Source organism: Euprymna scolopes, chromosome 20 (genome assembly GCF_053919585.1).
Source record: "Euprymna scolopes isolate OS-2025 chromosome 20, ASM5391958v1, whole genome shotgun sequence".
Lineage (NCBI taxonomy): Eukaryota > Metazoa > Mollusca > Cephalopoda > Sepiida > Sepiolidae > Euprymna > Euprymna scolopes.
In genome coordinates, this window is record NC_136501.1 from 65,500,376 (window position 1) to 65,773,725 (window position 273,350).

The following is a 273,350-nucleotide window of genomic DNA, read 5'->3' on the forward strand; positions in this document are numbered from 1 at the left end:
ACCTGGATTTTTCTCTTATCTAAGAAGGATTTAATTATGTTAAGTATTCTACCAGTGATACCGTAAGATCTAATCTTCCTGAGGAGTCCCTCATGCCATACCCTGTCAAAAGCCTTAGATATATCTAGAGCTACCGCTCTGCCTCCCCCCGCTTTGTCCAGTGATTGGTATATACGTTCAGAGATCACGGTGAGGATGTCTGCTGTGGAACGGGCTTGTCTAAATCCATATTGTTTGTCAGTCAGTAGTTTAGCATCTGTAAGATGATGGACTAGAGCATGGTTAATTATGGTCTCAAATATTTTGGCAAAAAGTGGGAGGAGGCTAATGGGGCGATAATTTGATGGGTCTGTCCTTTCGCCAGAATTCTTGAATACTGGTACAACAGAAGCAGTTTTCCAACAGCCCGGAAAGCAAGCTTCATTAAGACATTTGTTGTAGAGTTTGGAGAGAACTGGAGCTACTTCGGCTGAGCACTTTTTTAATAGCACAGCTGGGATAAGATCGGGTCCACATGCTTTTGAGGTGTCAAGGTTTTTTATGATAGCATGCACCTGAGCAGGGGTGGTTTTCAGATCGTCTAGTGTGGCGTCTGTCCGCATAGGAAAGTCAGGTAGGGGGTGGTTGGAAGGGTCCAGTGTGGAGTTTGAGGCAAACCGACTGGCAAGCATGTTAGCCTTGTCGGTTGCTGAGGAGACAACCTCGTGATTGTTGGTTAGTTGGTTAGTGGGGGAATTGTTGATTACTAAAATATGTACATAAACATGTCAGGTGCATTATTTTGCAACATAATAATTGCCTTCACTACATATGATATTGTGGAGGTAAGTTCTAACAAACAATTGAAACTTTATCCAGATGTCCCCTTACATTGAAAAAAAAAAAAAAAACAAAATAAAGAAAAATCTGTCTGATGTACATACTTGTGATAAAACGAAAGTAACATATTCCAAATATCACATAGATTTATCAAGTAGTTTTATTTTTAAAGAAAATCAAATTTTATGAGTAACTGAGGAGCAGCTGTCTTGTTGGGCATTTTGAAAACAATCTTTTAAAAAAAAACAAAAAAGGGGAGAGATAACTTATCAAACTTGCAAGAATTATGTTGTAATGCTTACATATTCCCATTAATCGCTTAAAAATGATTTCCATTATAAAAATAAAATTACTTTATCAATTTACATAATTTTTGGAATATGATATTTTCTTTTGTCATGAGTATACACATCATACAGATTTTTCTTTACTTTTGTTTTATAATATACAGAGAATTCTGGTTAAGCAATCTTTGTATTTATGGAACATAGCAAGACCAATTTTTTTTTAATAATAAAATTTTTTTGGCACTTCTACGCTATCAGAACAAAATTTTGGAAATCGTAAAACTGAATTTCACAGGAAAACAATGGTATCTACGTATTCCTTGGATTTTTGAGATGATTATATCCAAAAATTACGAAAATTGATAGGGTAGAAAATTATTTATTAAAGAAAATAGAAAATGATCGTATTTGCTTATGCAAGACACAAGAGTTCAAATGGAAAGTAATTTTCTGTTTTGATTTGAACAAGATGGCCGCAATTTTTCAGTTTCTTTTAATAATTCAGTAATATTCAGGTAATTTCAGCTACATAATTTGGAAGCTAACATTGTAATTTATTAGAATTAACAAAAAATCAGTTTAGTTCTGATAGTGTAGAAGTACAAAAAAAATATTCTTTTTTTTTTTGTAAACTTTTTTTTCAGATTTCTACCTATATCTGGAAATTCATCCAAAAATCATTAAATAGAATTTTGATACAAAGCAGAAAAAAAAGTTTTGAAAAAAGATTTAAGAAAATTGTCAGATACTCTTGTACAAAATCACCATTTAGAAAAAAAAACAATCAGTATAAAGAAATAAATTTATTGAAAAATCATCGAAGATCAACTTGCACTTGCTGACCAAAAATAAAGGCGCTGATCACCAGCCACAACAAGGATAGGGAGTCTCAAATGCCAGGATAATCCAGACCCCACAGGGTAAGACTGTGACGTCAAAAGCTGAAACAAAAATAAGATAAAGAGTATTGTAGTTTGCAATTGTTGAGAAAATGTGGTCACAATGAATTGAGATACAGATGTAGGAACATATAGATATATTCTACAAAACAGAAAAGCAAAAATGAAAATACAAAAACTAAGATGATGTGTTACCTGCAACGTGTTTATTTCTATAAAATATGCATCAAGTGCGCTTGAAAGCCAAATCACAACGTAATATTAGGAAAATAAACAATTTACTTATTTGAAATTTAGAACATAAAACATGTTTCCTTGTATTTTACTCCCATAGGTTTTCAAAATATCCCTCTCCGCTTTTATTTTAGATAAAAAGTTGGCTGAGAATCTTTTGACAGTAAATATTGCAGTCCACCTAAAAATCGAAATCAGGGAGCTTGTAGAGATGTTGGACATGGAAAGAAATGAAGAAAAAAAATGCTATGATATTCTCTTTACAGAGAATCGAATTACTGCAATTTCAGGTGTGAAAAAAAAAATCAACCTTTTTAATCTTCATTCTTATTTGCAATAATTACAGAACCCTGAAAGTAGGTCAAAACGTCAGTCAACTTTCATTTTGCATTTCTTTCTATTACATTGAATCAGTTGAGAGAGAGAAGTTTGAAAATAAGGACGTTACACACATATTTTTTATAATTTAACTCTTCTATTGTTACCCATCCAGTCCAATACCAGATTTTCCTGCTAGTCGGAAATATAACAATTTCTAAGCTCAAAAATAACATTGAAACGTGCATAAAAAAAAACAAAAAAAACAACCGAATTACCTGCTGTTGTTTAACACTGAAGACTTTCAATTGGCAACCTGGATGTCCAATTGTGGCGAGGAGATTATCTGAACACCTGCACCAACGGATTTGTTGGATTCCTTCCGTGTGGGCTTGTTTCTTCTCTGAAGGGGCACTGGAAAAGACGGAAAAAATGCACAGAAGATATAAAAATGGGGTTATCAAAGGCGATGGAGAAAGCCATGACATAAATCAAAGACGTGTCCAGTTAGAAATGAAAAATCTGTTTTGCATGTCATAATTGTTTATTCCACTTTACTTTTTTATTTATGTGGCCAGTAAGAGTTGAAGATATGCGTTGCATGGTATAAGAATGATTTGTGGTAACTTAGTTGTGCTCTGAGGGTATATGTGTGATACCATTGCGGAAAAGTACCCCCAAATGCTAACATTCGCATCTTAGTTAAGTTCCAGTGTATTAGGTAAGATTCAACTGAGATAATTTGTCTGTTCAGACATCACTGTTGTCTGCTAGACCTAAATCTCAATCTTTGCAGTTTTCCCTCCTCGAAACTGTGTAGCATTACAAGTTGATTTTTTCTTTTAGGATAATTGTTATTTTATCAACTTGCATGAGAAGAGCTATTTAAAAGATGCTTAAAACCGTTTGAATTATGCAAATACCATCAGTAGTTCAAAAGTTACGAGAATTTTAAGTGCCAAAAAATAGGCAGTGGACATTTTTCTTTAGAAAAAGTGGGCTAAATTACGACCTCAATATTTCAAGAAATTCAGTAATTTCGCCACCATTTATTTATTTTTCAAGCTATTCTCATGAAACTTGGCAGTCTTATGTAAAATTGTGTGCTCTTTCTGATTAAGCAGTCAAATCTGATGTATCTCTTTACTATAAGCCATGAATTATAAATTCAGATCTACAAATTTCAATTTTTTTTAAACTGGCGCATGGTATCATACATTTATGAACAAAACTAAGTATTATAGTAGTATTTAAGTATAACTTTATTGAGAATAGGCATTTTCCTGCCTCCTCACCAAAGGAGAACTTAATCTTGGGTGTAGCCATTGAATGCCTAAAGAGCATTCATGGCCAGTATTTACTACTCCCCTCAAAGAAAAAAAAATTGAGTAAATATGAATTAATCTCAGAAATAAATCAAAGAAAATTTTTCATATAGATTTTGGATTTCTGTAAAAGATGGAAATTTCCATAGTCAACCAGAACTTATGCATTTTGGGACCCTCTCTATCTGGCCTAAAATATACCCCTATTTTCTGCGATGCAACCATAAATCGTACTCTACATGAATCCTCGATGTAACTTTCACAGTAACAGGATACTAGGAATCCTGATAAGCAACAACTATATATTCACCAGTTGATGGTAATTTTTATCATTTCTATTCTGTTGTTTTACTGAAAATTCAATTATGTAAACAAAGAAATAAAACAGTAAATTTTTTACCTTGTTTCCACCTTAACATTTAAAATGATTACTTTTATAGGTTTAAGGGTATGCTGAAAACGAATATCGCATTTAAATTTTCTGCAAATAAGTAATTTTCCAGATATTAAGCAATGTCATTTTTTATGTTATCGCTGGTGGCCATCTTGGTGCGCGCAAACGCAACCCTGAGAAACTATGCAAACGCGCATACCAAGATGGCCACCAGCAATAATGTAAGAAATGACATTGCTTAATATCCAGAAAGCTACTTATTTGTGGAAGAATTAAATGCGATATTCATTTTCAGCATACTCGAAAACCTTTAAAGGTAGTCATTTTAAAGAAAAATGTTAAGGTACAAATTTACAAAATGCATCACAATGAAATTCTTTATCGAACCACCTAATTATTATTATTAATAATATTATTATTTAGATATCCTCAGTTAAAAAACACGGGTTTGTTTTACAGATTCGAAAAAATGGTCTTGACAATGAGTTAAAAATAAATTCAAGTTTCACAATATCTTTTTTTATTTAATTGTTAGATGAAAGTACAGAATAGTTAACAAAAAACACTCTTCCTTCCCCATATTAGGAATGGGTTTCTAAATAATAACGTTATTATTTCAGTATGGTAGCAGAAGTGCACAAGTACCTTTTATTTGTTATGTATGTTTTTTTTTGACCACTAAAACACAATTCTACCTTAAGTATAAATAAGAACGCATGTACTTAGTACATTTTGTTGTTTTTTTAATGCTTTTAGTGCATGTGTACTAAATGCATTAAAAACAACAAACTAGCATTGCTTGGAAATCAAACTTGAAAATAATTTTTTTAAATTGATGAACTCAGAATAAAAAAATGACTAGTCTAGTAAGACAGTTTTCTATTTTTAAGAGAATACTTTAGTCAGATCAGCGCATGACGCGCTTAGCGACCGTTTTTTCTGTAAGCGGATTTAATTTCTATTAAAGATAACATTTTAAAGAAAATTCCACGCGATTAATAATTTTCAAATATTTACATATTGTACATAAAAATAATTCTGAAACTATTATCTATATGAAAATGGATGATATATGCCAATTTATCTTATCAATTTTGAAATATTTGTCAACTTTGCTCGGTCATAACTTTGCTTCCTGTGGTCGTAAAAATAAAAATCAAACACCAATAGAGATGGACTTCTTTGTTTATATAGCCTGTAAAATTTCAGCCATATCCAATCAAATTTAACCCCGCGCATGTCTCCGAATGTAACGTATAAAATGAAAACATTGAAAAAATGTTTCCCTTTTTGTTGTCATTTTTTACCGTTTTTTTCATTTTTAACTTGGCGCATAAAAATATTGAACACATAAAAGAAAAATAAATTAACATCATTGGAATGCTTATTTTATTCTCTTTCCATTAATGGAATTCTTTTAAAAATTGACCAACAAATAAAAAAGATATGACTTGTTGAACACATTAGGTATGTAATATTGCTGATGTCCACAAAAATACAGCATACGCTTGTAATGCTAAACTATGCCAATCTGCTCACCTCTGCAAGCCGCAAAACTGATGAACAACTTACTCCTAAATATATTAACTGATGATCGGAAATCCTATGTTTGATCTTTTGTCTTAGTCACTCCTTCCCGAGATCAATAGAAACTACTATCGCACTTGCTGTCTCAGCCACTTCCAGCTGACTACTCATCTTACTTCTGATTGCCTTTGTGCACCTTGGAAAATCATTTCTTCACATTGTCTGTTATTTTGACTATGTAAGGGAAGGGGAGTCCATTGTATCATGTGTGTACAAAGTACGAGGAGTTATGGAAGTTAAACATGGCCAGTATAGATTGCAACGATGTATTACACGGTGAGAAATGATATAAGAAGGATACGAGGAATGTGGAATGGCATCAAACCATTTTGAGATTACAATGCCAAGGTGCATCCAAGGCAATAAGCCGCGAGTGCGTGGTACCCCTCTGGTGTTGTATGTAAGATGGCGCCACAAAAAAAAATAGTGAAGAAATGATGAATGTGAGAAGTGTGAAGAGCCAACGTTGCCTTCATATTTTTGCCAAGTTGCAGAAAAATCTAATGGATGAGGTAAAAGTTTTTTGCAATTTTGGAGTATTTGTGAGCTTTTATTAGCTCCTGAGAATGCCGAATCCTAGTGAAAATGGACAAACGGTGCAGTTTCATGCCTTAATACATGTATATTTGAATTCAGCACCATGGAAAACTACTATATAGACATACATATCAGGTTTTTGAGTAACATGAAAAAAGAGTTCCAAAAAGGCATGTTTTTTTAACCCCAGAGGTATGCGAACCAGAATTTTGCCATGGTCACCCATACTGAATTTATATTAAGAACAATGGCCTCCACATTTTGGCCAAGTTTCAAGAAAATCTAATGGATGGATCAAACATTATGGGGCAAAAAGTGTCATTTTTGGCCATTGTGGGGTATTTTGGGTCTCTTTTGAGCCCCTGGGCACGCCGAATCCCAGTGTAAATGGATACCAGTGTAATTTCAGGCCTTAACACATGTATATTTGAGTTAACCACTACGAAAAAAACACTATATAGTCAGATATATCAAGTTTTTATTGAGAAATATGAAAAAAAGCCACAAAAAGGAGCATTTTTAGCACTGAAAATCCCCGGGGATGTGAACCAGAATTTTGCCAGGGTCACCCATATTGGATTCATATTAAAAACAATGGGCTCCACATTTTGGCCAAGTTTCAGAAAAATCTAATGGATGGATCAAAAGTTATTGGGCAAAATGTGTCATTTTTGGCCATTATGGACATTTTTTGACCCCTTTCGAGCCCCTGGGGACGCAACGGAAATTTTTGCAAAAAAGATTTTTTTGCTGTGAACATCTATTTAATGAAATACAATTAGTGGCAAAATTTCAGAAAAAACTAATGGACAGTTATCTGGCAATAGTCCGAATTAACGGACGCACGCCACTGAAAACATAGGTCCCTCTCTGATAAATCGGGGGATTAAAAAGTACATGATGAGAGAGATATTAATAAATTATATGGGACAAAGAATTGGAACCTATGTTTAGAAGAAGCTCACCTTGAAACAGATGAATCAAAAAGCAGCCAATCTGTCAATGCTCCAGCTGTGATGGCCAGGGAATTCAGGAGGCACCAATCAGCAGACATTAAAGGTGACTGGCCACAATCAAGCGACATGATTGGTTGTTGATTATGGAGACTGAAGAATCGTAAAATGCCATTCTTTTGTGCTACAAGGATCTGGAAAAAAAAAAAGTCATGTTTCTCATATTCTTTCTTCACATTTTGCTGTTATTTCTCTCTCACCATGTTATGGCTTAGGAAAAGAAAGTTAATAAAAATTTTATGGCTTAGGAAAAGAATGTAAATAAAAACATGTTAAAAAAAAATTAAAAGTTAATAATAATTAACTAGCGGGGCCTGTGGAAATTCCACAGCAGATTCATTCATATATAATATATTGATGTTGGCATTCTGTAGATGTTCAGCATAAATGGAGACGCTCTGATATTATTGTAGCTTTTTTATTAAAACTGTAAAAGTACTTATCTAAGCTAGCAGGGATGTCAAGCGTAGCCCAGTCGTAAAGTATGCTTAAATATGATATTTGAATTCTTGCAGATTTTGTATATATTATTATAAAGTTAATGTTCAATTGATTTTTATCAAGTTGCGATTTCAAAAATAAAAAATATATATTCATATGACTTGGGTGCATTAACTTGAATTGAAACCGAAACCAAAACTTACAAAAAAAAAAAATACAACTTGATATATGTATGTATATATCTAACTTGTGTTCCATCAGCTATAACCAAAACCAAAACTTATGAAAAGTTCTTGATAAAATTATTTATAAAAAGAATAGATTACTGGAGTTCCTTCACCTGAAACCAAAACCAAACCTTATGAAAAATTCTTGGTAAAATTATTTATTACAAGAAATGGAAGTTCATAACAATTAAACGACTTGGATGCAAGTATGACACAGAAAATAAATAACACACACAGATTCAATGTTCAAGTTTTATGGACGCGGACGATTATTTTTAGTGTTGATTTTGCCACAGTAATTCGATATTAAATGAGAATTTAAGAATTTTAAAGCCGAAAATTTTTATTCAACAGTTTAAAGGCTTCACCTATTTCGTTTATTTCATGTAAACAAAGCAATTTTAATTGTTTGTTAATAGTTAATGCGTAACTGCTCAAAAGCCTTCAAATTGTCAAATAAAAAGTCATGGCGTTATAATTCTTAGCAAGTTGTTATAATAAAAATAAAGTTTGTTTCATTTTGTTTTCGAGTTGCTTATCCGATGTGCAGACAATTATTTTTAGCAGTGATTTTTTTTTTTTTTTTTTACACGGTGGTCACCACTTATAAAGGCCCGGAAGCCACTCAGGGATAAGGGTTATTGCAAGTACAGTGCGTTAGTGTGGAGATTTAATGAAGTGTTTACTTAAGAGGGCGGTTCATTAGGAATTTGTTAACGTTGGACTTAAAGACATCCAAGTTGTAATCAGGTGGGAAGCAGGCAGACGGAACAGAGTTCCACAGGTGTGCAGTTCTAAGAAAGAAGCTTTGTTCATGAAATCTACGTTTTGATTTAGGCACAGATAAAGAGTGGGGGAAATTTTTCACAGTGGATTCAGCTAGACGAGTGTTTTTTGTGAAAGATTGGCGAGGGGGGACCAGAGATTGGAGTTCTGATGAGCACCTGCCATGGGAATAACGATAAAACAAAGATAGGCTCGCAACGTCTCTTCTGTGCATGAGAGGTTTCAGGGTAGAGAAAAGGGCATCCCCCACAAAGCCACGAAGTCTATTTTGTACTCTGTCAAGGCAGGATAGGCTGTTTTTAGCAGCTCCTGCCCAGATATGGCAACAGTATTCCATCCTTGGACGTACTTGGCTTTTATATAGATAGAGAATTGCATCAGTAGTGAGATATCTTCTGGAGCAGTAGAAGGATCCCACCATCTTTCCAGCGACTTTGGCAACAGACTTGATGTACGTGTTCCATTTCAGATCAGGAGTAAAGGACAAACCCAGAAGCTTGTCAAAACACGAGGCTTCTCCTAGACGAGAACCATCCATTTCAATTGATGCCAGATGGGGATCAGAGCGTTGATGATGTAAAGATAGGAGTTTGGTTTTAGATGCATTAAAGGTAACCAGCCACGTCTTCTCCCACTGAACCATGCGCTCGAGATCAGAGGAGAGAGAATCAGAGAGAACTTTGTCATTTACATTTGGTCAGAGTATTAAGATATATGCATTTAACCGAACATGTGTACGTGTGTAAACCATGTATATGTTTTTATTTGTTTTGATATTTCCTGACGTGCAAGCATATACGGAGAAGACTGCATGTGTATATGAATTATTTTACTTGTGCACGTTAGTTCCATGAAATAAGGCTATCAGTAGTTAACTGTGTGGTTATGAGCGTTTAATAGTTTTTATTTATTTATTTTTTGTTTTTACATGTGTATGTCTGTGGCGTTATATAAGGTTAGCAATGTGTAAATGTCCGTTTCTGAGTGATTAATAATCGGTAAATGTTGTTCGTTTTAACGTTAGTGTTTCCTGTTGAGGGCGACACCATGTTTGTCAACTCTCAGAAGTGTTCATTAATGTAGAAATTCATTTCATTCTGGAATATGAAAATGTCCGGTTTCAGCCAATCGTAAAAGCAGGAACATTGTTGGGGAGAAGATATTAATTTTGATGGGAAAATAGGAAGGAATATGTTATGTCTATGTATGTAATCTTGCAGTTACAAAGGGAGTAATCTCACTGTAGTAGAAAAATGCAGAATGGTACCCGGTGACAACTAGTAGCAGTGGTAAGACTAAATATATAGAGAGAAAAGTAGGGACTCCTTCCTCTTATAATGTTACGATTGTGATGGTTGTTCTCCACGGATGGAATGTAGCATTTTAATACCACGACTGTAACGGCGTTACATAAGATAGTAGGTAATAGTTTAGACATAAATTTGTATGTGGCATCTGTTGTTGCAAACCTACGGTAATTTGGTCCAGAGGGGAATTTCTGCAATCAAAATATTATACACAGGATAGATAAGGTCACCATTAAGAAAAAGCATATATTTCTCGTTAAAATACCCCCTCCCTCAAAATGTGCCACCAGTGTTCACACCTATATTTATATAAAAAAGACTGCAATCAGTAAAGTTACAAAAAAAAAAAAAAATGTCTTGCATTGGAAAGCTAAAAAAAATTTTTTTAAATGTATTAATTAAAATAGAAAATAGAGTGGCAAATTTTTTTTTTTTTCAAAGGGGGATCACCACTTATCAAGACCCGAAAGCCACTTGGGGATAAGGGTTATTGTGTGTACAATAATCAATGGGATAATATCGTAGTAATAGTTGGTATTGGAGATTTGATAAAGTGTCTTAAGGGGGAGATTCATCAGGAATTTGTTTATGTTGGACTTGGTATTTTAAAATCAATAAATATTATTTTATAATTATTAACAGCAATGAAATATTTTACTTTAAACAAAATCAAATAAAAAATAGACAATTAAAAGAATCATTTTGGCATCAGGAAATAGGCATCAATTTTTCCGATTCCGATGATGACACCCCCAAATCTTCCGATTTTGATCAATCGTCCCAACAATAATATATATATATATATATATATATATATATATATGAGAGAGGGAGACAAGTACACAATGGTCTTTATTATACAAGAGAGGAATAATTTGTTTTTTGAAGTTTATATCCATAGAATTTCTCTTTGAAATTTTGTTCTCGGTTTCAAGTTTTATAAAGAAACTTTATTGAACATTAATTCCCCAAGCTGTTTCCGAGAAGGAGATCTCACATTTAATAAAAGGTGTTTTCAATTACCTTTTTGGGTTCTTCAGGATGCCAACAGACACTGACTCCAGGGGACATGAGATAAAAAGCCATGGCCTCTTTCATTTCATTAGTATCATTGTCTTTCTCCCACACGCGACATGTGTTGTCATCTCCGACACTAGCAACTTGGTGACCCACGTTTGGTTCATAAGCAACAGAATTGATGAAACTCTTGTGACCTTTCAGAATCTGAAAAAAAAGCAAATATTAAATGAACTACTGTTCTCATCCCGACAATCGCAATTTTCATGTTTTGGTTGATGTAACCTCTGACCTTCTTCAGATGTATGTTATCAAACTCAGGAACGTTTTTGTCGAACTTAGAAATCTAGACAGAATTTCGAGCAGAACCATTTATTTACTTCACGGGGGTAGCATGCTCTTATTCTGTCAGCCATGAATAACCAATCCTCATCTCGAAAATTCAGAAATGTAACATAATTTATTTTATTCACATTGTTAAACATATCACCATGATTAATTTATAACTTTTTCTTTCAGATTAATAAAACATCATTCATATTTTTCTACAATACTCTCACCCATGTTGACCCGAAAACAATCTTCTTAATGTTGTGCGTCAATAACATAGTTAACACAGTACTGGTTTGAACCAACTTGCTTATGTTCAAGTTAAGTGCAGAGAAATTGAAAAATTAAGACTGACAGCCTTTAAACTCAGTGACTTCCATTGACATGTTGCACCCGTGTGCTAGTAGGGGCCACAAGGCAGGTCAGTGCATTTTGAGTGCAAACCGGTAAACAGGATTTCACCACCCCCACACATACACCCTAAATAGGGACGCACATGTACTTCTCCTTTTTTTTTTTTTTTTCTCAAAGGGGGATCACCACTTATCAAGGCCCGAAAGCCACTCGGGGATAAGGGTTATTGTGTGTACAATAATCAATGGGATAATATCGTAGTAATAGTTGGTATTGGAGATTTGATAAAGTGTCTTACTAAAGGGGGGCGATTAATCAGGAATTTGTTTATGTTGGACTTGAAGGCATCCAAGTTGTAGTCAGGTGGGAAATAGGCAAACGGACGAGAATTCCACAGGTGTGCACTTTTCAGAAAGAAGCTTTGTTCAGCTTTGTTTCTAGTCAGGAAATTGAAGTCCAGAACAGGAGATTCACAAAGTGTCTGTCTGTCTGATTCCGAGAAGATGAAAGACTTCTCGTGGGGGGGGGGGGGGGGCGAAGAGATGGAGGTGGATGACAGCTCAACTGATAGCAAAATTCCCACCTTCCTTCTAAGGATGACGCAGAGAAACAGGATAAAGATCCACCTGTCCAGATAAATGAGACTTGCGTCTGTTGCTATGCATGAGAGATCTTTTGTTCCAGATGTTCTAGGTTATTCGTGTCCCGATGTTGCTATGCATGAGAGATCTTTTGTTCCAGATGTTCTAGGTGATTCGTGTCCCGATGTTGCTATGCATGAGAGATCTTTTGTTCCAGATGTTCTAGGTTATTCGTGTCCCGATGTTGCTATGCATGAGAGATCTTTTGTTCCAGATGTTCTAGGTGATTCGTGTCCCGATGTTGCTATGTATGAGAGATCTTTTGTTCCAGATGTTCTAGGTGATTCGTGTCCCGATGTTGCTATGCATGAGAGATCTTTTGTTCCAGATGTTCTAGGTGATTCGTGTCCCGATGTTGCTATGTATGAGAGATCTTTTGTTCCAGATGTTCTAGGTGATTTGTGTCCCGATGTTGCTATGCATGAGAGATCTTTTGTTCCAGATGTTCTAGGTTATTCGTCTCCCGATGTTGCTATGCATGAGAGATCTTTTGTTCCAGATGTTCTAGGTTATTCGTGTCCCGATGTTGCTATGTATGAGAGATCTTTTGTTCCAGATGTTCTAGGTGATTCGTGTCCCGATGTTGCTATGCATGAGAGATCTTTTGTTCCAGATGTTCAAGGTTATTCGTGTCCCAATGTTGCTATGCATGAGAGATCTTTTGTTCCAGATGTTCTAGGTGATTCGTGTCCCGATGTTGCTATGTATGAGAGATCTTTTGTTCCAGATGTTCTAGGTGATTCGTGTCCCGATGTTGCTATGTATGAGAGATCTTTTGTTCCAGATGTTCTAGGTGATTCGTGTCCCGATGTTGCTATGCATGAGAGATCTTTTGTTCCAGATGTTCTAGGTGATTCGTGTCCCGATGTTGCTATGTATGAGAGATCTTTTGTTCCAGATGTTCTAGGTGATTCGTGTCCCAATGTTGCTATGCATGAGAGATCTTTTGTTCCAGATGTTCTAGGTGATTCGTGTCCCGATGTTGCTATGTATGAGAGATCTTTTGTTCCAGATGTTCTAGGTGATTCGTGTCCCGATGTTGCTATGTATGAGAGATCTTTTGTTCCAGATGTTCTAGGTGATTCGTGTCCCGATGTTGCTATGCATGAGAGATCTTTTGTTCCAGATGTTCTAGGTGATTCGTGTCCCGATGTTGCTATGCATGAGAGATCTTTTGTTCCAGATGTTCTAGGTGATTCGTGTCCCGATGTTGCTATGTATGAGAGATCTTTTGTTCCAGATGTTCTAGGTTATTTGTGTCCCGATGTTGCTATGCATGAGAGATCTTTTGTTCCAGATGTTCTAGGTGATTCGTGTCCCGATGTTGCTATGTATGAGAGATCTTTTGTTCCAGATGTTCTAGGTGATTTGTGTCCCGATGTTGCTATGCATGAAAGATCTTTTGTTCCAGATGTTCTAGGTGATTCGTGTCCCGATGTTGCTATGCATGAGAGATCTTTTGTTCCAGATGTTCTAGGTGATTTGTGTCCCGATGTTGCTATGCATGAGAGATCTTTTGTTCCAGATGTTCTAGGTGATTTGTGTCCCGATATTGCTATGTATGAGAGATCTTTTGTTCCAGATGTTCTAGGTGATTTGTGTCCCGATGTTGCTATGCATGAGAGATCTTTTGTTCCAGATGTTCTAGGTGATTTGTGTCCCGATGTTGCTATGCATGAGAGATCTTTTGTTTCAGATGTTCTAGGTTATTCGTGTCCCGATGTTGCTATGCATGAGAGATCTTTTGTTCCAGATGTTCTAGGTTATTCGTGTCCCGATGTTGCTATGCATGAGAGATCTTTTGTTCCAGATGTTCTAGGTGATTCGTGTCCCGATGTTGCTATGCATGAGAGATCTTTTGTTCCAGATGTTCTAGGTGATTCGTGTCCCGATGTTGCTATGCATGAGATCTTTTGTTCCAGATGTTCTAGGTTATTCGTGTCCCGATGTTGCTATGCATGAGAGATCTTTTGTTCCAGATGTTCTAGGTGATTCGTGTCCCGATGTTGCTATGCATGAGAGATCTTTTGTTCCAGATGTTCTAGGTTATTCGTGTCCCGATGTTGCTATGCATGAGAGATCTTTTGTTCCAGATGTTCTAGGTTATTCGTGTCCCGATGTTGCTATGCATGAGAGATCTTTTGTTCCAGATGTTCTAGGTTATTCGTGTCCCGATGTTGCTATGCATGAGAGATCTTTTGTTCCAGATGTTCTAGGTTATTCGTGTCCCGATGTTGCTATGCATGAGAGATCTTTTGTTCCAGATGTTCTAGGTTATTCGTGTCCCGATGTTGCTATGCATGAGAGATCTTTTGTTCCAGATGTTCTAGGTTATTCGTGTCCCGATGTTGCTATGCATGAGAGATCTTTTGTTCCAGATGTTCTAGGTGATTCGTGTCCCGATGTTGCTATGCATGAGAGATCTTTTGTTCCAGATGTTCTAGGTTATTCGTGTCCCGATGTTGCTATGCATGAGAGATCTTTTGTTCCAGATGTTCTAGGTTATTCGTGTCCCGATGTTGCTATGTATGAGAGATCTTTTGTTCCAGATGTTCTAGGTGATTTGTGTCCCGATGTTGCTATGCATGAGAGATCTTTTGTTCCCGATATTGCTATGCATGAGAGATCTTTTGTTCCAGATGTTCTAGGTTATTCGTGTCCCGATGTTGCTATGCATGAGAGATCTTTTGTTCCAGATGTTCTAGGTGATTCGTGTCCCGATGTTGCTATGCATGAGAGATCTTTTGTTCCAGATGTTCTAGGTGATTCGTGTCCCGATGTTGCTATGTATGAGAGATCTTTTGTTCCAGATGTTCTAAGTGATTCGTGTCCCGATGTTGCTATGTATGAGAGATCTTTTGTTCCAGATGTTCTAGGTGATTCGTGTCCCGATGTTGCTATGCATGAAAGATCTTTTGTTCCAGATGTTCTAGGTGATTCGTGTCCCGATGTTGCTCTGCATGAGAGATCTTTTGTTCCAGATGTTCTAGGTGATTCGTGTCCCGATGTTGCTATGCATGAGAGATCTTTTGTTCCAGATGTTCTAGGTGATTTGTGTCCCGATGTTGCTATGTATGAGAGATCTTTTGTTCCAGATGTTCTAGGTGATTCGTGTCCCGATGTTGCTATGTATGAGAGATCTTTTGTTCCAGATGTTCTAGGTGATTCGTGTCCCGATGTTGCTATGCATGAGAGATCTTTTGTTCCAGATGTTCTAGGTTATTCGTGTCCCGATGTTGCTATGTATGAGAGATCTTTTGTTCCAGATGTTCTAGGTGATTTGTGTCCCGATGTTGCTATGCATGAGAGATCTTTTGTTCCAGATGTTGCTATGCATGAGAGATCTTTTGTTCCAGATGTTCTAGGTTATTCGTGTCCCGATGTTGCTATGCATGAGAGATCTTTTGTTCCAGATGTTCTAGGTTATTCGTGTCCCGATGTTGCTATGCATGAGAGATCTTTTGTTCCAGATGTTCTAGGTGATTCGTGTCCCGATTTTGCTATGTATGAGAGATCTTTTGTTCCAGATGTTCTAGGTGATTCGTGTCCCGATGTTGCTATGTATGAGAGATCTTTTGTTCCAGATGTTCAAGGTGATTTGTGTCCCGATGTTGCTATGCATGAGAGATCTTTTGTTCCAGATGTTCTAGGTGATTTGTGTCCCGATGTTGCTATGTATGAGAGATCTTTTGTTCCAGATGTTCTAGGTGATTCGTGTCCCGATGTTGCTATGCATGAGAGATCTTTTGTTCCAGATGTTCTAGGTTATTCGTGTCCCGATGTTGCTATGCATGAGAGATCTTTTGTTCCAGATGTTCTAGGTTATTCGTGTCCCGATGTTGCTATGCATGAGAGATCTTTTGTTCCAGATGTTCTAGGTGATTCGTGTCCCGATGTTGCTATGTATGAGAGATCTTTTGTTCCAGATGTTCTAGGTGATTCGTGTCCCGATGTTGCTATGTATGAGAGATCTTTTGTTCCAGATATTCAAGGTGATTTGTGTCCCGATGTTGCTATGCATGAGAGATCTTTTGTTCCAGATGTTCTAGGTGATTTGTGTCCCGATGTTGCTATGCATGAGAGATCTTTTGTTCCAGATGTTCTAGGTTATTCGTGTCCCGATGTTGCTATGCATGAGAGATCTTTTGTTCCAGATGTTCTAGGTGATTCGTGTCCCGATGTTGCTATGTATGAGAGATCTTTTGTTCCAGATGTTCTAGGTGATTCGTGTCCCGATGTTGCTATGCATGAGAGATCTTTTGTTCCAGATGTTCTTGGTGATTCGTGTCCCGATGTTGCTATGTATGAGAGATCTTTTGTTCCAGATGTTCTAGGTGATTCGTGTCCCGATGTTGCTATGTATGAGAGATCTTTTGTTCCAGATGTTCAAGGTGATTTGTGTCCCGATGTTGCTATGCATGAGAGATCTTTTGTTCCAGATGTTCTAGGAGATTTGTGTCCCGATGTTGCTATGTATGAGAGATCTTTTGTTCCAGATGTTCTAGATGATTCGTGTCCCGATGTTGCTATGCATGAGAGATCTTTTGTTCCAGATGTTCTAGGTGATTCGTGTCCCGATGTTGCTATGCATGAGAGATCTTTTGTTCCAGATGTTCTAGGTGATTCGTGTCCCGATGTTGCTATGTATGAGAGATCTTTTGTTCCAGATGTTCTAGGTGATTCGTGTCCCGATGTTGCTATGCATGAGAGATCTTTTGTTCCAGATGTTCTAGGTGATTTGTGTCCCGATGTTGCTATGCATGAGAGATCTTTTGTTCCAGATGTTCTAGGTGATTCGTGTCCCGATGTTGCTATGCATGAGAGATCTTTTGTTCCAGATGTTCTAGGTGATTCGTGTCCCGATGTTGCTATGCATGAGAGATCTTTTGTTCCAGATGTTCTAGGTGATTCGTGTCCCGATGTTGCTATGTATGAGAGATCTTTTGTTCCAGATGTTCTAGGTGATTCGTGTCCCGATGTTGCTATGCATGAGAGATCTTTTGTTCCAGATGTTCAAGGTTATTCGTGTCCCAATGTTGCTATGCATGAGAGATCTTTTGTTCCAGATGTTCTAGGTTATTCGTGTCCCGATGTTGCTATGCATGAGAGATCTTTTGTTCCAGATGTTCTAGGTGATTCGTGTCCCGATGTTGCTATGTATGAGAGATCTTTTGTTCCAGATGTTCTAGGTGATTCGTGTCCCGATGTTGCTATGTATGAGAGATCTTTTGTTCCAGATATTCAAGGTGATTTGTGTCCCGATGTTGCTATGCATGAGAGATCTTTTGTTCCAGATGTTCTAGGTGATTTGTGTCCCGATGTTGCTATGCATGAGAGATCTTTTGTTCCAGATGTTCTAGGTTATTCGTGTCCCGATGTTGCTATGCATGAGAGATCTTTTGTTCCAGATGTTCTAGGTGATTCGTGTCCCGATGTTGCTATGTATGAGAGATCTTTTGTTCCAGATGTTCTAGGTTATTCGTGTCCCGATGTTGCTATGCATGAGAGATCTTTTGTTCCAGATGTTCTAGGTGATTCGTGTCCCGATGTTGCTATGTATGAGAGATCTTTTGTTCCAGATGTTCTAGGTGATTCGTGTCCCGATGTTGCTATGTATGAGAGATCTTTTGTTCCAGATGTTCAAGGTGATTTGTGTCCCGATGTTGCTATGCATGAGAGATCTTTTGTTCCAGATGTTCTAGGTGATTTGTGTCCCGATGTTGCTATGTATGAGAGATCTTTTGTTCCAGATGTTCTAGATGATTCGTGTCCCGATGTTGCTATGCATGAGAGATCTTTTGTTCCAGATGTTCTAGGTGATTCGTGTCCCGATGTTGCTATGCATGAGAGATCTTTTGTTCCAGATGTTCTAGGTGATTCGTGTCCCGATGTTGCTATGTATGAGAGATCTTTTGTTCCAGATGTTCTAGGTGATTCGTGTCCCGATGTTGCTATGCATGAGAGATCTTTTGTTCCAGATGTTCTAGGTGATTCGTGTCCCGATGTTGCTATGCATGAGAGATCTTTTGTTCCAGATGTTCTAGGTGATTTGTGTCCCGATGTTGCTATGCATGAGAGATCTTTTGTTCCAGATGTTCTAGGTGATTCGTGTCCCGATGTTGCTATGCATGAGAGATCTTTTGTTCCAGATGTTCTAGGTGATTCGTGTCCCGATGTTGCTATGTATGAGAGATCTTTTGTTCCAGATGTTCTAGGTTATTCGTGTCCCGATGTTGCTATGTATGAGAGATCTTTTGTTCCAGATGTTCTAGGTGATTCGTGTCCCGATGTTGCTATGCATGAGAGATCTTTTGTTCCAGATGTTCTAGGTGATTCGTGTCCCGATGTTGCTATGCATGAGAGATCTTTTGTTCCAGATGTTCTAGGTGATTCGTGTCCCGATGTTGCTATGTATGAGAGATCTTTTGTTCCAGATGTTCTAGGTTATTCGTGTCCCGATGTTGCTATGTATGAGAGATCTTTTGTTCCAGATGTTCTAGGTGATTCGTGTCCCGATGTTGCTATGCATGAGAGATCTTTTGTTCCAGATGTTCAAGGTGATTTGTGTCCCGATGTTGCTATGCATGAGAGATCTTTTGTTCCAGGTGCACCTGGAACAAAAGATCTCTCATGCATAGCAACATCGGGACACGAATCACTCAAGGACAAGGCCAAGAGGTACGAAAGAGGATATAAAAGCGACATTCTGCTTCATTTCTATAAACTCCTCAAATGGGCTGATGCGACGTAAAAGTGAACATCGACAAGCAATATAAGAAGACGCTCCTTACCTATGTTACATTTACTCAATAGAAAGGAAATTTATCTTCCATAATGATAATGCTTGTCTTTACACAGCACTATAAACCAAAATTATTCTAAGGAATTTGGTTGGGAAATCTTGCCCCATCCTGCATATTCTCTTGACCTAACTCCCTTGGATTATCACTTATTCAAAGATTGAGTTTAAATTTCATTCAAACTAACTTGATATTTTTTGACAAATACAAAAAAAAGACAATGTACCAAATACTTTTGCTACCCACTGTATTTCGAAGATTACAAACTCATTTAGATGACCTTAGGTCAATATCACGATAGAACATGAGTTAAATTCATATTTCACATCAAAACCTAAACAATTTTACAAACGAGGCATTTATAAGCTCATTGAGAGATGGAACCAAGTTAAAGGGAGCAAAGTTTGTTATTGCTATGAATAAAGATTTTCAAAAACAGTTTTTCATTTTTGAGATGAAATTTTAAAATTAGCAATAATATTTGCACCAACTTGATATATTTAAATATTAGAATCCAACCGATCTTTCTTTATATATTAGATATATATTTTTATTTTTTAAATGTAAAAAGCTTGAATTATTATTTGTATAATAATACTAGTGTACTTTTGTTTGTATATCAATTATCACTTGACATTTTAACAAATGAAATTATCCCACCACCAAAGATGAAGTTGATTATAAAATCAAAAGTATAAGGTGTTAACTTTGGTTAGAATTGCTTTCTTTCATCAGACTTTTGCAATTATCGATACTTATTAAAAACATTCCGATACAAAACCACTGATTGCCAAAAATTAAGATTCTACCTATTTAAAAATGAATTGTTCCAATAGTAAAGAAAAAAAATGTGTAAGCCATGTAGATGTGTGAAACACACATACAAGACATGAAATAATCACACAATTCTATTATTATAGATATTAGAACAAAAATTTAAATCCTTATGATAGATTTAGTTTATGAAATCTTTTTTGCCAATAAAGTTTTAATGCTAAGATACATAAATATATATCATGATCATTCAATCCTGGGCAATGTCAGGTCTCCTTGCTAGTATATATATATATATCAATGAATGTTGCATATTCCAATATTTTTATTGTCATCGAAATTAGTGAAATCGACCATTTTCCAATCAAATCAATTGATTGCCTACTCTAGTTGGAGGTCCATCATGATGCACCGGGAAGAAACTTCACATGCCTCCTTGCAGTGATTTAATCCACAGTATATTGTAGTCTACATTGCACTGTAGAGAACTTACTGTTAATTTTATGAAATTATTCTTATATACAATGGCTTGAATTAAAGTTAAAAATGCAATCATGGTTCTGTATCAAACGTCAAGTATCATGGTGCTGTATCAAACGTCAAGTATCATGGTGCTGTATCAAACGTCAAGTATCATGGTGCTGTATCAAACGTCAAGCATCATGGTGCTGTAAATAGAAATATTCATTTCTAACGCACCACTGTCATATCAAAGAACCTACTGTTGATCTTATACACCATGCCTTTCTGCTTGTGCGGTAATAAAACTTCTTAAATGCACTTGTGATGCTATGCTGTATAAGGTGTTAACTTTGGTTAGAATTGCTTTCTTTCATCAGACTTTTGCAATTATCGATACTTATTAAAAACATTCCGATACAAAACCTATCTAAGAACACTGCCAGAAGCATAAATTACATTAGTGTGAAATTAAAAAAATAAATTAAAAAATTTAAAAAATCAGCCCAGCTGTTTCAGAGTCCATAGGAAATGAACTCACACACACACTTTTATATAATAGTAGAGATAAAAAAAACATATGAACCTACTTCAACATCTGGATCGCCTTTTAAATTAAGATTTACAATTCGCAGATTATGATCCATTCCAGCAGCTGCAAATCTGAAAGTAGAATGAATAAAAGAATGATAAAATCTTAGACTTTCACAAAAGTAGAATGAAACGTTATGATATTAAAATCTATCGTTAAAAAGACATCGTCTGGATTTGAATAGAGATTAGACTTGATAACACCCTCATTGACTATCATTCACAGATATGAAACTAACCTAAGACCTTGACTTTAATATTTATGTCCATACTCCAGCGGGCTCCAAGAAGAAAAAAAAAAACTAATCTCTATATATATAAAAGGCAAAATGTGTGTGACCATTTCGTGTATGTCTTCAAAAGGCTTTTCTCGCACACACTCCCGGGGTCGTTACTATCGCTTAAAACTGTGTATATCGGTCCTAGATAATAATATTTAGGATTTGGGAAAGTGCGTCGCATCTAGATTTATTTACGTCGACTTTTACAAAATTATTGCTATTTTGGCTTCTCGCATGTTGATGAGGCTTTTTCGTATAAAAAGTGAAACTAATTCAAAGTTAACAACGAACAACGTTCTCGGCATTGCGCCAGGAAATGTTCAGAAGCAATCAGCTTTGATCAATGTTGTACATCAGACAATTGTTATTCAATCTGGACAATTGGGAGCTGGTTCCCCTCCCCCCAACATCTGTTGAGGGGAAAAAAACAAAAACAGTCAAACTTGGGTAAACAACTGCGTGACTTCTATTTGACCTTCTTAATTAGGTCAAATGGAAGCAGCAGAGTTAACTTATTGCGCACGCCTGTTTTTATAGTTTAATAAATAAATTCAAACCTGAGTATGTTGTATGTATGTCGCGGTAGCCTAATGGGTAACGTCGCCCGGTTTTTTTTTCACACATTAATTTCCAACTCAAGGGTACGGGTTCGATTCTCATACTTACCTACCAAAACATTTTTTTTTATTTAACCCCCCCCCCCCCCCCGGAGTTTTGATTTACCTCAAGACACCCGGGCATCGCCGGGTACCCCTCGCTAGTCTATAATATAAATCTCACCTGCCTGTTTAAATGTATGCATGTATGTTTCACAAAAACTTTCGACAGAGGCAACGGATCCTGACAAGATCAGTATCATTTTGAAGCTTGACGTCTCGCACAACAAATAATGAAAAATTGGCTTAAAAAATTAATTCGTTCACCCTAAACTCACTCGTTTTGTACAAGGAGAGGATCGATTTTTTTCGCCGACCTTTCAGCAAGTCATCGATTGGATTGACTTCGGTTAATCTTAATGCTTTTTGACTTCCGGTCGCATCATGGAGACATCAGCTAAGACGTCAGATTTTCTTTCACTTTCTTTTCCGCCTTCGCAGCATGGGTTCGAGCTTGCCTGCCTACTACCACTTTTTTTTTCTTTGCTGAACACACACCTCTAAACACCTGGGCAATGTCAGGCACCCAGATTAGCAACAAATAAAAGATTGGGAAAAATCTTAAGATTTCACAAAAATTGGAACTTCAGATTCATACCAATTTGATATTGGTTCTGAATTTTTGAGATGAGGAATTGATAATTTGGATTATTCGAACTACTATTATCATCTGGAGTTTCGGCCGATGTGACCTCTGACCTTTTTCAAGAGGTGTAACTGATAAAGTACTAGGTAAAATTCAATTTTTGAGTGACACTCTTCTGGAGGTTGAAGGTTTAACCCTACATGCGGCCGATATTAAGAATACAATTGCAAATGTCTTAAAATTTCTACCAGGTCATTACTGATGGAACCAGAGCATGCTAGGATTAAATAAAAAGTTCTATTCTAAATTCTCTGCAGCTTCCAGAGTTCAAATAAAAGATTTCTAAGTTTGACAAGATACACCTGAAGAAAGTCGGAGGTTACAATGGATGAAACGTACTGAGAATAACACACAAGAAGAGAACGGTCGTCCAAATAATCCAAATAATATGCCACAGTAGATTATCATTCAAAAACATCATATGCATACTCTGGAGAGTTTCACTACCTGCTTCAAACCTAACCCTAACCCTAACCCTAACCTGCTTCAAAACAAAATTCAGTTGTTTATTATGGTCTTGGGGCTCAATCTTTTAGCTGCCAGAAGCAGTATGCCAATTTCAATCCTTATCTAGGTCCATTGATTTGGTGAGTGTCCTCAGTGCAACTGTGTCATCCAACCAAATTGTGTAATTTCAAACAAAGACTTTTCAGGGAAAAATATTATTACGTACTTACATGTCATGTCGAATTTAAAAAATTACGAAAAATGGTCCAGTTGGAGATGTACTAGAGGTAATTTTTGAAAAAAGTGTGCAGTCTTATTGAGAAGAAGCAAGATGACCTGAAAGATAGTGTCATCGGTAGAATGTAGTTATCTTCCTCTGATTTCCATCTTCTAAAGGGTTAATTTAGCAATTTCGAAAACTTCTTATAATTATTTTTCTAGTGGAACATTTTTCGTAATTTTTGGAATTTATAATTTTAGCATGACACTCAGTACATAATAATGTTTTTCTTCGAAATGCATTTTTTCGAAGACACATTATCGTAAAGTTGCACAGTGTCCTCTTAATTTTTCTTAATGAAATCTTTTTGATAGGATTTATTTACATAGCTGGAGTCTGATAGCCGAGAAACATGTTCGATCTATGTTATCTCTTCTTTCAAACACTAATCGATCTGTTAATATTAAACCTTTTTTTTTTTTTTTCCTGATATCTGGATTTTTTTTGTCTGTCTCACATAGTTACTCCAAACATAGTTCATTTCATGTTACGGCTTCCTTTCATGCACTGACAGTTTTTAGTTTTTCTTCAAGTTACTATCCTCATCAACGCTGATAATTTAAATTTCTACTACTTTTCATCCGATGTGAACGTTGGTCTTTTTCAAATCATCGTATTCAGTTTAACATGTTTCATATGATGGCATGTGTTGGACAGCTTTTAGAAATTGATTTCCAAACTAATCTATCTCTGGCCAGGTCTTTATCCATCTTTTTCCTCAAATCCATCCCTATCTCTTCTCATGTTTTCCTTGATCTTCCTCTGTAAACTGAACCTGCTAACTCAACTGTTCTACTCTTATCCGTTTCTTCAATGTGACCAAACAAAGTCAGACCCAAATAGGATTTAAACTGAAAAATTAATCTTTGTTTCTGACGAGTCAATACTCATTTGTTAATTTTTAATAGTTGATTTGATGCTTGTTATTGTATGATACCCTGTTCAGTTGAACATGTCTCAACAGTCAACAGCCATACAAAGAAATCATCCTTTTATTCTAAAGCCAATGTAGATCTAGAATAAAAAAAATTCTCATGTACAGTGGAAGTGCCAAATGTCTTGTTAACTCCTAAAAAAAAATCAACAAACATTTTTTAATAATTAAAATTAAATTTAATTTAAAAAGTAATTTAAAAGTATAATTTAATTTACAAAGTATATATCTTACTTTAATGAACTGGAAACGACGGAGATGGCAGTTTCCGGACTCCAACTGAGGGTAGTGATGCTACACCCGGGTTGAAAGATCTGCAACTCTTCATACTCAATGTCTTCCAATTCTGGATCCTCCTCCTTATATGCAAAAACAATTATCAAAAATTAAATTTAAGAAAAATCGAAAAGACAATATCAACTTTGGGAGAAAATGAAAAAATACTGCTCGATATTATTTGAAACAAAATTATCATTAAAAATTTTTGAAGATTGTTCTGTACTTTGTCAAGGCAGGAAAGGGTGCTGTTAGGAGCTCCACCCCAAACGTGGCAACAATGCTCCATCTTAGGACGTATTTGATGTATTTGTAAAGGATTGCATCAGGAGTGAGATACTTTCTGGAGCAGTAGAGTGAATCTGTTCATAAGGTTTCACAATGGAAGTAACTCATACTGCCGAATAAAAAAAAAAGTTTTAACCATTCCTTTTTCCATCTTTTTTTTTTTTTTAATATAGGCATAACCACTTATCAAGGCTCAGAGACCACTCGAGGATAAGGGTTAAGCATTTACAGTAGTCCATTGGACAATATAGTAATCGTTAGTAATGTAAATTTGGTAAATTTGTTAACTTAAGTGGAATGGCTCATCAAGAACTTGTTTACATTGGACTTGAAGACAACCATATTGTAGTCAGTTGTAGTCATTTGGAAAAATAAAGTCATGGGGCATCAACTATTTCCCTTCTGGCACATATTAAACAAACTTATTTCTCTTCCATCTTATTAGATTTATTTATGTTAGTCATATGAAAAAAGTTTGATATGATGTGATCTCTTTTCAACATTTTGTGTACTGCAACAACTTGTGTACGATTTTGAATTTATGGTTAATTTCTAACTTTGGCACTGATTGGTGCAGGCATTTCGCTACCTTCCTGGTTTGCTCAATCAGAGTCCATCTCTCAGGTGAGCTGAGTACATAACGGAAGTTGATAAAAGCGAGTGCCATCTAGACTTTTTTTTTCTTTTTCTGTCCAAGTGACCATCAGTGAATTGACTAATTCCATGCCACTTTTTTTTTTAATCCCTAATCTTCTCTCTGGCCTTGGGTTCAACTTTGACTTAAAGACACAAGTATCCATCATGGCTACCGCTAGAAACACATGGAATTAATATAACATACACACACAACATACATAACTACTTACACACAACCTGACTGGTACATTACAAACATTCTTAAATATGAACTATTTTCCTTTCCTTAAAAACAGGACATTAGTCTTAACATTAATTCGGTTAAAATTAACTTTAAGGCAATCCTAAAAATAATTCCATTCGTCTCTTTTTTTAAACAACTCATAATTTCATAAAATTATTATATCATAATGTGTAAACACAGCGGCATAGGCTGCTACGCCTACATATTTGTTGCGTATGCTGATCAAAACGCTGAAAACTGATGCAAGAAAGAATTGTATGTCTGAATCGGCTGTTCGTTTGACAAAATTTTATATGAAAATTTTAAATTCTCTTATAGTATTATCATTATCATTCAGATAACAATCCATTCATCTCATTAAACCTTACCCTTGAGTGGCTTTTGGATCAGATAAATGGTGACTTATTAGTTAAAAAGAATAGCAAGTTCCTGTTTGTAGGGAAATGAAAAGTCATGAATTGTATGAGGAAAGAGATGCTGCATAGATAACCATCCTCTGGCCTTGCTGGATGTGAAGAAATAAAGGTTACCATAGTTTGGTTGTAAGCGACTTAGAAAGAAAATGGCCGCTGAGTTCTTAGAATATATCCAACAAGTTTTGTAAATGATGTTTATGACAATGATTTCATGCAGGCTGAAGAAATAACAATATTCCAACTTGTCAAGAAGTTGTCTGAAAATTTTGAAATGATTCCACGGATTTGTCAGCATTGATTAATAGACAAGTATCTTTAAAATTTACATGGGGAGTAAAGATTTTTTTTCAGGTTTTACATAAATCTTGAACTCTGCGGACATTTTCTTTCTAGGCCACTGTATCTACCTTATACTATTTTTTTTTTTTTGAGAAAAACGAACAGACAAAAAAACATTAAGTTATGCCAATCTGAGTAGGACACAGAAAACTAAAAAAAAATATCTTGTAACATTAGATTTTTTAAGATGGTTGGTTGGTTGTTTTTGTTTTACGGCATATTAACCCTTTTCGGATTATTTAATGCCGAATCCAAAGATTTTGAAGAAAAATTTTTTTAATAGAATATATTTGTTGTTTTCACGTCGGTTTCTATTTCACCCATAGTTGGGACCCTAACAGGTACTACCACTCCGGGTCAGAGTGGACCTGGGAGCAATGGTAATTAAAGGGTGGCTCCACACTCCCCAAAGCCCACAAGCTGGAGCCTCACCACTGGATATAGTTTAAGGTCATATCCAGGACCCTCATTGAGGGACTTTTACCCTCTGCAGGGGGGCAGTCGGCGTATTCTAATGCCTTTTAAGATGGCTGATGTAAATAAAACTGCAGGACAGAAGGGAAATAAGTCTGTTCGTAATATGTCACAAAGGCAATAACTCCCCCTTCTTACAATTTTTTTTAGAAATAGAAAAAATAAAGTTTTTATTAAGGACTAGCGGTGGTACCCGGCGTTGCCCAAGTGTGTGTGTGTTGGGGGGGGGGGGGGTAAAGCAGAACAAAAAGGAAACTTAACCCTGTTTAAATATAAAAAAAAACGATGTTAAACTTCTTAAAAATTAAACAAAAAAACAGCGACTTTAAAAATGGAAAAAAAAATCTTTTGTAGGTGAAAAAGAAAAAAAAGGGGGCGTTGGTGGCAGGTAGGCTCGAACCCGGAGCCTTGAGGCCAATAGGTTGACGCCAAACACATGCGCTACAGCAACGAAGCAATGTAAGGCGTTGGTGTTAAATACAGCGATTAAAAGTGAATGAATTCAAATTGAGGTCAAACATCACGTTATTCCGCAGTTTTTAAGTGCGTGTTTAACGAGGTCAAATCCTTTAATTGCGGGATAGTTCTTTTGAGTTTGTTTACCCAACTTTGTCTGGTTTTGTTTCCCCAACATGTTGGGGAAAACCAGCTCCCCCATTTATTAGGGGAGTGTCCAAATGAAAGCAATTGTCTGATATGATGGTGAAAACCAACATTGACCAAACGTCCATCGCTTTGCTGATACGACGATTCAGTTTCACGTTTTCATACTGAAAGCGAAACAAACACGCGCCGACCGAAAAAAATCTCAAAAATAGCGCGTAAAAGTCGGGCAAATTAAAGATAGATGCGACCCCCGTTCTTAACTCGTATATATTATGATTTAGACAGTATAAAAAGTTTTAAGGAGTGACCCGACTGAGCGCCCCCTCAAAAAAAAGCCTTTTGCAGGCACACACAAACACACATTTTCGCTTTTATATAATAGATAATGAAGCTTCAAATTGGTGCGTTATAATTATTCCCATGTTCATTCTGAATCGAAATAGTAATAATCATTTGGATACAATATAGGAGTTAAATGGAATCAACCATTTGCACAGAAGTTTAAACGTAATGTGAACAAGCATCTTGCTGCTCAACTCACCACAGTCCCCTATTAAACATGATTCCATACAGTATGTCCAAGTATGTCCAAGTAGCAATACACCTTATTTGGAGTTAAAAAGAGCGTTGTAAAAAAGCAAAAATAAATAAATAAAATAAAAATACTAAAGCTGCTGCAAAGAAGGTGGGCTCCCTCTATTGCACTAGAAGTATACGCAAACGACAGTATGCTTTATCTCTACAAAGCCACTATTCATTCATGCATAGAATATTGTTACCACATATGGGAAATGCATCAACCAGTAGTCTCTGTCTATTGAACAGTTAAACAAAAAAAAAAAAATTTCCAATCTGATACATCCTGAACTGTTAACCGAGCTCCAACCCGTCCCATTGCCACAATGTTGTATTTTTGTGGGTTTTTTTTTTTACAAGTACTTTAATGGAATGTGCTCTAACGAACTTGCGCTTACCTCGACATAAATACCACAGACTAACTTTACAAGCAGGAAAATCTCACCCTTTCACAGTTTAGGTCCCTAGATGCTGGAAAGTTTTCTATTCGGATAGTTTTTTCCTTTGAATTGCTAGACTTTGGAATTCTCTCACTGTTTCCTGCTCCCCTGACTTGACTAACCCGTAGAAATTTAAATGTAATATGAACAGACATCTGTTGAAAAAAATGCTAAGGGTGACATGTCTTGGTGAATGCTAGGTGGCCAAAATGTGGGTGCTCATTTTATGTTAAATTTAAATAGGAAAGTGATCCCCCACTCTGAAATGTTAAATTTTATGGGTTTTTTCAAAATTTCTTCTTCCATATTATTTATAAAGGCCGTTTAAACATATTAGGCAAAAAAAAAAAGTAGTTAATTTTTTTTAGAGGTTAAACAACGCTGGATCATGTCGTAAAAAATTACTGAAAACATTATGTAGATATGTGTTCTGTTGAAAATTGGGCGCTTCTGCATGACAGTGACATGAGGCGAATGTGTGTATTTTAATTTCAATAACGGCTAAGAGAGGGCGTGTGTCAGCCGAACAGTGGTCGATAACTTGTACCTTTCTAGAAGTTTGTGCGAAGACAATCTCTTGGAACTTTTATATTAAAATCATATTTTGCTACATTTTGATATATGTTTATACAATCTTAGTGTGAAAAAAAAATTCTTAAACCTCTATAAATGTTTCATGTTTTTAAAATTCTATTCTGCTACATTGACAAACTATACTATTATATTTGAATACATTAAATCACTCATTGAAAAGAAGTTATATTAATACATTAAAATTATATTTTGATACATTTTTTGGGTTTGTATTACTGTACACATAGATTCGAAAAAGTTGTCAAAAAACAAATATATAACAAATAAATGTTATCAGAGGAAAGATAAGTTACTTTTCTACCAAACTGGATATATTTTTTGTGTTTTTATTCAATGTAACATATTTATTCAGCTCGAAAAACATACAGTGTTTACCGATGTATTCGAAAATTCAAGATGGCGTCTCACACCCTCTTTAACACCGTAAGTTTGGAAAAAGGTGTTATAAATAAAAAACTATACAAAATACTATTAAAAACCCGCCGAATATATGTCAACCTATGTCACGGTAACATATATTGAGAGAGTTTTTAACAGCATTTTATCCGGTTTTTTATTTATAACATCTTTTCCCACACTTACCGTGTTAAAGAGAGAATCAGACGCCATCTTGAATGTTCCAATACATCGGTAAACACTATGTTTTTCGCGCTGAATAAACATGTTACATTGAATAAAAACACGAAAAATATATCCAGTTTGGTAGAAAAGTAACTTATCTTGCCTTTGATAACATTTATTTGTTATATATTTGTTTTTTGACAACTTTTTCGAATCTATGTGTACAGTAATACAAACCCCATTTTTTTTATTCAGTACATGTTTCGATTTTCATATAATTTTGTGTTATTTATTTTATTATATATTTTTGCGTTATCGTAAACATTGGTTTATAATTTGAGGTTCACATAATGGCCGCTAGGGTTCGATAAATCGTCTCTGCTGCTAATATGTCACTGTCATGCAGAAGTGCCAAAAATTGTTTTTGACGACATTTAAATATTTTCGGGTATTCTGCAAAATTAATATCACATGTAAAATTTACTTATCCAAACCAGTTCCGGTTTTGAAAGTCGTATGAAGTAAACGATGTTAGTTAAGTTGAAGGACACACCGGCACAGAGTTCCTTCCCTACTCATTTCGAAACCCCCGCTAATATTGTAACATTCATGAATAAATCAATCAGGTGATTCGATTTGCCTTGTCATCTTATGAGCGAGAAATAAATATTTGGCTTGGAAAATTACGTTTATTTTAAAATTTTAATTAAAAAATAAATAAATAAAAAAAGGTACTTGTACAGTTTAATCAACACATTAAAAAATGAAAATATCGAAAAAAAAGGTTATATTGTACATATCCGTTTTGAATTGAAGATCTCCGAAAAAAATTTCACTTAATTTAATTTGTTTTTTTGTTTTGTTTTTGTTTTTTTACAGTGAAAAAACACGTTTTTATGAGAGCGCGTTGAAGGCAGACATCTTGGATGTTTTTTTTTAAATTTTGTTTGAATTTTATAAACGGCACGGGGAGATAACTCCATGTAAAACGCCAACACTCCCCCCCCTCTTTAATACTAGTTTTTCTTCCTAAAAATCGAACCTTTTGTTCGGTATCATAACAAATTGATTTTTCGCTGTAAAAAAAAAAAACAAAAAAGACTACTTGATGAAATTAAGTGAAATTTTTTTTCGGAGAACTTCATTCCATAACGGATACGTACAATTTTAAGAACGACTTTCGAAATAACGTTATCATTTCAGCAAGGTACCAAAAATACATAAGTGCCTTACAATGTTATATAATAATAAACAAACATTTTAAAAAAGAAAAGAAAAATTCATTTTAGAAAAAATAAATTGTTTTTAATTGAAATCCACAGTTTCCACATGCTATTATTTTCTATCATTTTTGTTTTTTGTTTTTTTTTTACTTACAGGGAACCGGCATGATGCGATTATGATTTGTGTATTTGTGCCGATGGCTAATAATCTGCTGGACAATTCATACGGTGAAAATTCCACTACTCGAGCAACATCTTTACAACGAACACTGTAGGTATAGTTCTTCTGTTTCATGGTGGAATCTACCAAGGAAATGTGTTTTCTAGTTGAATTTAAAAAATAAAAAAAACTGGCTAGATGTTTCGCGCTTTATTATACGCACGAGTTATAGTTCTTATCTACAACAGAATTATGGAGTTACTTCCCTTGTTTTCCTATCTTTATTCCTTTATTAGTGTGCTGGTTGGGGGCGCTCGGTTTTCTCGGTCGTAAAATACGCTTAAATATATTTTAATTCATGCAGATTTCGTATTTGTTATTACAGAGCCAATTCCCTATTGAATATTATATTGTACCTAATATATAGAACTGATTCCAAAAGTTAAAAAAAAAAAAATGACTCAGTTAGAATCGAAACCAAAACAGTTAACGCTCAAGCTGCGTGCTCTAGGTAGATAGATAGATAGATAGATAGATACGAAATGTTCAAAATTAAACCATTTTGGCATTTCAACTTGCCGACTTATTTCTGTACATCCATCCAAACAAAGATTTTACTCGTTATAAACCATCCTTGCTATTTCCTGTTAATTTTTCAGTGTTATGTAACCAGTAGTTTAAGAGTTTAGAGGTTAAATATTTTCACGCAGACATGCATACATACATCGTTTGTTTTATTTACATAAACGATTTCTGACGATTATGTGTGAACACCCTTCAAAACCTGGTGGATAGAAAACAAAGTAAATGGATAATTATTTTAGAATTTCGAGTGAGTGATCAATTTTGCACATAAATGTAACGTAAAACAACCCCCAATATTCTATCATTTTTAGACTAGGTAACCAAATTTTAGGTGGCTCTGAAAGATGTGTGACCACCCCCTGAGGGTTTCAATTCCCACATACATTCTGCACTTTTTTTCTCCTTTTTTTTTTTTTTTTTTTTTTTTGGAGGTATTAATTTTCATTTTAATTAATTTTTAAAAAAATATTTGTACATATTACCTCTAAGATATAAGCAGCGACTATGATTAGGGCTAAATTTATAAAGGTATCCTAAGTTGGAAGTTTGTGCGGTTTTCTTGAACGATGTTTGTTGTTTTTGTAGCAGCTGTAGCAGTATTAATGCCGGTGTCCCTCAGGGGTCCATACTGGGCCCAACTCTTTTCCTGCTCTACATCAATGATCTTCCAAATCACATCCTTACATCATTTGTAGACATTTTTGCTGATGACACTACCATCTATGGTAGCACATCTAAGACAGTAAACGACCAAGTTCTCTCCGATTCTCTCTCCTCTGATCTTGATCACGTTGTACAATGGGGAAAGGAGTGGCTGGTTACTTTTAGTGCATCTAAAACCAAGCTTCTATCTTTACATCATCAACGTTCTGATCCCCATCTGGCATCAATTAAAATGAATGGCTCTCGTCATGGGGAGGCCTCAAGTTTTGACAAGATTCTGGGCTTAACCTTTACTCCTGATCTTAAATGGAACACGTACATCAAATCTGTTGCCAAGCCCGCTCGAAAAATGGTGGGATCCTTCTATCGATCCAGTAGATATCTCACTATCCATATAAGAGCTAGGTACGTCCAAGGATGGAATACTGTTGCCACATCTGGGCAGGAGCTGCTAGAAAGGACTTGTCCTGCCTTGATAGAGTTCAAAATAGACTTCGTAGCCTCGTAGGGGATGTCCTTTTCTCTTCACTGCAACCTCTATCTCACAAAAGAGATGTTGCGAGTTTGTCTCTGCTTTATCGTTATTTTCATGGAAAGTGTTCGCCTGAGCTTCAATCTATGGTCCCCCCTCGCCAAACTTTCACAAGAAACACTCATCTAGCTGAAAACACTATCAATAATTCCCTCCACTCGTTATCTGTGCCTAAACCTAAACGTAGATTCCATGAACAAAGCTTCTTTCTTAGAACTGCACGCCTGTCGAATTGTCTTCCGTTTTCCTGCTTTCCAGCTGATTACAACATGGTTGTCTTCAAGTCCAACGTAAACAAGTTCTTGATTAGCCGTTTCACTTGTTAACAAATTTACCGAATTTGGATTACTAACGATTACTTTATTGTCCAACTGACTACTGTACACTCTTAACCCTTATCCTCGAGTGGTCTCTGGGCCTTGATAAGTGGTTATGCCTATGTAAAAAAAAAAAAAAATGAAGCTGGTAGTGGTGGAAGGCTATCATCACAAATTAATCACTAGATTAACACCCTCTGCCAAGATTTAGGTTAGCGGTAGGGATAGTTTATTTTTTTATTTTTATTTTTTTTTAGGTTTTGCTACTTTTAGGTTTTGGGTTTAATGGTAGGGTTAGGGTAAGATTTTTAAGAGTTTAGAGGCTTTGTCACTCAGACTTAGGGTTAGTTTTTCGTGGGGTAGCTCTTTAAATGTTTTATTTTCTAGCCTCAATAGTGAGATTGATAAACGATCCCTACAAATGCTAAAAAGCAAATGTCTACAGCTACTTACACTCTTTCCTTCTTGTTGAAATTCGCTTTTCTCCTCACTTTCCAAAGAAAGGAAGTTTTTACATGAACGTGTGAACTCAAAATATTTTCCAATAAATGAAAATTGTTTCAAGCTCCAAAAAGTAACATGTGCATTTTTTTTCAAGGTTATCATCACTTATCAAGGCCCAAAAGCTACTCGAGGATAAAGGTTACTAAATGTAAGGTGGTAGTGTAGGAATCGTTAATGGTGTAGATTGGATAGAATTTGGATTATTTAAGAGCCCAACAAGAACTTGTTTACATTAGACTTGAAGGTTACCATATTGTAGTCAGTTGAGAAGTGTTCCACAGGCGGGCAGTTCTAGGAAAGAAGTTTTGTTCATGGAAGCTGCATTTAGATTTAGGCACAAATAGAGAGTGAAGGAAATTGTTGATAGTGGTTGTAACTAGTCGAGCGTTTTTTGTGCAAGTTTGGCAATAGGTTACCATACATGCGAAAGCAGTAAGCTTACTCTCAGTGATCTTAGAAATTCTTATATTGACAGATCAACGAAAGCAGTTTTTTCAAGACTTCACCCACAAGCACTGGCACGGTCCCAAACAATTTTGTCCACGCGACCCGATATGATCCTGAACAACTTTTTCAATTCGAACCCAAACACCTCCAATGATTCAACACAACACGATCCTGAATGACTCAACACAACACGTTACCAGAAGCAAGAAAAAAGTGTGTGTGTGTGTGTGTGCATGTGTGTGTGTGTATGCTGTCTGAACCCTCTCTTCCTGCCTTCTCCTCCTAGCTTATCTTTGTATAGTACCTCTTTGTATGCATCCTGTATGCTAGGACTCACCTAGAGGGAATTCTACATTTTCTGTCTCCATGTTAAATTGATTACAATTTTATTCTTTATCTTTTTTACACTAAGATGTAACTTAGATATTAAGCATTTAGTAAGTTCATTCAACATTTTTAATTGTATATTCCATTTTTAGTTACCATGTTGCATGTGTGTTTGTGTGTGTGTGTACGTACATGGTAGCCTTGCTTCTCTCCCTTGCCCTTCCTTGCATGCATTCTGGATGCTTAGATTTGCCTTAGTGATGTATAACTGTTATTTTTTTTTATTGTTTTTATTAACATTTATTATGGAATTTCATGAACAAAGTTTATTTCCAAGAACTTACCATTTATGGAACACATTACAATGGAACTGCTTCACTGCAGACTACAGCGTGATCGTCTTCACATCCAATGTCAAAAAATACTTGTCATAAACAATTAAGTATTCAAACTGTAAGCATTCCATTCATTATTTTCAATCATCTCATTATATTCTTTATCATTCAGCTGACAAATCATCTATCTTACGGCACAATCATGTTTGCACACTAATTCTCACCAGATCATCAAAGTTAAGCAACACTGAGCCTGACCAGTACCAGATGAGTGACCATTTGGGACAACCAAGGCATTGCATGTAGATGGAAGGTCAGGTCAGTCCTCTTGCTTTCTAATGTGTTTAGTAGTGGCATGCGCACACGTTAATGGCCATATGAAAAGTTTATCGAACTTCATCATCTTAACTGCAGTCACAAAATCATGAATGACTAGGTAAAATTCAGTTGCAAGTGACACTTTTCTGGAGGTTGAAGGTTCCATCCTTAGTGCGGGTGATATGGAGAATACGATTGTGAACTTCTACCCGGTCATGGCTGATGACACTAACCTATTCCTAAAAAGAGAAGATAAAGCTTGGAAAGATGGACCTCTTTGGACAGAACATAACCTTACCTCATGAGCAAGGTCACTGTCAAACGCATTGTCGAGGACATATCCTCTATTGGTATAAACAAAACCTACTCAATCTCATTATTATGAAGTGTGAATTAAGAATTCTTTAATTTACTAAATATCAATTTTCTGCCTTGAGGATTTGAAAACGTGTTCATAGTGTAAAAACAAACAAACAAAATAAATAAATAAATAATAATAACTAGCGGGACCTGTGGAAATTTCACAAGGGACATTCATATGTAATATATTTGTGTTGGAATTCTGTAGATGTTCAGTGTAGATGAAGATGCTCAGATATTATTGTAGCTCTTTTGTTAAAACTGCAAAAGTATTTATCTAAGCTAGCAGGGACGCCTGGCACAGCCCAATCGTAAAATACGTTTAAATATATTTTAATTTTTGCAGATTTCGTATATATTATTAAAAAGTTAACGTTCTATCGATTTTTATATATTATAAAGTTGTGATTTCAAAAATAAAAAAAGTATATCCATATGACTTGGGTGCATTAGCTTGAATCGAAACTGAAATCAAAACTTATGGAAAAAATGTATGTATATATATATAACTTTAGTTCCTTCAGCTATAATCGAAACCGAAGCTAAAACTTATGAAGAATTCTTGATAAAATTATTTATAAAAAAAAAAATAGATTGCTGGTGTGCCATCAGCTATAGTCGAAACCAAAACCAAAACTTATGGAGAATTCTTAGTAAAATTATTTATTACAAGGAATGAAAGCCCATAACAATTAAATGATAGTCACCCAGATGTAAGCGTGATACACAAAATAAATAACACACATGCTATCGTATTAATATATAGATAATAATAATGATGATGATGATGATGATGATAATAATAATAATAATATCGAACTGGCCAGAGAACTTAAAGGAAGAAAGTCAAAATAACACCAATAATTGTACGAGCACTAGGAGCAATCCCAAAAAACTTTTAAAAAAAGAAAGAAAAATTGGAAGAAATTGGAATCAGAAGGAATGCTGAGAAGATACAACAGATAGCAATAAAAACTAGCTGAAATCTTAAAGCAAATCATAGAATGCGGAAACCAAACCACATAAGTCATATAAACATTAACCAGTAACATTGATGCTGCAATACAAGTAAAACAAAAACAGAAAGAACACGATCAAAGGAAACCAAGAAAACTGAAACCGTAAAATTGTAAGCTAACTATGCCCTCAGCCTCGCCTCCAAAAAAAAAAAAAAAAAGAAATGGTAACTTGTGCATCGGTTGATTTCACACGAAAGAGTCATAAAGAGTTTGAGAGAAATGAGGCGGGAAACCTCCATGGGAAAAGTGTGGAGAACACTGGGACCTTGAAAAGGCTTTCTTTCACCCAAACCCCAGGATATACCAATGGCTGTTGACAGCGAGAAATCAATGGTAAGCGGCTGTTGCCATAAAGTGAAGTCATCTGCCTTGGTTGTCAAAAGAGGTGGAAAACACTGGAAATCTGAGGAGACTTATTGTCACTCAGATTCCAGGGAACACTATAGGTTATTGCCAGTGAGTGATCGCTGGTGATGGCCAGTACGAGAATTCCTAGTGAGTGGATAATAATAATGGTCATTGTCTCGTTTTCTTTGATCAGAAGTTTCATATTTTTTGTTCAAACGATAATCACAGTCTTCAAGCTTTGTGGTCTCTTATTGTATATATTAACAATTCACTCTTCATCAAGGTCAAAAGGACCATTCGAGGATCAGTGGTAATGAGTTTGTCAGGATCACAATGAAAGAACACGAAGACTGGTGACAATGGTTGAGATTGGACAGAATTTAATGTGTTTGTGCAGAATCCTCCCCCCCACCAACTTGAAAAACAAAAATAAAAAAAATCAGGATGATGTATACAATAGGACGATTTCACTATTTCTACTGATTCTGATACATTTACCGATTCCATACTAAATTCCTGATTCCAATTCCAATTCTTTATAAATCTCTAAATATTTAACTATAAAATTGCTATTTTTCCCCGATAACCGTAAAAACACGTTTTTCTTTTAATCAAGGACCGAAGGCCACTCGAGGATAAGGCTTAATGAATGTAAGGTAGTAGTGTAGTAATCGTTGTGTAAATTGGGTATCATTTGATTATTTAAAAATATAAAACGAGGTCGCAGCCAAGACTGAACTCACTACACAAATCTTGTCCATAGCTGAATACTTGATGCTTCACTAGAGCTATCAAGGGCATTTTTTTTATTGTGACGCCATCACTTGATGGGTTGCCTACCATGGCTTAAGAGTGGCCCATCTACCTTTGAGAGAAGGATAGACTGCGCCAGTTTCCCAACCTAGTATTTTACCTTGCGGTACATACAGTGCCTCGCCTTTCCAAAGAGTCGCCCATCTGGCATTGGCCAGGCTCGACGTTGCTTAACTTCGGTAATCTGGCAAGAACCGGAGTGTAAAGATTGTGCCGTATGTTTGATTATTTATGGGAATGGTTAAATGTGCAGATATTTTCTCAAGCATATAAACACACTTGTGGGGGGGATCTTTAGATTTTAGCTTCATTGGGAGTTCAAAATCAATATTTATTATTTTACTATTCCTACCCACGGTGGAAAATTTTGTTGAAAACAAAATCAATAAAAAAAAAGATAATTAAAGGAATCGTTTTGGGCGTTGGAAAATAGGCACACTTTTTTCTGAATCCACTGTCGATTCTGATACTCCAAAAAAGTTCTAATTTTTCCGATTCTTGATTTTGATTAATTGTCCCAACACTAGTATACACTCATCACAGAAAGAAATTATTGTACTCCAAATATCACGTAAATTGATGAAGTAGTTTTATTTTTAAATAAGAAAATCAAATTTATTTTAGTTTGTCTTTATCAGTCTTCTTGCTGATTCAGAACATCTGACTCTTAGATTCTTATCTTAAATATAAAGTACAGTTGGATTTTTCCCTATTTTTTTTACCAGAATAGTTTTACAGACCACATGGATTTCAAGCACCCCAAAATAAGCATTATTTTCAGTAATACTAGATTTCTTAACTTCCAGTTAAGTTGTATCGCAAACAGAAGAATATGCACTTTATAGCTTTTAGATCACAAAATATTTTTAAGAAAAAAGTTTTACTGCTAAAAAAAATGAAAATAACAACTAAATAACAAAGTTCTTTTATTAAAATAAAACAAAAATTATAAAAGATTTGTAAATAAAATCATGTATTTTTAAATGTTTTCCATTCGTTTGTATATTTTGTTTGCAGAAAAAATATAAACTGCTTTTATTCTTTAAAGTTTGAAAAATTTTTAAAAAATGGCATATTATCTGTCCCCATCTGTGAAGTTTAAAAAACATAGTTTAATTACAAGCATGTTTTGTCAGACGCATATTTTTAATTAAAATTTTTTTTTGTAAATAAAACTTCTTTTAAATAGTAAAACTTCTTCTTTAATAAAAATCTGTGATCTAAAAGTATATAAAAAAATGTATTGTCTGTTTATAATTCAACTGCACAGAAAATCAAAAAAACTGGTATAACTGAAAAAAGTGGGCCTTTTGATTGTTTATTTTGAGTTGTTTGAAATCCATACGGTCCAGTTTTACTAACAAAAGGAAGATTAAAAAATCTGTTTTGTCAGTGATTTAGTACACTTATTGATTTGTGTTTTAAAAAAAGCAAAATACTAAAACAATTGATTTCATTGTTTTTAATATTTAGACATGTTTGATATTTTTTGATTAAGCAAAATCGGAGGAGTTTTCACTCTCACACTCAGATCTACTACCACTGCTCATCCATGTACATCACGTTCTTGTATCATATTTATTAAGTTAGGTGTGTGTATATATTTGTATGCAGTTAGGTATGTTTATATATTTGTATTCACTCCTAAACTAATTAACCGATCATTATGGAACATGTAAAGTATTAAAATATAGATTATAATTAGTTTCATATTTTTATGCAAAGGACATATGAAGAGAATGGAGGATCTTTGTGTAAATCCAAATACATCCAATTTGTGAGAACTTTTCATAATAGGTATTAGACATCAATAAATTAATAATCTCCAAATTTCAAATCTTCAGAGTATTTTAAAGGATTTTTAAGATGCATAATAATCCCCTTCAATTTGAAAATTAAAATTTTCATCAAATTTGGTCGATAGCTATTAGATACCGATTAAACAAGATTCCCTGAATTTCAATTTCTTCTTATGATCCCTTAAGCTTAGGCTTTAAATTTTACACATCTTCAAGAATCAAAATCATCTGAAGGGTTTTTTCTAAATATTAAATTAAGGATTCTAGACATAATGTTTAATAGCATTATATCTTGATTTTAATCTTCGTAAAGAGATATGAAAATGGTGTAAATGTATTGTTTGAGAAATTAATTATTCTCAAACTTAAGAGTAAAAAGAAAACAACAAAAAATTTGAAAGTATTCATGATTTAAAAAAAAATGTGAAACAAGATTTTAGGGTAACACTGGATCCAGGGCTCTACGGAAAAATTTACAACTAAATATTTTCATTTACTAGTCAAAAAGAAAAGTTACTAGCCAAACCCACATGATTTTTAGAATATGACATTGTAGTTCTGTGACGAGTATGTACATCATAAAGATTTTTAGTGTTTTTTTTTTAAATAAGTGTAATTCTAAATATACAACAAATTTTATGTTGATACTTGAAGGTATAAACATTCTAATTTCTTCAGATATTTTTTTAACAGCCTTCGTTAAAAAAAAAAAGAGTATATTGTCCTATTAAACTTTTATTGTTTAAATAATTTAACTTTGTTCGTTTTATAAAAAACAAGTTGAAAAGATATTTCTCATTCAGCTTTGGACGATTGTCAGTGAAACAAACACAATCGCCAAAAGATAAGCGTTTCATTATTTCTAGTTGCCACTTTGAAAAATCACTCGCAAATGTGACTGTTTCACTCGCAATGTAGAGCCCTGGATACGTATAGCTGACTTGGAATAAATTTACTGCAGCCAACAAGAAGTCAGTATTCATTTTCTATATTATATTTCTCTCAGTTTGTCCGTCCCACTTTTTCTCAGAAACTACTGGGCCGATCTGACTGAAACTTTGTATAGACCTTTGTTATGATAAAGTATGAACTAAGTGTTATAATATGCGTTCAATGCAGAATAAGGGATTAATAGGGATTAATATTTAATGCAAAAAATGAGCACAAATTAAGCCATATCAACCATCAATTCAGCATAAAGTACTCATTCTAAGTCAACAGTCCATAACTTTTGCTTGTTTTTAATGAGTAAAAAACCTAGTTTTTTTTTTTTATTAATTGGAGAACATATTGAATGCTAATGGTGGTGGTTGCACTGCTCACTGTTATGTTATATGGGGAAAGTTCAAGAAACTAATGCAAATCCTGACATCGAAACACATTTCCTTCAAGATTTGATGCAAAGTGTCTTCAGACTATATTTGCACTGCCATCTTGAATGGCAGTGATACATAGGCCTCAAACGCTTCTTATCTGCAACAGTTTCAGAATAACGATCAGGGGGATGTTGCAGCTACATATTTGAAGAGAAGAATCCTATCAATTGTGCTACATCAAAAACATTGTATTGGTGAGACGAAGGGTGCTTCGTATGCCCAGCATCTCAGGTGGTTTAACCATGTGCAGCATGCCACCTCTTGCATCAACTGCATAAGGTATCCGGATATTCAGGACACATGAAGAGGCAGAGAAAAACCTGGCCTGTGTTTATGAGAAGTGATATGACTGCATGTAACCTGACCAATGTCAAATCCAAAGGGATCAGACCATATGGAAAGTATGAGGTGCCTCCAACAAGTTTCCAGAGTTTTTTCATATGAGCACTTTTAGTGATAGCCCCTCTCAAAGTAATTTCCTCCGACTGCAATACACTTGTACCGTTCTAACAACTTCTGGAAGGCTTTGTGAAAGTCCTCTTGTGTAAGCGTGTCAATGACCCTCGTCACGGCCTCTTTCATCTCCTCAATTCTCTCATAACAACAGCCTCTAAGGTTTCCTTTGAGCTTAGGGAATAACCAAAAGTCACAGGGACGAAGGTTTGCAATATTGGGAGGGTGCGGAACTGTCTTGATGCCCATCTTGATCAAACAGTAATCTTCTCTGAGAACCCCTGAGACAAACTTTGTGCAAATCTCTGCATCTTCAGTTCCTCATGAATAATTATGTACAGTTCCCACACTGACATCAAACTCTGCATTTATTGTCTCCATAGACACACATGACGATCCTTATCCATCAAATTCTTTATTTGGCCAATCAACTCTGGTGTTCCGACTTTCTTACTGCTCTCATCATCCCTTACAGACTCCCTGCCTTCTTTGAATTTCTCATGCAACTCAAAAACTGATGCTCCATTCATGTAAGATGGTCCAAAAGCAGTCTGAAGCATTCCATATATTTCTATGGCATTTTTTCCAAGTTTTAAACAAAATCTTATTGCATATCGTTTTTCTAAAGTGTCCTCATTTTTAAAATTCACCAGCTGTGACAATCAATTTAGTAAGGTGTATTCCAATTCCTGCTGTTGCAGTTCATGTGAACCTGAAATTATAAAAATTGGTCAGTCATCTCACAAGATGTATAGCAATAACATACTGAATTTTCAAAAGTCTATGACAATTTTAAATATCTGTACAAAAAAAGTCTGGAAACTTATTGAAGGCACCTTGTATGAGATGTTGACCACCTTTGAGTCCGGTCCGAGAAACGTACAGTGTCTAAATACTAAAACTGAATGATGAAGAAGAATTTTGCAGACATTGATTTATAACATTTTACTTTCAATGTTTCTTTAATTGTTCGCAAAATTTCGACTCCCTCATCCTTCGAATGTTTTATGCTCCCAATTTTAATTACGACTTCATTTTATGTTTTGCAAGTTTTGAGATGAGGATTGATAATTTGGATTCTTCGTACTACTGTTCTCATCTTGAGTGTTATTCTTATGTTTCGGCTGATGTAACCTCCAAATTTCTCCAGGTGTATGTTGTATCTTTTTGTTGAACTTGGGAATCTGGACAGAATTTCAAACGGAACCCTTTATTGAATCCTTCTCATGTATTGGTTCACAAAATGGGAGCATGCTACCCTCGTTGATTAAATAAAAGGTTCCATTTATTTGCCTGAATTTGACAAGATACATATGAAAAAGTTAGAAGTTTGTATCGCCCAAGATGCTGTGAGATTCTGTGTTTGGCAGAAGATGGTAAGAAGTTACATCGACCGACATGTTGTGAAAATAACGCTCAAGATAAAAACAGCAGTCCGAATGATTCAAATAACATGGCTTCATTAGTTATTCCATAAATTTGATAACGAAAAATTTTTTAATATTCGAAAAAAGTGGTTATATTGGAACATTTAACTCCTAAAATGGCTACCATCGACTAATTTTGCTCTACTTAACAAACATTATCAGGGCAAATTAATCAACCATATAAATGTTTTTTTTTACTTTTGCAAATATCAATTTGTTTTCTGATTTTTAAAATTCAATGGCCACTTAAAGAAGTCATCCGATAGTCTTATAATAGATATTTTCTTCAACAAAATTTTATATTGGATGTGCCATTATTATATTTAATTTCTATAATATATATATATATATATATATATATATATATATATATATAATCAATTTTATTTTTGATAAACATTATTTGATTATATTATTTGTTTTTACAAAACAAAACATACCCCTCTCTTAACTCTACAACAAGTCTGTAACAGCAAATTAATATTTGTAAAAACAAATTAATATTTAAGTAAACAAATTATTATTTGTAAAAACAAATTAAAATCTATGAAAACAAATAATTATTTATGAAAACAAATTAATATTTGTAAAAACAAATTAATATGGTGGATTCATTTGCCCTGTCAACACTTGGAAAATTAAACAAAACAATCCACAAAATTTGGCAACCATGTTGGGAGCTAACTACTTCAATATAAAGTCATCTCTGAAAAGCAAAGACAACAAAATTAAATTACATCTGAAGGTTAAATGTAGAGTTTTATTCTTCACAAAAACATACAAGATAAGTAGTGTTTTCGCACAAATAAAATGACAGTGTTTTTTTTTTATTCAGATGTACCCCCCCCCCATCATTCCAACCACTCATTTGATGGTAATGTCCTAATGTTTGCTTATTATTTCCAGTGAAATGAGTCTCGACAGGATTTCATTGCTCCTATAGAATTCATTTTACTTAAAATAAATATCACAAATCAGCCTAATTCTGAGAGCAAAACTGGAAAATATAGCGAAATTCCTTTCAATTTAAAATCTGTAATATCTTGGGAGTTTTAATTTTTTTTTTTAATGTCTCATTTATTTTTTGGTTGTTTTGATAAAATTTAGATATAAACAAAATTTAATCTTTTGTATATTTATTTCTTTTTGTATCGTTAGTATTTTTTCTAGGTTACTTTTTTTCAGTGATGGGCGATTTATTTTTATGCGACAATGTATGTGTTTTTCAAATTTGATTTGTGCAATATTTTGTGTATTTCTATGCATATAAAGATAGTTCCATCTTAAATAAAAAAATGTCACTTGTTATTATGGTGGACTTAATATATGGTTTGGAGTTGCATTTCACCAAAAAATTTCAAGTTAAAAACTTTAGTTAAATACTAAAGAAATGTTCAATGTATTACCAAACTGTGTTTCCATCTATTTTTACACAATCCAAATCTTGAGTTTTTTCCATTGATTTACTTTTAAATAAAAACATTGAGCATGATCTCTACTGTGTTATGAATCATATTATGAGGATTTCATGTGTTAGCTGTTGAAATGAATCTTAAATGGACAGTTAAAGTTAACTGACCCATGTGGCATAATTTGTTAATGGGCCCGAAGACCAGGGTTCAATCCTTTGTCAAGTCATACTAAATGACTTAAAAAATGGTACTTGATGTCTCCTTGCTAAACAAAAGATCAAAGGCAAGCAGAGTAATCCTGGTAATGAAGTGGCACCCTTCCCTACACTTTATTGTAGAAGCTAATGAAAAGGGAGCCTTTAGGTTGCTCTCAACATAGTTAGTCACTGAGCTTTAAGTCATACTTCCATGCCATTTTTGTATGTTTTTTTCCAAAATGTAATAGGATTTTGTCAAATGTTTCTGCTGGTTTGATCTAAGAGCTTTCCTTATGCTTAATTTTCATTTAGCACGAAAAAATTTGTATGGATCTTTCACTTGTTTGAAATCTGCGTTTGGAAATGTGAAAATTGGCTTCTGGACAAGTAACATGCAAGAAGACAACCTTCGTAATTTCCAACAAACTTTGAACAGTTGTAATTCAGCAGCTAATTGAGCGACCAAAGTAAATTTTTTAATTCAGTTGTTTATGATTCGCAAAAATCTATGTGTCCACATAAAAAGATTTTGACATAATGGAAACAAAATTTTGGTTTAGGATAACTTCTTAGAGCCAGATTTTTCATTTTACCATTTAAAGAAACGGAAACATAATATTTTTTGCGATTAAAGGACAGGATAAGGTAATTGCAATAACAATTTGATAGGTAATCAAAAGCAAAGAAAATTATTTCATCATTTACAATTGTAAAAAGCAGGATTAATTTATGCCATACTTCTTTTCTTGGATGTCTTGATTTTTTTTTTTACATCCCACAGCGATGATTAAACTTGCTATGATTTATTGTTTTCAATGTTGAAGGTAATATTTTTTTTTTAAGGCATGGACGTGAACATGTTGTGTTGGACTTCAAATCTCATCAGACTCGACTATGTCCAAAATATCAGTATTTGCTACTGTTACAACATAATACCAATCTTAGACAATATTTGCTGCCATTACGTTACCAATTTCAGACAAAATGAGGGAAATTTGCCTGTGCTTGTCTAAATGTGGACAATATGCAAACGACAACATTGTTGCAATAACTGAATTCAGAGTAGAGATCTCTGAGAAAATGCTGAGAGGACAGTGAAACCAAAAGTGGTTTAATCTGAAGACAGTTGGGCTTTACTCTGACCATGCCTGTGATAGTGTATGATGGATGGAGAACCATGCTGCGTGGGATAAACACAGAAGAAAATGATGCCAATTTGAAGTAAAAATAAATTACTCAGGAGCAATGAAAACCTGATGAAACCCATTTCATCTATGTAATAAAAGTGAACGTCGATATGTTCGGCCCAATTAAGGGTATGAAGAAGAGGAGGTGGAGAAGAGAAATGAATAAGAAGGTGAAAAAAAAAAATGGTAGTAGAGTAGCAGCTACTGCTGCTTCTTTCAAAGCTTGATACCGGTCAACAATTCAGAATCCAGTTTTTAAGCTGTTGGCTGCTGCTGCTGCTTCGAATACTCAATATTACCTAATAAATAATTTATTTTTTCGATGCTTGAAAAGTGTTACATTTCTGTAGTAACATGTTTCGGTGTGTATGTATGCGTGTGGATAAGATTATAAATTTACAATAGTATAAAAAATATTTTGTGTGAGAAACATGTTCATGTCTGTGTTTGAAATATTTGTTCACGGTGACGAAAATGGCATGAGTATTGTAAACATTTGTGTTTGTTTAGTATTCCATTTTGTTATGTCTTCATCTAGTTCTTTGGCCTGTACTTGAAGAGAGAGAGGGAGAGTGGTGGTAGCAGTAAAGAATTTGCAGTGTGGCATAAGTCGTTGTTCTTGACTGCATTGTCACCATTTGTTATTGTCTTCATCTCCGTGAATGACGGCTATATGGATTTGTCAGCCAGAAGAACTCTACTTTTATTTGGCTATTTATATTAAAACCAATCAACTCTCAGAGGTCCCCAGAAAGGCTGTTGAAAACAAGCAAGGAATTCTTTCTCATTGGTTGAAAATTCTCAAGTTCACACCTAAATGTGATCTAATGTTTGTTTTAATTCAGGATTATTTGCTGCGGTTGTATGGACATCAGAGAGAGCAATTGATTTGCATGCATCCCATTTCCACTGTACAGAAAGAGGAAGAAGTTGGAAGAAGAAAGAAGAGGAATGAGTGTTTGTGTATGCGAGTGAAAAAGAAAGAAAGTTTGAAGTAGCAGTAGTTTTGTCTTCTTTTTCTTATCCAGTTATTTCATTTCAATGATTTCAAGTAGTGAATAGGAATTAAATTCCTAAACAATAGGCAGCAGATAAAACCAGATAGTTGTAAATTATAGGCAACCAATCAGGACATTACATCACTCTACTTTTCCATTCCAATGAGAGTTAGCCACTATCTGGTGTGTGTGGGGGGAGGGGTCGTCGACAGTGCTGAACTAACAAAAGATTCGATTAGGAACTCTTTTAATCCATTTTCTCTCTTAACATTAAGACACAAATGATCTATTTCATCTTCTGACCGCAACTGAAAACCCAGGTGAACGAGACTATAAGACTTCGACCTCTAACGAACCAAACAGAAAATTCAAATGTTGCATTCTGTAGATTTGGCTAGAATTACCATTTTGCCTGATTTTACGTCCAATAAACCAAAATAGAAAAAAAAAAATGTGATTTAAATATCTTGAAAAATTAAATCCACGATTAACAACAAAGCATTTCCATTGAAATTAATGATTTAAGTCAGTTTGTCTTTTTGTGGTTCAATTTTAGAATAAGGGCATTGTTGAAAAATATCAGGTGCTTTTCCAGAATTAGCCTATATCAAAAAAATAAAAATAAAGAAAAATCATATGATCTATGTACCCGTGATGGTAAGAAAATACTGCCTTCCAAAAATCGTGTAAATTGATCAAGTAGTTGTATTTATATAAAGAAAATCATTTTTAAGCAATTAATGGGAATTCATAGGCATTACAACAAAAATCCTCTCAAGTTTGATTTATTTCCCTTGTTTTTTGAGACAGTTTTCAAGATGGCGTCGTCTCCATTAGGCATACAATTTGATTTTCTTATTTAATTAAAAACAAAACCACTTGATCAATTTACGTGATTTTTGGAATATAATATTTCCTTTCCATCATGTGTACATGTATCAGATTTTTCTTTAATTTTGATTAAACAAATATAAAAAATAGATGGAATCATGGACAAGCATCAAATTTCACTTTGCACACATTTTAGACAGAATTGACTTTGGTCTTCATTTGTAAATTACTTTTTGAAGTCTTAAAGATAGAAATGTTTTTATTACTGCTGGCGGACATTTTATTTTACACTAAATACAAAAAACACAATTTTTTCTCACAACAGTTTTTTTACAGAATTTAAAAGCAAAGATGAGAACAGGTTGAAAGATGTCTAGTCTACAATTTAATGCATAATATTACAAAAATATGTCCGCCAGTAGTAAAAAAAAAAAATACTTGGAAAATTTATTCAATTTATAGACTTTAAAAAACAAAGTAAATTTTTTTTTTGTCTGAGGATAAAAAAATGTAATTTAAAATCAAAAATCAATTTTAACTAAAATGTTGGCGAAAATTAAGCAAATTTAAGTGAAATTGATTAATTCCTATTTCAATCACTTAAATTATTTAAGTTAAAGATCGTTTGACATTACTTCCAAACAACTTTTTGCTTAAACCATGTTTTAGTAATAAAACTAACAGACTGCCCGGCATTGCCAGATCATAAAATAAGCATAAATACTATATTTTAATTGACGCAAATTTCTTATTATTAGAGCCACTTCTCTATTGATTATTATCCAATATATAGTAACGATTTCAAAAGTTAAAATAAAATAAAAGTATGACTTGAGTACCATCTGCTAGAATCAAAACTAAAACTTAATTGCTATTTCTCTCTCCAGCCCCGTTACCATCTGAGCTACCGACAGATGGATAAGAAAGGTTAAAAATTAAGCGATTTTGATCTATGCATGCACAAAAGTAACAGCAGAAGTAATGTTTTATTCGACTTCACCTGTCAAGGTCAACTGTTTGGTTTTCAATTTTGACCCTCTTAGCAATTGTTACCGACTAAAAAAAACAAATCTAAAGTGTGTTACAGGTTCAATATCCTATCAAATTTCAACTCTGCAGACCAAATATTCAGAGAGAAGTTTTGTAGAAACTTGACATACACACTGACAAGGTCACACATATATATATATATATATATATATATATATATATATATATATATATATATTAAGAGGTATATTTGGTAAAAAAAAACAAGGAAAAAAGGGCTCAATATATTAGTAGAGCCAAATATGTTTTTATTATTTCAACCTCGGGTGCATTAACTTAATTCAGGTTGTTTCAATAGACAGGATAAAATTTATCCGTCTATATCGTCATTTAATTTTTATTTTTATCTATTGAAACAACCTGTAATGAATTAAGTTAATACACCCGAGGTTGAAATAATAATAATAATAAATATATATATATATATATATATATATATATATATATATATATATAGAGAGAGAGAGAGAGAGAGAAATATTTTCACGTGCTAGAACGTTTTCATCTTAAATGCTACACAATTATGCAGAATGTAGAAACTATGCATAAACAGAATTCAGCGTAATTGTGAAATTAAACCAATCATATATGTAATAAGACAATAAACAATAAAATATGAATAAGTAATTAATACTCGTTTTTCAAAGCAATATGCAAATTAGTTAGCGTTCATGTAGTTGCTCACATATTCATGACTGAGTATATTAAAAAGTTCGTTTTAATAATTTTTAAATATAAAAAGTAGGCTTTTCATATCAATGTCGAAGCGCAAAAAAAAAAAACTCAACTTTATAGGTATATAAATAAATAAACATTAAAAAAACACAAAATTATAGCAAGTTTTATTGTACACATGAAAACACTGCAGTGAAAATCTGATCATAAAATATAGTCTTTATTTTTATAAGTCGAGAAAAGGTTAGCTAAGAAAAAATGATAACATAAGTTCGTAATTTTCTAGTTAAAAGACAGGGTTATGAACTTGAGTTATCATTCTTCCTTTGCTAATCTTTTTTCGCCTTGTTCGTATGGGTGGTGACTATACTTTTCCGGTAAAGAACCCCTTTTCGGGTTTGTTTTACTGTACACATAGATTCGAAAAAGTTGACAAAAAACAAATATATAACAAATAAATGTTATCAAAGGCAAGATAAGTTACTTTTCTGCCAAACTGGATATATTTTTTGTGTTTTTATTCAATGTAACATATTTATTCAGCTCGAAAAACATACAGTGTTTACCGATGTATGTGGCGATGTATTCGAAAATTCAAGATGGCGTCTCACACCCTCTTTAACACCGTAAGTTTGGAAAAAGGTGTTATAAATAAAAAAAAGTATACAAAATACTATTAAAAACCCGCCGAATATAATTCAACCTATGTCACGGTAACATATATTGAGCGAGTTTTTAACAGTATTTTATCTGTTTTTTTATTTATAACATCTTTTCCCAAACTTACCGTGTTAAAGAGAGAATCAGACGCCATCTTGAATGTTCCAATACATCGGTAAACACTGTATGGTTTTCGAGCTGAATAAACATGTTACATTGAATAAAAACACGAAAAATATATCCAGTTTGGTAGAAAAGTAACTTATCTTGCCTTTGATAACATTTATTTGTTATATATTTGTTTTTTGACAACTTTTTCGAATTTATGTGTACAGTAATACAAACCCAAGTTTTCATTTCAGCATTTCGAATGTATGATGAAACTTGCTATAGATTAGTGCTTTTAACACACACTAAAACCATAGTTTAAAATTGTTGTTTGGGCAAAATGCCGAAACCCACTTCACTTTAAATAATTTACGTGACTGAAATAGGAAGTAGTCAGGAAATTATTCAACGGTCCCTATTGTACAGAATTGGATGTAATTTTGGTACTTATTTTAAAAGAGATACACGTGAAACATGGAAGTTCAAAATAAAATAACCGGAAAACGTATGAACATACTTATCAATGAAAAATACTATAAACCAAAAAAATTACGGAAAATTATCGAGTAGACCTTGAATAAAAAATTAAATTAATTTACTATTCCGAGTCAACGAACTTTGAGCCACAAGACCGTCAAGCAAAGGTTTCCTTCTTCTAACATGAAAACGCCACACGATCTTGTGAATAAGAGTTCGATGACTCCAAATAAAATTCGACTTACTTATTTTCCATAATTTTAAGTGTACTACTGTACACTAATATTTTTTACTGATAAGCATACCCATAAATTTTCATGTATTTCTTTATAAATAAGAACCGTGTATATTTTTTTATAGAATCACTCCCGGCTCCAAATCGGGGTTAGGAACAACGTTCTCAGGGCACTTCAACCGATAAAACCACTCGATCGAGAACGGGAATGTTTCTATAAAAAGTAATTATTACGATTATCGACATGAACTATTTTAGAGGAAATACTGTTGAAAAAATTCAAACAATTTATTTTGGTTTAGCTCTGCATTTTGTGACCTATTTGCGTTAAAAAAAAAAGTTATAAGTGTAAATACCAATTATGAGTAAAGTAGCCATCTTGTTTAACGTAAACACGTGCCCAAAAGATGACTACGTTGCTCAAAATTGGTATTCATTTACAAACTTAAAAGGCTTATAACTTCTTTTATATATTATTTTCAACACAAATAGGTCACAAATGCATAGGTAGGCCAAAATAAATTGTTTTTGATTACTTTCCCAACTGCATTTCCTTTAAAATAATTTATGTCGGTAATAATAATGATTACCCTATAAAATTACCCAATTAACAAGTCTTGAGTAAGAAAGAAAATTATGAAGTGGCATCATGATTATAGGGCCATTCAAGAAAGATGTTTTATAGATGGGAAGGGGTGGAGCGTGGAGCGTAATGTCTGGTTTTCTGGAAGAAGTCGATGACTGAAGATTTTTCAAGAGTGGTTTTTAATCAGAATTCAGAATCGTACATTTCTTGGTAAAAATGATGGTCGAATGAAGCAGCTGCCTCGTCGAACAAATGTCGGAGGGGGTCGAGGTCAGCGGTGATTGCCCGGGTGATTAGTATACTCCGTTCCAGGGAAGGGTCGTAGCTCATGATCATATCTTTTAGCATTTGGGCCTGTTCAAAAACCGACGTCAAATTTTCCAGTGTCCAATATGAAGGGCGGACTCGTGGCTCTTTTTCTACGTCTTCTACCTCTTCTTCGTCATCATCTTCAAATTCTTCATCTTCATCATTCCCGTCCTTTTCTGGCTTCGGTGATTTTTCCGGTTTTTCCTTGTCGTCCTCGTTAAGAAACTCGCGAAGGTTCTCTTCATTACGGAGTCGTTTGTTGAAATCTTCGTACTCCTGGGCGAAGAATTTGTTTATGGTTTTGGACGGATCTTCTGGAGGTTCGGGTTCGGGTTCGGGTGCGGGCGCAGCCTCAGCTTCGGCGTCTGTGCTAGTTTCAACTGCTGGTGGTTTTCGTGTTGTGATCTGGAGATTTTTGAGGTCGTAACGCCGTATAAAGCTCTGGAGCCAGCCCTCGCTTGCTTTAAACACCTTCTTCTTCTGATCCTTTTCCCTGCTGCACTCGCTGTAAAACTCGTATAGAATCCGAGCCTTTTCGCGTACGCTGTTTCCGTCCACCGACGTATATTCCTTCAACCGGAGACTTTCAAGCCAATCTTTTAGTGCGCTCTCCGTTCTGACAAGCGTCTTGTCACGAACCTGAAACACCATCTTTGCTATCGATGGTGAATCGCAGATATTTCTGAAGATTTCGGATTTTCTTTGCTTTATTGCGCGAATGCTAGATTCATTTTTATTCCATTTCCGTGCAACTTGGGCTACTGACATCGTTTGCAAATGCTCCAAAACTTGCAGTTTTTGTTGGAGAGTTAGTACTTCTCTCGTCTTTTTAGGCTCTCCGTCATTGGCCTTTTTGGGAACTCGCTGCTTTGGGGCCATGTTTTACACAAAAGGTAATAATAATACAAAAAAAAACAATACAGTAGTACAATGGAAGTGGAGTAAGGCTAGGAATTCTTTAAAAAAAAAAATCAGGATAATAATAGATTAGAGTTTTCTCCCTTACATGAGGCGATATAATTTTGTGCCGAAAATAATAAGTTTCTTTCTTTTTTTCTTACATAATAAGAATAAAAAAATTCCGACTGTGTATTTTAAAAACTGGGATATTTAGATATGCGTCCATAAGTGTAGCATAAATTCTCCGTTGATTTTTATAACCTCCCATCAAGAAGAATTCTTCTCGACCAAGGGACGTAACTCCGGAAAAAAGTAAAAAATAAACAAAATTCTACATAATATTATAACCAGCTTGCAATGCATAGCCGCCTCCCTCCGCGTATGTCGTGATGATTTTACGCGAATTACTCCTCACAATCTTTTGGGGGCTGTCCTTCTCGGGATTCAACACGATAGGCCAACGGTTGCTGTGGTGGCTGCACACCCTGTTTTTCCAGTTAGAAGAATAGTCCACCCCAGTTTTATGAAAGCACCCTATCTTCTCGCGTTGAGGAGGAAGTGGTTCCACTGGTTTATGCCAATCGCCTGAGGCGCTCCTACCGGTAATGCCGACGGGTCAATAATCAGTGAGTATAGTTAACAGAGCAGGAGTTAGGAATAAAAGCAAAATATACAACAAATAACTGTTATTAGACGCAATAAAATGTACTTTTCTACCAACCTGCATAGTTTTAAACTACTGTAAATGTTTGAAAGTTTTATTTATTTAATTTATTTGAATTTAAGATTTCGTCGATATCCCTGCGTTCAGAAAAAAATATAAAAAATAGCCGACATATCTGTTGGTGTTTCATCCTTTAAAAAATAATTTTAAAAACATTACCTTATATCTAACCTTAAGTCTGTGGACAGGTAAAAGCATGATAAGATTATCTTTAATATCTTTTAAGTCTGAAACAAACAACCATGATATTTTTCATAGTCACCCAAACAAAGCACATTACCACCGAGACGTAAGGAACTACTCTGAATTAGAACCATGTCTACGTGGACACTCTACATAGGGAGTTGAGCAGCGAGATGTTTGTTTGCATTACATTTACTTTTCTGTAAGTTAGTATAGTAAGGGAAACAAGGAGGAAATTCCAAAGTATAACAGTTCTAGAGAAGAGATTTTTAGAGTAGAAGGTTTTCCATCATCTAAGGACCACTATAGAGAAAGGGTGGAATTTTGCTGCTTGTTGGGTTAATCAGCAGTATTTACATTGAGGGAGTACAAGTGCTATGAGTTCATTGGAACACATTCCATTGACGTACTTGTAGAACAAGCATAGAGATCTTACATTGTGAAGATGGGAAAGGGGCTGGAGCTTGGTTGAGAATACAAAAGCTAACAGGTTGGAGAGACGTTTTTGTACTCTGTTTAAGAGAGAGAGAGACTAGTGGTTGATCTATCAGCCAATATATGGCAACAGTACTCCATGCATGGATGAAAAGTTGCTTTTTAGATATATAAGATACTGGCAGGTGTGAGGTTTCTAGCATGGTAGAGGAAATCCATCTTTTTTTTTTTTTTTTTTTGCAGCATCCTTAGCAATGTATTCCATGTGTTTTTTCCAATTTATGTCGCCTGTAAATGTTAGACCAAGGAATCTGAGTGATAAACTTTCAGTTAGAGTACTATTAGCCATGGCAATTAGTGGTTGAAAGCGATTTTATAATTGTTGAAATGTTTACATCCATTTATATCCACCTTCCCCTACAGACTGGAGGTCATTTCCTTACAAAATCGACCACCATTTTTTGTTTACTCGCGTTTGGCTAAGTAAAAGTGTCAATAACAAATTCAGAGATAACAAATATTGCAATCAGTTTTGACACTTTAAAATCATACAGGTCGGTAGAAAATGAAATTTTCTTGTGCTTGGTAAAAATTATTTGTTTTATATATTGTGTGTTTCTGATTTCTGCTCTGTTAACTTTATTGCATAGATGCTGCTGGAGAACACTTTTGAGAGTACTGATTTCTACCTGCACCTTCTGATCTGGTCTCATATCTTCCTCTATATAAAAGTAAATCATTAGCTTATTTTCATTTTTCAAATCACATGAATAGTTACTATAATCGGGTCCATCACCATTCCTTGGGCAATCAGCAATAAACTAATATCTCCTCCATAAACAAAGCATATTGCCACTGAAGCATAGGAGGGGGGGCTACTGTGATAGGGGCCAGATTTATAGGGGGCAACTTGGTTGGGGAGTTGGGCATCAAGTTGCTTGTTTATATCGCATCTAAATTTCTGCATGTTGGTATGGTCGGGAAGACAGAGAACAGAAAGGGGATTCCAAAGGCAAGTAGTCCAGCTTCAGGATAACACTGTATGAGTGTGGAGCCACCCTTTATCAGCTGTTAAGGTAGAAAGTCTTCCAGCATCTATGGGCATCTAAAGTGAAAGGGTGGAATTTTACTGTTAATAGAGTGGGTTGAGAGTATTTTTGTTGAAAGTGGGGGTGGGGGGGGTGAGAGAACAAGTGCAGTAATTTCATCAGAGTACATTCTGTGAAAATACTTGTAAGACAAGCACAGGGATGCAACACTGTGGTGATGCAGTTATGTGATTTGTACAAGATGCAGTTTGAGAAAATAAATCTCTAAAGACCTGCACCAACTTTTCAACTGGCAAATCTGTTTAAATGTCATAATATAGAGACAGTGTGAACACGTTTTCAACCTTGTATATCCATTTTCATAAGATTTTTATTATTCTCTTTACTATAGGCAATCGTAACTAAGAATTAGCACTTATACTCGGTTATGGCTGCCGGAATGAGAACAATCTACTCGTGGATTTTTAGCAGTCACATATTTTTATGCATAATATGTCCTGTGAAAGGGACATATTTCTTTGAAGCAGTTGACTAGTTTCAGCTACAGTATTCAAATAATAATCTAGTAAGTCATCTTACTGAATGAAGGTTCATGGTCTAGCCTTAGCATGATGCTTTCAGCGTACCACCCGATGTCTCTCTCATGTGGCTCTACCATCAGTATTTACTAGCCTGTGTGCCTGGCATTACCCCGGGTGTTTGGAGGTGTGTATTGAGCAAAAAAAAAAAAAAGTGGTAGTAAGCAAGCAGGCACAAACCCGTGCCGTGAAGGAGGAAAAGAATGTGAAAAAAAAAAAAACACGACATCTTTGCCATTGTGTCTATCACCAAACCGGAAGTAGCAAAGGTTTAAATTAAGGTTAGTCAATCAAAAAGAGGGGATGACCTTCGAAAATAGCAGTGAAAAAAGCGACCCCTCACTGTAGAAAAGTGCCCAGTTGAGGGTGAAGGAACTAATGTTTTTGGCCAATTTTATGATATTTGTCCTCTGAAGGGTCCAGCTTCAAAACGATACCAATCTCGTGAAAATCCGTCGCCTCTGTCGAAAGTTTTAGGCAGACATACATACATACATTTAAACAGACAGGTGAGATTTATATTATAGACTAACGGGGGTGGCCAGCGTTGTCCGGGTGTTTGGAGGAGTGTGTGTTGTGTTGTGGTGATGGTGTGTGGGGGGGGGGGTTAAATTAAAACAGAAAATAAAGAATAAGCGAAGAAATAATCCTGTTTAAATATTATAAAATAAAAAAAGACAATGTTCAAAAATAAAAAAAAACAATGTTCAAAAATAAAAAAAAATACAATGTTCAAAAATAAAAAAAACAATGTTCAAAAATAAAAAAAAACAATGTTCAAAAATAAAAAAATACAATGTTCAAAAATAAAAAAAACAATGTTCAAAAATAAAAAAAAACAATGTTCAAAAATAAAAAAAACAATGTTCAAAAATAAAAAAATACAATGTTCAAAAATAAAAAAAAACAATGTTCAAAAATAAAAAAAAACAATGTTCAAAAATAAAAAAAACAATGTTCAAAAATAAAAAAAAAACAATGTTCAAAAATAAAAAAAACAATGTTCACAAATAAAAAAAAACAATGTTCAAAAATAAAAAAAACAATGTTCAAAAATAAAAAACAATGTTCAAAAATAAAAAAAAACAATGTTCAAAAATAAAAAAAAATAATGTTCAAAAATAAAAAAAAACAGCGAAGATGATGGAAAAAATATGTGTAAGTAAACGATGTTAAAACTTCTTTAAAAAATCGGAAAAACAAAAACCAAAACAACAGCAAACATGATGGAAAAAAAGAAAAACGGAAAAAAATGGCATAAATAACCCTGTTTCAATATTAAAACTTCCAAAATCGAAAAAAAATATTTATCTGATACCTCGGATCGAACCTGCAATCTTAAGATAACAACGCTGCCACTTTAACCATTGGGCCACGACTGTGAGCAAAAACATGTCGGTTTTTATAATATTTACACTAATTTAAGGAACAACATCTTTTGCGCATGCGTATTTGGCTAGATTATCATGAAGGAACTGTTTTTTGTTACCCCTCCCTGTAGAAAAGTGTCCCGTTGAGGGTGAAGGAATCAATGTTTTTAGCCAATTTTTCGATATTTGTCGTCCGAAGGGTCAAGCTTGAAAATGATACCGATCTGGTGAAAATCCATTGCCTATGTTGAAAGTTTTTGTGAGACACACACACACATTTTGCCTTTTATATATATAATATACTAGTGGGGGGTACCCAGCGTTGCCTGGGTGTTTGTAGGTATGTGTATGGGGGTGGAGGGTTAAGTAATAATCCTATTAAAAAAATCGAAAAAACTAAACAAAAAAAATCAGAAAAAAAAAATGCAATCTTAAGATAACAACGTTGTGTGTGTAGGGGTGGGGGGTAAGAAAAAGCCCCGGTGTTTAGAGGTGTAAAAGAAAAAAAAAAGTTTTGGTCGGAAGGTGGACTTGAACCCGAAGCCTCGAGGCTAAGGTAGAAAAAAAAAAGCTAGACGCATTACGCGTACACCAAAGAGACAAACAACTAAGTAGTGACAAACTGAAACGTTTAAAAAACCAGCACGTTAAACTAACATGAACGCTTTCTAGGTCAAACATGACGTCATGGTCGCAGTAGTCGTGGAAAAGGCAAAATGAAGGAGCAATTTTTTGCTACACCCTCCCTATACAAAACTGATGATTTTAGGGTGAAGGAATTAATGTTTTTGGCCAATTTTTCGATATTTGTCGGGCGAAGGTTGGGGCTTTAAAATGATATCTATGTGGCGAAAATCTGTGGCCTGTGTCGAAAGTTTTTGTGAGACATACAAACACACACATGCGCACAAACATTTTCGCTTTTATATATATAGATAGAAGATGGCTTAAGCAGCCAATCATATTCTTTTAACATAGAATGTGGATGTACTCATGTTCATTACATCAATGCACTATTTTCCTTTGTTGTAATGATTGACCTATCAACCAATCAGAGGTCCTGGTGTAGGAGCATGGGAATTGTTCACCTACTTCTTACAGCACCCTTGCAATCTGTCTTTTTTTTGTTGTTGTTGCCTGTGTAGTTGGAGCTAAGACACTTTCTGAGCAAGTCATATTTCGTTGGCTTCTCCAACTTATTAACTATTTGATAAATCTATTAAAGTGTATGACACCCTTTGTAAAGATTGACTCTTAACTGTTTTTAATTCCTTTTCAGCATAGTCAAATAAAAGATATTTTTATGTAAGCTTCGCTATTGTCTGCTGTCGTATGTGAATTCATCTATGGAATCAATATGACTTTCTATTACAGCTTATCATAATTATAATAATGAATGATTTGAGAATTTTATTTTTTAACCCTCTCAACCATCAAGCGGTGTAAGAAAGATTGTGGATTCATCCATTTTGCATGTGGCTTTTGTAGTATGAGTCATCTGCTCTGTCACTATCCTCACCCCCATGACAGTCCTGACAAGAGTGAAAGGTAGAAATGAAGTGAGTAGAGAGGTCATTTTCGTCAGTTCTGGAACTTTCTCCTTTAGAGAAAGACCTTTTTTGAGGCTCCATTGACTGTTGCTAAACTTTCAAGATAATTTTCATTCCCTGTTAATTACAAGGCAAAAAGGCTCTGCCAACAGGGAAATTATTTGTTTCAAAAAGACCACTGCAAGAATGGATAGTGATCATTTTGGTATTATATTGGTAAAAGCTATCAAAGTTAAATGTGTTAACCAGCCTGAAAAGGAGAAAACTAGCAGCATTTCAGCTGCCCCCATGCGATTCCTGTTAACTGAAAGGAAAAGGGATCCTCTTATAAGAATTTCTATAAGTTTTTTTTTTTTCTATAAATAATGACAAGTTCGTATTTTGTTTCATTTCCCATTAATTATAGGGTAAAAAGGAAATTGTTTCAAAGAAGGACTTTTTATTTAAAAAACAAACAAACATTAGAACTAGAATGTCCCAGAAGATTGAGAGAATGTCTCTCAGAGAGAAAGGCTGAAAGGACATTTGAAAGACCTGTTATATGTTTGCATGTTTCTTGCCTTTCAGGTTTTTATTTCAAGTAAGCCAGAACTTTTCCTTTTTTCCCCCTTTTTTGTTGCTGTCGTTTGAGTGATAAATTTGATTTTGTTGCTTGAGCCAATAGCACTAATTTTGGAATAGTCTCTCAATTAGAGACCCTTTTTTACATATGTTTTCATTTTTATTTTCTTAAATTTTATTTACTTAAGGGAAATTTGGAAAATAAAAACAATCTGCATTTTATTTAATTTCAATAAAATTTGAACGAAATTAATTCATTTTATGGGTCCATTTTTTATTTGCTTTCTTTTTTCTTATTTTGCTTCTGCCTTTCATTTTTTTTCACTTTCAATTTGTTTCCTGTTAATGAATGTAATTCACACTTAGATTAAATAAAGGGTTTAGTTCAAAATGTTTTCAGGTTCTCTGGTTTGTAATAAATGACAATGTTTACTCTTCAGTGTCCAAAGTAAAAATGCTTAAAATCATTTCTGCACATACACTCACCTGAATTAATTAAAACAAATAAAAACACTTTGAATCAATCAGATGCTAAAATGTTTTGGTAGGAGAGTGCCTCAATTCTCACTTGTCGAAGTTGGAAAATGCTGAAAGAAAGAGGTACAAAAGGCACACAAAACTGAGATAAGGATAATATATTGTTGTGGTGGCACCCACTCATTTACATATGTGGATAATATTACATATAAATAACAAGACTCGGTTAGTCTGAGTGTGTGTTAACCAGAAGCCACCGAAGGCCGAGCCGAGAGCAGATATGTTCTCCAGCCAAGACTCTCTTACCTGACAACCATTATGTGAATGTACTGTGAATATACGTTTTCTAATACACTTCTTATTGATCTACCTTTGTTTGTTGAGTCTTCATTTGTATTGCCTTATACGTTATTTGGTTCAACCTGCAAACACAACAGTTGGCAACAAAGATGAACGTCAAACATAACATATATGTATTGAATTATTAAATTAACCAATAATAAAAAAGGCCCTTGCAAAACTGATTATGTTTGCGGCTTTAGAAGTCCAACTATGAGGTTCTTTTACATTCAATAAACAGACGGTCCTCAAAATGTTCAAAGTAAGATAGTCGCATTCAAATTAAGGAGGAAAGGTTTCCTTACTTTTTGACTGGATGGATTCACATTCAGAAAGAGGAAAAATAAAGCTTCTTGCATTCAGCCAGACAAATAGGATGTCTTCTGATTGGTTAAGGAGAATAACGCTGACTAATCAGAAACGCCCTGTTTTATTTTTAGAATAGTAAAGGTTGGCAAGAAGATAATTATTTCATGAGAGAAAGAGAATTAAAGAAAAGTAAACCCCATTTTTAAATTATGTATTTCTTTGAATTTATAAAATTTGCCATTTTGATCCACTCCAAATGCATAAAATGCCAGATTTTTCCTTCAAAGAAATGAGCACCATCACAAACAAATGTAAAAACTTATTCATTTAAATAATCTTGACGTTTCTTACTTAAATTTCTACAATAAAAACAATTGAACATTGACTCTTATTAATAACTTTTAATCAAATGTAATTTGTATAATTGAGTGGGCAAGTTTTGATTAGAATTTTTCAGACTCATAGATAATTCACGGCTCATAAATTATTGATTCAGATTTCCTTAATGTCTCATCTAATGAACACCCCTTGTTATGTAAAGACTCTCCAAATATGAATAAAAATTCTGTGTTCATATCTATGAAAACTTCCATTTTAAACATATATAAAATATCAGTTATAGTCAGCTAATATACTTCCTAACTTCCAGAGTAGCACTACCGGAAGCGATGATAAGGTAAATCAGTTCCTTCACTTCTTTGTTTTTCAGTATTTCTTTTGTGAAGCAATATATTGAAATAAAATATAAGAAAAGGACATTATCATGAAGTGATTTATTGAAATAAAATACAAGAAAAGAAAAATATACAATAAAAATTAACAAAATTATACAGATAAAAATAATACAAGTAGTCTTTATTTGAAATTTTAATAGCCAAATTAAAAAATAAGTTTTGATTTTATTTTAGATTTTATAAGAAATATATGCTTATGAAATTATAAAAATAAGTTTGTTTTTTTTAATTTTAAAAATAAAAGTTTTTGAATTTATATGATCAATATATGCTTATGAAAGGTTAAAAATAAAATTATTGAAATCAAAATAACACAATTCCACACATCATATAAAAACGTATCCAATACATAATGTTCCCCAAATACTTGGCTTTGATTCTCTGCAGATGACTATCGAAAAAGACTAATTGTGTTATTTTTATCTGTATAATTTTGTTAAGTTTATTGTATAGTTTTCAATGTCCTTTTTTAAAAATTTTATTTCAATAAATCACTTCATAATAGAAATACCGAAAAACAATAAAAGTGAAGGAACTGATTTGCTCTGTCACCACTTCCGGTAATGCTACACCGGAAGTTAAGAAGCACATTAGCTGACTATAACCAAAATATCTCTTTTGTGAACTTACGCTTTTGAATTCATTATTTTGCTTGCATTGATTTTATAACATTTCTATTGCTCTCTCACATTTGAGTATTACCTAAAAACAGTTATCCTTTAAAATATTTCTCTAAAACTGGTTCTCTAGAAAAATTGCTCCCCCAAACTGGAACCCTAAAATTAGTTTCCCAAGCTTGAAAAGATTCAACTGAAGAAGGTTGGAAGCTACGTCAGTCGAAATGTAAATATGACAACTAAGATGAAAATGGCCTCCGTTCAGTCTTGAGAGACAATGGATATACACTGTAGTGATCAAAAAGTAATGCAAACCTGACCTTGCGTTATAGAGTGGTCGAGCAGAAGCAGTAAATTATCTATCTATCTATCTATCTATCTATCTAGTAATGAGTGGACAATGGAGATTGGAATGGCCATATTTTGACAGGTTGTCAAAATATGTAAAACTGTGACCTGGTCAAGTTTGCACCAGAAAGTATCTGAATAGGTGACCGGAAGTGGAATGTCACATGTCACATGTTCTGGTCTGCACAAGCATCGGTAAGTTGGATTTGAGATGTCCAGAGGGACAGGCAGTTAATATGGGTCTTCCCATAAGGGGAAGAAGCCTCAGAATGGAGATGTAGAACCACCTCAAGTCAGAGATTGTCGATAAGGAATACCTGGGAGTGAATAAAATACGTAAAATCTCATATAGTCTTTGTTTTGAGTGTTCCTTCCAACAGAGTCCAGCTCTCCCATGGATGGTTGACGAACCTCCCAGAAGAAACAATAGCAGAACAGCTATGTCATCATGTGTTATAATGTTCTGACATGCACACATCAACACTAGTAGATGAGACGAGTTACGGGCTGTAAAATAGACATCAAAGATCTAAGGACAACAGTCCGTTACACAACGTACATACATACATATGGTTCGTTTATAATAAGAAACAACAGACATTTAGAAGTGCCACATATACACATTCAAACATATCACAATGCAAACAGTATACACGTGTACAAAACTCTTCACAAACGCAAACGCATATAAACACACCATAATTTTTTTTTTTTTTTTTTTTACATAGGCATCACCACTTATCAAGGCCAAGAGGCCACTCAAGGATAAGGGTTAAAGAGTGTACAGTAGAAATTGGACAATATAGTAATCATTAGTAATGAAAATTTGGTAAATTTGATAACTTATATAGAACGGCTCATCAAGAACTTATTTACGTTAGACTTGAACACAACCATATTGTAGTCAGCCGGAAAGCAGGAAAATGGAAGACAATTCCACAGGCGAGCAGTTCTAAGAAAGAAGCTTTGTTCATGGAATCTACGTTTAGGTTTAGGCACAGATAAAGAGTGGGGGGAATTATTGATAGTGTGTACAGCTAGACGAGTGTTTCTTGTGAAAGTTTGGCGAGGGGGGACCATAGATTGAAGCTCAGTTGAACACCTTCCATGAAAATAACGATACATCAGAGACAAACTCGCAACATCTCTTCTGCGAGATAGAGGTTGCAAGGAAGAGAAAAGGACATCTCCTACGAGGCTAAGAAGTCTATTTTGAACTCTATCAAGGCAGGACAAGTCCTTTCTAGCAGCTCCTGCCCAGATGTGGCAAAAATATTCCATCCTTGGACGTACCTGGCTCTTATATAGATAGAGAATAGCATCAGCAGTGAGATATTTACCGGATCGATAGAAAGATCCCACCATTTTTCCAGCGGCATTGGCAACAGATTTGATGTACGTGTTCCATTTAAGATCAGGAGTAAAGGTCAAGCCCAGATTCAACTATATACACACTTGATTATATACACACGATTACATGAACATCAAATATACACTTTTTGGTACGGCAATGATTTTCGGTGCAGAATTCAATCCAAATCCTTTTCAGGAAAAGGATAAAGAAAAAAAATGGCTACTTCTACTATTTATGGACTGGTGGTCATGTGAGGTAACGAGAGTGGAGGGAAATATGCAAATGAGATGCAGTCAGTTTTTCAAATAAAAAGCCTGTGTTTTAGAGAGAGAGGGTGTGTCTCTTTGTCAGAACTTACTTCTGACAGATGTGCACTGGGCTTTGATACTGAGAATTGTGAGAAGGAGAACATAACGGTTGGGAATTCTTTCTTTCTAATATTACCAACATATTTAACTGTAATCTATTTCAGCGCAACGACGAAAATGGGTGAATGAGCAGCAACATTCTGAGGCCATTTACTAGGGAAGGCGATGTGGTCACATGGCTTTACAAGCTGAAGTTGGTGGCAGGTTAGGGTTAGGGTTAGGGTTAGGGTTAGTGTTGGTGGCAAAGCTGCAGAAGATTAAAGACATATTGAGAAGGGAAGTTCTAGAAGTCTATTTAGAAATGGGAGAGACAGATCAGCTGAGAGTATTGAGAACTGATTAAAGATTGCATTTTCAGAAAGCACGCTTGAGGCTTATAATAAGCTCAGAAGAGTTACCTGGACCAGAGAGTCAGTGGATGTACATGCAACAGAAATAAGGTGACTAGCGGGATCGGCTGGATATGCAGAACGCAGCATTGAGAAGTCTGCTAAACTGGCTTTTGTAGGTGGTTTCCCTGACCGCAACGACTTAGTGAAATTGAAACCATGGAGGTGAAGGAGATTTTGAGGCATGCTAGAGTGCTGCCAAAACAGCTTGGTGAACTGGAGGCAGTTGCAGCAGAGAGGAGTGAAAAGGGTGTAGCATAAAGGTCTACTCCACAAAATCTCCAGCTACGGTATAGCTGTAAACGTCTTTTCAATTATTAAATCATTTCTCTCTAATAGGTTCATAAGAGTAGTGGTTGATGGGCAACAATCTGAAGCTCACAGCATTAATGCTGGTGTCTCTCAGGGATCCATTCTGGGCCCAACTCTCTTTCTGATCTAAATCAATGATCTTCCAAATCACATTCTAAGGTAATTTGTAGATATTTATGCTGATCGCACTACCATCTATGGCAACACTTCAAAGGCTGTAAACGACCAAGTTCTCTCTGATTCTCTCTCCTCTGATCTTGAGCAGGTGGTGCAATGGGGAAAGAGGTGGCTGGTTACTTTTAATGCATCTAAGATGAAACTTCTATCTTTCCATCATCAACGCTCTGATCCCCATCTGTCATCAATTGAAATGAATCGCTCTCATCTTGAGGAGGCGCCATGTTTTGACAAACTTCTGGGCTTGACTTTTACTCCTGATCTGAGATGGAGCATGTACATCAAATTCCCCTCTTTTATACTGGAAAGGCATGTGAGAGTTTGTTGCCACAGATAGTCGTCATTATTAATGGGAAGAGGGCTAGAGCCCTTGTTGATACCGGATGTACAACAACGCTTGTTACTACAAATGTTGCCAACTCTTGGAATGGAACCAGCAACATTAGAACAGTAGATGGCAGAGAAGTGAAATGTTGTGAAGATGCCAATGCTGAGTTCGTGGTGAGGAATATACTGCTGTGACTAAAAGTGATTGTACTGAATAAGCTTATCGCAGGAATTAACGTGGTACTGGACCTAGATGTGATAGACCGAGTGGGAGGAGCTACTATTGCTAAAGGCCAAGTGAAATTTGGCAATCAGAGTGCATGAAGAATGACAAGTGCAACCAGGAGCAATACCATCCATCTGTTAAAACCCAGGCCATGTCTGATTGAGGATGAGGACTTTCGGGCCTACTTTAATGGATAAATAGACGGTACAGTGGGAATGGACCACAGGACCACCTGTGTTGACAAATCGGATTAGCTGCTACAAAAACACGCTGACAGATATAGGGTCACAGTTTGAGAAGGAAGTTGAGAGGTGGATAGTCGAAGGAATATTGATACTGTGATCAGGGAAGGTTGAAGGAATTTTGCCATTCATGGCCATGGTCCAACCTATTAAGAAGAAAGTTAGGTCGGTGTTGGATTTCAGGAAGTTAAACAAGTATTAGCTTATCACACAAAAGATGGAATTGACGTGTGTGAAGAAGTCATGAGGGACTGGAGGAGAATGGAATGTGCAACAAAAATCGTGGACCAAAAGTTGGCCTACCTCCAAATTCACGTAGACAAAAAGCTATGGCAGTATCAATTAGTAGAGTATAAAGGTCAAGTTTATTGTTTGATCAGATTAGGATTTTTTTTTTTTACATAGGCATCACCACTTATCAAGACCAAGAGACCACTCGAGGATAAGGGTTAAAGAGTGTACAGTAGAAATTGGACAATATAGTAATTGTTAGCAATGGAAATTTAGTAAATTTGTTAACAAGTGGGACGGCTCATCAAGAACTTGTTTACGTTAGACTTGAAGACAACGATATTGTAGTCAGCCGGAAAGCAGGAAAACGGAAGACAATTCCACAGGCGTGCAGTTCTAAGAAAGAAGCTTTGTTCATGGAATCTACATTTAGGTTTAGGCACAGATAACGAGTGGAGGGAATTATTGATAGTGTTTTCAGCTAGACGAGTGTTTCTTGTGAAAGTTTGGTGAGGGGGAACCATAGAGTGAAGCTCAGTCGAACACTTTCCATGAAAATAACGATAAAGCAGAGACAAACTCGCAACATCTCTTCTGTGAGATAGAGGTTGCAGGGAAGAGAAAAGAATATCTCCTACGAGGCTACAAAGTTTATTTTGAACTCTATCAAGGCAGGACAAGTCCTTTCTAGCAGCTCCTGCCCAGATGTGGCAACAGTATTCCATCCTTGGACATACCTGGCTCTTATATAGATAGAGAATTACATCAGCAGTGAGATATCTACTGGATCGATAGAAGGATCCCACCATTTCTCCAGCGGCCTTGGCAACAGATTTGATGTACGTGTTCCATTTAAGATCAGGAGTAAAGGTTAAGCCCAGAAGTTTGTCAAAACATGGGGCCTCCTCAAGACGAGAGCCATTCATTTCAACTGATGCCAGATGTGGATCAGAATGTTGATGATATAAAGAGAGAAGCTTGGTTTTAGATGCATTAAAAGTAACCAGCCACTCCTTTCCCCATTGTACCACATGCTCAAGATCAGAGGAGAGAGAATCGGAGAGAACTTGGTCGTTTACTGACTTAGATGTGCTACCATAAATGGTAGTGTCATCAGCATAAATGTCTACAAATGATGTAAAGATGTGATTTGGAAGATCATTAATGTAGATCAGGAAAAGAGTTGGGCCCAGTATGGACCCCTGAGGGACTCCAGCATTAATACTGTGAGCTTCTGATTTTTGCCCATCAACTACTACTCTTATGAACCTGTCAGAAAGAAATGATTTAATAACTGAGAAGACATTTCCAGCTATACCATAGCTAGAAATCTTGTGAAGTAAACTTTCATACCATACCGTATCAAAGGCCTTAGATATGTCAAGAGCAATTGCCTTAGAAAGGAAGCCTCCGTTGAGAGATTCACTAATCCTATGAGATATAACTGTAAGCACATCTGCTGTAGATCTAGCAGAACGGAAACCATATCGTGTGTCACTAAGAAGGTTATTTTTGCTGAGATGGTTGATTACTTCTCTATTTAACACAGATTCCAGCAACTTACTCATGACGCACAGGAGACTTATTGGCCTGTACTGGGAGGGGGATGAGTGATCACCTGAATTCTTAAATACAAGGCATACTGATGAGATTTTCCAGGGTGATGGGAAGCAATTCTCGTTAAGACAACATTTAAACAGTTTTGTAAGTATGGGCGCTAGTTCTGGTTGAAGTTTTTTGAGTACTATAATTGGAATACCGTCAGGGCCGGTTGCTTTACTGGAATCAAGGTTTTTGATTAGCTTGGCAACATCACGTACAGATATATGTATATCACATAGCGTGTTTTCTGATACAGGAGGAAATATTGGGGGTTGGCGGCCTTGGACGCAAAGGGTAGAATTAGCTGCAAAGTTCTTGGCAAAGAGTTTGGCTTTGTCTGATGCTGATGAGATTACCTCAGGTCCATTGATGATGGTTGATGATTAGGATTTGGACTGAGTTCTGCACCGAAAATCATGACAGCAATTCTTAAGACTGTGTTAAGATGATGCGGTGAAGAGAGGTACCTGTTCTTACATCGATGATGTACTGGTGGACGAAACTGAAGTGACTGCAGAGAGGGTGAGAGATCATGTCAAAACATGTGGATTGACAGCAAAACCGTCCAAGACATTGGAAAACAGAATGGCTTTGGGATTAAGACTACAGCGTAATAAGGCAGTAAAGTTGATGTTTGGATGTGGAAACAAGATCCCCGAAGCCAAGGATGGCTTAACCAAGAGAGAGCTTTTCTCTGTATGTGGAAAGTTGGTCGGCCATTACTCGATAGTTGGATGGTTGTGAAGTGTGTGCAGTTATATTAAAAGGCAGACGGGTACAGACAGTTGGGAAGATGCAATTGATCAAGAAGTGCTGCTAATTATACAAGAAGTTATTACAGAAGTGAAAAAAAATGGACCCTGTAAAAGGAAATTGGCATATAAAAAGTGAGCCCGAATTGATGACACTAGCAGCCTGGCATTAGGGTATTATTGGAAATAGAAGGAGTGACTGTTGAAGATGTTTTTTTGGCTATGAAAAAAGGAAGATAGCACCCATATCAATAGTGCGGAACTCAATGCTATGATGAAGGGCATCAAACTGGCTTTAAAATATCATGGATTAAATCGGAGGTGTCTGGTGATAAGTAGATCAAGACAAAAAGAGTAAAAATTTTAATTTCTGCAGGTTAGTACAGTCAGGGAAGCAGGAAACAGAAAGGAATTCCAAAGTCTAGAAGTTTAACGGAAGAAACTATTAGAGTAGAAGGCTTTCCGGCATCTAGGCACCTCATTAATAAGGGGCGGGATATTGCTCTGGATGGCTGCAAAATTTTCTTCACTCACCTTTGTTGACATTCTAGCAATAAGCCAATCCCTACTTCCAAAGGAAAAGGTAATGACCCACTCCATCCCAAGACCAGACTGAACCATAATTCACTTTAAACCTCAGCCAAGGAACGTTTTTCAAGTCCAACATAAACAAACTCCTGACAAACCGCCCCCTTAAGACACTCTATCAAAACCTACAATACTAATGATTACTACAATACTATCTCATTGATTACTGTACACGCAATAACCCTTATCCCTAAGTGGCCTTCGGGCCTTGATAAGTGGTGACCCCCATGTAAAAAAAAAAGAAAAAAAAAGAAAAAAGGCACCAAAGTCAAGAACATTTTTTTTTAAACGACCTCTTTCCCGTTGACTTCAGTATGCTGCTAGTTCTATGCAGTTCTAGGTCTACCTTCCCAGGTTTTGCCTCTCTCTTTGAAAAGGGGTTAATCGCCTGAGGCTCTTCTACCAAGGAATGCTGACTGGGTTGCTAAGGCATTTTTGTAGGCCAGAGTGCTCTTTCAATCTCACTTTCCTGATCGTTGTGTCACATCGTCTCAACGTGGGAGTGAGATAAATAACTACTTCACTTTAAGCCTTAAGGCTTGATACTCATTTGCATCTCTACTAATGTGTGACAGGTCGATTTTAAAGTAGGAAATCCTGTTCCTTTAAAAGGGAGAGGGTAATTTTATAGAATCACTCCCATCTCTAATCGGGAATTACTTATTGAGTGCCATAAGAATGATTTCTAATCCTAATATTAAAAAAAAAAATGCCCGATTGGAGATGGAAGTAATTTCATAAAATTACTAAAGGGGGTGGGGATATAATAAGTATAAAAATAATCATGTTTGAACCTGTCAGCATTCCTCAATGAGAGCACCACATTCATATAATGAAAATAATAAAATTATCCCATCTCCTCAATCCCACCAAAAGACGAGGAGACATAGTCTGTGTCAGAGCTTGTGCCACATTTTGTATTTTTATCCAAATAAATAGTATTAGAGTATTTTTAATATTGCTCCCAGTATGACCCTAAACACATTCCTTGGCTTTTTGGCTAGGAGGAAAGTGTAGTATCTGTTCTGATACTACATTTCATCTTTTCAGTGAAGGAGAAATCTTTCTAGACTAGGGCCACTTTTGTTTTTGTATCGATCCCGAATGTTCCTTTTTATGGAGTATGGTACTAAAAAAGAACAACAACAAACAAAGCAGAAAAAAAGATCTTCTGTCTTAAGGCGAGTAAATAGACACAATAAACTACCTCGGACACCCTTGGGCAAGGTGTTCCCTCTATTCTACCTCATTATTTTGAAATTCATCTTTCCAACCCTTTTTTACTTTCTCTTTTTTTTTTTTTTTAGCCTATCCTATTTCTCAACCCTATTAACTCCTACTCCAACCGTCCTGTAAAACAAGTCGTAGCCGGTTTGAAAACCATTGACACCAGTAGTTCTGAAAATAGTTCTGTTCGATCCTTGGAAATTATCATCCCAGGTATTTTTTTTATGGAAATCAGTACAGACAAGGCATAAAGCCGCTTGGTGTAAGGAGCTTAAAAAAAAAAAAAAGGTAAAAAAGTAGCCAACGATGTATGGATGAGCTCCAAATCTAGAAAACAGCAATTCTTTCCCCTTTGTTAAAAACATCGGTGTTTGTTAAGATAGAGTCAACAGATCGATTTTTTTAAATATGTGGTTTTAACCCAAAATAACAGTACTTTCTTGTCATGTCGAAAATAGTAATGTATCCAAAAATACGAAAATTCATGGAATAGACCTGCTATTGTCTTTTTAGTAAAAAAAAAAAAAAGTCTATCAATATCAGCTAAAACGAAACGCTGCCATTAAAGCAGTGAAAAGAGAGATAAGTATTCCCCTGTATTCGCAATCTTCAAAGTGTTCACATCTAGGGAAAATGCTATTTCCTCCGATTTTCCATAAAAATTACTTTTAAATAATTTTCTGCTCGATGAATTTGCGTAATTTTTAAATATATTACTACTAGCATTTCAGACCGGCGTTGCCCGGATGTTTAGAGGTGTATGTTGAGCAAAAAAAAAAAAAAAAAAAGCTTTCAATTATTTTAACTTTGACCCCTATTATGACCCCTTAACATTTATTGTTTTGGGCTCAAATCAAGTTATTAAGTTAGATTCATGCCCAAGGAACCTATATCTAAAATTTCAAGTGTTTAGACCCAAAATTGTCGAAGTTTGGTAGAGTTCTCAAAGGTCAAATCGTTGAACTTTGACCCCTTAACAGTCAAATTTCTGGCCGAAAACCGATCATAAAGATTTTCCCAAATCTCAGTACCCTGTATATCAAATTTCGAATCTGTAGACTTAAAATTGACAGAGTTATTGCGTTGGGAAATGTAGACACATGCGCACAGACAGACACGTTCACTTTTATAGATATAATAGATAGATTAAGCAAAAATATATATGTATACATAAATATATATGGAAACAATTTTGTGTTTACTGTAAACTTTTTACGCAACTATTATGCAAGTATAAATCATGTAGAATATCTGCATGAATATAATTACATGTAATAGTTAACTAAAGATGATTATCCCATAAGAAAACCGAAAAAACTAATAGGGAATTAATTAAAATGAATGTTTAAAGGATTATGCAAATTAGCTAGATCTTCTGCTAGTGAATGTAATTCCACAACCCATATATAACAAAATTGTAAATAAATAGAAAAGAGGGTTTTTAATATGAATATCAATACACACAAAAGAAAACCGAATTTATAGTAAAGATTTTCGACATGACAAGTAAGTACTGTTGTTTTTGCTTGAAACCATATTTCTAAAAACATCGATCTGTCGACTATCTTTTTATTTACACAGGAATCACCACTTATCAAGGCCTAGAGGCCACTCGAGGATAAGGGTTAACGGGTATACATTAGTCAATGTGATTAAAGCGTAGTAAACGTTGTGGGAATTTTGTAAATTGGATTACTTAGGGGGACGGTTCATCAGATTGTAGTCAGCTGGAAAGCAGGCAATAGGAAAAGAGTTCCACAGGCGTCGTGCTCGTCACCCGTGTAGCTAACAACAGTGGAAACATCATTCATGGAATGTGCGGACTAAATTACAAAATAATGGAAGCAAGAGTGACAAGACTGTCGAAAATAAACCCAAGGTTTATTTTCATACTTCGGTCATTGGTTTATGGCCTGTCGCCTGCCACCGGAAAATGCCAATCTCGGTAAAATTTGCATCATTACAGACTGCCTAGTGCCTCACCCCTATTTTTTTAGGGAAAGTTGGGTTCTTCACTATAAACGAATATCAATGTCTGACCGTTGCTGCCATGGAAGACAGGTAAATAAAAAGGACAGTCTTAACGGTTCGTTGCAATATACGCGGGCCAGGAATGAAACTTTATTCCTCGCTGATTTTTGTGCTCTTCTGTTTAAAAAGAGTTCTTTTTGGCCGAAAGGGAGATAAGCGTGTAGACGAAAAACTGCACGCGCGTTGTGTCTGCTCGCCATGGCGGACCCTCACCTCGATAGCAGACCGACCACAACAACAACGCCGAGCTCTGCTTCGGCCACAAACGAAATAACTCACTACCTCAATGTAGAAAATGCAAAAATAGTCGCCTTTGTTATGGTTGTCGGGTTTATTGCTTACCACGGGATAATACACCTAAAATACGGTTAGTTTTGTTTTTGCATGTGGTCTTTTTTTTTCTTCTCCCTTTGACTCCCCTCTGTTGATAGTGGTTTCCGCTATTATCTTTCGTCCTTTAAAAAAAAAATTTTTTTATTCTCCTCCTCGATAAGTTTTTACTCCTTTTCTATAAAAGAATAAATAAAGATTCAGATTCGTATAACATAAATCTACGAACTTGATAAAAATGTATTAATGAAAAAAAGAAAAAAGAATTTTGTATTCATACAGAATGAGCACGAGCACGGTGCTATTTTTTTAAAATAGAAATTCACTTTTTACGTTATGTTTTGCGTATTAACTTGTTAGATGTAAGTACAAAATAGAAAACGCGCCATCCCCTCCTTATATGAAGAATGTGTTTCTATATAACGTTATTTCAATACGGTCAGTATTCATGTTCAGCATATACAGTGATTTTAATCACTAGGTACCTCCAATCACTTATGATTTTTGTCGCTTTATAAAATATATTTTTGATGCTTCTACACTTTATTGCCGAAATTGGAGACGTCATTTTATTTCACGCACCTGCTCTCCAAATTTAGGGGAGAACATTGGCCGAAGCATGAAATAAATAACCAAAAAATTAAACTTCCGGAAAGAACTATGAAAAAAAGTAAATAAAGAAAGTGAAAGAGAACATATATCCGTAATTGTTTAATTGGAAATGTTTCGATTTGATTAATGAGAACGAAAGTTTTTGGTGCAGTGGACTGCAGTGCAGATAGTGATCCGCGCTATTTTTTAAATCGTATTTTAAAGTTTTATGTTTTTTTTTTTATTCAACTGTAAGGTTAAAGTATAGAATAGGTACAAAACACCCTCCCCTCCCCATGTTAAGAATGGCTTTTTGAATAATAACGTTATTATTTACGTCCGGATCACTCTCTGCACTAGTATCATGTTTTTCATGGAACATTTTTTTAATTTTTTTTTTAATTAAAAACAGAAAATGAAATGACATGATGGTTTAAACTGGGCAAGCAAGCGCCATTTGAAACCAAAACATTTATTGTATAAAAATTTATCAAGATATAATTGGAAAAACATTTATTGAAAAGTTTGCGTAAAAAAATTATAATTTTAATAAAACAATTTTGTAATGAAAGCAACATTTAAAAAAAATTTTTTTTTTTTTTTTTTTTTTTTTTTTTTTCGAACAAATAATTTTAAACAGTTTAATTTTTTATTTATTTCTTGCTTCGGCCATAGTCTCCCCTGGAATCCTGGATTTGGAGAGCAGGTGCGTGAAATAAAATGGCGTCTCCAATTTCGGCAATAAAGTGTAGAAGCACCTACTTTTTTTTTTTTTTTTTTTTAACCCGATTAATTTTAACGGCAGTTCATTCAACTATTAAGAAAAAATTGAGATGGCTTTCTTGTTTATGAAGAAACCGAAATGCACCCTGATAGATTTAATTATTACTATTGTTTTATTATTATTATTAAAAATAATTTTATAGAATCACTCCCGTCTCCAATCTACTGTAGATTTTTTGGTGTAGTTTTATGGATTTCTCGAGTACGTAAAGAACACAAATCTAACCCTAAAAAATTCGGTAAATTTATACAAACACCGTGACAGCGAATTAACCCTAACCCTAACCCTAACCCTAACGCTGTCACGGTGTTTGTATAATAATACCAAAAATTCGATGGAGTGAGTATTCTATAAAACAATCAAGCAAAATTGGCTAACGATATTGGCCCCGTAAAATCCGGCAACGACAATAGCCGAAATGCGACCATACAAAATGAAACTCTGGTTCCTTAAAAGGAATTTAAATTGCATTTTTTTTTCTTTAAAATTTCACGCGGACAAGAATTTGGGATCAGCCCGTTCATCCTCTTTTTTATCCCAAATAATGTTATATACCCTTTTCCGAAAAAATTGAAAAATGTTATTTCTGAACCATTCCTACGAAGACACCCCCAGCAAGCACGTCGAAACAATAACAAATGTATTATTGTAGATGAGTACCATCAGCTACTGCCCTTCAGTTTGCAAATAAATAATTTAATAATTAAATCCATCAAAATACGTTTCGATCTCTCCATAAATCATTCATTTCAGTCTTTTTCTTAACAGTTGAATGAATTTACTTGTTTACTTCAATGACCCTTAAAAATTTGAAAATATTTGCTGTCGGATAGACGGTCATTTCTGGCCTTAAAGTTGTAACAAGCCTCGTGTATAAAAAAAAAAAACTTGAAATTTTCGCTTCTTTTCACAACTTTCTTTTCATTAATAATTATTTTTTCTATCTTATCGTTTTTCGTAATTTTTGGATATGTAACTATGAGACCTGACAATTACGTTTCGCTTGAAATTCAGTATCTTTTTCGTTTGTATAATATAAAAGCACCAACACCACAACAATTATTGTGTTTCGGAATTTTTGAGCTGAGGGTTGATAATCTGGCTTATTCAGGGACCACAATTCGCATCTTAGTTGTTATATTCAACTGATGTAACCTTCCGATCTGATACAACTGAAGATCAAAAGTTACATCGATCGGAAACGTTGTCAAAATAACAAACCAAGATTAAGATATTGGTTTAGGTTCAAATGATCAAAATAATACAAATTGAATAAGTTTTTATAGAACCACCCCCGTCGCCAATTGGATGGTTTTCCGATTAAATTTTTTTTTAAGTGCATTGAAAACGATTTCTACCCATAAAAAGTCGATTTCAGGCGACATTTCTTCTATTAAATTACTGAAAATTAGTTTTAATTAACAATTTAATGATCAAACGATACTGTAACATCGTTACAGTGTAACATTAAAATTTAAATCTAAAACTCTTCACTAAAATTTTTTTTTTTTTTGAATAAAGCAAAATGTGCGAAAACAAGATTAAATAAAAACTGAAAGTAAAAGACACAAGTAGTTGTATAATGAAATAGAAAATGCTAATTTACTTAAATATAATTCTGAAAAATTAAGTACATTATCATGGAAAACAGTGAATCGCAGCCGGTGGAAATCTTTCAAGAATTTGAAAGAAAAAAAGTGTTTTTGTACTTTGTTGGCCACCCGTAGAAAAAAAATATGAAACCTATATGATGTATCTTAAAAACACACACAAAAGCAAGTCATGCGAAACGAAATAAAGGCAGGTAAAACTCGTAAATATATCATAAAATATAGAATAATCTCGTTGAGTAAATATATATATATATATATTTTAAAATTAAATGCTATACAAATAAAAAATCAAGTGCAGTATATACATGCTCTAATAAAGAAAAGAACTGGGGGTCCAATTTACATTAAAGATACATTAGAGAATCGATCCCCAAGTTTGTGACCAGCGAACGCATCTTGATTCGTTTCATTTCTGTAAAAATCGTGACATTGTATATATGTATACATAAGACGAAAACTAACGAAATATTAATTAACTCGCAGGGATATGCGGTATTGCCCGGGAGTCGTTTATTTTTATTTACCAAATTCTTTTTTCTTTTTTTTCTTTAAGATAGGATTTTGAAATGTAAAATTAATATTTACGGCTTTACATTATTAATTGAACCAAATTTTATAAAACTATAATTATATTGAGATAATATTGTTTTAATATTTATTTATAAAATTATCGACAACTTTCAATTACATGACGATTTGCTAATAATTTCAAAGGTAGCTTAAATGACTTAGTATTCTACAGTTTAAATGTTTTCAAATTTCGAAGAATCATTAAGTAATTCATTTTATTTTATTTTCGACATTAACGAGACGTTAAAATGGCTGACTTGTTTACGAACAAATCGAAATGCATTCTGATTAGTTTGATTTCGCATTAAAAAAAAAATAGGATTTAAAAAATATTTTGGTACTTTATGCTATTGTATTTTTTTTTTAAAACTAAATGAAAGTTACATTGACACGAAAAATACAGACACACGATAGTGTGTCTGTATTTCTCTTGTCAATGTAACTTGGATTTGATGAGCATTTTTTTAAAAACGTTATTGCTTTTTTTAATTTTTTTTTTCATATTATTATTATTATTATTATTCACCCCAAACAAGGCACAGTGCTAAAGCGGTTACTATTTAGAATTGAAAGTGTCTACAGACACTATGTAGGGAAATGAGCGGTGATGTTTGTTCACATTACATTTAAATTTCTACAGGTTACTACAGTCAATGAAGCAGAAAGCAGGAGGGAATTCTGAAATCTAGCAGTCTGAGGGAAGAAACTAGAAGGCTTTCTAGCATCTAGGAACCTCTACAGTAAAGGGGTGGGATTTTGCTGCTAGACAGGTTAGTTGGGGGTATGTACGTTGCGAGGATATGTGCTCTGAGTTCATCAGTTCCATGAAAGTATTTGTAACAGACACAGGAATGCAACATTGTGGCGATGGGACAGGGGTATGAGCTTAGTTGATAGTACGAAACCTATTAGCTTTTAAGCCTTTTTTTTAATTTTAATTTTTATTTTTTTTTTAACGTTGCACTAGTCCAAATGTGGCAACAATACTCTATACATAGGCGAATTGTGGCTTTGTAAACATATAAGATACTCTCAGGTGTGAGTAATTTTCTAGTATAGTAGTGGAACCCACCTTCTTTGCAGCAGCCTTGGCAATGTCCTCAATGTAAAACATAAAAAAGAACGTTCATAATACAAGTAAATTTAATAAAAGTACTGTTAATAAAGTAAATTTCTACATTAGGCACGAAAATTATTTCAATAAAAACATTGGCTCCTCTTTTCAGGCTACAAGTTTAGATAATCATGGGATATGGTTAACGGAGTAGAAAACGGGTGGGGGGAGGGATAAAACCCGACAAATAACCGTTACCAAACGCAATAAAATTTACTTTACTATGCTGTAAGCCCAGAATTAGTGATCATCTTAAAACAAAATTGATTGCCCTTTTTGATTTTGCGAAGTAAAAGTGGCCATAACAAAGAATAATTATTACAGTCAATCACTTTCCACAAATATGATTTTCTGTTGATCAGTTCTTATTTTTTTTTTTTTTTTTTTATGGGTGTTTAATCTTTCAGAATTTGTTTTGTAATCTCAAAATTTATAAAAAAAAAAAAATGAATAACCATGTTAGAGCAAAAGTTTAGATTATACTACAACTTATTTTGAAATGAAGAAAAATTTTGAAACCGTTTAAATAAGCTATAAATAGACAGATCGGTTGAAAATTTAATTTTAGCATGTTTGGTGAGAGTTATTTTAATTTCTTATCTTCAATTTTTCAACATACAAAATAGAAGCTAAAACTCAAGACAATAACGGCAGCCATCGTGGATCATTTTAAAAAATTTTAGAAGTCTTTGAGACTACAAAACTTTTTAAAATAACACTTCAAAAAAAATTTCAGAACTGAAAAGCTGTGTACTATATTGATAGAAAATGAAATCTTTTGCATATGGTAAAATTTTGTTATATATATATCCTCCTCTTTATGTGTGTGTGTGTGTGTGTGTGTTTAACGTACTGGGTGCATGGGTTACTCGGGGATATTTGCAGTATGCTAAATAAACACTATTCTAGCAACAAATGTAGGTACTGTGTAGATATATCAGTCTAGAAAGAAAATGGATGCTAAGTTCTTAAAATGCATCCAACAATGATGTTTATGATACGTACTGATGGAATAACAATATTCTAACTTCTCATGAAGCTTTCAATTTCGAAATTATTCAATGCCAAGCATCGGTTAATAGCCAATACTTGAAGGTGTGAAATCGGTAATTTATAATATGTATGAACCGTTATTAGCACTCGACTAATTGTTGGAGATGGAGATGTTCAAAAGATGGATTTCGTAGTTCAAAATGAAAAGCCTTGCTTTTTTGAGTGAACCTAACTTTCCATATGAACAATTATTATCCGATATGAAAACTTTAACTGTGTGAGTATTTTCTTTCTAGGTCGCTGTGTCTACATATTACCAAATTATGTGTATACTTAAATGAACTTGATATAAACGTCTTTGATGATACTTCTTTATCTAATTATTTTATGAATTCACCTTTAGTTGAAATGATTGCTTCTATTTTGACTGCAAACTGTCCACAAACTAAAATTAAGTGGTTCCTATTCATTTTAGACATCAACTGAACAATGGTGGCCTTTAGTGAAGCTCTGTTATGAGGATGTCGATTAGTCTCCCTTTCAACAATGTTGTACATGTAATATGCCATGGGATTAGATCTGGAGACCAAATGGTCGTAAAATTTCTGACAACCAGTCCTGGGTTTCAATTGTTTTTTATGAAGGTGCACAATTTTTTTGAAAACCTGACCTTCTATTGCATACTTTATCCATCCAAAGCTTAACAACCATTTTAAGGACACCATGGTATCCAACAATATTCATCCCACAACCTTATGAGAAAATGTAAGATGACCTGAACTTCACTGCTCGCAACTCATAAAACCATCACATTAGTCGGATATTTGGTGTGCATCACCCTAAATTCTTCAAAAGAATATGCAACAAGCCACATCTCTTTTTTTTTTTTTTTTTTTTTTTTTACCATCACATCCCTCTAACTCCAACCAAACCATATGAACAAATGGTCAGACATCTAAAAAGTTTACTGATTTCTAAATCACTGTTTTGCAGCTAAAGTAACTCTGACTTTTCATTTCTTCTGAATTGGTTAGATGAAATAAATTTTTAAAAATTATATAAATGATTTGAGCATGTAGTGAACTTGAAATAATGTCCTCAAATAATCTTCACACTCTGTATATTACAATTCTGGTCTTTTTTGTTTCTTACAAAATATAGTCTTCTTTAATACACACCTCCTCTGTCATTTCTCCAGCAATCTAATTCTGGCTGGAAGTTTTTAGTTGTAATTCATAATGGTATATTGAGTATCAGCTGCACTAAGTATTTAACTTTCAAATTCCAGAAGAGTGTAACTTACAATTGAAGTATGCTTAGTACTTTATCCGTTATGTCACAGGTCTTTGTGACTTCTACCCGGTCATGGCTGATGAAATGAGAGCAGGCTATTCTTGTAGATTAAATAAAGAGTTCTGGTAGAAATTCTGTGCAGATTCCTGAGCCTGACAGAAAGATTCCTGAGTTTGACAAGGTACACCTCAAGGAGGTTGGGAGTTACATTGACCAAAATGTTGTGAAAATTACACTCCAGATGAGAACAATAGTTCAACTAACCCAACTAATACAAATTATCATTCCTTATCTCAAAAATTCAGAAACCTAGCATACTGCATGTTTTTCGCCAATATGTGACTTCGACATTATTTTCTTTATTTACGATTAATCATTTATTCAAATCAAAAATGGAACAGCATAAAGTATTGAAACAAACTTTTTAAAAATCCTATTTTAAAAAATAATATAATTAAATCCGTTAGAATGCATTTCGATTCTGTTTTTTTATAAACGAGTCAGCCATTTTAATCTGCTAATAAGAAAAAATGACTTTATGATCCGTTGATTTTTGACAGTTAAATTTAATGATGGTAACATTTGACCATTAAATTATTTAATGGAATGAAATTGTTATGAAACAAAAGCTATTTCTAATAAGGTAACGTTGTTTTAATCTTTATTCATAAAATGATTGAATGGGAATAAACTTTCCATCTTTTAATACATTAGAATTTGCTAAGCATTCTAAATGCAAAACTGACTTTCTATTTAACACTTTAAAGGCTTTCAAATTTCTTTCAACTTTCGAAAGAAAGTAATTAACTTTTTCTTTTCAAAAAATTCAAATTGCTGACTTGTTTTCAAAGAAAGGAAAATGCATTGTGATGGCTTTAATTTTGTAATTGAATAATTTTTTTAAATTTGATTTTAAAAAAGATTTTATTTTGCATTTTTGATTTCAATAAATAATTAATAATATTAAAAAAAATTAACTAAACTCAATTATGTGCAAGGAAACACGGACATCATGGCTACTACAGTGCTTTGTAGATCCATTCTATCATCGAGAAAACCATGACATAAAGATATGACGAACAACACTGTTATTAAGCTCCATGAACAGTAACAATCTCTGATGTGAAGATCTGAAGAGGAATCTTCTAAGAAATCAATTTATTTCTTTTATTCTTTTGAGCCCTGTGTATTATATTAAATTAGCGGGGGTACCCGGCGTTGCCCGGTTATGGTGAAGTGTGTGTGTGTGTGGGGGGGGTCTAAATCAAAATCATAATAAAATGGAAAATAAAGAATAAGCAAATGAAATGTGGCAGTGTCTGTCCTTGTTTACGGTACTACAACCTGGACACTCACCAAAAGATTGGAAAGAAACCTAGACAGCACATACGCCCGTATGCTACGAACAGTATTAAATATATCTTGGCAAAATCATCCAATGAAGCAGCAACTTTATGGCAACCTACCTGCCATATCTAATACCATCAGGGAAAGATGCCTACAATTTGCCAGTCACTGTCTGAGGAGCGAGCATGAATTGGTGAGTGATGTATTGCTATGGACTCCACGACACGGCCGCACAAGCAAAGGACGATCTAGATCCATGTACATCCAGCAAATAGCACACGATGCCAACTGTGAACCTGAAGATCTGAGGCAGCTGATGGAAGACTGGAAACTCTGGAGAGGAAGAGTCGCATTGGTCCGGGCAAGGAGCCCGTCTTGATGATGAAATGAAATAACCCTGTTTAAATGTTAAAACTTTTTAAAAAATTGGGAAAACAAAAACAACAAAAAAAAACAAAAAACTGAACGTAATGGAAAAATAAAAAAGAAAATAAATAAATAAAAAAATTGGATAAGTAACCCTGTTTAAATATTAAAACTTTAAAAATTGAAAAAAAAATGTCTGTCTGTGCGAACGTACAACCTTAAGACAATGATGCTGTCACTATAACCACTATTCTACGATCGCGTGAGCGAAGTAGCATCATTTTATTTTTTTTTTTCTATTTAAACCAATTCAAGAAGGAACATTTTTCGCAAATGCGTGTTTAGTTAAATTGTCATGAAGGAACGATTTTTTGCTATCCTCCCTCATTATGAACATCAATTTTTAAAGGAAATAATTGGCTATTTTTTTTCTAATTTTCATATATTATTCGAGCAAGACATCGCCCCAAACTATAGAATAACGTATAGAAATCAGTGCCTATCAAGGTTGCATCTGTCCAGAGAAGCAGAAGGTATGAGTCTCTCAGAAATTAACCATCAGAAATCTTGTTGGAAATCTTCCTAAAATTTCAGTTTCTCTTCACATATATCAAACCTTGCTATTTAGTAATCTTCTCTCTCTCAGACATTATAGTGAGCATTTGGCAATATCTGATGAGTTCCCAGAACCCAAACCATATAATGGTACATAAGCATCAAGAGCCAGTAAAACAGCCTCCATCATGAAACGGCAAAAACAGCCTTCCTCACTAAACAGTTTTACAAATGGGACAGAAACATTAAACAAACATGCAATGGAAATGGCTTAAAGGAACTGTCAGAAATACATAAAGTCTTTCCATAAAACTGGAAATATAGCCCAACCAACAAGGTCCCAAATATTTTCTAAAAGAACTATTCCAGGAATATATAAATAAGGAAGGCTTTGTAGACTGGCTGAAAAGGGAATGATAACGAGTTCCCAGGATCAAGGCTTAATGACTAATGCTTTTTAAGATGAGGGGTTTCAACAATGATAACACTAATAAGTTCTACCACACAGAAGTAGAAAGTGTTTGTCACCTGACATCCAGTCGTAAGGTTCTGCTAGGGGACGGCTACTTTACAATGCAGCAAGTGTGTAAATTTCTTAAAAGTAAAAAAAAAAAAATTGAATAAACAATGTATTAGCAAGTCTTGAGACATATATCAAAAGAATTGTTGGAAATAAGTTATACATCATCTGCTATGACTATAAAAATACCTACAGTTACATAAAAAAGTACCTATTAAACTGGACATAGTGATATGGGAAAAGATGGAGAAAATAGCAACTGTAGTTGAAGTCAGCATCTCTAATGATGCTGGCTTAAACAGAGCTGAAAGGTAGAAGGAAACAAAACACAGCATGAAAAGAAATTGGAATCTTAGGAAAATCTCCATCATTCCAGTAATTATAGGAGCAACTGAACCCATAAAAAAAGTATTTTAAAAACAACCTTGCGAATATACCTGGTAAATCAAGTGCAAGAAATCTACAAACACTTGTGCTTAAAGGGACAATTAGAATCCTAAAAGATAATTCTTTGGGAGTCTCTGAAATAGCAGGTGAATTACTGGCATCTGGTAGGATGCCACATCCCCCTCAAAAACAAAAAGATAAGAAAATTGAAAAAAAAAATTTGTCTGATATAATTTTATTAATATACAGGGTGGGACGATAAAGTCATCGCACTAAAGAAAGCAACACTACAGCTTTATTTTAAAACTTTTCTTGAAAAAGTCAGTTCAGTTAACTTGATTGTGTAGTAGAGCTGACATTTATTTAATGTAGCCGCCTTCAGCCTCAATCACCACCTCGATATCGGTTCAGAACTAGGAGCATGCCTTTTCTACATTCATTCTTTCACTCTTAGCTCGGCTATTTTGTACAAGGAGGGGTTGCTTTTTTTCGCCAACATCTTTGAAGTCATTGTCTCTGTTAGATTGACTACGCTTAATTTCGACTTCTAGTTGAGCGATGGAGATATCAGCTAAGATGTTAGTTTTTATTTATTTTTTTTAAAACACCACTCTCCACCCAAACTGCCTACCGTTGTTTGGATTCCTCCTCCCCTCCCGTTACTACCACTTTTTTTTTTTTTAATTTCCAGGTACCATCGCTAGTCTATTATATAAAAGACAAAGTGTGTGTGTGTGTGTCGTGCAAAAACATTCTACACATGTGACGGATCTTCACAAGATTGATATCGTTTTTAAGCTTGATCCTTCGGACAATAAATATCAAAAAATTGATCAAAAGCATTCCTTCCTTCACCCTCAACTGGGCTGTTTTGTACAAGAAGGGGGTCACTTTTTCGGCGACATTTTTACAAAGTCATCATATGCGCTTGCATTGACTAGCCTTAATTTGAACGGCAGCGAAATCCTTTGTCATGGTGGTTAAGCGGTTTGCTTCTTTTCACCTTTTCCTCCTTTGCATTACAGGTTTGAGCCTACCTGCCTACTCCTGTTTTTTTTCTTATTTCGAGGCTTATGTAATAGGATTTTTTCCTTTTTTAAAGGGAAAACTAAATTATTTTACCGTTCACTTAAACTTTTTTTTTTTTTTTTTTCTGGTTGTATTGACTCCTCCCTACACCACCTCTCCACACTCGGGCAACAGCTAGTCTATATATATATATATATATAAACGAAAATGTATGTCTTGCAAAAAATTTCGACAGAAGCGACGGATTTTCATGAGATTGGTATCATTTTGAAGCCTGACATCTTAGACGACAAATATCGAAAAATTGGCCAAAAACATTAATTCCTTCATTCTAAACTGGACCCTTTTCTATAATTTTCTCTCCTCCTGCTACTACGACAATGACGTCATGTTTGACCTAGAAAACATTGACGTTAGTTTAAACCACCTGCAAGTGTTTGTACAGGTTTAATTTTATCTGTTCTCAATTGTATGTCTATTTGGTGTAGGGGTAACGTGTCAGGCTTTTTTTCCCGCCTTAGCCTCGATGCTTCGGGTTCGAGCCTAGCTTCCTACCTAAACTTTTTTTTCCATTTTTACACCTTTTTTCCTTTTCCTTTTTGCTTTGTTTTGGTTTTTCCAATTTTTTTTTTAACATGTTTTTTTTTTTTTTTTTTTTTTTTTTTTTTTTTTTTATAATATTAAAACTGGGTCACCCTCTCCTACATACACATCTACAAGCACTCGGGCAATGCCAGGTACCCCTGCTAGTCTATTACATAAAAGGGAAAATGTGCGTGTTTGTATGTCTCACAAAAACTTTGGACAGACACATCAGAACATGACAAAATTGGTATTGTTTTTAAGCTTGATGTCTCGGACAACAAATATCCAAAAATTGGCCAAAAACATTCATTCTTTCACCCTCAACTGGGCCGTTTTCTACAAGGAGGGGTCACTTTTTTGTTGACATTTTTGCAAATCATTCAAACCTTGCGTCAACGATGTTGCATAAGACGTTATTTCGAACCTCCGTGACGTCACAATTATGGTGGGCGCATCGATAAGACCGTTTGCTTTTTTTCGCCTTCTTTTCCTCTTGCACGTTACGGATTCGAACCTGCCTACTACTCCTAATTTTTCTTTTCTATTTTGTGCTTGCAATTTTTTTTCTTACACACATCTCAACACCCTTACACGTACTGCCATACACCTGGGCAACGCCAGGCACCCATGCTAATCAAATATATAAAAAGCAAAATGAGCGCACATTTGTGTATGTCTGCGAAAGGCTTTTTGCGTCGGGTTTCTGGTGTCGGTTAGATTCCAGGAGAAGTTTTCTTATACTTCCTAGATCATAATATCTCCGATTCACAAACGGACACTTTTTTTTTTTTTTTTTTTAAATCGAGTTTTAAAAGAATTCTCAACGTCCTGTTGTGTCGGCTGTTTGTCTTTTTGTATAAAGCAAAACTATTTGAATGCAAATGCCAACTCCCGGCCTTCGCCCGGGTAGTATCTGTTCTGTAATTTGTCCTTGGTTAATGTAGGAGAAACCCTTCATACTGAGATAATTACTATTTATTTGGAAACTGCCAGAGTGCCTCCTTTTTAGAGAAGCTGGTTTTCCCCACATTAAAAACGACCTTGTGTCTAATTTGCTTTCGTGGGGAAGCAAATAAATAAAATGCTAACTCCTGGCCTATGCCCGGGTAGTATTTGTTCTGTAATTGGTCCTTGGTCGATGTAGGGGAAATTTTTCATACTGAGAAAATTACTATTTATTTGGATACTGCCAGAGTGCTCCCTTTATAGAGGAGCTGGTTTTCCCACACATTAAAAACGATCTTCGTGAGAGGTTTAAAAGTAACGCCATTTCTGCTAGTCATCTTTTTGATTGACTACATTTAATTTGAACGCTTTACACTTCTGGTCGCGTCATGGAGTAGTGGTAAGATGTGAGTTTTTTTGTTTTTTTTTCACTTTCTTTTCCGCCTTTGCATCACGGGTTCAAGCCTGCCTGCCTACTACCACTTTTTTTTTTTTACGCCTCCAAACACCTGGGCAATGTTGGGGATCTGGGTTCCGCTGTCGGTTAAATTACGCAAGAAGTTTTCTTATACTTCCGAGATTCCCAAACGGACACTGTTTCTTTCCGTTTTTTTTATTTATTATTTTTTAAACAGGGTTGTTTTGATATACCCCACCCAACACACACACCTCTAAACACCTGGGTAATGTCGGGTAACCCCCCCCCCCCCCGGCAAAAGTGGTACGTATTATTTGTATGTCAGTGAAAGGCTTTTTTGGGGAGGTTCTCGACACAGTTACATTTATTTAGAACTTTCCTTACACTTCCTAGATTATGATATGTATGATTTGCGAAAGGACGTCGTCTCTAGATTTATTTTGATCGACTTTTATAAAATTCCGTCTATTCCGTCGTTTTGTTTGTTCGTCTTTTTCATATAAAAGCGAAACTAATCTGAGCGAAGTAAACCGCATGGCTTTCCGGCTGGGACCTCTAGAAATGCAATTAGTTTTGATCAATGTCCGGGAAACCCTTCATATCAGACAATTGCTATTCATTTGGAGAACTTCTCTTTTTGGGGGCAGCTGGTTTTCCCCAACATCATGGGGAAGCAAAATACGTCAGAAACTGGCATGCTGCCAACCTTCATTTCCGCGTATGCGTGATTCTTAACTTATTCATTTCAAGTCCACACTTTTCACTTCCTCTCGTACTACCACTTTCTTTCGTTTTTTTTTTTTTTTCCCAAAAGAAACACCCGGGCAATGCCGGGCACCCCCGCTAGTCTATATATATAAGGCAAAATGGCTGCGGGCATTTTCATATGTCCAAGAAAATCTTTTTTCAAGGTGGTTCTCGAGAGGGTTTCTATTTTGGAGAACTTTTTATATACTCCCTAGATTATAATATCTACAATTTTTGAACGGATGTCATCTCTACATTTATTTTGATTAACTTCTATAAAATTCCTCCTATTTCGTCCTTTCGCGTGTTTGTTCGTTTTTTCCGTATAAATAAAGCAAAACTCATCGAAGCAAAGCCGTCAGCGGCCTTTTGTGCGGGGATGTCTTGAAAGCAATTAGTTTTGATCAGTGTAGGGAAATACCATCATATCAAATAATTGTTATTCATTTGGAAAAGCTCCCTCCTTTTTGGGGGGAGCTGGGTTTTCCCAACATCGTGGGGAAGCAAAAACTGGTCTGCAGGAGGGATTAGTTTTTAGTATCAACATTTTTGCAAAGTCATGCGCCTACCGATTTCGACATAAGTATAAAAGACGTTATTCTGGAGGCCATGATGTCACAAGTGTGCCGTGGGCTAGACAGCTAACGTATTTGCTTTTTTTCACCTCTTTTTCCCCTTGTTACTGGTTCGAGCCTAGCTACTTTTTTTTTTTTTTTTTTTTTTTTTTTTTTGGGGGGCTGGGTTACTCAATAGCCTACTATAACACCTCTCCACACCTGGGCAATGCCGGGTACCCCCACTAGTCTATTATATAAAGGAGAGTCGTCTGTGTGTTAGTGTGTTTGCTAAAAACCTTTTGTCATCTGCATCCAACTGGGTCGAAACCGGTACCATCTGAAAGAGAATGCCTCTGATGCATTAGAGAAAAAAAATTAATTCTGTATCAGTCAAATGGACCACTTTTTGGAAGGGCGTCCTTTTTTGCATCGTATATTTGAGAGAACACCCGTTGCCATGATTGTCTTGTTTAAGTAGCGCGTTCTCGCCTCTCATGTAAGCAAGCAAGTCTACTTCTATGAGGGTGTGACGCCAAGACCACTCCGGTCTTGTAATTGAGCGTCTTGGGTTCGATTCCACTTCTACACACCCTCCCCCTTCTGGGGCCATAAGATACTCGTGTTGTGGTTCAATGTTTTGAGGCTCTGGAGTAGTCATGTGACGTGCCCCATGTCTGTGGGGATAGGTTCCTGGGTGGTCGCGTCACCCTTCTGCTACTATGCACCGGTTGGTTTTCCTCAACCTCCATCATCCCAGGGGATGCTGTGTCATCCACCTCCATCTGTTCTGGCAGAGTGTCGGATGTTTCGGGCTGGTGTTGATCCAAATCCATGGTGGATCATTCTCCTGGTATTTCAGGCCCTGTTAGGTTGTCTATGGTATCCAACATCCCTGGGGGCTTCTCAGGTATCGAGTGAAAAGGGTATCAACCACTGGGTTTATTCTTCGGAGGAATCTGCGATTGCGACGGGTTACTCCCATCAATGCATACATTATACTGCCGTTTACCCAGTGTTTCTACCACCCTTCCCGTCTTTGCCCATCGGTCCGTGTGTGGACCAATTTGGTTTTGAACCTGCAGTGTCCCCGATTTTCAGTTCCTGAAGTGGGTGACTTTTTAGATTGTATTCCCTATGACTGATTTCTCTCCAGCGTTTATGGATTCGATATCGGTCCTGGAGCACTGAGATGATCCTTTATCATGCGACCGTAGGGCATCATCAATGGAGACATATGTATGTTCTGTACCAGGGTGTTACGGTGAGTCAGTAGGGACCTATCTGCCCAGTCCTGGCATAGGTGACCGCAAATGTCCGTGCTCTCAATAGGTATCCTTTTAGCTGTTTTAACGGCCAATTCTGCTCTCCTGTGGCTTTGAGGGTAATATGCTGATGATGATCGTTTCCTTATGCCCCAATTATCTAGGAACCGGTTATATTCACTGGAGTCAAACTAGAAGTTTTATTACCTCACAAGCAAAAAGCCCTGATATATAAAATCAACAGTATGTTCTTTAGTATGATGGGTGCGTTTGAAATGAATGTATCTGTTTAGAGCACAATCGAACCATGATACTTGACTTTATCGTTTTAAACCTTAATTCAAGCCGTCATATGTAAAACAGTTTTATAAAAGCAGCAGTAGGTTCTCTACAGTGCAATATAGACTACAACGTATTGTGGACTAAGTCACTGTGGGGAGGCATCTGAAGCTTCCTTCCAGTACACCACGATGGGGCCCTAATTAGAGCTGACAATCGGTTTGATTTAAAAATGGGGGATTTCACCGATTTCAATGACAATAAAAATGGAGTGTGAAACATTCCCTGATCATTATTTAATCCTGGAGAAACATTAGGTCTCCCTGCTAGTAAATTGATATAGTTAGAGAATATTTGTAAATCTTTGGCAGCTTGCTAAAAAGTGAGGTGAGGTAAAAACAAACAAACAAACCTTTACTGCATAAATAGAAATCATTAATCACTCTCTCTCTCTCCCTCTCTTCTTTCTATCACATCAAGTAAGCAAATCGGTTCGCTCTCCTTTTATTTTCCACTTATTCAACACTCCTCTCTTTTTTCTTTGTGCCTGTAACTGGCTTTTGTCAACACCTTTACAGGCAAAAAGGATTGGTTTTGTTTTACATTCAATGTATTTTTAAGCTTATCTATTCTATAATGAGCAACTGTCTATCTGTATGCATGTTCAACTAAAAGTCAAAAACTACAAAACAAACACTGACAAAGTTGGTATATTCTTGATTGATGCAGCTCCAGATGAATAATATTTAAAATAAAAAAAATATTCATTCTTTGAAGATCAGTTGAGCAAGGTTTCATGGGGTGAGGGGGCTGTTTTTCATTTTGATGTACTAATTTAGAAAGAAAATGCTGACCCATTTCCTGAGGAATATATATATATATATATATATATGAGAGTGTAAAATTTTGTTAAATTCAAAGACTCACGTTTTCTTTTTTATAACCTTCGTTTATTTCCTGGATTTTTTCCATTACAGCTGTTTCATTAACATTTCGTTAAACGAAAACGTGAGTCTTTGAATTTTCAACAAAATTTTACACTATATATGCTCTGCACCTATTAAATAGATACATTGAGCTTAACTCAAAATTAAAGGGGACTAGTTTTAAAATAACAATCTAGACCCGTTAAACGAAAACGGTATACATTGAAAGTAAACATTTCAAAAACAGACTTTTATATATATATATATATATATATATATAAATAAAAGGGAGAGTTGTGTGTGTTTCCAGAGAGAGAGGAATGGGCTGGGTAGGGGAGAAAGAGTTAAAGAGAGGTAAAAAGATAGAAGTTTGAATAGAAATATGTTATCCTTTTGCCCTAGACAACGCTAGGTGGACATGCTAGTTTATACATAAATTTGATTGTCGTAAAAAAGTAAGGCATGGTAAAAAAAAGAAAAGAAAAATTTTCGCTTTATTACATGGAGAAAAAGTGTCATTAATTATTCATTCCCTCTATATATCTTTCTGGTGCATCAGATCGGCTCTCCCTCTCTGTATTTGCCATTTAATTAGCCTAATCCCCTGCCTTTTTGCACCTAGAGCTGGCTTTCAGCAACATACACATAGATGAAGAAAAAGGTGTTTTTTTTTTTTTTTTTTTTTTTTCTTCACATCTGTCTACATTTATTTAGGCTTGTTAATATATAAGCATGATTAGGATACTGATATAATGCACTGTTCATTGTATTCAAGTTTAAATTACTGTTTCTTTTGAATTTCGGTTCCATATGCATATTTCATTCATGATAAAGGGTGGAGTCATTTTTATGAAAGAAAAAAAAAATACCCCCCCCCCGCTTCAAACACTTTGACGAATTGAATTTCCTTTTGTTAGTTTTAAGAATTGAATTTCTTAAAATTAGTGCAGCAATAAAAGAGGAGAAATGATGTAATAATGTGACTTTTTTTCGTAGCATGAAAAAAGCAGCTCGTTTTTAATTTTCTTTTTTTTTTTTTTTTTTTTTTTGCATTCTTTATTAGAAAAAAAAGTGGCGGGGGGGACACAACATTATTGAGTGAAATTAAAAGTTTATAATTCCAATAAATTTTGACTTATAAACTTTGATGTTTTGAATGCTTCCAAATCATTTTCAAATGTTTTGGCATAATAAAGAAATCAAAGAATTTAAAACATTTTTTAAAAACTTCTCTCTCCCTCTCTCTACCTTTGATGTCCTATGTCTAACTCTCTCCAATCGCCCTTCTCTCTAACTTGTTCTTTGACTGCCCTCTCTACTCTTGCTTTCTCTATATAGCTCTAGCAACTGGTTCAATATAGGAGAAAGACTAAAAACAGAAAAAAATAGCTGACTTAGTTTTAGTGTTGTAAGAATGAAAAAAAAAGTTGCCCCCCCCCCCGTCTCCTCTCCATCCATTTTCCTCGTGCACTAATTTAGTTGTCTCTGGTGACACAAGGGTAATGAATATTTCAAAAACCATGCTGCATAAATAAAAATATTTATTTTTGTTTTTACCATTTAACAATGTCTGTGGTCACAGTGAATTCAACGATGTGAACTTTATAAGTATACGCTTTGATTTTTAGCCAGATACACATGCAGACGGCATTACAACATTTCTTTATATATTAAACTAGCATGGTTATTCGGCAATGTCCAGGATCATGGACGACAAAATAGAAGAGATAAAAGTGTGTGTAATATCTTTTTTATTTTTAATTTTGCACAAATGCACTTTGTGCCTGGCAGTGTTCTTAGATGGGTTTTGTTTTAGAATGTCTTTGATAAGAATCAATAATTGAAAAATATTCCAATGAAAGAAGGAACAGGTCATTTTGACTAAAGTTAATGCCTTATACAGCCTAACAGTACAAATGCATTTGAGAAGTTTTGTTACAACACAAGCAAAAAGGCCAGCATATAAAATCAACAGTAGATTCTTTGATAAAACAGAGGTGCATTCGAAATAATGTCTGTTTAGAGCACAATTGAAAAATGAGACTTTAATTTTTGCATTTTGAACTTTAATTCAGGACATTATATAAAACTAGCCTGGGTGCCCGGGTGTTTGGAGGTGTGTTGAGCAAAAAAAACAAAAAAAAAAAAACTGGTAGTAGGCAGGCAGGCTCAAACTCGTACCACGAAGGAGGAAAAGAATGTGAAAAAAAAACTTGAAGTCTTTACTGTTGCATCCATCACAAAACCAGAAGTGGCTAGTCAATTGAAAAGAGTGGATGACTCGCAAAAAATGCAACCCCTCCTTGTAGAAAACTGCCCAGTTGAAGGTGAAGGAATGAATGTTTTTGGCCAATTTTTTTTATATTTATCGTCCGAAAGTTCGAGGTTTAAAACAATACTGATTTGGTAACATTCCGATGCGCCTGTCAAAAGTTTTTAGCAGACATACAAACACAGATTTTTGCCCTTTATATTATAAACTAGCGGGGGGGGGGTACCCGGCGTTGCCCGGGTGTTTCTAGGTGTGCGTATGGGGGGGAGGGGTAATTAATAACTCTGCTTAAATATTATAAAAAAAGACGATGTAAAAAAAAAAAAAAAAAAAAAAAAACAAAACGGAAAAAAATGGCATAAATAAACCTGTGTATGGGGGAGGGGTAAACTAAAGAATAAGCGAAGTAATAAAAAAAAAAAAAAAACGTTGCCCGGGTGTTTAAAGGTGTAAAAGGAAAAAAATAGTTTTGGTCGGGAAGAGGGATTGAACCCGAAAGCCTTGACGCGGACGTGGAAACCGAAGCCAACTACTTAAACGTCTCGACCACGAGTGAGAGTAATTGATTAGCGTGTTAAGTTAAGGCTTATAAAGCTAGTAAAAGAGGTTTGATTGACAGGAAGACGCTGAATGAGGTCATCGTCGGATCGTTATTTTTAGTTTTCACTTCCCCCAGATGATGGGGGGAAAGCAGCGCGAAAGCCGAGAACGTTTTAATTTAATTTCACTGTATTTATACTAAAATGCAGGACAAACAGGGGACAGAGCGAAATAGCGTGAATCTCATAAAAGTCGACATAAATAAATCTAGAGACGACCTGCGTTCCCAAATCCTACATATTATGATATAGGGGGTATATAAACAGTTCTAAGCGATAATAACCCCCTCCCAGGAGCGTGTGCGAGAAAAGCCTTTGCAAGACATACACAAAATGGTTACACACATTTTGTCTTTTATATATATATATATATAGACTAGCAGGGGGTGGGGGATACCCGGCGTTGCCCGGGTGTTTGGAGGTGTGTGTTAAAAAAAAAAAATGTAAAAGAAAAAAGTTTTAGTAGGAAGATAGGATTGAACCCCCGAAGCCTTGAAGGTGAAAACGAAAGGGAAAAAAAAGCCAGCCACCTAACCATCTTGGCCACGAGGGGAGAGGAATTGATAAGCATGTTAAGGGTTAATAAGTGAGTCAAGTCAAAGAGGTTTGATTGACAGGTGGCCGTTTAATAAGGTCATTGCAGGAGCGCTACGATGACGTGGCAGTTTTTTATTTACTGCAGGGCAGCTTTTTGGGGTTTGTTTACTTTGTTTCAATGCAGGGCAGTTTTGGCTTTCCCAAGATGATAGTGGGGGGGGGGCCAGCTCCCCATTTAAAGGGGATTGCCCAAATTGAATAGCAATTGTCTAATATAAGAAGAAATTCTGCATTGATCAAGGCTGATTGCTTTTGGACGTTCCCGGCGATCGCACCGGGAATGATGTCTTAAGTTTCGTTTCGTATTTATTATACAAAAAAAAACAATCCACACACGGCGATTAAAAAATTTGGAATATTTAGCTTTTTAAACTTGGGCGAATTAAATAGACAGGCAACCCCCGTTAACTCGTAGATATTATCATTTAGACGTGATATAAAAAGTTTTAAGGAATGAGCCGACCGGTCGCTTTTCGGAAAAAAAGCCTTTCTCAGACATACACAAAAAGCGAACATACATACACCCACACATTTTTGCTTTTATATATTTAGACTAGCGGGGGGTACCCGGCGTTGCCTGAGTGTTTTTGAAGGTGTAAAAAAAAAAAAAGTCTTGGTAGGTATTTAGGTTCGGAACGAACCCTTGAGGTTAATGACTTCCCGCCACACTACGATGGCAGAGAATGTGTGAAATAAAATCATTAAAAAGTGATGTGAGAAGTGCGTGTTTAATGAGGTCAAACATCACGCCACAGTGAATGAAAAGTGGTAGGTGCATGCGGAATTTAATTCCGCACTTAATTTTACTGCAGGATAGCTCTTTTGGGTTTGTTTTTTATCCAACTTTGTCTGGTTTGTTTCCCCAATGGAAAGTGGAGTGTGTCCAAATGAAAACAATTGTCTGATATGACGGTGAAAACCGACATTGACCAAACATCCATCGCTTTCTGGACGTTCCCGGCCCGTGTGCTGGGAACTGCTGATATGATTCAGTTTAGCTTTTTTTATACTGAAAAGCGAAACAAAGACACTGCAAATTTTTTTAAATCTCGAAAATAGCATGTAAAATTCAGGCAAATTAAAGATAGACATGACCCCCGTTCGTAACTTGTATATATTATGATTTAGACAGTGTATAAAAAGTTTTAAAGGGTGACCCCGCCGAGCTCCCCCCCCCTCCAATAAAAGCCTTTGGCGGACATACAGAAAAAATGCACACGCGCAAACACATTTTCGCTTTTATATAATAGACTAGCGGGGATACCTGGCGTTGCCCGGTTGTTTGAAGGTGTAAAAGAAAAAAGTGTTAGTAGGGAGGGAGGCTCGAACCCGAAAGCGGAAAAGAAAGTGAAAGAAAACGTGAACTTTTACTGCTACGCTACGAAGCCATAGGAAGTGGAAAGCATTCTAATTTAGTGATGCCAATCAGGATTTTGAAGTCTTTTTTACCCTGTCAATGTAAGAAAGGGTACTCCCAGATGTGACAACAGTACTCTATCTTTAGACATATCTGATTCTAATACAAGCAGAGGATTTTGTTAGGAGTGAGATGCTTTCTAGAGCAATAGAATGATCCAACTATTTTTTTTCCAACAACTTTAGCAACAAAATAATTACTACTACTTGCTTTTGTCATCGTCATCTTCCGTTTGATACCAGTTTTACATACTGGTATGTGTTGCATGACTTTAAGAAATTAACTTCCAAAGTAACCTATCTCTGATCAAGCCTTTATTCATCCCTCTTTCTCTCAAGTTCATTTTTATCGCTTCCTTCCATGTTTTCCTTGGACTTCCTCTATGAATAGAACTTGCTATCTTAACTGTTCTACATCTTTTAACCCCCAAAACTCTCCTCCATTCTTTTAACAGGGCCATGCCATCAAAGTCTTCTGTTCTACACACATTAACTTATATTTTCCAGATTTAATCTATCTTTGAGATCATCATCAGCTGTCTTTAAGACTGACATTACACACCAGTAGCATCATTCTCATGTCATTTCTCTCCATGCAGCGCCTGCCCTCAATCCTCACTGTTTGGGTTTCACTTCCATACATTATCACAACTGCATACACATGCCTGATAGGCTCATCCTTTGCTTGATAGTGGTAATGCTCTGCTGGTTAGGAATGGCAGAAATTCTCTGAAATTACTCCATCCACTCCGAATTCTTGCAATCACACTTGCACCTGCTCCACCTTGTGCTCTAATGATATTATCAAGATAACAAAATTTCTGAACAACCTCAAATAACTTTGCCATCGAGATATACTTTCTCCACATCCGAGTTCTCCTCCATCTCTATTGTCTCAAACTGTTTACAACAAGCCGATTATCTTTTCTTAACCTACCAGTAATCCCACTGCACCCAATTGTGTACCACAAACAATTGAATTGCTCCATAAATTTAGCAAGGGAACTTCTTTTTTGAAGCTTTCCAACACTACAACCACTGATCATCACTCAGATGGCTTTCCTCCAAGTTTTTAACATAACAAGTCATCCATTGTTTCACAGACAACTGCCAAATCATCAACATACAGCATCTCTTCTGAACAATACTTCTAGAAAACACAAATGAAAAGCAGCTGACTTAATAAAGAACCTTGTTGTTCTCCCACTTTAACATTAAAACTGTTACTAAATGTGCTATTAATTTCTCAAATAATCTTTATCAACCAGTCATTTGCCTCCAGTTTATGCAAAACCCACCAGACAACTTCTCTTGGCTTTCTCCAAATCCACAAAAGCAAAATACAGGTTTTTCTTATCACCAAGGTATTTCTCTTTTGTCTCGAGATAGTATAGCATCAGTGATACTTTGTTCAGGTATAAAACCAAACTGAATTTCGTCTATGATTTCTTATTTGCAGCTCATTTTTTTCTATCACTTTCATGACCTGATCCATCAATTTGAAGCTTTTGTAAATACTTGTTTCCATTTTTAATCTTTTCGTCTTTTCACAATTGTAACAAGTTTCCAATCTTTCAGGATGAATTCTTGTATGATGTGATTTATAAAATCTGTGATCATCTCAATACCTGTTTTAGCTGCAGTCTTCTACATTCCTACAACAATGCCTGAGGTTCTCTAATCTTACACTCCATCTTAAAGCTTCCTGTACCATTTCTTAATTTTTATAGCTGGACTTGATACTGCTTCTGCAACTTCTAGGTTGTCACGGTTAAACTTGGTATTCAATAATTTCTCATAATGGCATTTCCAAGCATTTTTCTGGTCCTGTTCATTTGTTGCTAATACTCCACTGTCATTTCTTATGCACTTTGCTGTGCCAAGTTTATATGTTATGAGATGACTTCCCCGTTTCCTTAAAAAAAAAAAGTATTTGCAACCAATTTGCCCCCCCCCTTTTTTTTGTATTCTTATCACCATATCCATTTTCTCCATGCACACCCTCAAAATCACCAAAGGCTATTTCCAATATAACCATTCAAATCTCTTGCCACACCAAGTAATTCTTTCTCACCAACCTTATTAGTTACTGCAATAAACCTGTTATAAAACACATCTTTCACATCTTCACTCAAGCCACTGGTCTTGGGTATGACTTTGCTGTCCTTGTTTTATCGTTATTTCCATGGCAGATGCTCGTCTGAACTCCAATCTCTGGTCCCCCCTCGCCAATCTTTCACGAAAAACACCCGTCTAGCTGAATCCACTGTGAAAAATTTCCCCCACTCTATATCTGTGCCTAAATCAAAACGCAGATTCCATGAACAAAGCTTCTTTCTTAGAACTGCACGCCTGTGGAACTCTGTTCCGTCTGCCTGCTTCCCTCCCGACTACAACTTGGTTGTCTTCAAGTCCAATGTTAACAAATTCCTAATGAACCGCCCCCTTAAGTAAACATTTCAGCGGGTCTCCTCACTAACGTGATGTACTTGCAATAACCCTTATCCCTGAGTGGCTTCCGGGCCTTGATAAGTGGTGATCACTGTGTAAAAAAAAAAAAAAAAAAAAAAAAAATTATCCAGTGGTGAGGCCTCCATTTAAAGCTGTGGGGAATATGGAGTTGCCCCTTAGTTACTATTGCTCCCAGGTCCACTCCGGCCCAGAATTAAGGCATCTGGTACCAGATCAGATTGTCTGAAGATGTCGGTTTCTTGACCCAAAATGCACCAAACACCGCGCTCTATGGACAAATTTATCTTTAGTTGACCTTTGACAACTAAATATTTTTGTTTACTAGCCAAATAGAAAAGTTACTAGCCGAACCCACATGATTTTTAGAATATGACATCTTTGTTCTGTGACGAGTATGTACACCATAAAGATTTTTAGTGTTTTTTTTTTTTTAATAAGTGTAATTCTAAATATACAACAAATTTTATGTTGATACTTGAAGGTATAAACATTTTATCTTCAGATGTTTTTTAAAATTCCAGTCATCTTGGTTGAGACAGATAGACAACAAGTATACTGGAATTGAGTTTCAGAATTAGTACCAAAAGCTAATATTTAATAAAATGAAGAAATTTGCTTGGTATGACTGACTCTAGCAGGTACAAGTTATAGAGGGGGGGGGTAATCACAGAAAGATAAAGTTTAATAGTACAGTTGGGATTAACTTATATTTTTGCTAGGGTATATCATGATTTATTGCTTGGTTGGATTAGGCCTCTCCAACTTTCTGTCTAGCCTAGGTAAGGGCCAAAGTGAAACGTGATTCTTTAGGAAACTAAAACAGATTTCTCAGTCACCAGGACCTTGCCCTTAGATGTCACTGATGGCCAACAGATGATCCTGTTAAGTCTTGTATCTCTTCTCTGCTGAGGTGCAGTCAGTATATTCTCCAGCGCTTGCTGACAAGATGCAAATAAGTAAACCATTCAGGATTTAGATGTGAAAATATCCAACATTCATCCTATTTGGACTATTGTTCTTCTCTTGAGTGTTATTCTCACAGCATTTCAGCCGATCTAACCCTCGACTTTCTTCAGGTGTATCTTGCTGAACTATGGCATTTTTCTGTCAAACTATGGAATTTTGAATGGAAACCTTGCAAGGAAATCTTGAATGGTAGCAAGTTCTTGTTCCGTGAGCCATGATTGGGTAGGAGTCTTAAGTAAGTTGAAATTTCATTCTTGCTGAGGATTGAACTTTCAACCTGGAGAAGAGTGCCACTTGGAACTAAACTTTACTTACTACTTGAGCTGTCATGCCACGGGTCCTTGCGGATCCACAATTATATTAGTCATGGTAAGTAATGACTAATAGTATACAACATTTTTAAATAATCATCACTGCAATCACTTCCCTATCGCTATTGGATATTTTTTTTTATCAAGACTGGTTCTCTTTTACTTCCACTCACTACCCCCTCTCCCAACTATCCAAAGTTCCTTTCTACTCCTCTTCCCATCCCTCCTTTTTTCCATTTTCCTCTTTTTGAGTTTTGTGTGATTCTTTGACACTTATGGTTGTATGACAGCAAAAATAAATTGATTTTTTTTTTCTTTGTCTATTTTCCTATTTTCTCTTAAAACTTTTACTTTTTTTTATTTTTGTTTTTAATTTTAAAAAATTATCTTCATTAATTTCTTTGTATTTGTGTAATAAAAATAATTGTTTTGATTCACAATTACATTTTTCGGCTTATGTTGCAGTGACATCACAGTGGGCGTGTCCTTTTAATGAAATTGATAGCAGGTGCCTTATGGGAAATAATAATAAAAAACATGTGCCCATCATCATCATCATCACTAGTGATGATAATCACTCATTATAATCTCTTTCAGTTGGTAGTAGAATCGCTTTCACTCTAATAATAGGGTTTGGTTTAATAACTATATTCCCAAGTGATCTCTCTCTCTCTCTCTCTCTCTCTCTCTCTCTCTCTCTCTTGTCAGGCCTGCTGCTTAGTTTGTAGTTAGTCAATTTTCTGATTTCTGGCAATAGCTACCCAGCGTTGCCCGGGAGTCTTTCTGTTTGTTTTTTGCAATTGTTTTTTTTTTTTTTTTTTTTTTTTTTTTTTTTCCTCAAAGTATTTCTTGTTAATGAACCTGGCCAGTACCAGATGAGTGATCATTTTAGAAGGCCAAGCACTATGTACTGCACAGAGCCGTAGAAATTTCCAGGTTGATATCTGGGGGCACGTTTAACTCACTGGGGGAGATGCACTCCTAAATCAAGATGGAAAGCAACGGGGGCACTACCGTCTTTGTCTTCCCCAAATTACCATGGCTCTACAATTTGGAAAGCCGTGTTTGTCAACGCTGTTAAAACAGCTAATAATGATTTGTTGTTGGTACAGTCAGGAAACGGTGATCAACGAAGGAATTCCAAAAGCTAGCAGTTTGAGGAAAGAAGTTATGAGAGCACAAAGCTTTTCTCTACAATAAAGATGGGGGGGGGGTTATGCTGTTTGTCAGCTGTACTTACATTGAGAGGGCATCAGAACATCAAGTTCGTTGAAGCACATTCCATTGAAGTAGTTGTAAAACAAGAACAGGGATGTGACATTATAGTGATGGGACAGAGGCTGGAGTTTGGTCGACAGTATGGGACCTACTAGATTAGAGACACTTGCTTTGGGTGCTGTGCAAGAAGGAAGGACGAGTGGTTAGTGCAGTAGTTCAAATTTGACAAAACTCTGCATGGGTAGATGATGGTTTTGTAGAGATTGTGGTGACCTGCTATGTCCGGCCAGAATAAATAACAGGCAGGAACATTACGACAGCAATCACTGTTGTGAAACACTTACGCGTTATTAAAAACGTGTAGGAACATGATGTTGTGATGCTACCACACGCATAAAAAGCAAAGAAACTGTTTGCGCTCTCTTGTGCTGATCAGTTCTGAAGCAGCAGGTGAGCACTATAAAGGCATTTACCTGCCAAAATCAAAGCAGTTTCTTTCCAAATTCTCAAGTGCAGCATGTGTTCGAGGAAGCTCCGTCTTTGTGAGACGTTAAAACACCCATCATGGTTTTATGCGGGCCACAGATGAACTACAATACCCACCGTGGAAATTCACCACATCCAGCAAGAACCAAACACACACACATACACACATAATAACTTATATGGATTACTGACTGTTTCCACCAGGAAATAAGTCATAATGACTCCAAACCCTCCTGCGACACACGCATACATAAAAATTAGTACTCTTAAGCCTTGTGTCATCCACACAAAATCCGCACACCAATAAGCATTCATTTTAAAACATTCAAACACAAGAAAACACTTGGAATGCTTTATTTTAATACTTCTTTCACGTAAATGTTATTTATATAAACTCAGCGATTCCATGTTTATCGAGTGCTGTCTTTTCTTGAATTTATTTTTATTTCTTTAATTAAGAATGTAAATTGGTAACCCTTTCTATAAATTGGCGACCCCATTTAATTTATTATTAAGAGCTCCAAAAATGCATCCTATAAGATATATGAAGTTGTTAGGTATGAGAAGTTGTTTTTTTTTTTTTTTTTTTTTTAACCTTGGAACCCACTTATCTTGAGCAGCTTTGTCAGTATCTTCAATGTATTTGTTCTAATTCATGTTACCTATGAATGTGGGGTCAGTGAGTTTGAATGTTGGACTTACGAGTAGGATGCTATTGGCTATGGCAATATGCGATGCCTTGCATTCCAATCATTTGTTATTGTGTATTGCCACTAACACTGCATCTCACAAGTGAATATTCCAGTATAATCGGAAATCAACATCGGGTACTTCTCTTCCCAGTTGGCTTTTGAATCCAGATCTGGTCTTGATGAAACTTAACATATTGTCATCTAAGTATGAACCCTTTGTCGACGATGTTGAATTGCTACAATGCAACCCTCAATACACCCATATTAGATTTCCGACTGGAAGGGAAGAAACGGTGTTGCTGTGTCAACTTGCCCCAAAACCACAAAATGTAGCACCTAATACTAATGACTCTGTTATCTCACCGAAGACTTCATCTTTACAACCAGATGCCTCATTTGAATCTGGTGTATCTGAAGAATCTTGTGAAACCTCACAAGCTGATGCAACACTTGATAAGAACCTATTGGAACTCATCCTTAGACAACATGTCCATCCCTCTCACCTAAAAAACAGATGCTTGAACTTGAACCTTTGTATACCATTTCATAATCCTTCCTGAACTCTTTCCACTCGGGGCGGATGTCATATTAGCATTGTTACTTTGCATAAAATCTTAACAATTTTTCATTCTTCTATATCAGCATGCATACCTGGGATTCTAGAATCCAGGAATAATAAAACCTTATTAACTGGTTTTCATTCATCTTCTGTATTCTGAATCATTACAGGTTGATTGTTATAATGGCATTTACCATGGTCAGATTAAGATGACTTCTTTCAGATCCTGTACTAAATCCCAAACCATAGTGGTTCATGCACTACGGTCTTGAGCAAGATCGCATTAAATGACTAACCAATCATTGTTCTGTTATGCTGACATTTGAAATATTATTAGATGCATTAATGCATTTTATATAAGTGATAATACATCATCGGTTGTGCGATCTGTCACCGTCAATATTTCCTTTTTTTTTTACATTTAAAACTTGTATTGAAATTATCAAAATGTTGATGTTTATATAAGAAATTATCAAAATGTTGATGTTTATATAAGAAATTATCAAAATGTTGATGTTTATATAAGAAATTATCAAAATGTTAATGTTTATATAAGAAATTATCAAAATGTTAATGTTTATATAAGAAATTATCAAAATGTTAATGTTTATATAAGGAATTATCAAAATGTTAATGTTTATATAAGGAATGATCAAAATGTTAATGTTTATATAAGGAATGATCAAAATGTTAATGTTTATATAAGGAATGATCAAAATGTTAATGTTTATATAAGGAATGATCAAAATGTTAATGTTTATATAAGGAATGATCAAAATGTTAATGTTTATATAAGGAATGATCAAAATGTTAATGTTTATATAAGGAATGATCAAAATGTTAATGTTTATATAAGGAATGATCAAAATGTTAATGTTTATATAAGGAATGATCAAAATGTTAATGTTTATATAAGGAATGATCAAAATGTTAATGTTTATATAAGGAATGATCAAAATGTTAATGTTTATATAAGGAATGATCAAAATGGTAATGTTTATATAAGGAATTAGAAAGATTTTACCTTGTGTTTCTGAATCTTTGAGATGAGGATTTAAAATTTGTATCATTCAGACTATTGCTTTCATCTTGGGTGTTATTTTCACAAAGTTTTAGCTGATAAACCTCCCTCCTTCTTCAGATGTCTTTTGTTGAACTCTGGGAATTTTTCTCTTGAACTCTAGAATCTCTACAGAATTTTTAACTGAACTCTTTCCATGTGGGTAGCATGCTCTCTTTCTGTCAGCTATGACCGGTAGAAGTCATAAGCACTATATGTAATATGTAACCCCCACAGGACAGCTCAGGTGCACAGGCTAGGGGGTTGAGATGCAGCTGTAGCCGATACCTGTGGCGTCACCCGTGTTTTCGTCTAGTGGTCGAATTCGTCTCCGTTGCCATCGTTTGCTCTCTGGTTCTGCTTTTGAATCAGCTTCCCAAACGGTCACCTGGGCTATCTGAGAAATATATTGCATTCAACAAGTGTGTTTTTAAATAAAGAAGAAAGTCAAAGCTTAATTGGCTTTTCTTAAGATAGAATTGATTATTGCCTTCGACCTTACAAATGATAGTTACACGCTGGCCTAATCATGCAAGCACTGGGGCTGACAGTTTTCTTTCCCTTTTTTTTTTTTTTTTTTTTTTTTTCTTCAAGCACTTAGTTTTTTCTATTGTCAGTATGCGGGGAAGGATCAGACATGCAAGACGTGTTGGCCAAACACGTGGCAACAAAAGTCTATCACTTCCCTTCCTAACCTCCTTTTATCAATATTGGCTAGCTGTAGCCCCTCCCCACTTCTCCAAATACGCCCACAAGTGGCGACCAACCAATCAGCGGCCGCACGTTTGGTTCGGAGGGGGGGGGCAGTAAGGGCCTGCCGAGCCCTGACCGCCTGGTCGCAGAAGAGAAAGAAAAGAAAATAATAAAAAGCAACCGTTACATTTATCTAAGGAAAGGAAAGAAGAGATTTTCCTCTCTCATCTTCTCTCCACCCACCCTTCTCTCAACACGTCAGTAAGGGAATAACATCCCCTCGCCAGAAACCCGAGCCGTCACATCCAATTAATCACAAAGGTTCCACCACGCATGTCAGCCAGGGTGGTCTCCTTCTTAAATCGCTCTGCAAACGACCTCTATTGGCCGTCTATCAACACATCTATCTGTTATATTTTCAGAATTATTTTTATGATTCCAATCTGGCGTAGACACGCGTTTTAGTACCCATTGGCGGGGGGGGGGGATCATTTTGATTATTCATCAAGAACCAGACGTATTCTGTTTAAAACAACATCAAACCATCATCATCAGTCCAGCCATGCAAATTCCCCTGAATTCGTGTCAATGGGACCACCCAGTCTACAAGCTGGTCTTTAATCAGCTGGTCTTTAATCAACTAGCAAGGTCTCCCAGCTCGCCCAGTCCCCATCGGGTCACAAATATATTTCCATTAAAACTTCTGTCTTTCTATCCATTCCTTCAGTTTCTTCTTTCTTCTCTACCCAACCCATTCCTCTCTCTGGGCACGGGCACATACACTACTCATTTTTATATATTCTTCTTTGGGGAAGAGTTGGCATAATTGATTAAAAAGTCAGTTACTTCCCTTTAATCATTACATGATCTGGCTGGGCCTCCCCTCTCCCTTCCCTGGACAAATGTTAATTTTAGAGTCAAAGAATGAATAATTTTTTTCTAAATTTTAGATATCATTTATTTTAGATATTATTCATCAAGAAAATAATAACTTTGTGAGTATTTGTATTTTTTTTTGTTAACTTTTGCCAGACATATAAACATACATACATACAACTGCCCTTTATATTATAGAAGGTTAAATCATGTTTATGCGAGTGACTTCAAAAGTAAACTGATTTGCAAAATAAACTCATTAATAAGGTATTCATTTTTTTTTTTTTTTTTTTTTTTTTTCCATTTTACTATTATCCACAGTTCTATTTAGATATTTTCAATATCCTGGATAAATACTTAGCATTTGGGTCTTTCTGGTCTTGTCCAATCAATTTTTTATTTCCGGGAATTGCAATCCTGGGTTTTATTTCAATTTTACCATGGAAATGTTGAGCCACAGACACGAGTACTATGTATTGGATGCATTTTGGTCCCCTGATTCATCGGAGAGGGACCTATGTTTCCGTGCTTCTGTGTGTCCATGCATCCGTTAATTCGGACTATTGCCAGATAACCATTCATTAGTTTTTCCTGAAATTTTGCCGCAAAATGTATTTCATTAAATAGATGTTCACAGTAAAAAAATTTTTTTTACAAAAATTCTCGTTGCGCCCCCAGGGGCTCAAAAAAAAGTCAAAAATGGCCAAAAATGACACAAGTAACTTTGGATCCATCCATTAGATTTTTTTAAACTTGGCCAAAATATGGAGCCCATTGTTCTTAATATAAATCCAGTATGGGTGACTCTGGTAAAATTCTGGTTCGCGTCCCTGGAGACTTTTAGTACTAAAAATGCCTCTTTTTGTGGCTCTTTTTTTTCATATTTCTCAACAAAAACTTGATATGTCTGACGTGGTTTTTCACGGAGGTCAACTCAAGTATACATGTGTCAAAGCCTGAAACTGGACTGTTATCCATTTACACTGGGATTCAGCGTCCCCAGGGGCTCAAAAGAGGTAAAATATGCCTCCAAAATGACCAAAAATGAAACTTTTTGCCCCGTAGATTTTGATCCATCCATTAGATTTTCCTGAAACTTGGCCAAAATGTGGAGGCCATTGTTAATATAAATTTAGTATGGGTGACCCTGGCAAAATTCTGGTTCGTATACCTCTGGGACTTTTAGAGCTAAACAACGTGCCATTTTGGAGCTCTTTTTTTCATATTACTCAAGAACTTGATATGTATGTCTGTAGTAGTTTTCCATGTTGCTGAATTCAAATATACATGTCTTAAGGTGTGAAACTGCATCGTTTGTCCATTTTTTTCACTGGGATTCGGCATTCCCAGGTGCTCAAAAGTGGTCACAAATCCCCCAAATTGCAAAAAATGACACTTTTTATCTCATAACTTTTGCCCCATCCATTAGATTTTTTTGAAACTTGGCGAAAATGTGAAGGCAACATTGACCCTTCACACTTCTCACATTCATTATTTCTTCACTATTTTTTGTGGTGTCATCTCACATGCAGTACGAGAGGGGGACCATGCACGCATGGCTTGTTGTTTTTAAAGTAGACATATGTTTTTTAAGGTTCTCTAAATTTTCTTTTTATGAAAAATATATCAAGAATCTAATACAAAAAGTTACATAATCAAAAATGATAAAAAAAAAAAAATGGTAACCGTTTGGAAATGACACAAAGATTTTAATGTTTTTGGTTTGGTCATTTTTTTTTTTTTTCTTATTTTTTTTAATTGAATTCTTTGAAGGACATTTTAAAATTTTAGGAGTCTGAGTTATGCATTTGAGCTACTGACACTATCACTTTTCAAAAATATATTTTTTTAAAGTCTGAAATGTAGAGAACAATGTTCCTGTTTTGTCTGAATTGAGATGAGGATAGGTTATTCATATTATTTGGATTTTTCGAACTACTGTTTTCATCTTGAGGTCATTTTTCATTCATAAATGTGTTGGGGTAGGGTGACGGTGGTCAAGTTGTCTGATTCAGTGAAAATGACATTCAAGATGAGAACAGTAGTCCGAAGAATCCAAATAATACCAATCTCTTTTTTTTAATATCAATATTGCTATTGGTATATGCACTAAGATTTCATTCAAAACCGTTGTCATTAATACATATTATTAACATGTAATATTTATCTTCTATTCTATATCTAACTAGCCTGGGTGCCCGGGTGTGTGGAGGTGTGTAAGGGTGTTGGTTGAGCAAAAAAAAAAATAATAAATAAATTAGGAGTAGTAGGCAGGTTTGAACCTGTAATGTGCCAGATGAAAAGAAGGTGAAAAAGGCAAACGGTCTTATCGATGTGCCCACTGTGATTGTGACATCAAAATAATGTCTTTTCTGTGACGTCGTTGACGCGAGGTTTAAAGGACTTGCAAAAATGTCAATGAAAAAGTGACCCCCTCTTCTTCAGGGTGAAAGAGTGAATGTTTTTTGCCAATTTTTCGATATTTAATATCGAGCTTTAAAATGATACCAATTTTGTCACAGTCCGACATCTGTGGATAGTTTTTAGCAGGCATACAAACACACACATACACACATTTTGCCTTTTACTTATATTATAGAAGAAGGAATAATAGTTTGAATGATCCAAAACAACTTATCTTTGCCTGCAAAAGAGGGAGTTTTCTCTCTCACTGTCTAATGGATAGAATAGCCACTGGTTCTATTACATTACCCTGAACCTTGTTATTCGTGGTCGGTAATTGATGTCAACATTAATACTCCACCCAGTGCCAAGAGATTACGCTTCATACATTGCATCAACAAATCTGGGTCAACCTGATGACTCTGGTACCCTCACAAGTTTGGATGTCTCAAGGGAGCTAATTCTATGAGCATTTATGTAAATTAGACTTCTATAATTATGGATGGCCCAAATAGCCTATAATTTTCCTCCATTTATCCTAATGATAGTAAATCAATAGTAATGATGAGACGATTCTAATATTTTTCCCAGTTCTAGTACTGTTCTAATTTCTCAATTTCAAGACAATTACCGATTTTGATCTTAAAATGGCCTCATCTAAAAAGAAAAAAAGTAGAATTTCATGATGGGGGGGGGCATTTAACAGAGATTCCTCATCCACTTTTAATTTTAGAAATTCTTTTTAATTTGACAAACTTTGTTTTCATTTTTATATATCTTATACAAGATTTTGTTAAACTTATAAGATTTTTATTTTTCATTTTGTTACTTTTTTTCCCCCCTATTTATCCATTTGCGGAATGTTTACCTGTATTTTTACTGGGCCATTAAAAAGAATTTTTTTCTTGTGCCATTTTTTTTTTTTTTTTTTTTACATAAATTCATTATGATCTATAAATTTTATTCTTAGTAGTTTAAATCATCAGTTCCAGCAATAAAAAATGAAGTCTATAAAAAAATCCGATTTTGATACTCTAAAACGTTCCGATTTTTCCGATTTCGGATTCCAATTACGATTAATCATCCCAACACTAAATTAATACTCTGTTCAATGTCAAGAGATTATACGTCTTATATTGCATAAAAAATCTGCGTTAATCCCTAATGATTATATGCGGAAGTTTCAATAATAATAATGAGCTTTTATTTATGAAAATCAGACTTCTATGATTACAGATGGCCCAAATGACCTAATTTTCCTCCATTTCTTCTGAATGTTAGCTCCGTCTAATAATGTTAAAACAATAGTAATGACAATATGGTTACAGGCAAAGAATATAAAACATAAGGTTAAATGAGTGATGCTAAGATGGTCATCCATAAATGTGTTGGATGGGAGAGATGGTGACTAGGTGGTCTGAAAATCTGGATGTGCTGAGTTCAAATCCAGTTCATTACACAGAAACACTTTCATCAAACAATCATTTGCCCTTAACCATAACTATAGAAGTCTTTATCTTATTTACCACCTGAAAAATTTTCCCAAAATTTTTTACTTCCTGGAAAGGAGGTAAATAAAAATGTGTTAAGAAGGAAAATTGAATATTGGAGAAGCTAGTGGAAGAAGAAAAAATGAAAATATACATCTGTGGCTGCTGAGTTATTGGAGTCTGAACAAATTCATTGCATTAAAAATTGAATTCGAGAGGGATAACCCCCCCCCCACCTTTTTTTTCTTAAATTCTTAAATTTCTTTACATTTTCTTCATAAAAAAAAAAAATTGGGAAAATACATTTTAAATCTCAAAGCCTTAGAAAACATGTCAGTCCTCATTAAAATCAAAACATTATTAATAGGTATCACATACCAGCCTAGATTAGAGTAAAAATGAGCAGATATAGTGAAATTCCATTAAATTTTAGCTTTGTAGTATCTAGTTTATTTTATTTGGTTATTTTGATAAAATTTTGATACAAAATTTAATATTTTTATTTTATAAATTACCTATACATACCTGGCATTGCCAGGTAAAAGGTTTAGTTACATACCATTTAAGATACACCAAATATCCTAAGTTGTTACGATTTTCCTGAAAAGTTAACCATATTTTTGATTTTTTTGGAAGCATAAGACATAGCATCTTCATCTATAAAATTCAAACGGAAGTAAAATCTAATGGCTTCAAGGGAAATAACCCATAGGTTAAATGAAAACTTACTTCCGTTTTTTAAATGTAGCGTATGTTGGTTATACTAATAATTAAAAATAAATTAAATAAATCGATTTTATTCAAACACTACAGTGTTTGAATATATGGTTGTGTTAGTTTTATTCATTTAGAACTGCTTTAAAGCTTCATCCTTCAAAGCTTCAGTCATGATCTAAGTTTGAAAGTATTCAATTTTAGAATATCTAATGTGAAAGTCACACTTTTGGCCGTTAGATCGATTCTGTTGCTCGCCAGCAGGACGACTCGATGTTACCCTGGATTGAATGAGGATCATATATTTCCACCCATTCACTCATTTTGCAACCAAATTTCAAACAAGTTTTACAGTTCATAGGTCATCTTCTCACTTATATTTTCGGAAAAAAATTTTTAATTTTCGTTCAGTAAAACAAAAGTTATAATAAAATTACTGTGTTAAAAAATTCTCAGAATCTGTAAGGAACGGAGAGTTTTTTTTTTTTGATTGGCTGTTGGTTATTATAGCAACCAAATGTGTTATATTACCTCAAATCAGCTAGGAACGGTTGAGATGATGGCGTAACAGGACATAAAAAAACTGTTGCTAATAATTCACCGCTTTCCTGATCTGTCGCTCATAGTTCGCAGGTAACAAGTGAAACAGAAAATTTTATTTCGAAGCAAAGCCTGGAAAAATCATGGATTACATAGAAAAATGTGAGCATGAAAAGTAATATGGTTAAAATTTAAACATGGAAAAGTAAAAGGACTAGTTGTTAAAACTGGAAAAGAAAAGGACAAGATATTCTAGTAAAAAATATAAATTTATAACTTTAAATATTGCAGCATTAAGAATTTTTTTCAAAAATTCAATTTAATATTATATAATCAATTCTTCATTAATAATACAATATTTTAATTAATTAATATTTTCATTTATAAATTATATTTTTTACTAGAATAACATGCATCCATTTTACATGCTGTTAGACAGCGTTAATGAATTAATTTCGAAACTAACCTATCTCTGACCTGATTTTTATTCATCCCACTTTCTCTCAAATCCATTTTTAATGCTTCCTCTCATGTTTGTTTTTGGCCTTCTTCTGTGAACTGAACTTGCTACCCCAACTGTTCTACATCTACTAACCCAAGAACTCTCAGCCATTCTTTTAATGTTGCCAAGACCATCAAAGTCTACTTTTCTGCACACATCTTTCTATATTATCCAGATTTACTCGTCCTCTGACGTCATCAGAACTAACATTAAGCTTTTTTTTTTCTACTTAATGTTTTTCTAATTATGCTTTTCATGGAGGAGGAAATGTAATGCCTTCAATTGGTTTTCCTGTCTCTTTATTAAAAAAAAAAAAGAAAAGTTTTATCCAGTTTCACCTCCATATTTAAAAATACTTTTGAAAATAAAAACAAAATAGAACAAAAAACTTATGTACCTACATGTTATGTTTAAAAAAAAAACAACAAAAACAAACAATACACCAAAAATGACACAAATTTAGCCAGTATTTTTGTAAAAAAAAAAAAATAAATAAAAATTCTCTCATTGGCCATTTTTTTCCTTTAGGTCAATGCCAAACTCAAATTTTATGAGTCAACAACCCCCCCCCCTGCTAAAAATAGATTTAAAAATTTGCACAGGGTTCATTGGATGAATTTGCATAAATTTTAGTGTACAATCTTTTTTTTTTTTTTAATCTCAGATACATAGATAAAGTTTTTGTGCAATTATTTTTTTTATTGAGAGAAAACTGAATAAAAACCAAATTTATTTTTATTTGTTTATCAGGTAATGACTCTTGTAAATGGCTTTTAAGTGATGGTCGTTTCCCTGGTTACAGTACATGGCAGCCTTATGGATGCATGACACACAAGTACACCAAATCGTGAGTACCTCTTTTTTAAAAAAAATTTTATTGTCCCGTTTTACTCTTTGTCTCATTGCTAAATATTCTTGCTACCAGATTAGGCTGTTTGAAGATACTATATTCCTAACCTAAAATGCACCAAATATTGATGTTAATGTTTTTCTTTTTTCTTTACCCTTTGCAAAATTTAATTATGTTCTGCAAAGTCAAAAACAATTGTTTTCTCTACAAAACAACCAAACCAAACCAAACACCATGAATAAATATTTGAAGATATAAAGTACTTAAAGTATAAGACTTTTACCAAAATGACCGGATAATCTGAAATTGGTTAAAATGCCATAAACAATTCCAATGATAATTTGCCTCCTTCTTTAATACACATATTTAAGTATTATTGGTTTCTTAATTGTTCTTATACATAAAGATAAAAAAAAGGAACAAAAGCTTACTTATAAAAATATGACAGGATTCATTTGTTCTTACAAGTAATTATGCATTCATATCAAGACTTCATGTGGATATATGTAAGGACTGACTTACCTGTCGTCTGCTGTTTACAAAACAAATTGATCTACAAACTAAGTTGAGAGAACTGATCTTGTTGGATAAAGATATGAAACATCTCACAGAACTTGTCTGGACAAAATAGAACTAGTGGACAACAGCTTACACCTTGGCCTTTTGGTTAGAAACAAGGTGTAGTATCTGTTCTGGTATTACATTTCACTTTATATTTCTGAATTTTTGAGATGAGAATATATAATTTGTATTATTTGAATTATTCAGACTGCTGTTTTCATCTTGAATATGATTCTCACATGTAACATCCAACCTTTTTTTTTTTTTTTTTTTTTTTAACAAGGGGAGTAACCACTTATAAAAGCCCCCAAACCACCACTTATGCATATGGGTTAATGAGTGTATGGTAGTCACCGAGACAAAAGCGTATTATTAGTTATTGGTGGAAATGCAGTAGAAATGGATTATTTAGGGGGGAGCAACAAGAACTTGTTTGCATTAGCCTTGAAGATAACCGTATTGTAGTCATCTGGAAAGCCGGCCTGTGGAACAGTTCCACAGGTGGGCAGTTCTAGGAAAGAAGCTTTCTTCATGGAAATTTATGCTATTAGATTTAGGCACAGATAGAAAGTGGGGAAAACCGTTGATAATCGTTGTAGCTAGATGGGTGTTTTTTGTGAAAGTTTGGCAAGGGGGAGGGCCATAGCTTGAACCTCAGACGAGCACTTGCCATGAGCACTTTGAATCTATGTTATCGAACCCTGGAATATGCACAGCACTTCAAATGGAACCCTTTATTTAATCCACAGGAACGAGAGCATCCTAATCCTCCTTCCCTCCCCGAGAATTGTTATACAGATTCTGGAGTTTGACAGAAAGATTCCAGAGTTCAACAAGACACACTTGAAGGTCAGATGTTATATCGGCTTGAACATTGTGGAAATAACACTTAGATGAGAACAGTAGTCAGAATAATACAAAATAATTTTGATCTGTCCTGTCCTTGGTTAGTGAAAGAGAACCGCTTCTAGAAATTTTAGTTTTTGTCCCAATCCAAAGTGCCTCTTTTTTGAGACCTGGATGTTCATCACATTAAAAAACGACGTTGCATTTAACTCTTCCTATGTAAAAATATACAAGTTATTTTGTTAATTTATTTTTTAATGCGGACTATAATCCTCATCTTTTCTTAGTTGTTGTTTCACGACGTTTCAGCCAACTATTCCTCTGGCCTTCATCAGGTGGTAACCGCGACTGGATAAGAATGAATTCCAATTAAAATAATCTATAAACAAGTCATTTTGTTGATTAAATTAGAAATTGCTAATTTGACACAAGTATGTTTAAATATTGGTTGCTGAATTGTTTTCACAAATAAAAGATAAGCAAAAAACAACTTATAAAAACACTAAAGGATACCCGTCTCAGGACAGATAAAATTAATTCCGCCAAACAGAGCAGTTTTGCATCACTTGTATGTCTCCTTATGAGGATTAAAATTCAGGTATAATGCTTCTAAGCCTTATGTCTAAAATCCTTATTCCAATTTTGATGAAAATAGATTACATGATTTTTATTCTAGAAAATGTCTACAATTTAAAGCTTAAGGAGACTTAAGAAATCCAAATTCAAGGAATTATGCATAATTGGTCTCTAACAAATATGGATCAAATTTAAAGCAAACCTGAAATATTTAGATTTTTAAATGGGAGGTTGTACCTATATCATTCTCCCCCCCCCCCCCTAAAAAAAAACTTTAAAATACTGCAAAGAAACAGAAATTTAAGGAATTTTTATTAATTGTTTAATAGCTATTGCCCTAATATTTTATAAAAATCAGAGGTATTTGAATTTTTGCAAAGGACTTTCATCCTCTTTCTACCCCCATTTGTAGAAAATTAAACTAAATATAGCCTATATTATGACACCTTATCCCTACCTAATGAGTTTCATAATTCATAATGATCAGTTAATTAGTTTGAGTGAATCCACTGCATACAATATATAAAACTATATATCATTATTTAATTAATTGAAATTCTTATTGAGATGAGTAATTTGTATTATTTATCCATTTATTGCAGACTATTATACTCCTCTTCTAGTTGTCGTTTAACGACCTGACAAAGGCCAGAGGAATAGTTGGCTGAAACGTCATGGAACAACAACTGGAAGATGAGGATAATAATCCACAATAAATAAATGAAATATCTAACTTTATATATAGAGAGAACAATATTTGGACTTACAATTAATATACCAAAATAAGTACATGTGTTAAAACTTCCTAATGCATAGATATTTAGACGACTGACTTACCAATATGTGTAGAGGCACCCAAAACATAAGTGTTACGGATGTCATAATGACTAACCAAATCTTGTTCCAAAGGCGCTTTGATAAAACTGATCTGGTGGTGAGAAGACAACTGCATATCACAGAACTAGTCTGGAGGAAATATGACTGATTTTTGTCATTTCATGAATAAAAAAAAAATGAAAGATTTAAAAGATGCTACCACTTTGCTGATCAGGCCAAAAAAGGAGAAAAGAGGAAATCGGCTTACTTTTTTTTTTTTACCTACAAACAAAGGATATTGCCACTTGGAATGTGAGGGGCTACTATTTGGAATTGTGCCTAACAGAGGACTGTGGGGAGTTGAGTAGCGAGATGTCTGTTCACATTACATTTAAACTTCTGCAGGTTAGTACACTCAAGGAAGCAAGAAATCAGAAAATTCCCAAGTCTAGCAGTCCAATAGTTGATTCCCTTTTTCATATGATCTTGAAAATTATTAAAAAAAAAAAAGAAAAAAAAAAAAAAGAAAAAAAAGGCAAGTGCTGTAAAAGAATTCCCTCTTTAAATAAAATCACAATTCCTGTTTAAAACAAATAACAAGGTTTTTCTTCCGAGGTTACAGTGACTGATTGCGAATTTTTACCTGACCAAAAAAAAAACAAGTCCAATAGACAATCTTTTCAGGATCACCTCAGGAAGACCACTAGATAATGGCCAGCATTAGAAGAACATAATGGGGAGGGGGTTGTATCTTGTCAGCCATTATTTTTAGTAAAACTCAAGTCTGTCATAACCACAGCAGGGAAGCTCATATCTGAAGGAACATTATTTACTCAAGTGAATGAATAGAATTCTGGGTAGCTAAATCCCAAACTGAAGATATTTTCTATATATTGGGCGGGGGGGGGGGGTTATCTTTTATTTAAATATTTCTCACTCTCCCTCTCTCATGTTTTCTCCCCCCCTCTCTCATGTTTTCTCCCCCCCTCTCTCATGTTTTCTCCCCCCTCTCTCATGTTTTCTCCCCCCCTCTCTCATGTTTTCTCCCCCCTCTCTCATGTTTTCTCCCCCCCTCTCTCATGTTTTCTCCCCCCCTCTCTCATGTTCCCCCCCCCACTCTCATGTTTTCTCCCCCCCTCTCTCTCTCTCGTTTTGTTTCTCTCTTGTTTTCCCTCTTTATCTCTATCTTGTTTCTCTTGCTCCCTTATCTCTTGTTTCTCTTTCCTCTTTCTCTGTTTCATTCTTTTTTATTTCCCTTTTTCTTTTTTCTTTATTTTCACTTTTTTCTCCTTTCTCTCCCTCTCTCTTTCTTTATCTCTTTTTTTCTTTTCTCACTTTATTTTTTCTCTTTCTGTATAATATTACTTAATTAGTTAAATCCACATGCATGATTGACAATATTTGACCGCTTTTTCACCCTTTCACCTCATGTGTTAATTGAATCAGATGACATAAAAGGATTTCCTTTTTTGCTTGACATATTTTGTCCTGAAAATAGAGAAAAAAAAAAAAAAATCCTAAACTTTTTCTCCGCATAGGCACATTGTACTTTGAAAACACTAAATTTGATTTTATTTCAGGACTAATTGCCACATCATATCCATAAACTTGGACAAAACAATCTTGTTGACAATAGTTAAAGGTGGGGTTCACAAGAACTGACTATATATTATCCGTTTTAAATAGAAATTTATTGTTCTCCAATGAGTCAATAAATTTGAGATGCATAATAAACTAGTAACAATACTTGGTGTTGTCCGGGTGCAATACATTTAAAATTTTGATAGCATTTTTTCATTGCCTATTTCTTTTCATGTTTCGAAATTATTGAGATGAAGATTGATCATTTCTATCATTTGAATTCTATAGACTACCGTTCTCATTTAAGTTGATAACTGATGTAAGCTCCAACTTTCTATACGTATATCTTTTCAAACTCCTTTTAAACTAATGTTTATGTTGAACCTTTGAATCCATGACACAGTAGATAAAGGTGTTCAGTTCTAAGTGCCAGTCTTGGGTGCTTGAGGGTTTAATCATTACTAAAGGCAAGAATAATCAAAAATTGCTTAACATTTTTACCCGGTCATAGATGATAGAATAAAAATAACCTACCCCTGTGGATTAAATAAAGGGTTCTGTTCGAACTTTTGTGCAGATTCTTGAGTTTGACAGAAAGACACCCACATTCGACAAGATAAACCTGAAGAAGGTCGGAGGTTACATCGACTGAAACGTACAAATAATAGTCAAGATGAGAACAGTCATCCGAAGAATCTAAATGATACGAATAGAATTTTTTAATCTAATATAAAAGGCAGATATTGATGTATATGTTTGTATGTCCGGCTAAAAATTAAACAATGATAAAAAAATTATCACAAAGTTTATATTTTCTGGATCAGGATTGTCCCAGATGTAGAAAAACCTATTCATTCTTTAACCCTAAATTGGCGCAGATTCATAATGGTGTATGTATGGGGGAAGTCTTTCCAGCTAAATTATATACTAACTAAAGGGAAGTAACCGATTTTTTTTTAACCAGAGAGTTAATTCCCTTATACTGACTTATTCTTTGAGAAATCTATAAAAAAAAAACAAAAAAAAAAACGAGTTGTATGTGCATGTCCGAAGAGAGGGAAGGGCTGGGCAGAGAGGAAAGATAGTGAGAAACCAGAAGTGGGAGTGAGAAAGACAGAAGAGATAGAAGTTTTAATAGGAATATGTTACACTTTACTCTGGGCAATACCAGGTGTTCTTGCTAGTCTAGCATATAAGACTTTGTTGTGAATTTTTCAAAGTCAGACCTAAATAATAATCTGTCTGACATATTGATACTTGATTCAAATTATACTATTTTTTTGTCTCTTTCAACCACTGTTAATGTGTAGTAAGATACTCATTAATTTGCATATCAATGAATTAGCAGCCCTAAAAAGACATAAAAAAAAAAACAAAGTTGAGAGAACAGGGAGTTGGTTGGCACGAAAGATACCAGGCGTGTTAAAAGTCGTGCACATGATAGTAATATATTTTTTATATATGTATTTTTTTTATCCTAATTAGATCACACATTGACAGGTATATATCATATTTTGACTGTTTCTTTCTGAAAATACTTATTTCAACTAAAAAAAAAATATTTAGTGTGGATACATTTTCCCTTTGTTCATTATAATAAAAAGAGGATAACAAAGAATTGTTCTTGAAGAGTGGTTTTCCCAGAAAGCATTTAATATTCTTAGTAATTCTTCGTTTTAAAAGATTGAATGCTGTGGCAGATATTTACATCTGATAATTTTATACATAGATATTAAAACAAAATTAGTTATAATTCTGTTGCAATTTTGTCCAGTTAATAATTTAATGATCAAACAATACTGTGATGACTAAATTTAATTTTTGAAAAATTTTATTAAAGAAAAAAAAAAAAAATACTTTGATAAAAAAAAAATACAAAAGAAAACAATAGTTTTAAAAAAATGTAAAATAATGTTCGAAAACTAAACAGAATTCCTATCTACCAGCAATGGACAAATTCTTTGCAATTTAATTTCACTATTTATTTAGTATTGGTGTAGCTTTTGAACCAGACAAAACCAACTTTTGCGAATGCAAAAATGCCTAAACAGCTAAAAAGAGCAATATCAAAATAAACCAGCAGCAATATCAAAACGGGGCTGTTTTTCAACATGTAAAAAATAAATAAATAATGAAGAAAAAAGCACTGTATGTTTATTTTATGACAATTTTTTTATGAAGCGAAAATCTATTAAATAATTGTTTTTTTTGTTTTTTTTTATGGGAAAGTTAATATTTTCTTTTCAATAAATTTTTTTTAATAAACTAGATTGTAATGAAACAACAATTTTTACAAATTATTTATTTGTACTGGTACAGATTTTGAATCCGGCAAAAACTGACTAAATTAAGATTAGTTTAGGGTTGGGTAATGGTTAAAAAAAAAGGGTAAACGTGCATTTCACATGTGTAAATTATTAGACTTCAAAAAGCTATTTTTAATAATCTTAATAATATTTATAATAATAAATAAAACCATAAAAAGCTTTATTAAGTCTTTGGGTTTAATAATGCCCTCACTCCCACAACTTTTTATGCTTTTATGCAAGGCTAATAATTTATGCACCTGAAATGAACTTTTACCAAAAATTTTTTTTCTTGTTCATTTCAAAATTCATTTTCAATTTGATCACTTTTCCTCAGTCATCACTTGCTTAACAGGAATTTTAAGATTAAATCTAACAATACACATGAAAAAATTGAAATTGCTTAAAATATCTCGGTAATAGTATGCATAGAAAGAGATTGATGATCTAAGAATCTTTTTAAAAAAATATTCAATCTGATTAAAAGTTATGTGTTTGTACCTGGCATGTTTGGGTATTTTTCACCTCTTTATGACCATACGCATTTTGTCACATTCCTTTTATACTACTTTTTTCAGTAAAAATGTTATGTCGTTAAAACACAAGGTTAAGCAATGAAAATGTATTATATAATTGTACTTCAGTGCAAGGAATCTGATTGAAAATCTCCAGAAATTAATAGTTTCTAAATAATCTACAGATAATGTGCATAAATATGCTATAATACCTTAAAAATACAGGGCGACCCACTTAAAAGTAGCCCGATCTCTCTAATCTTTCTCTTAAACTAACTGACACCAAGATAAAATGTTTCTCCTCTCTACTACATTTTCTGAGCTACTTATAAGTGGGCCACCCTGTACTATGTATCCATTAAAATAAAAGAAGTTGAATTGTCAAGAAACTAAAATCTAATATTACAACTGTTTAAAAATAAAAAAAAATAAATAAAAAAATCCGATAATCATTACGTTGATGTATTATTTTTAGGACAAAAAAGGAATAGGGGCCACTTTATTCCGTACTCCCCAAAAGATTGAAAGTAACGTTTCCTGATAGGTTTTCAGATTTTATGTTAAAATTTCTCATAGAGGAGTAATAAGGACCTTTTAAAAGAATGGTGAGTTTTAAAAATCTTACAAAATATGGCAGTTCCAGAGCATTAACATTTCTATCATTAATTTGTTAAAAACTTGTTAAGTATATTATATAGATTATATAACTTTATTAATGCATATGGAAGGATATTATATAGATTATATAACTTTATTAATGCATATGGAAGGATATTATATAGATTATATAACTTTATTAATGCATATGGAAGGATATTCATTTCCAAACAAAATGGTAGTATTTTGAGAACTTTAGATGCTTTGGTTTTAAAATATGACTATAGTAGAACTATCTGTAATAATCTGTGATTATCCAAAACCTGTTATTGTAGTTAAATGTTGCTATTTAATCAATTTACAAGTTGTTGTCTGCTTCTAAAGCTTTCAGATTGGCTAAGCGCTTTGCATCTACCAGCACTTTACTTAAGCAACCAGAAGATGGCTATTTTATCTGGTTCAAAAGCGGTACCATTTGTTTAAAATAGGTTTTTGCAGAAGTTATATTCAAGATAGCATTGATAATATACAGAATTAAAACGTTTAAAATATTTAATTTTTTTTTTGTTTACTTATGAAATACTGAAATAGCTTGATTTCTGGTTTTATACGAGGGTCTTTCCAACAGTAAGGCCTCCTATTTTTTTTTTTTTTTTTTAACTATAAAGCTAAAATATCAAAGAGCTATGAAGACCAGTGTGGTACCATTTAAAATGAGCATCCTTGTGTCCTCCAGAATTTATTTTTCTACAAAGTCACCACCAATCTCGATGCACTTTTACCAGCTTCTTTTGATGTCTCCATCATAAAAGACTGGAGTGCGCTTTGTTATATCTCTGTCATCACTCTGAAATCGACAAACCCATCTAACTGCTGACATCAACTTGCATGAACATTCAACAAGTGCTGGTGGTTCAATTTTTGTTCTGCACAGAGGAATTCAATGACGTATTTTTGCTTCTGATGCACTCGCTTCCATCATTATCTATCTCTTTCTGTTTATTGAATCAAATGAATGAATGAATTAAAAACAAGACGAAAATATATAAAGCACATTTTTTTTGTTTTACTGATTGTAATTTAAAAATTTTACTTTATTTTCTCCAGGGATGTCCGGATGTGTATGCATTATATATCGTATTGGGGAGGACGTAATCACATCGCGTTTGTTGGAGATTCCCGGGTACGGCAGCTTTACTTTGAATTTATGAATTTGGTCAGCACGAGTGAAGTGAAAGAAGGAAAAGAGCACAAAGACATTCATTACACGGATGATCAAATCAGCGCCAGTGTTGTAAGTAACGCACACTTTTTTTTTTTTTTTATCTTTATCATATTCATATTCGGTTTAACGTCCGTTTTGCATGTTGGTGGTATGCATTGGGAAATTTTAAGAAATTGATTTCCAATGTAAATTATCTCTGGCCAGGTTAGTTTTCATCGCTTCCTACCATGTTTTTCATGTGAACTGAACTTGCTATTTCAACTGTTCTACATCTATTTGCCAAAAACCTCAATTCTTTCAGTGTGACCATACCATCGAAGTCTACTCTTCTGCACACAGCGCAGCATAGTACGCAGATTTAATCTTCCTCTGAGATCTGAACTAAACCTGTATTTAAGATTCACATTATACATCCATCATATCGTTCTCATATTTCTATCCAGGTAACGCACGTCCTCAACTCTCACTAACCGAGTTTCATGTGTGTACTATGAATAAAAGTGCCCATATGAGAAAAGTCTGGAAATTTATTGAACGTATTTCGTAAATTTTATTAGATAAAATTACAAACACTTCATGTATTCTCATCCTCAACAACGGTTTTTAATGAAATATTATGTTTCTAAATCCATGTTGGTGCATTCATAAATCTTGCACCATGTTATGCAGCCTGTATATATAAAGAACCTTGTATGTATGTATGTATGTATGTGTATGTATATATATATATATATATATATATATATATATATATATATATATATATTAGTGATGGGACGATTCCATAATAAATTCCCAATTCTGATACAATTACTGATCCCATACTAAATTCCCGATTCTGATACAATTACCTACCAATTTCGATTTTTTTTTTTTTTTTTTTTTTTTTTTTTTTTTTTTCCTGATTACTGTAAAAACACACCTTAAATGTGCATATATTTTCTCATACGTAAAAACAAACTTGTGAGAAGATGATTTATAGATTTTTAGTTTTACTGTTTGTATAAAATTAATAAATATTTTTTTTGACATTACTACTAACAGTGGAAGATTTTGTTTTAAACAAAATCAGATAAAAAAGGGGGGGGGGCAATTAAAAGAATCTTTTTTGTACATCGGAAAATAAGCACAAATTTTTCCAATACCAATTCTGATACTCCTCAAAAGTTCCAGTTTTTCTAATTCCCGATTCAGATTCATCGTCCCAACACTAATATATAACCTTGTGTGTGTATATATAAAAATAACTAAGCTCTATTCTATTTCAGGATTTTCTTTGGCATCCAATGGTCAATACTTCAATGTATTATGTGTATAAATCTTGGCTGATGAGTGGTCCAACTGCTCGGCCAAATTTGATTGTCACTGGAAGTGGGACGGTAAGTCAGTTTTTTTCCGTCCTCCATTATTTGAAAATAAGATCCCTTCAACAGTTAGTTTTTTGTAATCTGTTATGTTTGAAAACTTGAAACTTCTATCAAAGTCAACCAGTTTGCAAGAAGCATTAAAGCCTTTTTTGTTTCTTATTACCCCCCCCCCCCCCTTTTTTTTTTCTTATTTATTTTTCCCCTTTCCATTCTTAAAGAAAAAAAATTTCTTTTTTTTTCTCTTCATTTTTTTTTTTTTTCCTTATCTTTCCTTCTTTCAAGCAAGAATGAAGAGTTCTGACCTGGTTGACTCTATAATGAATTCATTGTTATGTTATGAAAATCTTTTTGATTCAGGCTCAAATGGATTCATACCAAAAATGTATTATGTTTCTCCATTTAAGTCATCAATCTATATATTTCTCTTCGTCTGCCTGTCATTTCCACTTTTTCTTGGAAAATACTGTGCCAAACTGACTGAAATTTTGTATGAACCTTTATTTTGATAAGATGTGATGAACTAAGTATTATGATATCCGCTTAATGCAATATAAGGGATTAATAGGAACCAGTCATCAGAATGCCACATTTACTCATTTTTTCTCCGACTGATCTAACTGAAATTTTGTATGGACCATTGTTATGATTAGGTGGAGGGAACTAAGTATTATGGTATTCATTCAATACACAGTTAGGGTTTTAATTTTTAATACAAAAATGAGCACAAATTTAACCAAAATTCAAGCATTAATTTGGCATAATGCACCCATTCTTAAAATTTAACAATAACATTCCTATATTGAACGAAGTCTGGTAGATTCATATCATCCAAAATTATTACATAATTTGACTGTGGAGGAAATATTACTGCGTTTTTAATTAGACCATTTTTTTTTTTTTTTTAATGACTAATCATCGTATTTGATTTAGCATCCATTTAAATGTTTAGCATATGTTAGACTGCTTTTAGAAATTGACTTCCAAATTAACCTATCTTCAACATGTTTTACCTGTCCCTCTCTCTGGATCACTTCTTCCTATGGTTTTCTTGGCCTTCCCTAAGCCAACTGACCCCACTACCTTATGTGTTCTATATCTAACAACCCAAGCAATCTCATGTCTTTATGACAGACCAAAGAGAAGTGTCTTAGAAATATTCTAAGCATCAAAAGGACTGATCAACTACCAACAAAGAAGTCAAAGATCACATTAACCTAAAAGTAGTATCCTCAATAATCTGCAAACGTCTAGGCTGGCTCAGGCATACACTAAGATTCGACCCAGAGAGAATTTCCAACCAAGTACTTTAATGGATCTCTGATTGAAAAGGCAAAGGAGGAGTAAAAATGAACTGTAAGCAGACAATCAAGAAAGATTTGATTTCAACACAAAGAAATTAGAAGGATGCTGTGGATTTGACTTCAAATCGAAAATGATGGTATACTTTGATTGCCTCATGCATCGCAGTATGCAAAAGTTTTTAAGTCTTAATAAATAATCTTCTCCATGTCTTTATGTTATCACAGACCAAAATAAGTTCAAATGTAGTTGTTATAGTTGACTATATTCATGGTTTTAATTGAATATTTTTTTCCTTTGTTTTAACCAAATTTCAAAATGGCTGCAAATCTGAATCTCCATAAAATATGGCTTGACTGTATAATTCATACAAGATTATATTTTATATTTACTTTCTTTCTTTTTTTTTTTTTTTTTTTTTAAATTTTTCAAACCAAAATTATCTCTCTTGGAGATATATCTTTTTTAATACAAGACATTGCTACTGTTGCATGATTTGGTACTTTCGTGACCCACATAGCCGTCAATTTAGAAACCAGACCATCCTTCTCATTGGCGCAATCTTCAAACTTGTTGGACGTTGTCCAAACGTCTCAGCTCCTTAGCATACTTTTCAAATGGCCTAGTTGTATGTGCATATTTAGCTTCAAACACACCCACTTTGTCCAACTCATTTCACCTAAACTGAAACAATCAAATGAAATGACCTCACAAACAATAAACGCAACTAAATCTGACATCCACCCAAACAAAACCCACAATTGAGGCTCACATTCACAAATATCTGTAGGCTTAGAACTAATCTAGACTAAGTAATAACAACAATAATAATAAAACTTCCCAGATATCTTAGCTCTAAGTAAAATTCTCGTTACAGGACTGTATCCTGATCAACCATGTCTTTTATAGTATTGATGCAACACTCTCTTTAGATACTAGCATCCAAGTAAATGTATTTGGTGACTTTATTATCCACCACAGTAATTGACTTGGTTTCTCAAGCTATACCAATGTAGCTGGTAGTAACACACATAGCTTTTCTATATCTCCTTCCCTTATCACGTCTCCGACCTGCTTCCCAGACTGTGAGAATCAGTAAGCCTCACTTCTTGATCTATTCCTAACTTGAGTACTCGAGGATTGTGTTACAAATGCTCAAAGTCCACTCGGGAACGCTGATCACCTTGTGATATTTGTCGACATTATACTTAATTTTTGACCTCAAGCTAAGGAGCCATTGATAAAAATGACAAGATACTTCATAAAAGCTAAGTGGGAAGCCATCAGAGATACCCATTGAATATGTTTTTCTTCCCTACTGCAAATGAAGCAACCAAAGCAGGCACTGAAGCACATATTCCCATAAACCCCACTTTTTCCAGTGGTTTACTTCAACCTGTGCAGCAGACATTGCACAAAAGAAGCCTGCATTTCGCCAATTTATCCGTCCTAATTCAAGTACAAATAGGCAAAAATTTATAGATGCTAGAAATCATTATAAGAGCAAAATAGCTGTAGCCAAGAGAAGGCAGACTGAAATAACCAAAAAACGCATAGTTGCAGACGATAGGAAGTGCGATTTCTGGAAAATGTATAATAAAGGATAATCAGTAATTCCTCCACTATCCAACAACCAGAAAGTCGCTTGCACAATAATCAAGAAGACTGAACTGCTTGCCTTGTGACTTGCCTCCAACTCCACCTGACAACCACTCCCACACAAATTTCCCTATGCAAACAGAAGTCACATTTGATGATCTGAAAATCACCACATGTTTGCAATATCGTAAAAAGTTTAGACATCTCAGAAGCGTGTGGTCCTGATGTCATTCCTGTTGTATTAAAAAATGCTTAGCTCCGCTAGTCCCTGTTCTCTCCAAACTCTACAACAAATGTTTTGCTGAATTTTGCTTCCCTGTTAGCTTAAAAATTGCCTCGGTAGTACGAGTGTACAAGAATTCTGGTGAAAAACCTAACCCACTTAATTATCACGCTATTATTATTTTTTTTCCCAAATCTTTGAGTCGTTAATATATCAAGCACTAGTTCACCACCTCGTAAAAGCTAATCTTCTCTCTGACCGACAGTATGGATTTAGTGAGGTCCATTCTACTGCGTGGTTTCTGACCACATATACCATACATTGGATAAGGCAGGGGAAGCTAGAGCTATCACTCTTGACAAGGTCTGGCATGAAGGGCTTTTCATGAAAATGATATGGTATTACTAGAAGAATACTAAGTATAATTAAATCCTTATGTAAGAGGAAAATCCTTGATGGATGTACATCCAAATAGCATAATATTCATGCAGGTGTTCCTCTGCAATGGTAGAAACCTTAGAAAACAACCTCCAGTACAAAGTGGAATGAGGCTGTAAAGTGGATGGTAACATTTAATGCTACAAAAACTAAGCTTCTTTCCTTTAAACAATTAAAAGAAACTTTCTCAACAATGAATAGCTATGACTAATAACATCCTACCTGAGAGCTCATCCTCCAAACTCCTTCATAGGTGACATGAATTGAAAGACATACATTAAAGACATTGCCAAGGCTGCTGCAAAGAAGACGAGTTCCCCCTATCATGCTAGAAAATTACTTCCATCTGAGAGTATCCTGTATTGCTATAAAGCCACCATTTGATCGATGCCACATTTGCACTGGTGCATCCACCACTAGACTCTCCTCCTTAGACAAGGTCCAAAAAAAGTCTTCAATTTAATAAGTCCCACACTATCGGACAAACTCCAACCCATGTCTCATTGCCATAATGTTGCATCCCTGTGTCTGTTTTACAAGTACTTTAATGGAATGTGCTCTGATGAACTCCATGCACTTGTGCCTCCTCGACATAAATCCGACAAACCTGTCTAGCAGCAAAATCCCACCCATTCACTGTAGATCTCACTATTTTAATAGCTTTTTCCCTCTGTTAGACTTTGGAATTCCCTCTATGTTTCCTGCTTCCCTAACTGTACTAACATGCAAAAGTTTAAATATAATGTCAACAGACATCTCAATCATCTCTTTACATAGTCTTCTGTGGATATGATCCCAAATAGTAGGTAACCCTTACGTCCAAGTAGCAATATGGGGGCGAACATGAGTAAAAAAAGAAAAAGGTTTTGTCTGTAGGATTATTTTTCTGATTGAGCCAACTGATTCTCAGACAATAGTCAAAGAACCAATCAAACTCATATTGTCACTTGAAAATAGGTTAGTAACTTTACATTTTCATTCACACAGTTTGTCTTTCTAAAAACTATGGTACTTCCGTATTGTCATGGACATTGTTTTCTTGTTTATGGTCATTTTTCTCAGTTACTTTCTTTGTGTTCCTTAATCAACATTTCTAATATTATCTATAATATAAATCTTACCTGTCTGTTTAAATGTAAGTATGTATGTCTAAAACTTTTGACAGCAGCGACGGATTTTCACAAGATTTTTTTTTTTTTTTTTTACACGGTGGTCACCACTTATCAAGGCCCGGAAGCCACTCAGGGATAAGGGTTATTGCAAGTAAAGTACGTTAGTGTGGAGATTTAATGAAGTGTTTACTTAAGGGGGTGGTTCATTAGGAATTTGTTTACGTTGGACTTGAAGGCATCCAGGTTGTAGTCAGGTGGGAAGCAGGCAGACGGAACAGTTCCACAGGCGTGCAGTTCTAAGAAAGCTTTGTTCATGGAATCTACGTTTTGATTTAGGCACAGATAAAGAGTGGGGAAAATTTTTGACAGTGGATTCAGCTAGACGGGTGTTTTTTGTGAAACATTGGCGAGGGGGGGGACCAGAGATTGGAGTTCAGATGAGCACCTACCATGGAAATAACGATAAAACAAGGATAGGCTCACGTCTCTTCTGTGGTTGTATCATCAGCATAGATGTCAACGAATGATTTAAGTATGTGTTTAGGGAGATCATTGATGTAGATCAGGAAGAGAGTTGGGCCCAGGATTGACCCTTGAGGGACTCCAGCATTAATACTGCAGGCCTCTGATTTTTGGCCATCGATCACTACTCTTATGAGCCTATCGGAGAGAAATGATTCAATGATTGAGAAAACATTTCCAGTTATACCGTAGCTGAAAATCTTGTGAAGTAGGGCCTTATGCCATACCTTGTCGAAGACCTTTGATATGTCAAGAGCAATTGCCCTAGAAAGGAAGCCTTTGTCAAGAGATTCACTAATCCTGTGGGATATAACCGTTAGCACATCTGCGGTAGATTTTGCAGAACGGAAACCATATTGTGTGTCACTAAGAAGGTTATTTCTGCTGAGGTGGTTGACTATTTGTCTATTGGTATCGTTTGGAAGCTCGACCCTTTGGACGACAAATATCGGAAAATTGGCTAAAAACATTAATTCCTTCACCCTTAACTGGGCACTTTTCTACAGGGAGAGATCGCTTTTTTCGCCGATACTTTCAAAAGTCATCCCTTCTTTTTGATTGATTAGCTATAATTTAAGCATTCGTCACCTCACCTCCGGTTTGGCGATGGGCGCAACAGCAAGAACATCACATTTTTTTTTTTTTTTTCACTTTCTTTTCCTCCTTCACAATATGGCTTCGAGCCTGCATACTACCACTTTTTTTGCTCAATGCATACCTCCAAACACCTGGGCACCCAGGCTAGTCTATTATATAAAGGGCAAAATGGGCGTGAGTGTTTGTGTATGTCCACGATAGGCTTTTTGCATTGGGCTTCTCGCATCGGTTAGATTCCGCGAGAAGTTTTTGCATATTTTCCAGATCGTAATATCTCGCATTCGCAAACGGACATCCTTTCTCCCCCCCCCCTTTTTTTTTTTTTTTGATAGATATAATAAATTCCCACCCTGCCGTCCTCTCCAGTGTTTGTTTATCTTTTTCGTATGAATAAAGCGAAACTATTTGAACGCAAACGTCTGGCCTTCTGGCTGGGTAGTATCTGTTCTGTAATTGGTCTTTGGTCAATGTAGGGGAAACCCTTCATACTGAGATAATTACTATTTATTTGGATACTGCCATAGAGCCCCCTTTTTTGGGGGGGGGCAGAGAGCTGGTTTTCCTCCACATAAAAAACGACCTTGTATCTAATTTGATTTTGTGGAAGGTTTAAGAGCAACACCATTTCTGCAAGTCATCTTTTGTTTTTGATTGACTATTTGAATGCTTTAGACATCCGGTTGCATCATGGAGTAGTGGTAAGAGGTCAGATTCTTTCACTTTCTTTTCAGCCTTTGCGTCACAGATTCGAGCCTGCCTGCCTGCCTGCTACTACCCTTTTTTTTGCTCAACACATACCTCCAAACAGCTGGGCAAAACTGGATGCCCAGGCTAGTCTATTATATAAATCTCTCTTTTTGAATGTATGTTTGTATGTCTGCCTAAAACTTTTCTCAGCGGCATCAGACCGGGTCGAAACCAGTACTGTCTGAAAGGCTGATGTCTCGGTTGAATAATATGTGAGAATAAGAAAAAACGGTCAATTATTTCCTATAGAAATAGACGTTTGCAATGAAGGAGGGTAGCAAAAAATCGTTCCTTCATGACAATTTATCCAAACATGCATGAATTCTTGAATTGGTTTAAATAGAAAAAAAAACCATTGCTTCATTGACCCCATCATAGAGCAGTGGTTATGGTGGCAGATTCATTATCTTAATGTTGCACGTTCGTGCCGACATAAAGGGCATTTTTTTTTTTTTTTTTTTTTTTTCGATTTTTAAAGTTTTAATATTCAAACAGGGTTTTTTATGCTATTTTTTCGTTCGCTTATTCTTTTTCCTTTTTATTATTGTTTTGATTCCCCCCCCCACACACACACCTCACCACACCTGGGCAACGTCGGGTATCCCTGCTAGTTTGTCTATAAACTGTGAATAAACTTGTTATTTTTCTGAATTTTCAAGATGAGGCTTCATTATTTGGATTCTTCAAACTATTGTTCTCATCTTGAGTGTCATTTTCACAATATTTCGGTTGATGTCTTCAGGTATATCTTGTTGAACTCTGAAATCTTTGTCAAATTCAGGAATGTGCACAGAATTTCGAACAAAACCTTTTATTTAATCCATGTCAACCATGACTGGGTAGAAGTTCTAAGTATTTCACAATTGTATTTTGAGTGTAACCGCCACTAAGGATCGAACTTTCAACCTTCAGAAGCGTGTAACTTACAACTGAATTTTACCAAGTACTTTATCAAATATGCTATAGGTTCTTGCGAAACATTGTGAAAGTAACACTCAAGATGAGAACATTAGTCTCAAGAATTCAAATGATACATATGTTATGTGTTGACTGTTTCTTGTTCATCTTTTTTTTCTTATATTATGTCCTGTATAGTAAACAACGATAATACATGAACAATGTTTGCAGCTAAAATACTCAAGTATATCAACAAAAATATTTTACTTCAATATAATTTTCTGCTTTACATTTTCCAGTGGAGCATAAAACTCAACAATGCCAGTGAACAGGCTCTAAAGAACTTTGAAGGTATGAACTGAATTGTTTTTCTTACGATGTTTCATTGTGAATATAAGTCTACAGCAAGGATATCTGCATTGACAGCATTAAATCAGAGTTCAAAGTATTATATATAATGCTCCCTATCTTGGGTTCAGCATATTGGGAAGTGATATGCAAACTGCCATTAGCGTATTAAGCGACGCTCTTTGTGTAAACAAATCGAGCTTAGGCATTTGGACGATGCCAAAACAGCGTTAATTCACTACCCACACAGCAGCAGCCACATAGCGTAATGGTTAGAAGCTTTGACTGTTGTTTGGGTGGTCGAGTTTCAATCCTGGCTTGAGGTAGTTGCCTTTCTAGCCACACTGATGAGCTGTGAAACAGCGAAACAGTACTGTATGTGGATGATTATATATATATATATATATATAGATGTATATGTGACATAATGAATATCAATATGTCTGGGTTCCTATGAAATCAGTAATGATATCTTAAAATGCTTAACGTAATACAATTTATTCTGTGACGCTAATTCTGGCATTATAGAATATAAATTGTTAACGTTTTTTTTTTTAACAGTCTGTGAATGTTCTCCTGGCATCTAACAGACTTCAAATGCCCATCTCATAGCTACTTTTTGAAGTTCTTTTCTCCAGCTTCTTTTGTTCAATTGCTTTTTTACCTGATGATTCATGAAAGAATCGAAAATGTTAGTGATGCATATGGAACTGATCAAATTTTAAAATGCTAGAAACAAAAAGAAAGAAGAAACATTAGAAAACATTTATTTGTAGAGTAATTTAAAAAAAAAAAAAAATGAAAGTACAGAGGAACACTGGGATAAGGTGGCCCTAAGATATGTTTTTTCATGTTACAATATGAAATACAATGCCAGCCTCTAGTTATCCCTGGTTATGGTATTTGCCCCATCTTACAGTGTTATTTATATTTGATTATATACATGTGTATTATATACTGTACTCTATTTTGTTACTAATTTTTAATGCCGTATCCGGGGTTCTACGGTACAATAAAAAAAAAAATCAACCTATGGTAAGTTTCATGAATAAATATTTAGCCTTTTGTAAAATAATGTGTAGCGACGAATGAGACCTTTTTTTTTTTTTTTTTTAAAGAAATGTTACTGTTTCGAGGTTTTTTATTATTTTTAAATGACAAAATGTTTTCTTTTTTGTCTACTTGGCTTTTTTGGTCCCCCTGACAAAAGAAGTGATTGGACAGTAATTCATTCCCATTCATCTGTCCGCACTTTTCTCAATAACCACACCTTGGATTTTAAACAAATTTTGCACAAACATTAGTCATGGTGAAAGTAAATTGTTGCCAGAACGGATTTTCCGAGATAACTCTGATAACAATTTTACTAGGGAGTTATTATAGGAGTAAAATTGTTGTCCAGAGTTATCCTGGAATTTATTATATATTTATAGGAGTAAAATTCCAGGATAACTCTGGACAACAATTTTAGTAAAATTGCCCTGAAATTGTTCATCTGTTCATTTGTTCACATTTTTCTCAATAACCATACTTTAGATTTTAAAAAATATTTTGCACAAACATTAATCATGGTGAAAGTAAATTTTTCACGCATGAAGGGGAGACACCGCACCCTCTACTTGTTTTATAATATGATATATTTGGAATACAAGGATTCCTAAAGAAGTACTCTTGAAAATGTCTTATAGGAAATTTCACAGTGTGTTTTGAACAATTGCAATATTGTAAGACCACTTCTAATTTATCATCTGTTGCATTGGCAGTGTTTCACCATATTCCATCCGTTTACGTAAGATGTGTAAATGTTTAACCAATATAATTGCAGCAGCCAACAATTAAGAGACGGTATCTTTTGTTTATTAAATTGCTAGGTGAAAGTACAGAAGTGTAAAGAAGACCCCTCTCCTCATTAAGAATAGTTTTTTAAATTATGACATTATTATTCTTGCACAGTCCATAAACTGCACAAGTATCTTTTTTCCATTGAAATTACCATATGATAACTGTTTTTGATTATAATTGTTTTTTACTTCCTTAATTCTTAATTGCTTGCCATTGTTTTGTTGAAAGAAACATGGAGTTTTTGTTCAGTACTTTCTGGTGGCTTATCTAACCTATCTGGAATGTGCAGATGATAATGCAGTCCATATTCTGCCTAAGTATCAAAAATTCTTTTATTTTGAAATTTTACTTTTTTTTTTTTTTTTTTCAGTCAATCTTACTATGATTGTACCATTCTTGAATAAACTGAAAAACACTGCCTCAATTCTTTGGATGCTACAAGGTAAGAGAAGATTACTGCAGTAATCAAATCTATATCTTCCGAACAATTATGAAATAACTTTACAGGTGTGTGGGAAGGAAAAGGAGGTTTTGAATCAATATAATTTTTAATTATTGATTTAAAAAATTTTTTTTTATTTATTATAAACTAGACCTACTCAATGTTGGGCGGGAGTTTTTCAAAGCAATGCATATTGCCATCCAAGTGTAAGAAACTACTGTGATATGGGGCCAGATTTATAGGGATGTAACATGGGTGTGAAGTTCAGCAACAAGTTTGTTGCCATTACATTTAAATTTCTGCATATTGATATAGTCAGGGAAACGGAGCAGGAAAGCAATTCCAAAGGCAAAGTTGTTCAGGGAAAAAACTGGTTAGAGTAGAAAATCTTCCTGCACCTAGAGATTCTACAGTGAAGGAGTATGATTTTTGTGAGTTGGATTAAAAAGTACAAATTTTCTAGTAAAGTTTACCTTCTTTGCAACAAGCTTGACAGTGTCTTTGATGTATTTGTTCCAATTCATGTTGCTTGTGAATATTAGGCCAAAGAGTTTAACTATCAGGAAGCATGTTATAAGCCATGGCAATGAATGGTTGGAAAGGTTTCTTCTAATTGTTAAAGGAAAGGAGTTTTGTCTTAGTAGCATTGAATGTTACTGTCGATATTTGACCCTATTCTATTACAGTAGATTCGGTAATCTTTCTTTCTATAAGGAACATACAAACATCACACGCACAGACATTGAGTTATATATATATACTAGCAGGGCTACTTGACATTACCCGGGCCCCACAAAAAAAAACCAAAATAGAAGAGGTTAAAAAGTGTGTGTAGCATGTTTATATTAAAGCTCGAATCTTTCTACCTCTTTCAATCTGTCTCACGATCTTTTTCTTTTTTCCCTTTACCTATTTTTCACGCCCCCCCCCCCTCATCTTTCACCTTCATTCAGCTCATCTTGTTTTAATGTATTAAAAATAATGATGTAAGTCATTCTTCTGAGCTTTCAGTTTTTAAAGTTGCTGCTTCCAAGCAGCACCAGGTTTCTCCTCTCCTCACCTTCCTTAAAAATATGGTGACATTTATGTTTTAAAGTATTCCTGAACAATGCTCAGTTTTTATCTTCTTCTCCTTTCTAATAAAATAATAAAACCTATATTTATTTTAGTATATTCCCAAGCAACACTGATTTTTTTTTTTTTTTTTTTTCCGCTAATGTGCAGTGCTGCATTTAAAAAATATCTGCTCTATCTAATATATTAAGTACTGTTGCATTAGCATATCATTCATCATTATGCAGTCCGTCAGCCTTGACGATGACTAGTCGAGGCCTCAGTGCTTTATCCTTTGGTACAGGACTTTCCACCTGGGCTCCTAACTTGCCTGCGCAGTTTAGGTGTAGCATCTGTTGCGCATCAGATAAACACCCTCTGAACCTCCAGAGCTCATTTCCAGTGGACCGAACACATGACGACTGGCAGCAGAGGAAGCCGTAGCTTCTGGCCGAAAGTAATCTCAGTGAGGTAAACAGTTGCCCTATCGTTAACATATACCACTTACCAAAGGTAATACTGTATTATTTCATAACGTAATGTTTTAATACATCTGCTCTATATAGCATAATGAACACCTTGGATAAACTTATGCTACTTACCAAATCTAATACTATTATGGTTTCTGGATAAAACCAAGTTAAAAGACAGCTTTTGGATTAGCGTACATATAAAATGTAATTGTATCTTTATTTAATTGTTCTTGCGTAACATCAAGTTTGTCATCTAGTATGTCACACTAGCAAAGCATTTTAAAATCACTGGTGTTGTTGCTCCTGGGCAAAACAGCATTTAAACACACCTCATCTATCTAGAATATTGACCACTTTAAATTATCTTATACCACTCACCAAATGTAATACTGTAATATTACTATTGACTCCTGAGCAATGCCGAGTACAAAACACAATGAAAATCTTTCTCCTGGGCAATATGACATTTAAAAAGCACCTGCTCAATGTGGGATTACTCTATTTAGAATATTGAGCACTTTCTTATACCGCTTACAAAAGCTAATGCTGTCATATTACTATCATGACTACTGGGCAATGGCAGGTAAACACAACTTTTCTATTTAAAACAGCTGTTCCAAAAGTAATGCCTCCTATCTTTTATTCTGACTAAATGAATCAGATGATTTCAAATTGAATTATGATAATTCAACTTAAGCATTTATGACCTGAAAGTTTCATCTGTATTGCTGGCAGCTGGCATTGCCCGATCATACGTTTAAACATGATATTTTAACTTATGTATTATTATAGAATCAATCCTCTATTGATTATTATATATTACAAGGAATAATTTGCCTGACAGACTAATTCGCAAAAATAAATAAATGGTTATGTCTTTCATCAAATTCGGTCTATATTTGTTGACGATATCATATTAGCTGATATTTGGGCTTGACAATGAATGCTCTGGAAAAGTCAATCCTGATTAATGTTTAGTTTTAAAATATGCAAACGAAGAAATAATTTGCAACGATTTTAAATGGTACCTTTTGTTTTATCGTAAATTGAACTCATTAATAAGAAAAATTAAAATGCTGAGGTATGCCTAGGCTTGAACAGAGGATCATTTGATCTGTAGTTGAATGCTCTGCCACTAAGCTAGATCTCAAAATTATAGTCAATTTGTTTTTTTTCAAGCAGAAATGTGCTGAAATTTTATTATCTCCCTTGCCAGTGTAACATAAAATATTCTTCTGTAAAAATTCATTTTATTTATAAGAGAAAAGTTATATTTAAGATTGGATTTTTTTGATTGTTGATATTTATTGGATGAATTCCCGTACAAAACATTTCTAAGAACACTGCCAGACATATAAATTAGCTTTGAATTGAAATTTGCAAAAGATAGGGTCAGGTGTTTCGAAAACTATGAGAAGGAACTCGCACACACATACACACAAAGTGACTTTTCTATAATAGAGATATTGATGGTGTGAGACTCTAAGAAAGCAACACCTCTCATGGATGTGCATTAGAAACGGAAATACATCATGGGATTCCTGGCAAATGTGCATTGGGAATGTTGGTGACTATGTAGAAAAATAAATTCTGGCAAACAAAAGATTACTCATTTTTATGGTACCTTCCCCAACTTCGTATATTTTTAAATTTTTGAATTTAAAAAATAGGAGGCTTTACTTTCAGCATAAACCTCATAGGATATTCGGCACTTTGGATCAACATATGCCACTTAAAAAAATATGCAGTATTATTATTATAGTTCCTTGAGAAACATGAGTTAACAAAAAACAAGTTTTTTTCTTCTGGGCAACATTGCATTTAAACACATCTGCTACGTCTAGGATGTGAACACTTTTGGATTACTATATACCATTTCTCTTCTTTTTTTTTCTTTTTTTTTTTTTCTTAGTGAGGAGTGAAAAAATCTTAGGTCTCCAGAACGCTGCTGAAATAAAATTAAAGATCTCTTTAAAACACTATTAAAAATCACCCTTTCTGGGTTTCATTCCTTCTGCTGAGAAATGATGTTGATAATGACGATATTTTGAAGAGAAGCTTAAAAAAAAATTAAATAAATTAAAAAAAAAAAAAAAAAGTTACCATCCAATAATTTTAAAAGAAAATGAAGAGTTATTTCCAGAAAATTAATGACTTGGTGTTGTCTTTCAAAATTATTACATAATAACATTAACATTACAGTGTTTTCTTTCCAAATGACATTACATTCCACCAACAAAATCTGTTCCATAGTCCTCTTAGTGGTGCACTTAGAAATTCAAGAACATTTCTATTATCATTCTTGGTTAAGGTTATGTAAGAATACACTTTTAGATTTTATGTAAATTCTTTAACCTTTCATTCTATATGGCACATTGAGAGTTTTTTATATATATATATATATATATATATATATATATATATTTCTTTTTCTCCTGGGTGAGGAGGATACCTAAAAGGTGTGTGACTAAGGAAAATCTACATTACTAGGGGAATATTTTTACCAAATTTTATGTTCTTAGGTCTAATATTCTGAAAGTTGTCTACAGACGCACTCATTTCCCAATTGTGTAGATTTAATTTTTGAAATTCTCTTTTCTTTCCCTCAGATCCAGTGAATGAAGAGAAATTATCAATCAATCGTTCGATGATTACCAACCAGCAGATTGATGATTATAACAAAGTGGCCATTCAAATATTGTACGTAACATCCACTCATTTTAATTTCTTAGATTTTCATTTTCATTGTTTACTTTCATTGTTTGCTAGCTTAAAAAATTGTGTTTTACAGACTATAACGCTTGAAATTTGCATTTCATACCAACTATAGACTTAAAAGCCTCATTCTCTATGTACTATAAAATTTAAAAGCTGCACTGTACAGACTATAGCACTTAAAATCTACAGTCTGGATGAATTATAGCACTTGAAGGCTACAGTGTATCCAGGTTATAGCTCTTAACAATTGCACTTTGCAAGACTGTAGTGCTTGACTTCGTATGGATTATAGCACTTAAAATCTGCACTCTGGATGGACCATCTACTTGAAATATGCACTTTGTACACATTATAACACTTAAAATCCGTACTCTTTGCAGACTATAGCACTTAAAAACTGCACTCTGGATGGACCATCTACTTGAAATATACATTTTGTACACACTATAACACTTAAAATCCGTACTCTTTGCAGACTATAGCACTTAAAAACTGCACTCCGTACAAACAATAAATCCTCAAAGCTGCATCCCATACAGTTTCCCATCGGCACTCTTGTTAATGTTGTCCTTCAATGAAAAATCTGATTTAATAAGATTTGTCTCCATTAATGCTCAAAATGACAATTGATATATTTTTTATATTAATTTATTTATTGCGGACTATTATTCTCATCTTTATTAGTTGTTTCACAACGTTTCGGCCAACTATTCCTTTGGCCTTCGGCAGGTGGTAACCGCGACGGATAGAAACTTTGAATCTCCTAACTGCATTCTCAGGTCAGAGGAATAGTTGGTCGAAATGTCGTGAAACAACAACTAATAAAGATGAAAATAATAGCCCGCAATAAATAAATTAATATAACTAATACTCATATCAATAATGAATTCCAATTAAAATAATATAGATATATTTTTTGTTTTTGTTATTTTCAAAATTTTTGTTTTGGTTTATTTATTATTTTTATTGGTTCATTTTTATTTTTCTTTGTTGTATTCTAGGGACCACAGTGCAGCTAATATTTGGAGCTCGTCACGGCTTGTTGGGCAAGGTTTAAAAAAAGAATCTCTTGATGGACTGCATATTCCTCGATCAGCTCTTGAATTGGTTAGTTATAAACATTTCTACTTGCTGTAATAAACTAAGAAATATTGTATCCATTACTGGAGGTAGGATAGGGATTACAGGTTCATACCTTTCCCGTAAGTATTAATGTTAATTGGCTAGTGGATCTTTTTTTTTTATTTTAGAAATTATATCTCCTAGGATTTTTGTAAATTTTTATTACAAAATTCTGTGAAGATGCACCCCTGAAGAAGGCCAGAGATTACATCATCCAAAATGTGCAAATTACACTCAAGATGAGATCGGTAGTCCGAAGAATCCAAATAATACAAACTCTTTGTATATTTGAAATACAAATGAAACTTTTTTATAAAACAAAATATTTTATAAAATGACTAGCGAGGGGTATCCGGCGTTGCCTGGGTGTTTGGAGGTGTGTGTGGTTTTAGGTACATCAAAATTCCGAGGGGGGGGTTAAAATGTTTTAGTAGGTAAGTATGAGGATCGAACCCGAACCCTTGAGGCAAAGTTGTAAATTAAAGTGTGAAAAAAAAACGTGCGATGTTAACCATTGCGTCACCGCAACATGCTGACAGAAACACGTTTTAATTTATTTAATAACTTAAATTAGCAAGTGCACGTTTTAATGACTTAATGAGGTCAACTTTTGACTGCGGGGTATCATTTAGTGCGGGAATGCTTCCCCCCCCCCCAAGACGTTGTGGGTAGGCGGAAACATTATAGGAAAAGGCCTAACCTACATGCGGCGAGCGAAAACTGTTGAATATTTATCTTCCCAAAGTCGAACAAATTAAATAGACAGGCGAGCTCCGTTGTTAACTCACTCTGAGATATTACGATTTACATGTGATATAAAAAGTTTAAAAAAGTTGTTAGGCGACCGACCGCTTCTCTGAAAAAAGCCTTTCTTGGACATACACAAAAAGCGAACATACATTTTCGCTTTTATATATATATAGATTTCTTCAATCTAACACTTTGACTCTCTTCTGATTGGCTTTTTTTCTCTCATTTAAACTGAGATTTAATAGTATGAAGAAAAAAATTTTTTTTTTTTTTAACTTACCTTATTTCTCTTTGAAAGGATGCTCAAATCTTGTTCAATATGTACTGCAATGATCACATGAACTATAATGATGGAACTTGTTGTCGGAGTCCTGATCCAGTGTCCACCTTACAACTGATCACCGCTGCAACATTTCTGGTTTTGTAAGTAATTCATTTAATTTATCATCTAAAAAATAAGTAAAGCATTAAAAACAATTACACATGAAAAAAAAATAGGATAGTTTTGGGGGCAATATTTATGGATGTATTTAGTGATGTATACATGCTTTCATTATTCATAAGTAGGGTTCTTGTCCAGAATTCCACTATATCAAAGAAAAGGTACTTGTAGAGTTTTATCAAGACATTCAAAAATGAAAATATCGAAAAAAAAAAAAGGTTATATTGTACATATTTGTTTTGGACTAAAGATCTCCGAAAAAAAATTTCATTTAATTTGATCAAGTAGTTTTTATTTTACAGCAGAAAGACACGTTTTTATGAGAGCTGTTATGAAATTTGTTGAACATGCCACGGGGAGATAACTCCAGTTAAAGCGCCGACACTCCCTCCCCATCTTTATTACTAGCTTTTCTTCCTAAAAATTTAACCTTTTGCTCGGTATCATAACCAATTGTTTTTTCGCTGTAAAATAAAAAGTACTTGATGAAATTAAGTGAAATTTTTTTTTCAGAGAACTTCGTTCCATAACAAATACATACAATATAACCTTCTTTTCAATATTTTCATTTTTAATATCTTGATTAAACTGTACAAGTACCAAAAAAATAATAAATAAAAATTTGTATGATGTACACACCCATGCAGAAGTAAAATTCCAAAAATCACAAATTGTTCAAGTAGGTTTATTTTTAACTCAGAAAATCAAATTTTATGAGTAAGTAAAATGAGACTGTCTCTTAAACAAACAAGGGCAGATAACTTCATAATATTCAAACTTAAAAAATCAGCCTTGTAATGCCTACAATTTCTCATTAATCACTTAAAGTCAGTTAAAAATGAATTTTTTTTTTTTATAAAAATAAAACTTCTTGGTCAATTTACATGATTTCTGGAATATAATCTTTTTGTTCCGACATGGTACATGCATCAAGATTTTTTTTCTAAACAACTTGTGTGTCAAGTCAAGTGTATTGTAGATTATCAGCCTTCTAATATAAAGATGTCACGCAATCTTGTGGTTCAGAGTTTGTTGACTCTTAATAGGATATTAATTTTATGTTTTATTAAAATTCTGCTCAATTATCTTCTGTAATTTATAAGGTAACTAATATTTTTCACTGATAAATAAATATATTCATAAGTTTTTCTGTTATTTTATTTTTTTTTTTGAACTGCTATATTTCCTATGTATCTCAATAAAAATAAAAACTTTTTAAAGAAATCAAGGGGAATAATTCATTTAATTCAGTAAGGGAAAATGTCTGCAGTCCATGGGTTTTCTTAGCTGGAATAAGTATTTTTAAAAAGAAAAACTAAAAACAAAATGTAAATTAAAAGATATCTGTATTAATTAAAAGTGAAAAGGAAAAACAAAAAAAAAAACAGGCTAGTCGAAATCAAGTATTGATATGCCAAATTGATTAGTTTGCATCTTACTTTCGTAATCTGGCAAGATAACATTTAGATATTGCCATTGTCTAATATAAGTTTTTTCATTTGAAATAATTAGGATCATCTCTGCAATAGCCTTATGGATTTACAGACGGAGAAAAACACGGAGAAATGGAGTTAAAGCCAGAGCTGGTGAGTGTCATTAGTTTTTAACATTTCTTGTTACTTTTGTTACGATTTAGTGACTCCATCATCAGAGAGCAAGGCAAGTGTGATGTTTGATGGGTGTTGGCGCTCATTTTCAATGCAAAGGTACATCTGTTATGAGATGCTTGACATCAGGAAGTAAATGTTGAGATGTAACTTGAAGCAGTTGTCTAGGTTTAGTATATACAGCTCTTGTATATTGTCATTGCTGATTGTTGTGGTTATTAAGCAGATCTGACTGCTGCATATAACTCACAAAGATCATGCCTCAGAATTGTCTAGCCTGCATAAAGTCTTTCCCATTTGTTGTATCTATTCATTAATCAGATTGCAAGTTTTTACCTCCAACAAAACTCAGTGGTTACATGCAAAGTTGGAAAGTTTGGCTCAGAACAAAGGAATGGGGCAGAAACAACATTGTCATTCTTATTTTATTGATTTGTGCACCTGACATTCATTTACTTGTCATCTGCATAGGCAGATGACCAGAGGATGACAAACTCCTGATGCAAACTCCTCCTGGAGTTTCACTGGAGCCTTTTTAGCCAGGTAGCTTTAACACATCATCACTCCTTGTCCCCCTATTATAGTGAGGAAAGGTTAGACTTTAGACGGTGTATAGTTGCTGATCGATGATCTAGTGTGTTGAAAATTATTGAAACCAGACTTGTTGTGAAGGCCGTTTTTAGCCTGAGGTTTGTTAGTACTGAATATTAAAGAAATAAACAAAAAAAGAACAAACAACCTTTGCAACATACATACATAATAATACATACATACATAATAATAATACATACATACATAATAATAATACATACATACATAATAATACATACATACATAATAATACATACATACATAATAATACATACATAATAATACATACATACATACATAATAATACATACATACATACATAATAATACATACATACATAATAATACATACATACATAATAATACATACATACATAATAATACATACATACATACATAATAATACATACATACATACATACATACATAATACATACATACATAATAATACATACATACATAATAATACATACATACATAATAATACATACATACATAATAATACATACATACATAATAATACATACATACATAATAATACATACATACATAATAATACATACATACATAATAATACATACATACATAATAATACATACATACATAATAATAATACATACATACATAATAATAATACATACATACATAATAATAATACATACATACATAATAATAATACATTCATACATAATAATAATACATACATACATAATAATAATACATACATACATAATAATACATACATACATACATAATAATACATACATACATACATAATAATACATACATACATAATAATACATACATACATAATAATACATACATACATAATAATACATACATACATACATAATAATACATACATACATACATAATAATACATACATACATAATAATACATACATACATACATAATAATAATACATACATACATAATAATAATACATACATATATAATAATAATACATACATAATAATCTACTCGTGCAATTTTATGTTGGTACATATATTATCACCCTCCTCACCTTTTTTAAAAGATGGTATCACCCAATTGCCGAAGATGCACTGTAATTTTTAAATTTCATCTGATGGCACTGTTTTTTAACACAAAACTTTGATTAAAATACACTTTATTGGCCTTTGATCTAGGATCAAAGTGTAGTATCTGTTTTGTTGAAAGATGGTACAATAATAATCGTAGAATTTGTGTTTGCATCGAGCATCTCTAGAATGGAAATATGTCACAAATTGTGAAGGTTTTGAAGATAAATCCCCATAACTGGATTTATTCTGAAACTACATTAATCAGAGTACTTAAGTGTGTTTCAGTTTAAACAAAAGTGATTCAACAACATCGTGGAGTGTATGTCTGACGTCCATCAATAGAAATATTTGTAAGTGCAGTAGCAGTATATAAAAGTGAAAGATATACTCGTATAATTTTTACGGGTCCCACCAGTTTACATTAATAGTGCAAGCTCTCTGAGATAGTTTTGAAATTTAAACCAATTCTTTTGATTCGGGTTCTCATAATATAAATCCATACAAGGAAAGGAAAAAAGAGACAACCAGTTTTTTTTTTTTTTTTTTTTTACTATTCAGTACATATATCCTATGGGATGCAGATAAAAATTGCATTCCAAGTAAAAATTTCTTGGCTATTCTTACGTATCAAGCAAAAATAAATATCTTCACCAAAAATTACGAAAAATTATTGATTAGAATTTTAATTAAAAATCAAATTCAGTTTTTTGCTTTTGTTGATCCACTATTGATAAGAACAGAAATATCTATACAGCAGGAGAAGATAAGTCTGTCACTTAACCAGGTTATAATGAATGACGGGTTGACAAAATATGAGAACTGATTTTTATTTTTTTATTTTTCTAGTGTTTACAAGACAATTATGAAAGTATGTTATATGTGTATATAAAATTCTTATTTCAAGTAGCGAACTTTGCAATAAAGCAGTAATAATGTGATAATAGCCAGCTAGTTATAGTATAAAATATTGTACAAATATAAATTAAGATACATTTACATAAAATAGACCTATATATGTATAAAGTGGCATATATATGTATACTAGCAGGGGTACCCGGCCTTGCCCGGATGTTTCGAGGTGTGTGTGTTCTTAAATCAAAAAGAAACACGAGGGGGGGGTAAAAATTTTTGGTAATTAAGTAGAATCAAACCCGAAGCATTGAGGCGAAGTTGGAAAATAAAATGTGAAAAACACGACACATTAACCACTCGGCCAGAAAGAATGAGTTACTGAAAGAAGTTTGAATTTATTTAAGAAGAGAATTGACAGGTGTCCGCACTAAATGACGTCAAGTAGAAGTCATAGAGTTAACATTTTGTGCGAGCGTTACAACGACCTAAGCAATAGCTATTCAGCAGTGAACATTTTCTGCGAGATAGTTTTTAATGAGGTCAATAACCCGGTTTGTTTGTTTGTTTTTACCTAACTTTGGGGAAAAAGATCTCCCCTGTTTATTAGGGGAGTGGCTCGTCTTAAAATGAAAGCAACCAACATTGACTAAACGTTACATATCTTTCTAGAGACCACTGGCCCTGGGCCAAGATTGGAATCGAGTTTCGCTTTTTTTATACCGAAAAACGAAAGCAAACATGCGGCGATCCCAAAATGTTGAATGTTTAACATTTCAAAGTCGGGCAAATTAAATAGACATGCGACCCCCCATTAAGTCAGAGATATTATCATTTAGACAGCATATAAAAAGTTTTAAAAATGAGCGACGGCCTCGAGAAGCTGCCGAAAAAAAAACCTTTTGCAGACATACACAAAAAGCAAACACATATTTTCACTTTTATATATACATACATATACACATTTTCACTTTTATATATGTAGATGTACATCTGCGACACCTACCATCCAGAGAATTTCATGAAGAACCATTCCAAATTAAATCCTCGTCTGTGGATCCCAAAAACTCATTACATTCAAAACCTCTCAGCCGTATTATCTTATTGATGTTGGTTTGTGTTTTCAGAAAATGGACCTCGTAATGGACAAGCCAATTCCCAAAACAACAGTACCGATACATGTCAAGAGATTCTTTCACATCTGGCCAAACTTGGAATTATCATGTTTTATTTTTACATTTGTGACAGGTAAGATGATTAGGTGACTTTTTTTTTTTTTCTCCTGAAAAGGGAGTTTTTGGGTTACTCTTGAATATGGTCAACCAATTTACTTTGGTTAGTTTTAAGAGATCTAAAAGGGTTCTGTTCTGGGGCTAACACTTTATTTCATTACCATTTGAATTTATATCGGAGAGCTCTTTTAAGAATAGATGTTGTTCCCTTTATGGCTGCTATCTCTATTTCGTGCTAGCTTGATCTTCCAGGGATTATTCTCAAGTATTTAAGATTTTTTTTCATTAGATTAGTTGCTCTTATCACAACTGGTATAATAATTTCTTTAAGGGAGCACATCGTTTTTAAATCATTCTTGATTCTTTTGCTGTTCGGCTCTATTAAGGCCATAGTCATTTGGGACAGTGACATCGATAATAAATGCAGTTTTTTTCAGGCTTATTCCAGACTAGACTGGGTGCCCGGCATTGCCCGGGTGTGTGTTGAGTAAAACAAAACAAAAAAAAAAAGTAGTAATAGTAGGCAGGCAGGCTCGAACCCGTGACGCAAAGGCGGAAAAGAAAGTGAAAGAAAATCTGACGTCTTAGCTGATGTCTCCATGATGTGACTGGAAGTTTGGAACATTAAAATTAGGCAAAGTCAATCCAACCAATATGATGACTTGCAAGAATTACTCTATCCCCCCCCCTTGTAGAAAAGTGCCCAGTTAATGTTTTTGACCAATTTTTCAATATTTGTCATCCGAGATATCGCGCTTCAAAATGATACTGATCTTGTGAAAATCCGTCGCCTCTGTCGAAAGTTTTAGGCAAACATACATACATACATTTAAACAGACAGGTGAGATTTATATTATAAACTAGCGGGGTGTACCCGGTGTTGCCCGGGTGTTTGGAGGTGTTTGTAGTTTTAGGTAAATCAAAACACCCGGGTGTTTGTGTTGGGGGGGGGGGGGGTTAAAATAATAAAAAAGTTTTGGTAGGTAAGTATGAAAGATCGAACCCGGACCCGAACCCTCGAATTGAAGTTGGAAATTAAAGTGTGAAAAAAAAAACCGTGCGACATTAACCACTGGGCCACCACAAAATGGAAACGTATGAATTTATTTAAATATTAAAACTTGGCAGGTGCTCGTACTTAATGAGGTCAACTTTGACTGCGGGGGCAGGACCCCCCCCCCCCCCAAGATGTTGTGGGGAAAACCAGCTCCCCATAAAAAGGGGATTGTCCAAATTGAATAACAATTGTCTGATATAAGGAGAAGCTCCACATTGATCAAAGTTTTCTCAGACATACACAAAAAGCGAACATACATACATACATACATTTTTGCTTTTATATTTATAGATTATAAGGTCTGTTTTAATAGCCTTGTCTTTTATGTATCTGCCTGCCTGTATATTTTTGTCAAAAAACACTGTCACTTTTCACTTGCTTAATGGGGTTTGTATTACTATACACATAGATTCAAAAAGTTGTCAAAAAACAAATGTATAACAAATAAATGTTATCAAAGGCAAGATAAGTTACTTTTCTACCTAATTGGATAATTTTTTTGTGTTTTTATTTAATGTAACATGTTTATTCAGCTCGAAAAATATACAGTATTCACCGATGTATTGGAAAATTTTTAAAATTGCTCCGAACTCTCTGAACATGGTAAGTTTGGAAAAATGAGTTAAAAATAAAAAAAGTATACAAAATGCTGTTAAAAACTTACAAAATATATGTCAGCCTATGTCACGGTAACATATATTGAGCGAGTGTGTATAGTAATACAAACCCGTTTAATGTTATTGCTGATGTGTGTATGCAGTGGAAATGTTATCAAAATTTCGCAACTAATTTCTTTTCATTTCTGAATTACCAAGATAAGGTATGATTGTTTGTATTATTTGGATTAATGGCACAAATATTCTCATCTTGGATGTTATTTGCACAATATTTCGATTGATGTAACCTCAGACTTTCTTCAGATTTATAAGTCCGCATGTTTGGCAAAGGTGAGGAGTTAACTCTGAACTTTTGAGTTTTCATATTTTTGCTTCAAGTTTAAAGTAAATTTACAAAAAAAATGATAAAGCCAATCAAATTGTCAGGCAAAGTGCAAAGGGATATTATTTCTAAATTATTTATGAGTAAAATTTTAATTAGATTTATTAACCCATTGTAATTTCTTAGAAACCTAAATTTACAAAACAAGAAGGTTGCCAGTGAAATATAATGTTAAATCAAATGTCTTGTGTTTGTTTTTTAATTTTTAACAAAATGTAGTTTTTTAATTTTCATATAGATATTTTTAATATATTATTATCTAGCAGCCGATATGAAATTTAGGTATTTGTATAGCTTAATCAAGACATTAAAAAATGAAAATGTCGAAAAAAGGTTATATTGTACATATCCGTTTTGGAGTGAAGATCTCAAAAAAAAAATTTCACTTAATTTGATAAGAGTAGTTTTTTTTTTTCTTTCTGTTTTTTTTTTTTTTTTTTTTTTTTTTTTTACAGCGGGAGAAAATGTTTTTATTAGAGCGTAATGAAGGTAGCCATCTTTGAATTTTTTTTAACATGCCACGGGGAGATAACTCAACTTAAAGTGCTGACATTCCCTTCCCATTTTTAATACTAGCTTTTCTTCCTAAAAATCGAAACATACAGTGTAACCTATAGGCTAAGGAGTAAGAATTTTTTTTTATTCCTTGTATAAATTTTTAAGGAATTAATAAATATCATAATTGACCTGGCCTTGGTTGTGAATTGACTTAATTTTTATTATTTTCTTGTTTTATTACCCACTTTAATATATTGAGCTTTCTTTTATATTGGTAGGTTCTAAAATTTTTTATAATTCTAGACTTTTTTTCCTCTTAAAAGCAAGCAAAACTTATAGCTCATTAATTTAGAATGAGTGCTTTATGCCAAATTGATGGTTGAATATAGTTAAATTTGTGTTCATTTTTGCATTAAATACTAATCTCTGTTAACCCCTTACTGCATCAAACAAATATATTACTGGGTTCGCTGCAGCTTATCATAACAAACATTCATGCAAAATTTCAACCAGATTGGCTCAGTAGTTTCTGATAAAATGTGGAATGGATGGGCAAACAAACCAAGAGAAATAAAATACAGATTTTCTTTCCAATTTTATTTATATATTGATATTTACTGTTTTCTTTTTCTTTTCAGAACCAATTTCTTCATGCGGGAAAATAAATATTACACTCATGTAAATTTTTTCCTACCATTTGCCTATGTTATGATTTTGGGATTCTTTTTCACGGAATCAACAGAACAGGTATGCAGCATCTTTATTAACATCTGTCGATACCATTGCATTTTGCAAGATAATTTAACCATCCTTTAATAATTTAACAAATCTCAACAACTTGAAATTTAAAAAAAAAAATCTCGAATTAATTAAAAATTGATAGATAAAACTATAGATAAATTAAGTCCTCATCACAATCTGATGTTTTTGTTGATTTTAAATTAATAAAATTATTTACTTTCTCTCATTGCAGACAAGTGTGTTGCATCGAGATCAAACAGATGAATGGAAAGGGTGGATGCAACTGATTATTTTGATTTACCATTTCACTGGCGCCAGTCAGGTAAGTCGATTCCTTATTGAACAAAATTAATATTCATCAATAGACATATCTTCCTTCTATATCAAGAAGATGTGACACAAGGTTGAAAATAGGATTTGAAAAGCCAGCACACTAGAGGAAGAGCACTGGCTTGAAAAAAATGCTTGGGCAGTACTATCTGCATTCCATTGCAGAGGTGCCTCAGGCAATCAGCATTTAACTACACTCTCTCAAGGCGTGAGAAGGCAAAGCCTGGGAGAGTAGACTTCCTGGAACTGCACAATACTATTGCTCAACTAACAGATTAAGTCACTAAAACAATGTACTTGTAGTGGCATTCACTCGGGGTGGGTTGAGCTGGTTCCAATGGTGTTAACCACATAGCGTGTCGAGGCTGTCCATCCTTGTCGATCGGCAGCAGAGTTAACGACATGATCCAGCTATTTGTGATTTCAGCATTGAACAGCGAAAACACAAGAACTGGACAGGAGTTCCATGTTTGCTTTGACTGTTGTGAGCCACGCCTTGAGTTGGTCACCTTGGCGCTTCCTCCAACCAGTGGGTGCATTGGGCACCACCAGTTTATGGCAAACTTCTCACCAGGCCAGCGCAGACTGTAGCCAACTACAAAAGTCTCCTTTTGAACAGTTTCTTCCATGCCAAGATTGTTACATCTACTGCAGATGGTTGAGTTGGGTATCTGTTCGGAGAGGCAGACGCACATACATGCGACTGGGAACCACTTCTGAATTTTAGTTCATACTTCGAAGGAAGCAGCTTCAACCTACCTAGAGTGAATGCCGCTTCAATACAGTATGATACAGTGCAGGCAGTAGTGATCGAAAACCTTAAGTTGAGGAAGGTCTTCTTTGCGCAATGGCAGATCTCATATCTATAGAGAATTGTTCTAGCCATGGCATCATAGACTCGCAACTTCATTCATCGTCTTACGTCTTGGCGAGACCAAAGTTGTTTTTTAAGACAAAGAAAAACAGTTCTAACCAGATTGATATGCATGACCAAAATGGTGGGGATGAAAGTAAATGCTTCCAAAACAGATTCTCTCTGCAAAATACCCCTACCTGATCGACTGGCTATAACACTTGATGATGAAATTGTGGAAGAAGTTGAAAACTTCAAGTATCTGACTGCCAATTTTATAGTCCCTGTACAAGTGTTCTCAACAATGGTCAAGACTTTGGGGGTCAATGGAAAATTCCTAGCTCATGTCCTTTCCCTTTTGTCGGTCAACATAATAACATAATAAATGACAGTTCACTTCTTTATAAAATTCATTTATATTAATTGCTCAATCAGTTCAAGTTATTAAACTCATACCTTCACTTTGTGGCGGTCGCTGTGCATAAGTGTTGCTATCCTATTAGATTGGAGATAATTTATCGAAGAAAAATAAAAAGATCTCTTAGCACCAAATTCAGCCTTAAAATAATTTGTTTTCAATTTTGTGGTGTTTTGTAAAAGTTGAAATATCGGATCTTACAATCACGCACGCATGCTAGCTCTTTTTAAATGCGTGCGAAAATCACAACAAACGAACCCATTATATCAAAACTAATGACTTTATTTACATGCAGTCAGTTGATGATGGCAGTGTCGAGAAAGAGAGCATCTGTATGTGGATATGTTTGGCGGTGTGACTGGCAGACATGTTTGCTTGCTTGGTTATCTCCCCTTGCTTTCTTTGTTGTCATCTCATCCATTTCACGCAATATGTCATTATTTAGCACATCCAAAAACGTGGATTTATGAGACCAAAAAATCCACCCTTGATCGCCTGTGGCGCAGTGGATAATAATAATAATACTCATCTCAATAATTAATTCCAATCAAAATAATATATATACCATTCGGTACGGATCCGACAATGGAAGATCAAATAATGAATAATAAACGTGAATTCATTAGACCAAAAAATCCAACCTTGATCGCCCTTCGGAACCCGTGGCGCAGTAGACATAGACGTTGAATCTCTACGGTTTCCAGGTGAGAATTGTCTGAAGATAGCAGTTTCAATCCTACCCAAAGCCAGCCAGAGGCTTACTTGGCCAAAACATGAGGAGACGACAACAACTATGGATGACAGTAATTGCTGAGAATGCGGTTAGGAGACTCAGAGTTCCTATCCCGTCGTGGTTACCACCTGACGAAGGCAAGAGAAATAGTTGGCCGAAACATTGTGAAACAACTAAGTAAGATGGGGATAATAGTCTGCAATAAATAAATTAATTTTCCAAAAACTCTATCAGAAATGTAAATTGATTCCTGTCTTTAATGGATTTGTGTCATTATTGTTGTAATCAGCAATCTGATTCGACCATCTGGCATTGCCCGGCTCATGTAAATTCATGTGTGCATGAATACATCCAATATTTTCCGGCATTGCCCCATCAGAATCCAACATAACCACATTCATTTGACCCTGACTATAAGTGACATTTATCAGTAAAGCTCAACAATGAGAAAAAGAAAAAAAGTTTATAATCCATTGAAGATGGTCGAGTATCGACTGAAATATTTGATTTCTTTTTTTATTTATTTAAAAATAGTCTCTTAGTACAGAATTTGTGTTAAAAATTATTTCCTATGTTTTCAATTTTGCGGTGATTTTTAAATGTAGAAATATTGGATCTGTTATAAACATAGCATTTTTAAATGTAGAAATATTGGATCTGTTATAAATATAGCATTTTTAAATGTAGAAATATTGGATCTGTTATAAATATAGCATCAGTTTTAAATTTTAATGCTTTCTTTTTAATCAGGGGTATGGAACGTTTTTTGCGCAGACCCCCTAAATGTTAAAATTTACAAAAATCTTATGTGCCTACTTTACCCTACTGCCTAGAATACAAATTACTGACAATCCTGCACACACTGATCCTTTTAAATCTTAATTTAAATGTAGAGCAATTCTTTTTTCCCCATGAAATTTTTTGTATCTGATTTTAAAAATTGTTTCTTGGGTACATATAATACTAAAATTATGAAATGTGCTATATCATTTTATTAAATTGTTAGGTGAAAGTAAAGAATAGATTCAAATTGCTGTGTGCAAATAAAATATGTTGTGTGAATAACTGTATCTGCATTTTTCCACGAGTGAGAGAAAGGTATTTAAATTGTTTTATCTTTAACAAAAATTGAGTTATAAGTAGGAAAAGAGATAATAAAATTTTTTTTTCGTTAAACGTATTTGAAAATGACATGCAAAATTCTTTTTCTGTTAGGGTCAATTTGAAAAAAGTAAATCTAGTTTGGTTCAAGTTCTGTAGAAGCACCTCCCTCCTTATCCGGTGCCAAAAAGGATTATTTCTACTGAATTTGAATTAGAATGTTCTTTTATAACTGTAATTGTAAACAAATCCTTAGTGAAGTTTGGGTTTATCTTGAAAAAAAAGTCAATCTGGTTAGATTCAAATTATCCAATTATTTGTTGTGTTGAATGGCACCATGTTGTTTTGGTCACGATAGGTGTTTTTAATCATTTGAAATTTTCTTAATCTGATATACGTATGTGAAATTGACTTGAACTTGTGAACAGTGGAATTTGTTATTTACGTTGGCTAGACAAAAGAACTACTGTATAATGTATGGATTAAGAAAGTTAACACAGACGGTGTGGTTGGGAAAAAATGTGACAAATGTATAAAAGTTCCCGGTCTCAGAAGGGAGAGTAAGAGTAGAAAATGATGAGCAAGTAACTCTCATGCTACCACCTGTAAATATAATTTGCTTGGGAAAGTGATTCTCCTCAGAACTATAATAGGAATTTATGATGGTCAATAAAATTGAATTATAATATCTGCAAAGTCTACATTAGGTATTGACAGGGAGGGTGACCATATTGAATTTGTACGTGGCGTTTTGGTTTGCATTCCTATGTTTTATTCTGGATGGAAAAATCATGTCTATCTTGCATATGAACTTGCTAAATGTTAAAATTTACAACAAAAATCCATATTCTCATGTTACTCATTGTATTGCCTAAAATATACATCCCAGAATTCATAATGATCTGTTGATTAGTTTATGAAATTATTTTTTACATAAACATTATCATTTTTTTTTTTTTTTTTTGTATAATTGTAAAACTTATTTTCTTTACTTTCTAGGTGTTACCCATCTACATGCATGTGCGAGTGTTGGTGTCTTCATACCTTTTTCTCTCTGGCTATGGTCATTTTACATACTTCTGGCAGAAAGGAGAATACGGCCTATTCAGATATTGTCAGGTAGGACATTCATTTATCCCCCACACCCTCATTTCCTTTTAAGAACATGACAGAAAAATGGAAGCTGTCTACAGTCGATCTGCCAACATTTTCAGACAATTTTTTTTTTCCTAAAAATCATTTCCTCTTTTTTCTTTTGATGTTGTCTGAATGTTTTTGTAAACTTCTTTATTTCTTAATCCATAAAAAGTAAAATATTTTCATTATACAAATATGTGGTTTATTCCAAATATTAATTTTTGCCATTTTATAATTTTAAAATAATTTCAAACTCGCATGTATATGGTGTAATCTAAAGGTCCAATTTTCACAACTGTACGCATGAAATTTTGGCAATAAAATGTTGAATGTTAACTTTCCTAGTAGTATATTGTCTGATTTATAAGCATAGCCAGAAAACTTTGCCCCCCCCCCATAATCTAATGGAATTAAATCACATGAACAAGATGGTTAGTTGACGGATCCATTTTGTGAAATTATTTGTTCATCAAATGTTTCTCTCGTGACTTGATTGTGTGGCATGTGGCTCCGTCCTGCTGAAACCACTGCAACATTAATGCCTTTCAACTGAGGCACAAAGATTTCTTAACTAATAAATGTTCTAGTGGCATTTTTCTGTATTGCTCACCATTGAGTGTTTCGTTCTGCCCATCATCACATTTGAAGACATATGGATGATTCCACCAGCCCATCAAGTTCACCAAACAATATTTTGGGATATAATGGTGTTCTGATCATAGCTTGTCGATTATCATCACTCCAATTTTGGCAATTCTGTTTACTGACATAATCATTTAACCAAAAGTTTGCTTTGTCACTAAAGAAAGTTTTGAATAGAAATTGTGGATCAATGGCAATGTTTCCTCTGGCCCATTCACTAAATGTATGATTTGAACGATGATCATTTCGCTTCAACTCCTCCACAAGTGCGAAAAGCAAGTGATTGATGCAAAATTTTCCATAAAGTCAAATGGGACAAGTTTAATTGTTGAATACATAAGTTTTCTCTTTTTTTTTTTTTTTTTTTTTTTTTTTTTTTTTTTTTTTTTTTTTTTTTCTGCTAATTTTTTTGATATGGCAAGCAATTCTCTTGGTCGCAGTAAGTAAATTGTATATTGTGGCTCCAAATGTTGTTGTTTTGGCCATTTCTCAAGCGCTTTCAGTCTCTAAATCATCATTAAGAATAGTATACCTGATAGCATAGTAAAGAATATAAGACAAAACAGAAAAAAAAAAATCACTCCTGATGAAAATCAAGAGATCAAAAGCGCTCGAGGAATGATCAAATCATCAACACAATATACAATTTACTGAGACTAAGAGTATTGCTCGCCATGTTAAAAAAAAATCATCAGAAAAATCAAAAAAGAAAAAAATTCTGTCATATTTCATTAGATATATTGGATTTGCTGCCTATATATAAATATAAATATCTCTGCTATTATATAAAAGGAACTTTGTGTGTGAAAGTTTGTTCTCCATGGACTAATAAACAGCTGGGCCAATTTTTATGAAATTTCACATGAATGTACTTTATGTGCTTGGCAGTGTTCTTAGATAGGTTTTGTATTGGAATGTCTTCTATAAGTATCAATAATCAAAATCATCCGATGGAAGGAGAAACAGGCGATTTTCACCAAAGTTAACACCTTTCACAGCCTAACATCACAAGTGCATTTGAGAAGTTTTATTACCACACAAGTCGAAAGGCCCGACATATAAAATAAACAGTAGGTTCTGATGTGACATGTTTCTGTTTAAGGCAGAATTGAAGCATAATACTTGACTTTTGCATTTTAAACTTTAATTTAAGCCATTCTATATAAAAAATAATTTTATAAAATTAACAGTAGGTTCTGTACAGTGCAATATAGACAACAATTTATTGCAGACTAAGTCACTGAAGAGAGATGTAAAACTTCCTCCTGGTGCACTGCAATGGGTCCCAAACTAGAGCAGACAATCAATCAATTTGATTGAAAAATTGGTGATTTCACCGATTTCGATGACAAAAATATGGGAGTGTAAAACATTTGATAATCATCATTTAATACCGGGCAACATCTGATCTCCCAGCTAGTGTGTGTGGGTGTGTATAATATATATATATATATATATATATATATATATATATATATATATATATATATATGGGTTTGTATTACTGTACACATAGATTCAAAAAAGTTGTCAAAAAACAAATATATAACAAATAAATGTTATCAAAAGCAAGATAAGTTACTTTTCTACCAAACTGGATATATTTTTCGTGTTTTTATTCAATGTAACATGTTTATTCAGCTCGAAAAACATAGTGTTTACCGATGTATTGGAAAATTCAAGATGGCGTCTGACTCTCTCTTTAACACGGTAAGTTTGGGAAAAGGTGTTATAAATAAAAAACTATACAAAATACTATTAAAAACCCGCCGAATATATGTCAACCTATGTCACGGTAATATATATTGAGCGAGTTTTTAACAGTATTTTATCTGGGGTTTTATTTATAACACCTTTTCCGAAACTTACCGTGTTAAAGAGAGAATCAGACGCCATCTTGAATTTTCGAATACATCGGTAAACACTGTATGTTTTTCGAGCTGAATAAACATGTTACATTGAATAAAAACACGAAAAATATATCCAGTTTGGTAGAAAAGTAACTTATCTTGTTTTTGATAACATTTATTTGTTATATATTTGTTTTTTGACAACTTTTTCGAATCTATGTGTACAGTAATACAAACCCTATATATATATATATATATATATATATATATATATATATATATATATATATAATTAGACTAGACTACTTGTGACCCATTGGGTCAGTATGTTATATTAGCTATGGAATTAATGTATGAGCGTGGCACTTGTGACGTGAAGAAAATAGGTTTTTTTTAACATAACAGATGCATTTCTATGAAATTATATTAAAATGAAAAAAAGAATATAGATAGATTTCTGTGAGTTGTTCTGTTTATACTTGTTTATTTAAAAAAAAAAAAAATGGTCAGTTAATTCTGATACCACCATCAAAAATGTTGACCACTTGTGGCCAATTCCTCGTTGTCATCCACCTCCTCAACTTTCTACCTACTTGCATTGCCCAGGCAGAGAGGTAGGCAGGGTTATGTTGTGAATTAATTCCTCCTCTGAATGACAAGATGTATGCTTGAACAATTGAAAATGTCATTACAACAAGATGGATGGCAGAAACTTCAACTTGAATTGTTTACGGAAGACAGCAGTTGGCCGACAGTTAGCCTGTTGGCAATGCAGCAAAAGGACTTATTACTTTTCTGTTTTAATTTTTTCCCCTTGAATAAATGCATGTTTGGAGAAGGTAGTCAGTCACACTAGGTGGCAATATTTTGATAATATGCATATCAAGTTTTCTGGCAATCCAATTTGTCAATGAATTGGGTGATATTGTCTGAGTTGTAGAAAAATGTCAGGTTGTTAGTATTTTGACTCCAAGGTGTCTCTTCATCAGAAGTATACTTACAAGATTACAATCACAAAAAAATCTTTTGCTGATTAGGAGGTTCGTTTCTGGAATGAATTTAGGTTCCAAGTCATTTAGTCACAGTTAAGATTTTTGAAAAATGATTTTTTTCCACCTGGGTGGAGAAAAGTAATTCTTCTAAAGTTGCAGACAACAGCAGTCTCCAAACTCGACTGAAAACTTAAACAAAATATTCTCTTAAAAAAAAAAAAAAATTTATAATTGTCACATCTTATATTATGCGATAAGGTAACTTTGCGTTATCTGTTTACCTTACTCAGAAACTGTCATTTGTTACTTATTCATTGGAATCTGCCTCCCATGTGTTTTTTTTTTGTTTTTTTTTTCTGTCATTCATTATTTCTCTCTTGATGGTTTGTCCACAACTTACATCATATTCCATTGAAAACACATTTCTATTGTTTCATGACCTAGATCATTTTTGTACAAACCTACCTCGAGTGTCACTCCACAAATCATAAGCCACCCAGGCAAGGGGAAGTCAAGGTTGAACCTTCTCTTATTCACTGCTGTTGTCAAAACAAGACTGTTAATTTCATAAAAAGTAAAAACAACATTGTTTTCAATTTGTGTCAACCTTTTTAGTATTCTGATTAATTCAACTGACCATCAGTTATGCAGATTTTCAAATATATACACTGGTATTACCAGATCAGACTATTTAACCTAAAATGCACGAAACATGTAAGCATTGGTTGATTCCTTTCTTTACAGTACATGGGTGGTGGGAATTAAAGTTCAGGTCTTGTCCTGTAATGGTTTGTTTTCAACATACGGATAACATAAAACTCTGACCAGTACGGGTTATTAACACATCTAGGGAGAATAGTTTGTTCTATTTTCATAGTGAACTGAATAGATATGTGGATAGAATTCACATCTATACTGTCTTCCTGACATTCATAAAGACAGTATTCCATTTAGACCCATTGTTAGCGCCCAAGGCTCAGCATGCTATCCTTTGAGCCGATTCCTAGTGAAGATAACCTCAATGATAGGCAAATCCTCACCATATGTCCAGAATTCAGCTCACTCTGTTGAAATAATCAATGATGCTCTCATTCATTCCAACCAGTTGGTGAACCTAGATGTAGTGAGTCTGTTCACGAAAGTTCCCACTGATGAAACTCTAAGGTGGTATGGGAAAAACAAGCTTCAGATATTACACTAGGAACGCACCTGCATCCCAATTGACAACATAATGGTGATGCTATTCCGATGCTATTCCTCTGTGGAAAAACTACATCATGAGTGGATCTGAAATACAGACCGGAAGAAGGCCTAGCAACAGGATCTCCATTGTCCCCAGTACTGCCCAACATGCACTTGAAGCACTTTGACGAATTGACAATAGGATCAACTCCATTAAAATTAATAACATGACTACGATATGTTGATGATACATTTATACTCTTACCTCCACCAGAAGGATATTTTAATATCTGGAGCAAGAAAGCAATCATCTTCTGTTGGATACCAAGTCATAGTGGCATTTTTGGAAACAAAAAATGTGATAAAGCTACAAAACAATTCTGAACTAAGAATGGACTAATGAAAAAGGTAAGAAGACAAATCAAGCCAGACTTCATGCTGGTGGCGCTCGTATTTGCTTAAAGTAGAAGATCCTCCGTTCTGTGTTGGTTGTTGTTCTCTGTTTACAATCAGCCATATATTGGTGAACTGTAATTGATTTTCAATGAAATCTTTTCTAGACATTACTAGGTGAATGACTTGGAGATCCATTTTACTAGGTGAATGACTTGGAGATCCATTTTTAGCAGGTCAGTTCTATTTTCTATCCCTACAAATTTGAGGCCCAACAATTTTTTTTTTCTTCTTTATATCAATGATATCCCAGAGAATATTGTTCAGAAAATGAACATCTATTCTGATGGAACCACTCTATTCTGGTGTTGCTTCTCTCCCATCTTCCTCAGATCAGTTGAAATATGCAGCTAATCAAGAATTTGACCTCGGTTTAGTTGTGGGTTGGGTTACTGTTGTTGCAAAGAAAAAAAAAAAAGAAGAGTACACAAAACCTCAGCAGCAGAGTTGTCTGTTGGTACTTTCCGAAGACTCGTTTTCACGTCTGTTCCATCTGCTTCAGTGGCCTGTTTTTATAAAAGACAGTCCCCCATATTTGCATATGTGCACGAGAGCACACAAGATTCTGCGAGACCGCATTGTTATATAAGGCCACAGGCACCATCTTGGACCCTTTTCAGCATCACAACGCTGCATCGGCAAAGCGCACACCGAGGCCGTTTAAGAGGTAAGCCTGGGTTCCCCACAATGTTCGCCACACTCCCCCGTGATATCATTATCATAGAGAGGGCAGGGATGCGGTGGCTTTTTTCTTCAGGTGCTTCATTGGAGAGGGGGACTGAGGGGCTTCGTCCTCGCCTGTGCTTTCGTTCTCGGTTTCAGGGTCGGTGAACCTAAGGCTGCTAATCTCTGGGTCACTGTCCGAAGTAGTTGGCAAAAACCAGAATGATGGTTCACTGGTCTCGGATCCAGTCTTGCTCTGATTGCCGAGTTGCGCCTGCGCTTGTGATCTTGATTGAAGATCCCTGGTGTGACGGGGCACCCCGTTAACCTGCACAGATTGCAGGCTGATCACCTCAGTAACACGCCGTTCTGTAGCGTGTGGTGCACTTGCTGCAGGAGTTCTTAACCTAGACGATATCCCCCTCTTTGATACTCTCTCTCTCATCGACTCCGGCTCGGACAATGGGCTGGTCTCCATGCCTCTCACCCTGTGCAGTGCTTAGGCTGACGCGGTAGAGGGTGAAATGTCATCCTTAGGAGTGACGTTATATCAAAAAACCGCCTTAGGCACCGTACACCCCTTCCTAGCTGCGATGGTCTTGACAGTCCTGTGGTTTCTCTCAATAATTCCATTCCTGCTAGGAATATGGACGCACCAAAATCGCAGAGTTATACCCAAGCTGTCTGCGAACTGTTTGAACTGTTTGCTGACAAAGGCGGTGCCATTGTCGGTCAGTATCTCAGAAGGGGGACCACGCTTGAGGAAGACACTTTCCAGCTCACGGACAACAGCGGCCGAGTGCTGCCGGCGAAGGGGCCGCCACAATGCAAATCTAGATGGTCCGCAATCGATGACCGTAAAAAAAATGCCTGCCATTGTGGTGAGTTACGTCCATTGCAAGCCTGTTCCAATTTCCTCTCACATTCAGTTTTCCCTTCTTCCACCGGACGAGTGCTGGGTCGATCGACCGACAGGTTTCGCAGCTCCTCACAACAGATTTCACATCCCTCTTTGACACATAGGGGCGACCAGCCTGGCAAAGTAAAGGGTTTGGTTTACAAAGCGCACACCGAGGCCGTTTAAGAGGTAAGCCTGCGTTCCCACAATTTTCGCCACAGTTACAAAATGGCTTGTTTCGTTTAATCTTGTTAAGACTCAGCTCTTTCAATTGTAGGTGTGTCCCCTTTCTTCCTGAAATTTTCATGGATTGCTCTGCTCTTGAGAAATTGACTTGAAAACGGCTATGTCTGTCTTATTAAATTATTCTTGATCTTTCTTTAGATCCATTGCTCTTCTTGCATTTCATAAAATCGGTGCTCTATCACTTTAAACACTTTCTCACACCTGAAACTCTTCTCTAAAAATCTACTATCAGACCATTAAAAAAAAAAAAATGTATGGAGTACTGTTGTCATATCTGGGCATATGAATCTGTCCTATTTGAGAGTTCTTTATAAAATGTAGAAACATATCTCTAATTTGATTGGGGCCCCACTTCTTCTCTGCACTTTCTCTCTCACGGACGTGATGTTGCTAGACTTAGTCTGTTCTATAAATATTATTATGGCATGTGTTCTTCATAATTATTTAATCTATTTCCTGCTTCCTTTGTTCATGTTCATTTGACTGATTGGTCTAGTGGTCTCCATTAATTCACCGTTTTGATGTCTCATTGTAGTACAACTTCTTTACAAGAACTGCAAGATTGTGAAACTCTCCCCGTCTGACTGTTTTCCTCTTACTTAAAGCTTTTTAACAGTAAAGTCAATAAGCATATTCTCTCTTTGCTATAATCATCAAGTGGCTTCATGCCTTGTCTGGAGCAATGTCTATTGAAAAAAATTATTTTTAAATCTAAATAATGTATTTGAATTTCTGAATGAACAGAACTATAAATACTCCATTTGCTTTCTACAAACTCTTCTAAAATAAAATTGTTTTAAATAGAATGATTGCTGTATTTTTACTTTTGATTGAGATTAAATAAAGGTTTATATCCTTTACCCCTCCCTCAAATCGTCCATCTTTATCGATATAAACCATTCGTTTGGTATATTCTCATTTTTGTTATTTGTTTTCAGCAAACCATTTCACTATTTACTTTCTATTAACTTGTTACATCCATAAAAAAATACATATCTTGAAAAAAAAAAAAAAAGAAAAGAATATAGTCATGTTATGTTTTCAGTAATACTAATGTTTATATGTAATCTGTTTATTTCCTTCATTATTCATGCTTCTCTTCACCGCATTTCATGAAATGGCTATCGATTGTCTCCTATGTTTAAGTAATATGAATAAATCTTTTTAAGCAGATGTCAAGATGTCTAAGTTGTTAAGGTTTTGTTTGGATAGAATAGACTTTAGTAGGGACTAATTTTATCTAGTTATTAGGTTGGTGCAAAAATAATGTCGTTTTTTAAAGTTCAACTTCAAAAGATCATAACTTCTTTCATAATAAACTTTATTAATTGAAATAAGGAACATTAGAATCGAAACATTTTTGCCAAAGATAAATTTATCTCATTAGCATAGAAATCCGGAGTTCTGAAAGTCATTGAAGGCATCATCTCGGCTTTTGAAGCATTTTCGTGCAGGAAGTTGTCGAGATGCTTAAAAAGGTGATAATCAGTGGGCAAGAGGTCCGATGACTATGGCGGATGAAGCAGTCTTGTAGCCCAATTCATTCAGCTTCTGCAGGGTCAGTTGAGCAACATGCTGGTGAGCATTGTCTTGGAGGAGAATGGGTCCCTTCACATTGACCAATCTCAAACACATACATTGGAGCTTCTGGTTCATTTTGTCAGTTTGTCGGCAATACTTCTCTACTGTAATCGTTTCGCCTGGATTTAAGAAGCTGTGATGAATGAGACTGGCTACAGATCACCAAACAGTCACCATAACCTTTTTTTTTTTTTTTATCTTGGTGCAATTTCGGCTTCAGGAAGTATTGTGGAGTTTCTCCGGCATCCAACCACTGTGCTGAATGACTGTTTTTTTTTTTTTTTTTTTTTTTTAATATTCACTCCAAACAAGACACATTGCTACTGAGACATGAGAGGCTACTGTGATTTGTGTCTAGATTTATAAGGGACATCTTAATTGGGGAAATGTGTGATACTATGCTTGTTTACATAACAGTAAAATTTCCGCATGTTGGGATAGTCGGGTGAGCAGGGAGGGAATTAAGTTGATCAGATTATTTACATTGAGGGGTACATGTGGAACAAGTTCATTGGAGCACATTCCGTTGAAAAGCTTATAAATCAGCATATGTTATAAAGAGTATGGTTATGCTACAATAATTGTGATCGAACCATGTGTTCCCCTGCTCCACAACACTTGATAACACCAACGCTGTTTCCATGGGTTTCTCTTTCATTTTCTCTTCTGGCTGTGTTGTTATCTCTCCCATTGACAGCTGCCAAGGGGGTGCGTTGTGGCTCACAAGTATAAAAAAAAAATAAAACTTACCAAAACAAAGAAAACACAAGCTCGGACATATTCCAAAAATATCATTAGCTGTTCTGGTGCATGTGTGATGCCATCCTGGAAAATGACTAAATGCTAAAGTCCAGTCGTCTGTTAAGGTCTCTTTGTCAGTTGACATCAATTAATCTTGCCCTCCTAAAACTCTTCCAATCTGCCCAAGTCACAACCTGCTGTCAACTGTCAGAAACTAAAAAATGTCCGTCATAAACTGTTGCAAAACTTGCTCCTAAAACTGCCTGTAAACTAAGTATATTGACCTCTATATCCAGTCCTTTGTCTCATTTACTGTCACGTCTTGATTAACCTTTCTATTTCCGAACACCTTTGGTAAACAACTTCTCCCCATCGTCTTTGTACTAACCCCACATCCTCTACTTTTGTTTTGTTGATCAACTTTATTTCTTTCATTTCTTTTTTTTCCCCCTTCCTAACACTTTGTGTGGGTGGGGGGGATCCATAGTATTACAAAATGTCCCAAGTGTAGTTTTTGCTACTTGACTCACCAAATAGATTAGTCAAAATATTATATATGCATCGGAAGAGTCTATTATATATCGATATAGGGTTGATACCACCAATGTATTAGAAAATTAAAACGTTGCATCTTGTGATGTCTCTTGATTCGATCCCAAATGTGTGTTTCTGCCATACTTGTTGGTAATGGTTGACAACTATTGACTACGTAATGAATAAATCATACGACGAAACAAGATTAAGGAAATAATCTATTTACTAGTGGGACCTGTGGAAATTCCACAGTGGACTCTTTCATCTTGGATATAATAGGAGGTGCAATTTTTCCTCTTTGGACCAAAATACTGTAGGTTTACAACAACAGATTGCACATAAAAAATTATTATGTATACGCCATTTGCCATTACCATATTTAACTGTAGAACACCATTTCATACACATTATTTTGTAATATTAAAACATTACATTTATTCCTAGGAGCACCATGTTCATCATCGTCATAACCTACAGAGGAAGTAGCTCAAATTTCTCCACCTCTTCCATAAGTCCTCTTATGCCCCCATTCTACACTGCATGCATTTATACTTTTTCCTACTTTCCTAGATTTAAGTCGTCATTAACTGACTCGTAATTTCTTACACATCACCATACTCTTAATGCTTTACCACTAATGATTTCTCCCTCCTACCATTCCTCACAATCTCATTGGTTGATCTCTACATATTCGGACATTCTGGATTGACCGAAACATCATTAAAAAAAGAACGCTAAATAGATTAACACAAACGTAACTTCTCTGAATAGAATAATTACATATCAAATACCCCAATTACAAACTTTGTAATCTCAAAAAAAAAAAAAAAAAAAAAAGATTTGCAACACATTATAATTATTACCAACCTTATCACTAGAAAACAAATTAGTTTATTGCTTATTTGTCATGTTTTTTCCTGAACGGAAATTGGAGTTTTATATTTCCATTGCAGTTTACATTTATTTCATTTACAGTGACAAATAATTATCCCTCCCTATATATATATATATATATATATGTATATATATATATATATATATAAAATGAACTCATTTCCCCCCTCCTCTGATTTTGAGCTTAACAGGATTAAAAATCAAGACATTTCATGCAAATTTAATATGCACAAACTGCAGCACAATATCTGAGGTGTGTTATAGGCCTATTACCTAGCCACTTCCTCGATAATCATAGATTCCTATATTCTATCTGCTGAGACTTCACTGCCAAAATCGGTTAAGATCAATGGAAGTGGTAAAATCTTTTCTCTAATAAATTCATCCTTCCCCCACCACCACTAAAGACCATTGCTGGATTGTCCACAAGAGACAGTTACCAGGAACACCGGTTTGGGTTTTCCTTACTTCGTAGTTGGTTAAAAAAACTGGAATGGAATTTTAATTCTACTGGGTGAAATGTACTATGTAGTTAACCGAATCGAAGCGTTATTTATGCCATTTTTTTTTTCACTGTGGTTTTTTTTTTTTTTTTTTTTTTTTCCGAATACATCCATCATTCTTTTCCCCGAAGTATGCTTTTTGTTTTTCTACTGTTTTTTTTTTTTTTTTTTTTGGTTTTTCTGATTTTTTAAAGAAGTTTTTTTTTTCTTTATTTTTATATTTAAACAGGGTTATTACTTTGCTTATTCTTTACTTTACCCCTCTCCCTTACACACACCTCCAAACAACCGGGCAACACCGGGTACCTCCTCTAGTTAATTATATTTTATTTTAGTAATAAAGATAACGAGACAGTAGTTTGTTTTTACTAAACAGTTATTAAGGACACTTTAGAAAAACATTTTGTCTGTTTTTTTTTCTCCATTGTCGATCTGATTTTTAACTTTCATGGTTGTTTACATTATAACTGCTTCAGTGAAGCAGTGCTTCACAAACTATAAATGGCTAACATTAAATCACGCTATTATTTCACATGTGGTTAAAAATTATTTCGTTTCATTTGGCTTTCAAGTTTCCGATTCAATTTATGTTTGCATGTTTGCTTGTATACACAAACTATGAATGGATAAGATTACATCATGCTATTTATTACACATATGAGGATGTCATTAAATTTGAATTACACTTAACCACGTTATTTAACAAATAAAAAAAAGCGGGGTAAATATGAGGATTCTTTCCACCTTCGACCAAGGAAACAAATTGGTTTATTGCTTATTTGTCATGTTATTGTAACAAAAAAAAATATGTTCATTGCTGTTTACATTTATTTCATTTACAGTGACAAATAATTATTAATTAATTATATTTTATTTTAGTAATAAAGATAACGAGACAGTCATTTGTTTTTACTAAACAGTTATTAGGAATGCTTTAGAAAAAACATTTCATTTCATTTAGCTTTTGCGTTGGCGATTCGATTTTTAAGTTTTCACGTTTAACTGGTTCACAAACTATAACTGGCTAAAATTAAATCATGCTATTAGCTCACATGTTAAGATATGGTTAACAATTTAAATTAACCTTTTATTTTATTAATAAAGATAGCGCAATAGTATTTCTAGAGACGCATGGAATAATATCTTGCTTCATTTGGTTTTTGAGTTTCTGATTCGATTTATATTTGTTTATATACGCAAACTATAAATGAAATTACATTACGCTATTATTACACATGTGAGGATATCCATGTTATTTTAATAAAAAAGGGGGTAAATATGGGGGTTCTTTCCACCTTCGACCAATCCTTTAAAATTATGACTTATGTTTTCGGGGGTGCTGAAAATAAAAAATCACGTTTAAAATTTCGGCAAACAAGTAGTTTCAAAAATATTAAATACTGTTAGTTTCAACAAAGTAAGGGATCACTTGTATATAATAATTTAAAGTAAAATGAGCACCCACTTTATGGCCACCTTTGTTTGGGGGGGGGATTATCGTACAATGAACACAACTTACTGTAAACTGAGCACCCAACTTTTTTGGGAGGCTACTAGACATTAATAATCGATTTGACGCGCAACCCCCCCCCCCCAAAAAAAAAAAAGTGGGTGCTCATTTTACATTAAATTGTGTTCATTATACATTGATCCCCCCCCCCCAAAAAAAAATGTGGCCATAAAGTGGGTACTCATTTCACTTAAAATTATTATAGAAAAACGATTCCCTACTTTTTAGAAACTAACATTTATTCATATCTTTTATACGTTATTTTCATTTTCAGCACTTTTCACTTCCTTTTGTGTCATAGCATAGTGACAAGATTTTCTTTCACTTTCTTTTCTGCCTTCACATAACAGGTTCGAGCCTGCCTGCCTACTAACATTTTTTTTTTTCCAAGCCCACACTTACAAACACCTGGGCAACACCAGGCACCCCCGCTTGTCTATTATATAAAAGCGAAAATGTGTGTATGTGTGTTTGTATATCACGCAAAAACTTTCCACATTCGTTTTTCTGTTTTCTTTTTTTGTTTTTCTGATTTTCGTTTGCCTTACATTATTTTTTTTTCTTACTTCGCTTATTCTTATGTTTTGATTAACACCCCCACCCTGAGCACACACACCTCCAAACACCCGGGCAATGCCGGGTACCCCCCACTAGTCTATTATATAAAAGGCAAAATGGCCACGCACACTTTTGTATGTCTATGAAAAACTTTTTTTTTGCCGGACTTCTCGACGAGGTTACTATTTTGGAGAACTTTCCTTATACTTCCTAGATTATAATATCTACACTTCGAAAACGGACGTCATTTCTAAATTTACTTTGATCGACTTTAAAAAAAAAAAAAATCTCTGGTTCCTGGTCTTTGTTTGTCTTTCTCGTATAAATAAAGCGAAACTTATTGAAGCAAATACAACTGCTTGGCCTTCCGGCCGGGACGTCCAGAAAGGCAATTAGCTTTGATCAGTGTGGGGGGAAACCCTTCATATCAGACAATTGTTATTCATTTAGACACTACCAGAGCTCCTCCATTTTGGAGGGAGCTAGTTTTCTCCAACATCGTTGGTTGGGAAATAAATAAAATGGCAGAAAGCCAGACGTTCACTTCTGCGTGAATTCATTCATTCCTGCAAATCAACTTTTTGATTTGAACGCTTTTCACTTCCTGTCGCGTCATAGCGTAGCAGTAAGATGTCAGGTTTCCTTTCACTTTCTTTTCCGCCTTCGCGTCATGGGTTCGAGCCTGTCTGTCTACTACCACTATTTTTTTGTGCTCAACATACACCTCCAAACACTCGGGCAACGCCGGTAGTTCTCTATAGAAGTAAAATTTCATTTTGGAATGGGGATTTAGCTGAGTGTGTTAATCTACAATTTTTATTATTTGCATCTCTATTTTGTTTTTGTTTTCTTTTTACAGCAAAGAAAATCAATTTAATAACCCACCAGTTTTTTATAATTGAAATAAAATTTTCACTTCATTCATAGAGAGAAGGCACTGAATAGTTAGCAAAGCCTATACCTTCTCCATGTTAAAAATGGTTTTCTAAATCGTAACATTATTATTTAGAAATTTGTTCGTAAAAATGGGAGGGGGGACGTTGTTAAATATTTTGTTCTTACATCGTTTTCTTATTTTGCCTTCTAATCGTTGATTATTTTCAACTGTTGATGAAAACTTCCAAGTAGCATGTTGTACACTAATGATGAACTGATACAATCTGATCTGGCTTTGTTTTATAAAGCAAAATAAATCTTTTGTTGTCTTAGAAATTTCAATCAATTACAAGGAAAACATTTCAGAAAAAAATATATGCATAAATTAACGGGCTTATATAATAATTTAAAAATTTACAAAAACAACAAATCTCTAATTAAATATTTATAAATTTGAAAAGAATAGAAATCGTATCAGAAATTTGGAATGGAATCTGTAATTGTATCAGGATCAGAAAAAGTTTTGGAACCGTCCCATTACTAATATATACATATATAAACTTAAGTTCCTTCAGCTATAATCAAAATCAAAACTTATGAAGAATTCTTGATAAAATTATTTATTACAAAAAATGGAAGTCCATAACAATTTACTGACAGTCACTCGGATGTAAGTGTGACATACAAAATAAATAACACACACGCTATCTTAATCTCTATGGTAGTGGTCAGTTTAAAGCTTAGTCAAACTTTATAAAGTTTATAAGGATTTTTTTTTTTTATGTGTAAGATTTTCCTTTACAAAAAAGCCAGGTTTTCTCTTAGTCAGGTTGAGAAATTACTTTCCTCAACATTTGTTTCACACAAAATTCTTTTAGAATCTCTTGTTATTGAATTTTGTATTGGGTTTTTAAAACATTGTAGATAAAAACACTTTCAAATGTCTCCTTCTCTTTATTGGGGTCATTTGGCTTTTCTATTTCAGGGGAGAAGGAGTGTAAGTCTATTTCTATATAATGTTTAACAACTAATACTATGTTAGTCTTAATTACTATTTAATACTTTAAAATTTATGCAGCTGTCTTCATAGTTTATATTATTATTTCTGGTATGCCTATTTATGTCAATGGTTTAATTCATTAACCTAATGTGATATCTAGTTAATTGATATAACTAAAATTGAACTATTATCAAACTAGAGCAAAAATATTGTTATGCACCCTGAAATTTAAGATCATTTTAAAGCTGAAGCAATAAAAAAATTAAAAAGAACAGAAATACACAAAAATCTTTATAATGAATATACCTTTCACTGAAAAGTCTTATTCCAAAAATCACTTAAATTAAGTAATATTTTTTTATAGAAAATCATTTTTTGACCATTTTTTTCAGATTAATAGTAATTACAAGGCTGATTTTGATCTATTTCTGTCTTTGTATAAACTGTTCAAATTGAGTTGTCTCCCTTTATTAAATATAGAAATGAAACACTTCATACTCTATTCATCATAAAAAGTGATTTTCTTAGTAAAAAAAAAAAAAAAAACAAACTTAATTTTTGGAATGACATTTTCAGTCATTGATGGGTTGTTGTACATCCTGAAGATTTTTCTGTATTTTTGTTTTTTAGTTTGACTTCTGCAGAAGAACCAAAACAAAACAAAAAAAAGTCATTATAATATTAACTTGTAAGATATATTATAAAAAAAAATATATATATATATATCAATTCTACCTAAAAAAAAAAATTATACTCTAGCCCACAAAATTCAAGAAATTAGAGCATTCCTGTAATGACCTCATCCCTGTTGATTACGATGTAATGTTGGTTCTGTGCAGTTCTAGGAGGTCCACTCTGCCAAGCTTTGCCATCTCTCTTTGAGAAGGGCTTAGTTTATTGCTAATCGCATGAGGCATTCTTGCCGGGGAATGCCGACAGGGCTGCTCAGGCACTTTTTGAAGCTCAGTGCTCTTTCTCAGGGGTGCTGACTTTTTAATCTTACTTTTCAACCTGGTGTCACAGTTCTTGCAGTGAGAGAGAACTAAATACTCCCTATCCATCAATGTCTATGGTAGTAATGTATGTATGTTATGTGCATAATTTTGTAGTACTCATTTAGTTATATTAATAAGGCTACATGGTGTTATGACTAACAAAATAGAAGAGTTAAAAAAAAGTGTTTTTTTCTTTTTCTTTTTTTTTTTTCTTTTTTTTTTTAATAAGGAGTCACCACTTATCAAGGCCTGCAGGTTAATGAGTGTATAGTGGTCAAAGCAACCATGTCATAGTAATCGTTAGTAGGAAATTTGGTAAATTGGATTACTTATAGGGATGGCTCAAGAATTTGTTCACATTGGATTTGAAGACAATTATATTGCAGTTGGAAAATGGAACAGTGCAGCTCTAAGAAAGAAACTTTGTTCATGGAATTTACATTTAGGCACATATAGAGTGGGGGGGGGGAAATTATTGATAGTGCTTTCAGACAGGTGTTTTTCATCAACATCAGGATGGAGAATCATAGATTGGAGCTCAGATGAGCATTTGCCATGAAAATAAAGACAGGCTTGCAACATCTCTTCTATGAGAACGAGGTTGCAGGGAAGAGAAAAGGGCTTACCCCACTAGACTATGAAGTCTATTTCGATCTCTGTCAAGGCAGGATAAGCTGCTTCGAGCAGCTCCTGCCCAGTGGCAACAGTACTCCATCCCTGGATGTACTTGGCTCTTCTACAGCTAGAGAATTGCATCAGCAGTGAGATATCTACTGGAGCCATAGAATGATTCCACCATTTTTCCAGCAGGCTTAGCAACGGATTTGATGTACGTGTTCCATCTCGCATCAGGAGTAAAGGTCAGACCTAGAAGCTTGTCAAAACATGGAGCCTCCCCAAGACGAGAGCCATTCATTTCAATTAATGCCAAACGGGGATCAGAATGTTGATGATGAAAACGAAGAAGCTTGGTTTTAGATCCGCTAAAATTAACCACCCACCTCTTTCTTTGCACCATGGGATCAAGATCAAAGGAGAGAGAATCAAAGAGAACTTGGTCATTTATGACCTTTGAAGTGTTGCCATAGATGCTAATGCCATCAGCATAAATGTCTACAAATGATCTTAGGATGTGATTTGAGAGATCATTTATATAGATCAGGAAGAGAGTTGGTCTCAGATGGACCCCTGAGGGACTCCAGCATTAATAGTGTGAACTTCTGATTTCTATTCATCAACCACTCTCTTATCAGAGAAATGATTTAACAATTCAGAAGACCTTTCTAACTATACAGTAGCTGGAGATTTTGTGGAATAGACCTTTATGCCATACCCTTTCAAAGGCCTTTGATATGGCAAGGGCAATTGCCCAGGAAAGGAAGCCTCCGTTTAGAGATTCGCTAATCCTAGGAGATATAACTGTCAGCACATCTGATGTAGATCATATTCCATGTCACTGAGGTTATTTTTGCTGAGGTAGTTGACTATTTCTCTATTTAACAGATTCCAGCAACTTACTCATGACACACTGGAGTCTGATTGGTCTGTATTGAGAGGGAGATGACCGATCACCTGAAGTTTTAAATAGGGGACATACTGATGAGATTTTCCAGGGCGTTGGGAAACAATTCTTAAAACAACACTTAAACAGCTTTGTAAGTATGTGAGCTAGTTCTGGTTGAAGCACTATAAGAGGAATGCCGTCAGGGCTAGTTAGTTTACTGGAATCAAGGTTTTTGATTAGCTTGGCAACATCACTACATACAACATACAGATATTTGTATGTTGCATAGCGTGTTTTTAGACGCAGGAGGAAATACGGCGGGTTGGCAGCCCTGATTGTATAAGTTAGAATTAGCTACAAAGATTTTGGCAAAGAGTTAGGCTTTGTCTGATGCTGACAAGATTACCTCAGGTTCATTGATGATGATTGAGATAGGGCACACACTTCTATCCAGGATTCTGTTTATTTGCCAAAATTGGTGGGAACCAAGCCACTACCCAGCTAATTTGGACTTGATGGACTGAGCATACAGCTCTCGTGTTCTTTATTACTCTTTAACAGTGGCTGTTGGCAGTCCTGAAGGCGACTTTAGTCTCAATACATCTATTACATTGGAAGCAACAGAAATAGTGATTTCTGTGTGCAATGGCAGCAGCACATGCTGCAGAGAACCACTACTGGCTGTTTGTTTTTTTGCTGGAATTTGTTTGTTTGTTTTTTTTTTTTTTTTTTTTTTTTTTTTTTTTTTTTTTTTTTTTTTTTTTTTTTGAAGGTATGAAGCGGTTTATACCTATAACATTTGTCTGGTCTGATACTATGGATGGCACGTTCTTTTTAAACATGGGACATAGAGGTAGATGTGGCATAAATGTACGGAAGCTATCCCAGTCAGCTGTAAAGTATCGCTATACTATATGATGGAGAGGTATGTTAGAGGACTTATTATATTTTGTTTTTATCTTAACGAAGACAACGAAGTGGTCAAAGGATCCAGTAGGGACAATGGAAAATGAACATAGCTCGAGGCAAATTGTGAGAAAAAGGTCTAGGAGACTTGCATACTGTCCATCAGTGTCAGGTGTATGGGTGGGTTCGTGAACAATTTTGGTTAGGTTATAAGCAATAGAGAAATGGTGACAGAACCTTCCCTCATCTGTCTTGGTTGAGTGGGCCGAGGCCACCAAGAGGAAGAAGGCCTTTTAACTGAAAAATGTCTGCAGACAATGTAGGTAAGATTTGTTAGACTGTCAGTACTATATGAGGGCCATTTGAAAAAGAGCAATAAAATATTTTTAAAAAGAAAAAAGAAACACAGTTCGATTAATACTGAAACTGAACTTTATTCAATATAAAATATAAATATTATTTATGTAAAATTAAGTAATTTTAAAGCAATATACAATTTAATACTGATAAAACTGAATTATGAATTTAGGAAACAAAGAATTAAAAAACATGAAACATAAGCGATGAATAATTTTAAAAGTGCAAACAAACGATAAATGATTTTAAGAATGAAAACAAACGATAAAATTCAAAAAAATTGAAATCAAACAAATAATTTAAATACAAACAAACAATAAAAGGGAAAAATCACATGGGTTGAATGTTATTTTTTTAAACTTTAGAGATGAGGATTGATAAATTGTGTTATTCAGACTAACGTTCTCATCTTGCGTGTTTATTTCACAACGTTTCAGCCAATTTAACTTCCGACCTTCATTGGTATATATATAAGTAAAGAAAGAAATTCAGTTGGCAAATTTAATGTGTGTAATTCTTGAGCAACTCGGCTAATTTTGTAAAGTTCTTCCCGACTTGTTTTGAATGAAAATTGTCCACCCCTTTTGCTAACATTCGACGCTAGGCAGCGCATTTAATAGTATAACTATTTTAAAAGTATATTTAAAAATGCAAAAGGAATGTGGGAAGATATTGAATTCAAAATTGGAGAATGCGTTTATATTGAAAAATTTACAAGTGAATCACAAGTCACAAATTGACAGCAATAAATTCCAATAAAAAATTTTAACAGTAGTATTTGTGAGGGTGGGGCAAGTGCAGAAAGAAAAACAATTGCATAATTAAATTAATACATAACTGAAAGAAAAACACATTTAAAAAAATTTTTTTTGTAATACTTATCCGAATTCAGTTATCAGGTTTACATGTCTAATTCTTGAGTAACTTGGCTAATTTCCTAGAGTCATTCTTTTTAGAGTCTTACTTTTAAGACTTTTCTTTCTCTGAAACAAAAAACAAAAACTGCTCCACTCTAATTTATGCATAAACTTTTGCAACTGTTTCAATATAATAGAAATAAAAGCAAGAAAAAGTCATCAGCAATTAAATGTTTACCAGTAAACTATTTTTTCTGACCTCCTCCCTCTCTATGCATTACATTTTTTTTTTTTTTACCGCAACCTGTTTGGGGTTATACTGATTCAAAATATGTAAAGTTTGTGAATGTATCTTTAGTTGTTTCTTTCCTACAGAAATCCAATCTTCCTTTATATAATAACTAGAGCTATGACAACAGCATATTCTTTTCATTGTTTTGACTCTCGAGTATATATCCGACACAGTTAATCAACCGAGAACCACATCAAAAAAGCATAAAATATTAACGGATACACACTCGAGAGTCAAAATAATGAAAAGAATATGCTCTTGTCCTAGCTCTAATAATAACTAGCAAATCTACCTGACATTGACCGGGGCAAAAATGTAGTCTATTTCTATGAAAGCTTCTATCTGTACTTTATCGTTCTCTTTCTCTCTCCCTCAGTTTCCTCCCTTGTTTTCATCACCCTCTCTTTCTTCTCTGCCCAACCCATTCCTCTCTCTGAATATATACGCAACTTGTTTTTATAGATTCCTCTACAAATGAGTTGGTATAAGGGATATATTCCTGAGATGAAACGCACCTACATAGATGTCTTTGTTTTTTTTATTCCCTTTTGCAAAACTTAGTCATGTTCTGCGAAAACAAAAACAAAAACAACATTCTCCTCCCCTTCCCCTCCCTCGTTTTCTTTTTCCTTCACCTCCTCACCCCTTTTTTTTTTTTTTTTTTTTTTTTTTTTTTTTTTTTTTTGCCTAGTTGGTAGGGCGATAGAACATACCAACTGCCCCCCTGCAGAGGGTAAAAATCCTTCAATGGGACCACCAGTTGACCGTTGGTGGCAACCCGTAATGCATTAAGAACGGGATCCTGGTGGTTGAGTGGAACATGCCTAGGAAATAATAACATGATACTACAACACACCACTTTGGCCCTTACTAGGCTAGACGGGAGGTTGGATAGGCCCGATCCAATCAATCGGTTGGTCATGACAAGCACTAATTCAGACAATCCAAACAAAAACACACTAACACTCAACATAAACAATAAACTGAGTTAATAAGCGATGGCTGAAGGGTCAATCAAGCTGGGAAAAAGGTAACCATCAGGAATAATAAAAATACAGGGAAATCCCATACTTGGGTGGGCATAACCATATATTGTGAATGCTTGGAAACCTCCCCATGTTTGAGTATACCAGCTATGTAGCCCTGGAGAACCGAGGCGAATGGGATTTACCCCCTCATAGTTCTTCCCCATAAGGGGCTCCGAGGAGGGTGGGGAGCATGGCTGATGAATTTTTCAAAAATTATTATGAATGCCAAAAAATCCAAGAGACCACACACAGAAATAGACTCTGACAGCGACAATGAAGATACAAACTTTCCAAGATTCATCGTGCTAGAAGCAACGTCTAATATACCGTTAACTAAAATGTCACCCTTCATTATCCAAAAGGTAATATCAAGCAAAATAACACCTAAAAATGTCAAAAAATTAAGGAATGGTACCATATTGGTAGAAGTACAAAATAAAAAACAGGCCAAAACTCTACTTCAACTACAAAAATTGCATGAAACAAACATCAAAGCTTATCCACACCAAACACTAAACTACTCCAAAGGAGTCATGAAAAACCAGGAAATCTCCGTCTGCACAACAGAAGAAATCAAAACAGAACTAAAAAACCAAGGGGTCACAGATGTAAAAAGAATCACATTTAAAAAAAAAGGAGAGGTAATATATACAAACACTTATATATTAACATTCAATTATCCTCAAATACCAGAGACCATCAATATAGGTTATGAAAGAACGAAAATAGAACAATACATTCCAAAACCTTTACAATGCTACAACTGCCAAAAGTTTGGACATAATAAAGACCAATGTCTAAGATTCTTCACATGTGGAAACTGCAGTGAAAAAAACCCAGACCACGATGAAGAAGACTGTCCAAATAAAACCAAATGCACAAACTGTCAAGAAGAGCACCACTCTCACTCAAAACAGTGCAAAATATATAAGCAAGAGAAGGAAATAATAACAATCAAATATCAAAAAAATATAACCTTCCAAGAAGCCCGCAAAGAAGTCACAAATCGCACCAAAAACTCATATGCCACAATAACCCAACAAGCAAACAAAATGTACAACTACAATGAACTAAACCTTGCTCCAGAAATTGCAAACCTAGCAAAAGAACTAAAGAACATACTTGAAGAATTAAAATCTTTTTTATCAGAACTGAAAATAAATTCTAACAGCCAAATAAAAGTCAGAAACGAACAACCCAGTATAAAAGAAAACGAAACAAAGGAAATCAGAAAAACTTCCATCAATATTGAGGAATCAATCTCTAAAGAAATGAAACCTCCTCAATTATCAAAACGTGAAAGATCCAAGTCACTAACAAGGACAAAAACAGATGTTAAAAATAAACACACAACAACAGAAAAAATGGAAATAGAACAGAACAACAAAAAAACTACCCCCCAAAAACAAAATGACAAACAAAAAACAGAATTAGTATTAATTGAAAATGAAAATAAATTTGAACTAGTTGAAACTGGTAGCCAAAAAAGACAGTCAAGACAAAGTAAATCTAAAAGTCCCAGACCAAAACCCAAAAAAAGCCTCTCACCAGAAACAAGAAACAGACCATCCACTTCCAAAAGAAACACCCAAACTAACATCGAAACTATGGACGTAGACATAAACACCAACAGTCCAAAACCAAAAGAAAATATAAACCATGACTAACAAAATCCTACAGTGGAACATAAGAGGATTAAAAATTAATATCGAAGAAATGCAAATACTTATCAAATCCTTATGTCCTGCAATAATTTGCCTACAGGAAACACACTTAAAAGAAAATGACAAAATTAACATAAAACACTACTCAATATACAACCACATAAACAAATTATCATGCAAAGCCACCGGTGGATCATCAATACTGATAAACGAAAACATTCCACACAGCAAAGTGAACTTAAAAACAAATATGCAAGCTGTTGCAATAACTGCAACACTACACAAAACAGTAACCCTATGCTCACTCTATATACCACCAAATGAAACAATAAACGAAACAGAATTAAACAATATAATCAAACAACTACCTAAACCTTTTCTACTGTTGGGAGACTTCAATAGTCACAATATATGGTGGGGCAGTAAAAAAAACAACAAAAGAGGCCAAACCATAGAAAAAATAATTAACCAAAATGATCTATGCCTACTCAACAACAAAGAGAATACATATATGCACCCACCAACGGGAACCCTATCAGCAATCGATATAACACTATGTGACCCAACTATATACATGGATTATAGCTGGAGAACACATAAGGATACATGCGGAAGCGACCACTTCCCAATCATAATAGAAAACGAGAATCCCAAGCCAGAAGACAAAACACCCCGCTGGAATTTACAAAAGGCAAATTGGGAAAATTTCCAAAATACATGTCAATACAGATTAATACCTGAAGCGAATCCTGACTTAGAACACATCACATATTTCAGCAACACCCTACTCACAATAGCCGAGGAGAACATACCAAAAAGTTCCACTACTACAAAATATAACAAACCCTGGTACAATAAAGAATGCAAAGAAGCTATAAGAGCCAGACGTGCAAACCTAAGGAAATTCAAAAACAGTCCAACGAAAGAAAATTTGGACACCTATAAAAACAGCAAAGCCAAAGCACGGAAAACTATCAAAGAATCAAAACGGAACTCGTGGAAAGACTATGTAACAAAAATTAATCAAAACACAAAACCCAAAAAAGTATGGGAGATGGTCAGAAAAATAGCAGGAAAAAATACAAAGAACCCTATTAAACACCTTATATGCGACAACACAAAGATTACCGACAAACAAAATATCGCAAATAAATTAGCAGAACAATTCTCAATGAACTCATCATCAAAAAACCAAAATAAAAAATTCCAAGCTATAAAGAAAAATGAAGAAAAAATAAAAATAAACTTCAAATCAAAAAATGAAGAAAACTACAATCAATTATTCAACAGTGCAGAACTAGAGGAGGCAATAAACAAATCTCCCGATACAGCAGTCGGCCCCGACGAGATCCATTATCAATTCCTCAAAAAACTACCAAAACCATCACTGGACTACTTATTACAAATTTACAATGAGATATGGATAACTAACAACATTCCAAAAAACTGGAAGCAGGCAACAGTAATCCCAATACCCAAACCAAAAAAAGACCATACAAACCCAACAAACTACCGACCCATTGCACTAACTAGTTGTTTGTGCAAAACTTTTGAGAGAATGATTAACGAAAGGTTAAATTGGTACTTGGAAAGCAAAAATCTAATTACAGAAAGCCAGTCGGGTTTCAGGAAAAATAGAAGCCCCACCGATCACTTAATAAAACTGGAAACACGCATAAGAGAAGCATTTGCAAAAAAAGAACATCTAATAGCAATTTTTTTTGACATGCAAAAGGCGTATGACACCGCTTGGAAATACGGAATCCAAAAAGACCTGTATGAACTAGGACTTAGGGGTAGAATGCCAGAAATTATCAGAAATTTCTTAACAAATAGAAACTTCCAAGTACGGATGGACAACACTTATTCAGTCCAAAAAGATCAAGAAATGGGGGTCCCCCAAGGCAGTATCCTGTCTGTCACCCTCTTCAACATTAAAATAAACAATATCATAAAAAACATAGACCCAGGAATTGAAAACGCCCTATACGTGGACGACCTACTTATATACTACCAATCTAAATATATACAAACAGCCGAACGCAAACTACAACTCTGTCTGAATAAAATAAACAAATGGGCCATAGAAAATGGATTTACATTCTCAGAGGAAAAAACTAAATGCATCCACTTTTGCAAATTACGAAAATTCCACCACGACCCCAACCTGAAACTGGATAACAAGAACATCCCACTCACCGACCAACATAAATATTTAGGTATTATATTCGATAAAAAATTGAACTTTATACCGCATATAAAATATTTAAAAGCAAAATGCCAAAAGACAATGCAATTGATCAAAGTCCTAGCACACACCGATTGGGGTGCAGACAAAGTCACATTATTGAAATTATACCAAACTCTAATCAGATCTAAAATGGACTATGGATGCTTCATCTATGGAGCAGCAAGGAAGTCCTACATAAAAGAACTAAATACAATCCATCATCAAGGATTAAGATTAGCCTTGGGAGCATTTAGAACCTCTCCAGTAGAAAGCCTCTATATAGAGGCCCATGAGCCTCCACTGATTCTAAGACGACAGAAGTTAGCGCTACAATATTACCTAAAGCTGGTATCGTGTCCAACAAATCCTGCATACCAATGTACCCTCCACCCACAATACACACATCTCTTCAACAAGAAAGAAAATATCATCAAGCCCTACAGCCTCCGGATAAAAAACCTTCTCACAGAAGCCCAAATGGACATTACAAAAATACATAAATATAACAAATCAAAAACTCCACCCTGGATGATCAAACAACCACACATAATATTAAAATTAAATAAATATCCCAAAACGAAAACCCACCCATCAACCTTCCATGAAGAACTACTTATCATCCAGAATACATACAAAGAATATACACAAATTTACACTGACGGATCAAAAGATGGAGATAAAGTAGGATGCGCAGCCATCCACAAAAAAATAAAACTAAAGAAAAGGCTCCCAAACGAATCTTCTATTTTCAGCGCAGAAGCAACAGCCATAGATTCGGCACTGAATATAATAACCAATGATGACCATCAAAAATATATCATATTTACTGACTCACTTTCAATACTCATATCTCTAAAAGAAAAAAAAATGACAAACCCACTTATTACAAAATTGCTAAACAAAATAGATGCCATAACCATGAAAAAAAACATTATCTTTTGCTGGATACCAAGCCATATCGGCATATACATGAATGAACAAGCAGATAAGGCAGCAAAGGAAACTCTGCAACAAAACCACATAAGTGGAAAAATCCCCTATACAGACCTAAAGACTAAAATAAACACATTTTTGAAGAGAAAATGGCAAGAAAACTGGAGCTCATGCACCAAAAACAAACTATTCCAAATAACACCAAATATTGGAACGAGAAACACCAAAAAGTTAACAAGAAAGGAAGAGGTAGTAATGACCAGACTGCGAATAGGTCACACTCACATCACCCACTCACATCTACTAAAAGGGGAGGAGACACCAAACTGTATAACGTGTCAAGAACCCTACACAATACACCATATACTGACAAACTGCATTGACCTTGAACAAATCCGAACAAAGTATTACCAAGAAAAAAATCTGAAAACAATATTAAACAAGATTGATCCCCAAAAAATTATCAATTTTCTGAAAGAAACTAAAATATACTCAAAAATATAAGGAAAGACCCCCCCCCCAAAAAAAAAGAAAAACCTTAAGAAGAACAAACCAATATTTAACACAACATAACGAACCTTTCGGCATTAAATGACCCCAAAGTGGTTGATATGCCGTAAAACAGAACAAACAAACAAACAAACATAAGGGATATAACTCCTTGATTAAAAAGTCAGTTACTTCCCTTTAGGTAGTACAAAATCTGTCACTCCCCTCACTCTCCCTGATGAAATCTGTGACAGTTTAAAGTCAAAGAATGAATTTTTTTCTAAATTTGAATTATTCATCCAGGGTAACGCCAATCAAGAATACACCAACTTTGTGGATATTCGTTTTGTTATTATTTTTAGCTTTTTTTTTTGTTTTGTTGTTTTCTCTGAACATACAAACATACACACAGTTATCTATAAAATAAAGGGCAGTTGTCTGACAGTAGATTATATTTGTTGATTTGCATTCATTTCCTTCCAACTTTTCCTATCTTCATCAAATATGCACAAAAGACATTTTGTTTTCTGTAATAACCCTTCCCTTCCAAGGTGATTTTTAAAGGAACTGAACACAGAAAAATGGTAAGTTGAATGCATGTTTCGTGTTATTTATTAAAGCAATTCGTAATCAGTAAAAAATTCAATGTTTTCATGTTGGTGCTCATGATGCAGAATGGACCATTGCATTATTTTTGTACACATCAGGTAGTTTTCAAAATGGTGTGAAAATACTGTCCCCAGTTTAATATGGATTGATATTTTTAATATTGATTGATATTTTTAATATTGATTGCGAGTAATGCAAATAATTTAGATTAACGATCCTCATCTAAAAAATTCCAAAACCTGCAAATTCTTATATTATTTAATTGGAATTCATTATTGAGATGAGTATTATTTATTAATTTATTTATTGCGGACTATTATTCTCATCTTTATTAGTTGTTGTTTCATGACGTTTCGGCCAATTATTCCTCTGTCCGAAACGTCGTGAAACATCTGAAAAAAGATGAGGATAATAGTCCGCAATAAATAAATTAATGCAAATTCTTGTCTGACATTTTTGGGATAACGAGTTTGATTATTTATTATTTCTAACACTATTTTCGAATACAATTGTCCTTAATGTTGATATTTCTATTGTGACTTCAATTTGGTCGATATGCTCTGACATTCCTTCGCGTGGAAGAACATAAAACAGCTGTGATTAAAGGGTAATATGAAGAAGTTTGGTATCGTAAATCATGTATGGAAGGAAGGAAGCTGGGCTGCTTATCAGACCATAAAAAACATGATTTTTAAAGAAAGAAAATAATATAGCATTTAAAATAAAATCATTCTCACATTTTTATCTGCTGTATCGACTTAAAATTTGTTCTGATTGGAAATTTGAACAGAAGTATTAGATATAAATTTATATTTCAGAATTTCAATTTCTTTAGAGTTTTTTAAAGGGTTTTCAGAGGGTATAGTATGTATGCAACTAAAATTTAAATATTTCAGATTTGCATTAAATTTGATCCATAGATCTAAGAAGACACAAATGAAGCAAAATTTTCTGAATTTCAATCTCATAACCCCCATAAGCTTCAGTCTTATCGTTTTAGACATTTTCTAAAATGAAAATTATGTAATTGATTTTAATCATTGTTGGAATAAAAATTCTAGTCATAAGGTTTAGTTGCATTATATTTTGATTTTAATCTTAAGGAGGCATAAAAACGGTGCAAAAGTGCTCTGTTTGGAGAATTAATTTTACCCATCATAATTCTACTTGATTTATGAAGTAAACATACAAACCATTAGCCTTTTCAAAAAGAATAAAGGCATCTACAGAAAGTGAATTGTTGAAGGGAAACTGACGTCATTTAGAGACACATTACCCAATTGTGTGATGAATTGGAAACAAGATGTATAAGCATAAAACAGGAGTAATTGATGCAGGACCACATTGAAAATTAAAACAGTTGAAAGAGTCCATCTATATGCCAGGTTGTTTAAACTTTATCAGCCAACATATAGTATTCATATGAATTCAATATTGGAACCGTTATTTAAATAATACCAAATGGTTTCCAGGAAGCAATTTGAGATATGAGATGGAACAAAGCAATGTGCTTTTCATTAATAAAAATAAAAAAAACAAATAAAATATCAATGTATATTGGATTAGTAAGATGCATATTATACATGCTGTCATGGTGAATAGTTTTGCGGACATAAATACTCCTATGAATACTATTGGTGCTATGCATACATATATGCCCGTCTGAAACAGTTATTAATTGTAACAAGAGTTAAAATGTATTGTAGTTTTGTTAAGAATTTAAATTACTTACATTCAACGAGGTTGGATTAGTAAAAAGATTAACCTACATTGGATTAATTTGAACAAGTTTATAAAAATGCAAACAATTCTGCTGATTTTTTAGATAAAATTAATAATTTGGATTATTTCTGTTGTGCAATGGATAAAAGTGCTAATTATAATCAGTTCTAAGTGAGTCTTTCGGGAGTTGAAGCACGATGTACTAGTAGAAAATGTTCAACTGCTTGCAGACAGGAATTGGACAATCAAAAGTTGCTCTGACCATGTGAGCTACAAAACCGACCAGAGACTGCAAATGTCAAGAGCAGACTGTAAAGGACTGCGTAAAAGAAGTGTAAAACTGATGTATGACCACATGATGCCAAGAATAACAAAAAATGACCACACGATGCCAAGAATAACAAAAAATGACCACACGATGCCAAGAATAACAAAAAATGACCACATGATGCCAAGAATAAAAAAAAATGACCACACGATGCCAAGAATAACAAAAAATGACCACATGATGCCAAGAATAACAAAAAATGACCACACGATGCCAAGAATAACAAAAAATGACCACACGATGCCAAGAATAACAAAAAATGACCACATGATGCCAAGAATAAAAAAAAATGACCACATGATGCCAAGAATAAAAAAAAATGACCACACGATGCCAAGAATAACAAAAAATGACCACATGATGCCAAGAATAACAAAAAATGACCACACGATGCCAAGAATAACAAAAAATGACCACACGATGCCAAGAATAACAAAAAATGACCACATGATGCCAAGAATAACAAAAAATGACCACATGATGCCAAGAATAACAAAAAATGACCACACGATGCCAAGAATAACAAAAAATGACCACACGATGCCAAGAATAACAAAAAATGACCACACGATGCCAAGAATAACAAAAAATGACCACACGATGCCAAGAATAACAAAAAATGACCACACGATGCCAAGAATAACAAAAAATGACCACACGATGCCAAGAATAACAAAAAATGACCACACGATGCCAAGAATAACAAAAAATGACCACACGATGCCAAGAATAACAAAAAATGACCACACGATGCCAAGAATAACAAAAAATGACCACACGATGCCAAGAATAACAAAAAATGACCACACGATGCCAAGAATAACAAAAAATGACCACACGATGCCAAGAATAACAAAAAATGACCACACGATGCCAAGAATAACAAAAAATGACCACACGATGCCAAGAATAACAAAAAATGACCACACGATGCCAAGAATAACAAAAAATGACCACACGATGCCAAGAATAACAAAAAATGACCACACGATGCCAAGAATAACAAAAAATGACCACACGATGCCAAGAATAACAAAAAATGACCACACGATGCCAAGAATAACAAAAAATGACCACACGATGCCAAGAATAACAAAAAATGACCACACGATGCCAAGAATAACAAAAATAGAAATCTCATTTACATGTGACTGAAAGTTGTTTTTGTACTGTTGATGTGGATGCTGATCATATTTGGATGTTGGATGAAGCTGTTAAGAAGCAAAGGCATTGTATATGCTATGATGATGATATCGTTGCCGACCTGAAAACTATGACTACAATGCTGCTAGTGCCATGTATATATGTGCGTCTGTTTGAGATGGCCTAATTATTAATTGTAACGGACAATAAAATTTGTTTTAGTAAAGCTACCTAATGGATTACAAGTAATGGTTTGACTTTAAAACTATACAAGCTCTTTATTTATTTTTTAACCCTTATCATGACACAAAGGCCACTCGAGGATAAGGATTAAATGAAAGTTAGATTGACAGGGAGACAACACGTGATGTTGATTAAGACGAATTTTATTTGAAAAGGCAGCTCAACAAGAATTTGTTTACGTGAACATTCTCGTGCTACAAGATCAGATATTGGCTTCCTGAGATGAAATGCACCTAACATTGATGCTTTTTGTTTTTCTACTTCCGTTTGCAAAACCAAAAACAACAACCTACCTTTTTCCTCTTTTCATTTCCCCTTTCTAACTTAAAATGTGCCAAACATTAATACTGTAACCCTTTTTCCTTCTCCCATTGCGAAACTCATTCATGTTCTGCAGAGCAGGGAACAAAAACGATAAAATCCACTATAAAACAATTAAACCAAACACTATAAACTAGCGATTCAGCATTTAATAACCCAAAAAGGGTTGTGCCTAAACCTAAGCGTAAATTCCATTTATAAAGCTTTTTTCTTAGAATTGCACACTTGGGGAACTCTCTTCCAATTACCTGCTTTCCAACAGACTACAATATGGTTGTCTTCAAGTCCAACGTAAACAAGTTCTTGATGAGCTATTCCCTTTAAGTAATCAAATTTACCAAATTTACACTTATAAAAATTACTATGATTACTTTGACTACTGTACACTTTTTAACCCTTATACTCAATTGGCCTCAAAGCCTTGATAAATGGTGGTTACTTTGTAACCCCCCCCTCCAAAAAAAAACAACCAAACTAAACTCTACAAATAAATATTTGAAGATATAAAGAACTTGAAGCATAAAAACTGCTTCCAAAATAACTGGATTCAGCATTAAATAACCTGAAAAGGGTTGATATGCTGTAAAACAACCAAACCAAACATGGACATTGTTGTAGTCAACTGAGAAGCAGCCTTACAGTATTATATTCTATACATGGGTAGTTCTATGAAATGAAACTTTGCTCATGGGATTTTCATTAGGTTTTGTCTGCACAAAATATATAATCTGTAATCGGATAAAGGTGCTTCCAGATCAGACTGTATGAAGATATTGGCTTCCTGATCCAAAATACACCAAGCATTTTTCTCTGTAAAACAACCAAACCAAATGCTATGAATAAATATTTGAAGATATAAAGAATTTTAAGCATAAACTTTTACTAAAATGGCTGGATTCAACGTTAAATTACCTGGAAATGATTGCTGTGCCGTAAAACGAAACTGTACTCAGGTAATGACTTGTTGAAGTCAAAGGTTCAAATGATGAATTTAGTATGTTTTCTTTGTTTGAAGAATTGTTAAATCCTTGAAATAGTTGATAATCAACATCATTATGAAGTGCCGAATTCTTTCAACAAATTTTGTTTAAATACTTGCTGCTCATACACTTTGTAGACAGTGTCACAAAATCCAGAGCCAGAGCTACACCAAGATCACCACTGACATGGGCTGTCAAAAGTTAAGGATCTGCTGAACAATTCAAAAGGACATTGGTTTCACCTCCTACTACAAATATCAACGCTTTCTCATCATGAATGCCTTCAAAGCGCCAAGGACGGTCAAAACGATTGCTTTGTTGAACAAGCTCAAGCACGGGTCCGCTGATGAAAAGAATTTCAACCAGATGAGCAATAGGCAGAATAACAGGATTTCTTTTTTCTTTACTAGAAAGACACTGCTTATCAAAACCAAAAGGCCACTTGAGGATAAGGGTTAAATGAGGGGCAAGTGTCTGGTGAAACAATACTATGATGATTCAAAATGGTGGACAGGTTGATCTACAAAGGCATTAAAGAGGTTCCTGTCTTGAAGCAAAGTTTCTCTCCCACATTGATTCTTAGCATCATCTCCGGTGAGAGAAGCATCATGCCTGTTCTTTTTTCAAAAAGACTCTGGAAGTCACCACTGAGATCTAATAGGAAGTGCTGAGGAGCTTGATGAAGATTGCTGCCAAGTCCCTCTTATGTCTTCAAGCAAACTATTTCTACAAACAAGATGGGAATGATTTTAAGCATTGTTGCTCAATAATGTTCTGGACTTGTAGTTGGCTACAACTTCTTTAATTATTTCTTCTGGGTCATGATAAAGACTAAGATAAGGACACCACAATATGGTCAACTCTCTGAAGGCTGCCATTGTGCAGGCATTCATCCTTATGGGCAAGAACATGGTTGCCAAAGTGTGTGAATCATTTTGCTCTCACCTTGAGATCGTCATCTCCGTCAGTAGCAATTAACATTTGAAAAAAAAAAACCCAAAAAACAATGTAGTATGTAACTCTATTGCTAAATAAACTGTTGGGTCTCTGCATTTACAGTTTTTGTTTTTATTGCCAATTTTCTTTCTTTTTTTTTTTTTTTTTTTTTTTTTCTCTCAAGTGTCGGACTTTGCTGCAATATCTTATATATAGGATGTCTTAATATTTATTTGATTGTGATTTTATGTACTTCTTTTTATTCTTCTGCTTCGTTGTTTACATGTATGTACATGACTTTAATCACTTACCTCCCTTTGCTGACATCGGTATAGGATCTTTCCAGTGGTTGATATTGTTACCTTTTTAGAGAAATGTTTGATTCAGTTTTTATTGATTTATGTTTTTGTTTTTTTTTAGGTAAGTATAGGAAGTTTTTATTTCAAGAGTTAAAATATCAGACACCCGAGTAAAAGTAATGAAAACTTATAAACAGGCAAATTTTGTTTGTCAATCGAGGGGTATGAAATTGAATATTTATTGTTTGGACATCACTGATTTGATTTTGATGATGAAAATTTTTATCTTGTATTTTAGCATCATATCGCAAAAAAAAAAAAAAAAAAAATGATATGAAAATAAGACGACAAAAGAGTAATGTAAGTTTTAAAGACGTGTTTAGTTCTGATGACCTCAATCTGAACAGTATAGGGAGGTGTGTGCAGAACAGGAGAATTTATTGAAAAAAATGGATGTATGTGCTTGCATTAGATGTAGAACAGCCGAGGTAGCTGGGTCAGTTGACATGAGAATAAAGGGTGGAACAATAAAAGTTGTTGCCCATACTACAGCTTTATTTTAAAACTTTTATTGAAAAAAATAAATTTGGGTAACTTGATTATGCACTAGAGCTGACATCTATTCAATGTAGCCACCTTCAGCCTCAATCACTGCCTTGATAAGAGTCCAGAATTGGGAGCATGTCTTTTCCACAAGTGTCGGCGGGAGCTCAGTGAATACTCAGCAGATGGCAGCAATCAGGCTCTTTGGTGTTGTGGGTGGTCATATTGGTTATGTTCTCAACATGTGACCAAACGAAATAGTCTAGCGGGTCAGGTTAGGAGAGCCGGCGGTGAGAAAAGGGTACAAAGTCATAGCACTCCTTCTGAAGCCAAGCCTGGGTCTCTTTGGACTTGTGGGCCAGTGCCGAGTCTTGCTATCACATCCAGGGTTTGCCAGCGACCATCTGATTACACCAGGGGATTGCCACACTCTCCAGCGTATCCAACTTTGGTGTTGATTTTAAAGCTGACTTCGAAGATGTGAGGTGGTATGATATAGCCTTCACTTCAAGCCACACCAAAAACAAAAACCATGGCCGGAAACTTTGTTTTCATCACCCTAGGCATGTCCCTGTTATCTGGATTAGCATTTTGAGGGTGCTGGCAATGGTCCTGTTGTCATAACTTGGATCGGTAGAGAGCATGAGTTGTACAGCAGCATATCTCTGACCTCGCTCGTTGAACATTTTGTCATTTTCAGACATGATAGAAGGCTCCTATCATTCTTGGGATTTGTACACAACTGGCCAAGTAGTAGATGGTCTGCAACAAAAAAAAGAAAATTGGTTTTCATCAAATGGAAATGGAATCATGTCATCTTTTCTAAGGTGACAATTTTATCCTTTCCACCTTGTATAAAGGAAAACATAAGTGATAAGGATAGATTTGGGGAAAAAGAGAGATAATGACCGTCGGGTTAGAGATACGTTAGTTTGGAAGTCAATTTCTGAAAAACTGTCCAACACATGCCAGCATGTAAAAACACTAAATTGAATATGATGGCACACATCTCTCTTCATAAAATTCTCAAATATTGTGTGTGAATACAAAATTGGCATGATTTGTAAAATTAAAAAAATGAAAATCAATTGATAATTTATTTAAAATAGTTATGGAACCTATCTCTGCCTATCTCTGTATTTTTTATTTTTTTAAAAAATATTCTATGGAAATTGCTCCAGACAAGACACGAAGCTGCTTGATGTAAGCAGTTTAAAAAACAAATTATTTGAAGGTAAAGAAAAAAAAAACAAGTGTGAGATGTATAGATTCCAACCCAGAAAACAGCAATTCTTCCCCCTTGGTCAGAAACCTCGCTCATGGAATGTGAAGACTAAATGACAAATAAGAAAAACAAGACTACCGAAAGTAAACCCTCGTTCCACTTTGTACTCTATTAATAAAATCATCAGCTAATATCTAAATTCGCGGACCCCCCCCTCCCATCTTTGTTTGCTTTACTTTTTTTTCTCTTCTCTTCCCACGCCCTTCTTAACAGCAACGGAACATGTAATGTTTTAAACTATGCCAATAAATTGAATTGAATCTTGCATGCTTGTATTTCTCAACTGTATGTAACTTTGATAAATACATGTTGAATTATTTATTTTTTTTACTAAAGAGTCAACATTTGTTTTAGTTAAAATCTACTTAAGATAAGAGTTAATGAGATGGATAAATCGACAATTGAATGATGATGGATATTGTGAGAGGATTCAAAATGTTAGAATGAAATTTGATTTATGAAGATGGTTTTGACATTGGATTTGAATGTGACCATGTCATAGACCCCAGGGAAGTAATCTTATGGTAATGGGTTCCACTAATAGAGAGGTCTTGGAATTGTCATTATTATCTAGAGTATTTGCCATATAGACATCACGCACACGTATAGAGAATTGAAGGAAAAAATAAAATACAAATTTAATTCGTAATTTTTAGATTCTTGGGACTACTGTTCTTTAGTGCCATTTTCGCAGCATTTCAATCGATGTAACTTCTGACCTTCTTCAGGTGTGTATCTTGTCGAACTCAGGAATGTTTCTATCGAACTCTGGAATTTCAAACAGAACTCTTTATTTACTTCATGGTGGTGTGGAGAGTGAACCCGTGGTGCAATGGTTAGAATACTTCAAAAAATCAATTGTAAAAGTGACCTTCTCCTGAAGCTTGGAGGTTCAATTCTCAGTGTTGGTAACCAATTAATACAATTATGAATTATTTAGGATATCTATCCAGTCATGGTTGGCAGAACGAGATAATAATACTTCTGTAAAGTAAGTAAAAGGTTTCGTTAGAAATTTTGTTCAAATTCCCAAGTATCACAGAAACATTCCAAAGTTCAACATGGCACTCAAGATGAAAGCAGTAGTCCTCACCTCAAAAATTCAGGAACGTAATACAAATTTAAGTTTGTTTTATTTTCTAACTAGCAGGAAGACCCAGCATTACCTAGGATTTAATGAGGAACACTACTGTTCTTTTTCACTATGCTCATAACACCATATTATGTTCTCACCAATGAGTGATTAGGAACCAGACAAATAGTTTTTTTTATATACACCTCTTTATATTCTGGTCTTTTTGTTCTCTGCGGCAGTACTTCTTTTAATCATTGCTGCTCCATGATCGCCCATGTCGTCTAGTGTTCGATGATCATCTGATTAACTAAGACGAATAAAACTTCTCATGCATGAAAGATGCAAGGAGACATTTGCCAAGTTTTCTACAAGGTTTTATTAGAGAGAGAGAGAGACTTAGTTTTCTGACTTGAGAATTGAGAGGGATAGACAGACGTCGAAGTGACATTATTTAAATTATTGGGTTGTCCTATCTGCACAACTTTCAGAACAAAACTTGAAACTCTTAGATTTTTTTCCCCCATTTAAAAACCTGACTTTGTTCGTCATATTGTGATTGTTTTGTCTACAGAGTTTGATTTCTGTTGCGCACTTCAACTTCATGTCAACTGTTTTTGGGTACAATTCTGTTTGCAGCTAGGTTATCTTGACATATACTAATGTGCCCCTTATCAAAATTTACACAAGCTAACTTAATTGCTATTTACTGGCATAGGCCCCCTGTTATGTAACAATATTACTTTTTTCTTTTTCAAACTGAAATTTTGGCAAACCTTTTGAATTAGTATCTTGTACATATGGTTTGAATTGCCTTAAAATCAGATATATATATTTTAAGATATTTCTTCTTCTCATAGCTCCCTTGGAGAGGGCAGATAGAAATTCTAGACATTGAGGGGCACGTAGAGATTTGGGATTACTTTTGTTGTTTTCCTCAGAAAATTTTATACATATGATTTAAATTTGATCAAAATAGGGTACATTTGGGGTTTTAAGATCCCTTAATAGGTGGGTACATAGAGTTTTGTGACCACCCCCATTGTTTTCTCAGGAGAAATTTATATATAAATATACTTTTATTTTATGTAGATTTTCTAACCTTTTTTTCTATAGGGAACACACACACATTGATGATTATTTTATATATATATGGATTACAATAGAAAAATGTGAGCATGGAAAAGTAAAGGACTAGTTAAAACTGGAAAAGAAAATGACAAGATGTTCTAGTAAAAGACTATAATAAATTTATAACTTAAAATATTGCAGCATTAAGAATTAATTATATAATGTTAAATTGAATTTAAAAAAAAATTCTTAATGCTGCAATATTTTAAGTTATAAATTTATATTTTTTACTAGAACATCTTGTCCTTTTCTTTTCCAGTTTTAACAACTAGTCCTTTACTTTTCCATGTTTATGCTTAACCATATTACTTTTCATGCTCGCATTTTTCTATTGTAATCCCTGATTTTTCCAGGCTTTCAGTAAATTCACTTGCTCTTTGTTTAATTTCAGTCTCATTTTTTTGCCCCTATAAACAAAACATGTAATAACAATGTATGCCACTCGTCTGCTTTCAATGAAATCTCCCCTAATTATCTTCCTATCATTATTTCATTCTCTTTGTTTTACTTGTTACTTCTCTTTTCACGAGAGTTGTGAATTAGTAGCAACAGTAGTCACTGAAGCGACATGGTTGCTATGGAAACCAGTCATAAAAAAAAAAACGTCGCTCACCTCCTTATATTCTTTTTTACGATTTTGAACACCAATAAATTCATTATAAATTATTTTTTTTTTACTCAACGAAAATCGAAAAATTTTTTGTTTTCACAATATAGCTGAGAAGGTGAACTGTAATAATTGTTTGAAATTTGGTTGAAAAATAAGTGAGCAGTGAAGCTTTAAAGCAGTTCTAAATGACTAAAACTGCCACTTAACCGTATATTCAAACACTACCGTATGTGAATGATATATATCATATATATAATGATATGTATATTAAGCCCCAAATTGTTTCATTTACATTTTTCACAACATTAGTTTTGAAAAGTGAAATTTTATTTTATTTTTTATTTTATTTTATTTTTTTATTTTATTTTTTTTTTCAGTATTCATTTCAATTTGGAAATTGGTGCACAATACAGAATTAAAATAAAATAATAAAAAAGTATATAATATTTTGAAAATACAGCTGGTCGCTAGAAAATTTGAGGTCATAAATTTTATTAATATTTTATTGCGTCTGACTTATTCAGTTCTTCAATTTTGATGCTGACATTATGGACGAAGGCAGCAGAAACCAACTTCAAGACTTTCAAAGGCAAAAGTGAATATTCTTTGAAACAAGGTCACGAAGAAGCTGCTACTTGCCAAAGTAGAATGGACCAAAAAAAAAAAAAACGTTTTTCCCACTTTTGAAATCTGAATTACCACCATTTGACAAATTTCTGCTTTTCTAGCTACCAGCCTGAAGTAAACTAAAACAGACCACAATTGCAAAAATACAATTTTTCTAAAATATTGACTTGAATTTAGAAATAAACATGGCACAGTGGTTAGAGTATTTGGAAAAAATCAAAAAAGAAAATTGGAGTTTACATCTGTTGAAACGTGAAAATGACACTCTGTATGAGAGCAGTAGTCTGAAGAATCCAAATAATACGAATAATCAATCCTTATCTCAAAAATTCAGAAACGTGATACTACACTGTAAAATGAACAAAATATTTGAAATTTGTAGAAAACAAGAAAAATTATCAGCAAATGCAATAAGCTAGTAAATTTAGTTTCAACGATAAGTTAGGTGCTTTGTAACCTCGGTAGGTTATCATGGTGTTTCGATAAAAACAATGATCTGCATCATCTTACTAATTTGGCATCATGAAAGGCATCCAGCCAATAAAAAAATCTTGTCTCACGTAAATAAATGACTTTCAAAGAAAATTTGTCATATTTCAGGTTATGTAGTTTAAATAATGACCTGGGCAGAGATAAGTTAATTTCTAAAAGCTGTCCAACACATGTCAGTATGTAAAATGGACGTTAAACCGAATATGATGATAGAATGCAAGTACTTGGGATTGTAAAAGAAAAGTCAAAAAGAAACCTTCCGGAATGTGTATCGCAATAATCAGAGTAAAGCTTGAAGGAAAAGTCAGGGAAAATGATGAATAGCGATAATTGTCTCCCTTATCTTGGTTGTCTCTATTTTCGGAATGGTTCAGCTGCTGTACTCTCTACCCTTCTTTAGACACTTTTTGTGGTAATCACGAGTTTTGAACTGGGTAGACTCCTCTAAAGTAGTATGCTCTCATTCCTTCAACCACAACTGGGTAGAAATCCTAATTTAAAGGTTCAATCCTCAGTATGGGTGACACTAAAAATACAATTGTGAATTACTTCGTATGACAGAAAGATACCCGACTTTGACCAGATATGCTTAAAGGTCGGAGGTTACCTCTACGGAAACATTGTGAAAATAATAAAACAATAATCCAAAGAATCCAAATAATCAATCCTCATCTCAAAAATTCAGAAAAAAAATTTTTTATTTAGGAATCTTTAGTTTAATATTGTGTATGAAAATTTATCTTGTATATTTCGCAGATTATAAGGCACATTAACCTTTATCCTTGAGTGGCCTTTAGACCTTAATAACCCTCTCCCTAGTAAAAAAAAAAAATGAAATATATAAATAAGTTACCGAATAGAGGAAATAGTGAAAAAAGGAGAAAAGTTCTGGGCTTGACCATTACTCCTGATCTTAAATGGAACACATACATCAAATCTGTTGCCAAGGCCGCTGGAAAAATGGTGGGATCTTTCTATCGATCCAGTAGATATCTCACTGCTGATGCAATTCTCTATCTATATAAGAGCCAGGTACGTCCAAGGATGGAATACTGTTGCCACATCTGGGCAGGAGCTGCTAGAAAGGACTTGTCCTGCCTTGATAGAGTTCAAAATAGACTTCGTAGCCTCGTAGGAGATGTCCTTTTCTCTTCCTTGCAACCTCTATCTCACAGAAGAGATGTTGCGAGTTTGTCTCTGATGTATCGTTATTTTCATGGAAAGTGTTCGACTGAGCTTCAATCTATGGTCCTCCCTCGCAAAACTTTCACAAGAAACACTCGTCTAGCTGTAAACACTATCAATAATTCCTCCCACTCTTTATCTGTGCCTAAACCTAAACGTAGATTCCATGAACAAAGCTTTTTTATTAGAATTGCACGCCTGTGGAATTGTCTTCCGTTTTCCTGCTTTCCGGCTGACTACAATATGGTTGTCTTCAAGTCTAACGTAAATAAGTTCTTGATGAGCCGTTCCATATAAGTTATCAAATTTAACAAATTTTCATTACTAATGATTATTATATTGTCCAATTTCTACTGTACACTCTTTAACCCTTATCCTTGAGTGGCCTCTTGGCCTTGATAATGAGTTGATACCTATGAAAAAAAAAAAAAAGAAAAAGTCCAATGTGAACAAGTTCTAATTGAATCGTCCCCCTAAGTAATCCAAGTTACAAAATTCCCACTGTTTACTATGCTAAAATCACAATGACTAATGTATACCTATTAACCCTTATCCTCGAGTGGCCTCTGGGCCTTGATAAGTGGTGACACCCTTGTAAAAAAAAAAAAAAAAAAAGTTTTACAGTTTGGTATAAAGATGGTTAGAAAACACAACCTGGTCTTTGAATGTCTACAGTTTGCGAGGATTTTTACTAATTGAAAGTGGAAAAATTGAAACTTTCAGTGAATCGGAATTAGAAAAAAAAAAAAAAATTTGAGCCAATGCTTTTAATATCTTAATTATAAAACTCTGTGGACTGTCCGGGTGTCCTTGCTTGCTTGAATCTTGTTATATATTCATAATTTACTATATTATAATAAAGTCATATTCCTGTCTGTTTGTTCACAATTTAATATGTACAAAAGGTACACTGTTTCACAAATTAATTTTCATATTGAAAACTGACTTATACACATTTTTATTCCAGCATGATATATACTATGCATTCAAAAGAAATCTCATTTGCATATTACATTAAAGAAAATCTATTTTAATAATTATATCTATGTTATTGTTTATTGCAATAGAATTGCTTTAATTGTTCTATTTAGAAATATTATTTCAAGTTGATTTATTTATTTAAAACCGGAAGTAAGCTTATTTATTTAAGCTATGAGAGTTATTTCCCCTTTAAGCTATGAGTTACTTCGTGTTTAATTTCCCTTGACCAAGATGGATATGTTTAATGCTTCTCTAAATCCAACATGTGGTCACTTTTCGTAACTAGTTACAATATTCAATGCATCTCAAATAGTATGTGACTAATCCCTCTGGCCGGTAATGTTTTGACTGGGCATCGTCGAATATATATAGCTAGTATTTTTTTTTTTTTTTTTTTTTTTATTCATTTATTTTTTTTAATCTTAATTTTTCATTGCTGGTAGTAATAATAAATATTGTTTTTAAACTATCAGTATGAGTAAAACCAGTGGATCATAATAACATCAAATAACGATCTAAATTTATTTTACTTGTGTAAAAAAAAAAAAATAAAATAAAATAAATAAATAAATAAAAAAAATAAAAAAATTGAAACTTTGTGTAAATTCGCTTCAACCTTCAGAAGAATATCATTTTTTATTTTTACAGTTAACTTTTCCAAGTACTCTAACCACTGTGCCACGGGTCCTTGGGGACAATTCTAATAAAAATTTTAGGAGCCTTAAGCCTTATTTTTTATTTCTAGTTGTAAATATCACTATTTATTACTAATTATTACTATATATTAACTTATCTCTCTCTCATATATATATATATATATATATATATATATATATATATATATATAGTTTTTACTTATTACTTGTATATATTATCTATTGTTTATAATTACTGGTTCCCATATCGTATTGAATTCTATACTAGGTCTACTTAGTAATTAGTTATTTCCCAGCATATGTACTGCTCTTTCAGTCATCTTACTCTTCACCGTTCCTCTCGGTCTATAATTTTTACTTTGTCCCATGATGGCAGATGGTTTGGATGTGGAAAACTATACAAAGGTGAAACTTTCGTCCACTGAAACATCAAAAAGCTGTAGTGTGTGGAGAAACTGAAAAGTCAGGTATAGCTGACCATATCTGGAAGGAAAAAGGAAACCATCTACCATTATGGGACGAAGTAAAAAAAAAAAAAAATATATATATATATATATAGACCGAGAGGAACGGTGGAGAGTAAGACGACTGAAAGAAACAGCACATATGCTGGGGAATAACCAACTATTAAGTAAACCTAGTATCGAATTTAATACGATATGGGAACCAGTAATTATAAACAATAGATAATATATACAAGTAATAAGTAAAAACATTAATATATATAAGTAAAAAAAGAAAGAGCCCCCCCCCCACTGTTTTAAAACTATGCATATGTTATTTTCACTTTTATTTAGCCAAACACAAGTATTTTCTCTCGCTTCAGTTACTCCAGCCCCACCAAATCTTAAACTGTTTATTAATGTTCCCTTCCATCATGGTCATATTTTTTTTACACCTGGTTAATAAATTAATTCCCTTTTAAATAATGTTTTAGACCCCCTCCCCACTCTCAACTAAAATGAATAATTCAAACAAAATTTTTTTTTATCCACCTATGCTAAAGAAAATGGAAATCTCAATCAGTTACATGTTTTGTTTTAACACTAAGTGATTAAAAAGTGGGTCTAAATTTTACACTAAATTTAGATAGAAAAGTGATCCTCCACTCTAAAATCTTTATTATTATTTTATTTCTTCTTTGTGGATATTTTTTCAGGTTGTTAAAATTTAATTGTCAAAAAAAAATGCACAATTTGAATTATGGATAACCACCAGATTCGCCGTTTTAAGAGACCAGCCAAACAAACAAAATAGTCACAAAAAAAGTTCATGCCTGCATCCATGAGCAAAGTTTCCTTCCTAGAACTATCCGTTTGTGGAACACAATACTATGAGGCTGCTTCCCAGCTGACTATAAGATGGCCGTTTTGAACTCTAATGTAAACAAGTTCCTGTTAAGTTATCCTCAAATAAACACCACCCAAGTTCTACCAGTATTGATCATCATGGTATTGTCTCACAGGCTACCCAATACTCATAAACTCCCTTTATCCTTAAGTTGCCTTTAGGCCTTAATAAGCAGTTACTATCCCCCCCAAGTAAAAACTATATATACTGAATAGAGGAAATGGTGAAAAAAGGAGAAGAATTGATTTAGCGGTTTGGTATCAAGATGGTTGAATGAAACAAATGATTATGAAAATCTAAAATTGCGTATGATGTACTTATCCGTGTATTGGTTCAGGGTGACAAGATTATGAGGACAATAAGACACCCTGCCATTACACATGTCCTCTTTTTGCTCTCTCTTTCTCAATATTCGATATGGTTCTGTTGCTGATGCTTCTTTCAATGTTTGTATCTTAGTCCTGCATCTTTCCCTTCTAGTTGACGTCTAAACTAAGAGCAGATGATAGCATTTTTTTTTTTTTTTCTTTTGCATTTTCACCTCAGACAAGGCACAGTGCCACTTTGATGTGTGAGGGGCTACTATCTAGGACATAATTGCAAGGATACTATGTCGGGAGTTTCGCAGCAAGATGTCTGTTTACATTTGTCCCCATTCAACTACTACTGTCTATTTTCTCTAAGTTATAATTTTTTTAGCGTTATCAGCTTATTACCTCACCCGTTTATAGAGCAGGTAATTCATCCTAATTTTTAGTTGATTATCCTAAGTAAAAGGAAATGTGTTTCAGGGTTAAAAAAGTTCAGATGAAGAGTAGGCTGAAAGAAAAGATAATTTTCAAGTTGGATCTACTTTTTTAAAAGTTGAAACTTAAACATTACGTTTCTGAATTTTTGAAATGAGGACTGATTATTTGTATTTGGATTCTTCAGACTACTATTCTCATATTGAGTGTTATTTTCACAACGTCCAAATTCTGAAGTTTGACTGAAACATTCATGAGTTTAAGAAACACCTGGAGAAGGTTGGAGGTCACATCAACTGAAATGTTGTGAAAATGACACTCAAGATCAGAACAGTAGTCCGAAGAATCCAAATAATTATTAAACTTTTCAATTGAGTTAAAAAGAAAAATTGTTGACTTCCAATTCCCTAGTAATAGGTAGTTTGGTGTTTTTAAAAAAAAAAAAAAAAAAAAAAAAAAAATTATCAGTTGGTTTCATTCAACACTGTGATTTCCTACTTTGATTCTGACCAAAGTGACTCTCCTAAACAAGTCTTACTCAGAGGAGATATAATTATGTTTCACTTAGTCAAAAAAAATTCCTGACACTCCCACATGATTCACTGGGAAATCTACTTTGTTTGATCCACTTGTCAAAAAAAAAAAAAAACATAAGTTTCATTTACTGATTCCTTGATATTATCTTTTACTGTTACTATCTTCCGAGGTAAATAATCACTTCTCCCTTTAGATTCAAGTTATATTTTGCAGGCAATTTAATTCACTGTTCAGAAACATTTTCCAGAATACCAGATTATATTTGCTAAACAGTTACAAAATTAATTTGTGAAAAAATAATACTGTCTGCTCATATTCCATTTAATAAACACAGCTGCAAAATTAAATATCACACATTTTATTAGCTAGTAAGTTAATAAATTATAATTCTTTAAGATTTTCTTTTTTGATTTATCAATAAATCCAGTTATTTATAAAAATAATTTCAATAAAATTACTTGTTTACTTGATTCTTTAATTAAATCCTATCGTTATCTTAGGAAAAATCTTTACAGTTAATTTCCAAAACCAGTGATCTTTGAAATCATCCACAGAGTTCAGGATAGACTTGTAGCCTAGTGGGGGATGCCCTTTTCTCTTCCCTGCAACCTCTTTCCTACAGAAGAGACGTTGCAAGTCTGTCTTTGTTTTATCGTTATTTTCATGGCAAGTGCTCGTCTGAGCTCCAATCTATGCCCCCCCCCCTCGCCAAACATTCACGGGAAACACTCGTTTGGCTGTAAATACTATCAATAATTTCCCCCACTCTTTATCTGTGACTAAACCGTAACATAGATTCCATGAACAAAGCTTCTTTCTTAAAACTGCACACCTGTGAAATTCTCTTCCATTTACCTGCTTTCCAGCTAACTACAATATGGGCGTCTTCAAGTCCAATGTAAACAAGTTCTTGATGAGCTGTTCCCCTTAAGTAATCCAATTCGCACTTCTAACGATTACTATGATATTGTCCTTTTGACTAATGTACACTCTTTAACCCTTATCCTCGAGTGGCCTCTGGGCCTTGATAAGTGGTGATTCCTATGTTTAAAAAAAAAAAAAAAAAGTTAAAGATAATTGATTTTAGACCGTTTTCTTTAGGGCTATTTTTATTTTTATTCCTACCCTAAATTTTTCACCATTTCCCTCTTGGATGGATTTCATATTCCTTTGTCTCTACCATATTTAAAGCCCGTTCTTCTTTCGTGTGTGTTGGCTTTACTGCGTTTTTTTCGATGAGTTGTTCCTTAAACATAAGGTTCCGAGGTTTCTCCTGATATGTGCCCCTCATCTTTTTCAGCGTGGGTGTCGCCATATTTCCCTCTATTGGCATACAAGAAAGAACAGTATCCACCGTCTCCTAGAAGTAAGTTGTAAATATCTCTCTCTCTCTCTCTCTCTCTCCTTTTTGAAGTTATTGCTTGATAACATAAAAATATATTAATGTACCATAGCTATTCATTTATCCACCCATCACACTTTCTCTACTCTCTCTGATCTACTACAAAGCTTTATCTCGTGTGATGATTATCATTACGATTATTATGACTACTACTATTACTACTTCTATAATCTGCTACTACTACTCCTCCTACTACTCATGTTGACAATGATGATGATATTTTTGTCACTACTTCCCTCCTCCTGCTGCTGCTGTTCCTATGTTTCAGTTACAGCTGCATGTTTTCTTGTCATTTATCATATTCCTTATTTAATTTGCGGACATTCAAATGTATGAGTCGGAGATTATCTGTGCATGTCAAGAAATATTTTCACTCGCACAACCAAATATATACAATCTAATATATAAAATAAACTAGGTCTGTTTCCTTGGATCTTTGTAGTGAATTTCTTTTTTCCTAAAAAAAAAAAATGTTTGATTTTGGTTTGCCAATTTTTTTTTTTTTTTTTTTTTTTTTTTTTTTGTGGAACGTTGGTCCATGTTGTTGAACAATAAAAATTTAAAAAAAATCTATTTTGATTTAATTTCTTTAAAAAAATGATTTACTCGCCTTGGAAAATTTAAAAATAAAAATAGGCTTCATCTTAAATAATATTTTAGGTAGCAACAGTAGCAGTCAGAACAAATATTAAATGCTTCACATTACAAGCAGAAATAGTCCAGTTATGTTAGTGTCAAACTGAATATCTAAAGGTCCTGGGTTCAATCATGGGTTTTCGCATTTGCTTTTTTTCTCATTTTTAATTTAATTGTAAACTAGTCTGGGTGCCGGCATTATTTTTCGATATTTGTCATCCGAAGGGTCGAGCTTCAAAAAGGATACCAACTTCGTGAAAATCCGTCGCCTCTGTCGAAAGTTTTAAGCAGACATATAAACATACATACATACATTTAAACAGACAGTTGAGATTTATATTATAGACTAGCAGGGGTGCCCGGCGTTGCTTGGGTGTTTGGTGGGGGGAAAAGTGGTAGTCAGGCAGGCTCAAACCCGCGACATGAAGGTGGAAAAGAAAGTGAAAGAAAACGTGACATCTTACCGCTACGCTATGAAACCATAGGAAGTGAAAAGCATTCAAATTTAGCAATGTCAATCAAAACGTTGACCTGCTAAGTGAATGAGTTCATGCAGGTGCAGAAATGAATGTTGGCCAGTTAAGTTTTCCGTCGTTTCATTTATTTGTTTCCTCATGATGTTGGGGAAACCAAGCTCTCCCGAGAAAGGGGGAACTCTCAAATGAATAGCAATTGTCTGATATGAAGGGTTTTCCCCACATTGATCAAAGCTAATTGTTTTGAAGACGTCCAGGCACAAAAGGTCACTGACAGTTTTGTTTCAATGAGTTTCGCTTTATTTATACAAAAAAGACGAACAAACACGTGAAAGGACGGAATAGACGGGATTTTATAAAAGTCTATCGAAATAAATGTAGAGACGACGTGCGTTCGCAAATCGTAGATATTATGATCTAGGGAGTATATAAAAAGTTTTAAAAAAATAGTAACCCTCCCTCTCCGAAAAAAAAGCCTTGGACATACAAAAACATGGGTGGTGCCACTTTTGCCTTGTATATATATATATATATAGATGACTCCCACCCCATCAAAACATACTTTATTTAGATAAAAAAAAGTAACATACAATAACCTAAAGTACTAAAACCAATGCATTTTTGTTTCTATCTAAGCAAATTTTTCAGCAATCAATTAAAAATGTTTCATAATATGGTTTGCCCAGGCTGAACTAAGTAATTTTAAAAAATAAATTGTAGTGAAGTATGTTGCTTCTCCAACAGGATACAGCAATAACAAATGAAAATTACTTAGAAGCAAATTTGATTTGTCAGCTTAAAGGCTATTGGGGACTTAGAAAACCCCAAAAGATAACTTTATCGATATACGAGAAGATAAAAAAAAATATGTAAAACAAATTATGCAATTAATACACAAATTGAACAAAACGTTTATTAAATACTCTATCTATTTGAGTTGTGGTAGATGCACCAGACCAGATGTGGCAACAATACTCCATGCATGGGCAAATGATGGCTTTGTAGAGATATAGGATAATTTCAGATGTGAGTAATTTTCTAGCATGATAGAGGGAGCCCACCTTCTTTGCAGCAACCTTGATAAGTGGAAATAAAAACAAACTTTGATCCATTGAAGATGTCAATCTCTTCATTTCATCTGAGGAGACGTCTTTAGTAACTGTTGTAATCAGATCTCAGGGGGTCACTTTAGGACTTGTATTGCATTTCACAGTAATAAATCTTTTTGAGTTATTCAGAGGTTGTTGATCGGATTGAAATCGGAACATCAGGTTGGTCAATCCATAATTTTTCTATGTGTAGCCAAAATACAATGAAATAATTAGTTATATATGGCATGATCATGTTGACATACTGGTTCTCATTAGATCATCAAAGTTAAGGAACGTTAAGCCTGGTCAATACCAGATGAGTGACCAATTTGGGAATACCAGGCACTGTATGTAGGATGTTGACACCTCTCTGCAAAAGTTGCAAAAACCTAACGTCGTCATCTCTCCTAACAAGGATATGCATGCAACTGGTGACTGTTTGTCAGTTTCATACTCCCGTACTTCCTTTCAGAGGAAGCTGGTTAAACCTGCCTAGGGTTAGTGCCGTTTAATAATAAATACAAAAACACAAGTGCAGTATGTGCGAAGATGACAATACTTTCGTGTAGAAAAAAAAAGTGAAATGTAACATTGTGTAAATTATTTCACTTGGACAGTATATACATTCGACTGAAAACTGTTTCTAAATTTAATATTCCCAAGAAACTTTTACTTTTGGAGGAAGCCAACTCAATCCACCTAGTGTGGGTGCTGTACTAGAGTATACCAGATAATTAGTGCATGAAAATTGAATTTTTGGGAATGCCAGCTTATTTATCTGTCACAATGCAACAATATCCTTTATATTAGAAAACTTTTTTTTTTTTTTTTTTTTTAAAATAAAAAACAATAAAATAAAAAAAATGGTAAAACAATATCTAATTGTTGTTGTATTGTATGTACATTTTTTTGTGTAATATAGCAAGCTTGGATAACCATGAAATATTACATTACCAGTCCATTTTGTAAAAGCATTTCTTTGAGATATCTTGTGCCTGTTTCAGAAAAATAAAATAAAAGGAAGGGAAGTCTGGGAAAAGATTACAAATTTCACTAAATTTGTTCTTGTTAGCTCCCTTGCATTAAGTGGCTTTACTCCTTGTGAACGATTTCCATAAAAAACTAAAAATATAAATTATACAAAATATACAATAAAAATTATCTATAGCTGCCTTGATTATATTATGCATATTATATATAAAAAAAAACTACCAAATAAGTCACCCAATTGCTGACAATTGCTAATTTAATGTGCAATCGAAGAAATAATTTCATTAAGAAATGTAATTTTGGGGTTAGATTGACACTCGTTTTTAATTAACTTTAGGTCCCTAAATCTAGAAATGATCCCAATTAACTTTAATCCTTGCTGTCTTAAAAATCATGAAAACACTGAGTCTCACAAATTTCTGTTTATTTTATAGAATGTTTAAAAATTATGCATACAATGCCTACCAAAATTAAACATTGTTTAACTGTTTCTTTTAATCATTTTTTTTTATTTATTCAATAATATAACATATAATCTAATACAAAGATTGTTACTCAAGTCAAATTGTGTGCAAAAAATTAAGATAAGTTTACACCTATAAGTTTTTCAAGAATGTTCAAGTTATGAACTATTTTGATTTCTGTTCCACCAATAGCCAAACATCATATTTATTAATAAGATAATTAATTTTTTCATTTTTGATCAAATATTTATGAGTAATGATTAACAGATGGGAAAAATAATAAAAGTAACTTAGATATGGTAAGCTCAGAGGAAAGATAAATCTGGACAGTATAGGAAGATGTGTGCAGAACAGGAAACTTTGTTGGTTTGGTCACATTGAAAGAGTGCTTAGGGTTAATAGATGTAAAACAGTTAAGCTAGTAGAGTCAGTTGGAAAAGGAACGCCAAGGAAAACCTAAAAGGAAATGTCAAGGATTGATTTAAGGGAAAGAGGGATAGATAAAAACCACGCCAGATAGGTTAGTTTGAAAATGAATTTCTTAAAGCCATCCAACACATGCCAGCATGTAAAACAGACATTAAATCGAATATGATGATGATGATGATGATGAACTAACCAGTAGATTTTAGATCAGTTTTCTTTTATGTGAACTGTATTGTCGGACTTATGAGCCTCATCTACTCGAAGTACTTGATTTGCAGGCGTCAGATAACTTGCTGTCACTCCTTTTATCAATTATCGGTATCCAGTATTAAAATACTTATAAGAAAAACTAATATACATCTTATATCAACAAATAGATGTTTCACTCTTTGCAACCTCCTCAAAGCCAATCTGTCTGCATATGGTGCAAGCACTTGACCATTGTATAAACAAAATACAAGTAGGTTATGCCTTAAAAATAAGTTTAAGTAATCTAATTAAATGCAATCTGCAATTAATTAACTAAATGACCCATTTTTTTCTCTAAGATTCTAATTACCCCTCCCCTTTTTGCATTTTTATTTCTGCTTTTCTTCCATATGCGCTTTATTTCACTCATACCTTTCTTTAAAAAAAATTGGTGGTTGTCCAGAATTCCCCAACAAAACAAAATTGCAGAAAAGTCTTTATGATGTATGTATCAGTGATGGAATGAAAAGATCATATTCCAAAAATCATGTAAATTGATCAAGTAGTTTTATTTTTTTTATAAAGAAAATCATTTTTAAACTATTAATGGGAAACCGTAAGCATAACAAAGCTGATCTCATAAGTTTGAATTATTGCAAAATTATCTACCTTTGTTTCTTTAAGCTGGGACAGGAGACTATCTCTTTTTGCTTACTCATAAAATCTGATTTTCTTAGTTAAAAATAAAACTCTGTGATCAATTTACGTAATTTTTGGAATATGTACATCATAAAGATATTTTTTAAAATTTTGTTTAATAAAGGGTGAATTTTGGATAAGAACCAAAAGATGAATCCGACTGCTTTGCTTCCTCCCTCCTCTCTTCCTCCTCAGCATAGATAATAGGAGTATTACTATTTTGCTTGGAAGAAATCACTTCCAAATGCTTTTTTTTTTTTTTTTTTTAATATTAATTTATTGATATTTAAAATTACACTTTCAAATTTATTGTCAATTTTAATTTTGTTAAATAGTAGTAATTAAATTAATGTTAAAAAGATTTGATTCTTTAAATAATCAACAAAATTAAAACTTAATTCCCTTTTTAAGTAACCAATTTCACTGTGTCATTTAACACTTTTCCTTCTCTTATTTTCTATATTAACGGCTGGAAGAAAATAATGATATAATTTTAGAGAGAGAGAGAGAGAGAGAGAATTGTAGTGATACAATTTTAATTTGTCATCACTGGGAAAAGAGATAGAGAAACTAATTTTGTATTTTTATTTAAAAAATATAACTGGCTTTTCGAACTTACTTTATTTGATTCAAATAATTTAACCCAAACTCAATGGCTAACCCAGTGTGCACGTTTTTTCCCCCCCCCTCTTAATAATACGAATCTTATTTTAATTTTCTTTTTTTTCTGACGGTTTGGATACTATTTTTAGACTCCTCACGAGCCGCACATAAAAAATGCAGGATATACAGGGTGTCCATAAAGTCTGTGTGCACTTTAAAAAAATTTATAATTTTATTTGTATTTGCAATAGAAATAATCTGTAAAATGGATTTGAAAGAAGTAAATCTATATTTTTTAAACTTTTGAAATTTTATTTAACTTTCCACATGCCCTCCATTATTAGCAATACAAAGGGTAATACGATTTTGCAGTTCACGAAAACATTTGCCAAATGATTTATAGTAATGCCTGAAATCACATTAGTTATTCTAGCTTTCAAATCTTCCAATGAACTAGGTTTGGTTGCATACACAATTGTTTTCACATGTCCCCATAAAAAAAAAAAAATCTAATCTTTTTCCTCAATTGAAGCCATGGGATCAAATTGATTCTGAAAAACAAAAGAAAATATTTTTTACTTATTTTTTACTTATCTAAAAATTGTTACAAATTTTGTGGTGAAAAATTATTCAATTACTATACTTAAAACTAGATACATGAAACTTTATAACATTTTTTACAGATTATTTCTATCGCAAATATAAATAAAGTTATAAATTTTTTAAAGTGCACACGAACTTTATGGACACCCTGTATAATGCTATATTATGGTTGTTTGTGTTGACGAAATGGTCTGTCAACATCCGATTTCTTTTTTAATTCTTATTTCATTTTTTTTTTTTTTTTTTTTTTTTTTAATAAAGACATGATTACTGAAATATAACTTTGTATTGTTTTGAGCCCTCTTACAGGAATTAAGAATAAACGGTGCAATATTCTGATATCAGTTGTTGAATACTCTTTTACGGCTTACTATTTATGCCCACTTTGGCATTTTTAGATGCTTAATTTCTCCTCAGTTTTTGTATTAATTTCTGATAGTCTGGAGGTTGAATACCAGCATATAAAGTCAAGGTTGATTTTGTGACTGAGTTCGAATCCCCAACTGGTAGTTATTATCATCTCTTTATAAGTTAAAAACATGTGTCCATATTTATTTATTTATTTATTTATTTATTTATTTGCGGACTGTTATCCTCCTCTTCATAGTTGTTGTTTCACAATGTTTCGGCCAACTATTACTCTGGCCTTCTTCAGATGATTAACTGTGACGGGCTAAGAATGCTGAGTCTCTTAACTGTATCCTCAGTAATTACTGCCTTCCATAGTTGTCGTCTCACCATGTTTTGACCAACTAATCCTCTGGCCAGCTTTGGGTAGGATTGAAACCGATATCTTAAGACAATGCTTACCTGGAACTCTAGATATTCAATGCCTCTACTGTGCCACTGGCCCCGAAGTGCAATCAAGGTTGAATTTTTAAGTCTTAAATATCCAAGTTTTTTAAAAATCGATCTTACCCAAAGCTGCCCAGAGGATTAGTTGGCTAAAACGTGGCAAGACAAAAACAACTATGGGAGGCAATAATTACTGAGGATGCAGTTAAGAGACTCGGCATTCCTATCCCATCACAGTTTCCCACCTGACAAAGGCCAGAGGTGAAACAACTATGAAGATGACGATAACAGGCCGGAAATAAATAAGTAGATATACAAACTACTCATTTGAAAGAATTCCAATAATAAAATAACATGTCTGTATGTCTAAAAATAATTATTGGTACTTAAAAATATTATAGTTATATATACTAACAAGTAGACCCAATGTTGCTTGGGATTGAATGAGAATCCCTAATCTGTACTTTTTCACTATGTTCATAACAGCAAATTACTTTTCTTTGTTTTTACTGCCTCACCTCTTCTGCTCCCTATTATAATCTGAAAAAGCTATGTTGGAAAAAAAAAAAACCCTCAGAATTAATGTCTTATACATTTGGTTTAAATTTCATTCAAATTTAATATAAGTATTTGAAGTTTTAAGTGGGTTCTGTCCTCATGGGGAACGGGCACATAGACATTCGGCATGTCGAGGGTAACTTAAAGATTTAAGACCAGTTCTATTGTCTTCTGTTTTATACGTATGATTTCAATTTCATAAAAATAGGATATAATTGCGGTTTTAAGAGTTATGCTCTCATAGCACACTTAGAGATGCACTAAGAGATTTGGGAACATTTCCATCATCTTTCCTGGTAAATTTTACATAAGAAGAAACTTTAGATTTTATGTAGATTCTCTTAATTTTCTTTCTATAGGGGATTCACAAACCATACACTGACATTTGTATACACACAGTACATATTATATTTATTTGCAATTTTCAACTGCAAAGTTTTTACATATTTTTTTATACTTTCATTGTTAGTCTTGCCTTGGTTAATCAGTTTTTGCTTGTTGGTGTTCAGCATCACCTGGAATGAATAGAAGCAAAATGAAACTAGAAATTCTTTTAGAAGCCATTTTTCAACATTAATTGGTTTGTTCAGATGGTCCACATAGAACTGAAAAACACCTTGTCATTCTTTCTGAGTGTCTGCTATGATTTCACAGTTCTGTGTTTCGTTTCCTGTCAGTAACATTGCAGGATGACAAGAGGAAGACGATACATGTGACTGGTTTTCCCAGAAAACTTCACCATTGATGAAGTTTTCGATGCAGAATATGGACATAATGATGATGTTTGTTTCAGTTAAACCCGCTCGCTTGAAAATGGCATGCTTAGCATTGTCATCAAATCCATCATACAATGCCAGCAACTCAAGTGATGCAAACAGTTGAGCAGATGCAAGTTTACGACATGTGAGGTAGGCAAATTTAACGGCACTGAACAGATTGATGGGTTTCTGCAAAGATGATCTTCACTCGCTCTTGAACTTAAGCAATTTGTCGTATGGTGGTAGAATGTCATCTCCAACACCTTTCAATGTAGATCTGTTTTGCCATCTTGCCACTCTCAAAAAATTGTAGACACAACTTCCAATGAAACATGGCGATCTAGTGAGAGTTTGTCTTGAAGGATCTATTGTCCTACATTGGCAACGTCTTTGTTTTGAAGGCACTTATTTTTCAGCCCAAACACAAACATTTTGGTGGGTGAAGTGTTTTCCGCTTCAGTTGCAGTTCTCATAGATTCTATGAAGTCGCTCATTCGGCAACATCTTCGTCGTCGTTGTTGATCACCAACTTCTTCAGTGTATATTTTGCTTTTGGAGCAATTGTGACACAACTTTCTTGTTGGTGGTTCTGGACGAACTCACCAAGCAACTTTTTTTTCTTTTAAATAATTGTTTATATTCTTCAAATACACATTTGACGTGATCCAGAAGTTTCACTTGCTGGGACATCCAATTTCAAGCAAAACTGGTTCAAAACTTGATTGAACTCTGGTTCCTTATCAAAACAGATTTCTTACAATCTTTGATCTCTGAGAACAATGTTGATAATTTCATTTTTTTTTTTTTAAATCTATAATATAAATCTCACCTGTCTGTTTAAATGTATGTATGTATGTGTGCTTAAAACTTTCGACAGCGATGACAGATCTTCACCCTCAACTGGACACTTTTCTACAGGGAGGGGGTCACTTTTTTTGCTGATATTTTCGAAAGTCATCTTTTCAATTGACTAGCCTTAATTTAAACCTTCGTTTTTTTTTTTTTTGTTTTTTTTTTCACATTCTTTTTCTCCTTCGCAGTACGGGTTTGAGCCTGCCTGCCTGCCTGCCTGCCTGCCTACTACCACTTTTTTTGAGAAACACTTTAAGATGATTACAAACTGCAGTTATTTTTTTTTTTTTAAATACAAGAATTAACAGCATGTATGATTAGGAAATTCAAAATGTGTCCAATGAGAAATTCTTGTTTCAGTTCCATCATTATGTGATTATCTAAATAAGAAAATTGCTGAATTTGATTAAATTTTGTAAATGCTTACTTAGCTGCATTGCATCATCTCTAGAAGTGCTTACTACCTAAGCTGTTTACCGTCATATGGTTGAAAAAGGGGAAAAATATTTGAATTATCCTAAATTGAAATGTGCCTAAATTGCCTGAAATTAGTCTAATAAGCATAACTCTTAAAACTGTAAATATATCCTATTTTTATGAAATTTAAATCCTACGTATAAAAGAGAAAACAATAGATTCTTTATTAGGAAACATTTTATGACTAATTTTTTTATTTATGGTAGAATTTTAGGTCAAAATATTCTAAAAATTGAGGTTTGAAAAAAAATATGGCACAAGTGACCAAGTCGTAGTTGTCAAAATCAAACTCAGCACCTTCCAAAAACATAGGAATAGAGGTCTGGATAATGAAATTGGGACACAAATTTCTCAAATTATCTGTTGCGGTTTGTCGTTATAATTGAATTAAAATCGCCTCTGAGGTTTTTTTTTTTTTTTTTTTTTAACCATTTTCTGATTCAACATTATGAAGCTTGAAAAAATTCTTATCAAGGCTTTTTCAATACTCTATTGAAATATGTTGGCTGGACACAATTTTTGGCCATGTTTTAGCCCCAAAAATGCTAAATTTAGATTTGCAAAAAAAAAAAAATAAATAAATCCGTAAATTTGTTATAAAGTTGTTCAAATGACTCAATTTTATACATTTAATTAAATTTTGCATATCTGCAGACGTATTTGAAGTCTAACATAAAGGTTTAAGGGCATTTGAGGCAATTTTAGGCCAAGTAAAGAGGTGCATCAGACTGCCCCAATTGGTCAAATAACCAAATTTGTTTAGTTGTGAAAATCCAGAAGTCACAAACTTCAGATGATCATATTTGGAGAAGTATTAAAAATTAGAAGACAAACAAAACAATTTTTTGATATTAGAAAAATTGCACTTTTCAAATATCTAAATCTCAGTCATTTGGGGAAAATTACAAAAAATCCAAATGTCCACTTGGGAACCCACTGTGTTTGTCATATTGCCAAACATATCAAGATGGAATGTTGCTGCTATATTTGAGGAGGTGAAGTTGATAACATTCCTTCTTGTCGTGGCAGAGTACAAAATCAACTTCACAATCTAGTGAGAAATGATCTTCCCCATCGCATCCCTTCTTCTCAAAGAAGAGATATTGCTAATCTTTCTTTATTCTCTCATCTTTATGCTAGGTGTTCGATTGAGCTCCAATCTCTGATTTCCTTTGTAAAACATTTACAACAAAAGAACTTCCCCTTTGTGGAGCATGATATTGCAAGGCTGCTTCTTAGTTGACTACAACATGGTCATTATCAAGTAACAAATAATAAAAGTAATAAAATTCTACCTCCCAACCCCCATTGTTTCTAATTCTCTCATAGTGTTGATCATTATCCAACTGACATTAATCCTTATTCTCGAGTAGATTTTGGCCTTGATGAGGGGTAATGCATTACTCTATAAAAAATAATCCATTGTATGGAGTATTCCTGTCAAATTTGTGCTGGTGAATCACTGTCCTATTAAAGAGTTCTTAATAAAGTGAAGAAGCATATCTGTAATTTGATTGTCTGATTTATTTCCTGCTTCCTTTGTTCCAGCTTATTTGACATGTTGGTCTAGTGGTCTCCATCAATTTGTTGATTTGATACCTCATCGTAATATAGCTTCCTATTCAGTAGTTTCTTTTCAAGAACTATAGGCTTGTGATACTCTTTCTGCTGACCGTTTTCCTCTTACCTATAGCCTTGGTCTTTTCAAGACTAAGGTCAATAGGTATCTCTTCTCATTGCAATAATCATCTGTCCTTTTTGTTAACTCCTTATATCAAGTTGTTTCATGCCTTATCCAGAGTGATTACCATTAAAAAAGTTATTTTTTAACACTATTCAAACCACTCGTCTCATTTTGGTTGTTAATATTGTTAATGTTTCAACTGACGTAACCTCAAATTTAGAGGTTAGAAAATCAGAGGATACATTAGCTGAAACGTAAATATAACAGAAATGGGAATAGTGATTCAAATTCCACAAATTATCCTTATTTTTAAAAATAGCAAAACTTATTGTTTTTACTTCAATATTTTTTTTTGCGCCAAGAAAATTAGTCATTGGTTTATCAATTCTTTCCTGACTTGTTTTAACAAGATACATCTGAAGAAGGTTAGAGGTTACAGTGACCAAAACATTGTGAACAAAAGATGAGCAAAATAAACCAAACAATCAAAATAATAAATTTAAATTGTCTGTGTTATTCAGATTGCTATTCTTGTCTGGAATGTGATTTATGCAACGTTTCAGCTGTCAGCTGATGTAACCTTTGACTTCCTCTAGGTGTGTCTTTTTTAATTCTGGGGAAAACTTTGTTTTACTTAGAAAATTATGCAGAATTTTGAACGAACTTAAGAAAGAAAATTAGTTACCTCCCTTGAAGAAGATTAGACACATGGTCAAATGAGGTTTTGGAAAGCTAGCAGACTAGATTAAGTGCATTCTGGCTTAGAAAAAAATGCCTGAGCGAACTTGTGGGTGTTCCAAGGCAGGGGATCCTCGGCAATTAGCAATAAACTAACTCCTTCTCAGAGAAAAAGTAAAACTTTGAGTGGACCTCGTAGGACTAAACAGAACCATACCTCAACAACAGCCACTGTCGGACTGATAGTCAAGGATGTATCCCTGATTGATATGAACCTACTCAAGCTGTGTCAATATTGCTTGAGAATCAGGAAAAAAGTTGGCTGTTACCTCAGCTGAAATATTGTGAGGATAATATCCAAAATAAGAATTGTGATCAGAGTAATCCACAGCACTTATCCTCATCTTAAGTTTTTTTTTCTTTTTTATGATTTACAATTTTTTATTTATTCAGTTATTCATATTTGTCTTTTTTTGATAATGAACATTTTTCTACAGTAAAAATAATTTTATTAGTTTTAACACGTCATAATCATGCATTAAGAAAAATGATTGAAAAATCTTGGGCTCTTTTTATCCTAACAAATGCCAAGTTTATTATATATTTGATACATGAATTCTGACAAATTCTAAAAAGCAAATGGCTCTAATTGCTACTCTCTTTCTCTGCTTTGTTGGAATTTGCTTTCTATGTCACTTCCAAAAGCAACTAAGTTTTCACAGGAATGTATGAAATCAGTGTATTTTCAACCAATGAAAATCATTTGAAACCCCCAACGTAACAAGTTTGTCAAAGTAATAAGCCAACACAAACTTAGAAACTCCTGTATAACACCCTCCTCTCCGAAATGTATCTCTCCTTTCCATCTTTGGCCAAGGGAGACAAATCATAAAGAAATCTTCACTGACTCATATACTAAATTTCATCTTGTGCACACATTCATACGAGTTAGGTGAACAGAAACGAATTGTTACTCACAACTATGCACACAGTAACAAGCATAAAGTAAACCAACATGCACACACACACACATACAATGCCACGCTGCCAAATACTCGTATACATATATTACCATGCTTATTATTTTTCATTACTATGAACATTTGGACTTGTGACTACTAACTCCACCTTCTTCACTAAACCTAAGTGTGCATAAATGACATTTTTAGTATTGAAAATAACTTATATTTTTGTCTCTTGTATGGGAAAAAATTTTGTTATAAAATTTTTTTTTTTTTTTTCCTGCATTTTTGCATTTACAAAACTTTGTTTTAATTAGAACTTGCTAACTGCTGCTCCTTCTGTTCTCTCAATGTTTTGTTTATTTTGATTTTTATATGCCTGCCCATATATATATATATATATATATATATATATATATATATATATATTAGCAGGTTGTCCGGTTTTATCCAATCGTAAAATATGCATAATATTATATTTTAATTTGCATAGATTTATTATTATAGAGCCAATTTCTCAATCGATTATTATTCAATATATAGTAATGATTCCAAAAGTTATTAAAAAGAATATAACTTGGTTACTACCTGCTAGAATCGAAAGCAAAACGTTTAGCACTCATCCTTAGTTGTTATTCATCTCTTCAGTGTTCTTACCATCTGAGCTACTGACAGATGGATATGAAAAGTTAAAAATTAAGTGACTTTGAGCTATTAATGTTTAATTTTGCACATGCACAAAAGTAACAGCAAGAGTAATGTTTTATTTGCATGGTTCCCCCCAACAGGGTATTTCTGAATCTTTGGAAAGAAGATTTAGCTTTTGAATAGGCATTGTGAATCCACAAAAGAATGTTTTTTCATTTTTGGTTCAGAGGTATTTCATAGTCTGACAAATATCCACAAAAAACAACAACAAAAATCTCAGGATTCATTTCTATCCAAATCTGATAACATTTTTGGGTTCCTTGCATTACCTCATAAGGATGTAATTAGTAAAATGTTGCCTGGGTGACATCTTGGGCAATTTATGGAAAATGGCCTAAATCGATAACCACTTGGAGTTACATGCTTAAATTTTCAGGATTTCTTTGTTTTTATCATGTAATGCAAGTTACAACAAAATCTGACGATATGAGTTTGAAAACCCTAAATTATCTGTATGTGTATAAATTATCCATGTATATATATATATATATATATTTGAAATTACTTATATATGAAGGAAAAGAAATCAAGGCTGTAAATTAAAATTTATAAGGAAATTTGTTTGACAGAGCACTCTCCAAAAACGGCAAAATAAGGATTTCTTAAATTGTTTTTGGAGTATTCTGTTGAACAAAATATTTCCTTGTAAATTTTAATTTACAGTTTTGATATCTTTTCCTTATAAAAATCTCTACTTCCTATTGTGTTTGTATTTAACTGTATTTGGTTGGGATTGATATATATAAATATTATTACTTATATTAGTTTGCAGTTTACACTTGCTTTTATCAGGCAAACTTTTCATTCCTATTCCCTGAATTGAGATATATATATAAGTAATGTGAAATGTTATGTTTTTTTTTTTTCCTTTTCATCTTCAGGTTTTGTTCCGGTTGAACTGCTTTGTCTTCACTCTGTGTTTTGTGATGGACCGGCCTTACCAATTCTACTATTTTGTTCCACTAGTTTCTTTTTGGTACATTATTGTCTACATAACAATGGCAGCTTGGCCACACGTGACAAAATCTACAGCTGAGAGTAAGTACCATTCAAAATATTCTCACACATAGATGCAATCATGTTTCAATTTTAGACCTCATCAGATGAGATCTAAAGTTTTACTATGATTACATTTCTGCAACTATTTAGTCTCCATTTTATGCAAAGTGGGTAAAATAGAATGTGAAAGAATATGCTTTTTATTATTATATAGCTCTACAAAAATTGTATTGAGCACTATTGAATTAAATAATAAAAAATAATAAATAGAAACTTTATATTTCTTATATATTTAGTGTATTATAATTTGATATTATTGTTTTCCAGAGGTTAAGTATCCAATGAAGCATAACGAGGTTAATACAAGAGTGCTCAATATCAAAGTAGAGTAGGGTATTTGTTTTTACATAAGCAGTAATATGTTGCTACACAGTCATGAGCATGTTTCGGTCAGCTAGTTACAAGTAACTAGAGACCTCTTCAGGCGCTACAGCTTATACAAAAGCAAAGTTTGCAATGAAAATATCAGGTCATCTTTGTAACAAATCAGAAGCTTCCGTCAGATGTTGATGTGACAAATAAAGATAAGAGTAACTTATGAAAATATATATTCCTGTCAATTAAGCTATAGGATGGAATACTGTTGCCATATCTGAGCAGGAGCTGCTAAAAACAGCCCATCCTGCCTTGACAGAGTACAAAATAGACTTTGTGGCTTAGTGGGGGGATGCCCTTTTCTCTACCCTGCAACCTCTCTCCCACAGAAGAGACGTTGCGAGCCTATCCTTGTTTTATCGTTATTTCCATGGCAGGTGCTTGTCTGAACTCCAATCTCTGGTCCCCCATCGCCAATCTTTCACGAAAAACACCCGTCTAGCTGAATCCACTCTATATCTGTGCCTAAATCAAAACGTAGATTCAATGAACAAAGCTTCTTTCTTAGAACTGCATGCCTGTGGAACTCTGTTCCGTCTGCCTGCTTCCCACCGGACTACAACTTGGATGTCTTCAAGTCCAACGTTAACAAATTCCTAATGAACCGCCCCCTTAAGTAAACACTTCATCAAATCTCCACACTAACGTAATGTGCTTGCAATAACCCTTATCCCTGAGTGGCTTCCAGGCCTTGATAAGTGGTGATCATTGTGTAAAAAAAAAGTCTTCTGTATTTAATCTCTTCACACTTGAAACACTTTATCCCCCCCCTCCACCCTTGTGGGAAATCGTCAGGCTCTTTTTAGCCTGACAATTTCCTATGTGAAAGAGTGGGATGAAATGTGGAAGCCTCCGTGTAGCTTAATTGATATAAATATATTTTTATAACTTACTGCCTAGCTCTAATTAGGTTTAGAGTACTGTTGAAGTAAAAAAAAAACTTAAAATCAGTACATAAAATACATTTTTTATGACACTTTATGTAGATACATATCTAGTGCATGTGTAGAGAAACAAAAAATGAAAAAAAAAATGTAAACATAAGAGAAAAGGAGCTAACAAGAGATTGACCAGTTTTGTTCAGATCTACAAACATCTTCATAAAAAAATAGATAAATTCGAATGAAATGTGAAGCTCTGTTTTTTTAATTTACAATTCAACAAAAAAAATAAAAAATAAAAAATTATCCTTGCACATGTGTTTGTATGTGCTGGTGTCATAACTTAGAGCTTAGCAGGAGCAAGGGTGTGCACATTAACTTTTAAACACACTCATAAAAAAGAACACAGAAATATACCCTGCATATATAACGCATTGGTCACAGACGTATATGTGTGTGTGTTTATTGTTAGAGACCCCATCACTAGTATTTTAATCTCAGTTAGGTTCCAGTCTTTCAAATATTGAATCTTAGCTGCTGTGATCGTCTTGCACGTTGTTCCATGCTAAGGCCATCTGCTGATCCAATCAATGTTGCAATGAAGAATCCTCATACCAAGCAAAAATCAAAATTCCAATTTATGAACAAACTAGTAGGCTGCCCGGTGTTGCCCGATCATAAAATATGCATAAATATTATATTTTAATTCATACGGAAACTGAGAATGTGCATGCGAGTATTGTTTTATGTAAGTAAAAAAAGAAAATATTTGAGTTGAGATCAAAACCTAAAGACAGTGAGTCAAGTACGATAACCATTAGGTAGGCTTGACACTGTCTTTAAAAAATGTTTTGAAGCCTACTTATTTTGAACATAAGTAATCTGTCATGTGAACCATTCATGCATGCACATTCGTGAAACAACAAACGGATAAAAATCCGATGGCTCCCACGTATCAGCTTTTCAATTTTGACAAAAACCAATTAAAGTTTTCCACATATCTGAATATCCTATATACCGAATTTCAAGTTAGAACAAAAATCTGTTTAGTATATAGGTTGAAGTGTCCTCACACACAAACGCATACTTACTTTTATATATATATATATATATATATATATATATATATATAAAATTAAGAAGTGCCTTGATAAGTTGTGATTCCCTTGTTAAAAAAAAAAAAAAAAGTTTTCTCGGTCACTCTTCACTGACCACCAACTGTCACACACCATCCCATCTAGAAAGTTCAAAAGATTTCAACTTCCCTATCATCTGTCCATTCCCACTCATCTCATTTCCGATTACGTATACATAGGGAAATAAGAGAATAAAATTTCAAAAGATTTCCAAACCAAATTTTCCAAGGAGATCTTTGTGTGAGGACAAGCATTATCATGATGGAAGATGATTCCCTTTCTGTTGATTAAAAATGGTTGTTTTTTTTGGGGGGGGGTTAACATGGATGAAAAATATTTGCAGAAAAATATGAATGCCGCTTTAATAATCTGAAATAAAGTTATAAATTAATCATGGTGATATGTTTTAATGATAACAATATACATAAAATAAATTATTATGGTTCAAAGTGTCCCTTTCTACAAACTGATAAAAATCTTTGCACCAACGTTGACTTCTGTTTACGTAGTGTGCACCTGAAAGGATGTTTTTTCATACCACTCGAAATCTCACAACTTTATTTGAAATACTAGCGGGGGTACCCGGCGTTGCCCGAGTGTTTGTTTCCGGGACGGGGGGGGGGGGAGTTTAAAAAAATGTTATGGTAGGTAAGTAGGAAGGATCAAACCCGGAGTCATGAGTAAAAGTAGGAAAATAAAGTGTGAAAAAACAAAAAAAACAAAAAAAAACATCTGCAACGTTAACAGTTTGGCCACCAAGAAAAGTCCATTCCAGTTGTTTAGGAAAAAAAAAAAAAAAAAAAAAAATACTATGGTAGGTCGGCGCGAACGTGAAAATATAATGTGAATTGTCCAGCACCCTAACCACTACGCCACAGAGCTCTGCAGCTTAGTTTAGTGATTTTAAATAACTTGGCATGATAGAACTACGAAGCCAAACCGGTGTTCTCTTCTCAACTGTTCCTTGTGAACGATCTCCAAACGGTGTTAAGTGGTGGCAGGGGGAGGAGGAATTTTTAAGAGAGAAAATATTTTACAACTTCCATTGATCTTAACCGATTTTGGCCGTGACTTCTCAGCAGAAAAAGTATAGAAATCTAAGATTATCGAGGAATTTGAGAACTAATAAGCATATAACAAACCTTAGATATTGTTCTGCCGTTTGTGCATAATATATTTGCATGAAATATCTTGATTTTTAATCCTATTAAGGTCAAAATCCCACGGGAAAAAATGAGTTCATTTTATTTATATAGAGATGAAGAATACTTTAGTGACATTTCAAAATAGCCAATCGCAAAAAAGTTGTTTCAACAAATTTTTTTTTTTTTTTTTTCTCTCTCCAGCCAACCTGCTGCATTATCTGTATATGATTTTAAAGTTTGTGGTTCTTGCCGTTGTCATCACTTTATTTTATCTTTCTGAGGTAAGTTTTCTTTTTTACATCCACACATAATCACAATCTTTGGCATAATCTTATAGCAATTACAAACCCTAAAATGATTGAGAACCCTTTTCGGGGGAGTTCTTGAGCTCTCTACATTTTATAAGCCTTCTACTAATATTTCCTTGTATTTGGATGGAACCAAGTATAATTCATAACCTGTTATAATAAGAGCGTGTTGCCAATCAAATTTGATCTTGGTTCAGATGTTTATAAAATCCCAGCCATATCAACACAATCACTGTTGACAGATGCAAAAGCTCAGACCTACTGGGAGCTGCTGTGTCATGCCAGGATATAACAATCATTCCAGAAATGTCCCCACAATACGCTTACACCAAATTGCTCTAACTGAAAAAAGTGACTGAGGTCATAAGGCTACTTGATATTTTCCCATCCAATTAGTTATGTTTCTAAATATGTATCCTTGTTGTTTTTTTTTGTTTTTTTTTTAAATTCTAAAATGATTGTGACCATATTTTCTAATTTATTTAGTTGGGTTTCTAAATACCAGTTTTTTGGGGTTTTTTTTTTAATATCACTAATTGTATTAAAACTGCATTAACAAGATGTCAAAAACTAACTTGCTGAATTATGAGTGGGGGTGAGTTTTGTAACAATTTATGACAGTTCTGTTTTAATTGTATTTTCACCCCAAACGAGGCACAGTGCCACTTTGATGTAGGGAGTCTTTCAAATACTGGAGATCTGGGACATAATTTGTTGGGACACCGTGGGGAGCTGAGGAGCAAGATATCTGTTCACATTACATTTGAACTTCTGCATGTCAGTACAGTGAAGGAAACAGGGACCCAGGAAGGAATTCCAAAATATAGCAGTTCAAATGAAGAAACTATTTGAGTAGAAGGTTTTCATTAAAATGTCACCTGTGTGACATTTTGCACAATTTAAGGCAAACGGAAAATGCTCTAGACCGATAACCGCTTGGAGTTACATGCTCCAATTTTTCATGATTTCTTTGTTTTTATGATGTCCATCTGTAGTGCAAGTTATAATAAAATCTGAGAATGTGGGTTTCAAGCTGTAGATGATTTAACATGGAATTACTAGTGTGTGTGTGTGTGTATGTATATATGTTAAAGATTTCGTGTTTGCGTCCTTCTCATTTATTTGTTTGTTTACTGTACTAATCGTTCTCTTTTATTGTTTCTTTTATGATTCTTCTTACTTTATGGTACTTTTAAAGTCTGTGTGTTCTTACATATATGTTCTTACTTATGTGGGTGTGTGTGTGTTCTATTCTTAGTTTCTTGTCTTGAAGGGTCTCGACATGTATGCACGAATATGTGTACATATCTGCTTGCCTTGTCCAGTGGATGATATTTTCTTGTTGCTGGGCTGCCATCTCATGGGAGTGGTACTTACTGCTGCAGATGCATCGATAACACTAAATGGATTTGAAGCTTCAATTCTTTTATTAAAGGCAAGCCTATCATGGACCCTGGTTGCTGTGGAGAGACCCTAATCTCCTGTCCGTTCCATCTGCAGGCCAAAACCACTCTCTGATGTGATTGCCAACCGGAAAATTATGACCACAACTCCCGTTACCCCTAATTTCCAGTGCATCATCACCTCTAATTTCTGGTGCATCTAACTAGGTTGACAAAAGGTGACTTGAGTTTGAGGAGTGTCAAATCTAACTTTCTGTGATCTCACTAAACTTGCTGATGGGAATCGAAAATATACCTACATAACTTGCTATTTCTACAACTACCTAGATAACATTTAAGCTGGATTCCCAATACTACATCTCCTCCCTCATCATCTTATCAAAATGTATGGCCTGAACATACATTTTCAACTATCCCCATTTCCTTCTAAGGGGAACACCTATATCCATCCGGATAGTGAAGAAGGCTGTCGCCATAATCCTCCATTCTCATGGCCCACTGCCGGTTCGTTATGTGTCAACGGTCTCTATCCTCTCATCATCCTACCAATCACCATGGTATTGCACGATTCTACCATCTTCTGCCCCGGCTACGTGGAGGAAACACACATCTCCAAGTCTGGGAATTGCAAACCAGCTTTATTAACCCATAGCACGTGGAAACAAGGGCATTCACCCTAAGCGTCACTAGCCTAAGCTGGTCCGTTCTAGTAACCAGAGAAACGCTCCCAAGAAAAAGAAAACAACATAAACCCAGGAATCCTCCTGTACTACTTATTTCACCGTCCATAATGAATCATCACTAGCCAAAAGAATCTATGGCCTTCACAGACTAGCCCTTCTTCCCGGATTACACACAAACTCATTATTCAGGACCCACCCCGTCTGTCATACTCTTCACTGACACACCAATTATATAGGAGATTAACAGAAAACCCCTCCCTATTGCTTCACTGAGGTCAATTTCTAGTTCTGAGATACCCTCTATAATTCAGAACGTTCGAATCTCCCAGGCTCGCGATGTTTCAACCGCTGAACAATTCATGGAGGAAAGGCTGACCACACCCTAACTTAACTAGCGGCTCAGAGACGAAGATTTCTGTCTAGCAAATTTTCTATCATGTGGTATCTCCATTTCATTGCAAACCGCTTCAGCCAACCGAATCTGGGAAATTCTCCTTCCGCACCATTTAAATTCCCTAATAAGTTATCTCAATCTGTCTCTCCTCATGTGGGGCAATTCAACCGAGCAACGCCACTCAGGTCGTACTTAATAATATTTACAACATATAACAAAATATAATTTATAATTTATATACAATTCACGACCTGCCATTGCTTCGATCTGAAATTCGCCTAAAGGACCCAACTTATTGACTTTTACCTAATAATTCACTGACCTTTGTATTCCCCATATCATATACTGTTTTTATTTTATTTTTTTTTTCTTCTTCCCGGTAAAACGGCTAAAAAAATTTTTTAAATTATACTTTAACTTTTATACAAATTATTTACTAACAAAATTTAATATTTACTCCCAAACAACCAGGGGTCCTACCCCCCAGCTAGTACATTATAAACATCTCAATACAATGTGTGTGTAAAAAAAATTTAAAAAAATACAATTTTTTTTTTTTTTCTTACATACAAAAAAAAACACGACCGCCTTACGGCAAGTCAAGCCTTTTTTTTTTTTTTTTTTTTTTTTTTTTTCTCAGGGGCCTCCTTATCCCCGCCTTTAAAAACTTACAAATGATCTCGATACATCCCTTTTTCTGTATGTAACTTTATTTTTTTTCAAAAACACCATTTAAAAAACAATTTTTTTAACCAATTCAACCATAAGAACTTCTTTTCTCTTTAACATGACCAAAAACAAATTCTCACGGCGACATCCATTCACATAAAATACGTGCTTAATAATAATCGAACATCTCCGAATAAAAACTTTTCTGTCCATTTCACGCAAACAACAAAGTTCGTGCACACTCCCAAGTTATACAAAAAAAACAAAACAATTCTCTGCGATCACCGATTCTTTTCTTCCCGTGTAAGGGATTTAGTGAACCCCACTCTAAAATTCCACAACAGTGTAACATTTACTATGATAATTATTTAAATCCAATCGGTCACACGCCACATACACAAAATTAATCAGCACATGTTCACCTAGACCCCTATCTGAAGGTTAAATCAAGGAGAAATCCTTTTAGACTGAGGTAATCTGAAATTTCCACATTCACGCAGCTACAATTTTTTAAAAAAATATTTGAACTAATCATTCAATTGGTTTTTACTTTCATAACAATCATTATGTTTCAGTAGAACGTACCTCATGCGGGAGCGTGCGGCAAAATCACAAAAGTAAAATTTAAAAAAAAAACACCAAGAAAGAAGAAAAAAAAATCACTCAAAAAAAAAAAGTGAAAAGAGGGGGGAGAGGGCAATCCCCCCCCCCCCGCTTTCTCTCTTTTCAAAAACACAAAACATAGCGAAAAATCTGTTTAAAAAAAAAAAAAACACGATAAATGCTCTCAAAACAAAAAACATGTCTGCTCCCGCGCATTACCGCCTTCAGTGTTCAGTTCAACAATATTTAAAATCACAGTCACTTAATAACATTTACAGTCAATAAGTCCCAATCACACGAAATCCATCAACAACACAAGAAACAAAAAAAAAAAAACATCCGTTTTTTTGTTATTTTTCTTTTTTGTTTTTTTTTTTAAAAAAACTCTCGATGTAAGCATATTTCTTTTTATTTTCTTTAAGTCAAGTCTTAAACACTTGAAGAAACAACAATAGCACAAAAACAAAAAACATTTGCTTTTTTCCCCCACAAAAACTCTCGACGCACATACGTGGACTTTTTTCTCTTTCGCTTTCATTTTAAAATGCGCCATGCGCATGTCACACAAAAACAACAAAAAAAAATACACAATTTGTATGAGTTTCTGTCCGTCTTTTCCCTATAATCTAAATAAGGTTTGCTTGTGTGTTTTTGTTCTTTTTTTCTAAGCGGCATATCAACTGGTCTAAACTTTTCTCACTATTTGTTTTTTCTTTTTTTTTTTCTTTAGATAATGCATTACACAAAATACTCTATATACAGTTGTTTTTTTCATATTTTGTTTTGTTTTTTTGTTTTTTTTTCTCTTATAAATTGTCATCTAGCTTTTTTTTCCATTTAAGGACCCATTCACTCCGTGATCCGTCAATAACATGGTTCTTATCATATCGATGATACGAACTGGTCGATCGGCATCAGTGTTAAAGATGGTTTTTGACGTTCTACTTATTACTTGTTCTTCTTTAAACATTCCTGCTGCTATTCTCTTTTACTTTTAAGATTCTTACTTTATGGTACTTTAAAGTCTGTGTTCTTACGTGTGTGTGTGTGTGTGTGTGTTCTATTCTTACAGTTTCTTGCCTTGAAGGGTCTCGACATGTATGCGCGAATATATAATATGTACATACCTGCTTGCCTTGTCCAGCGGATGATATTTTCTTGTCGCTGGACTGCCATCCCATGGGGAGTGGTACTTACTGCTGCGGAGAAACCCTAATCTCCTGTCCGTTCCATCTGCAGGCCAAAACCACTCTCTGATGTGGTTGCCAACCGAAAAACTACCACAATTCCTGTTACCCCTAATTTCCGGTGCATCTAACTAGGTTGACAAAAGGTGATGGGAATCGAAAATATATCTACATAACTTGCTATTTCTACAACTACCTAGATAGCATTTAAGCTGAATTCCCAATACTACATATATATATATATATATATATATATATATATATATATATATATATATATGCTTGTGAGCAAAAAAAAATGGACCAAACAAATTTTATAAATTTTATTGTACTAAAAGCTATATTGAACAAAGAACAATTGGACAAGGAAACTTAAACAAGATTAATAACACAGAACAAGACATTTACTTTAATAAATGCTTTGGATGGAATTGTATTCCCTTTTGATTTCTTTAATAGATCAATCCCTTTAGACATGCTCTCTACCAAAGTGGAACACTGAAGAGGAGATGCTATTCCATTCACTTTGCACAGCTTCCCACAGTTTGTCATTGTTCTCAAAAGTTCTTCTGGCTAATGCACGAGATATTATGGACCAAATATTCTCAATTGGGTTTAAATCGGGGCTTTCAACTGGCCAAAATATCACATCAATTGAATTATCAGAAAATCATTTTTTTGTCACTTTAGCAATGTGTGCAGGGGCATTATCATGTTGGAAAATAATGTTCTGGGATATTCCCAGCTTCTCGATATTTGGTAACAGTCCTGTTTCTAATATTCGAATGCATTCCTTTGCATTGATTGACTTCTCACATCTATTAAGTTCCCCAACTCTTGCTGCAGTAAAAGTTCCCCATACCATTATCCCTCCATTCCCGTGTTTAACTGTCATTTTTATGCTACTTGTCGAAAATCTTTCTCCAGTTCTTGGATTGCACCGTTCGGGAGTATCAGGAGCATCACTAACAAGACAAAATCTTGATTCATCTAACCCGAAAACATTCCTGAACCAGTTTGTATCTTTCTTGCCATAACATAATCTCTATCATTGATGTTCTTAGATAAAAATGGTTTCTGTGCACACCTTTTATAGAAAAATCCCATTTCTTTTATTCATCTAAATATTGTATATCTAGAAAGAGAATTTCCAGCCCCTGTTTTGAATTCTTTGCTATGGTCAACATAAGTTTTCTTTCGATCATTCAAAACAGTTTATTTAAGCATGTGGTCATCCTTCAAAGTGGATGCTCTTGGGCAACCAGATCCAGATTTCCCTTTTACCAAGCGTTCGACTTCGAACCTTTGACCAAATCGCTTCACTACAGAAGAAATGTTTTCACATTTTCTTTTCTTAAAATATCAAAAAATCTGCTTGTAAGCCATTTTGGACTACCTTAATCCTGCGATTCAGTTTTTTATATCCTCGCCAAGATGCGGTCTTACCATTTTTAGGATTAATTTTTTCACTTATATGCTATAATAATAATGATCTGCAAAATAGAAATTTTCAGTTAAAATTAATAAAAATTCATGGAAAAATATTAAAAAATCTATTTCTTCCTTCTTTCACTCTTGGCCCATTTTTTTTTTTTTTTTTTGCTCATGTGTGTGTGTATATATATATATATATATATATATATATATATATATATATATATGGCCATGTAGTAAAACTTGCATACTTTTAGCTCAATGTATATTATGTTTTCTCAATCTCAACTGATGCTACCAAATTAAACTATCTGAAGATATTGATTTCCTAATCTAAAATGCAACAAACATTGATTTTGTTTTTTCTTCCTCTTTACAAAACTCAATCATATTCTGCAAAGCCAATTTTCCTCTACAAAACAGCGAAACCAAACATTATGAATATTTGAAGATATAAAGAATTTTATGCATAAAACCTTTGACAAAAATGACCAGATTCAGCATTAAATAACCTGAAAAAGGTTGATATGTAGTAACACAACCAAATCAAACTTGATCCAAAAATTAATCAGCATTAAAATGGCTTTACAAAGATATCAAACACACAAAAACACCCGGGCAACGCCGGTATATATCTCTATATAAATAAAATTAACTCATTTTTCCCCGTGTGAGTTTTATCTTAATAGGATTAAAAATCATGATATTACATTCAAATGTAATGTCCCCACACTTCAGCAGAGGATCTGAGGTGTGCTATAGGCCTACTACCCTTACAGTTCCTTGATATTCGTACATTTCTATATTTTTTCTGGTGAGAGTTCACTGCCACAGTCGGTTAGAATCAATGGAAGTTGTAAGATCTTTTCTCTCTATTCAATTCATACTCCGCTCGCGATCACTTAACGCCGCTGTGGATACGTCCACAGGGGAATATACGAGGAACACCGGTTCGAGTTCTTAGTTGCTTAAAAAATATGGATTGGCATTTTTCCGTCGGGTGAAATGCGACTTTACATTCCAGTTATTCAGTGGGTTACTTGTGCCATTTTATAAATTTCTTTTTTTCACCCTTTATATTATTTCTCTTTTTGTAGGGGGGTGGGGGGTTGCGATTCGAAGGATTACTTAAACGAAATGAACTAACATTGGATTCTAGTTTTTACAAGAAACTTTAACAGTCAGCCACCAGCGTTCTTCAAATCTTGCACTGATTAGTCGCTTTAATATTTTATTTACTGTCTTTATACTTCTATTATGTTTGCACTGATTTCATACGTGATACTATGGGGGTGGGAGCTGACTTCCTATTTTCAGATTAGTTACTTATTCATTATTTATTTCTATACATTGCATTTCTAAGAGTTTCATTAGCACAATTACTACTATGCTATTGATATTGGAATCAGACGACATTCAAATTAGTTAACGGCGACAACAAAGAAAAGAATACAAAAAAGAAACCGAAAGAAACCAAAACAAACCAACATTAAAAAAATAAATAAATAAAACCCGGTCAATTTTCTGGTTTTATTTATTCATTTTTTTTCTTTTTCATTGAAACAAAGAAAAAAAAAATAAATGAAATCTAATAAACATATTTTCATTATACACGGAAAGTTTTATTTTTTTGAATTTTGTTTTTCCATTTAAAAAAAAAACAAAAAATTAGATTTAAATAAACATTTGCATTTTATGCGGTAACTTTTTTAGGGTTTTTTTTTTTTTTTTCCTTTGGTATTCTTTCACGTTCTTTTTGTTTTTTATTCCTTTTAATTTTACGCGTCATATATTAGCTAAACCAGGGCGGGGGGGGGCATCTATAAATATAAAAGCTAAAATGTGTGGGTGTTCCTTCACCCTAAACTCGGCATCCTCCTGCTACTACGACAATGACGTCATGTTTGACCTAGAAAACGTTGACGTTAGTTTCAACCACCTGCAAGTGTTTTTAAAGGGTTAATTTTATCCGTTGTCAATTGTGTCTCTTTGGCGTAGAGGTAACGTGTCAGGCATTTTTTTTCCGCCTTAGCCTCGATGCTTCGGGTTCGAGCCTGTCTTCCTACCAAAACCTTTTTTCCTCTTTTACACCTTTCTTTCCCTCTTTTTTTACATTTGTTTGCGGTTTTGCTTTGCTTTGGTTTTTCCAATTTTTTATAACATTGTGTTTTTTTTATATTAAAACAGCCCCCCCCCCTCCTACATACACACTTCCAAACACCCAGGCAACGCCGGGTACCCCCCGCTAGTATAAACATAAAAGGCAGCTTGAATTCTTTACTCCACTTAATGATTCTACTTTTGTATTTCTTTTTTGAGAAGAGTGTTTCTCCTGAAATTAAGTACGATACATTATCCTGGATCCTTTTATTAATATTAAACAATATATTTACTGCTTTGATATGTGAAAGGGTTCTAATTCAAATACTGTGTTTGATGGTTTATTCTTGTTCATACATATTTTCACTATTCTAGTTTTTCTGCATTGCTATCAGCCTTCATAAATATCCACACATGGTAGTTTGCTTGAAGCATTGCTGGTATGTAGGTATTTAAGTAGACTGTAAAAAGAGAAAGGGAATGGTGAAAAGGAAGATATATATACTTGTTTATTGTTATATAAACATGCTCACATCCCGCTGCTACAAACAGCCACTTGTTTCAATCAAACAACAGATATCATCAGGCAGCGACTTGACTATTCAAATGTTCAATGAATATTTTTATTCTTTATTCTTTATTCATTGAACATTTGAATAGTCAAGTCGCTGCCTGATGATATCTGTTGTTTGATTGAAACAAGTGGCTGTTTGTAGCAGCGGGATGTGAGCATGTTTATATAACAATAAACAAGTATTATCAGCTCTTTTTATTGAGCACTATCTAACAACCTCGTTGAATTCACTAATCCATTACTTTTGAATATAAAAAAAACCCGAGTATATATATATATATATAATATATATATATATATATATATATATATATATATAACTTATAAGCTTTTTATTTAAATGAAAGTAATTTTCTTTACTTATTACTAAATTAAGCATTTGTTTGATAAATGTTTCTGTTCTATTCATGAGGATTTCTCTCATTTTATTATTTCAGGTTTTCTTTGAGAAAGTGTTCCTTTCTCGACCCTTTAAAGCATTATTTGTCACCTCTGATGATTCTATACGAGAATGGAGGTTTCGTTGGCAATTAGATAGATATGTAAGTATAAATACATATATATATACAGTGTAACTCGAATATAAGAGACTTCTTCTCTGGTCCCTACAACTATCTTATATCCCAGTTTCTTATATCCGGGTTACCCTGTACATTAACACACTCTAATTTGAGACTAGAGAAAATCTCCCTTATATCCGTTTTTCTTTTATTTGGGTCTCTTATATCAGGGTTACACTGTATTTTTGAAAACAACACCATTACTAACCAGCATTCTTGTCCCTGCCTCTAACTTTGAAAACTTTTGGTAAACAACACAGCATTTTCGAACATGCCACTAACAAGCATAAATGCCTTACAATGGAAGCATTATTAAAGAAAGCAAACCAACCATAATTAAATTTCAATAACAGCAATAACATTAAATGCCTGTAAAAGTGGCATAAGATAATTAATATATTTAATAACATTTGATTTACTGAAAAAAAAAAAAAAAATCTATAAATATCCTAAAATCAATTTAGTGTCAATTATCTCTGATGATGAATCTGAAAGTAATTTGGTTAACAGTGACTATGGCATCTACATCAGCCAATTCTTGCATGAATAAAAAATATTAGAAAGAATCCATTACCTGTATTTAATGAAAATATGCCTAAGGAACGAATGCTGCTTATAAGTGGTGGGTAGGTGTCTATAAACATGTGCATTTGATGAAGTTGTTTACGTGCACCGATCTAATGGGTCAGAGGTTAGTACTGTCAGCTAGATAATTGTAGGTTCAATCCCTGGCTAGGGATAGGTGCTAGTCTAGCCGCACTGATGAGCTGTGATACAGCGAAACAGTACTGTATGTGGCTTACATACATACATACATACATACTCTCCTTACTTTAAGAGTTACTTTCTAATTTTCACTTGACGTTTTTCTTTTACACTATTTGTCATTTTTTTTTAAAGTATTTTTAATTTTCATCAACTCTATCCACCCAGCATTGCCAAAAAAATACAATAAAAATGCTTGACTTATTTTCGAAGGAACAGAAATTAATTTTAGTGACTTTAAATTTGTTAAATTATTTTGTGAAATTAAAAAAAAAATTTTGTGGGTGCTTGTCCAGAATTACCTCCATATTAAAAAACGAAAATGAAGAAAAATTTGTACTTGCCTGTGATGAGATGAAAAAATTTGTAAATTCACATATTGCAGCATAAATCTCACTAGATTAAATTGTTATCTCTTGTAGTTGTAGCTCTTTTCTCTGTTTTACAAATTTTGAAGCTTTAGGAGATAGGCCCCAAAGATCATACATATTCTTAAAGTAAACTTCAGGGAGTGGGGGTCCAAATTTGTTCATGCTCAACATACATGAAAAGTAATTTTTTTACTTTGTAGCATAAAAAATTGAGATAAATTCAAAATATAAGACATGTTAATTAGGAGTTGGTAACTTGAAGCAGAAGTATTCAATAAGCCTCATTGATTTGCGGGTAAATGCCAGAACTGCCTCAAGAGAGGGGATGGGAAAATAAAGAATATAAATTTACAAAGAATTTATCACTTTACTTGCATCCCTCCTTCCTCCACCAAAAATTAAATATTTAAAAATGTAAAACAAAAAAAGTTTTTCTGTTAAATATGTGTTTCATTTTGACTTCCTCTTTCTGTTTAGCAGAAGTCTTCCCGGTGTTATACAGAGGAAAATTCCTTTCTGATTAATATTTGCATAATTCCAGTTTAATTTAAAAACTCTACATAAAAATTAGTCTTTACTTTGAAAAATATATTTTAAAAATTTATGTAAAAAAAAAAAGTCTGTACTTTTAAATGTTTTTAAATATCTTGTAATAAAAATATATTTTTTAATTTAAAAAAAAAAAATTTGTTTTGTGTTACTAAAAAAAACATGTCAACGTAAAGACTAAAAAATGTTTATTAAGATATTTAAAAACAAACATTTCATTGTAAAAACTATTTTTCATGTTAACTTTAAAATAAAATTTTTCAATTTAAAAAATATAGTTTTATTACAAGATATTTAAAAAAAAAAAACATTTCAAAGTGAAGACTATTTTATGTAAACTTTTTAAAATATATTTTTTATGACATAAAACCATTCTGAAAAAAAAAACAAAAAAAATTAGTCAAGACTAAAAAGATATTTTGATTATGTTTTATTAAAAATAAAACTATTCCAAAAGAAGAAGCATTTTAAAGTAAATATTAGTTTATGTAGAGTTTTAAAAGTAAACTAAAATTATGTAAGTATTATGTAAAGTGTTGAGACATTATGTTGAACAAAGATGGCAGCAGGAAATCAAATCGGCAAAGAATCAATGCAGTCACGATCTCTAGTGTTGAGTAATTCTTAGTAACAAAGATGGCGGCGAAGAATCAATGCAGTCACAATTCATTCATTTCAAGACAGAGGTTGATATTGAATTGAATCCAAAATTCGATATTTTTTTATAATAGATTTGAAGGCTTCTGATCGGTTGATTGTCCTAACCGTAAGTTATAAGTAAGATCGTTGGAATCATTGGGGTCATACCCTTAACAGTAATCAAAAACATTTTAACAAATCAAAAGGGACTTTTTCTTAGTATACGTCAGCAAGACTTAACAAGACTTTCACTAAACAGAAAGCGAAAGTAAAAAAGAAACAGTTTTAGAATAAATTATTTTAAAAAAAGAAGAAAAAAAAGGTAAAACACTGGGCACAAAAGAACCTAGGGTCCTTCATTGACTCCCAGGTATGGTTTTTTTTTTTTTTTTTTTTTTTAATATTAGTTTTACTAGTTACAGTAAAATATATAATATAAAAAATGTTTCTTTTTTGCAGAGCACATTGTATGGCATGTTGTTTGCCTTTGGGTATCAGTTGCTGATTAAATACCGTATCATAGATGACAATAATAGAGAGACACTTTTCTCCAAGGGAATTTCCTGGTGTCTCTGCATTTTTTCAATTCTGGGAATTGCTGTAAGTATTCTTAACCATTTTTTTTTTTTTTTTTTTTTTTTTTTTTTTTAAATTCTCTTCCTTTGTATCTTTTGTTTATTGGTGAATGGGTTGAATATTTTGGGGTAGTAATAAGCTTTTCAAATTAAGTGTAGATTTAACATTGTGATAACCGGACATGCTTAAGTTAGAAACCAGAACAAAGTTATCTTAATTGAAAGCCATGTAATAAACAATAATAAAAAACAAAAGTAAAAAGGTAATTATTTTAAACACAATGGAGAAAAATTGGAAATCAGAACATTCCTTTCACCTGAGATTAATAAGTTAAACAATAGGACAATTAGAACCTGGGGAAGATGTGGCCAAAAATAACTAATTATAAAATTTGGTCAAATTATAAATTAAAAATATGGTTCTAGCAATTAAAAATAAAAAAAAAATTGACTTAATGGCATAAAACAAATATTATATAGACCTGGTGAAAACAATGAATTGAGTTTCGGAGGTAAAGAGAAGCAGACCTGCATCCTACTCCAGAAAGTGGAAATTTACACATCTGTCCGAGAACTATTTAGTCAACATACAGAAACCTTTTTTCTAGTTAACAAACGCTGATAATGATGCAGTATCAGGAGATCCACTTTCCTACGCTTTCCTTTTTCTTTAAAAAGAAATTTATTGCCAATCTCCGGAAGCACTCCTACGGAAGAGTACTGACAGGGCTACTAAGACATTTTTTTTGTAAGCCAGAGTACACTAATCTTAACGTGCTTGGCTTTTCAAAATCACACTTGACCTTGTGTCTAACCTCATAGAAAAAATAAAATACAACCTATTAGGTCGAGAACAAATTGTTGAAATAAAACAAGACATGTTTTGTATGATGCATGAAGCTTTGTATGCCTGTAATTTATTTCATCTTATTAGGGAATTAATGAAAGGGGAACAACTTGGCAACAAACAAACGAAAGTAGAGTTGTCTCCCTTACAACCGAATTCATTTTATAATTCAGGACAACTCTAGTGTAACAATATTTTCTAATAAGCAAACTAGAAGTAAACTAATGAAATTACCTTCTTACATAAACTAAATGCATGATAATAACCCACATATGTGAAACAATTGTTTCCAGGGTTCATTCATAATATAAAGCAAAACAGACGATGCGGATTGACGTCATGTTTTCACAAGGTTTGTACAGGTTTGAAAAGGACTTAAATTTTGAGCTTTGTTTTGAGAAAGGCCATATTTCTATTATCTTGAAAAGATGGAAAATGTCTTGAAAACAGCTTGAAAATCTTATTCTTTATGTTCAGTAAAAATTTGTATCAGAATATTAAAAATGAAATCAAAATAAATACATTCTGAAATTGCATTGTATTATTTATTGTTTTTTTTTGTTTTAATTTGGTATTATTGATACAAGAGTTACATCCCTTTATCATGAAAGTACTCAATGTTATCATATACTTCATGGATAGGCAAAGTGAAATTCAAAAGTAGTGTAGACCAATCCACATGTTTTTCGGTTTATTATAGCATTGTTAATATATCAAATTTTGTTTGAAAACTTTCTCTCTCTCCTTCTCCATCCCTCTCGCCTTTTCATTCTCCCTCTCCTGCCCTCTCCTTCTCCCTCTCCTGCCCTCTTTCTCTCTCTCTCTTCTGCCCTCTCCTTCTCTATCACTCTTTCTCTCAATGTAGTTTTTATATTTTGTTTTTGTTTCTTCATTAAAATTCCAGTAAATTTCATTTAGAAATTTTTTTTTATATAAAACCTGAAAGTGAAGAAGAAAAAAAACTTTTTTGTAATACATCTTTCATTCTCTCCTTCCATTGTTTTTCCCTTTTTCTTTTCTCTATTCCCCATCTCTTTCTCTCACTGTTCCTTTCTCCCTCATCATCTCTCTCTCTGATTTTAAAATGCTACAATTATTTTTCTTATTCTTCCCCAGGGTTACACTGTATTTGCTTGTATCTGTAGCAGCAAACCCCAGTGCAATGATGTTCACTCTTATCTCACATTTTTACCTGTAAGTATTTTTTTTTTTTTTTAATATAAGTTTAGCATTTAACAAATTTTCCTCTATTGTTTTTAATCTTATTTTCAAATTTAACTTTCCAGTCTTGTGATTACAAATTTTTCTTTTTAATGGAAATCGCGCTGAACAAGGTATGTAGCCACTCTATGTAAGGACTAACAAGAATGAAAAATGATTATTGCAAAGACAGGAGATACTTATTGACCTAAGTCTTGAAAAGATCAAGGCTGTAGGTAGCAAGAAAACAATCAAGAGAGTTCCACAAGATTGCAGTTCTTGGAAAGATGTATCAAAACAGAATTGATGGAGACCACTAGACAAATGAGTCAAATGAGCTGAAACAAAAGAAGTTTTGAAGAACACATGCCATAATAGTTTGTATAAGAATGATTGAGGCTTGCAACATCATGTCTGTGAGAGAGAGGTTGCAGAGAAGATTACATTTCTGCACCTTGTCAAGAATCATCAAATGGGATGGATATTCACCAGCCTAAATATGACAATACTCCATACATGATCTGATAGTAGATTTGTGATGGTAGAGAATTACCTCAGGTATGAAAAAATGTTTAAAGTGATAGAAAGAAGGGATTTTACAAGAAGCGGAAAGAGCAATGGATCTAATACATGAACTCAGAAAGATTTGGTGAGAAAGAAAGTACAAGAAATTTTAGTCAATTTTTTTCATCGAAAGCAAGTTCTGTCCCCCCCCCCTTTTTTTTTTCTGAGATTCTTCTAGATGATTCATCCAGAAGAATCTCAAAAAAAAAAAAAAAGGGACACACCTACGATTGAAAGACTGGAGCTTATTCTTAACAGGATTAAACAAACCATTTCTGACCCCAATCCTTAACTGAACTCAGATCAACTTCGAGGTCAGCTGCATATTTCAACTGATCCAAAGAGGAAATTGACAGGAAGCAGTACCAGAATAGAAAGTGGTATCACAGCATAGATATTAATTTTGTTGGCCGGTAACGTGCAGGATTAAAGCAACATGTCTTTAAACATAATTTAAACACAATGGCAGATTTGTTGTGCAAGAATTTTATAAAAAGTAAGATCGCAGGAGAGTTTTGTTTATCCAATCTATTCTTTGTTATAATTTTGAAACATGGAGTATAGATTCCAATTCTATAGCACACATGGTGAAATAAACTGATATATCTATGATTGCAAGAATAAATTTGTCAATGGGAGAGTTGTGGAGGGAGTTATTCAGAATAAATTCAGTCATGTTTCTGAATTTGAGATGAGGAATAATTCATTTTATTTGGATTATTCTGACTATTGTTCTTATCTTGGAATGTTATTTTCATGTATCGGTCAGTGTAACCTACCTTTTTCAGGTGTCTCTTGTTGAACTCAGAAATCCACAAGGATCCGTGGTATATGGGATAAAGTACTTGGTAGAATTCAGCTACAAGTGAAACTCTTTTGGAGGTTGAAGATTTAATCCTCAGTGCTGGAAATACTCAAAATACAATTGCGAATTACAATTTCTACCCAGTTGTGGCTGATAGAACGAGAGCATGCTACCCTTGTCAGAGCTTACATTGGCAGAAATGTTGTGAAAATAACACTCAATAAGAGAACATTAGTTTGAACAATTCAAATAATATGGATGGTTCGGTCACATGCAAGACATCTTCAGAATATCTGAGAAAATTAGTTTGAATGAAGATAGGTGGTTCACAAAATGTGGGTAGACTTCAAAAGAATTGCAACCAGATTGTGGCTGAAGACATTGGTCAGTTGGTGTTGACGAATCAAGAGAATTTATTCCTTGAATATTCAAGTTGTTATTTTTTCCATTAAACTGACTTTGACATCCATTTGAAAAGGCATTCTTCATGCCATCATAAGTTTGATTTATTTAAATGTAATTGCAGTTTGCACTTTATAGGAAAGACGTCACAAAGATTAAACATCTCCATCAGACCAATGTTTTTTTTTTTTTTTACATGTAAATTACTAAAGACATTAAGCCACTTGATGTAAGGAGCTAAAAGAAAACAAAAATACTACTTCAACGTGAAAAACTAGCCAATGATAAGTGCTAGATGGATAGATTGAAGAACAGCAGTTCTTCCCCCTTTACCAGAAACCTCACTCATAGAAAACTAAGACAAAATAAAGGAAGCAAGAGGTACTTTCTACTCTCCTTTAGCATCAGTGATGATGCTTAAAAATAAAAGATGAATAAAATATTCCATGAATATCAAATCAGTCGATTCCACTTGTAGAACTAAGAATTTAAAGGTTTAATGAGTAAACAATTAAAATGTTTGTTTCTTGTTCAGCATTACACTATATTAAAAAAAAAAAATTTAGAAAAATCTGATGTACATGCCCATGACTAAACGAAATATCATATTCCAAAAATTACGTAAATTGATCGAGTAATGTTATTTTTAACTAGGAAAATCAAATTTTATGACTAACCAAAAAGACTGTCTTGCCCACCATTTTAAAAAAATCAAGAAACAAAGCGAGATAACTTAATAATTCAAACTTGCAAGATTTATGTTGTAATGCCTACGAATTTCCATTAATCACTTAAAAATAGTTTTCTATATGAAAATAAAACTACTTGATCAATTTACGTGATTTTTCAAATATGATATTTTTCATTTCATCACAAGTACCTAAATCATACAGAATACAGATATTTCTTTATTTTTGTTTTTTAACATAGAGGAAAAGACCAAATCTTTTAACATGTGTGATAGCACATGTGGTATCCTGTCTTTATCAACTGCCAATCAGAAGTGGCAACAGTCTTGGTAGCTAAGGCAGTACTGCTACTCTTAGCGCAACCAGCAACTTTCTCACTCGATAGAGTATATTCTTTATCTTTGTATTTTCATGTCTTGTGATGTTATCGACATCCCCCCCCCCACCGCTCAAGTCTTAAGAAGTAAAAAGAAAATATATATATATAAGAGGAAATAAGTATATCAGTAGAACAAGGGCATAGGAAGTTATTCACCAAGGCACACAAAGGGAACTAAAATAGGATTTCTAATCAAGGTGTGGTAGTGATTGGGACAAAAGGATTGGATAATTGAGGTCAATATATTTTGAGTTAGACGTGGCAATGAGTTTTGCACCAGTTTACGATAGTTAAGGACAATGTCCAGTTGGGGCAGTTCATAACAGTGTGTATGGGTGCGTGTGAAAGAATCAGCAGCAGCCGAGGGATAGCTGGCTAGCGAAGGTATTAGCAGGTGTATACAGGCTAGCGTCACATGAAAAAGAAAAAAGAACAGCACATGGTCGGGGGGAATGAAGTTGCGTGCCGAAGAAGATGGACATGTAAATACGAGGGTGAAAAAGCACTGGCTAGTGCTAGCATCACGTAATGGAGAGACAGAGACTTTTAAAAAGGATGTGTGTGTGAAAAGACTTTTGCAAGATAATGAAATGTGTTATTTTGAAAGAACCACAAATAAATGCATTTTATTTACATTTAAAAAAAACAAAATGTTAAGTCGGATTTTTATTTCTTTCCTCATTTGTTTGCTTGTCCTTGTGATGTTCCAAGTTGATGACTCAGTCACTCTTTCATAAATTGGAGTTGAAGCTGGGTGGGAGTAGATCAGGCCGAGAAGAAAATCTCTGGAGACTGATACGACTAGACAACTAATGATGGGCAATGTTTGGGTTTCTCTTTCTACACACACACACACACACACACACAAGTACTAATCTTGTGTTGTTTTATCGTAGCACGATCATGAAGGTGATCATTTATTAAAACATGTTTATCTTTGTCCATGGTAAAATGATCGCCACTTGAGTTGGAAGTCATGTTTAGTTTCAGGAGATGACGAGTGCTCAGTATATGGCAGTTCTGTACAGGTTCCAGACTTTATAATTTTGTAGCCCAAGAGCAAAAGATTCTTCCCATGTTGACATGAAGAAAACATGTGCAAGGTTGCTAAAAAAAAAGGTTTAATTTTTATGGAGCAATTCTGGTTTCTGATTGGTTGATAGCAGAATGTGAATTAATTTGATTTGTCAGTTCATAGCAGCATCGTTTATAAATAGAATCTCCCATACTCCCATTATGAGTCCAAAATATTGCAACAATCGCATCAACAGGGGAAATGTATCTTTGTGTCTGCATGTTTTAATATTGTAAATTCTTGTTGTATATTGAGCCGGAGTGACCCCGATAAAAGCAGAAGTGTGCACACACGCACATTCATGTTGGATTTTTGATCTACATTCTTGTGTCCCACAAAAATGACCGGAATTTTAATTATTACTGAAAACAAAGTTTTATATTCAAGGTCAGGAAATTAGATTCGGGCAACACAAAATAAAAAAGAACAATGTAATATTTTTAATATTTACATTTCAGGAATGTTGGTTGATATCTATACAAGACAGTTCCAACTGACTACAATATGGTTTTCTTCAAGTCCAACGTGAACAAATTCTTGATGAGCTATCTCCTTAAGAAATCCAATTTATCAAATTTCTACTACTATTGAAAACTGACATTTTCCCCTTGACCATTGTACACTCATTAACCCTTATCATCGAGTGGCTCTTGTGCCTTGATAAGTGGTGACTCCTTTATAAAAAAAAAAAAAAAAAAAGTTAACATAAACAACCGAGAGGGAGACAAGACCAAATTGTCCAGTGTGATTTCTCTGCTGTCACCTGCCACACACACACGCCTTTACAGCTAAACACAGTTGTGTTCTGCTCCTCTTTGTTGATAGGCAAAAGTTAATTGTAAATAAAATTCTATGTTGACAAATTCGTCTGTTGATTTTGAGAACGACAACAAAAGAATTGTCAGGTGTATATATAATTTAGCAAGCATTCGAAAATTGTATATGCATTCAATAACATAACCTTCTTAGCTTGTTTATTAATGGCAATTTTGATCCTGATTTTTTTTTTTTTTTCTTTTTTACTTAGTTTGCCTTGTTGGGGTAATGTTCGGATTCTACTATATAGTAATAAAGGTTATTAATTTCCCTTCATTTTTTTCTGCAAATAAAATAGACATGTTTTAATTAGTTTTATTTCTTGTTTTTAGATTATTTCATATATCATTTTACGTAACGTCCCTGGCTGGCTGCGGACAAAATACAGCACATTTTTTGCTTGGTTTGGGAAAATATCCTTAGAGGTAAGTTTTTAGGCTTTTGTATTTATTTATTTATTTTTTTGTAACTACTTTAAACTCTACTTTTCTTTTATGTTTTTTAGCTTCTACATATAGACCCAGATCTGTTTGTGAGAATAACCAATTTTTTTTTTTATGATGAAGTTAGAGATATTAATGTTAGACTCATATTGAGTTTTCCAACCCAAGTTTTGATTATTCTCATTGTAAGAAAGGGCTAGCAGTGATGATCGTGCAATCACGATATTTACGGGATCTAATGGGCAAGAGGAAGTGAAGAGGAGGACGGTCAACATCTTTGTAGAAAAGTCCTTAACTAAAGTTGGAATTCTTTTTGTGTCATACTACAGGGTGGCCCACTTAAAAGTAGCCCAGAAAATGTAGTAAAGAGAAGGAACGTTCTTTTATTGTTTAAATTACCTGTAGAGTTACAAAAGATTCTGGAAGTGCTCATTGTTGACATCTATGCATTTCTGGGTTCGTTTAACAACGTTTGCAGATACTGCCTGTAGATCTTCTCTGGTAATTCTCCTGATAGTGTTGATAATGTTTTCCTTTAGTTGGTCTAGATTGTGAGGATTATTTGCATAAACTTTTTGTTTTAAAGTTCCACAAAAATAAAAATCACATGAGTTTGGGGAACGTGGTGGCCATAACCGTTTGCTTATTGTTTTTCTATAAACGTCATGAACTCGTGTCCGTGATCTGTAAGACATACAGCATGTAGCATCATCTTGTTTCATTTTGTCTTGTGGTGTCAGTTGGTCATTAAGAGAAAGATTAGGCTACTTTTAAGTAAGCCATCTTGTAGCATGCCATCTGGCATTGCCCAGTCAAATATATTTAAATATCATATTTTAATTTATGCAAATTTCGTATTTCGATTATTATATTGTACCCAATATATTAGTGATTTCAATAGTTTAAAAAAATATGACTTGGGTTTCATCGGCTAGAATCATTTAGCGCTCCAGTGTTATGCGTTATCATCTGAACTAATGACAGGAGCACTTTAAGTTATGTCTGCCATATTCCAATTTTTGACTCCTTAGCAGCTATTTTTATCAGCTAAAAAACTAAATCGAATTTGTTCTACAGGTCTGAATACCCTATATATCAAGTTTCAAGTCTGCAAACCAAAAATTGAAAGATTAATTTGGTAGAAACCTTTTTGCCCACACAGACAAGATTATTTTTATATATATATATACTAGCAGTCTGTCCGGTGTTGCCCGGTCATAAAATATGTTTAAATATATTTTAATTCACGTAGATTTTGTATTTATTGTTATAGAGCAAATCCCCTCTTGATTATTATATTCTACCCAATATATATATATATATATATATATATTTACCAATGGTGAAAAAACCGGACTAGAGTGCTCAATGTGTAGCCAGAGCAGTATATAAGAAATTTATTACTGTGAGTCTAGAATGAGTTTACATATTGTTTCAACTAGAGGAAGATCCTCAAAGAGAGGAAATATCCAACTATCATCTATTGTCCATCTATGAATTCTGATGATGCTAGTTGGATATTTCCTCTCTTTGAGGATCTTCCTCTAGTTGAAACAATATGTAAACTCATTCTGGACTCACAGTAATAAATTTCTTATATATATATACATATATATAATATATATATATTAGTAATGATTTCAAAAGTTAAAAAAAAAAAAAAAAAAAAGCCTTTGGTGCCATTAGCTGGAATCAAAACTAAAGCATTCAGTGCTCCAGTTGTTATTTAGCGCTTAAACTTTCGTTGTTACCATCTGAACTATCGCTAGATGAATAAAAAAGGTCAGAGATATATAAATAAACAGATCTGTGTGCTAGAACGTTTTCATTCTAAATTCTACGCAATTATGTACAATGAAAAAATTATGCATGAAAAGAATTAAGTGTAATCGTTAAATGAAATTAATCATCTAACAAGAAACCATAAAAAATGAATAATTAATTTAAGAACGTTTGTTATTCAAACGAATGTGCAAATTAGTTAACATTTATAAAGTCACTTGCATATCCATGATTAAGTATATGAAAAAAGTTTTTGATAATTTTTAAATAGAAAAAGTAAGCTTTTAATATCAATGTAAGAACGAGATAGAAAAACTCCATTTTATATATATTTTACCCCACTCCATCTGTTTCTTTATTCTACATTTCATTTTCATGCTAGCATGATCCTTTTCAGACTTAGTTTCTTTAAATACTTTACAAGCAAAATTTCTCTTTACATTTTGCTAATTCCTCCCCTCTGATGAGAAGCAAAGTATTTCTTTGAAACTCCACAGATTAAGGACTTTCACCTCGGTGTGTGTTTCCTTTCTGAAACTTGGTCAGAGTATTGCTGTCACTCTGACTTTAATGTAACCTTTAAAGATCAATTTCATGGATGTAGAGTTGATTGTAATAATCAAAGAAGAAAGCGGCCGCGCATGTGTGTGTGCATTGTGTGGTTATACAACTTACCTTCAGATTGGATCTGAGAGAGAGATTAAAGATGGCAGCCATGGATTTATAAGGTGTAATCTCGTGGAATCTCACGAGATCTCATCGTCCATGGCACACATATGCAATGGAGTCAGTTTTCTAATAAAATGCCTGTGGGCAGAGGTGGTTGGGAGAACACGTGCTGGAAGTTGATAGAGAAATTTGGCAGTGACGAATTCTAGTTGAACTTCTGCTTATTGTATTTATTTTATTTTGTTTTGCTGTTTACCAGCCCATTTAACTGCAATGGATTAACAAAACCAGCAGATAGGTCAGTCGTTTGGGGAGACAAAACAGATCAGTTCTGGGAGTGAGATAAATAGACGACTTTGGCAGGATTGTATCATGGATTAGTCTCTGCTGAGATTCTAAACTTGAAAAATGGGAATTTAACTCGGATAAAGACACTACCAGAAGGACTTTAATAACACTTACATATACTCGTTACCAACAAGTCAAATGAATATTGTATATCTCAGTATTTGTACTTTTATTATGTGTGTCTGCTGTGCCTTTACTTAGAATACAAATTGTAGACCAGTGCTTACTCGGCAATTGTCAATACTAGAATTGACATGGCCAGGTTAACAAGATAATGAATGAGAGAAAATCATAGCAGATTGCATTTTGTAGGTCGATGATTATCAAGAAGTCGACATGTTTATATACTCGTCCCCCAATATATAACGCAACGCAGACCATATAATTATCACAAAACACCTAATTAATATGACCCTTTGATTCCTGGTAAAGTTTTGAGAAAAGTTATCTGATCTTGGTATCAGACATTGTTTTTAGTTGCGTCCCTGAACAGGAGAAAGACTTTTTTTTTTCTTTTTTTTTTTTTTTAACCCCCCAAACAAGGCATATTCCCACTTATGAATTTTGGAACCTAATGGACTAGTAGTTGGGATCATGTTTAACAGGGGACTGTGAAGTTGAGCAGTAAGATGTCTGTTCACATTACATTTAAACGAATGTAGGTTAATACAGTCAGGAAAGCAGGAAAAAAGGAGGGAATTTCAAAGTTTAGCAGTGTGAGAAAAGAAACTTTCTGGGATTTAGAGACCTCAGCAGTGGAGGGGGTGGGATTTTGCTACTTGTCAATGTACGTTTTGGGGGCAAAAGTGCAGAGTACAATCGATTAAACTTCTTGTAAAACAGGCACAGATGCAACATTGGACAAAGGTTGGAGCTTGATTGATAGTGCAGGACTCATTAAATTTCAGACTTTTTTATTTTTATTTTTTTTTATTTTTTTTTTATTTTTTTTTATTTTGTCTAAAATTATTGTTACAATTTTTTTCAGCCGTATTAGCTTAACAATGATAAAATCTTCATTAAAATTTTTTTTTTTTTGTCTTTTTCTTTTTCCTTCCAGTTATTCATTGCCCAGTATCACATTTGGCTGGCCTCTGATACCCACGGCATCCTCGTGCTGGTCCCTGGCTACCCTGTACTGAATGTGGTGATCACTTCCTACATCCTCGTATGCATCTGTCATGAAATCCATTGCATTACGACGGGACTGGTGAAGTATGCCGTCCCGAGTGATTGGAAGCTGCTCCTGCGTAACATTGTCTTGTTTTTCAGCATCCTCCTCCCAGTCTGCATCAGTCAGGGGGCTCTTGTCCTTTGAGATGGCGACAACGAAAGCAGCAGCAACACAAGAGCATGTCTGTGATGATGATGTAGTGGGCGGTACAAGAAAAAGGAGGAAATAAAAAAAAATAAAATTCTCTACAAAACACATGGGATGGGTGGGATTACATAATGCATTTTTTTATTCATTAATAATTATATATATATAATGTATATATGTAATATATATGAGTAATGTATGTATAAGATTGATATAAGGATACAATTCAACAGAATTTAAAGAAAATACAAAAGTAGAAAAACAACAAAAGAGAGCCTCGCATCGAAAACATTAATATTTTGTTTCTTCTTATTGGCAGAAACTTTTTTCAAAGTGAAACAAGATGGCATCTTAAATACCTTTTATAATGAGACTAATTTTCAGAAGGAGGGAATACAAAGGTAAGTTGATAGATTCGAAAGAGGCGGAAAGAAGAGAAAGGTTGGGTAGAATATGTGGCTATAGTAATTTGTTCAACTAGAAAATATTCTTGTTAAAACACCCAGATTATAAGTTAATCAACGGTAAATAGTGTAATCCCGTGAAAGATGTGACACCATCTCCCTACATTTGTGTAGTAGCTAATGAAAAGGTAGCCTTTGAGTTACCTTTGACCATGGTCAATCAATCCATATATATATATGCTGTGCATAAACACAGAAAAGGGGAATACAAAATCAATTCACTGAACAAATTCAAATCAATAAACAGATTCAAACAAATTAGTTTGATAGATGGCAGCTATCAGAAATGAATGTCACAATTACAATAAACTAAAATAATGTGTCCTCGTGTTTGTCGGAGATTTTATATATAATATATATAATTAATTCTGTCAGACATTATGTGTGAATGAGGTGTTGATTTTTTTTTAATTTTTATTTTTTATTTTAATGAATTTTTGAAAAAGAAAGTTTGTTAGAATTTTAAGATTGTTCAACATATTTCATAGACACAGAATATGTCTTACCCTCTGTTCTAAATCCAGAAGAATTTTTAGAAAAGAATTTGATTTGTTTAGTAAAAAAACAAACAAAAAAAAAACAGAAAATATTATGAGCTGGTATTTTGTGAATAAGAAATACCAAAGGTAAAGGAAGCGATTCGTCTTTTTCGTGTGTGAAAGTTTTTGAGGCCTTTTGTAATTTTCGGATATAGTTTTTTTTTTTTTTTTTTTTTTTTAATTTCATTATTTTCTTTTCTAGACATTTTAACTTTTTTTTAATTTTTTTTAGCAAGAGCAAGTTGTATCTCTTGATACTACATTTCATCTTTTCTGTCCTTGGTCAGTGAAAGAGAAATCCTTTTAGACTAAGACCATTTTTATTTTTTATTCTAATTCAGTGTCCCTTTTTGGGGAACTGAATTTTCTCTACATCAGAAGCCAATTTTCTGTCTAATTTTGCCCTCATGGAGAGACAAGTAAATAGGGGCTTTTCAAGCAATTCCAAAATTAAAAAAGTTCTATCTGCATTGGAGAGGAGAAATATAGTTTTAAAAGTTTGGCAAACCATAACTTATTCAGAAACTGAAAAATACATTTCTTTAAAATCTATTCCTTCAAGTTTATTCACAACTACCACTACCTACTTTACTCAAAGTTTTTTTTAACTCTGATTTTTGTTTAATTTCTTTTTAAACTATGCTAATTTGTTTATTACAAAATGATTTTTTTTTTTAATAGGATTTAAAAATTAAATAATTACGGCATTGTTTAGGTGTTAAATTTTGGTTTAGAGGCACAAATATACCTTAATATTTGACCTTTGTCTTCAAATTTATCTTCTATTCGCCAATAAAGTTTCAAAATCACTTTTAAGTGTAAAAAGTTTGAAAGTAAACACTTATTTTTCCACATTTTTTAGTTTAAAAAAAAATTGCTATCCTGATTGTGCAAAACTAACACAATTTTGAAGCTGTCGATATTCAAGTAATTTCTAGCTTGAATTTATTTACGAGTCAAGTATTATCCTTCATCTGTTCCTGTATTAAATTAAAACATATTTCTCACTTCACCATTATTTTTATCAATAAATAAAAATTAAATACTAATTATTAAAAAAAAAAATGAAGATGTTTTAATTAACGATTATTAATTTAAAATAAAGTTTTGGAGCAAAAAAAAAAATTATTTTTTTTTAATTGAATATAACACGAAAAAATGATTTAAGGGAAGCAAGGGCTTGGTAGGGAATTCCAAAGTGTAGCAGTCCGAGGGGAAAAAGCTGTTAGAGTAGAAGGCTTTATGGCACATAGGGATCTCTACAGTGTAGGGGTGGGATTTTGCTGTTTATCGGGGATATTGTTGTTGAGAGAGTATTAGTGCTTGGAGTTCGTCAAAGCACTTGCCATTGAAAAACTTGTAAAAACAGACACAAGGATGCCACATTTCAGTGATGGAACAGATTGTTTGTGATAGTTCAGGACCTATTAGGTTGGCAACTCTTTTTTGAACCCTGTCCAGGAGTGAGACACTATTTGTGAGCTTTCCATTTTTCTTGGAGGTATTTACCCTTTAAGAAAAGGTATTAGGATAAATAAACAAAACAAGACTTCAGAGGGACACTGTAATTATTTTATATCTGTAAAGTAAAGGAATTTATAATACAGAAAATAGTTTATTTCGCTGAAATATTAAATTTTGAGGCCTTTGTATGTATGTGATCATCTGAGATGGTGTCACACGTGGTCCGCACGTATGTGTTTTTTGCTTTTCTTTGTTCTCCTCCAGTTATATATTTTTCATTTTGCGCTGGTCAGTCCTCAAATCTGATTGGCTGATGAAATCCAGAGAAAAGGCAGAAATAGAAAGATAAAGAAGAGAAGAGGAAGGAGAGTATTCCCACAGAAGTAGTAGTAGTTGTTGTGGTGCACCACAGTCTTAAGTTCTTAAGTTGCGTGTCTAGACCAGAGAAAGTATTAGTTATTTTTAAAAAGGAATTTTTTTGTAGTTGTTTTCATTTTTTAAAGAAATTCTTTTTTAACAAATACTTGTAAATTCCTCAAAGTATCTGATTATTGGTTTTGTCGCTTTTTTTTTCTTTTACTCACCTTCACCCCAAACAAGGCACATTGCCACTTGGATGTAAGGAGCTACTAACTAGAACCATGTCTAAGAAAGATTAAGATGTTGGTTTACGTAACATTTAAACTTCTGCATATCAGGTTAGGTAACAGGAAGGGAATTCCAAAGTCTGGCTATTCTAGGGAAGAAGCTATTAGAGTGGAAAGCTTTCTGACATTTAGGGACCTCTACAATGAACGGGTTTTATTTTGCTGCTAATTGAGTTTGTTGGAATATGTACGTCGAGGGGGCACAAGTGCAATGAGTTCATCAGAGCACATTCCATTAAAATACTTGTAAAACAGGGACAGGATACAATATTGCGACGATGGGACAGAGGTTGAAGCCTAGTTGACAAAGTGCGATCTATTAGATTGAAGACCCTTTTTTTGGACCCTATCCAAGAGGAAGAGACTAGTGGTAGATGCACCAGCCCAAGTGTGGCAGCAGTACTCCATGCATGCGTGAATGGTGGCTTTGTAGAAGTACAAGATACTCTCAGGTGTGAGTAGTTTTCTAGCATGATAGAGGGAGCCCACCTTCCTTGCAGCAGTCTTCACAATATCCGCAATGTATTTGTTCCAGTTCATATTTCCTGTGAATGTTAAGCAAAAGAGTTTGAAGGAAGAATTCTAAGGTAGGAAGCTATCATGGACATCAGTGGTTGGATAGGTTTCTTGTGATTGTTAAGAGAGCAGCTTAGTCTTACTAGCATTAAATGTTACCATCCATTTACAACCTCATTCCACTACAGTCTGGAGCTCATTTTCTAAGGATTCAGCAATTACCTTAGATTTGTGTGCATCTGTTCTTCCCTCATACATGTTATAAAGCATTGTATCATCGGCAAATATGCCTATTTCAGACACAATATTATCAGTGAGGTCATTGATGAATATCAGGAATAATAGTGGTCCAAGGTTGACCCCTGAGGCACTCCTGCATTAATGTTATGCTGCTTGGATGAACATCCATCAATGACAACCTGGATGGTTCTGTTGTCTCAGAAGGATCAAATTATATTTAATATTCATCCAGTTATACCCTATGATTTAATTTTAATTAGCAGTCCTTCATGCCAGACTTTGTCAAAGGCCTTGGATATATCGAGGGCTACAGCCCTGGCTTCACCCGCCTTATCTAGTGCATTGTATATGTGTTCAGAGATGACTTAAAATATCTGCAGTAGAACATTTCCTAAATCTGTACTGTTTGTCAGAAAGAAGATTAGCTTTTGTGAGGTGGTGAACTAGTGTGCGATTTATTGATGTCTCAAAGATTTTAGCGAAGATGAGAAGGAGACTGATAGGGCAATAATTGAGAGGGTCAGTCCTTTCACCAGAATTTTTATACACTCGTACAACTGAGGTCATCTTTCAGTTATTAGGTAGGCAAGATTCAGCAAGGCATTTGTTGTAGAGTTTGGAAAGTACAGGGACTAGTTCAGCTGAGCATTTCTTAATTAGTATAGCAGGGATGAGATCAGGCCCACATGCTTTGGAGGTGTCTTAAGTTTTTTATGAAAAGAAAATTTTTATATTTTCAAGTTTAGAAAAGAAAATTTTAAAGCATTGTAGAGGTCAAACATTTCATGTCCTACTTAAAAAAGGAACAATTAATAGTGTCTCTGCTGGTACATGGGGCTGGGTGTAATTAATGTAATGGTTGCTGTTCTTGACTGGAATCAGCAATGCCAAGTTCAAATCCTGTCAGATCTAAACTGAAATTCAATTATCCATAAATATGGCTATGTGTTTGTTGAATCTATCATTTACATTAGATATCCTGTTTTGGGCAGTAAACAACCTAAAACTATGTTAATATGGTGTAAAATGAACAAATTAAAAATGGATGTTTTTTAAGGTGTCATATGTCAAAGAAAGTATTTTTCTGTCTGTAGAGACAGACAACAACAACAACAAAATTATATAAGTTGATAAAGTGAAGACAGACTATTATAATAGTTCTGGGTGTGAGTGCATACCCAAAGATGAAAGAAAAAAAATATTGAGAAAGCCAAAAATGAATAAAAACAAAAAAAATATTAATAAAGACCAAATAAAATTTAAGACAAAACAAAAACGAATAAAGATGAAAAAATATCAATCAAGTCAAAACAAAAATTAATAAAGATAAAAAAAAAGTATTGATAAAAACAACAAAAAGAAAACAAAAATACAAAAACATAATTGTCAGTGTTGGACATGTAAGTCACCAAACATTTTTTTTTTTTTTGTAAATTATGGACATTAATGGGATTAATTTCCCTTTGTGAACATTGTAATATTTATTTCAATCCAGGTTATGTGAGCTGGTTTTTTTACTTCTAAAAAAAAAAAAAAAAAAAAAAAAAAAAATTCTAGACGAAAAAAAAAAATCAATGAAAATATTTTTTTTTTCTAATTTTTTCTCTTCTGAACAGTTGGCAAAAACTGTGCATATTAATAATTGAAATAATCTTTCGTTTAAAAAGAAAAAAAAATTAAAATGTGTTAATGTAAATGATATAGACAGACAAGACCTCGTTTATTTTTTTATTTATTTTTTTTTTTTAGATGCATGGACTCCTCTAAAATCAGATGCGTCCATTCAGTCTGTGTTTATCAAATTTCTTTTCCAAACTGAGGTGTGACAGACTGACAACTTAACAATGAAAATGCTATTTTCAATGAGGAAGTGACTGGACGACAAAGCCTCTTTTTTCTTCTTTTTTTACATGATGCATAAAAAGACGTGTGTGAGAGAGTAAGTGAATGAATGAATGAGTGAGTGAAAAAGAAGGAAACTAAAACTAAATTTGCGTGTTGCCCAAGTGTTTGTGAAATGACCAGTGGTCAGTTAAAAGGTGACCATAAATTCTAATGAATGCACTAACTGATCAGAAGAGAAAAATGGATAAGTGACAATGTGACAGACATTAATATATATATATATATATATATATATATATATATTAAAAGAAAAAAAAATTTGTAAATAAATTATTTTTGTCCATGTAATTACTAATTTTCCAAGACAAAATCTGAAAAAAAAAATGGCAAAAAAATAAAAAAAATTTTTAAAGACTTTCCTTTTGTTTCTGAACTTTTGATATTTCGTATTATTTAAATTATTCAAACTACTGTTCTCATTTTCTTTGCAAGTTCTTGCAGCAGAGTGGATAAAATACTTGATAAAATTCAGTTGTAAATTACGCTCTTCTGGAGATTGAAGGTTCAATCCTCAGTGCGGGCAACACTTAAAATACAATTGCTTATTATTTAGGACTTCTGCCCAGTGATGGCTCATGGAATTACTGTGGATTAAATAAACAGTTTGGCTCCAAATTTCATGCAGATTTTTTAGATTCCTGAGTTTGATATGATACATCTGGAAAGGTTGAAGGTTACATTGACCAAACCATGCCACTTAAAATTAGAAGAGTAGTCCAAAGAATCCAAATAATGCGAATTTTCTTTTTTCATTCTACTGTATACTTCATCTCACAAAGGAGCTACTGTAGCTCCTTGGAGAATATTCAACGGAAACTTTTTTTCTTTTTTTTTTCTTGAACATCATTTTTCTTAAATGTACAGGTACAAGGTTCCTTCAGTAAGTTTCCAGACTTTTCATATGGGCACATTTATTGATAGTACACGCATGAAACTAGTCCTCTTCCAAGTAATCTCCTCCGGCTGCAATGCACTTGTACTGTTCCAACAACTTCTGGAAGGTCACATGGAAGTCCTCTTGTGTGACCCTCGTCACGACCTTTTTCATTTCCTCAATTGTCTCATAACGACAGCCTCTAAAGTTTTCCTTTAGCTAAGGGAATAACCAAAAGCCACAGGAAGCAATGTCTGGACTATAGGGGGAGTGAGGAACTGTCTTGATGCCTATCTTGGTCAAATAGTCTGTGACAATGATGGAGCATCCTTGGGACAAACTTTGTGTAAATCTTCCACATCCTCAGTTCCTCATGATTGTGTGTAGTTCCCAAACTGACATTTAACTGTGTACTTATTGTCTCTATAGACACACAACTGTCTTTATTCATGAAATTCTTTATTTGGCCAATCAACTCTGGTTTTCTGACTTCCTTACTTTTCCCACACCTCTCATCATCCCTCACATACTCCCTGCCTCCCTTGAATCTCTTATGCCACTCAAAAACTGATGCTGGATTCATGCAAGATGGTCCAAAAGCAGTCTGAAGCATTCCATACGTTTCTGTGTCATTTTTTTCCAAGTTGGAAACAGAATTTTATTGCATATCGTTCTTCTAAAATGTCCACACGTCCAGATTGCACTTTTGAAATTCACCAACTGTGACAATCGGGCTTTAGTAGGGTGTATTCCAATTCTTGCTGTAACTGTTCATTCGAACGTGAAGTCATAAAAATTGGTCAGTCATCTCAAAATATATGGCAATAACATACTGAATTTTTAAGAGTCTACGACTATTTTAAATGCCTGTACAAAAAGTCTGGAAACTTATTGAAGGCTTCTCGTGTTTTGGAAGCAATCACTGTGGAGATGAGTGAACTATTAGCTCAACCATGCTGGACTTCCTTGACATAGTCTATTAATCATGCGTCATTAGAGACCATTGTGAATTGATTTGGCTCGACGAGTGCCTCTCCATCATCATTAGTCAGTAATGCTTTGAAGCTTGCTCTCACTCGGCTGAGCGAGCAGTACACCCAAGGAAACTTTCTGATGTTCTGAATATAAGCTTCTAAAAATTTGCTGGTTGAAAATGCTTTTTATAAACTTTTACATGTAAATCTAAAATTGATATTTTATCGAATATTGAATTATATACTAGCAGGCTGCTCAGTATGGCCTGGTTGTAAGATATGCTTAAATATGAAATTTATTTCATACGGGTTATATATTTATTGTAAGAGACAATTCCCTATTGATTATTACATTGAACCTTATGTATAGAAGTGAGATTAAAACTAAAAATATCAATGTACTAGCAGGCCGCCTGGCGTTGCCCAGTCATAAAATATACATAAATATTCAATTTTAATTAATACAGAAATTGAGACGTGTATGTGAATCTTGTTTTTTTTTTCTAAACTGTTCACTTCTTATAAGTAAAAAAAGAAAAAATACTCTAGCTGAGATCGAAACCAAAACCTCAAGACAGTGAGTCAAGTATGATAACCATTAGGCCAGCGTGACACGATCTTTAAAAGATGTTTTCAATCTACTTATTCTTGATATAAGTAATCTCTAATGTGAACTATTCACACATGCGCATCAGTTAAAACAGATCAAAATCCGATGACTCCAATGTACCAATTTCTCAATTTTACCCCTTAGCAGCTCTTTTTTTTTTTTTCCGGATGAAAATGGATTAAAAAATTTTCCATATGTCTGAATATCTTTTATATCAAATTTTAAGCTTGTAGATCAAAAATCGTTAAGTATATAAGTTGAGAAGTGTTTTCACACACACACACACACACACATTCTCACTTTTATAGATATTTTTGGTTCTATAATATATATATATATGCAATGAGCATAAATAAAAAATGTCAAAACTGCAAATTTAAGCTAAGTTTAATGTAACTGTTTAAACAACCTATACCTCATTTGATTAGCCTTTTATTCTTTTATAATTTTACCTGTTCATATTTGACTTTTAATTGAAATATTCTAGTTATCACGTCAATTTAAAAAAAAATAACTTCAAATTGAGGAAACAAAAAGAAAATCCGCAGCAACAAATTCGCTTAAAACCAGCTTAAATTATCACCCCTATATCAGTTTAAAATATCCGCCAACAGGCAACAAAGCATCTCTAATCGTAATTGTTGTTGTTCCAGGTTATACAACGTCCATATGCTACAACTTTCTCTTAGTGATCGTCAGGAGCTCATTAATCTCAACCTTTCTGGTTTATCCAATCGAGAAATCCACCTCAGATTGAAATGTGATGAGAAAACGGTACGAAAGACTGTGCAAAAACACCAAAACACTGACCGTGTTCGTGATGCCCCTAACTCTGGTAGTACTAAAATTACTTCTAATGGGAAAGACAATGCTATAAAGATCCGCAGCCTAAAAAAACAGATTTGAAACGACTCCCCAAATCCAACAACAGTGCAATCTTGTTAAAAAGTGCTCTCTTTCTACTGTCAAGAACAGATTAAAGGAATTTAATTTGCGAGGATATGTTGGAAGACGCAAGCCAATGATTTCTGTGAAAAACAGAAAGCGCCGTCTGGACTTCGTCAGATGCAGTCAAGATCATGACTCTTCATATTGGTCAAAAGTGCTTTTTAACGACGAAAGCAAGTACAATAGGTTAGGCAGTGATGGTAGGCAGTATGTTCGTTGGAGGACAGATGAAAAATTCAATCATAGATGCTCATTTTCAATGCTGCAAGGTGGTGGAGGTTCAGTTTTGGTGTGGGGCATTATTAGTACCAATGGTCCAGAGCCTACAGCTGGCAATGTCAAGAGGTTCCTGTGTTTGGATTGGCCTGCACAATCTCTATACCTCAATCCTATCAAAAACGTATGACATTACATCAAGCACCAGCTACGCAATGATAAAATTTTAAATTTGGAAGAACTTTGGACAAAAATTTTTAAAAAGTGGGATGCCCTTTCCACGGAGTATTGCTGCAGTCTATTTCAAGGAATTCACAAAAAAGATTGCAGGCTGTCAAATTGCAGAAGGGCTATGCTACTAAATATTAACTAGTTCATTGTGTTTGTTGTATTTGTATTGCATTAATGTCCCAAAGTTACATTTAACTAACAATTTTCCATTGTGTGGACTTTCTTTTTGCCTCCTCAATTTGAAATCATTTTTAAAAATCGAGATGAACACTAAAATATTTCAATTGGTAGTCAAATATGAACAGGTAAAATTATAAAAGAATAAAAGGCGAATCAAATGAGGTATAGTTTGTTTAAACAGTTACATTAAATTTAGCTTAAATTTGCAGTTTTTGAAAAAATTACAAGTGCGAACTTTCTTTTTGCCCCTGTGTATATATAATTTGAGGTTGCTATTTTTCAAAGGTGGGTAACCGCTAAAATATAACAAGGTTAATACAAGACTGCTCAATACAAAAGTAGAGCAAGTTTGTCTTTACATAAGCTGTAATTTCTTGCTACACAGTCATGAGCATGTTTCGGTTTTCTAGTATTTAGTAACTAGACACCTCTTCAGGAAACAACGCTTATATTCAAAATCGGAATTCTTAATGAAAAACGAAAATCAACTTTCAGCAAAAAAAGCTTTTTGTAAAAAGGGTTGGGGGAGGTGAAGTTCAACTGTGCAGAGAAGAGGGTTGATTGGGTGTGGATTTGTTTATTTTTCTATTTGTTTACTTATTTGCCCATGTATTAATTCATTTTCATGTTGGTGTTAGGGAATGGAGTTGGTAGGATGAGGGGTTGAGGAGTTAGGTTTTAAGGCTAAAGCATATGTAGATGTTAAACAAGTATGTGGTTGGCCTGTCTACTGCCCGCTGCCAGTCTGAGACTTATAAGAGCAAGTGCATTTTTAATTCTTTTTATTATTTGTTTTATTTTTGTATTCCTATTTCTTTCTGCGAAAAGGTTAGGATTTAATCGGATCTATTGACCATTTCTTGGGCTCCTAGGAAATGGTGAAGGGGAGGGAGAGGGGAGTAGAAGGCGTAAGAAAGAAAGGAAAAGACGGAAGAGAAGGGAGATGGGGGAGAAGGAAAAAAAGGGAAGAGAGAAGAAAGAGAGAAGGAGACCCATAATTTGTTTAATAGTGGTAGTTTGTTTTCTCTCACTTTACCAAAATAAGTTTTTCTAAACCACCCTAATATTTATTACCATTTCATGTGTCCATTTAATGTTGGTTTATTGGTGTATTTATAAATTTGTTATTAAAACTTTTCATAATGATAGTAATTGCAAACTCAGAATGTATGTCATTACTAAACTTATGATAGCCAAATGCAGTCATTTTTTTATGACAGCGATAATGATTATTTAAAAATTTCCCTCCCCTTCATCGTTCCCTAGGAGCCCAATAAATGGTTAATAGATCCGGGTAAATCCTAACTTTTTCGCATTAAATACTAGAAGACCGAAACATGCTCATGACTGTGTAGCAACAAATTATGCTTATGTAAAAAATTGAAAAAACATATATATAGATATTTATATATTAAGAATAATGATATATACATATATTAAAAATAATGATATATACATATATTAAAAATAATGATATATATATTAAAAATAATGATATATATATATAAAATAATGATATATATATATAAAATAATGATATATATATATAAAATAATGATATATACATATAAAATAATGATATATATATATATATATAAAAGTAATGATATATATATATAAAAGTAATGATATATATATATAAAAGTAATGATATATATATATATAAAAGTAATGATATATATATATAAAATAAAGATATATATATATAAAATAAAGATATATATATAAAATAAAGATATATATATAAAATAAAGATATATATATATAAAATAAATATATATATATATATAAAATAAATATATATATATATATAAAATAAATATATATATATATATAAAATAAATATATATATATATATAAAATAAATATATATATATATATAAAATAAATATATATATATATATAAAATAAATATATATATATATAAAATAAAGATATATATATATATATAAAATAAAGATATATATATATATATAAAATAAAGATATATATATATATATAAAATAAAGATATATATATATATATATATATAAAATAAAGATATATATATATATATATATATAAAATAAAGATATATATATATATATATATAAAATAAAGATATATATATATATATATATAAAATAAAGAGATATATATATATATATATAAAATAAAGAGATATATATATATATATATAAAATAAAGATATATATATATATATATAAAATAAAGATATATATATATATATATATAAAATAAAGATATATATATATATATATATAAAATAAAGATATATATATATATATATATATATATAAAATAAAGATATATATATATATAATAATGATATATATAATAATAATATATATATATATATAATAATATATATATATATAATAATATATATATATAAAATAATGATATATATATATATATATATAAAATAATGATATATATATAAAATAATTATATATATATAAAATAATGATATATATATAAAATAATGATATATATATATATATATAAAATAATGATATATATATATATATAAAATAATGATATATATATATATATATAAAATAATGATATATATATATATATATAAAATAATGATATATATATATATATATAAAATAATGATATATATATATATATATAAAATAATGATATATATATATATATATAAAATAATGATATATATATATATATATAAAATAATGATATATATATATATATATAAAATAATGATATATAAAATATGATATATATATAAAACATAATTATATATAACAATAATAATTATGTTATATATATATATTGTTACGTTGCGCAGGACCCCAGGTTCGGAACGGTCATAGTTAGTAAGTTTCCTGCTGCAACAAAACCTTGTAGCTGACTTTTAATGATCGTCTAGTTTGTTTAGGACTTTGGTTGTCATGGCAACTGCCAAGACAGCAGAGTTATTTCCCCCTTTACTGTGCATTTTTTCCTCTTACTTGCTGTCAGCTGTCAACCGCTTGTCATAACAACGTTGCCGGCTGAAACAACATTAACATGCACACAAAAATCAGACGTAACTCAGCACCCCAATTAAGACGTAAGACACGCTGGCTTTTTGTATAAAAATATATTTTGTGTTAGAAATATTTTTCTCATTCTGTACATAAACATTTTTAACAGTTCACAGTTTAACGGTGCGGCTTACTTCTCTGTCATTCAGTGATGGAGAGGGGGGGGAAAGACGTTATGCTCTCGACAACGCACGTCTTCTGTGATCCTCAGACCAGCTACTTCTCCGCTCCTTCATGCTTGACTCCAAAAATCACGTCCTTATATTGGCCTGATTTTTTTGTTCGCTATTTTTCCATGCCACTGGTCGATCAACTCTGTTATCGATAATGGATCACGCATTTCGCGGTCACGTTTTCAGTTTTGTTGACAAATGCATTGCTGCATTTGACCCAGAGACACTGTAACCCATTCCTCTTCAGCTGACCGACTATTGAATTTGTTTATACACGTGCGTTGCCAACCTCGTGCTAGCTTTTCATGACATTCCGATCTTCCATTGCAGTGCAAGGAATGTCACGTTTCTGCAAAAAATGCGTCTCCCCACAAACCTTTACTTTTGTAAACAAAAAAATCGTCATCCGATTTCTCTGTTTACGACATAATTATTTTTGCCGCTTCGACTGGTGGACAATCGATATTCGATGTCCACCTTTCAAATCTTTTTTTTTTTTTTAAGGAAGTTTTTGTTTTCACAGTTATGTATCAGATGGTCCCAGCCATCCATCACATTACAATATAACATATTGATATATATATATATATATATATATATATATATATAACATATTAATATATATAACATATTAATATATATAAAATAATGATATATATATATTATATATATATAATGATATATATATAACATAATGATATATATATATAACATAATGATATATATATATAACATAATGATATATATAACATAATGACATATATATATAACATAATAGATATATATATAAAATAATGATATATATATATAACATATATATATAACATGATATATATATATGACATTATATATATATATTATATATAACATGATATATATAACATGATATATATATTTATATATAACATGATATATATAACATGATATATATGTAACATGATATACATATGTAACATGATATACATATGTAACATGATATATATGTAACATGATATATATGTAACATGATATATATATAACATGATATATATATATACAACATGATATATATATATACAACATGATATATATAACATGATATATATAACATGATATATATATAACATGATATATATATAACATGATATATATATATAACATGATATATATATATAACATGATATATATAACATGATATATATATAACATGATATATATATATAACATGATATATATATATAACATGATATATATATATAACATGATATAGATATATATAACATGATATAGATATATATAACATGATATAGATATATATAACATGATATAGATATATATAACATGATATATATATATATAACATGATATATATATATATATATTACATGATATATATATAACATGATATATATATATAACATGATATATATATAACATGATATATATAACACGATATATATAACATGATATATATATAACATGATATATATATTTATATATAACATGATATATATAACATGATATATATGTAACATGATATATATATAACATGATATATATATATAACATGATATATATATATAACATGATATACATATGTAACATGATATATATGTAACATGATATATATACAACATGATATATATATATAACATGATATATATATATAACATGATATATATATATAACATGATATATATATATATAACATGATATATATATATATAACATGATATATATAACATGATATATATATAACATGATATATATATAACATGATATATATATAACATGATATATATATATAACATGATATAGATATATATAACATGATATATATATATATTACATGATATATATATATATTACATGATATATATAACATGATATATATAACATGATATATATATATAACATGATATATATAACATGATATATATATATAACACGATATATATAACATGATATATATATAACATGATATATATATATATAACATGATATATATATAACATGATATATATATATATATAACATGATATATATATAACATGATATATATATATAACATGATATATATAACATGATATATATAACACGATATATATAACACGATATATATAACATGATATATATATAACACGATATATATATATATAACACGATATATATATAACATGATATATATATATATATAACACGATATATATAACATGATATATATATGACATGATATATATATATATATATCTCGGGCGCTGCCATTGTATTCCATAAGCGATCACGAAAATCTACAATTTCTTGCTTCTTTATGATTATATCTTTTCAGAGTGACATTGCTTGCAGAACATAGTTGTCACTAAAGAACTTTTTTTTTTAGAAATTTTATAACCGTCTCCATAGACTTTTCTGCATCATCCCATGATATTGCTTCATCAGAGTGTTCTTGGTTATTTACATTGTGGTCAAGAGAATGGGAGCTGTCACTATTTTTATCACCATTCAGGATATTGATCAGTAGTTTCCTCATCTTGTTGCACCCATATTTCAACATCATTTGCATTAAGTGATTTAAGAACAGCGTCGGTAACCGTTTGGTTTCAAGAATCTTTTCTAGACCAGATATATTCTCTGATTCTTTCAGTTCAGAAGCCTTTGGCGCTGGGCATAATTTACCCCATGCTTTTGTTAATGTGCTTGATCGAACTTGATTCTATGCACTTGCGAGAGAAAATATGGCATCTTTAATAGTAAAATGGCGCTGAAAATCGCTTATACTCACGGTACTATTTATCATATTCATCATGAAATCATTTCTGTAGAAACATTTTAAGTTCCAAATAATCCCTTGATCCATAGGTTGGATGAGAGAAGTCACATTAGGTGGTAAGTAGCACACAAAAATATTCCCGCAAGACGACACTAGTTCTGACTCAGGAGGATGTGCTCTACAATTGTCCAACAGAAGCAAGCACTTTGAATCAGGTTTACCTAATTCGAGAAAACGCCTCTGGACAACTGGCACAAATTCTTGCAAAAACAATTTTTTAAACAACTGTTGATTCATCCATCCATTTTGTGAAGAATAATAGGATATGGCAAAGGCGAAACTCCTTTCAATGCTCAGGGACACTTTGATTTGCCGATGACAAGAAGCTTAAGTTTATGAGTTCCAGAAGCATTAGCGCATACCATCACTGTTAGTCTTTCTTTATTTAATTTGAATCCTTTTATTTTCTGCTCCTCGGATCCAACTAATGCTTTTGTAGGTAAGCACTTCCAATTTACGCCATTTTCATCAGCGTTGTAAACATCCTCTGGTGTTAAATCATAATCAGCAATTATTGTCTTGAATTTGTCACAATAATTTGATGCTGCATGTGTATCAGCAGACCGTTGTTCGCCTGACATTGTTAATTGTCTTATACCATGTCTACTCTTAAAGCTCCTAAGCCAGCCCTCACTGAATTTCATGTCTTCTGTGATATTCAACTCTTCCTTAAGAGATTTTGCTTTAGCAATTAACATGGACCCTAATATTGCTACACCTTCAATCCGTTTTGCTACAAACCACTCATGCAATATTCGATCGAATTCAACTTGCTTTGGTCTGCGAAGAGTCCTTCTTTTGACATGTCTTTTATTTGAAGAGAAAGGAGCAGCCTTCAATATTTCCTCCTTTTTCTTTTTGATGTAAAACAGTGTACTCTTCCAATCTTATAATCTCTCAATATAACGCTATTTTCAACTCCAGCATGTAATTTTTCTATAATTTGACGTTTTTCGAGTAAAGTCAGTGTCACTTGTTTTCTTTTAGAGTTGCAAACCATTGTGACGGGTTGTTTTACACTATTTTAAATATAGCAATCTGAAAAAAAAATTTACAGTTAGTGTAAATTAATTATCAATGGCTAATCTACATTAATTACATAGCACCAATATTAACATTTCTGCACAATATCTGACTAAACCATGTAAACAGTCTTACTGCAACTCCGCATCAAATATGCTAATACAATTTCAATGACGAGACAGTTCAAGTTAAGGGAACGTCCAGGTTTGAAGAAGTCCAAATGAGAGGAAGTCCAACTTCAGAGGAAGTTCAAATTAAAGGAGTTTTACTGTATATATATTAATAATAATATCTATATATTAAAAATAATGGTGTATATATATATATATATATTAAAAATAATGGTGTATATATATATTAAAAATAATGATATATATATATATTAAAAAATGATATATATTAAAAACAATGGTGTATATATATATTAAAAATAATGATATATATATATATTAAAAAATGATATATATTAAAAACAATGATATATATATATATCAAAAATAATATATATATTAAAAAATTATAATATATATATTAATGATGATATATATATATATATATATTAAAAAATTATAATATATATATTAATGATGATATATATATATATTAAAAAATTATAATATATATATTAATGATGATATATATATATATTAAAAAATTATAATATATATATTAATGATGATATATATATATATTAAACATAATAATACATATATTAAAGATAATGATAAATATATAAATAAAAGACAAAGAAAATTAAAACTGTAAGTTGAACTTTACAATCAAAATTAATTGAACAATTAATTCTGATTGTAAAGTTTTAATTTTCTTTCTCTTATAAAAAGCTCTACTCTCTATTACGTATTGAGCCTTTTTAAATAGGTTGGGATTAAATTATCTATATATAAACACTGTTATTTATATTAGTTTGAAGTTTACCATTGCGTATATCAGGTAAACACTACATCCCTTTGTTTTCATAAGTATATATAAATAAATATATATAAATAAAGATATATATCTATATATATAAAAGCGAAAATCTATGTGTGTATGTGTGTTCGCTTTTTGTGTATGTCTTCAAAAGGCTATTTTCCGGCGGATTCTCGAGGCCGTCGCTCATTTTTAAAACTTTTTATATTACGTCTAAATGATAATATCAATGACTTAACAATAGTGGTCGCCTCTCTATTTAATTTGCCCGATTTTGAAACGTTAATTATTCGACATTTTCGGATCTGCACGTGTTGCATTCGTTTTTCGGTATAAAAAAAAAGAAGCGAAACTTGATTCGAAATACTGGCCCACGGCCAGTGGTCTCTAGAAAGCTATGTAACGTTTGGTCAATGTCGGCTTCGTCATATCAGACAGCTGCTTTCATTTCGAGACAAGACATTCCCCCTAATAAACAGGGAGCTGGGTTTTTTTTTCCAAAGTTAGTTAAACACAAACAAACCGGTTTATTGACCTCATTAAAAACTGCCCCGCAGAAAATCTTAACTGCTGAATAGCTATCACGTACCATCGCTGCATGTGCATTAAGCTTTTTCGTATAAAAAAAAAACAGACTCGCGTTAAATAAAACATTGTCCCGCAGTCAAAGTTCACGTCAATAACTCGTCAAAAACGGGCACTTGTTTTTTTTTTTTTCACACTTTACTATTTTCCAACTGCGCGTCAAGGCTTCATTTTTTGGGGGTTTTTTTTTTTTAAACAACCAACGATTTTTCTTTTTATTTACCCAAAACCACACACACCTCCAAACACCCGGGCAATGCCAGGTACCCCCCGCTAGTCTATATATATAAAAGCGAAAATGTATGTTCGCTTTTTGTGTATGTCCAAGAAAGGCTTTTTTCAGAGAAGCGGTCAGTCGGTTCACAACTTTTTAAAACTTTTTATATCACATGTAAATCGTAATATCTCAGAGTTAACAACGGAGCTCGCCTGTCTATTTAATTTGCTCGACTTCGGGAAGATAAATATTCAACAGTTTTCGCTCGCCGCATGTAGGTTAGGCCTTTTCCTATAATTTTTCTCTCTACTCCCAACGTCTTGGGGTGGGGAAGCATTCCCGCACTAAATGAAATGCTACCCCGCAGTAAAAAATTGACCTCATTAAGTGCACCTGTTAATTTAAGTAATTAAATAAATTCAAACGTGTTTCCGTTAGCATCTCACGGTGGGGCAATGGTTAATGTCGCACTTTTTTTCCACACTTTAATCTACAACTTTTCCTCAAGGGTTCAGGTTCGATCCTCATACTTACCTACCAAAACATTTTTTTTATTTTAACTCCCCGCCCCGGAGTTTCCACACACACCTCCAAACACCCGGGCAACGCCGGATACCCCTCGCTAGTTTATATATATAAAAGCGCAAATGTATGTATGTATGTGTGTGTCTGCTAAAAACTTTCGACAGACACAACGAAAATTCACAAACTCGGTATCATATCGAAGCCCCATCCTTCGCTCGAAACATATCGAAAGATTGGCCAAAAACGTTCATTTTTCACCCCTCGTTGGGTTGAGCACTTTGTAAATATATTTTCGCTCGACGCGTATTCCAAAAGTCACATAAATTGATCAAGATTATTTTTTATACAAAAAATGGAGTCTGATTTATGAAAGTATTAGCGGGGGTACCCGGCGTTGCCCGGGTGTTTGGAGGTGTGTGTAGTGTTAAATAAAAAAAGAAACCGGGTGGGGGGTAGGATCGAACCCGAAGCCCTGAGGCGAAGTTTGAAAATAAAATCGGCCAGCCAGAATGAGTTAGTGAAAGATGTTTGAATTTATTTAAGTAAGAACCAAATTGACAGGTGCGCGCCCGGAAGTCGTCGAGCGTTACGACGACGATGACGTCAATGACCAGGTTTGTTTGTTAAGCGAAGTAAAAAAAGAAAACAACGTTAAAACATATGCGGGGGGGGGTAATCAAAACATCGAAAAAAAAACCACAAAAAAAAACTAACGTAAGGCAAACGAAAACAAGAAAACAGAAAAACGAACACGTGAACATTGAGCCTGGTCATTACTAAAATGGGTAACCAATTTGGCAATTCCAGGTGCTATATGTAGGAGGACGTTAACACCTCCCTGCAAAAAGTTGCAAAAACCTAACGTCGTCATCTCCCCTAACGAGGATATTCATGCGACTGGGGACCGCTTGTGAATTTCTTATTCCCATGAAACTTCCTCCTTCGGAGGAAGCCGGTTAAACTCTGAATATGGTTGGTGCTGACTGCACACACACGCAGCTAGAAAGCAGCACCACTGTACAGGTGTGCAGTTCTAGAAAATAAACTTTGTTCATCAAATCTGCGTTTACTTTTAGGTACAAATAGAGAGTAGATGTGCGTTTAGCAATGATAGAAATAATTTTTTTAATTTTTTTTTTTTAAACAGAAACGTCACAGACCGACACTTGGACGAACAGACAGAGGAACTTCTTTATAGAATTGCGTGGAAGCATCTAAAAATCACTGAAAAAGTTAGGCATTTGTGTTCTTTGTGTTAAAGCGAATTAAAAAAAAAAAACACTAAAAAAAAAACAAAAAAAAAACACCAGAGCAAAGTCTTTATGATGTACGAACGGAAATGTCAGATTCCAAAAATCACGTAAATTGATCAAGTAATTTTATTTTTTATACAGAAAATCATTTTTTTATTATCCGGATTCATAGGACTACTGTTCTCATCTTGAATGTCATTTTCACAACGTTTCGATCGATGCAACCTGCGACCTTCTTCAGGTACATTTTGTCGAATTCGAGAATGTTTCCATCGAGTTTGAACGAAATTCCGTCCAAATTCCCGAGTTCGACAGAAACATTTCCGAGTTCGACGAGATGCACATGAAGAAGGTCGGAGGTTACATCGATCGAAACGCTGTAAAAATGACACTCAAGATAAAAACAGTAGTCCGATGAATCCAAATAATACGAATAACCAATCCTCATCTAAAAATTTCAGAAACGTAAAATCATTTTTATACGATTTAAAATTATTAATGTGAAATCTGTAACCTTACACGGCTGATCTCGCAAGTTTGAATTATTGAGAAGTTATCTGCTTTTGTGTTTTACAAGATGGCGACACGAGACAGTCCTTTTCTGCTTATTCATAAAAATGTTATATCCTTAGTTTAAAATAGAACTACTTGATCAATTTACGTAATTTTTGGAATATGACATCTTCATTCCGTGACGGGTACGTCATACAAGATTTTCTTTATTATCTATATTTTTGTATTTTTTAAAAAAATTAGATTAAATTCTGAATAAGAACCGGCATTTGCCGGAACATCAGAGAACGCCTTGACCCCCACATCTTCTAATCCCCTCCCCCCATACCACACCTTTGACTATGTGTGTACGTGTGTCCGCTCGAACATCTGTGTCAACCCGTGCCATTGAAATAGTTTCCACCAATGTGTTAATTGCACACATTTCTGGAATTTTCCCCACCGTATCTTATTTAATTGCGGATGATGAAACCGAATTGAACTGAAAAATCCCTAGTCGTTGTCATCATCGTTGTCTCTGTCATTCGAGCGAACACTCCCTCCTCCCTCAAACCCGACACCTTAATTAATCCCGTAACTATTAAGACTACATCATTGTTACCAATAATCTGTTTTTTATTTCCGACCGCTCAAACCCTTTCATCTCGTTTTTTCGATCTCACAAATTACTCCTCGTAATCATGTTTTTTTTCTCTGCTCTTCTCTTCGACTCCAGAAAAGCGACCTCCACTCTTAACTACGTTTCAGATACGTCCTCCGTGCCTTTAAGTGGGATTGTTTAACTTTCAGTATAAAGCCCCCACCCCCTTAGTCGCACTTAGATCTCACTCCCATTTAGAGATTGGCCTGCTTGTTTTCGGTGCTGAACAAACCGGAAAATATTGAACGGTGGTCTATTCTTTAAAAACAGTTACGGGAGTGGGCTTAGTATTTTTTTAATTTTTGTTGTTTGCTGTCCCCCCTCCCCTCTTCCGCTGCCATATTGTATAAAAATAAATTTATGAAAAAAAAAAAAAATTAAATTTTAAGGTTTTGGAGATATTTTAAACAGGATGAGTTCCAAGAGTAAATGTGGTATTTTGGTGACTGAGACAATTCTATAGAAGCGTGGGATGGTCATTTTTTTTTTTTTTTATAATTTTTATTACTTTCACTAAGAATGATTAACGATATCATAACCCCACATTTTTGATGACCTTGTGCCTAATTTGTTCTAAACGGAGGTGACAGTGACTAAACGATTAAAGATGCGTACTAACAACCTGTGTTTGTCAAGTTCAAATCCAGTTTAACTCACAGAACCACCTTCACTTAGGATGTTGGCAACCTTTACGTGGTCCCATGCATGGAGTATTGTTGCAACATCTGGGCTGGTGCATCAACCATTAGCCTCTCCCTCTTGGATAGGGTCCAAAAAAGAGTTTTCAATCTAGTAGGTCCCACTATCAACTAAGCTCCAACCCCTGTCCCATCGACGCAATGTTGCATCTCTGTACCTGTTTTACAAATATTTTAATTGAATATGCTCTGATGAACTCGTTGCACTTATGCGCCCTCGACGTACATATCGCCGACAAACCCGCTTAGCAATAAAATCTCACCCCTTCACTGTTGAGGTCCCTATATGCCAGAAAGCTTTGTATTCTAATAGTTTCTTCGTTCGAACAGCTAGACCTTGGAATTCCCTTTCTGCTACCTGCTTTCCTGACTGTACTGATATGCATAAGTTTAAATGTAATGTAAACCAACATCTTGTTAATCTTTCCTAGACATGGTCCCAAGTAGTAGTCCCTTACGTCCAAGTGGCGATATGCCTTATTAGGGGTGAACGTGGGTTAAAAAGAAAATACCAATTTTTATCTGTTTTTATATCTTTAAAAATATCGGGGAAACCAATGCCAACAATAGAATTATTTGATTCATACGAAATGAACGAAATGTAATTTTTGTGATATTTTTGGCAAATAAATAAAACAAAGTGTAGTATCTGTTCTGATACTACAATTAGACTATTCTCTCTTCAGCGAAGAAGTTTTTTTTAGACGAAGGTGATTTGTATTTGTTATTCTACATCAGAGTATCTATTTTGGGGATTTTCGCACATTAAAAACCGACCTTGTGTCTAACTCTGCCCCCGTGGTGAGGAAATTAAATAGGGACCTGTAGTGTAAAGGTTATTGGAATGTCTCATCTCTTTTGCTTAGCTTTTAGCAAAATCTATCTATCTATCTATCTATAGACAAAAATGACAAACGTCTATATTCACAATTTTCAAGGTGCTGACCATCTTACCGTTTATTTCTTTAAGTTGACATGCACGATTCTTGACAGCACCTGTTTCGTAGCGCAAAATCATTCATTTAATCATTATATCAATCAATGAATTTATTTCGCCCTTAACTCATAAATAAATTCATTGATTGATATAATAATTAAATGACTGATTTTACGCTACAAAACAGGTGCTGTCAAGAATTGTACATATCAACTTACTTAAAGGAATAAAAATAAACAACACCTAGAAATTTGGTATATAGAGTTTTGTTATTTATTTATCTGTAGTTACATCGAGCTTTCTAAATTAAAGGATTGGTATAAATAAATAGGGAAATATAACTGAAGAAACATATTTCCATATATATATATATATATATATATGAGTCATCATTTATCAAGACTTAGAGCCACTTGAGGATAGGGGGTTAACGAAATGATGAAGAGTATTGTGAGAGGATTGAAAATGACTAACAGAAATCAAGCTTTATTCATTCCGTTCGTCATTAACAAATATTTTTCATTTATAATCAAAGTATTTGTGGATATTGGATTTGAAAAAAACAAACAAAAAAAAACACGTTGTAGTCTGATGAGAAGCACACTCGTGATAATGTGTTTCACACATTTGAATTTGTTAGCGTGACGCTTGTAACAATCGTCCTGCGTGTGTGCCTACGATTCGGGGTGGCGTGATTCAACCGTTTAGATGTTATTTAAAAATATCCTTTGGTCTGTCACGTTAAAGTTTGAACGTTTGTAACACTAAACACACAATTTGAATGGACGTATGAATCATTGTATTGTTGTTGCTGTTGTTGTTGCTGTTATTAGTAGTATCGCTGAATGGGCTGCGTCATATTATATAGAAATATTCATTGTTTTCTGTTATTGTTTCGCTTTGGGGCTGCGGAGCCCCGAGAGTAGAATGCAATAATCGTAGAGACACGTGAATAAATGCCATTCAAACGACAGAGTAGAGAAAGAGAGAAAGGGAAAGAGAGAGAGAGAGAGAGAGAGAGAGAGAGAGAGGGGGGAGGAGGGGGCAGCAGAAAGGGACGCTGTCACAATTGACTTGTGTCCTTCACAATTTTTTTTTTGTTTCTGATATCCTTGTTTCGCAATAAAACGCAAACCACCCCGCCTGGCACACATAGCCCTATATCGACCCCTTTACCCGGCACACACGGTTCTGTGTAACGTGTATCTACTCACATCTGAAATCCCGGCACGTCAAAAAACAAATTGGCTTTTATCCAAGGCTACCTGCATAACAGGCCATGCAACTGAGATCTTTTATTAGAGGCAATGTGAAAATTTCTAAGTTAGGAAATTATGAAGCAGTTAAAAACAGTACAAATTCCCCTGTGAGATTAGTTTGGTGTTTTTATGCGTTTCCGTTTCACATAGCCAATAGTAAGAACTTACGAAGTTATAACGGAATGAACTACTGTTTGAATTGTTTTTAAAATTAATTTAAAATTTAAAATTAGTTCCCAAATAAAATTCAATTCCGACATTTTACATTCACAAACTTCTAATCCAAATTTATTTTATATATTTTGGTTCTATCGAATCGTTTGAATTACAATCGTTTTAAAATAATTATTTTCAGAACGTTGAATACAAGATGGAAAAAATCAAATTTGCAGAATTTTCTTATTTCAATTCCAGGTAGGCCAAAATGCTGCTGAAATAATTCGAGATATGAATGGAGCGTTTGGCTCAGGAACTACTACTGAACGCACAGCACAATTGAAGTTAAAAAAATTTTGGCGGGAAAGTATTGTCACCAAATGGATGAATTGCATCAGACACTTCGACAACAACACCCAACATTAGTCAACAAAAAAAGGCTCAATTCTCCTCCACGACAATGCCCGACCGCACGTTGCTAAACCGACCCTGCAAAAGTTGAATGAATTGGGCTACGGAACTTTGCTTCATCCACCATACTCTCCAGACTTCTCACCTACTGACTACAACTTTTTCAAGCATCTCGACAACTTCCTGCGTGAGAAATGCTCCAAAAACCTAAGCGATATCAAAAAATCTGTCAGCTACTTCATCATCACCAGAACGCAAGATATTTACATTGCTGGCATAAATACTCTTGTTTTCAGTTCGCAGACGAGTGTTGATTCTGATGGTGTTTATTTCGATCAATGAATTTTTGCTTGAGCCGAAATAAGTTCATCTGAATTTAAAAGTTAAAAACCGCAAGAATTTTCTTGTCAACCTGATAGAAAGGGAAAAAGATTATACTAACCCATTTCTGATTTTATTTAGGTTATTTTTCAGAGTGTTTACTCCAGTTCGCTCAAAAATAAAAAGACAGTTAACATTTAATAAACAAATATATAAAAATTTAGTTTTTGAATAAATAATCTTGTCCATAGGAAACGTTAACGCTAAAAAAGATTACAACACGAAGTCTTTATAAAAAATATGTAAAACTCACAAGCAAATTTGCCTCAAGAAATTAAAACAATATTAACTACTGTTTTAATTAAAAAATAATTAATAATATCGAAAATTAGTTTACAATAAAATTCAAACTTGAATTTTTACTCACAAACTTCTAATCCAGATGTACTTTATGATATAATACAGAACCTCAAATAAATTTGATTTGTTAGAATTTTCTTTCAGGATGAAATTTTCCCTTAGCAATGAAAGTGAAATTATTAGGAGCTAAAAGATTTCTGATGACTGACTGGAAATCTTGTCTTCAGTAAAAGAACCAAAATGTTTAATCGCTTGGCCTTTTATAGGGATGGCCCTGCTTTAATCCTACAGTTAGTTTGAAACGCAAAAGCGAAAAAAAAAAAAAAAAAATGATTTGCGTGATGCTAATAATTTTTTTAAAATTCTCTTTTGCGTTTCAAAAGTGAATTTTTTACTTTTAGAATTCAAATCTCTCTCTCTTTTTTTTTTTTTTTTTTTTTTTTTTTTTTTGCTCAGTTACAACTTTTATTCTAGGTACAACCATAACGTGCAATCGCTGTTGAGGCTTAATTTGGGAGCTTTGCAGAGGGTGGGGCGTGAAGTTAGCTCAGTTCAGAAGAAGGGTGGATAAAAAGTAGAGATATAAGGGTATTTATTGTGGAGACTGGGTTGCGAGAGATGACACTACAACCCTTATGCAATTTTCCCGGGCAGTACTGGATGATAAAAAAACTACCTGAGTGATTTCTCTTTAAGCTTAAAGAAGCGTTGGTTATGCATCTTGCTAAGGTCCTATCACCAAATACTACTATTAAGGGCCGGTGGTGTGTAACTACTATTACGTTAGGGCAGACAAAAAATTAATATACAGCGTTTATCCAATGCACAGGCCGCTGTTTCGCTTGCAATAGGAGCATATCGGTGCTTTGCATCAATACAAAAGCTGCTGCTTTCAAATACGATATGCCAGTCCTCGAAGTAATTTATCGATGCTTTATTCATGGGACATGTACAGTGTTTCTGTGATAGTAGGAAACTCATGCCTTCTTTACTGCAGTTTGAAACAAAGCAAGTTACCCTGTACTACCCTTTTTACCAAATTAACAATAGTTTACTTGGATTCGAAAAATTCGATCCCGAGATCTTGATTTCAAGCGAAGTGCGAATTTTGTTTGACGAGGTTTCGAAAAAAGTAATATTGTGAAGCTTAAAGGATTCGCCCATGTTATTTGTTTAACAAAATCAAACCAAGACCGTGTTTCAGCCTCTATCCCATCGAATAAATGTTGCATCCCTCTGCCTGTTCTACAAGTACTTTAATGGTGAATGCTCTGACGAACTACAAGCACTTGCACCTCCTCGACGTGAATACCCCGGACAAACCCTACAAGCAGCCAAATCCCACCCCTTCACAGTAGAGATCCCTAAGTGTAAGAAGGCCTTCTACTCCAATAATTTCTTCCCCAGAACTGCTAGACTTTTGAACTCCCTTCCGGGATTCTGCTTTCTCAACTGTACTGACATGCAGAAGTTCAAGTGTAATGTGAACAGAGAGCTTGCTACTCATCTCCCTTCATAATACCCCTGCAACTTATGTCCCCGATAGTAGCCCCCTACTTCAAAGTGGCACTGTGCCTTGTTTGGGGTGAAAATTGAATAATAAAAAGAAATTCTTTGGGAAGTTGGTAATTGTGTCGAGCAAATTTTCTGAGGAAGCTATTTCTGATAATGTTACTTGGAGGCACCGAAACTGAACCATTTACTGGCAAAATTGAAATTTATTTTGGTTAAGGATGATTTCGTTTATTTGCACAAAGTGATGGGTAGTCAACTGTGGAAATCATGTCCTATACTGTTGTAGCATATCATGAACAACTTTCAAGAAATGGTTTTAATAATACGTACGTAGACATCAGTGGCAGCGAGGTATCCCTGAGATACACATGAATCTGTGATGAAGGTTATAAGCGGCTGAGATTCCATATCGAGAGGGACTGAGTGCAGTGTAGTTAGATGCATTCCCTCTGGCCATTGCTATTACACTTGCCCACTCCGTGTTTACCCAGCACATACCAGGTTTCAAAATCTCTTCCCGCCCGAGCATTAAAATCTCCAAGAATGAAGATCTTATCAGCAGAGGGAATGCGTCTAACTACACTGCACAAAGCAAGGTAAAAAGCAACCTTTTCATCTTCTGTTGCATCCATACTGGGTGCATAGACACTCCAAAAAGTTGTATAACGATCATTTACCAAAGGTAACCTCATAGTCATGATTCGGTCACTCACACCACAGGGAAGTTCTTCCAGGCTAGAAAGAATTGATGCCTTTATAGCAAAAGCCACGCCTGATTCCCTCTTACATCCATCCGCTCTACCACTCCAGAAAATGCTGTAGGCCCCAGCCATCCATTGCACCCAAAACAGTGTTCTTTGTTAGCATCTCAATTCAAATGTGGCAGCATCGGTTTTAGATAATCTAGCAGAGATCTCTGCCTTGACAAGGTAATGATCCAAATCTATAGGATCCATGCATCCTTTTTGTAGCACCATGTAGAATTTGGTAGTCAGTGCTCAACTGTATGACCAGTTAAATAACAAAACAAATAAAATTGCCAAGAACACTATAATGCTGATTTGTACTAAGACTAGAATGTTCCCTTATATTCAAACTAGCCTGGGATGACCCGCGTTGCTCGGGTGTTTGGAGAGGTGTGTGTTGAGCACAAAAAAAAAAATTGGGGTAGTAGACAAGCAGGCTCGAACCCGTGACGCCAAGGCAGAAAAAAAGTGAAAGAAAACCTGACGTCTTACTGCTACTCCATGACGCGACTGGAAGTTCGGAACATTAAAATTAGGCAAAGTCAATCCAACCGATACGATACCTTGCAAAAATGGCTCGCAAAAAATCGACCCCTCCTTGTAGAAAACTGCCCAGTTGAGGGTGAAGGAATTAATATTTTTAGCCAATGTTTTTATATTTGTCGTCCTTGACGTTGAGCTTCCAAATGATAGCAGTCTCCTGAAAATTTGTCGCTTCTGTCGAAAGTCTTAGGCATACATTCATACATACATGATGGCAGCAAATTTGCTTTCGAACATTGCCATCACTCGATATAGCACAAAAAAGGTATACAGAAACACGAAAACATTCAGTGATGGGCTGCACGAATGTGGCTTTTAAGTCCTGCTAAACTCTGGCATTCCTTAGCACACATTGTACAGACATGTGCACCACTAGCAGCACGTTCTTGCTGTTCTTTTCTATACAGGATCAAATGCCGTTTCAAACCACCTGTCGTTTTGTACATCCGCTCGCAATTGACACAGGTTAACTCTGGCAACTAAAGACTGCTTTGTGGCCCACTGCGCCGATGAGTAGACTGGTGACTCATCAGCCTAGCTCTGCTCAGACATATTCTCCCGCACACCTCACACTCCAGACCAATTTGGCGCCCCCTCCCATCTACGGCTCCTTTCCCTTTCCCTTTCTGGATATCACGCCTCAGCCGCTCATACTGGGTTCGATCCGCGTCAAACTTGCTCACACCTCCCCGCAAAGTCCTTCTCCACCCTCTGCGATCCAAAGCAAGACTCTCCCAGGTTCTTTCATCAATCTTACATTTTTTTAAGGTGGATCTTAAACAATCCTTAAATTTCAATTTAGGTTTTTGAGCCAGACGTCTTCCCTCGGTGAGCTCGCCATAAAGGAGTTGTTTGGGAAGTCGACTGTCTAACATCCTCACCACATGTCCACTCCATCTCAGTCTACGCTTAATAACGTGAGCCTCAATGCTAAGGCATTGGGTCTGTTCAAACACCTCCACATCACTGACATACATCTGCCAACCCACACCTAAGATACGCCGTAGGCACATCAAATGAAACCGCTTGAGACTTTTCAAATGCTTCCTGTATGTTGTCCAAGTTTCACAACCATAGAGAAGAGTAGACAGAACGCATGCGGCATAAACCTTAATCTTAGTTGGCTGCAAGATCCCATGACGTCTCCACAAACCCCTGTCCAACTTTCCGAAGCCATCACTTGCCCTGCTGATCTGTAACGATACCTCATCATCCAGGGCAACAGACATACTCAGTGTTCCAGGCTAGAAAGAATTGATGCATTTATAGCAAAAGCCACGTCTGATTCCCTCTTAGATCCATCCGCTCTACCACTCCAGAAAATGGTGTAGGCTCTAGCCAACTTAGAAAACTGTCCCTCATCAGCCATCCTGGTCTCAGACAGAGCAACTATGTCCATGTCATAACGTTGAAGTTCCTTAGATACAAGAGCAGATCTACGCTCTGGACTTGTTATTGCTGACGGCAAGTCAAGCAGCGTCCGCACATTTCAACAGCCGATGGTCATTGTCATATATTTCCTCGCAGTAGCATGATGACGACCGGGTCCAGGCTGTGGAGCCCTGAAATACCTGCCGGGCCAGGCCCTGGAAATTCCAGTTCCCTTATTGCCATTTACGTTTATAATCATATTTTCCAACTTCATTGAATGTTTTGCCAGCCTTTTTTACTATAAAGATACACGAGATGGTAAAAAGTGTATCTAATTTATATCAAGCAATGCCTGTGCATGTGGATTGTTATAGTGGGGAAAGATTCTCACTCTCTAAACAACTGCCACATTGATCCAAAAAGAAGAGCAAGTCAACATCATTAGATGCACCAGTCATCGCAGGTTTTATATCAGAGTTTTCCTTCTCCTAGAGAGGTTGCCTTCACTACGGCTTACAGAGCCCTCTCCACCCACCACGTCATTTGATCCATGACTGGAACTTAGGTTGCTGGGCACCAAAGCATATTCCACACGCCGGTGAGTCATATATGCCGCAGCTTACAGGGCCTAAGCTCCTCTGGAGGTTTCTGTCAGGGTTACCTCACCCTTAGCCTTTGATTAAATAACCTTGGCCCACAAGACAGTGGAGGTCCAGTTATACGGCGCAGGACACTCGCCGTTCATCAGAGCCCCGTCTGTGTGGCAGTGGTCACGACGTGCACGTGGAGTTGATTTGTCTGTGAGAAGCACAGAAAGACGCTAAGACATCTGTGTGCTTTTAACACACGTCCACACCAGAGCTTGACCACTACATACATACATACATACATACATACATACATGCATACATGCATACAAGTGAGATTTAGAGTATATAAGATGGGCAAATTTATTCTGAGTTTTGAATGAACATTCTAGTGGATAAATATTGCTTCATTCATTCATCAACTAAATACAAAAAGTACAAACAGCACGACGAATGGTTCTTTGAAGAAAAAACAGAAGAAAAATAAAAAAAGACAAAAAAAAACAATATTTCTGAAATATACTCATAGTTAAAGTTTACATAATCGTAGAACAATAGGTTAATGGTTCATATTTTTGTATGTGAAAAAGTTTCGCGCAAAAATTCGTTCATTTCTATTTTAATATTCGTATACGAATATTCAGGAAGACGGTAGTATTTGTATACGAATATTCAGGAAGACGGTAGTATTTGTATACGAATATTCAGGAAGACGGTAGTATTTTCATTCATAATTTTATCTGCGTACACTCACAGTTTGAGAGAAGACAGTTGTAAGTTTCACTTGGATTGATAAAAGATGAGCTTACGTTTACAATTAGTGATTTGAAATGTGTTCAAGCTGTCTGGCATGACCGGTATTTTGCAGTGGAGAAATTGTCTGTTGATTAAGGTGTATTCTCACTCTCCTACAATACTTATAATCAACGAATATTACGTATCACCTATCGATTGAATAAAATCCTTAGTTAACAGCTTCTTTCAACTAAGCAAAAAAAAAAAAAAAATACTTAGGATATTTATTTCGAATACTGTCATCTATACTATAAATCCCACGTGTCTGTTTAAATGTATGCATGTATGCATGCATGTATGTATGTTTTCACGAGATTAGTATATTTTTGAAGCTCGGTCCTTCGGACAACAAATATCGAAAAAATGGCTAAAAACGTTAATTCCTTCACCCTCAACTGCGCACTTTTCTACAAGGAGAGGTCGTTTTTTTCGCCGATATTTTCGAAAGTCATCCCCTCTTATCGATTGACTAGCCTTCATTTAAATATTTGCCACTTCCGGTTTGGCAATGGTCGCAACGGCAAAGACGTCCCTTTTTTTCACGTTCTTTCCTTACTTCGCGATACGGGTTCGAGCCTGCCTGCTTAATATAATGTTAAGTGCAAAGAAAAAACACACAAATATTTTCCATATATACACTATACAATCTTCTTTTACCCACTCACGCCAATAATACAATAATTTGCAACGCTCGAAACAAACTAGGAATTCCAATAATACGAACCACATCACAAACTATAAAACAAACATTAAAACAGCAAAACATTTAAAAAATAATCCCATATCAAATGTAGGCATATATACTGTCCCATGCAATAATTGCCATCATATATACGTTGGTGAAACTCAACGTGGACTAGAGAAAAGGATCACTGAACACAAAAGAGATATATAAAAAAAATAGCAATTCATTGAATGCATTATTCTCTCATTCATTGCAACATAATCATTCTTTGAACTTCAAACAAGCAAAAATTGATAAGTTGATTTCAAATAAATGTGGACGAAGATGATTTGAATCAGCGTTTATCGCAAACTCAAACGCAATTAAACAACGCAGGGATTTCTACAATTTATCTCTTTTAATAAGTAAACACATTAAATGAACAGAGTTTAAATTTAGACACTTACACCACACAAATATCACATATAATAATTAATATATATAATCAGTCAATAAAAACAAAACATAGATACACTCATTTTATTTCAATTACACATCCCCATTTGAATTATAACGATTTTATTTATTCCAAAAAGAACATAAAGCGCATCATATCTTTTTAACTATCTAAACGGCAATATGACAAAAATCTCACCCACTCCATAACGTTATGCACATTTTAAATGCCAACGACTTTTTTCGTTCTGAAACAGAACAAAGACATCCTTTTCACAAGTATATTTTCAAATATTGTACTGGTATTTTATTTTCTTCAAGTTAACCCTCCCGAGGAAGTCTTGAAATAAAGACAAAACGTTGATGAACCTATAACTTGGTTTATTTTTTCATATATATATATATATATATATATATTTGCATATACCGGCCATCCCCTCCCCTTAAAAATGTATTTTTATTTTTTATTCATTTTTTTATTTATTTATTTATTTCCATTTAATGTCTTTTAATAACTCTTGCTGACATTTTCTTAAGTAATAACCTGTATATTTCAGTTGACCTCATTTTGCCCTATATTTTTTGCGCCTTTTAACGTCATTTTGTCTGGGTCATTTTGACATTTACTTTTCTATTTTATATTTAATTCTATCACCATTTAATCCTTTTTTCATCTTCTTCACTGATTTTTCTTAATTACACTTTGTCTCGGCAGCCGTGTTAAATATATATATATATATATATATGACAGGAAAGAATGGACCCATAGGAAAAGTTTATTGCAATAAACAATTTACAGAACAAAATCCAAATTAAATGGTCACAAATTTAATAACAAATACTCTTGGTTGACATTCCTTTTGCTGTTTTTAATGCTAGGGTCTTTCTAGGTATGGCATTGATCAGTTGACGAATATCATCTTGAGGAATTTCTGGCCATGTCTGACGCAATAATGCTAAAAGTTTAGACTTATAAGATGGCTCCTTTTCTTTTTGTGAATGTTCCGGTCTAATATGCTTCAGAGGGTTTCAATTGGGTTCATATCCGGGGACTGAGTTGGTCATGGAAGTTTATTAATCTCATTTTGGCTCAACCAATATTGTGTCGCCCAATCAGAGTGGCAAGGAGCTCCGTATTCCACAAATAGTGAGTTAACTGGGTTCATTTTACTACTTGAATGGTAAGAGTGATATGTAATCTATCCCGCGTTATGCGGGCATGTTGCAAATTATGATTTTGCTGTGAAGGTTGGTTAGTACAAAACGAGTTCAAGGGTTAAGTGTTGACGTATGTCAAACTGTTTAGCCGGGGTAATCGATAGTACCTGAACTAGGTCATTCGGTTCGTGTGAAAGAAAACATGGAAAGAAAGACAGGATATCTTTTTCTCTCTCATGGAAGTTCAATCGGGTTTTCCGATTTTTGACGGAGCAGATACGATCAAAATTGGTTCTTCAACATTTATTTTCACAAGACACAAGCTTCTTTCAGAAGGTCCGGGGCGACACAGATGTAGTTTTGTGCACTTTTTGTCCTCTCCTTGAAGTGTACGATCACCCTATTAACAGTAGAAAGCGGTATTGGAAAAGTTCCTGCTATTTTGCGTAAACGAGGTACTCTAAATTATTTCAGAACTATTTTTTATCTGTAAATATAAATAAGCATATATTAATCTTGGGAAAAAATATCTAACTTAGTGTCTATTCTTTTCTGTTTTATATATATATATATATATATATATATATATATATATATATATATATATATAATACGCATCAGGTGCGCTGGAAAGCCAAATCACAACGCAATATTACGAAAATAAACAAATATTTTACTTGCTTGAAATTTATAATTTAAATATATTTCGGAACCAAACTCCATCCTCAGTATATTGTTTTTTTTTCTTTTTTTTTTCTTCTTCTTGTTCTTTCTTGCCATGTTGTAAAGTTGGAGAAAGAAAACTCTGTTTGTAAAGATACGCGCATTGTCTCTCGGCGGTTGTGTTTTGAAATGTTGGAACGTGGCGTTGGCTACGCGAGATTAACGTCAAGGGTGTGAGTTACATTGTAAATTTAAAGCAAGTAAAATATTTGTTTATTTTCCTAATATTTCGTCGTGATTTTGCTTTCAAGCGCATTTGATGCGTATTTTATTTATTCAAATTAAATCAACGCTTCTATAATGGAACTCACACACACACACACACACACACACACACACACACACACACACACAGATATATATATGAGAAATTTGAATACTTTGAAGTATCGGAAATAATGATAAAATCATTTTATTTACTTCTGTTGTTATTGTAAGTCCAATATATCGATAAAAATTGCATTATCAGAATATGAAGTCCGGTCCGTAATTTTTTTTCTTTTCTTTATTTTGTCATGGAGGAAGTGATCATTCAGAGTAGGAAAGAAAAAAATATACGGACCGAACTTCTTACCTTGATGATGCTATTTTAGCGAAATATTGGACTTACAACAACAACAACAACAAAGTAAATAAGAATGATTTCATCGCTATTTCCGACACTTCAAAGTTTTCAAATTCTCATATATATATATATATATATATATATATATATATATATATATATATATATATATATATATATATATATATACTAGCAAAAGTATCCGTCGTTGTACTAGGTTCAAAAACAGCCTACAGAAAATGGACTCTGATTTATGAAAGTATGATAGGTTATGAAAAGGAAGGGTTGTAAAGAGATAGCTTCGACTTTGGGGGTATCAAAACCAAAGCAAAATATGATGAAAGTAAAAATAAAATTGATAAAACCCATAATTTATTATACCATACTTGTTCACACTGAAACACTTATCACAATATTCTGTGAATCTATTTTAAAAACCTTGTTAAACTTTGTGACATATTTCCATTCTATGGAGATACGGGCGCGAACGAACACCCCATAATTTTATTATACCATATTTCTTCAAACTGAAACATAATTATCAAAGTATACTTACGCAGATAGATGTGTAAAAATCTTTATTAAAGTTTGTGCCTATTTCCATTCTATGGAGTCCAGGCGCGAACACAGACCCCACAATTTTATTATACCATCCCTACTTCAGTTAAAACATACGTATCAAAGTATTATTATGTACATCTATATCAAAAACGCTTGTAAACGTTTGTTTTTAATTTTAAATTTTTTTTATTTATAACTTTGTGGACCAGGCGCGTACGCAGACCCCACAATTTTAATGAATCATTATTATGCCAGATCAAACATACCCATTCCTGTGTCTCGATACATCTTCTATCATTATATGTGATCAGTTTTCTATAATAGT

General features: G+C 33.9%; 2 protein-coding genes across 3 annotated transcripts; one reads left to right on the forward strand and one right to left on the reverse strand.

The window, feature by feature from the left end:
• Positions 1 to 1,894: 1,894 nt before the first annotated feature.
• Positions 1,895 to 31,469, reverse strand: LOC145241455 (nucleoporin Nup37-like). Its single transcript, XM_080104433.1, has 7 exons — positions 31,212 to 31,469; positions 24,619 to 24,743; positions 21,140 to 21,212; positions 11,198 to 11,398; positions 7,366 to 7,547; positions 2,836 to 2,971; positions 1,895 to 2,047 (listed from the first exon to the last, which is right to left on the reverse strand). Exons 1-7 carry the CDS (start codon positions 31,350 to 31,352, stop codon positions 1,931 to 1,933), a joined length of 975 nt encoding a protein of 324 aa, XP_079960559.1. The 5' UTR covers positions 31,353 to 31,469; the 3' UTR covers positions 1,895 to 1,930.
• A 40,220-nt stretch (positions 31,470 to 71,689) lies between these two features.
• Positions 71,690 to 237,764, forward strand: LOC145241457 (N-acetylneuraminate (7)9-O-acetyltransferase-like). 2 transcript variants are annotated; one of them, XM_080104435.1, is made up of 22 exons: positions 71,698 to 71,932; positions 109,393 to 109,489; positions 118,398 to 118,584; positions 119,784 to 119,894; positions 127,616 to 127,667; positions 129,877 to 129,948; positions 134,084 to 134,174; positions 135,194 to 135,299; positions 136,363 to 136,487; positions 138,019 to 138,092; positions 141,724 to 141,844; positions 145,021 to 145,129; positions 145,356 to 145,445; positions 149,558 to 149,677; positions 195,170 to 195,235; positions 209,802 to 209,958; positions 213,718 to 213,797; positions 223,309 to 223,413; positions 226,215 to 226,355; positions 228,294 to 228,371; positions 233,440 to 233,532; positions 237,410 to 237,764. In XM_080104435.1, the coding sequence occupies exons 1-22, from the start codon at positions 71,764 to 71,766 to the stop codon at positions 237,665 to 237,667; spliced, it is 2,502 nt and encodes an 833-aa protein (XP_079960561.1). In that variant the 5' UTR covers positions 71,698 to 71,763; the 3' UTR covers positions 237,668 to 237,764. The 2 variants fall into 2 exon arrangements, with proteins under 2 accessions (XP_079960562.1, XP_079960561.1); XM_080104436.1 differs by lacking the exon at positions 195,170 to 195,235 and having other exon boundaries at positions 71,690 to 71,932.
• The last annotated feature ends 35,586 nt before the right edge of the window (positions 237,765 to 273,350 follow it).

Bases quoted from the DNA above. Each gene is read 5' to 3' on its own strand.
- LOC145241455 (XM_080104433.1), bottom strand. From the start codon at position 31,352: ATGAAACAGAAGAACTATACCTACAGTGTTCGTTGTAAAGATGTTGCT. The intron at 24,744-31,211 runs GTAAGTAAAAAA...TTTGCATATAAG, and splicing joins TCGCATCATGCCGGTTCCCT to GAGGAGGATCCAGAATTGGA. The intron at 2,972-7,365 runs GTGAGCTTCTTC...CGTCTTTTCCAG, and splicing joins TTTGATTCATCTGTTTCAAG to TGCCCCTTCAGAGAAGAAAC.
- LOC145241457 (XM_080104435.1), top strand. From the start codon at position 71,764: ATGGCGGACCCTCACCTCGATAGCAGACCGACCACAACAACAACGCCG. The intron at 109,490-118,397 runs GTGAGTACCTCT...TATTTTCTCCAG, and splicing joins ACACACAAGTACACCAAATC to GGATGTCCGGATGTGTATGC. The intron at 209,959-213,717 runs GTAAGTACCATT...TTCTCTCTCCAG, and splicing joins GACAAAATCTACAGCTGAGA to CCAACCTGCTGCATTATCTG.